Here is a 231,053-nt window from a genome sequence, read left to right on the forward strand (position 1 = left end):
GATGCCACAGCCCCACCCCTCCAATGCATTCAAGTCGAAAATGCTTTGCATTGAGAAAATTCAACGTGATCTCTAAATGGTGCCTCTGCCAAGCATGGGACCTCCTGGGTTCACAATGAAGCAGGACAGCTACTTGGCACTGGACCCAAAAGCTAGTGGAGCTTACTGGAGTAGCAGTGTCTACTATGGGGAATTGAAACCTCCAGAGCAGGGGTTTCAAACTCAATTTGATCTTGGGCTACATCAGCAGTATGTTTGCTCTAAAAAGACCAGTTGTGGGGTGCGCTACATATAGAGTAAAGGGTTCAGGGTTTGGCTGCGTACAGAGGGCAGAGTTCAGGATTACGCTGCGTACATAATGCAGAGTTCAGGGGTGCACTTTGTACAGAGTGCAGAGTTCAAAGTTACGCTACATACAGAGTGCAGAGTTCAGAATTACGCTACATGCAGGGTGCAGAGTTTAGAGGTGTGCTATATACAGAATGTAGGGTTCAGGATTACGCTTATGTACAGAGTGCAAAGTTCAGGATTACGCTACATACAGAGTGCAGAGTTCAGAGTTCAGAGATCAGCTGAGCTCGAATGCATCTCATTTCACCATCTAATCACAGGGTGTGGTGGATTCAGGGTGATCTGGGCTCCAAGGAAGAGGTTAAATATAAGCAGATTATCTTCAGATTTGGAATTTTGGATGGAGTGATGAAGGGTAGGAACCCCTGTTAGGTTACATTGCCGGAGAGTAACGCTCTCTATCTCTACCCCGGTGACCATCATCACAGGTAATGAAAGCAAGGATAATCTGAAGTTGTGAGTTGTTACGGAAATAGGAAAAAAGGGAACATTTTACAATGGGAATACCTGTTTCGGTGACAGCTAAGAGAGGATCGATTTCCTCTCACTTCCTGTTGTGTGTATAGGATAGGAATTGAAGGGATATTTCCTCTGTGGGACACAAATAACAAAACTAAACCCCCTGCAAACATTTCATTTGTTCTACACTCTATCCATGAACTACAAAAAAAGATTTGTTTACAGATTTTTCCCTGGCTGAAGAAGAGCATCATGACTACAGCATATGTACACTCCTGTCTGACTGCCTTTGTAGCTTAACTACTACCCACTGCCGGTACACATATACGTGCTAAGTGCGCGCTCCTGGCAAGTAAATGATGGGTACTGGAAAGCTCTGCTATACATACTTGCGATCGGAAGCTTTCTGGTGATGTGACTGCCAATCACAGCGGTCACATGATTGGAATGCTTGCTTCTGCCCCCTGGCATTTGGAACCTCTTAAAGGGCAGGGAGGCGTTGGCAGGAAGAGGTAAAAAATTGTGACTCAAAGGCCTATTTTTACCACCAATCAACCTCAAGTGTAAACTAAACCTAAATGTTGAATGAAACAATGATGCAGACTATCACATACCAGGTAGCAGAGCTTGATATGATGAGGCCTCTCTTACACCTCTGACTCTGGGCCCATGATAGTGTGCTCAGGTGGTGCAGGAGTACAGAGTGGCATGAGTGCCTATATGTCTTGCTAGCAGCAGGGCAGGTATCTACGTTGGGCAGCTGAAGTTGTCAGAAGGCTCCGGTAAGCAAGCAAGCTGGTAGGCAGCAGACTGAGGCTGGCACGGGTGACTGCGGGCAGCTGAGAAGGTTGCTGGAAGCAGATAGTAGGTCAGCCGGAACTGCAGGGTGGAAGGCGGGTACTGATCATAGCAGGCAGAGTGGCTGGGTCAGGCAGGCCGGGTCATACAAAGGGAAGATGGATCGGCACTGGTAGGAGCGAGGACAGGATACAAGCCGGGTCTGGAAGCCAATGGAGCAGACAAAAGTAGAGGTCAGGGGACAAGCCGAGGTCAGTGCAGGCGGAGTTCAGAAAGTGGTCAAGACAAGCCAGGTCAACATCTGGAATCAGGATACAGAAGCACAGGAACATATGATACAAAGAAGGCTGAAGATAAAGCAGCACTGATCCTAAGCACTGGCCCAGTTTAAATAGCCCATTTGGAGCCAACATCTGTCACAAGTGCACTTAAGTGCCGGCATGCACATGTATGCACGCTTGCACAAGTGCACACATGGATATGCACATTTGTATTAGCAAGTGCCCAATTTCTCAGAGCACGAACAGGAACATGTATTAGCCTGTTCACAGAAGTTCATCCAGAGAAGCCATCTTGTCTATTGGCATGCCCTTTCTTACACAGACATTGCTGCCAGAAAGCACAGACAGGTCTCTGACTTCCAGTGTGGCATGGCTGGACATCTAAAACACTTTTGCTCATTTAATATTTTCAAGTAAACAAAAGAACTTTGCAAATACAATCTCCTACTTCTACCTTTTCTTTCTCAGTGCTCTGAGAGCTGTCATTGCAGGCTCAGTCAATGTAAACAATGGCATGTTTACATTAGGCATCTTTGCTTCTATGCAACAATGCACTCATGTAATCCCTGGAGATCATAAACTGCTAGAAGTTGACAGCCACTGCAGAAGGTGACTTCTCTGACTCATTGCTTCTGTGTGTAATGTGAGCTTTCATTTAAAGAGGGATAGTCTCAAAGGAAAGATACTGCAGTGCTCTTTCCCCGGAAAACCAATAATGTTCTCTGAGTCTTCAATCTTTGCAGCACGCTGTATTAAAAGGGTCAGAACCTCTGTCAGTTGTGCCCATGTTGGGGAAATTTCTTTACTCCTTATCCCCATGTGAAAGTGCCTGTGGATTTTATGTGATATCTCTCCATGGGGGACAGAGACAGAAGTATGTCGGTGGTAAGGCTATATAGCTGCTTTTTAAATGAATTTAGTAGAGGAGGGAATGGTTGAATTGTTTCTATTACTGTATGTGTCCTGTTGTGCTGGTGACACTTGCTCCCTGTTTGTCCTGGGGTCACAGAAAAAAAAATGAAGATAAATCTCTTCAATAGAAAAACACAAGCTGGGAGAATTTCTAACCCTTTTACCACTTTATCTTATAAAAAAAAAAGTTTTGGCTGGAATTGTTCTCCAGTTCTTCCTAATCCTGCATATGTTCTGCTCTTGAGTCTCACACTTATCTTTCTAATACAGTTACCTAATTAGAATGAATTGTTGACAAGGATTTTTCAACATCAATTAATTCATTCTGTACAGGTTACTGCTGTAGTTAGATAAGTGGCACATTCAGAAACAGAAGCATTGCCTTCCAAGCAGAGGATGTCATGTCGAAAAATCACAACAGTCTGTTATATATTAAAAATGTTAAAAAATACTTTCCAAAGTGCTTTAAAAAAAACATCGGCATCCTTGGCTGAATAGGAATATTTTGGCAGGTAATACAATTTTAAAAAGTATATATATATATATATATATATATATATATATATATATATACAGTTGTGCTCATAAGTTTACATACCCTGGCAGAATTTATGATTTCTTGACTTTGATAACACAAAAACATTTATTTCACTCATGGTTAGTGTTTGGCTGAAGCCATTTATTATCAATCAACAGTGTTTACTCTGTTTAAATTAGGGGTGGCCAACCAGTGGCCCACGGAGCCCTCTGATATGGCCTGCGACCTCCTGCTCTGGAATGGTGGGTTGGCAAGCCCAGATCGCAGGTTGCCGACCCGCCATACCACAGAATCAGTGTTGCGAATGAAGCTGGTGGTAGAGGAAAGAAAGTGGCTGCGGAGCGGAGCCCCATAAGACGATGCTTCCTCTACAGCGCCGGCTTTTACCACAGGCGGAGTCTATGGCAAAATTCAGCTAACCCGTAGGATAGACACAGGTGCACCACGCTGCACCCGCAGTGTGGGTAAACCGCAGCACATCAGTGTGAAAGGAGTCTTGGGCCCTTTTTACAGGGTCAGCCCAACCAAATGGGACCCTCAATTCGCCTCTATAGAGCGACAGATGTCTGTTTACGCCAACCTACCTCCAATCCGAAAAACAGAAAGGAGTTTGTCCCCTTTCATCTAGGCCAGTGGTCTCCAAACTGTGGCCCGGGGGCCAGATGTGGCCCTTTGCTTGCTTTTATCTGGCCCTTGAGGTACTATTTCAACCACTGATACAAAAAATGGGGCATAATTCCTCCCAATGACACAAATGATGGGGCACAATTTCTCCCAATGATGGGGCACAATTTCTCTCAATGACACCAACAATAGGGCCCAATTACATCATTGATTGGACATCATTTCTTCCAATTACACCAGTGATGGAACACAACAATTCCTTCCAATGGTATATAAGAAGGGGTGCAATTCCTCCCACTAACACCAATGATTGGGCACAATTCCTTCTACTGACACCAAAGATGGGGCATTGTTTTTTCCCACAGACACCGGGACCTTTTCTACTTCCAATGGCCACAGTCCGGCCCTCCTAAAGTCTGAGGGACAGTAGACTGGCCCTTTGTTTAGAAAGTTTGGAGACCCCTGATCTAGGCAGATCAGAGGGCCTATAGAGTAGCCCTGACCTGCCATTCGCCCGCTCCGCTCATTGTGGCCCTCGACTGGTAACCAAGTTGCTTAAGTGGCCCTCGCTCTTTAAAAGGTTGGGCACCCCTGGTTTAAATCATAATGGCAACAGAAACTACCCAAATGACCCTGATCAAAAGTTTACATACCCTGGTGATTTTGTCCTGATAACATCCACACAAGTTGACACAAAGGGGTTTTAATGGCTATTAAAGGTAACCATCCTCACCTGTGATCTGTATGCTTGTAATTAGTGGGTGTGTTTATAAAAGGTCAATTAGTTTCTGGACTCCTGACAGACCCTTGCATTTTTCATCCAGTGCTGCACTGACGTTTCTGGATTCTGAGTCACGGAAAGCAAAAGAATTGTCAAAGGATCTGCTTGAAAAGGTAGTTGAACTGTATAAAACAGGAATTGGGTATAAAAAGATATCCAAGGAACTGAGAATCCCAACCAGCAGTGTTCAAACTCTAATCAAGAAGTGGAAAATGAGGGGTTTTGTTGAAACCAAACCATGGTCAGGTAGACCAACTAAAATATTAGCCACAACTGCCAGGAAAATTGTTCGGGATGCAAAGAAAAACCCACACATAACTTCAGGTGAAATACAGGACTCTTTGAAAACGTGGTATGGCTGTTTCAATACAATACGTCAAACAGCACAGAGACAAGCCTCAAACCTTCTGGCACAAAGTCATTTGGAGTGATGAGACCAAAATGTAGCTTTTTGGCCACAACCATATACACTACATTTGGAGAAGAGTCAACAAGGCCTATGATGAAAGGTACACCATTCCTACTGTGAAACACGGAGGTGGATTGCTGATGTTTTGGGGATGTGTGAGCTACAAAGTCACAGGAAATTTGGTCAAAAATACTGGAGGAACATTTGCCTTCATCAGCCAGGAAGCTGTGCATGGGACGTATTTGGACATTCCAACATGACAATGATCCAAAACACAAGGCCAAGTTGGCCTGTCATTGGCTAGAGCAGAATAAAGTGAAGGTTCTGGAGTGGCCATCTCAGTCTCCTGACCTCAATGTCATTGAGCCACTCTGGGGAGATCTCAAACATGCATTTCATGCAAGACAGCCCAGGAATTTACAGGAAATGGAGGCTTTTTGCCAAGAGGAATGGGCAGATTTACCATCTGAGAAGAGAAAGAGCCTCATCCACAAATATCACAAAAGCATTCTGGTTGTCATTGATGTTAAAGGGGTAATACACAGTATTAAGAACTGGGGTATGTAAACTTTTGATCAGGGTCATTTGGGTAGTTTCTGTTGTCATCATAATATTAAAAAAGTAAACGCAGTTGATTGATAATAAATGGCTTCAGCCAAACAAGTTTTTGTGTTATCGTTCATATTCTCTGAAAAATGGCTAAGAAATCATAAATTCTGCCAGAGTATGTAAACTTATGAGCACAACTGTACTACTTACAATGGTCCACCTGGAGCAGGGAAACTATGCAATAAAGTCCATATCCAGAATTCAGCTTTAACAGATACACTATATTACCAAAAGTATTGGGACACCTGCCTTTACATGCACATGAACTTTAATGGCATCCCAGGCTTATAGCTGGATTCACGTAGGGCGGCGTATGTTTCAGCCGGCGTAGCGTATCGTATTTACGCTACGCCGCTGTAAGTCAGAGAGGCAAGTGCTGCATTCACAAAGCACTTGCCTCCTAAGTTACGGCGGCACACGCACGGGAGTCGGGGGCCCCTAGTGGCCGCTCTAAGAGCCGACGTTATACTATGTGCTCTCGCCCAGGAGAGCCGACCTGCCGCCGTAGAATGACGGCGGCTGGTCGGCAAGTAGTTAAGACTGGTCTGCCATTAAAGTTCATGTGCGTGTAAAGGCAGGCGTCACAATACTTTTGACAATGTAGTGTATATAGATATATTTCTACATACTCATATAAAATTCAAAAGCATAACAATTACTTGTCATAAAATTATATTATTAGTAGTTATAAAGTACCTATTAAAGCATGTGGTGACGCTTTAGGAGTCACTTATGCCTCCCTGTTTTTTTTTTTCACTTCTTGTGAAATAATCCTCCGCTCCGCATTTTCGCTGCTTTTCGTCATGCATTTACGCTTGATAGCTGTCAGCTGCAAACATGTCATTGTGCAAGATAACAATAGCGTGATTTTTATTTATCAGTGGCATCGTTGTGTTGTCCCAGCTATATTTACTTATGAAAGCTGTGAGGATTTTCTTCTTTTTTTTTTTATGTGTCTTGTGATCAGAGCAGCTCTTTTCCCACAGCCCCTGTTTCTGGATTGTTTTGGGGGGCCAGCTGTTTATCTCTCTAACTTCTACCCCTGAGATCTCGTTCTCAATCATCGCCGAAAAACACCGGCTCAGCTGAGATTTTCCTTCCAAGTCCTTCTTAATTGCTCTGAGCTATTTGATTCTTCATGCCGGCAGCCTGTGTACTGCACGCTTCGCAGCAAAATTCTATCTGTAAACGAAGAGAACAATTTGTACAATAGAGAGTCAGCTAATTTTGACAATAATTTGTTATTTAACCACTTGACCTCCAGAAGATTTACCCCCCTTCATGACCGGGCCATTTTTTGCGATACGGCACTGCAACATTTTAATTGACAATTGCGCGGTCGTGCAAAGTTGTACCCAAATACGATATCTTTTTTTCCCACATATATATATAAAAAAAAATATTAATAAAAATGCTATAAAACTATCCCCTATTTTGTAAACGCTACGGCCCGGATCCACAAAGATCTGCCTATCTTTAAGGCAGGCGTAGCGTATCTCAGATACACTACGGCGCCGTAACTTACAGCGTAGTTTCCGTATCCACAAAGAATTTGCGCCGGCGGCGTAGTGTAAATGTGTCGGCGTAAGGGCGCGGAATTCAAATGACTAAGATGTGGGCGTGTTTTATGTTAATTCAACTTGACCCCACGTAAATGACGTTTTTTGGGAACGGCGCATGCGCCGTCCGTGGGGGTATCCCAGTGCGCATGCTCGAAATCACGTCACAAATAGTCAATGCTTTCGACGTGAACGTAATTTACGCAAAGCCCTATTCGCGAACGCTTTACGCAAACAACGGAAAATTCGACACTGGCCCGACGTCCATACTTAACATTGCGTACGCCTCATAGAGCAGGGGTAACGTTACGCCAAAAAAAGCCTTACTAAAACGACGTAAAAAAATGCGCTGGGCGGACATACGTTCTGAGAATCGGCGTATTTAGCTAATTTGCATACTCTACGCGGAAATCAACGGAAGCGCCACCTAGCGCCCAGCGTAAATATGCACCTAAGATCCGACGGCGTACTAAGACGTACGTCAGTCGGATCTAGCCCACATTCAGGCGTATCTTGTTTTGTGGATACAAAACAAAGATACGCCGGAGCATCTTAGAAATTACACGGCGTATCAATAGATACGCCGACGTAACTTCTTTGTGGATCTGGCCCTATAACTTTTGCGCAAACCAATCAATAAACGCGTATTGCAATTTTTTTTACCAAAAATATGTAGAAGAATACGTATCGGCCTACACTGAGGAAAAAATGTATTTTTTATATATTTTTGGGGGATATTTATTATAGCAAAAAGTACAACTTTTTTTTTTCAAAATTGTCGCTCTATTTTTGTTTATAACACAAAAAATAAAAACCGCAGAGGTGATCAAATACCACCAAAAGAAAGGACGTCAATTTTGTTTGGGAGCCACGTCACACGACCGCGCAATTGTCAGTTAAAGCGACGCAGTGCCGAATCGCAAAAAGTGGCCCGGTCATTTAGCAACAAAATGGTCCGGGGCTTAAGTGGTTAAAGACGGATCCTGATCTCTGGTAATGATCAGGAGCTGGCAGTACTGACTCCTGATCGTGTGACCATTGTAACAGCCAATCACAGTGGTCATGTGATCAGACAGACCTTCCTGTACCCAGGGGAGGGCTGGCAGCCTTAGGCCTGAGGGGCAAGTCGAGTCAAGTGGCCCATTGAACCACCAAATCAGCTCCCCATCCATGGCCCACCTGGTTTTTCAATGCGGCCTCACCAGTGTCCATCAGTGCAGCTGGGGCAGGTTACCTAGGGTGTATGGGGGGGAGATGGGGGGTCAGCTAGGGGTGTCAGGGTATCTCACCTCGGTGATCTCAGCTCGGCAAGTCCTTGCACCCTCCTGGGGGGGTAATGCTCCTGGTCCTGGGGTCAAGTTGCAGCCAGCGCCCAGCCCTGTAGCCCTGCGTTCCGACTCCCTGGCACACCCTACCTCTCCCTGCTTCCAAGAATCCGGTCCCAGGGAGTTGTAGTTTCCTTTGCACTGCTCGGTTTTCCACCCACCAGGAGCTTGAGCGTGGACTACAACTTCAGGAATGCAACTAGTGGTCGGCCACTGTGGCCATGCCCCTGGCCCGACTTCCTAGACCAGAATAAAAAAGAAAACGGTAGCGGGCAGCGGCTGCTGCCCATTTTGTACATAAGTTAGGGCGGCCTGGAAGGCAATTGCCCCCCTGCCCCCCAGCCCAGCCCTCCCCTGCCTGTACCATAGGGTTTATTAGCCCAGTTAAAGGGGTGCTGGGGCCAAGCAGGAAGGGGTTACGTTGGGATCTATGGCAGGGGGATCTCACTGTTTGAGCATGCAGGACATACATAAAGACTGGTGTTGAATACAAGCCACCAGATTTCACCAACAGCCAAAATCTTTTTTTCAGCGCACTGGCCCTTTATGAATAATCTGATTGGTTGATCTGTGGAAAGGGAAACATCTGAGTTAAAGCTTCCCACAGACACATTGACAAACGTGTTAATTTTTGACACCGCTACTTGTCTCCCTGGCTTCCATTTTGGCATTGTCCTTGGCACACGACATCAAGCCGCCTGACAATACAGCAATGAACATGTCTCTCTCCTGCAGCTGCTGTGATTAGAAAGGAAATCTACTTTGACAAGCGATATTCAGCATCTTGTTTCCCCCAGCCAATAACACAAGGCAGCCAAGATCCTGAAACACGCCGTAATAGCAGGAACTCATCAAGAGACGTTCAAAGAGGAAGCCGGTCTCCTTGCCATTCAGGGAGATAAATGCATCATTTGCCTCGTACAAAACAAGATTTTTTTTTTTTTCCGCTTCGTGTTTGGATTCAGCTGCTTTCAAAACTGTTTGCTGGATTCCATTATTTCAATAAAAGAGAAGTATGCACCTAGGTACTGTCTTTCTTGACATCAAAGCAGACAGAGTATGGAGCCAAAGGTGAATCTCAAGTGCATGGCCTAAATTCAGCATTTACTGTACTATGTAACGTATTTAGTAGAATCTCTAAGGGCTCATTTACACTTTCTTAACCGCAACACACATTAAAGCATCTACCACTTCAACTTGCTTTTTTTATGTGTTTTTGATGCTTCGGTAGAGCTTCAATTATGTTTTTTTGAAGCTTTAATGAAGCTTGGTAGATGCACTGTGTGTTGATATCTCATACTTTAAATTTCTTCAAAACAAAGCGAACTTAAAGCTGAATTAAAGCCTCTGAGAAACTGCAGGTGCTTCAAGCGAACTTTATCATAGACTTTTATGGAGGCTTTGAAGCAACACTAAAGCGACATGGGGTATAATTTTTGAAACAAAGCAAAGCAAAAGCAAGGTGTATACAGGACTATAAGCTAACAATTTTATTTAGTGACAGAGGCTTTGACTGGCATTCGGGGAGTTTTAAAAAAAGTGTGTCCGAAGCAGTGTTGCCAACCGTCCGTATTTTTACGGACAGTTCTTAAAAACTGGCATTTTTTTTCCCCTGTTCGTAAATATCCGTGGTTGCGGGTATGTGCCAGTTAAAATAGCCGAGATCAGTTTGGCTTGGAACTGTGCACGGAGATTGGAGGCAGGGGGTGATTGGAGGCAGGGGGTGATGATGGCTGCGGTGGCACCGCAGAGGGGAATGGAGGCAGGGGGAGATTGGAGGCAGGGGGTGTTAGTGGCAGGGGGTGATTGGAGGCAGGGGGTGTTGGTGGCACCGCAGAGGGTGGGGGATGGAGACAGGGGTTGTTGGTGGCACCGCAGAGGGGGATGGAGGCAGGGGACGATGGAGGCAGGGGGTGATTGGAGGCAGGGGGCCTGGGGGAGATTGGAGGCAGGGGGAGATTGTGGCACCGCAGAGGGGGGGTGAAGGCAGGGGGTGTTGGTGGCAGAGGGGGATGGAGGCAGGGTGTTGATGTGACTAAATAATTTGCCCTTACAGTATTATATCGAAAATAACAAAAATATGTTTTTTTACCTTAATATCTACCTTAAATCACATTGCTAGTTGCCTAGCGTACTTGTTTGTAGCCTAAATACTGAAATGTGCGCCTAAAATGTAATTTAGTAACTTTTGTGAAATGCCAGTAAAAACGTGTCTGCGCCAGTAAATTTCGTGTGTCGTGCAAATAAATTTCAATTTGGTAGGTTGGCAACACTGGTCCGAAGCCATGTTTTGAAGTAAGTGCAAACGAGTGCTAAGTCCGAGGTTTAGGTTCAGACGTAAGGCACAGGTGCACCATCCAGCCCCACTGTCAACAGCCTGTAAAACTCTGATGCTGGCAGCTGCTGGACCTTGCAACAAAGAGAAAAAGCAGCACATCCAGAGATGAAGAAAAATGTTTGGTTTATTGTAGAGTCAAAGGTTTAAAAAAACATGACACATGAGGGATCCGCACTGTTCAGCAGACGCGTTTCACACAAAGTGCTTAATCAGCTACTGGACCTTTCCAGCGTATGACCGTTTTAGGACCTTGTGATTGGCCACTTAAACCCAAAAGACATTCTAGGTGAGGCAAACATCGGTGCTAGGTGTTCCTTACTACACATCCAAGACCCTTCTCCCATGTGACAGTGCCAGGGCCTTGTAGTTGGCTATCTTAACCCAAAATACGTTCTAAATTAGATAAACCTTAGTACTATTTGCTCCATACTACACATCTAACACCATTCTCCTATGTAACAGTGTCAGGACATTGCATTTGGTCATTTAAACCCAAAATACTTTCTAAATGAGACCAACATTTGTACTAGGTGCTCCTTACTACACATAAAGACCCCTCTCCTATGTGACAGTGTTAGTGCCTTGCGATTGGCCACTAGGTGCTCCTTACTACATATCGAAACTACACATCCAAGACCCTTCTCCCATGTGACAGTGTCAGGGCCTTGCGATTGGCCAATGTCCTTTTGGTTTAAGTGAGACAAATATTTGTACTAGGCGCTAGACATGTGCAGACTGGAATATTTTGTTTTGTTTTTTCGTTTTCGTTTGGAAAATACATTTATTTAGTTACTCCCGAAAATCGTTTTGATTTATTTTGTTTTTCGTTGGGGAATAGCTTTCGTCCGAAAATCCAATAATACTTGGTTTCTGTCCAATGGTCAAAAGAATATTCGCCGGAACGTCGAATCTTTGTTGGTTTCTGGCTAATGGTCAAAAAATATTCGACGGAACGTTGAATCTTTACGTCGAATCGTACATTTCCGTTCGAATATTCCGCCTACATGAATTCTAATGTTGTATGACTAGTAATAATGTCAAATCTATTCTCTATAATGTCAAATCTATTTTCTCATAAATCAAAATCTATTCTCTGTAATTTCGAATCTATTATTTCTATAGTGTCGAATCTTTTCTCTATAATGTCGAATCTTTTTTCTATGATGTCGAATCTTTTCCCTATAATGTCAAATCTCTCTATATCGAATTTTTACCGCAACGAAAACGAAAATAAAGCATTTTTTATGTCGGATCTTTCGGTTTTCGTCTCTTGCACTTTCGTTATCGTTTGTTAAAACGATAACGGAAAAACCTGATTTTCGGACGAAAATGCATTCTAACGAAAACCAATGCACATGTCTACTAGGCGCTCTTTACTACATGTCCAAGATCCTTCTGCCATGTGACAGTGTTGGGCCTTGTGATTGGCCACTTTAACCCAAAAGATGTTCTAAATGAGACAAACATTTGTATTAGGCCCTCCTTGCTACATATTAAGACCTTCCTAGCATATGACAGTTTGATGAACTTGTGATTGGCCTCTTAAACCTAAAAGACATTCTAGGTGAGGCAAATGTTGGTATTATGTGTTCCTTAATACACATCCAAGACCCCTTTGCCATGTGACAGTGTCAGGGTCTTGTGATTGATTGGCTACCTAAACCCAAAATACATTCTAAATTAGACAAACCTTAGTACTCAGTGCTCCTTACTACACATCTAACACCGTTCTCCTATGTAACAGTGTCAGGATATTGCGTTTGTTTGTTATATAACTTTCTTATAGCCTTGTATTTGGCTTCTAAGCCATTAGAATTTACAATTGCATTACACCAGACAACAAAAGTAGTTTATTGTTCACCTGAAAGTAATTTGCAGATAGTGTGATGGATGTGGTGAGGCCACTTGCCAAATATTCTTTATTATACTCACATCTGTCTCTCTTTTCTTCTCATTAGGCCCAGTTTAGGGTGATCTCCTATGCCATGTGTTTCTTAAAGTGGAACTATACACACCCTTCCCTCCAGCAATGTGACATCTGCGAGCCCCTTGCTGGTGCCAATATTTTCATCCAGGTTTGGGATACTTGGCCATCTTGATTGGCTATGCTGTAATGACGTAACATGAATGGGGAGCTCAATCATCCTTGTGTATGCTGAAAATGAGTGAAGACAGACAGGCAGGTGGGAGTCCTTTATTGGAGAAGAGACACTGTATGCCTCTTCAGCAATAAAAACCCTGCCTTGTCACCCTTTTTTCATTTTTTACTTAACTGCTTGCCAACCAGCGCACGACTATATACGTCGACAGCATGGCACGGACAGGCAAAAGGACCTATATATACATCCCCTTTAAGATCACGGCATTGTGGACACGCGCGCCCGCCCACCCCTCTGCTCAGGTTCCTCGGATTTGATCGCCGAGGGGATACCCGCGATCACCTTGCGGTGAGGAAGAACAGGGAGATGCTGATGTAAACAAGCATCTCCCCGCTCTGCCTAGTGACAATGATCACCGCTTCTTGTAATCAGAAGCGGTAATCACTGTCTTGTCACACACAGCCCATCCCCCCTACAGTAAGAGTCACTCACTAGGGCCCCCTTAACCCCTACACTGCCACCTAGTGGTTAACCCCTTCACTGCCAGTGTAATTTCCCAGTAATCAGTGAATTTGTATAGCACTGATTGCTATAAAAATGACAATGGTCCCAAAAATGTGTCAAAAGTATCCGATGTGTCCGCCATAATGTCGCAGTCACGATAAAAATCGCTGATCGCCGCCATTACTAGCAAAAAAAAAATATTAATAAAAATGCCATAAAACTATCCCCTATGTTGTAGACCAGTGGTTCTCAACCTTACTAGTGCCGTGACCCCTTGATAAAATTTCCCAAGTTGTTGGAACCCCAAACAGTAAAATTATTTTCATAGTGTGGGTTGTCAGCACCCAAGGCAAGACAGGTAATTTGCGCCCCTAACCCACGGACATTTGGGGCTCCCTGAGTCCCTTCCACTCGTACAGTATTAAAACCCCTTCTGATAAATTTTAGGATGTGCCACTGTTTCTCTTTGTTCTCCTTTCTTTCTCTTTTTTATCTCTCGCTATCCTAATTTCTTGTTTTGTTTCTCCCCCCCCTTCCCTCTAGTCGTCTTTTTTGTTCTTTCTCTTATTCTTTCTCTCCTTTTTCTTTGTTCCGCTCTCTCTTTTCCTCTCCCTTCCATGTATTCTCTATTTTTATTCTTTCTCTTAGGCCTCGTACACACGACCGGTTTCCTCGGCAGAATCCATCAAGAAACTTGCTGGGAGATATTTTTGTGCCGAGGAAACCGGTCGTGTGTACATTTTCGTCGAGGAAACTGACGAGAAACTCGAAGAGCCAAAAAGAGAGCAAGTTCTCTGTTTCCTCGACGGGAGTCTCAAATTGGCTCGTCGAGGTCCTGGTCGGGCTGGTTTCCGACGGGAAACTCGAGCGTGTGTATGCTAAGAAACCCGCGCTTGCTCATAATAAAGTATGAGACGGGAGTAAAAGTAGCATTTGTAATGGAGATAACACATTTTTCAAGCTGTAACAGACTGAAAAGTGCAAATCGTCTCTTAAACTTTTACTTAACACGCAGTAACATGAGATTAGCAAAACCAGCCCCAAGAGTTTAGCCAGTGGAATCGAACTTCCCCTGCCATTGTATGTGTTGTATGTCACCGCGTTTGAGAACAAGGAGACTTTGTCTTGACCGTGTGTACGCAAAACAAGCTTGTCGAGTTCCTCGACAAGCCTAACAAGGAACTCGACAAGGAAAACTCGGTCGTGTGTACGAGGCCTCACTCCTTGGTGGGGGGGAATGGGACGAGTGGCAGTTCTGGTGGGGGGGGGGATTTCTGATCTGCCAACTTAGGTGTTCTTGATCAAGGCCATCTGCTTATGTGAGAATAGTAGTGGGGACTTATAATGGCAACTATAATCACAGGTAGTGTTACTCACTGTGTCTCCGACTTTGTGGTGTCTCGTAGCAGTGACACCTATGCCAAAATCAGGAGATAGGGTCTCCTCCAGCTTTTCCCACTTCACATTCCTCACCAGTCAGCTGAACTCTAGTCTCTGCCCCTCAGCCATGCCATGAACTGAATGGGTGGCTGCGGGCTTTAGGAACAGCCCTGCTGGGTGGCTGCAAAAAGGCTGGGAGAGCAGCGCGGGCATCAGGAACAGCCCAGGATTTGGTGACCCCTGGCAAATCGTCATTTGACCCCCGAGGGGGTCCCGACCCCCAGGTTGAGAACCACTGTTGTAGACGCTATAACTTTTGCGCAAACCGATCAATAAATGCTTATTGCAATTTTATTTACCAAAAATATGTAGAAGAATACGTATCGGCCTAAACTGAGTAAAACATACTTTTTTTTATATATATTTTTGAGGGATATTTATTATAGCAAAAAGTAAAAAATATTGAATTTTTTTCCAAATTGTCGCTCTATTTTTGTTTAAAGCGCAAAAAATAAAAACCGCAGAGGTGATCAAATACCACCAAAAGAAAGCTCTATTTGTGGGGAAAAAAGGACGCCAATTTTGTTTGGGAACCAAGTCGCACGACCGCGCAATTGTCAGTAATAGCGACGCAGTGCCGAATCGTAAAAAGTGGCCCGGTCATTTAGCAACAAAATGGTCTGGGGCTGAAGTGGTTAAAGTTCAACTTTAAAGTGGACCTGTGCTCAAATGTTACAAAGATTCTGCTAGTTTGCACAATTATAGTATAGAATGCTGAGATAAAGTTAAAATTAACAATGGGTACTAGATGTCCCTATAGGGGGTTCAATCCCATACACCCAATATGAAACATACAGTGTAGGATAATCAGGACTAGCACACCTTAAGATACAGTTAATGCAAATTTGATATACTATACATCAGAATGTTTATTAAACTGGAAGTAAAGTCCACTTATATATTTGTACCTACAGGTAAGCCTATAATAAGGCTTACCTGTAGGCACAGTGAATATCTCCTAAACTTTTGGCAGATATTCACACTGCATGCAGCCAGTGACCTCAACGGCACATGTGTTCTGAAGGGAGGACATACCCATGCCATACCTTCAGAGTTTTTTTTCCCTGGAGTTTCCACCCACATCCACAGGAGTGACATCATCGTAGGCCCAGCCACCAATCCCTTGTATGGTCCTCTCTGCAGCAGCTGAAAGCTGGCTTCTTCTCTTCTCCCTCTCGCTGTCTTTCAGCTGCTGCAGAGAGAGCCATACAGGGGATTGGTTCCAGCAATTGTTCCCCCACCAAACCGATCACCCTCCCTGTGCACCATACATTTCCCCTTTTCTGTCCAAGCCCCCCTTCTACCCCCCGCAATGCTGCCAACCTCCCTCCTTTCCTTCCCACCAGCAGCTGCAAGTACATAAAAGGATGGAGAGAGAAAGAAAGGTCCCGTAAATATGTCACATTTACCAGCCCCTTCCTTTCCTGAATGAACACAATTAGTGATTGGTACCTGAAGGGGGGGGTCAGGCTGGCTGTATGGGACAGGGCCGATCCGCCCTATAGACTCACTATGCAAGCCGCTTAGGGCCCCGAAAAGCTGCGGAGGGCCCCCCAAATTATTAGCGGCCCCGCCTGGTGTGAAGTAATTTTCGGCCCCTCACCCCACTTCTCAACTCGCTGGCTGCATGGGAGAAGAGGTAAGAAGGCAGCACCCCCCGCTTTTCACTTTAATATAAGATGTCATTACTGACAGCAGAACACCCCCTCCCCCCGCTTCTCAACTGTAATCTTTAATGTGACATGTCACTGTCGGCAGCGCCCCAGGGAGGTCAGGATTGGCACTGGTATGGGGGCCCCATGATTTCTAACAGCAGCCCTGCTGATGCAATTTAAGTATAACTTATACCCTTGATTTTTGACTGTATTCATTTGTACAGTATATCTAATATTTGCATTGTATTCCTTTTTAGCATATTATGCCTCCTATTAGTGGCATGTTGTACACTTAGGTGTTGCTCGCTAGACTGTCTGACATACATTAAATGCACATGAACTGGAGCGTATAATGTGCTAGTCCTGATTATCACTGCATACCTCCCAACTTTGTGAGATGTGAATGAGGGACACCTATCAGCAAAAGTATGCAGGCATAGGACACACCCCTTGCCACGCCCCCTTAAAGGAGAATTGTACAAAAAAACAAGATTGGTTAAACCCACAAGTGCTTCTTTTTACCACTACTATTCCTTTATATTGGCTTTTGGAATTTAGAAATGCAGAAATTTAGAAATCAGATGAAAGGTTTAGCGCTGAAAAACACTTTTTGATAGATACAAAGTGCATTTTATATACAACTATATAGATCAGACCAAAATGGGGAACAAATGAGGAGGAATGAGGGACAGGGGGACAATACTCCAAATCAGGGATAGTACCTCAAAAACAGGTACAGTTGGGGTCACTGTATGCATGCATTTCTTTTAAAAGTGCCTTTGGCCAGGTCCAGTGATGTTACAGGTCCTCTTTTTTTCTCCAGCTAAATGCTGCAGAGAGTGGCACCTTGTAATAAAGTGGCACTGCCCGCTGCAGCATTCCATCTGTAAGTCCAGGGTGAGATAATGGAGCCTTGATGCCCAGGGCTTCACAAATGATGTTGGTTGTCATTCATCGGGTAGACAGCACCAGAGATCAGGTGAATAAAGTAGCCAAAGCTGCTTTTTTTATTCTTATGCCGCGTACACACGATAATTTTTCGGTATTAAAAAAACGTTGTTTTAAAAAAAAAAATTTTCGATCATGCTGCATTTTTTAACGACGTTTTAAACTATTTCGTTTTTCGGGTTGTAAAAAATGATCGTGTGTGGGCTAAAACGACGTTAAAAACCCGTGCATGCTCAGAAGCAAGTTATGAGGCGGGTGCGCTCGTTCTGGTGAAACTACCGTTCATAATGGAGTAAGCACATTCATCACGCTGTAACAGACAGAAAAGCGCAAATCGTCTTTTACTAATACGGAATCAGCTAAAGCAGCCCCAAGGGTGGCGTCATCCGCATAGAACTTCCCCTTTATAGTGCCGTCGTACGTGTTGTACGTCACCGCGCTTTACTAGGGCATTTTAAAAAAAACGATGGTGTGTGGGCAACGTCGTTTTAATGATGAGGTTGGAAAAACTTCGTTTTTTTTTTCATGCCGAAATATGATTGTGTGTACAGTACGTGGCATTAGAAGCTGCCAGGGACTGATAATATAAAATCTTTGCAGTTGGGCTTTAACTGATCTGAGTACAGAATGCGAACATCTAACGCTTGCTGTATCATACAACGCTTTGCATGACCTTATTGCCCGCTACATGTTCCTTCTGATGTAGGCTGCAAAAAAAAGTAATAGGGGGGAAAAAAAACTTTCAATGGTAAGACTTGTAGAAAGAGAAGGTAAAAATAGACAACAATGTAGCGAATTAGCAGGATTCCCTCTGGCCAATATTTAGTATGCCTTGCAGTTCAGGGGAGGATTGAAGTGCCAAGAGAATACCATATGCTCTGCTATGGCCAGCTCTCCATGCTGCAAGCCATATATTCACTTCACATCAGTGTCTATGCTGGGCTGTGCGGCTTCCTGCCTGGTCACTGAAGGGTGTACTTATAATAAGCTGGGTGAATAAACTGCACGGAATTTACTGCGTCCAATACTCTGGGCTCCCTTTAGTGACATAGACAGGAGATTCTCACTCCCTGTTCAGATTTTGGTTAGTTAGTGAGAAATCACCATAACATTTTATTTGTAATTTGGTCAATTAGCCAATACGAAGTATTGTAACTTGCAAATTTCATTTCCTGTAGGATAATTGACCTAAAAATATGTAGCCAGGTGCTGGCTACATTTCACCAGTCCACAACATCAGCCACAGTGAGTCTGTTCCCTCCAGTGCTCAGCCTAGACACTATATTGTCATATCCTGAATGCAGAGCAAGACCCGACAGAAGAGTAAAGGATCTTGGGACATGTAGTCCAAAGAGCCAAGTTTGCACTGGGGATGGACTGTCATGGACTACATGTTCCAGCCGGCTGGAGGGAGAGAACAGAATGCTGGGAGAGGGGATATATAGCCTGTGCTGGGGAGGAGTCACTCTCTTGGGACAACGGCCTTCAGCTGGAAGCTGGGACCTGGACGCTCAGAGGGTCGCGAGCATACCTCCCAACAGTCCCGGATTGAGCGGGACTTTTCCGCATCTCCACTTTTGTCCCTGCGGTCTCGCTGTACAGGAGATATGTCCCGCATCATTGTTTTGCCACCTGGGTTAGCCCTGTGCTCACAGCCCGGCTTCTGTATTTGAAAGTGAAAGTAGCAGCTCTCCTGTGGCTCCTACAGCCTGCTTGCTCTGCACTCGGGACAAGTGATTGAGAGTGCAGGATGTTTAAGGACAGGAGGGGGGGGGTGATTGGTAGTGTGATTCCCATTCTAATAGTTGGTCGGGGATGAGTGTGCACTGAAAAGGAAGATTTTTCTGCAGTGGACAGAAGAGCCAGAAAGGTAACCATGTGGAAGATGGTGGAGCTTTGGGGGGGGGGGGGGGTGCAAAAAATGAGGGCAGAGGAGAGGGGTTGTGTTGGATGGGGGGAGCATAGGTATTTGTTGAGGAGGGGTGTAGTAATAAAAAGGGGATGGATGGACTCTGTACCTAGCGCTCTCTTGAAAACTGCACCCTGTGCATAACACACTCCAGAACTCTGTATGTAATGCACTCCAGAACCCTGCACTCTGTACATAACGCACTCCAGAACCCTGCACTCTGTACATAACGCACTCCAGAACCCTGCACTCTGTACGTATATGCACGCCTGAACTTGGCACTCTATACATAATGCACTCCAGAACCTTGCACTCTCTAGGTAGCGCACTCCATAGCCCTGCACTCTGTACATAATGCACTCCAGAGCCCTGCACTCTGTACGTAACGCACTTGTGAACCCTGCACTCTGTACGTAACACACTCCATAGCCCTGTACTTTGTACGAAATGCACTCCATAGCCCTGCACTCTGTACTTAACGCACGCCATAGCCCTGCACTCTGTACATAATGCACTCCATAGCCCTGCAATCTATACCTAACGCACTCCATAGCCCTGCACTCTGTACGTAACGCACTCCATAGCCCTGCACTCTGTACGTAACGCACTCCATAGCCCTACACTCTGTACGTAACGCACTCCATAGCCCTGCACTCTGTACGTAACGCACTCCATAGCCCTGCACTCTGTATGTAACGCAGTCCACAGCCCTGCACTCTGTACGTAACACACTTGTGAACCATGCACTCTGTACGTAACACACTCATGAACCCTGTACACTGTACGTAATGCACTCCAGAACCCTGCAATCTGTACATAAGTCAATCCAGAACCCTGCACTCTGTCTGTAACGCACTCCAGAATCCTGTACTTTGTGCCTAAAGCTGGATACACACTATACAACTTGGAGTGCCTTGCTATTCTAGACTACAGGGCTGTGTGTTTCTATTGATGCACACAGTTTAGGGAGATGCAACTCTAGTTCTTGCATGCAAGGATGGCTCCAGCCAGTACTGGAGTGAGAGCATGTAGAAAGGAAGTAGTTGAAAAAAAACTGGCAGAGATCAGCAGCACTTTGGTGCAACAAAGAATGAATATTGCATTTATTAAATAATGACATAACAATTTATTATGATACATAGGGCTTTAGCAAAAAATAAGCATTCAGTTAGAGTTTAGGTCTACTACAAGATCTTGAAATGTTTCAGTTAGCCTGGCTTTATGAGAACTCTTGTGGGTTAAGCTCTGATCTGCACTGAAAATTAAATGATGGTGGAATGAGACGCATTACTGACCTAAGATTAGGACCCTCTCCTCCACCCTGCATGCAATAGACTCACATTGGTTCTGTAAGAGTACTATACAGTGTTTTGTCGCCCTCTAGTGATTATTTGTTGCTTTGGCAGATGAGTGGATGTATAACAATTAAGGAGAATGGTGGCTTTCCTAAACTTTTAATTTATTTTTTTAAAGTAGGTTTTTTGATAATGAACACATCATGACATTTATTTAAACAAAATAAGAAGTGTAAGTACTTGAATCTGGCCTGGAATCAGCCTCTTTCAGTTACTGTACAGCAGGGCTAGAGGGCGAGAGGAAGATGCAGCACATGGAGATAATCAGTGACTGCTGATAGGATGAGAGAGACAGAGAGAGGAACTTATCACTGTGCTGCTTTTCACTTCATAGAAACATAGAAAAGTGACGGCAGAAAAAGACCAAGTAGTCCATCGAGTCTGCCTATTTATTTATTTTTTTATTTATTTATTTATTTTTTTCTTGGGAGTTTTTATTGCTTGTTTTTTTTTTTTTTCGTTAACTTTGTTGTCTGACTATATATCTATGTTTATCCGAAGCATGTTAATTGTTTTTTTTTTTTTTTTTTTAACAAAATGTGATCCTTGTCAGATGCTGGGTCACTCTGGGCTCAGAGGAAGTGGGTTGAAAGATGCTGGCAATCAGGTTGATGTTTTTTTTATGGTGTGTTTTTTTTTTTATTGTTTTTTTTTTTTTTTTTAACTGTGTTGTCTGACTATAGATCTATGTCTATCCCAAGCATGTTTATTATTTATTTATTTATTTATTTTAACAAAATACGATCCTTTCGCAGGTCCTGTCAGACGCTGGGTTACCCTGGGCTCAGAGGAAGTGGGTTGAATGATGCTGGCAATCAGGTTGATGTTTGTTTTTTTGTTTTATGTTTTTTATTTATTTTTTCCTATTACTCTGTTTTTTATTTTTATTTAACTGTGTTATCTGACTATTGATCTATGTTTATCCCAAGCATGTTAGAAAAAATGAGATCCTTCCACCGGTACAGTTAGACACTGGGTCAACCTGGGCTCAGAGGAAGTGGGTTGAATGATAGTTACATAGGGCCAGATCCACATACATGTAGAACGGCGCAGCATATCTCATCCTCGGTCTTCGACGAGAGAACATCCGTGATAGGCGGAACACTGAACAGAGGCTCTGCTGGGAAAATTAGTGTTCCGCCTATCACGGAACAGCATGGAGGAGAAGGCGCGGCTTTTGAATAATGGACGCCCGCAGCCTGACAAATGGTAAAAACAGGAGAAGGTAGGGAGATCGTGACAGCGAGGTTGGCAATGGCACAGTGGGGCATGTGTAATGGCACAGTGGGGCTTGTGTAATGGCACAGTGGGGCTTGTGTAATGGCACAGTGGGGGATGTGTAATGGCACAGTGAGGCACGTGTAATGGCACAGCGGGGCTTGTGTAATGGCACAGTGGGGCATGTGTAATGGCACAGTGGGGCTTGTGTAATGGCACAGTGGGGCATGTGTAATGGCACAGTGGGGCATGTGTAATGGCACAGCGAGGCACGTGTAATGGCACAGCGGGGCTTGTGTAATGGCACAGTGGGGCATGTGTAATGGCACAGTGAGGCACGTGTAATGGCACAGCGGGGCTTGTGTAATGGCACAGCGGGGCTTGTGTAATGGCACAGTGAGGCACGTGTAATGGCACAGTGAAGCATGTGTAATGGCACAGTGAGGCATGTGTAATGGCACAGTGGGGCACATGTAATGGCACAGTGAGGCATGTGTAATGGCACAGTGAGGCATGTGTAATGGCACAGTGAGGCATGTGTAATGGCACAGCGGGGCTTGTGTAATGGCACAGCGGGGCTTGTGTAATGGCACAGTGAGGCACGTGTAATGGCACAGCGGGGCTTGTGTAATGGCACAGCGGGGCATGTGTAATGGCACAGTGAGGCACGTGTAATGGCACAGCGGGGCTTGTGTAATGGCACAGTGAGGCATGTGTAATGGCACAGTGGGGCACATGTAATGGCACAGTGAGGCATGTGTAATGGCACAGTGAGGCATGTGTAATGGCACAGTGAGGCATGTGTAATGGCACAGTGAGGCATGTAATATAATGGGCACAGTGAGATTTGAGAAAAGCTGAAAAAAAGCCTGTTTCTGTCAGCGGTTATTCCTGTCAGCGCTTGTTCCGGCTACCCCTCAGCTTCCAGACAGATTAGTAGGAAGGGGGTCGTCTTATACGGTGAGTATATCCCAAAACCAAAATTTTTGCTGGAAAAATAGGGGGTCATCTAATACGCCCAGTCGTCTTATACGCCAGCAAATACGGTATTTAAAAAAAAAAAAAAAAACTATGCGGGGGGCCACTGTGGGGATGGAATTGAGTTTAGGTAGATTTGGATGGTTAGTGTATTTATAGAGACACAAGTTCCTCCTTTTCATTCAGCTGCTGCCCAGTTGCGGCAACACAATTTCTTGCAATGATTTTCGAAAAACAACCTTCCTTGTCCTAGAGCTAAATAGCCGTTCTGTATACAGAATAATTCCCCCATAACCTCTATCCTGCCATTACCCACCATAATCTAAACTGTCGGCCACTTAAGTGAAATCTATTTTCAGTGGTTTCCACCATACGGGTTTTTCATTACACGTAGACTAGTGCTTGCTTGAAAAGACCGATAAAATGGCATTTCAGTATTATCTTATATGAAGAAGTGATTGAAAGCCGAGGTCTGTAAATAAACACATCATCCTGGTAAGTATCTCTGAAATTCTCTACATAAAGGAACAGAATGGGCTTTATATTCCTCAGTGATTGCGAAGAGTAGAAAATAATGAATGAATTACTTAGCTGTGACATTTATATTTTTGGCACAACAAGAAAAAATGAACATCGTTAGAATTCTCTAGACTATAAAATGTGACTAGTGAGAATATTTTGTAGGGCCAACGTTAGAGGACACCTGTCCCGAGAGAAAAACGGGGCTGGCATTGCTGATATTACAACCAAAAACGTAAATATATTTTATTGGGATTTTATGTTATAGAGTGACCAACTTAAAAGTGGCACCTACCGTATTTATCGGCGTATACCGCGCACTTTTTTGCCTTGGGTGCGCGATATACGCCGATACCCGCTTTCCCGCGCCGAGTTTGAATACTGCGCCGGCATATACCGAGCGCAGTACATTCGTGTATAGTCGGGCAGGCTCGGCTCCTCTCGCGCTCACGTCCTGGACGTACAGGACGTGAGCGCGAGAGTAGCCGAGCCTGCCCGACTATACACGAATGTACTGCGCTCGGTATATGCCGGCGCAGTATTCAAACTCGGCGCGGGAAAGCGGGAAACGAGTGGGGAGGACGCCGCAGAAGGACGCCGGACCCGACGAAGAGGACACCCGAAGCCGCAGACGGACGCCGGACCCAACGAGGCCGCCAATGGACGCCGCGCAAGACACCAAAACTGTAAGTACAAAAATCTTTTTTCCACAGGAATTTCGGGGCAACTTTAGGGGTGCGCGCTATACGCGGGAGCGCGCTATACCCCAATAAATACAGTAATTGTAAAGTGGAAAGAAAATGACCAATGGTTTTCAAAATTGTTTACAAATAAATATGTGAAAAGTGTGGGGGACATTTTTATTCCAGCCCGCTTTACTCTGATACCCCTAACTAAAATCTAGTGGAACCAATCGCCTTCAGAAGTCACCTAATTGGTAAATAAAATCCACCTGTGTGTAATTTAACCACTTGAGAGCCGCGCTATAGACGAAAGACGTCCACAGCGCGGCTCTCAACTGCCGGGTGGACGTCCTGCTGTTTACATTCCCCTCGCGCACCGAGGAAAAACTGCGCCCGGCGTGTCACGTGATGCCGATGCGCGTGCCTGGTGGCCGGGATGTCCGCCAGGTACCTGCGATCGGTGGTGACAGAGCAAGGACGTGGAGCTGTGTGTGTAAACACAGAGCTTCACGTCCTGTCAGGGAGAGAGGAGACCGATCTGTGTCCCTTGTACATAGGGACACAGCATCGGTCACCTCCCCCAGTCAGTCCCATCCCCCCACAGTAAGAATCCCTCACAGGGAATACATTTAACCCCTTCCTCGCCCCCTAGTGTTAACCCCTTCCCTGCCAGTCACATTTTTACAGTTATCAGTGCATATTTATAGCACTGTTTTCGAGTGCCATGTCAATGTCTTACTTTATATTGTGTATATAATATTTGTATTGTGTTATAATATTGTGGTGATTTTACACATATTTTAAATTGTATCTCATGCAAGATGTACAGTATTTGCTTGCTAAAGTATAGGCTGTTCTCACGATTGAACACACCTGAGCCATCAATGGCTTAGGTATTTATGCGTGCACAGAGGATTTAACAGCTTGGTTTTGATAAAACACAACTACAGTGTGAAACGCGTTAACCTCTTCCCTCCCCTGCTTGTACATCTGTGTTGCTTTTACATGTGGTACTCAAAAAAAAATAAAAAATAAAGGCAAAATGTTGGATCTTTCAGTCGAGTGTGCAGCCTTCTGGATTTTTTGCTTGGTCTTACAAAGCACACCAAGATTTAGCCTGCATTCACACCTGAACGTAGCGTTTTGCAGCGTTTTTACCACGATTTGCGGCGACAAAACGCTGCGTTTTTTACCGCGATTTTGTACAGGTCTAGGGTCACCAATGTAAAATGCCCAAATACGCTCAATTCGAGCGACAAAAAAGGGTCCAGAACTTGTTTGGGCTTCAGGCGTTCGGCGTCAGGCGTTTTGTAGTGGAGATGTGAACCATCTCCATAAAGAATAATGTATTTTTTCCCCTCTAGCGTTTTGGGGCGTCGCGCTTCAGGCGACAAAACGCTCAGGTGTGAATGCAGTCTTAAGGAAGAATACGCATGACTTGAGATCACTGTATGGAGAAATTTCAATTTAAAAGGTAAATGCCAGTCCTTTTCAAAATAGAAAAAAAAAGATCTCAGTGACCGTGCCCGCGGGACCCGGCTCGATGTCCGCCGGTGTCCCGGGATCGGGTCACGGAATGGCAGAACGGGGGGATGCCTTTGTAAACAAGGCATCTCCCTGTTCTGCCTGGTGACATGTCACTGATCGTCTGCTTCCTGTCATCGGGAGCAGCGATCAGTGACATGTCACAGTAAGCCACGCCCCCCAACAGTTAGAATCCCTCCCTAAGACACACTTAACCCCTTCCCACCCCTAGTGGTTAACCCCTTCCCTGCCAGTCATTTATACAGTAATCAGTGCATTTTTATAGCACTGATTGCTGTATAAATGTAAATGGTCCCAAAATAGTGTCAAAAGTGTCCGATGTGTCCGCCAAAATGTCGCAGTCATAAAAAAAATCAGAAGATCGCCGCAATAACATGTAAAAAAAAAATAATAATAAAAATGCCATAAAACTATCCCCTATTTTGTAGATGCTCTAACCTTTGCGCAAAAAACAATCAATATACGCTTATTGCGATTTTTTTTTTTTTACCATATGTAGAAGAATACGTATCGGCCTAAACTGAGAAAAAAATTGTTTTAAAAAAAAAAAAAAATTGGGGATATTTATTATAGTAAAAAGTACACAATATTGCTTTTTTTTTTCAAAATTGTCTCTCTATTTTTGTTTATGGCGCAAAAAATAAAAACCGCAGAGGTGATCAAATACCACCAAAAGAAAGCTCTATTTGTGGGAAAAAAAGGACGCCAATTTTGTTTGAGAGCCACGTCGCACAACCGCCACCAATGTGTGCCTTTTATTTCTACACAGAGATTAGCTTTAACAGATGCACCTGTATATTACTGAATGCACTTTTATATTTTATTGGTGTAATAATATATTTCTGACAGTAGATGGCACCATTTTCAATCTTTTCCACTTTGGCTTGCAGCGATACAGAAAGGCAAATATACAGTAGATGAAACAATTTATACTGATCACACACACACTACAACATTCTTTAAAAATACTGACATGCTGTGTGAATATAACATTTAATGTGATACAAAATACAATCCTCGAATGCCACTAAACATCACAAACACAAAAAAGATGTAGCACAACCAAAATTTATAAAAAAAAAAAAAAAAAAATGATCTACCCTTAAATTTAACTAGCACCGGTACTATAAAGTAAAGATCCAAGCTGGACCAAGGTAACTATACAATACAATCCATACCTGAAGTTCAGCTTTAATATTACTCCAATAGACAGTAGTCACCCCAGGCTAATAGCCTCAGCCTAGATGACTGCATTGCTTTAATTGTGATGAGAAACTTCTAAAGTATGAAAAGAGGTACAAGTAAGGTGTCATTACTGGCAGCAGTAGTGTACCCCACTCCCTGTAATAATCAGTTTATAGCCCATTTCACAATCTCATTACGGCTATAGGAATTTTTGCATATGTTTTACTTTAGCTAAAGAGTTTTATTAAGGGTAAACCCCAGCCAGGACAATATATGCAAAACCCAATGACAATGTAGGTCTCCGTGCTTTCTATTGTTTCTCGTGTGAGTAACTGCAATTGACTGTACTAGTAATCATCCTCAAAATGACGGTAATAAAGCAGGAGGAAGCAGCTATTTAAATTGTAATGGAGCCGTCAGATGAGTTCAAAATACACTATGGATTAAGTGGTAGAGCTATGAGTTACAATGATGGCAATTTAGCGCATTGCTGGACCTGAGAACATCAAGGATAAGATGTCATTAAAGGGAGACTATAGTATTTAATACGTACCAATTTCTACTTACTATTAATAGTAATATTAACCTCATAGTGGTTGTAAACCTCAGACATGAAAAATGAACAAAGTACAACTCTCTATAGTGTGGACTTGTCTCAGTTAAGAGCACTATGGCCCAGATTCTCAACCAGGATACGACGGCGTATCTCCAGATACGCCGTCGTATCTCTGCGTTGAGCCGTCGTATCAGTTACGCATAGATATCCATTAGATCCGACAGGCGTAAGTCTCTTACCCTGTCCGATCTAAACTGCATTTTTATTGTAGACCGCTAGGTGTCGCTTCCGTCGAATTCCGCGTCGAGTATGCAAATTAGCTAGATACGCGAATTCCCGAACGTACGCGCGGCCGATGCAGTAAAGTTACGACATTTACGTTAGGCTTTTCCCGGAGTATAGTTGCCCCTGCTATAGGAGGCGCAGCCAATGTTAAGTATGGCCGTCGCTCCCGCTTCGAAATTTGAAAAAGTTACGTCGTTTGTGCAACTCGTCCGTGAATGGGGCTGGACGTAATTTACGGTAACTTCCGTGCGCATGCGCAGGAGTGATGTCCTGATGGCCTTTCCATTCAAGTGTGGAAACAGACTGAACCTGGAGGGAAGACTAGGCAAAGATAAAATCTCCTGGGACGTTGGTCTGGTGGGATTGGTGACAGCGCAGTGCTGAAGGGCACGCTATGACACAAGTTTAATGCTGCTTCAATCTTTCTAGATGTCCTCTATAGGAAATCTTCTCTTTTTGAGGTCAGGTTCAAATTTTTCATACAGATCTTTATGTTGGATTAAAAAAAAAAAAATAAGAGGGCACTTGAGGAGGTAGAAGGTGGAGACAAATTGGTTTCAAATGAGTGACTGTCCCTTCCAAAAAAAATTAACCAATGGGTGACATTAGTCATGGTTTGTTCTAAAACCTAGAAAAAAGTCAAGAAGTGTAAAGCAATACAAATAACGTGATCAACTGAAGTCAGGAACGTCTAAGGTTTGCCTCGTGGCACACCTGCTGTACAGTTGATATCGTCACCCATTTACATGGCACGCTTCACGCGGCACAAGCTGTTCTTCGTCTTGTGTTGGTCATTACTAATGTATGTGGAAGGCTTGTGATTCAGCTACAGGTTTGAGAGCTGTGTGACATTCACGAGGAAGCTTGTCGTGTTACAGCGTGCTACCTGTCCAGGTAACAGATCGTCTGCGTTACCGGAAGGGGAGGAGCTTTGTCTTCTGTCGTCGTCATATTTCTGCCAGGATCAAAGTGTTAACTGCTTAGAGCCAAACTGAAAACGACCTAGTCATTCAATTACCCGAGCGCGTCACTTTTCACTGCCTGGACGGGAAAGCCTGCCCTTCCTACAAGCTTTATTAGGTCGAACCCTCCATGGTGCAAACAACAGCAGTTACTAAACCTTTATTTAAAGCGATTGTATACCACTGGACGATTTTTTTTCCCCCTGCAAGGTAAAGTCATAGTCATAATGTGCTAGTATGCATCACATACTAGCACATTATATGAAACTTGCCTTAAACGAAGCTGTTCTAGTGCCACAATGTCAGCGCTGCAGGGTCTCCCATCTTCACCCGTCTTGCTTCCAGGCTCTGGCTCCGGCTCTGTGACTGGCCAAAACCACAATGACGTCACTCCCGCACATGCGCGCGGCAGTCTCTGTTCACGGCACAGGGCTCTGAAGGAACAGCATGGGTGGTTGTTCCTTCAGAGCACATGCGCCAATGATGTCACTGGCTGCATGTAATGTAAATATCTCCTAAACAGCGCACGTTTAGGAGATATTTACACTACCTATAGGTAAGCCTTATTATAGGCTTACCTATAGGTAAAAGTCAGTAAAGGAAGTTTACTTCCCATTTAGGAGTAGCTGTGTTACAATAGGTATAGAAAAGAATTACCCCCATTTAAAATAATCACATTTTGTTGCTCTGCAGCCTGAAATGATGATAGGCACAGTTTTTGTTTTATCCACCTGTGTGTCATTTAATCTCAGCATAAATACAGCTGTTCTGTGAAGCCCTCAGGGGTTTGTTAGAAAACCTTAGTGAACAAACAGCATCATGAAGGCCAAGGAACACACCAGACAATTCAGGGATAAAGTTGTGGAGAAGTTTAAGGCAGGGATAGGTTATAAAAAAATATCCCGAGCTTTGAACATCTCACGGAGCAATGTTCAATCCATCATCCGAAAATGGAAAGAGTATGGCACAACTGCAAACCTACCAAGACATGGCCGTCCACCTAAACTGACAGGAGCAGAGCATTCATCAGAGAAGCAGCCAAAAGGCCCATGGTAACTCTGGAGGAGCTGCAGAGATCCACAGCTCAGTTGGTAGAATCTGTCCACAGGACAACTATTAAGCCCCATACACACTATCAGTTTTCCTGCTGGTTTTCTCTTCAGGTTTACCAAAACCATGTAGTGCAAGGGCCTGCCTGATTGCATTCAAATTGAAACGCTTAAGGTTTGACCTCATATTAGATGGTTTTGGTAAACCTGAAGAGAAAACCATCAGGAAAACTGATAGTGTGTATGGGGCTTTAGTCATGCTCTCCACAAATCTGCCCTTTATGGAAGAGTGGCAAGGAGAAAGCCATTGTTAAAAGAAAGTCATAAGAAGTCCTGTTTGCAGTTTGCGAGAAGCCACGTGGGGGACTACATACAAATGCACACCACACTTTTCACATATTTATTTGTAAAAAAAATAATAAAAAACATTAATCATTTTCCTTCCACTTCACACTTATGTGCCACTTTGTGTTGGTCTATCACATAAAATACATTTGCATTTTTGGTTGTAACATGACAAAATGTGGAAACTTTCAAGGGGTATGAATATTTTTTCAAGGCACTGTATGTGTCCCTCGTCCCATCTCAAAAACTTGAGAGGTATGCTTCCTGTCTCTATGTGACAGGTACTCGTTCTCTCTGTATGTGACAGGTACACTTCCTGTCTGTGACAGGTGCACTTCCTCTCATAATTTGACAGGTACACTTCCTCTCTATATGTGACAGGTACACTTCCTGTCTGTGACAGGTGCACTTCCTGTCTGTGACAGGTACACTTCCTGTCTGTGACAGGTGTATTTCCTGTCTGTATTGACAGGTACACTTCCTGTCTGTATGTGACAGGTACTCTTTCTCTCTATATGTGACAGGTACACTTCCTGTCTGTGACAAGTGCACTTCCTGTCTGTGACAGGTACACTTCCTGTCTGTGACAGGTGTATTTCCTGTCTTTATTGACAGGTACACTTTCTGATTGTATGTGACAGGTACACTTCCTCTCTGTATGTGACAGGTGTATTTCCTGTCTGTATGCGACAGGTGTATTTCCTGTCTGTATGCGACAGGTGCACTTTCTGATTGTATGTGACAGGTGCACTTCCTGTCTGTAAGTTACAGGTACACTTCCTGTCTGTAAGTGACAGGTACACTTCCTGTCTGTAAGTGACAGGTACACTTCCTGTCTGTAAGTGACATGTACACTTCCTGTCTGTAAGTTACAGGTACACTTCCTGATTGTATGTGACAGGTACACGTCCTGTCTGTAAGTTACAGGTACACTTCCTGATTGTATATGACAGGTACACTTCCTGTCTGTAAGTTACAGGTACTCTTCCTGTCTGTAAGTTACAGGTACACTTCCTGTCTGTAAGTTACAGGTATACTTCCTGTCTGTAAGTTACAGGTACACTTCCTGTTTGTAAGTTACAGGTACACTTCCTGATTGTATATGACAGGTACACTTCCTGTCTGTAAGTGACATGTACACTTCCTGTTAAACAGAATGAATGCCTCTTGTAAACAGTGGCCTTAGCTGTGTTGATCCCGGATGTCACAAAGAGATGACGTCGGAGCAGTGAGGAATGTATATGACGTGTAATATCTCTATGCTTGTAAACCTCTTTTGTGCAGAAACAGAGGCAGGATAATCCCTGGGCTATAAACATAGCTGGTGAGGACAGCTCAGTCGTCACCTAAAGTGCATGTTATCCCCAACAATAAACTTTTCTTGTTTTCTTCCTTCTGGTCTGTTAAAGCTGAACTCCGGAGATGGATGTTTTTGGGATAGATACTTAGGTCCAGCTTGGCACAATTTGAGTATACATATGCCATACCTGTGTGATCGCTGTGGAAGTGAAGAATCCATGCAGTAGTCGGTGCTACTACAGTGATGGTGATTATGCAGGAAGGTAATCACTCGGCACAGGACCTGGAGGACAGTGGCCATCACTGTAGTAGTGGTGCCTACTACTGTGATTTGCCACCTCCACAGCAATCCCACAGGTCTCAGGCCCCGTACACACGACCGAGAAACTCGACGCGCAAAACACATCGTTTTGCTCGTCGAGTTCCTTGTTCGGCTGTCAGAAAACTCGTTGAGCCAAAATTTTCCCATTGCCCAACGAGGAAATAGAGAACATGCTCTCTATTTGGCTCGACGAGTTTCCCGACGGGTTTCTCGGCAAAAAGTGTACACACAACCGGTTTTCTCGGCAGAATACGTCTCCCATCGAGTTTCTTGCTGGATTCTGCCGAGAAAACCGGTCGTGTGTACGGGGCCTGACATATGCATACTTACATCATGTCAAGCTGGACCAATATATTTATGCAATAAAATCCATACCTAGAATTCAGCATTGAAAGTCGTGTGTTAGATCAGCTTTATAGGTGGAGAACATACCTGTTGATCTTCCCAGAAATCAAGTACGCTCCTGCGCTCTGTGCCTCCACTGCAGTGAAACCTCAGGCAGTATTACTAGTTTACCTGTGAGCTACACACACAGCACCCACCACTTTGTTATGGTGATCAGGAGAGAGGGATATGTTCTGTAGTCCTAACACACCTCCTGTCCTGGAGTGACCTTCATAAATACAGTACAGTCCCGCCGTTATCGTTTACAGGACCGCTCACTGAAGGCTGCATTCACACCTGAGCGTTTTGTCGCCTGAAGCGCGACACCCCAAAACGCTAGAGGGGAAAAAATACATTATTCTCTATGGAGATGGTTCACATCTCCACTACAAACAGCCTGACGCCGAACGCATGAAGCCCAAACAAGTTCTGGATCCTTTTTTGTCGCTCGAATTTGGGCATTTGGGCGTTTTACATTGGTGACCCTAGACCTGTAAAAAATTGCGGTAAAAAAACGCAGCGTTTTGTCGTGGCAAAAAAACGCAGCGTTTTGTCACGGCAAATCGCGGTAAAAAACGCCGCAAAACGCTACTCTCAGATGTGAATGCAGCCGAAGAGATGGATATCTCGGTTGTGGCAGCAGCCGTTACCGAGATATCCATCTTTAAAAACAGGACGTATATATACAGTGGGCGGTCGGTAACCGGTTAAGTGGTCATTGTCACCTTATACTGGTAGGATCAACAGTTAAAAATAGGTACAAGCCTGAAAAAGAAAACAAATGCAGCCACCACATCTACAGACTGGTAAGCTGCAATATATCAAATGTATAATTATTTTATCACAGGCATTTAAAAAAGCACCAACAATGTATGCAGGGATGTACATTCTGTGCATTCATTTTTTCTATTTGACACTTTAATTAAAGTGATCCAGTAGCTCATCTGTGAAAGAAATGTGAATAAACAGGACTTACCTTTCCATTGGCAGATGTATTGAAAAGCTGTGCCTCTGTCCGCTCCAGCCTATGGCGGTAAATGAAAGTGAAGGTGAAAGAACACATCTCTAGGCACCCTTTAGATATGCATGCTATAACATCAATATGGATCAAGATCTCTGAGGAATGTTTAAAACACCTTGTTGAATCTAGGCCATTAAAGTGGGAGTTCACCCATAAAAAAAATGTTACCCTTAGATTGATGCTCTAGGGGAATCGGCTAGTTGTTTTAAAATCGAAGCAGTACTTACCGTTTTAGAGAGCGATCTTCTCCGCCTCTTCCGGGTATGGTCTTCGGGACTGGGCGTTCCTATTTTGATTGACAGTCTTCCGACAGGCTTTCGACGGTCGCATCCATCGCGTCACGAGTAGCCGAAAGAAGCCCGAACGTCGGTGCGGCTCTATACTGCGCCTGCGCACCGACGTTCGTCTACTTTCGGAAAATCGTGACGCGATGTATGCGACCGTCGGAAGCCTGTTGGAAGACTGTCAATCAAAATAGAAACGCCCAGTCCCGCAGCCCATACCCGGAAGCGGCGGAGAAGATCTATCTCTACAACGGTAAGTACAGCTTCGATTTTAAAAAAAAACACCCGATTCCCCTAGACAAAATGAGCAGGAATCTAAGGTTAAAATTTTTTATTTCCGGGTGAACCTCCACTTTAAGAATTAAAGCAGTTCTAAAGGCAAAAGGGGATCCAACCCGGTACTAGCAAGGTGTACCTAATAAATAGCCAGATTCAGAGAGAGTTACGTCGACGTAACTCTGAATCTGCGCCGTCGTAAATTTAAGCGTATTCTGGAAACCAGATACGCTTAAATTAGGCTAAGATACGAACGGCATAAGTCTCCTACGCCGTCGTATCTTAGGGTGCAATATTTAGGCTGGCCGCTAGGTGGCGCTTCCGTTGAGTTTGGCGTAGAATATGCAAATGCCTAGATACGCAGATTCACGAACGTACGTGCGCCCGTCGCAGTAAAGATACGCCGTTTACGTAAGGCGGTTTCCGGCGTCAAGTTATTCCAACAAAAAGCTGGCCTAGTCAATGTTAAGTATGGCCGTCGTTCCCGCGTCGAAATTTGAAATTTTTACGTCGTTTGCGTAAGTCGTCCGTGAATGGGGCTGGACGTAATTTACGTTCACGTCGAAACCAATACGTCCTTGCGGCGTACTTTGCCGCAATGCACACTGGGATATGTACACGGACGGCGCATGCGGCGTTCGTAAAAAACCGGCAATCACGTCGGGTCACGAGTAATTTCCATAAAACACGCCCCCCCCATCCTCATTTGAATTAGGCACGCTTACGCCGGCCCCATTTACGCTACGCCGCCGTGAGTTAGGAGGCAAGTGCTTTCTGAATACAGTACTTGCCTCTCTGACTTACGGCGGCGTAGCATAAATACGATACGCTACGCCGCCTTAAAGATGCGGCACTCTCTCTGAATCTGGCTAAAAGTGTCCGGTGAGTGTACGTCTTCCATATAACAGCATAACGAGTACCTCGTATTGTCAGCAGTACTCTGTTCATTGACCTGCTACATTGTCCTATCCCTTGTCTTCATTTGCACATTAAAGGGATTGTCAATATGTATAGTTCTCACTTGACGTCTGTCAGCTCTTGGGACTATGGAGTAGTCTGTGACGGGAGAACCCCCCCCCCCCCCCCATCTCCCAGAAGGACAGGAGCTGCACATTATGCTAGAAGTACCACCTATATACTATACAGACTTTCAGAGATATAGTACAAAGTAAGATTTCCTTCTCCAGTCAGTGAATAGAATGCCAATGAAATGCAAAGTGCAGCAATCTCAAGAAACAATTATGATCTTGGTAAAGTCAGATTGGTAAAACGCTGAGTGCCGATTGGTTGCTATGGATGATTGGATTTTGCATATTGTTCTTTGCCTTTCTGAATACACTTCATTGTGTTATTTTAATGCCTTAAGCTAAATAAGTCAGCCTGTACAGACCCGTTCAGCCATACTTTAAGTGGAAGTTTACCCAAAAGGGAAAGTTCCGCTTGTCTGCATCCTCCCCCTCTTCACTGCCACATTTGGCACTTTGGGGGGTAGTGGGTACTCGGTCCCACTTCTGGGTCAGATTGCAGAGGCGATCTGAGTTAGAAGTTTGCCCCCCCTCCCCCCCCCAGGTCCCAGGGAACTGCAAGATAGCTCGCTGCCACCTTACCTAAGATGCTGGCGCCTTCACTGCCAGTTTCTCCTACCTAAGATACCGACACCTCTACTGCCAGTGTCTCCTACCTAAGATGCCGGCGCCTTCACTGCCAGTTTCTCCTACCTAAGATTCCTGCACCTTCACTGCCAGTTTCTCCTACCTAAGATGCAGACACCTTCACTGCCAGTGTCTCCTACCTAAGATGCCGGCGCCTTCACTGCCAGTTTCTCCTACCTAAGATGCCGACACCTTCACTGCCAGTGTCTCCTACCTAAGATGCCGGCGCCTTCACTGCCAGTTTCTCCTACCTAAGATGCCGACACCTTCACTGCCAGTGTCTCCTACCTAAGATGCCGGCGCCTTCACTGCCAGTTTCTCCTACCTAAGATTCCTGCACCTTCACTGCCAGTTTCTCCTACCTAAGATGCCAACACCTTCACTGCCAGTTTCTCCTACCTAAGATGCCGACACCTTCACTGCCAGTGTCTCCTACCTAAGATGCCGGCGCCTTCACTGCCAGTTTCTCCTACCTAAGATGCCGACACCTTCACTGCCAGTGTCTCTTACCTAAGATGCCGGCGCCTTCACTGCCAGTTTCTCCTACCTAAGATGCCGGCGCCTTCACTGCCAGTTTCTCCTACCTAAGATGCCGGCGCCTTCACTGCCAGTTTCTCCTACCTAAGATGCCGGCGCCTTCACTGCCAGTTTCTCCTACCTAAGTTGCCGGCGCTTATACTGCCAGTTTCCCTTATGTAGGATGCCAGTGTCCTGTTTACCATGAAGATCGATATCCTTGCCATCAACTGCGCATGTGCCAATTTTAGGCAATTAAAGTCGAGCGCAGAGCTACTGCCGACGAACACCGTGCCGTTGTAGTTCCAATAGATTTACGACAGTACACACCAGCAAACCCGGCATTCGGGGCGACATGGAATTAGAGGAGAGTGGCCAGTCGGCCTCACGTCCTCGTGGGGATGTTAAGGAAAGAGCCTGGATGCCGACCGAGGTTTCACTGGTGTGTACTGTCGGCAGTAGCTCCGCGCTCGACTTCAATGGCCTGAAATCGGCACATGCGCAGTGTGCTACAGATCTCCATGCTACACCGGTGCCTTCAGAGACTTCACTGACAGTTTCCCTTATCGAAGATGCTGGCACTTTTACTGTCGGTTTCCCTTATGTAGGATGTCGGCGCCCTTACTGACAGTTTCTCTTACCTAAGGTGCCAGCGCCTTCACTGCCAGTTTCCCTTACCTAAGATGCCGGCGACTTCACTGCTGGTTTCCCTTACCTAAGATGTCGGCGACTTCACTGCCACTGGCGATATGTTCACCATCCGTCCAGCGCAGCCGATCTCCCCATAGAGGAGAGTGGGGTTCTGACAGGTCCGTCCCTGCACAGTGAGCGGAGACGGACCTGTCATCCACCTGCTTAGCGGGGATCTATGGATCGATCTCCCGCTGAGCTAGTGGATTCCGTCCAGCCGATCAGCCCCATATGAAAGGGGCCCTAATTACAAATATAATATAACACAAATAAAAAAAAATCTGATAATTATGACTCAGGAGTGACCACTCAAACTAAGTGTCAGCTCTTGGATTCAGTAATTGGGGGCCACAAAGCATCTAGAAAAAAAAGGTGTCTCACTGATCCTGTCAGCTCCTGACTTCAGTGATCACTAAAAAAAAGTAAGCCCTTCAGAAAGAAGGAGAAAAAAAGTGAGTGTCAGCTCCTGAGACCAGTGATCGGTAGAGTAAAATTATCAGAAGGATTGTACACTCCAGGAAGGGTGGGGAAAAGTGAGTGTCAGCTCCTGAGACCAGTGATAGGTAGAGTAAAATTAGTAGGAGTGTACACTCCAGGAAGGGTGGGGGAAAGTGAGTGTCAGCTCCTAAACCCAGAGATAAGTAAAGTAAAATTAGCAGGAGGAGTGTACACTCCAGGAAAAAGTGTCAGCTCTTGAGGTCAGTGATCAGCTAAGTTAGCAGACGCAGTGTGCATGCCAAAAAGATTGAGGAAAAGAGAGTGTTAGCTCTGCAGTCCAGTGAGAAGTTAGCAGGAGGGGAGGGGGGGGGTTGAGTGTAAGCTCTAGGACCCGGTGAGAAAAAGGAGGGAAGTTGGCAGGATGAGTGTTCTGGGAAGGAGAAGTTATTGTCAGGTCCTGGGCTCAGCAATCAGAACTGAACTTTGTATAAGAAGTGTGACTTCTGGGACAGACGGAGAGTGAGTGTCAGCTTCCAAGTCCAGCTATCATTAGAGCAAAGTTTACATGGAGGCTAATAACTCTGAACAGTGTGCATGCCAAGAAGGGAAAAAACAAGTGTGCACTCAGAGATGGTGAAGCAGTAAGCATCAGCTATTGGTTGGTAAAGTGAGGTTAGGGGGACTGCTCTTGGAATGGGAAATTAGCAGAAAGAGGAGAGAGTGTCAGCTCTTGGGTCCAATGATTGGTAAAGTTAGGTTTAGTGGGACTGCTCCCAGAATGGGAAATTGGCAAAAAGAGGAGCAAGTTTCAGCTCTTGGGTCCAGTGATTAGACATGAACTTTGTTGGAGAAGTGTGCAAGAGTGTAAGTACACCTGGGCAAGAAGAAGATGTGAATGTGAGCTCTTGGGTCCAGCGATGAGAGGTTTATAGGAGGAAGTGGAGCCGGGCAGGAAGGAGAAGTGAGTGCCAGCTCTTGTGTCCAGCAATGAGAAGTTTATAGGAGGGTAGTGTAGCCGGGCAGGAAGGAGGAGTGGATCCTGGGAAGAACAGGAGTGAGTGTCAGCTCTTGGGTCCAGTGATGAGAAGTTTATAGGAGGGGGTGTAGCTGGGCAGGAAGGAGGAGTGAGTGTCAGTTCTTAGGTCCAGCAATAATAGGTTTATAGGAGGGCAGGAAAGAGGAGTGGATCCTGAGGAATGAGTGTCAGCTCTTGGGTCCAGCGATGAGAAGTTTATAGGAGAGGAATAGGGCAGGAAGGAGTGGATCCTGGGAAGGTGTGAGTGTCAGCTCTTGGGTCCAGCAATAATGCGTTTATAAGAGGGGAGTGTAGCCCGGCAGGAAGGAGGAGTGGATCCTGGGAAGGAGGAGTGAGTGTCAGCTCTTGGGTCCAGTGATGAGAAGTTTATAGGAGGGAGTGTAGCCGGGCAGGAAGGAGGAGTGGATCCTGGGAAGGAGGAGTGAGTGTCAGCTCTTGGGTCCAGCGATGAGAAGTTTATAGGAGGGAGTGTAGCCGGGCAGGAAGGAGGAGTGGATCCTGGGAAGGAGGAGTGAGTGTCAGCTCTTGGGTCCAGTGATGAGAAGTTTATAGGAGGGAGTGTAGCCGGGCAGGAAGGAGGAGTGGATCCTGGGAAGGAGGAGTGAGTGTCAGCTCTTGGGTCCAGCAATGATAAGTTTATAGGAGGGAAGGGGAGTGTAGCCAGGCAGGAAGGAGGAGTGGATCCTGGGAAGGAGGAGTGAGTGTCAGCTCTTGGGTCCAGGGATGAGAAATTTATAGGAGGGAGTGTAGCCGGGCAGGAAGGAGGAGTGGATCCTGGGAAGGAGGAGTGAGTGTCAGCTCTTGGGTCCAGTGATGAGAAGTTTATAGGAGGGAGTGTAGCCGGGCAGGAAGGAGGAGTGGATCCTGGGAAGGAGGAGTGAGTGTCAGCTCTTGGGTCCAGCGATGAGAAGTTTATAGGAGGGAGTGTAGCCGGGCAGGAAGGAGGAGTGGATCCTGGGAAGGAGGAGTGAGTGTCAGCTCTTGGGTCCAGGGATGAGAAATTTATAGGAGGGGAGTGTAGCCGGGCAGGAAGGAGGAGTGGATCCTGGGAAGGAGGAGTGAGTGTCAGCTCTTGGGTCCAGCAATAATAAGTTTATAGGAGGGAGTGTAGCCGGGCAGGAAGGAGGAGTGGATCCTGGGAAGGAGGAGTGAGTGTCAGCTCTTGGGTCCAGTGATGAGAAGTTTATAGGAGGGAGTGTAGCCGGGCAGGAAGGAGGAGTGGATACTGGGAAGGAGGAGTGAGTGTCAGCTCTTGGGTCCAGCAATGAGAAGTTTATAGGAGGGAGTGTAGCCGGGCAGGAAGGAGGAGTGGATCCTGGGAAGGAGGAGTGAGTGTCAGCTCTTGGGTCCAGGGATGAGAAATTTATAGGAGGGGAGTGTAGCCGGGCAGGAAGGAGGAGTGGATCCTGGGAAGGAGGAGTGAGTGTCAGCTCTTGGGTCCAGCAATAATAAGTTTATAGGAGGGAGTGTAGCCGGGCAGGAAGGAGGAGTGGATCCTGGGAAGAAGGAGGAGTGAGTGTCAGCTCTTGGGTCCAGCAATAATAAGTTTATAGGAGGGAGTGTAGCCGGGCAGGAAGGAGGAGTGGATCCTGGGAAGAAGGAGGAGTGCTGCTCAGAGTGAAGCCCACAGGGAGGGCCGGGCTGTGTGTGTGGCTGGGAGGTGTCGGCTCTCTCCCACTCCGGAGCCCCGGGCTCTGTGCGTAGTGTGTCGGCCTCCTCCCCGGGCTCTCCCGGCTCTTTATGGATTATTAGTGATCGGATCCTCCGGCCGTCACCATGAAGAAGCAGTTCAATCGCATGCGGCAGCTGGCCAACCAGACGGTGGGGAGGTAAGTGTACCCGGGAATTTGGGGTGTCGGGCGGGGGAGGGTGACACCTGGGACTGTTCTTGGTGCGAGGTCTTCTCCACCCTGATCTCTTCCAGAACTTTGTAAGTTCCAGTAAACTTCTCCAGCCTCAGTGTTCCTGTAGTCCCTGTCCTGCTGGGACCGATCTGATCCCCCCCCCCCTGTCCTACTGGGACCGATCTGATCCCCCCCCCTGTCCTACTGGGACCGATCTGATCCCCCCCCCTGTCCTACTGGGACCGATCTGATCCCCCCCTGTCCTACTGGGACCGATCTGATCCCCCCCTGCCCTGCTGGGACCGATCTGATCCCCCCCCCCCTGCCCTGCTGGGACCGATCTGACCCCCCCCCCTGCCCTGCTGGGACCGATCTGATTTCCCCCCCCCCCCTGCCGGGACCGATCTGATTCCCCCCCCCCTGCCCTGCTGGGACCGATCTGACCCCCCCCCCCCCCGCCCTGCTGGGACCGATCTGCCCCCCCCCCCCCCTGCCGGGACCGATCTGATCCCCCCCCCCTCTGCCCTGCTGGGACCGATCTGATCCCCTCCCTGCCCTGCCCGGACGATCTGTTCCCCCCCTGTCCCAGCTCCTGGTCCCTTTAGGTTCATGTCCTGCACTCACACTGCCTATTATTTCCATCATTCCACCTCCTAAAACTTTTTACACCCTATTATGAACTTGTCTTCACTTTGCGCCTGCTTAAAAGGGTCTCTCCTCTTCTGATCAGGCCCTGTACACACAGGGTTCAAAAGGGGGGCGCTCATTGCTGCGTTCCTTGACGCCACCTTGGGTGCTGAACCGGTAAGTGTACTAAGGTGGACCATTCAGAAGTGAAGCCTTCGTTTTACGCCTGGAAGCTGAACCTCCTTCCACTTGTGTGCCCCTATCTGTGTGTCTCTGCGCCTGTCCTAAAACCAGCGCTAACAACCATTCAAGCCTCTAACCATAGACCAGGACGATCGCCCACCTACTGTAGATGGTAAGGTGGTAGAGCCATCTGTCTGCGTTCCTGAGATGGTGGGATTCGCCAGATAAAAAGGCACTACACCATTCTCCTCTTGATGGAAGACTTGGCGTGCGACATTGGGTTCTTCCGATGTGTCTTAGCTTTACGTGGCCTGATTGTCGCAGACCAGCGTCAGAATTGATTACGTTTTGCTTTAAGCAGGTTGTGTATGGTCACCTGAACCCAAGATTTACGCCTTTGCCACGGAGGGATTTAGCCACTTGCTGACGTTGTTAGGGCAGAGCTACGTGGGAAAGTTTAGCTCAGTTGTGAAAATTGATGATTAAATCTCTAGGAGTCGCATATGATTGCTTGACGGATGGAGCCGAGATCTCCCTCTGGAGTAAGCAACACATGGCATGCCATAGCTCAGCCATTCTTAACCACGGTTCCTCTAGAGGTTTCTAGTGGTACCTTGATTTGTGGCTGATTGACCTCCTCCTATCTGATGGTGCCTTCCTAGTTCCAGGGCCAACTTCAATTGGCAGAGCCAACAACACAAGACCAATGATCATTTTAGAGGTCTATAAGGGTTGTATTCTGACCATCAAGGTGGGCAGGAATTATTTTCACTAACCACCACGGTAAGAAACATTCTTTACACTGACTACCATGGTAAGAGGCATTCTTCCCACTGACCTCTACTGTAAGGAGCATTCTTGCCACTGACCACCGCTGTAAGGGGGTATTCTTGCCACTGACCACCACTGTAAGGGGGTATTCTTGCCACGACCACCGCTATAAGGGGGTATTCTTGCCACTGACCACCGCTGTAAGGGGGTATTCTTGCCACTGACCACCGCTGTAAGAGGGTATTCTTGCCACTGACCACCGCTGTAAGGGGGTATTCTTGCTACTGACTGACTACCGCTGTAAAGGGGGTATTCATGCCACTGACTGACTACCGCTGTAAAGGGGGTATTCTTGCCACTGACTGACTACCGCTGTAAAGGGGGTATTCATGCCACTGACTGACTACCGCTGTAAAGGGGGTATTCTTGCCACTGACTGACCACCGCTGTAAAGGGGGTATTCTTGCCACTGACTGACTACCGCTGTAAAGGGGGTATTCTTGCCACTGACTGACCACCGCTGTAAAGGGGGTATTCTTGCCACTGACTGACTACCGCTGTAAAGGGGGTATTCTTGCCACTGACTGACTACCACTGTAAAGGGGGTATTCTTGCCACTGACTGACTACCGCTGTAAGGGGGTATTCTTGCCACTGACTGACTACCGCTGTAAAGGGGGTATTCTTGCCACTGACTGACCACCGCTGTAAAGGGGGTATTCTTGCCACTGACTGACTACCGCTGTAAAGGGGGTATTCTTGCCACTGACTGACTACCACTGTAAAGGGGGTATTCTTGCCACTGACTGACTACCGCTGTAAGGGGGTATTCTTGCCACTGACTGACTACCGCTGTAAAGGGGGTATTCTTGCCGCTGACCACCGCTGTAAGGGGGTATTCTTGCCACTGACCACCGCTGTAAGGGGGTATTCTTGCCACTGACTGACTACCGCTGTAAAGGGGGTATTCTTGCCACTGACTGACTACCACTGTAAAGGGGGTATTCTTGCCACTGACTGACTACCGCTGTAAAGGGGGTATTCTTGCCACTGACTGACTACCACTGTAAGGGGGTATTCTTTCTGCATACTATTATCAACCATTTTCGCCCAGTGGAACCCATAACATGCTTTTCGGATAATAAGGAACCCCTGCCTAAAACCATTAATGGGGGGGGGGGGGGGGGGGGGGGTAAACTGGGAAGAACGCATCCTTTATGGACAACCAAAAAGACCAAATGGGTCATGGTGCTGGCACTGCCAAGCGTTGTTGACCTCAGAATTATGCATCCACCATTACCTGGGAGGTCAATCGGCCTCCACTTAAGGAACCCCCACCAACTTTTGGAGAAACCCTAATGGCTGGCTTACTCCATAGGCAGACAATTTTTATTTAAGGTTGGTTCTGGGGTAAATTGTTGAGAGTAGGCTATCAAGTGCTACTGCTAACCCTAATCGTTTAGTAATTTTAGTACTAGATTTGCGAAACTAATACTGGGTGTTACAACTGAGACAACCCCCCCCCCCCCCCATGCTGCTATATAACACTATAAGGGGTCCACTTAAAAACCCCTTGAGAATTATAATCTAAAACAAACAAAAAAAAAAAAAAAGTGGAAACCCCTTTTAGAGTATACCTTTAAAATTTCCTTAAATAATGAAAATGTGAGCTAACACACTACACCCCCTACCCTGGTCCCTGCTTTACTTCCATAGGTGTTTAGCTGTCACTGCCCATGCAGCTGGTGCCAGTGCTGGCATGTGACCACTTTGACCAATCAGAATTGCTCTGATCTGTCCTGAAAGCCCCAAGGGAAAAAGAGTGGGGCTTTCAAATGCCCGAACTGCTGCGTGGGTAGTGACAGCTTATCACCAACAGAGTTAAGTGCAGTGGGGAGGGCGTCGTGCCCTGTTGCCCAACCTGCGGCCTTTTGGTAAACCTCGGCAGCCTTTAGTGGAAAGCATTGATCTCTACCAGCCTCATGTAACATCTCAGTTTTATAGTGTCTTCTGCAGGATATCCCCAGCCGAAAATTGTAGCATGCCCACACTCTCTGACCCTCATTTCCTCTATTAGGTCTGCAGTTTCTGACAGTCCCCATAAGCATGATATATATTTATCATTATGTGCGCCCCTTTGGTGATGTCGGGCCCCCTTTATCTCATAAGTTGACAACCACTGCAGTAGGGTGTTACTTCAACGTTTCTTTTTTTGTGAAAAGGTGAACTTACAGCTCACTGTACTGGTAAATGTAAAATAATTAAAAGGGAGCTCAATGCATATTCCTGAAGCATGCCAAGTATTTAGGAGTGCTGTATAGAATACATATGAGCCTTGCAGGGTGCTGAATGGCTGATTGCATTCTTTTTTGCGTAGTTTTAGGATGAATGGCGTCATTCTTCCCAATGGCTTCCTCTGTTTCTCAGAAAATGAATCCTTATTTAATGCTGAGTACATGTCAGAACATGTTGTTAATGTGTATTTAACGCCTTAGAGAACTTCTAAATATCTAACTTTTTCTTATTAAATTTGGACAGAGTAGGAATTGGTTAAAGGTGATCTCCAGTTATATGAAAAAATACCCTTGTGGTCGGGCTTCCCTGTATTGCAAGGGTTAAATGCTTTTTTTTTTTTTTGCCCAGGGTACCATTCAAAATCACGTTTACCTACCTTTGTTCCCCTGGCAGCCGACGTTCACCTCTGGATTGTGGGCACTCCTTTGGCAGCCTTGCTTGCAATGCATTGCTTTGGTCTTGTATTGTATATGATGGTGTCACATCTGTGACCGCCGCACTGAAGAGAAGAGACTTCGGGGGACCAGTTGCATTGAAAGAGGAACCTGCTGGAGCAAGGGATAAGGTAAGTACTGTAAATATTTTTTTTCCTGGCACCCTAGCCAATATCAAGCCAAGCCCCATTACAAGGAGTTATTTTTTTTTTTTTTGTCGTTTGCTCTATTGGGGAGATTTCTCTTAAAGCGGGAGTTCACCCAAAAAACAATTTTTAACATTAGATTGAGACTCATTTTGTCTAGGGGAATCGGGTGTTTTTTTTTTAAATCGAAGCTGTACTTACCGTTTTAGAGAGAGATATTCTCCGCCGCTTCCGGGTATGGCCTTCGGGACTGGGCATTCCTATTTGATTGACAGGCTTCCGACAGTCGCATACATCGTGTCACGAGTAGCCGAAAGAAGCCGAACGTCAGTGCGGCTCTATACGGCGCCTGCACACCGACGTTCGGCTACTTTCGGAAAATCGTGACGCGATGTATGCGACCGTCGGAAGCCTGTCAATCAAATAGGAACGCCCAGTCCCGCAGCCCATACCCGGAAGCAGCGGAGAAGATCGCTCTCTAAAACGGTAAGTACTGCTTCGATTTAAAAAAACAAAAACACCCGATTCCCCTTGACAAAATGAGCCTCAATCTAATGTTAAAAATTGTGTTTTTGGGTGAACCTCCACTTTAAGTTCCTGTCTTATAGACTTAACAGGAAGCATGAGGAGATCTCGTATCTCCATAACAAATGTTCCTATTGGACCATTTTCCCTCTATTGCTGTTCCCTGGTAAAGCTCAAAAATTGGTCACCAGGACAAAGACGCAGACAGGTACTAAAAGATAGTCGGAGTTCTAACCCTTTCCAAAACTGAAGGAAAAGGTTTTGGCTTTAGATGGCAAATGGTTCCATAAAGTTATGCTACTTCTGTGGCCATGCAAGCTAGGCAGAAGTTTCTCGTAGTTGTCTTGGGTATCCCTGGCCAAGGGCCATCATAGATGCTAGAGGCCAGTCAGATTTAAGGACAGGTATGGCTGTCACTGGGTCTGTAAACATAGTGCTTGGCCTATGCAGGGGACCAGGTAGACGTGTTGCAGACACCTCTGTTTGTTGGAGGAAAAGAAAGGCGATCGATAGGATTCACCAATAAATTCGCTTACTTTTCCCACTCTCAATCAGTTTGCTTCTCTGTTCCCTGATACAGCACCTCAGGGATCACGCCAGCATTTTTTGCTATGCTCTTTATTGCCTGTGATCACCCAAGTAGTCATTTCTATGCGTACACCAGACTTGAGCGTAGAAGCAATCAGTCGCCCAAATTTGAGGCATTGTACTACTAGTAGAGATTAATCGCTAAAATGTCTAGCGATTATTAGTGACACAATCGCTGACGTGAAAACTGCCATTGCATGCACCCAACCTTGGCCTAGGTTCACACTTGCTTCTGCATTTTCTTAGTGTTTTTTATGTTTTGATGCATTTTTAAAGCTTTTTCAACTATCCTACAGCTATGTGAGGAGAGCCTATATAAGGGAATGTATATGCACTAGCTGTACACAATCACCTTCACAGTCCATTTTAACAGGTAGGCAGGGCCTGTTCATCCAGGACCATGCTCCTGTCCCTGCGTTCTGTCGAACTCGGTTGAGTCCGTAAAGCTGATATATAGGCTGTCTGCACATATGTGCTTATCTTTTTGTAAAAGTGAGTAACTGTGTTACTGTACGGGCTCTGTGCCTGTGTGAATAAGCCCAAAAAAGCATTGAAAAGATGTTAAAAATGCATCGAAGCGTAAAAATAAACCACACACATATACAAAAACGCAGAAAAAAACAATCCAGAAGCACAGGTGTGAGCCTAGCCCATGGTTGGGTGAATGAGCCTGTGATGCTTTTTGTATGTGTCTTTTGTGCACTCTCATAGAAGTCCAAATTGCACACGAAAGGGCATTGCATGGGTGTGAATGGGCCCTATAGACAATAATGGGATTCTTCATGTTGTGCGATGACTGACGTGTGAGAGACCTTGTAAACGGGGCCATGTTCACATGGGGTGCATCAATACATACCCCGTGTGAGAGCTGTGTTTACCTACACAGAGATTCTGCAGGCGGACATACAGAAAAACCTGTGCGGAGTCCTATTGATGTAATTTGGGAGGCAGCAGCTGCACGAATACAGTCGCTGCTCCTACGAGCCCTTTCACATTGCGGCTGCGTTGGTGGTAAAGCGCTGCTAGCGCTTTTCGGCTGCTAGCGGTGCGCTTTTAACCCCCGCTAGCGACCGAGGAATGGGTTAATATCGCCTGTGCAGCAGTGCCCATTTATTTCAATAAGGAGGAGCGGTGCTTGCGGGACTTTTTCTAAAGTCCTGCCAGCGCAGCACCCCAGTGTAAAAGCACTTGGGCTTTCACACTGGGACTGCAGATGAGGCATTTTCAGGCGCTATTTTAGCGCTAAAGTGCTTGAAAAACTCCTGCATGTAAACGTGGCCCTCACACAGGTTACGCATTGATATGCCGCGTGTGAATGAGGTCTTAATTAGCCTTGTAATGGAGAGATTAAGCTTGTGCTCCCATTTACCTCATGTCCTCCTGTTGGCTCACATAAGCTAGGCCTCATTTATCAAACATCCCAAGGAAACAGTTGTCTGTCTATGTTGCCCATGGCAACCAGCTTTTACCTTTTTCTTCCAGTGCAGTATGAAAAGGAAAGAATCTTGTTGCTATGGCCATTTTCTCTAAAGAACGATAAGAAATCTGACCAATTGAAATGCCTCTTGTCACTCTGTGACCTGCGCTGTCTATATTTATTGATGCCTCCCGTTGTTGTTCATTTCTTGCTATGGTCCTCCTTGTTTTATCAGCTTAAGACTTATTTAAACGTCTTTTGTACTATACTCCTCATCTGTGAATACCTTTTTAAACCTATGATTTGATCCATTTAGCGGCCCTGTGTTAGTTATTTGCTATTACTGTGTGCTGACATAATCCATGGCTTTGTACAAAACCCTAATGCCGCGTACACACGACCGTTTTTTGGGTTGTAAAAAATTACGTTTTTAATGTTTTATTCTTTATTTTTGAACCCGATCGTTAAAACGGCCTTGCCTACACACGATCGTGAACAAAAAAATGCTCTAGCAAAGCGCGGTGACGTACAACACATACGACAGCACTATAAAGGGGGAACTTGCATTCGGATGGCGCCACCCTTGGGGCTGCTTTTTCTGATTTCGTGTTAGTAAAAGACGATTCGCGCTTTTCAGTCTGTTAGGCCTTGTACATACGATAGGTTAACCAGAGGACAACGGTCTGAGGGACTGTTGTCCTAGGTTAACCTATGAAGCTGACTGATGGTCCGTCGTGCCTACACACCATCAGTTAAAAAAACGATCGTGTCAGAACGCGGTGACATAAAACACAATGACGTGCTGAAAAAAACGAAGTTCAATGCTTCCAAGCATGCGTGGACTTCTGAGCATGCATGGATTTTTAACCGATGGTTGTGCGTACTAACGATCGGTTTTGACCTATCGGTTAGCAATCCATCGGTTAAATTTTAAAGCAAGTTGCCATTTTTTTTTAAATAAGGTTAAATAACCTATGGGGCCTACACACGATCGGTTTGGACCGATGAAAATGGTCCTTCAGACCGTTGTCCTCAGGTTAACCTATCGTGTGTACGAGGCCTTACAGCGTGATGAATGTGCTTACTCCATTACGAACGCTAGTTTTACCATAACGAGCGCTCCCGTCTCCTAACTTGCTTTTGAGCATGCACGTTTTTTTCACATCGTTAAAGCCCACACACGACCATTTTTATGACGTTAAAAACGACAACGTTAAAAACGTAGTGAAAAATTAGAGCATGTTTACATTGTGAAAAATGCTCTGGAGCCCACACACGATCGTTTTTAATGACATTAAAAAAAAAAAAGTCATTTTTTACAACCCGAAAAACGGTCGCGTGTACGCGGCATAAGGCTGCATTCACACTTGAGCGTATCATTTTCAGGCAGAAAGTCGCACGTTTTTACCACGATTTTGTATAGGGCCAATGGTCACCAATGTAAAAAAAAAGAAAAACGCCTGTAATCTGACTAAAAAGAAGCTCCAGAATTTGTTTTGAGCTTCAGGCGTTTTGGAGTGGAGAAGTAAACTATCTCTATAGAGAATAGTGAGGGCTTTCACACTGGAGTGTGAGGAGTGGCTCTTTCACGGCGCTTGCAGGTGCTATTTTTAGCGTTATAGCGTCTGCAAAGCGCCTCAGTGTGAAAGGGGTCTAAGGCATACCCTAATGTGTGTGTGTGTGTGTGTGTGTGTGTGTGTGTGTATATTCACGCTCTGGAATGGAGCGCTCAAATGTGAATGGGCCCTTAAAGCTGAAGGTCTGGATTTTATTGCATAGTTGCATTGATCCAGCTTGGTGCCTGTGCTGAGGGACCCAGAAGATGGTGGTGATCATTGTACAATATAAGTGTGTATGTACCATACCTGAGGGAGCAGAGAATCGCTGTAGTAGTCGGCGGCGTTGCTACAGTGATTGCTTTTGTGCAGCTGGACAAGCGCTCTGCACAAAATCTAGAGGACAGCATCCATCACTGTTGTAGGTCCGACTACTACAGTCATTCTCTGCCTTCACCGTGGTCCCATAGGTATGGCACATACAAACTTCCATTGTGTGGTGATCTTCACTGCCTTCTGGGTCTCTTGGCAAGACATTCTCTGAAACGGCGCAGTAAAGTCACGATCTCCACCTCGTCCAGTCAGAGAACACTTGCATTCTCTACATTTTATAGCTGTTCCAAAGGTATGGAATTTACATACTTTTGTTGATCCAAACTGAGCCATTTTAAATATGCTATAAAATCTGGAGTTCAGCTTTAACAACCTCAATACACTTGCACCCCTTCCTGCCCAGGCCATTTTTCAGCTTTCAGCGCTGTCACACTTTGACAATTGCACAGTCATGCTACACTGTAACCATGTGAAATTGTTATCATTTTCTTCACACAAATAAAGCTTTCTTTTGGTGGTATTTAATCAATGACCAAAAATTTGGGGAAAAAATGTTCTTTCTGTCAGTACATTTTGTAAATACCGTATTTATTGGGGTATAGTGCGCTCCTGCGTATAGCGCGCACCCCTAAAGTGGACCCGGAATTCCTGTGGAAAAAAGATTTGTGTACTTACAGTTTTGGTGTCTTGCGCGGCGTCCATCGGCGGCCTTGTTGGGTCCGGCGTCTGTCTGCGGCTTTGGGTGTCCTCTTAGTCGGGTCCGTCGTCCTTCTGTGGCGTCCTCCCCGCTCGTTTCCCGCTTTCCCGCCCCGAGTTTGAATACTGCGCCGACATATACCGAGCGCAGTACACTCGTGTATAGTCAGGCAGGCTCGGCTACTCTCGCGCTGACGTCCTGGAGGCGAGAGGGGCCGAGACTGCCCGAATATACACGAGTGTACTGCGCTCGGTATATGTTGGCGCAGTATTCAAACTCGGCGCGGGAAAGCGTGTATCGGCGTTTATCGCGCACCCACGATTTTGCCCCAGGGCAAAAAAGTGCGCGGTATACGCCGATAAATACGGTAGGTAATTTTTCTTCGGCACTGATGGGCGCTGATAGGTGGCAGTGATGGGCAGCACTGATAGCCAGCACTGACTGGCATCGCTAATGGCCACTGATTGCTGGCACTTGTGGGCACTTAATTGTAATCAGGGCACTGATAACATACCTAGATGTCCCCTGAGAGGAGATGCCACTAATCGTCTCTCCTCACACTGTCGGTGTGAGACGAGGAGTGCCGATTACCGGCATCTCTGTGTTTACATGTGACTGACTGGTATTGGACACAGCCGATCACGTGGTTAAAGAGCCGCGATCGCCACACTGTGTGCCTCTGGGGGTGCGTGAGAGCGGTCGTTCTGGGAAGCCATCATATGACGTCCACCCAGAACGAGAGCCACATGGGTGACAAGTGGTTAAAGGGGATGGTTCACCTTTACCAAAAAACTGCCTATGCAGATAAGGGGCATCTGTAGATAAAAACAAACTGTGCAGCTCTGTAAGTTAAATAATGCCCTTGCTATAGTTGTAGGTGTAGGCCATTTTTACATACCTGACTGGAATACTCCCAGGACATTGCTAAGTGAGGCCTAGTCGTCACTGCTCACCTCCACCATCACAGAAGTGAGCTCTCAAATGCTGAGCTCAGAGCTCCTGCATCAGAGGAGAGAGAGCGTATGTGAGGGGGGTTGAATCGGAGAGATCACTCCTGTGATGGTGGAGGTGAGCAGTGATGACTAGGCCTCACTTGGCAACATCCTGGGAGTATTCAAGTCAGGCTTCATAAGGTATGTAAATGGCCCACACCTATAGCAAGGGTATTATTCATCTTTAGTCAGAACTTCATAGTTTGTTTTAATCTACAAACTTCCCTTACCTGCATAGGCAGGGTTTTTGTAAAGGATAACTATCCTTTTTAAAGTTTCTATTGCTGTGTCATTGTTGGGCAAGATTCCTGTCAGCCCTCGCCAACTGGGTTCTGACCCTTTCTTACTCTATCCATAAATGAAGAAAAAACACCATTTGACTTGAAGTTCACTTTAATGACTGTAATCATGTGATCGCTAGATGCTGTACCGAGCGCTGTGATCTGCTGTGTCCACCGGGCACAGCGGTCATTGGATTGCCCTGCGACCCTACCCAGGGAGACGCGCAAATGTGCATTTTACGGCCGGCGTACCAGTACATCACCCTGCCTGGCTGTTCCGCTTGCTAGCAATATATGTACTGTTAGCGGGTGGCAAGTGATTAAACCGATTACAATTCTTTAGTTACTTCCTGGTTTCCAGACCTAGGCAAATAATGTCGTACATCTCAGGAGTCTGCAGGAGAGGTTTTCTCAGCTAAGCACACCCTCTCACATGCATGCCTGATCTAAGGACAGATGGCTTCCAGAAAGTAATGGCTACATAAATCATCAGCCCTTCAAAATGATTTTTCAGCAGAATAAAGCGTTGGGGGTTGCTCTGACTATTTTAAAATGAGTTAAAAAGCTTTGGTTTTGGTTTGTGGTGCTCAGATGCAGTGTAGTTCCGCATTAACTTTTTGAATAAATGTTTCATGCTGTTGATTTGCATGTATCCTGATAGCTCTGTTAATCGGATGGTAGTTTGAGTTCATAGCGTGCACAGATTGGTGACAAAGGTGCCGCTCCATGGATTGCATTAAAAAACCGCATTGCCACCCTATTGGCAAAAGTGCCAAGGCAAGTTGTCTCGGCTATTCTTGCACATGGACGAGAGTGGCAGAAAGGTTTACATTGAAGAAAAGGTAACCGCATTTCCCCCCCCCCCCCCCCCCCCCGTCAAGGCCCTGTTCACACGTGTGCGATATAATGTACTTTGCTCAATGCACAACACGAGGTTTGCTATTGTTTGCTTTAGGTTCTGTTCACACCTGAGTGCTGCGCTGCCGTGTGTTGGGGAAAAATATTAAAGGTTGTAAGGTGGGTTTTCCTTTGATTTCCCTTCTAAATGTTTTTTTTTTCTTTGTCTGAATTTCTGACTTCCTGTTCCTCCTCAGTAAGCTGTTCTGGCTGACTTACCCCCAGCCAGATGATGGGGGAAAGTTTACTGAGGAGGAACAGGAAGTGAGAAATTCAGACAAAGGGAAAAAAAACATTTAGACCGGAAATCGAAGGAAAAGGTAAGTGAACCAACAATGCACTAGCTTATAGGAACCTATTTAGAAAATAAAAAACTAACCTTTACAACCCCTTTAACCACTTGAGACTCGCGCTGTAGATGAAAGACGTCCGCAGCGCGGCTCTCAACTGCCGGGTGGACGTCCTTTCATGTGCATTCCCTGTGCGCTCCGCTGGGGGCGCGCAGCGGGGAAACACTGTGCCCGGCGCATCGCTGAGATGCCGATGCGCGTGCCTGGCGGCCGCAATGTCCTCCAGGTACCCGCGATCGGCGGTGACAGCAGGGACGTGGAACTCTGTGTGTAAACGTCCTGTCAGGGAGAGAGGAGACCGATGCTGTGTCCCTTGTACATAGGGACACAGCATCGGTCACCTCCCCCAGTCAGTCCCCTCCACACACAGTTAGAACACACCCAGGGAATACATTTAACCCCTTCCTAACCCCCTAGTGTTAACCCCTTCCCTGCCAGTCATATTTATACAGTAATCACTGCATTTGTATAGCACTAATCGCTATGTGAATTGTCCCAAAATTGTGTCAAAAGTGTCCGATATGTCCGCCGCAATATTGCAGGCCTGACCAAAAAATCGCAGATCGCCGCCATTACTAGTAAAAAAAAAAAATCATAAATCTATCCCCCATTTTGTAGACGCTATAACTTTTGCGCAAACCAATCAATATACGCTTATTGCGATTTATTTTCAACAAAAATATGTAGAAGAATACGTATCGGCCTAAACTGAGGAAAAAAATAGTTAAAAAAATAAATAAAAAATTGGGATATTATTATAACAAAAAGTAAAAAATATTGTGTTTTTTTTTTCAAAATGTTCTGTCTTTTGTTTATAGCGCAAAAAATAAAAATCGCAGAGATGATCAAATACCACAAAAAGAAAGCTCTATTTGTGGGAACAAAATGATAAAAATATAATTTGGGTACCGTGTTGTATGACCGCGCAATTGTCATTCAAAATGCGTCAGCGCTGAAAGCTGAAAATTGGGTCTGGGCAGGAAGGGGGTTTAAGTGCCCAGTAATGAAGTGGTTAAAGATGCTTTTCTGCTGCGTCAACATGTCTTTGGCCCCATAGACTTCAATGGCAGTGCATGAAATGTACAAGGGGGAAAAAAAAACAAAAACAAAGATGGGAATCTTTTATGTACACTTTAAGCAGATGGTTGTAGCCTGAGCTGGTTGTTTAGCAGTATATGGAAAGTTTCTCTTTCTGCATTTGAACGGTTAATGTTTCCATGGTTTTAACTTATTTGGCTTAGCCTCAGAGGAATTTGAGTGGGTTGGTTTATGTCATGACTTCCTTGATCTGTCAGATTTGTTTTGTGTGTTTCTAGGCAAAATGTTTTTTTTTTTTTTTTTTAAGTTTTGGAGAGAGTGGACAACGGGGTTGGACCCTCTGTCAAGTTTTTACTATTGCTTTAGGAGTCCCTATTGGGGAGATTCATCCCAGTACATGTTTGTATTGATGATCATTGTCAATTTTAAAGTTGCGGTGTTCGGTATCAAGCCGCTCTGAGCGCCCCAGCTACCACGTAATCGCTTTGCAATCACATCGCCAATAAACAAGAGTCATGAATGCAACCCATTCATGACATCATTGTTTACTACTGTGTGTGATCTGTGATTGGTCACCAGTGATCAAAAGACTTTGGGCAAATGCTAAAAACTTTAAAAGGATGGTTCACCTTTACAAAAATAACCTGCCTGTGCAGGTAAGAGATGTTTATAATCAGATCGTCCGTTTTTCGCTTAATAGTCGCAAGTTTAAATTTTATAGGTTACTAAAGTCACAAATTTTTGTACGACAGAATAAAAAGTCGGAAGTGATGGCATGTGTTATAATGTATTTGTATTTTCAGATGACCACTATACTGACTAAACAAAAATCGTACGATCTGGTATCGTACGAGAAACATTTTCGTGCTTGTCCGATCTAATAATATCGAAAGAATTGTCAGGATTGGCTCTCGAAAGCTCTGTACTAACGATCCGATTATCGTATGATTCTTCCTCGGACGACAGTTTTCGTACAATTTTTCGGATCGTGTGTATGGACCATAAGGCTAAGTTACCACTATTGCTGGTGCACAGTCATGTTGGAACAGGAAGGGGCCATCCCCAAGCTATTGACACAAAGTTGGGCGCATTAAAATGTCTTGGTATGCTGATGCCTTTAGAGTTCCCTTCACTGGAACTAAGGGGCCAAGCCCAACCCCTGTAAAACATCCCCACACCATAATCCCCCCCCCCTCCACCAAATTATTTGGACCAGTGAACAAAGCAAGGTCCATAAAGACATGGATGAGCAAATTTGGGGTGGAGGAACTTGACTGGTTTGCACAAAGTCCTGACCTCAACCCGATAGAACACCTTTGGGATGAATTGGAGCGGAAACTGTGAGCCAGGCCTTCTCGTCCACATCATTGCCCAACCTCACTAATACGCTTCTGGAAGGATGGTCAAACCTTCCCTTAGACACACTCCTAAACCTTGTGGACGGCCTTCCCAGAAGAGTTGAAGCTGTTATAGCTGCAAAGGGTGGGCCAACTCAATATTGAAATCTGTGGACTAAGACACCATTAAAGATTGTGGCTGTAAAGGCAAGTGTCCCAATACTTTTGGTAATATAGTGTACATTTGAAAAAAACACTAGAAAACGCTTGACTCGCACGTTGTTGGGTATTCCAATTGAAGTCCATTGCCAAAAATTCCCAAACCTTCCTAAAAAGAAGCCAATGTATCTTTTTGGAGCGGCAGGCATCTGAGCGCTCGTTCTGTATGTCAACAGTTCCCATTGAAATACATAGGGTTTTCGATGTTGAGCTATTTGGAACTTTGCGCTACAAAATACTAAGGGGTGAATGGGGCCTTAAGGGGAACATTGCTTCTGTTTCCAGTGGTTGTGTAAACACTTATGCCGTGTACACGCGCTCGGAATTTCCGACAACAAATGTTCGATGTGAGCTTGTTGTCGGAAATTCCGAAGTGTGTGTGTGTGTGTGTGTGTGTGTGTGTGTGTGTGTGTGTGTGTGTGTGTGTGTGTGTGTGTGTGTGTGTGTGTGTGTAGGTCCCATCGGACATTTGTTGTCGAAATTCCCGACAACAACAAAAATTTGAGAGCTGGTTTTCAAATTGTAACGGACTAAAAAGCATGAGGCTGAAAAACGCAAATCGTCTCTCACTAAACTTCTACTAACACGACTGGTATTGAACTTCCCTTTTCTAGTGCCGTCGTACGTGACCGCATTCTTGACGTTTGGAATTTCCGACGACATTTGAGTGCCCGTGTGTATGCAAGACAAGTTTGAGCCAACATCCATCGGGAAAAAATCCACGGTTTTGTTGTCGGAATGTCCGATCGTCTGTATGCAGCATTTCGTATACCCAGTGAAGTGACTGGCCTCGGGTGATACACAGAGCTGAAACAAATCCTCCTACATAAGTTGTATCTGTAGTCTTCTCTTCTCTACACCAGTTCAAAGTCCAGAATTGTAAAGCTTGTCTGAGCTGTCAGGGGGAAAAAAAGGAGGCGGAATGCTGAAGTTACACTTTGCAGAGCTCTGTGAGGAGAGCTCTGAGAGCTGATTGGAGGGAAGAGACACACCCCCCTTGCACACAGCTACAGCTGAGGGTGTCAATCAGCCACCATTTTTCTCTTGGTGTCAGAAGTGATTCATGCTGATAGCAGAGGAACAACAATCACTTTGGGTGAATACAGTGGAGGTAGCCATTTTGTTGGTTGGACAAACATTTAGATTTCACATGCCTTGCACATTGATCCCTGATCTTCTCAATTACTGTAATCTAGGGTCAGCAGAGTAGTGGGGGCACTTAGTACTAGGCGACTCCATACTCTCCCTGCTTTTATAAATGTTAGGCTACTTTAGGATAATTAGAATACCCCTCACAGGCACTTTTACATAATTTCGAGGTAGCTTAACTTGAACGGAATTGGATTGTCTGGCGGTGGAGCGGCATGCTGGGTCTTGTAGTTTCCTTTCTACCTTTTCTGCAATGAAGCAGTTAATGACTCTTACTTTGTAGCTTATAAACTGGGCGTTTTCTACGCATTCATCGCTCAGGTTTAACCCTACCTGCACTCTTCTGTGGAATACTTCAAATTCCTTTGCCATTAATAGCTCTGCAGGAGTGTTTTGCTACAGCAAAGTCTTGTATTTGTCTTGGCTTCTGCTAAAAGTACTGTGCTTCTGGAGATTGCAACAAGTCATGGAAGTTTTTTTTAGCTTTATTTGTTGTGTTTTTATACTTTGGTAGATACTTGGTGCTTGTTCACACTACAGCGACCTGGGATCCGACTGGTGTCGCCCGACATGAGAAATTCCATTAAAGTGGATGAGAGCCGTCTTAACCACTTAAGGCCCCATTCACACCTCCGCGACAAAACGCCGGCCGCTCGTGCCGCTGGAGGGGAGAATTCCCATTGATGTCTATGAGATGGTTCACATCTCATAGACGCCGTACGCCTGCCGCCTGAAAAAAAGTCCCGGACCCTTTTTTTCAGGCGGCATTGGCGTTCGGCCATACAAAGCAATGGGAAGGCTTTGTTAAAAAACAAAAGTTACACACTCGTGGCAAAATACGCCACGTACGTGGCGTATCTTGTCGCGGAGGTGTGAATGGAGCCTAAGACCCGGACCAAAATGCAGCTAAAGGACCTTGCCCCTTTTTGCGATTCAGCACTGCGTCGCTTTAACTGACAATTGCGCGGTCGTGCGACGTGGCTCCCAAACAAAACTGGCATCCTTTTTTTCCCACAAATGGAGCTTTCTTTTGGTGGTATTTGATCACCTCTGTGGTTTTTATTTTTTGTGCTATAAACAAAAATAGAGCGACAATTTTGAAAAAAATGCAATATTTTTTTTACTTTTTGCTATAATAAATATCCCCCAAAAATATATATAAAAAAAAATATTTTTCCTCAGTTTAGGCCGATACGTATTCTTCTACCTATTTTTGGTAAAATAATCCGACGGCACACATTTGTTGTCGGAAAATTTGGGAGCATGCTATCCAACATTTGTTGTCGGAAATTCCGACAACAATTGTCCAATGGAGCGTACAAACGGTCGGATTTTCCGACAAAACACTGCCATCACACGTTTGTTGTTGGAAAATCCGATCGGGTGTATAAGGCTTTAGTGTTTTAGGCAGGATGGGGCCCATCTACAGTGGGAGCTTCTTTGGACAGGCTTTGGCATTGTATGGCCTACAACAGTGGTCTCCAAACTGCGGCCCCGGGCTGGATGCAGCCCATTGCTTGCTTTCTATCCTTTCTTGTGGCAATATTTCATCCTTTGACCCCCAACAATGAGGCACAGTCCCCCTGCCCCCAATGATTGGGCACAATTATTCCCAGTGATACCAACAATGGGGCGTTAATCTTTCCACCCAATGACACCAACGATGGGCCACAATTCCTCACTGAGACCAAAATTGGGGCATTGTTTACTCCCACTGTTGCTGGGACTTTCTCTTCCAATGGCCACAGTTCGGCCTCCGTAAAGTCTGAAGGACCGTAAACTGGCCCTTTGTTTAGAAACTCTGGAGACCTCTGGCCTACAGGTATGGCACTTCAACTAAGCAACATTTTGCAGTGTACCCCCCCCCCCCCCTCCTCCCTCCTAAGGCCCTTTGACGTCATAGCCTATTGTATTCAAAAGGTGAACTTAGCCTTTGAGTTCCTACTTTGCTGTAATGGTTGATATTGGTTCAGGGGGTGCAGGAAGGTGGGGCATGTCACGTGTGCATGCTCTGTCTAGAGCACATTGGTGCCGGAGGCTGTATCTATTCTAAACTCTGGGTGGAATTCGTTGCTCAGGCCACATTCCAGTTGCTGTCTTCAATGTGTCTGATAAATTAGTTCAATGCCTCAGGTATTGGTACACAGCGATCGGATTACACAATGAGCGCATTCCACCGTCCGAGCATTGGTTGGTGAGAATCTCTTGCTCTGTATGTAAGATGTGACGACCATTCTGCACCCTATGAATTTGGGAAATGTCCAGGCCTTTCAGCACTTCTTTTTTATTTTAGAGCTAATTTGTTGATATTGGGTTATGGACCGCAGGCGTGAAGGATTAAATCTTATATCGGCCAGGTTCCATCATCAAATGTCTGCTGTAAAGAATAACAATCTATTTAACACCTTAATTTATCCAAGTAAATCAAGCAAGTTTGCGTTATGCCTAGCTAATTATTCTCTTTGCTCTTGCTGCACAATGCCTGGGCATACTAAGGGACACAAAGCTGAAGTATGGGCACATTTTTTCTTTTGTACATTTGCACACACAATTTTTTATTAATTTTTTTACCTCTAAATGAAGAGTTGTGCCCAATCTCTGGCTGCGGCAACTTTTGTTAAATTAAATCTTTTATTCAACCTTCAGTCTTCTGTCAGCTGAGACTTGTAGTTCTGGCTGCAGTACAGATATCACAGGGGGTTGCGCACTTGGTACACTTCTCTACTCGGAGAAAGCCTTGTATTTTATTTCACAGAAGGCAAAGCTTCTGTAAAGGGGAGGAGGTGCGGATGAAAGTCACAATCTCCCCTCCTCCAATCGCAAAAGTTGCGCTTCATCTGTGAAAATAATGCAAGACTTTTTCTCTCTTGTGCTTGCTCGCTCGCCCGCTCCCTCCTTCTCTTGTGCTCGCTCGCTCCCTCCTTCTCTTGTGCTCGCTCGCTCCTTCTCCTCCTCTCTTGTGCACGCTCGCTCCTTCTCCTCCTCTCTTGTGCACGCTCGCTCCTTCTCCTCCTCTCTTGTGCACGCTCGCTCCTTCTCCTCCTCTCTTGTGCACGCTCGCTCCTTCTCCTCCTCTCTTGTGCACGCTCGCTCCTTCTCCTCCTCTCTTGTGCACGCTCGCTCCTTCTCCTCCTCTCTTGTGCACGCTCGCTCCTTCTCCTCCTCTCTTGTGCACGCTCGCTCCTTCTCCTCCTCAAGCTGGCTCTCATTACTGTCATGTATATTATTACTTAACCATGGCTCCCATGCAGTTTCTTTACACTTCCTAAACTTTTTTTTTTTTTCCTTCCACTAAGTTCAGGTTTCAGTTCTAGGAATAAGAACACATGTATGTAAGCGTTATCTGGAACAGCTCTTCCTGTAAGGCACCAAGAAGGGGATATACAGTGTGATTTGAAACATGTGGCCTGCACCACCACTTCCTGTGTTCCGTCCTCGGAACGTCTACAGACTGGACAATTTGACTTCTTTTGATGTTGTAGTGAATTCTCTCCAGTGTGGAGCTGAAAACAATTCCAGTCTGGCAGGATAGTGAGGTGTCAAATGTTCTAGTCATACGGGAGATGCAATTGCTGACCTGTTTTTAGGAGGTGGAAGCCCTGGGGCTGTTACTGTTCTGCATAGATGTGGGCCAGATAAGTTATCAAACGGTGCAAGAAAAATGAAGATGGCCGCCCCCCGGGTTCCTTTAAAGACCAGTTCATTTTAACTTGATTAAACCAAATGAATCGAATTTTAAAAGGATTGTCCACATCCAAATAATAGTTGCCTCAACTTCTGTACTTTACAGAGGACTCCCAAAGCAAACAATGTAGAATTCAATCAGCTTCCAGATTTTTTTTTTTTTTTTTTAAATAATGTTGGTGTATAAATGGAGTACAAAAAGGAAATCTAAAAGAAAGGGCCACAAAAGAACATAAATAGAGATTTCCTATTCATCAGGACTTGGATATGCATACGATAAAACAATTCCCTGACATTGTTATGTAATAGAAGTTCTATGTTTACATTTTCTTTATATAGACTCCTGGGGCCAGATTCACAAAGAAGCGCCTATCTTTAGGCGGGCGTAGCGTATCTCAGATACACTACGCCGCCGTAACTTAGAGCGGCAGGTCCCGTATTCAGAAAGAACTTGCGCTCTAAGTTACGGCGGCGTAGTGTAAATGGGCCGGCGTAAGCCCGCCTAATTCAAACTAGGCTTTTAGGGGGCGTGTTGTATGTAAATGATTCGTGACCCCACGTAGATGACGCGCTTAACGAATGGCGCATGCGCACGCATGCTCAGTATCACGTCGAATTTTCAAAGTAAATTACGCCCGCTCAATGCTTAGTCGACGTGAACGTAGCCTGCGCCCAGCCCCATTCACGGACGACTTGCGCAAACGACGTTAAATACGACGCTGTTCGGACGTTTCCGACGTCCATACCTAACATGACTTACCCCTGCTTTATGAGGGGTAACTTTACGCCGGTCAGACGCCTTACGTAAACAACGTATCTTGATACGCCGGGCGCACGTACATTTGTGAATCGGCGTATCTAGCTCATTTGCATATTCGAAGCAGAAATATACGGAAGCGCCCCTAGCGGCCAGCGTAAATATGCACCCCAAGATACGACGGCGTAGGAGACTTGCGCTGCTCGTATCTAGGCAAAATTCATGTGTAACTGATTCTAAGAACCAGGCGCATAGACACGACGGCGCACATTCGGACTTACGATGGCGTACGTGGAGTTACGCCGTCGTAAGTCCTTTGTGAATCTGGGCCTAGGTTGTGATTTGCTAACCTTGTCTAAAATCGCACATTTGCACCCATACATTTTTAGATTTTTAAGGCCTCATGTATATACTGCTGGTAAACGGATGTTTTTTTTTCAACTGCTCCTGAACTCTCCTCTGTTATCTTATCAGTACATGTACACAGAGTCGTTTATAGTAGTTTCTAGGCAGTTGAGTTTAGAGGCTTTTTCTGGAACCCAAAAATATGCATTCAGAAGCTGTGTTTAGAGGCATTTTGGCACTTTTCAGGGGGGGGGTATAATACAGGTATTTGCACCCACTTCTGGGAAAAGACTCCCGCGGAGTCGCGCCCCTTTGCGTCACCCCCCCCCCCCCCCCCGCTGTCTTCTGGCAAACACACTGGTCCCAGGAGACAGCGGGAACCAGTCGGGACGGGCCGCGCCGCTCGCGCATGCGCAGTAGGGAACCGGGCAGTGAAGCTGCAACGCTTCACTTCCTGATTCCCTCACTGAGGATGGAGGTGGGTGCAGCGGAGAGGCAAGCGATTTCTCAGCCTTGGCTGCCGATATCGCAGGCGCGCTGGACAGGTAAGTGTCCATTTTATTAAAAAAGTTAGCAGCTGCAGTATTTGTAGCTGCTAGCTTTTAATAAAGAAATTTCGGGTGGACCTCCGCTTTAAGGCGACATAGTGACAATTTTCACGGTTTCCGGACCTTGCAGGATGACCGGTGTTTCAGCACTTTGCAGGGTCTCTTCCTCAAGTCGAATGTCACTATACCACCTTGAGGAAGGGACCCTTCGAAACCCTGGCACTATCTACACCTCACCAATAAATGTGTGGGCCTTTATTGGGGTGCTGGTGACTCTCTCTATCCTCCTTCTTCTACTTTTAGAATCTGGTTGCTTTGGACATGAAGATACTTCATAAAATAAGCCCAGTGCTATTCTCATCTGGTCTCTTCTTGTCTTCTGAAGTGTGGCATGACTTTATTTTCTCTGAGTCTGCAGACAACTCGCCTAAAATCCTGAAAGCTTCATGAGAACATTTTTGGAATGTCGCTGGAATGTCTGTCTATAACCCAACATGACATGTTCATTTTGATGACGCGTACACAAGGTCGTTTTTCGGCATGAAAAAAAATGACATTTTTAAAAACGTCATTTCAAATCATCGTGTGTGGGCTTCACATCGTTTTTCGGCTTCTGAAAAACGACAAAAATTTTTTTTTCGAACATGCTGCATTTTTTTAATGTCGTTTTTCAGGTTGTAAAAAATGATTGTGTGTGGGCTAAAACGACGTTTTAAACCCGCGCATGCCCAGAAGCAAGTTATGAGACGGGAGCGCTCGTTCTGGTAAAACTACCGTTCATAATGGAGTAAGCACATTCATCACGCTGTAACAGACAGAAAAGCGCGAATCGTCTTTTACTAACACGGAATCAGCTAAAAGCAGCCCAAAGGCGAATAGAACTTCCCCTTCAGAGTGCCGTCGTACGTGTTGTACGTCACCGCGCTTTGTTCATAACTTTTATTCTCTAGTGTGTCTAGGAGAAAAAAAAATGATTTTATATATATATATATATATTGTATATGTTTTGTGTGTTGTATGTAAATTTACTAGCAAAATCATAATTTACTATCTGTCAAGTTAAATGGTTCAGGAGAGGTTTTACAACGTCCCGTGTACATTAAGGGCCCTTTCACACGGGGCGGATCAGTAATGATCCGCCTCCGTGTGTCCGTCACCTCAGCGGGGATCGCTCTGTATATCCCCGCTGAGCCGGCGGCTGACAGGGCGGTCCCCGCACACTGTGCAGGGACCGCCCTGTCTTTTCTCCGCTCTCCCCTATGGGGGGATCGGATGAACATGGACCGTGTGTCCGTGTTCATCCGATCCGCCAGACGGAAGAAAAAATATGACATTCTTCCGTCTGCAAAATCGGATCTTTGCGGAGGCGGACAAATACGGGTGTCAGCGGATGTTTATCCGCTGACACCCGCAATCACATAGGGACCAATGTATGTCCCTTTTTCATCCGCAAACGGATGGATGAAAAAGCAGACATATTGGGCCAAATTCATGTAGATCAGCGGATCTTTAGATCCGCCAGATCTACCTGTTTTACGATCCGCCGGTGCAATTTAGCGAGGCTAGTGCATGATTCATAAAGCACTTGCCTCGCAAATTGCACCGTCGGATCCTAACTCCCCCCGGCGGAATGCAAATTCCGCGGCTAGGGGGAGTGTACAATTTAAATCAGGCGCGTTCCCGCGCCGATTTAACTGCGCATGCGCCGCCGGCGAAAAAGCCCAGTGCGCATGCTCCAAATGACGTCGCTAGGACGTCATTGTTTTCGGCGGCTAGGTTACTTACGGCCATCCGTATTCCCGACGTACTTACGCAAACGACGTAACAAATTTAAAACTCGGTGCGGGAACGTCGGCCATACTTAACATTAACTACCCCTCATATTAGCAGGGGTAGCTATCCGCCGGAAAAAGCCGAATGCAAACGACATGGAAAAAGAGCGACGGGCGGGCGTACGGACGTGAATCGGCGGTTCTCCTCATTTGCATATGCGACGTGTAAAAAAAAAAAAGCGACGACACCTAGCGGCCGGCGGGAGATTACAGCCTAAGATTCGACTGGTGTAAGTCACTTACACCAGTCGGATCTAAGGGAGATCTATGCGGAATCTGATTCTATGAATCAGTCGCATAGATCCGACCGTGGGATCTCACAGATCCGACCGTCGGCTCTCACAGATACGACGGCGGATCAGGAGATCCGCCGTCGTGTCTCTTGATGAATCTGCCCCACGGTCCGCACGTCTGAAAGGGCCCTAAGCCTAACCTAGAACAAGCATACAGATGCAGCCTCGTGACTTGCTCAATCTGCATACTTGTTGAGTCTGTTACTTTCATCAATGATATCGGCGTCAGCATGGAGTCATGGTCAGCATGACAGCCAGCCAATTAGCATTTTTAACAATGAGGTCAGCGATGGCCGCTCCCTTAGCACTCTAATGACCTGTTTCCTCTAATTTGTCGATGTGCTGCCCTAATTGCCCGTTTGAGTGGTTTGACGAGCTTTTGTTTTGTATACGCTAATTAATTTACACCTGCTCAGTAAATAAGTGTCTGTGGAGCTCTGTATGTGATGAAAATGAAGAGGGCCCTGGTTGGTAAACGTGGGAATTGGATGGAGTCGCAGCATACATATATAGGGCTGCAACTAACGATTATTTTCATAATTGATTAGTTGTCGATTAACCACTTCCGGACCGCCGCATGTACATATACGTCGGCAGAATGGCACGGACAGGCACATTGGCGTACCTGTACGTCCCTGCCTAGACGTGGGTCGGGGGTCCGATCGGGACCCCCCCCCCCCCCCCCCCCGGTACATGCGGCGGTTCCCGTGGCTTCAGGAGCGATCCGGGACGAGGGCGTGGCTATTCGTTTCTAGCCGCCCCCTCGCGATCGCTCCCCGGAGCTGAAGAACGGGGAGAGCCGTATGTAAACACGGCTTCCCCGTGCTTCACTGTGGCGGCTGCATCGATCGAGTGATCCCTTTTATAGGGAGACTTGATCGATGACGTCAGACCTACAGCCACACCCCCCTACAGTTGTAAACACACACTAGGTGAACCCCAACTCCTTCAGCGCCCCCTGTGGTTAACTCCCAAACTGCAACTGTGATTTTCACAATAAACAATGCAATTTAAATGCATTTTTTGCTGTGAAAATGACAATGGTCCCAAAAATGTGTCAAAATTGTCCGAAGTGTCCGCCATAATGTCGCAGTCACGAAAAAAATCGCTGATCGCCGCCATTAGTAGTAAAAAAAAAAAAAATAATAATAATAATAAAACTATCCCCTATTTTGTAAACGCTATAAATTTTGTGCAAACCAATCGATAAACGCTTTACCAAAAATAGGTAGAAGAATACGTATCGGCCTAAACTGAGTAAATTTTTTTTTTTTATATATATATGTTTTTGGGGGATATTTATTATAGCAAAAAGTAAAAAATATTGCATTTCTTTCAAAATTGTCGCTCTATTTTTGTTTATAGCGCAAAAAATAAAAACTGCAGAGGTGATCAAATACCACCAAAATAAAGCTCTATTTGTGGGGAAAAAAGGACGCCAATTTTGTTTGGGAGCCACATCGCACGACCGCGCAATTGTCTGTTAAAGCGACGCAGTGCCGAATTGTAAAAACCCCTTGGGTCATTTAGCAGCATATTGGTCTGGTCCTTAAGTGGTTAATCGATTAGTTGTTTCAGCCCTAGATACATACATACATACATACATACATACATACATGGAGTGTTTTCTCTTCTGGGCCGCTGTCATAGAATCCTCATGAGCTCCGGGGCTGCATTTTTTTTATTTTTTTGCTGCTGCTGATACAATGGGACTCTTGAATGCACAAACAAGCTCGGCCTGTGTGTGTTTGTTGCCATATTGGGAAAACGCTGACTCAGGGACATTTTCTGCTTAAACAGTAACAAGTAAATGTGAGGCCGGTGAGCGTTTACTGTAACCAAACTGACAAATAGCTTACTTTAACCCGTGAACTGCCAGATGTCAGCATTTACAGGAAAGCTCCATCTAGGTTAATCATTTACCTCTGTGTAGAGGGTGGTTAAGCAGTGTTGTATGTAAAGATTCTTGTGTCAGAAATTTTGCGGCGTTGAAATTAATCCCCTTTTTTTGTATTCTCCAGTGTCTGTTTAGAGAAATGTCTCTCTTTGATAGAAAACTGGATGACAAAGAGTTATCTTAAACTCAACAGTTCAAAAACAGAACTCCTTATGTTTCACGCCAGCCGAAAGAGTCAACTGGCAACAACCTGGACACCGCCGCCCATTCTGGGCCAAATCATCACCCCTAGCTCCAAAGTCAAAAGTCTCGGGGTCATCTTCGACACCTTCATGACAATGGACGCACAAATAGGGTCAGTAGTCAGCGGAGCGCACCATCTGTTGCGCCTACTACGCAGACTTATTCCATTTATCCCCAAAGAAGACGTAGCAGTCGTGGTGGGAACAATCGTGAATTCCAGACTGGACTATGCAAATGCTCTTTACCTCGGACTCCCAAAGTACCAAATCTCCCGTCTGCAAGTCGTTCAGAATACGGCCGCCAGACTGGTGACTGGGAAAAAACCATGGGAATCAATCTCACCTTCGTTGAGAACCCTTCACTGGCTGCCAGTAAAAGACAGAATTGCATTTAAAGCACTCTGCCTGACACATAAGTGCATCCATGGGAAGGTGCCGCAATATCTTTGCGACAAGATAGAACCTCACAATTCGAATCGCATTCTGCGATCCACCGACCAAAATCTGGTCAGGGTACCAAAAACCAAATACAAGTCCAAAGGAGAAAGAAGGTTTGCTTTTCAGGGTCCTAGACTATGGAACGCTTTACCAACCAGCATTCGGTTGGAGGAAAACCACCTGACTTTCAGAAGACGGATCAAAACTCTGCTCTTTTGATGTCATGAGACACGAACAACTAGCGCCCAGAAGCGATTCAGTTCGCATGCGCCGCGCTTTATAAGTTTTTCATTCATTCATTCATTCATTCTGTCTGTGCGGGGTCACTGAGATGTGTACTTTGCGTTCAGGGTTAGTAAATCACCCTTAGAGCTTGTTTACACTAGCGTCGCACTCTGAAGAGCAATCTGCAATGAAATGGTTTTCAGGGGGGTGTTTGGCAAGCAGCGTTTTATTCCAAATGCCCGCTCCCCCGCACATGGGCGTTGCACTTGGTTGCGGAGTGGCCCCATTCACTAGATCACGTTTGGTGGGTGTTACTGCAAAGCATTGTGACCACACCATGTGTACACCCTCTACAATTGCATCTGCAGGGGGAGTGGTTTGGCGGGGAAATAAAAACACGGCATAACCGCGTGTTTGTAGCACCCAACCGCAAGCGTAAACAATCCCTTAAGCTGACTATACATGGTTTGAATCTTGTCCGATCCTGCTGAAGCGGGCAAAATTAGAGCTGTGGGTGGCCCTGGTGGTAACAACCGACTTGGCAAAAATCAAATATAAATTGATTAAAAGGGTTATTTTGTATTTAACAAACATGTTCTACCGTATTTATCGGGGTATTGCGCGCTCCGGCGTATTGCGCGCACCCCAAATTTTGACCCTAAAATCCTGTAAAAAAACATTTTATTACATTTAACTACTTACAGTTTTGATGTCTTGCCCGGCGTCCATCGGCGGCCTCGTCCGGTCCGGCGTTCGTCTGCGGCCTCGATGGTGTTCTCCCGCGCTGTCTTCATGTCGAATTCCCGCGCTCAGTTTGAAGCCTCCGCCGACGTATACCGAGCGCAGTACACTCGGGTATATTCGGCCAGGCTCGGCTTCTCGCGCATAAGCGCCCCAGAGCGTGACTACGAGCGAAGCCGAGCCTGGCCGAATGTACCTGAGCGTACTGCGCTCGGTATATGTCGGCGCAGGCATTCAAACACGGCGCGGGTATCGGCGTATATCGCGCACCCGCGATTTTGCCCTGATTTTTCAGGGCAAAAAAGTGAGCGGTATACGCCGCTAAAGTACGGTACTTATATGCTCTGTTCAAGGGTTTTGCACAAAGTGACCCAGATCCTCCTTTTCTGGGGTGTCCCAGTGGTGCTCCTGGCTCCTCCTCTTCATTGGGTGCCCCTCGCAGAGACTCATTCCATGTGGGCACCCATGCAGGTGAACTCCCAAATCCTGCTACTGCGTCTATTGACACCCACACGGCCCCCTGCTCCCGTGTCACTGAATTTGATTGACAGCAGCGGGAGCCAATGACTTCAGCTGCTATCAGTCGATCCAATGAGGACCCGAGACAGCGGCTGGAGCTGCTGGGGTTGTGCTCATCGCTGGAACGCTCAGGTTCAGGTTAGAAAAAGGGGGGCTCTGGGGGGCAGCGCGGAAGGTTTTTCACCTGAATGCATAGAATGCATTCAGGTGAAAAACCTTGAGGGTTTACAACTCCTTTTTAAGTTTCGACTGAGCTAATGAGAAACTGAGTCCTATGGGATGCAGTCACTGTTCCATGAATTTGGGCAGCCATGGGTGCCCCAGCTGCTGGAAACTATAGCTGATGTGAGATTCTTCCATCCTTGCTGCTTGGCATGAATAGGCTCTCTCAGCCATCTATAGCTGTCCTTAAAGTGCATGTAAAGGCAAAAAGGTGCAGGCATACCATTTAAAGGGGACACATTATGGTGACAACTAAGATAAGAATTCCCCTCACTGCGATTTTCCAATTTTAATTTTAAAGATAGGAAGTTTAGGCCTGATTCACACTGGATGTGGTGGGATTGCATTGGGAGGCTATTCCAGCGCAGTCCCACCACATGGACAAGGAAAAAAACCTTGTCTCCTACGTGTTGCGGTGGTGTGTGGGGACGTGCGCTGACAAAAAGTACTGCATGCAATAGATAAACCGTATATACTCGAGTATAAGCCGAGTTTTTCAGCACATTTTTTTTTTTTTGTGCTGAAAATGCCCCCCTCTCGGCTTATATTCGAGTCACCTTTTTGTGCCTGATCTCCCGGACTTTGGGGACCGGCGGTAACGACTGGCCGTAGTTGGCACACATATAGCCCCACTCTTCCTCCACCAGTGTGCAAAGTTTGTTGGCCGGGGAGCACTGATTTTTTAAACCCGGGAACCCCTTCCATTGACTCCCATGTTAAACGTCAGTCTAGGCATGGGCACAGTGAGGCATGGGCACAGTGAGGCATGCAGATGGACACCCTAGGCTTGTACTCGAGTCAATATGTTTTCCTTTTTTTTTTTTGTGGCGTATAAGACGACTTTCTAACCCCTTAAAATCTTCTTGAAAGTCGGGGGTCGTCTTATACGCTGGTAACCTAACCTTACCTTATCCTAAAGACATGCAGAATCGCGGCCGTATGTTTTTTCAAAAGCCGCGCCTCCTACGTCTTCTGTTCCGTGATAGGCGGAACACTCAGCTTCCCAGGAGGCACTGTGTTCAGTGTCCGCCTATCACGGAGGCCCTCTCTTCCTGTGTTTAGTGTCCGCCTATCACGGAGGCCCTCTCGTCCTCGGACAAGAGGGCCTCCGTGATAGGCGAACACTGAACTCGGTGCCTCCTGGGAAGCTGACTGTTCCACCTATCACGGAACAGAAGACGTAGGAGGCGCGGCTTTTGAAAAAACGTACAGTATGGCCGTGATTCTGCATGTCTTAGGATAAGGTAAGGGCACAGCGAGGGGGGACAAGGAGCAGAGCGGACGGGGAGAACAGCACAATGGAGGGGTAATGTAATGGGGCACAGTCTGGCATGTAATGGGGCACAGTCTGGCATGTAATGGGGCACAGTCTGGCATGTAATGGGGCACAGTCTGGCATGTAATGGGGCACAGTCTGGCATGTAATGGTGGCACTGTGTGGCGAGGCATGACTAGTAGGAAGGGGGTAGTCATTTTGGCTGGAAAATTAGGGGATCGTCTTATACGCTGGCAAATACGGTAGGTGCCTCGGCTTATATTCGGGTCGGCTTGTACTCGAGTATATACGGTAGATACTGTAGCTGGATGTATAGATGGAGATATATTTATTTTTTCTTTTAAGCACAGTGTGATGCAATGCACCGCACAGACAGCAATTGAATATTGGGATGCCTGTGTGACAACTCAATAAAGTTTGCATTAAAAAAAAAAAAAGTGTGATTTGCTGGGCTCAACACATTATCACGGCTCTGATCTCAACCACATACCAGCTGCTGATTAGCAATGTCTGGAGTAAACCAGTCCTTAAGGGAGATTCCCCCCAGCGGGACACCGACGGCTAGAAATAACCAGATATGGACATTGACACTTTCTTCTCTATCCAAAACACAAGCAAAAAAATAAAATAAAAATGGCTGTGCATACGCTTTAACCCCCCGGACCATATTGCTGGTCGAAGACCGGAGCACTTTTTGCGATTCGGCACTGCGTCGCTTTAACTGACAATTGCGCGGTCGTGCGACGTGGCTCCCAACAAAATTGGCGTCCTTTTTTTCCCGCAAATAGAGCTTTCTTTTGGTGGTATTTGATCACCTCTGCGGTTTTTAGTTTTTGCGCTATAAACAAAAAATAGAGCGACAATTTTGAAAAAAAAATAATATTTTTGACTTTTTGCTATAATAAATATCCCCCAAAAATAGTTTAGACGGATACGTATTTTTCTACATATTTTTCTAAAAAAAGAATTGCAATAAGCGTTTGATTGGTTTGCGCAAAAGTTATAGCTTACAAAATAGGGGATAGTTTTATGGCATTATTATTTATTTTTTACTAGTAATGGCGGCGATCAGCGATTTTTTTCGGTACTGCGACATTATGGTGGACACTTCGGACACTTTTGACACATTTTTGGGACCATTGGCATTTTTATAGCGATCAGTGCTATAAAAATGCATTGGATTACTATAAAAATGCCACTGGCAGAGAAGGGGTTAAGTATGTTCCCTGGGTGTGTTCTAACTGTAGGAGGGTGGCCTCACTATGGGGAAATGACTGATCGCTGTTTATACATTGTATGAACAGACGGTCAGGCATTTCTCCCCTGACAGGACCGGGAGCTGTATGTTTACACACACAGCTCCCGGTCCTCGCTCTGTAACGAGCGATCGCGTGTGCCCGGCGGCGGTCGTGCCCGCCGGACATGTGAGTCGGGGGCGAGCAGGGGGGGCGCGCCTCCGGCAGCATGCGCCCCTATTGGCTGTTGGGCGAGGTGACGTATAGCTACGTGCTCTCGCCCAGCAGAGCCGACCTGCCGCCGTATAACTGCGGCGGCTGGTCGGCAAGCAGTTAAAGAAAAATTCCCACTTTGCCCCTAATGCCCCAAGTTGGCCATGAATGACCCACCCCTATGGGCTTAACAACTAATGTGCTCCATTAAAAATATTCTACACCCTCCCTTTCTTTTTAGCTTACTCTATTGGAAATTGTTACCCAAAATCCTCTGCTCCTTGGAGTATTTTGCCCTGTACACACGATCGGACCTTTGTCCAACCAAATTCACATCGCAATTCCATCGGGGGGGGGGGAAGAGAACATGTTCTCTATGTAATCTCCAATGAAATTCATCGGAATTTCCGATGAGGCATACACATGGTCGGCATTTCCATCTGAAATTCCGATCCTGTGTACGAGGCCTATACATGTTTGTATGTGTTGTTCTGTTTTACAGTACTAGATGATCTTGGATTTTGCTGACAGATGTGTTCTATCACTGCTGTAACCTGATGGCGCTATTTCTATGTTCTGCAGAGGACAGGAGGATGAATGTTCTGCTTAATGGGGAATTGCGAGGATGAACTGCATTGCTGGGAATCCTTTCTTTTTCTGGAACTTAACAAAACTCCAGTTTAATTTTTGGGTATGAATCAAACCGCTGGATTTCTGTAATGGTGAAGGAAGCCAGGCCTGTCCGGGGTACAATAACCATTCGCAGATACACTGGAGAATGTGTATTTCCGTACATTTCCTGGAAGGCCGGCTTAGGAGTGAAATTGCCTTGTGTGCAGTGTGAATGAATGGGAAAGCTGTGTACATTTTATGTTAAAGGGTTTGTAAAGGATAATTATTTTTTTTTTTTTTTAAATAACAAACATGTTCTACTTGCGTCTATCTATCTGCCGGCGTAACGTATCTCAGATACCTTACGCCGCTGTAAGTTTGGGCGCAAGTTCCGTATGCAGAAAGAACTTGCGCCCTTAGTTACGGCGGCGTAGCGTATGTGTGGCGGCGTAAGCCCGCCTAATTCAAATGGGGATGTTGTGGGCGGGTTTTATTTAAATTTGAGCTGACCCCACATTTTTTACGTTTTTTACCGCATGCGTCGTCTGTGAAATATCCCAGTATGCATTGCTCTAAAGTACGCCGCAAGGACGTATTGGATTCAACGTGAACGTAAATGACGTACAGCCCTATTCGCGAACGGCTTACGCAAACGACGTAAAATTTTCAAAACTCGGCGCGGGAACGACGGCCATACTTAACATTAGCTACGCCTCATATAGCAGGGGTAACTATACGCCGAAAAAAGCCTAACGTAAACGATGTAAAAAAATGCGCCGGCGGGACGTACGTTTCTGAATCGGCATAAATACCTAATTAGCATATTCCTCGCGTAACTGTACAGAAGCGCCACCTAGCGGCCAGCGTGAATATGCAGCCTAAGATACGACGGTGTAAGACACTTACACCAGTCGGATCTTAGGGTAATCTATGCGTAACTGATTGTCTAAATCAGGCGCATAGATACGACCGCCCGCACTCAGAGATACGACGGCGTATCAGGAGATACGCCGTCGTATCTCGTTTCTGAATCCGGCCCGTTATGTCCACAGGTGGTAAGGAAAATCAATGCATTTTGGGGGGCAGGGAACCCCTTCTTTATCAGTCCTGGTTTCGCGTTGCTGGTGGTGTATATTTCCAATTACCAGACATCCAAGATGACTGAAGAAAGGATGATCCGCACTCCGGTCTTGCTCTTAAAAAAATGGCGTATTTATTGACAAGCCACAGTAGACAAACGCAAATAGGAAAGGTTGACGCGTTTTCAGCCTATAAGGCCTTAGTCATAACCACTTATGACTAAGGCCTTATAGGCTGAAAACGCGTCAACCTTTCCTATTTGCGTTTTGTCTACTGTGGCTTATCAATAAATACACCAATTTTTTAAGAGCAACAACCGGAGTGGGGATCATCCTTTCTTCATTTACTACTTCTCAGCCAGCGACTGTGGATTGAGCATCCGGGAGCTCTGCTTTCTATGTGATGTATAGGTAGCAGCACTGACTTTTTTTTGTTTATATACAAGATGACCGCCTATGGCTACTGCTAGTAGATTTCCACGTTTTTCACCTCATTTTAATATTTTTCATAGGGATTATGACTTGAGGTAAATGACTTTAGTCTAGGTCGGTTAGGCTGTGGGTTTTTTTCTGTTGGCATCCCATCAAATAAGTAAATCGGACTGGTAACCAAAGCTTCTAATGGTATGCAAAAATGTCTTCCTCGGCTGAACCCACAATAAAGTGGGCTATTGTCTATCAGCCGCTTGCAGGTTCTCTTCTAGAGTTGCTGTTGAAAGTGAACCTTTCCTGTGTCCCAGAGGCGGCGTCCACTGCAGGTACATGATGGGAACACTCCGATTTTACAGTGAGTTCCGTATTTAACCACTTCAATACCGGGCACTTTCACCTCTCTCCTGCCCAGGCCAATTTTCAGCTTCCAGCTCTGTCACACTTTAAATGACAATTGCACGGTCATGCAACACTGTACTCGTAAGTGTTTTTTTATAAAAAAAAAAAAAGCCAACAATTTGAAAGTTTATTTTTTATTTTTTTTATTTTTTTTTTAGTTTCTGTTATAAAAATTTGCAAATCATTTTTCTCTTTTCTCCTTCACTGATGGGCGCTGATGGGGCGGCACTGCTAATCAGGACACAGATGATCAGTACCCTGATTATCAGTGTAAATGTCCCCTGTCACACTTATATAAATATGTATACATTTTATTTAAAATAACACATTGCTAATAGTATTAGCAAAATTTTCATGCGGTGCACCTCTATTAAATCTGATGCAGGAGATGGTCGGAGACTGCAGACATGGTACAGGAGATCAATGCAGCCTCACCAGTGTCCATCAAATTCAGCCTGCCTGTGCCCAGCAGCCTCACCAGTGCCCGTCATATGCAGCCTCTCCTGTGCCTGTCATTTGCAGCTTCTCCTGTGCCTGTCATTTGCAGCCTGCTTGTGCCCAGCAGCTTCACCAATGCTTATCATTTGCAGCCTCCCTGTTCCTCACCAGTACCCAGCAGCCTACCAGTGCCCAGCATATGTAGCCTGCCTGTGCCTCACCAGTGCCCAGCATATGTAGCCTGCCTGTGCCTCACCAGTGCCCAGCATATGTAGCCTGCCTGTGCCTCACCAATGCCCAGCATATGCAGCCTGCCTGTGCCCGAATCAGTGGCGTGTCAAAGAGGGGATTTGAATTGCCCGGGACGTAGTAACAATGTCCCGCCTTCTGTGACGCATCCCACTGATTCAATGTGCCGTCTATCACAAGAGGCGGGACATTGTTACTATGGCCCGGACAATTCAGCTCTGTGACATACGGAGATCGAAGGGAGGAGGGAGTGGAGGACTGGGTCTGCCAGAGGGACACTCCCACAATGGGCGGCACCCAGGGCGGACCACACCCCATTTCGGTATCGGCTGTTTTTGTCATTTGGCCGATTTGAAAAAAACAATAATTCCGGCAGCCGAAATTTCAGTGCACCACTAATTACTTATATATAATAAAAAATTTGTATACATTATACAGAAATCTTTGTGTTATGGAAAAAAAAATGCTGAATGCATTGCAAATGCACTGGCTAGCATCTATATAAACTCAATAACACAAGTCTCAAACACAAGGCCCGCGGGCCGAATCCGGCCCTCCAGGCCATTTCATGTGGCCCTCGCACCTCTCCTGCAATTGCAGGAGAGCTCTGGTCCTCCTCCAGACCTCTACTTTCTGCTTTCAAGCAATGCATTCAGCTTCTTCCCAGCAACAGCATAAGGAAAGGGGGTGCACTGTGATGTAAGGGAGAGTGGGGGACTCAACTTCTGATGGTGGGGTGGCTCTTAACTAATGTAAAGGGGGAGGGGAGATGCGCTGGACATCTAATCTTACAGATACAACCAGACCTTTTGAGGGCAATCATAATGCTGATGCGGCCCACAATGAAATTGAGTTTGACGCCCCTGCTCTATAACGTCAGATTTGGGTGGGCTTTGCACTTTTAGCCATTGGAATGAATGTTTATATAATGTGAATAGGCAGAGATACTGATTCTGTGTAATTAGGAACACTCTGAGACACCCAGCTGGATTGAGAGACAATCGGGGGCCCAGAGACCCTCGAGAAACAAATTAGAAGGACAGGAAAGGAAAGTCGCACTGAAGGAAAAGGAGTTGGTTCCTGACCTTTTATTGTAAGTTTTATGGGCTGGAGCTGGTGACACCACTTCTATTTATTACCCTTTCCTTCTTTTTACTGGGCTGATTAGTGGCATGTAGAGGCAATGACTAGATATGCTTGTTAAAATGCAAATCTGACTGTAGGTCTTATTATATGTGCAAAGTGGAGCAAATAAAACGAAATGGCAGCGCCACTGTCTGTGGCAACCAATCAAGTTCCTTGTTTTATTTTCCCATTGTGGGATTGGAAGAAAAAAGAATAAGAAAACCTGATTGTTTGTATGGGCAGCAACTCCACCTTGGTTTCAGCTTTCAGTAAAGCCTATCCCCAGGCAAACATACAGATACAAAGATACATATATATGGGAGCTGCTTTACTAGCAAAAAATGTTTGCCTTTCTGTCCTTCCAGTGCTGAGATTTACACAGCTCTGCTATACATCATAGCACTATCTAGCGGCTAGCCTGACCTTTCTTTGCTGCAGTTGGGTAACGCTCGTGGATTTTGTTCTTCTCTCAGCCTGTGATTGGCCAGGGAAAGGAGCAGCAGCTGACTGAGCTCACTTTTGCTCTCTCCTCCTATTGGCATGCTTCTTGTTGGCACATGAGCACTGTAACATCCCCTACTGACTGCGTCTCGCTCCTCTGCTGTACACTGCAAGAGGCTGATACAAGGTCAAATTAAAGCGGAGTTCCGGCCACAATTTCACTTTTTAAATATAAATACCCCTGTAATACACAAGCTTAATGTATTCTAGTAAAGTTAGTCTGTAAACTAAGGTCCGTTTTGTTAGGTTGTTACAGCATTTAGACACTTTATAAAATAGAAATTGACTGGGGCCATCTTAAGTGTGGGCATCATGAAGCCAGACTGTATGACTTCCTGGATTTCAGCCTTGCAGATCTAGCACATGCTCAGTGCTGCACAAGCAGTGTCAGATAAGGTTTCAGCACCTGTGCTGTCCAAGTCACATGATTCTTTGAGACTGGGGAGTGCACAGACTCCTGGAAAGTTACACCCACTACATTCCCAGGAGTCTGTGCAGTGTAGGTTAGGAAGCTTAAGCACCTAGGTGCAGGAAGTGGGAAGATTAACTATTCTACCTAGCAACAACACTTTTCGTAAAGGACTAATGACATTTTTTTAAAACTACTGATGTAATGTTATATTTATGGGTGGAACTCCACTTTAAACTGAGTTAATATATTGCAATTATTATATTACATGTAGAGTATAGTAATGTACTTCTAACTTTAGTGGCTATTTTACTACAACTGTTTTATCCTTCCTGATTGATGGGTAAGTTGCAATTTTGTAGTGTGCATTTCCCATCAGACAGGCTTGACTGGTAGATTTTCACTAGGCAAGCCTGTTATGCAGCATTACTGAGCAGGAAGCGTAGCCTGCGTTTCATGTAGATATTTATTTATTACATTTTTTTCATTCATCTAGTGCAGGGGTCTCCAAACTTTCTGAACAGGGGGCCAGTTTACTGTCTCTCGGACTTTGGGGGGGGGGGGGGGGGGTCGGTCTGTGGCCATTGGGAGTACAAAAGGTCCCAACATCAGTGGGAATAAACAATGCGCCATCTTTGATGTCAGTGGGAAGAATTGTGCTCCATTATTGGTGTCATTTGGATGAATTGTGCCTCATTGTTGGTATCAGTGGATGACATAGTGCCCCAAGGGCCTGATAAAAGCAAGCAAAGGGCCACATCTGGCCCCCGGGCCGCAGTTTGGAGCCCACTGCCAGGGGTCTCCAAACTTTCTGAACAGGGGGCCAGTTTACTGTCTCTCGGACTTTGGGGGGGCCGGACTGTTGCTATTGGGAGTATAAAAGGTCCCAGCGTCACGGACGAGCCCCCATTTTAAAGGGTGGTTGTCTGGAATACCTACTATTTCCTTTCACCTATGTTTACAACCAATAGGCTCACTATGAGCCTAACCACACCCCTTTTTATTTAGCTTTGGCAAAAAAACGAAATACATTAAAAACCTGAGATCAATATTTGTTGATTAAGGGTGAATACTGAGACAGCTACACATGGCTATCGCCCCGATTTCACCTAAATACCATGTCCCCTTGTTTACCCCAATTACACTTCTTTTATCCTAGTGAAGGGGGAAAAAAAGGGGTGACAATATTATTGACCAGTGTATGAAGGGAGAGCCAGGGGGCCCTAAAATTGGACTTATCCCTGGTTATACCTATCAAAAAAACACACACTCCAAAAAAGCACACCTCTATTATTGAGAAGGGGGAAAAAGGAGGGGGTATAGGGGAAGGAAAGAGAAAAGGGGGGGGGGGGATACACAGATCAACTGTGCAGTCTATTGACTGCAGCACTGATCAAGACAAGAAATACGGACAGGGTAGTTGAGCAGAAGTCAATCAGTAAATCGACTTGTTTTCAACCGCAGTGGTCACTGGCCACACATGGATCAGTCGAATTACAATCCATGTATGACCAGCTTAAAGCGGTTATAAACCCGCATATACAAATTTTTTTTTTTTTTTTTTTACACTTGCAAGGCAAAAGCCATAATGAGCTAAAAAAAAGTTTGCCTAAAATTAATGGGCCAGATTGACATAGAATTGGGCTACGCTGCGGCGGCGTAACGTATTACATTTACGTTACACTGCCGCAAGTTTTCAGCGTAAGTGCTTGATTCACAAAGCACTTGCCTGTAAACTTGTGGCGGCGTAGCGTAAATCCGCCCGGCGCAAGCCCGCTTAATTCAAATGGGGCGGGCACCATTTAAATTAGGCGCGTTTCCGCGCCGAACGTACTGCGCACGCTCCGTCCCTAAAATTACCCGACGGGCATTGGTGCTAAATGACGTCGCAAGGACGTCATTTGGTTTCAACGTTAACGTAAATGGCGTCCAGCGCCATTCACGGACGACTTACGCAAACGACGTGAAATTTCAAATTTCGACGCGGGAACGACAGCCATACTTAACATTGGCTAGACCACCTAGAGGGCAGGTTTAGTTTTACGCCGCGTATCTCTACGGAAACTACGTAAATTTACAGCGACAGGCAAAGCGTACGTTCATGAATCGGCGTAACTAATCATTTGCATATTCTACGCCGAACCGCAATGGAATCGCCACCTAGCGGCCGGCCTAGAATTGCAGCCTAAGATCCGACGGTGTAAGTCAATTACACCTGTCGGATCTTTGGGAGATCTATGCGTAACCTGATTCTATGAATCAGGCGTATAGTTACGATGGACGGATCTCAGAGATACGACGGCGTATCGGGAGATAGGCCGTCGTATCTCTTTTGTGAATCTGGCCCCACGTCTGCAAGGTAGACAGACAGAATAGTGTAATGATTCTGTTCAAAAACGAGTAAATACCTATTAAATTCCTTCATCTATATCACCTCCGGCATTCTAGTTTCTGTTCTCTCATTCACTTCCTGGTTTGCATCGCTCGTTCATGTAAGAACTACATTTCCCAGTATGCATTGCGGCACACCCAGTAATTCACACCTCCTTGAGGTCTCTAACACGTAAAGAGCGTCCTGCCACACAGATGTAGTTCCCAGGAGGGGGTGAGCACGTTACTGACCACCGTAGTAAACCCTCCCTTCACGGTAAAATCAGACAAGCAGGAAGTGAACAGAACAGAGAAGAAATGGAGCAACTTCTGAGCAAAAACGAACAATGAGGAAGTGAAAAGAGGAATGTCTGCAGGTAAAGGATGCTTATTATGAAAACATTTTTTTTCCTTTGCAACCCCTTTAAATGCAGTCTGGTGGTGCTTTATGGGGTAGTTCCTTTTTTTTTCTCCCACAGCGAAGGTAATTCTCGGTCAGTTCTGAAGAATCTTTACAACTTGAAGACTGCAGTGACAAGACCACAGCATCCCAGGAAAGCACTCATCTGTTGTTTTCATTACTGCAACATCTTGAAAATCACTAGTAAAAGCTTGATTTTCCCATGCTGCTGATGAGACCAACGAACAAAGACGTTTGGAAAAAAATCAGAAACCGAGGCATTAAAAAGTAAAATGTGAGAGATGGAAGTCATCTGATCTGGCCACTTTCCTTCAGGTTGGGTGACTTTCTCATGTTGGTGGAAGGCCCAAACCCTGCCTCCTTTAAAGTGGTTGTAAACCTCGGACATGATATTCAAACAAAGCATATCCCTCTATAGTCTCAATCCAGGGCACTACATGCCATTTCTGTCTGCTGCTTCGCTCTTCTGCCATCAGCATGAGTCACTTCTGACAAGTTTTCTTGACACCAAAAACATTGATAGGGGAGGGAGCTTCACCATACAGCCTGGGATTGGCAGCCTCGGCTCTGTTTCTGTGTGCTGGGGGAGGGGTATTTGTCCCTTCCCTCCAATCGGCTCTCAAAGCTCTCTTCACTGTTCTCTGCAGAGTGTAGTTTCAGCTCTTCATCCTCTCTTTCTGACAGCTTAAACAAGCTATATAGGTTCTGGATTTTGAAGACTGCAGATAAACTTTTATGAGGATTTCTTTCTTGTTCAAAAGTTTTATTAAAGTATATAAAAGTGTGATACAGAAATGTAAGTTTAAAAATAAAATGCAGAATGCAAGCCATCGGTAAGAATCAAACTATAAAAATATATATTGAACTATAAAAAAGAAAACCAGTACGGTGACAACCATTTAAAGGGGTGGTTCCCCCTAAAACAAAATTCTAACAATACATTCGTAAGACCCGTTACACTGCGGGTAGGCTGGCTTTTGTTTTGTTTTTTTAGTACATACCTGGATCTCTGCGTTTCGTCCCTTGGCGGTGAGCGTTCCTAGTTGATTGACGTTCCTCCGACGGGCACATACGTGACGTCACGACTTTCCGAAAGAAACCGAACGTCGCTGCGCAGGCACCGTATGGAGCCGACTCTATACGGCGCCTGCGCAATGACGTTCGGCTTCTGTCGGAAAGTCGTGACGCGCAGTATGCGCCCGTCGGAGGAACGTCAATCAACTAGGAACGCCCACCGCCAAGGGACGAAACGCAGAGATCCAGGTATGTACTAAAAAAACAAAACAAAAGCCAGCCTACCCGCAGTGTAACGGGTCTTACGAATGTATTGTTAGAATTTTGTTTTAGGGGGAACCACCGCTTTAATATGTACAAAGTAAAATCCATCCATCCAGTTAAACCACAAAAAATAAACAAACAAAATAAAAAACACAATACAATCCCATACACCCAACTCCATACCCACAGTTTCACTGTGAATTTTTTAGGGAGGCCCCTCCATTTGGGTGGAGTTGGCCCCAATCGCTGTTATTACCCCCCTGAGGGCAATAGAACCAGCAGTATATAGAACGGTACCACCCATATGCTTCCCCTGCTGCTGCCGCCACCCCAGCTTGTTTGTGGGAAACCCTGATGAAGTCCATGGAAGGAGGGGAAGTAAATGCAAGACACGTACAAGATGGCGCCAACTTCAGCAATGGTTGGGTAGGGCAGCAATGTTGGGACACACACACACATGTCCAAACATTTGCTGAACTGTGGAAATGAGGTTCTGAGTTTTTGTGGCGGTGACGGCAGGATTTACTACCACTTTAAGCCAGCGTGTGAGCAAGTCTCAGAGATCGTCTCTACATTGGAAGCAATGAGCAGGACACATACAGAGCGAGGCTTCTCTCTGGCTGCAGAGATATTGAAATGAGTTGTGCGCTTCGTACTGTGCGTTCATTCGTTTTTTTTGTATGTATGGACATATTTCCTGTCTTGTAAGATCCTCGGTCCATGCCTATAATCTGAACCATCTGGCACTTTGCTGCTTGCGTGTCCTTGGAAACCCCAATTTCTCCCTATGGAAATCCACGCTGGAACAGCAAGCAATACCATATTAGGCTTTATGGTGTTTCTGCGCTTAACGTGTTTTCCATGTCCCTGAGCAAGCTGCATTGTGGGTGATTTTGCCGTCTGTTAGACGGTCTGCAGAATTTTGCCGTTTTGGAATGCTGACACATTGGTCTGTTTTAGGGGTTATACACCTGTGGACAAGAAAAAGGATTTCGTGAATCATCTCACAAGATTTCGTGTGACATATTTGCTCTGATCATCTATCGCAGGGGTCCTCAAACGTTCGAGGGCCGGACTATAAAACAAACTATGAACAATTTCCTATGCACACTGCGCATATGTTATTTTGAGCCCCCCTTACCGTCATTTCAAGCCATGATTGCAAGCCCACCCCTCACCACCATTTCAAATTCAAGCCATCATTTTAAGCCCCCCTCACCATTGCAAGCCCCTCACGATCATTGCAACCCTCCCCCTTCATCATTATAAGCCCCTCATTGCAAGCCCCCCCCCCCCCCCCCTCACAATCATGTAATTGCAAATCATCAGCCCCCATCATTTCATCATCATCAGCCCCCCCCCCTCACCATTGTAAGCCCCTCACAGCCTTTCTCCTTACTGTGCCAAACTGCTGTCACGATCCTGCTGTGTCACGAAGCTCACAGTGTTGGTAACAGTTCTGGCGCGCTGTGATAAATGTCCCGCCCTCCTCCTCCTAGACCAGCTTGTGTGATAGACAGAACACTGGCTCTATCACACGAGCTAGTCTAGGAGGAGCAGGGCGGGACATTTATCATAGCGCGCCCAAACTGTTAACACTGTGATCTCCGTGACACAGCGGGATCGCTGTGTTACAACCTGCCATGTAACCGGCGTTGCCTTCAGGGTCCGTGGGTCGGTTAAAAGTCCACATGCGGCCCGCGGGCCGTAGTTTGAGGACCCCTGATCTATCGTATATCAAAATTCCGATATTTAATACGCCCTTTGCAGATGTAAATGAGAAAATATTGTACATTTTCCCTTGTTTTTGAAGTAATGTAGAACTATAGGAAAACCTCTGTTTTGTTTTGTTTTTTTACTTTGGCTAGAGTAATGCCCCGTACACACGATCCGAAAATCTTACGTAAAATGCCGCTTTCGAATTGATCGTACGATAATCGGATCCTTAGAACAGAGCTTTCGAGAGCCAATCGTGACCGTTCATTCGATATTATTCTATCGGACATGCACAGAATTTTTTTTTCTCAACGATGGCAGATTGTACGATTTTAATTTTAATCGGTACAGCTGTCGTTGGAAAATGCAATACAAATGCATTACAACACATGACATCACTTCCGAATTTTTATTCTTTCTTATGAAAATTCGTGACTTTAGTAAACTCGTCAGATTCGACGTGAGATTAGCATGCAAAAAAAAAAACGAAAGTCATTCGTCCGATAATCTCATTGTGTGTACCGGGCATATGTAATGCCACGTACACACGGTCGTTTTTCGGCATGAAATGATTATGTGTAGGCATCACATCGTTTTTCGGCTTCTGAAAAACGCCAACATTTTTTTTGAATATGCTGCATTTTTTAATGTCGTTTTTTAAAATGTAGTTTTTCGTGTTGTAAAAAATGATCGTGTGTGGGCTAAAACGCCGTTTTAAACTTGCGCATGCCCAGAAGCGAGTTATGAGACGGGAGCGCTCGTTCTGGTAAAACTACCGTTCATAATGGAGTAAGCACATTCATCACGCTGTAACAGACAAAAAAGCGCGAAACGTCTTTTACTAACAAGGAATCAGCTAACGCAGCCCAAATGTGAATAGAACTTCCCCTTCAGAGTGCCTTCGTACGTGTTGTACGTCATCGCGCTTTGTTCATCATTTTTCAAAAACGATGGTGTGTGGGCAACGTCGTTTTTAATGATGAAGTTGGAAAAACGTCGTTTTTTGAACATGCTGAAAAAAGTTTTTTTTTTTTCATGCCAAAAAACGACCATGTGTACGCGGCATTAGGGTTATATGTCCTGTCAGAATAAAAATTCGGAAGTGATGTCATGTGTTGTAATGCATTTGTATTGCAAATTTGAACGACCGCTGTACTGATTAAAACGAAAATCGTACATATAAATTTTTTCCATGCATGTCCCATAGAATAATATCGGATCTCGAAAGCTCTGTACTAACGATCCAATTATCATACGATCGATTCGAAAGCGGCATTTTTTCATACGATTTTCGAATCGTATGTACTGGGCTTGACTCTCGGAACAATGGGGAGCGGTCAGAGTTTAAGCAAATTGGGGGGGGGGGGTTTAAATTCACTTTACCTCGAATGGGGAAAAATGGCAAGATCTATCTTGCATATATTGGGTTTTTACTGGGGACATCCAACAGCATCTAAGGCTGGGTTCACAGTGATGTCACTGCTACTTTAGCAAAGTAACATCTGGGCTTGGAAAGGCATTTGGTACACACAAAGTAGATTTACGTCTTTTTTGCGTTTTTTGCTAAATTTTCCTAAATTTTAAGTTTTCAGCTTCTAAAAATGGAAAGAAACATTTTGTTTGCTAAAGGCAATAACCTTTGCTTTTGTATCTCCCATTCCTAGCTATCAGCTTGGCAGGAAGTCTGGAGTGTGACGGTTAATACCTTCCCCTTGCCGTTTCGCCTTTTCTTATAATGGGTTATGCCAGTTTTCGGTTTATAGCTCTTTATTGAAGATTATGCCTGGTTGATTTATTTTGTCAATGCTTCTAAATGCTGGATCTATGAAGACGCAGTGCCATTTAGTTCCTGTATGAATTATTAATCGTCAATAGTTCCATTATCCACAGATAACAAAATCCATGCTGTAATTGCTCCCTACGAATACGGGTTGTAACCTCCTTCTGACTGAGGAGCGTCTGAGAAGCTTTTCTATTTATCTGCTTTTGACTAGTTTGTGTTTTTGCAGTGTGAGCAGTAATATCCTGCTTCCCTTTTCAATAATTCCTTCTGTCTAAATCAGGAAACGGCTGCCGTCGATAAGTTTCCCTGACAGAACTTTAAGAAGCCAGGCCACTGAAGTGTAAACGAGGGCCAATGTTGGACATCCTACTCGCTTGCTGCATGTTGGGATAGGCCAATATAACTGTACTTTAAAGGGGAGTTCCAGCCTTTTAATGGTTATTAAACGTCAGCCGCTACAAAAAGTGTAGCAGCTGACTTTTAATAAACGGACACTTACCAGCGATGCGGCCGCACAGAGTGGCGCTCCTTTCCCCCCGGCACCTCCATTCACATTCTGGGCACCCGGTCGTGACAGCTTTCAGCAAATCGCGCTGCGCTCCCAGAATGGACAGGCGATCTCCTGGGACCTGTCACGTGTCCCAGGAGATCGCTTAGCAGGTGGGGCCGCCTAGGGACAGAGGAGTAGTCGCCTAGGTGGAAGTAGGACAGGAAGTCCCACTGCTACCGAAGCCCCCCCCCCCCCCCCCCCCCCCGAAAAAAAAATGATGTGGTATGTAAGGGGGTGAGGAGTGCTTAAAGCGGAAGCTCCTCTTTTGGGTGGAACTCCGCTTTAAGTTGGACCCCGCTTTAAGGAGGACCCCCTCCCAGTAAACCCTCTACGCTAAGTGTATTTAGGGAAACCAATAAACTTGCCAATAACATGCTTCTTTATTTGCTTGAACCTTTCCCCCATCCCTTCCTTCCTGGGCCTCGCTTCCTGCGTTACCTTTTTGTAAAGCAATCTAATTAGTGGCCAACGTCTACTACTTTGTTCTGTACAGGCCCACTGATTGGGGCCATATCTGGCACTGCACCACATGAGATCAGCGGTGGCTTGGTATTGAACAATGGCACACATTTTGGATCAGACAGGATTACCCAGAAAGGCACTGGTGATTTAACATTCCCGGAGTGCATCCGGGAGGCTGGGGTTTCATCACCAGTGCCTACTGAAAACCAGGAAGTGCCAGGGAAAAAAAAACGTTTTAGAAAAACAATTTAAAGCGGAATGAAAGGTGTTGACAATCGCCTTCAACGGTTTCTCACTGGCAGCGGCATCTTTTTGCTGTGTGCCGATTTTCGGCTGTCTTCATTGGCCAATGTGGGATGATGTCCCTTCTGCACGTGCATAGGAGCCACTCATTCCAGCACACAGGAAAAGGGCTTCAACTGTTTTCATTGTCCAACGTGGTATGATGATGTCACTCCTGCACGTACATAGGAGCCACTCATTGCAGCACACAGGGATCGGCCTTTGGCTGTCTTCATTGGCCATGGTAGGATGATGTCACTCCTGCATGTGCATAGGAGCCACTCATTTCAAGCACACAGGGATCGGACTTTGGCTGTCTTCATTGGCCATGGTAGGATGATGTCACTCCTGCACGTGCATAGGAGCCACTCATTCCAGCACACAGGGATCGACCCGTGCTGTGCAAACAATATTTGCTAAACTTTTTATATGGGAATATCTGTGTTCTATACAGGCAAGCATATTCAAGGATCTCTGAACTATTTTTAACCGGCCACGTGGGATTACATGTGCCTGGAAAAGCACAGCAATTAATTATAACAACTAACCAGATTAAAATAATATCACAAGGCATTTAAAGCAGAACTAAAGTCAAGAATACTTCCCTCTGTTCCAATGGCCGACATCGGCTAGATCCCTTGTCAACATTATTTTCGCCAGCTTTTTCTGGGTGGCGGTCTTCGACCATCTGCATTGTTGACTGGGAATGACATAATTTGTGTGCAGATGCCACTTATCGGTCGTAGGTCTCCTGGACCCGGAACTTGGCACACATGTAGCCCCATTTCTCCTTTTACAAGTGTGCAAAGTTTGTTGTCTGGGGGACCTACGGCTGGGGAGCACCCATTTTTCAAATCCGGGCACCCCTTCCATAGACTCCCATGTTAAACGTCAATCTAGTCATGGGCACAGTGAGGCATGCAGATGGACACCCTAGGCCAGGGCTCGACAAATCCCGGGCGCCAGGTCGCCATGGCGACTAGAAATGGGGCCCTGGCGACTTGGCTTGGAAGGGAGGGCAAAAAAAAAATTTTTTTTTTTTTTTTTTTTTTTTTTTGAGCTGGGGCCATCTGGTGGTGAGCCGTTGGTATTACAAGTTAAGCATTACAAGTTAAACAGCAATTCTAATGTAATTTTTCACTATTTTCACTGCCATCTTCTTCCCTCTAATTAGAACCCCCAAACATTATATATATTTTTTATCCTAACACCCTAGAGAATAAAATGGCAAACGTTGCAATACTTTCTGTCATGCCGTATTTGCGCAGCGGTCTTACAAGCGCACTTTTTTGGTGAAAAAATTACACTTTTTTGAATTAAAAAATAAGACAATAGTAAAGTTATCCCCATTTTTTTTTTTATATTATGAAAGATAATGTTACGCCGAGTAAATTCATACCCAACATGTCACGCTTCAAAATTGCGTCCGCTCGTGGAATGCAGACAAACTTTTACCCTTTAAAATCTTCATAGGCAACATTTAAAAAAAATCTACAGGTTGCATGTTTTGAGTTACAGAGGAGGTCTAGGGCTAGAATTATTGCTCTCGCTCTACCAATCGCGGCGATACCTCACGTGTGTGGTTTGAACACCGTTTACATATGGGGGCGCTGGTCACGTATGTGTTCGCTTTCTGCGCGCAAGCTCGTCGGGACGGGGCGCGTTTTCTGGCTCCTAACTTTTTTACCTGGCTCCTAGATTCCAAGCAAATTTGTCAACCCCTGCCCTAGGCTAATACTCGAGTCAATAAGTTTTCCCATTTTTTTTGTGGTAAAATTAGGTGCCTCGGCTTGTATTTGGGTGGGCTTATACTCGGGTATATACGGTATATGCCAGGTGGTACCAGAGTGCCTCTTCAAAATGTATCCAAGAACCTCAGCCTCCTGCTTCAGGTGTTGCGGACAGGTGGGTTCACCACTGCATGTATGGTGGACATGCGCTAAGGTTCGTCGCTCACTCATTCATATTCTCGATCACAATGGTCAATCTTGTTAAAGACGCTAGTGTTGCCCTACTGAATAAACTAGTGGCAAACATTCCTAGACATACTTGGATGTTAATATACTTTTATATTCCTGGTGGCCAAAATGACTGTTGCGTCCTCTTGGAAAAGCCCCTATTATAGACATAACATTGATAAAACGCACACCAACGTGGATCATGCTAAACGAAAACAATAGTGAGCGTTCTACTTCACAAACAACCTATTTTTGAGAAAATATGGTCCCCCTGGTTTGCATACCTACTGGTCCCTGATACATAAAAAGTTGTTCACTTGGATGGCCGACTGCAGATTCCCGGATGGATTCGCCCGTCTCTCGTTCCTTCTTTTCTATACTTCATGCCTAATCTATGGTATTGTGTTTCTATGTTCTTGATTTCTCCTCTCTCCGGTTAACCCAGACACTCCTGGGTATATTGTTGGGAATAGCGTCCCCTATAGGGCACAGTAATAATAAATGCATGCTGAAAGAATATGCCACCTGGACTATCTTGCGGAGGTTCTACCTTAGCAATGTTGTGTATCGGTGACCACATTGTCTTGCATACACACGACAACGCACTAGGTGGCTAGTAGGACGATTGCATCTAAATGCTCATACACACGATCGGATTTTCTGATGGGAATTGTGGCTGTTGTCGGAAAATCCGGCGGGGTTGAGTCCCGCTGTCTGCGTCAATGGATGCGGCAGCAGGACTCAGGAGCGTGCCCGCACAGGTTCCCGTGTGAAAAGCTGCTTTCCGTGGGGGCACTGATGAGGGGGAGGAGCCATGAGCACCAGTGGTGAACCCCAGAACAGGAGGATCGGGGGCTACTCTGTGCAAAACTCTTGCACAGAGCAGTTGGGCTGCATTCACACCTGAGCGTAGGTCGTTCAGTCGTTTTTCTGGCGTTTTGTCGCGCGTATTCATGCTTATTTGCGCATTTGCATACAGCGTCGTCCGACGTTTTTTATTTTAGCCAATAGGAAAAATGATCATCTTTTCATCACTTGTTGCTATGTTGGTAGATTTTTTTTATCTTCTGCCTGGGTGAAATGTTCTATTGATTAAAGCAGTGTTTTTCAACTCCAGTCCAAAACCACCGTAGCAAACGCTCGTTGTCGCGCTAGTCGATTGAATCAAGCGTTTTCATTACTTTCTATGGGAAATAGAAACGCTCAAACGCCCGATTTGCGTTTGAGCTTCAGGCGTTCGGCAACAGGCATTTTGGAGTGGAGTGCAACATCTCCATAGGGAATAATGTATTTTTTTCCCCTCTAGCGTTTTTGAGCGTCGCGCTTCAGGCGACAAAACGCTCAGGTGTGAATGCAGCCTTAAAGTGGAGGGTCCACTGATTTTTTTTAAACCAGCAGCTACAAATACTGCAGCTGCTGACTTTTAAAAAATGGACACTTGCCTGTCCAGCACGCCCGCGATGTCGTCAGCCGAGGACGAGCAATCGCTCGTCCCTCGGTTGCACCCGCCGACATCCTCGGTTAGGGAATCGAGCATTGCGGCTTCACTGCCCGGTTCCTTATTGCACATGCGCGAGTAGCGCGCTGCGCCGTGACTGGTCCCCGCTCTCTCCTGGGAACAGTGTGTTTCCCAGAAGACAGCGGGTGCTGCGGGTAGGGGCGTGGCTGCCGCAGTTCCTATTCCCGGAAGTGGGTGCAAATTCCTGTCTTAGACAGGTATCTGCACCCCCTCCCCCCTGAAAGGTGCCAAATGTGACACCGGAGGGGGGAGGGTGCCGAAAAGTGGAAGGTCCATTTTTGGGTGGAGCTCCCCTTTCAGTATAAGGTGTTTGTTATTTTTGTTAAAAAAATAAAAATAAAAGCGAACCTTTTACAATTACTTTTAAAAAAAAAAAGCTTTGCCTTTTTAGTTCTACTTTAAAGGGGTTGTAAAGACAAAACTATTTTCCTCTTAAATTAAAGTCTGACAGTAGCTGATAAAGTAAAAAGTAATGTTTTGCATTATGTCTAGTTTGATACCTGTTGAAATCGGGCTGTTTTATTCACCTCCAGCACTCCTGAATCATTATTCTCACTGACTTCCTGGTTTGCGGTGCGCATTCATTCTTGCTACATCACGGCCTAATGGGAACTACAGTTCCCATTAGGCTTAGCCTCCATGCCTGTGAGGGATAAGAGAGCATCTTCACGCAGGGCTGTAGTCATAGGGAGGGGGTGAGCACAATCTGCTTTCCACCATGCAAAACAGCTCAGATGCTGGTGGAAAGCAAGAAGAGGAGAGACAGGAAATGGCATTTTCAAACCTGGATTACTGTATTTTGGAGGTCAAAAGGAAAAACGAGGTAAGTGATATTTAAATGCTCTAGCTTACAGCAATCAATTAATCTAATAAAAAACGAACCTTTAGTGTTCCTTTAAGAACATTCTCATAAAATGCCTGTAGCATTGTGTGCCAGCGCCTGTAAAAAGTGAACGAGATTCTGCTGCTTCAATGTACTCCTCACTCGTGTGTTTTCCTTGTTTTGGCCGTAGCGGGTTCCAAAAAAATGTCACAGCGAGGAAAGAGAACTTTATAAATGCATTGTAATTTGCCTGAGCACTGCCCAACCTTTCTGTTCTACATCCTCTCGGCATGCCAAATTTCCAGTGTTGGAGCAGAGAAGTCACATCGTTATGGTGTCTTTCAGAGCGATACGACATTCATTTCCTGGAATCCTGAGAATTTCTTGCTCTGACTCCTCCTCCCCCCTTCCCTCCCTCATTGTAAGGCTCTGTTAACCTAACATTTCTTTCCATTTTTAAAGCAGTAGTAAACCGCACTTTTTTTTTTATTTTATTTTTTAAACCACTTCCATACAGGGCATTTTCACCCCCTTCCTGCCCAGACCAATTTTTAGTTTTCAGCGCTGTTGCACTTTGAATGACAATTGCGTGGTCATGCGACACTGTACCCAAACTAAATATTTATTCCCCCCCCCCCCCCACAAATAGAGCTTTCTTTTGGTGGTATTTGATCATCTCTGTGGTTTTTATTTTTTGCGCTATAAACAAAAGAACAGCGACAATTTAAAAAAAAAAACACTATTTTTTACTTTTTTATTTAATAAATATCACAATTTAAAAAAAATAAAAAATTTCCCTCAGTTTAGGCCGATACGTATTCTTCTACATATTTTTGGTAAAAAAAAAATCGCAATAATCGTATATTGATTGGTTTGCGCAAAAGTTATAGCGTCTACAAAATAGGTGATAGATTTATGGCATTTTATTATGTTTTTTACTTGTATTGGTGGCGATTTGCGATTTTTTTTTTTTTTTTTTTTTTTTTTTTTTTTTTTACACCGTGACATTGCGGCGAACACATCGGACACTTTTGACACGTTTTTGGGACCATTCACATTTATACAGCGATTAATGCTATAAATATGCATTGATTACTGTGTAAATGTGACTGGCAGGGAAGGGGTTAACCACTAGGGGGGCGAGGAAGGGGTTAATATGTTCCCTAAGGTGTGTTCTTACTGTAGGGGGAGGGGACTCTCAAGGGGAGGAGACCGATGTGTGTTCCTCTGTACTGGGAACACACATTGGTCTCCTCACCGCTGACAGGAGGTGGATCTGTGTGTTTACACCCCATCATTACACACACAGATCCACACTCCTGCCGTGATTACCGACAATCGCGGGCGCCCACGCCGGGTCACGAGCGTCGCCGCGCGCCCTAGATCACCGGGAACACAGGACGTCATATGACGTCCACCCGGATCGGCGAGGGGTTCCTGCCGCCGTCATATTACAATGACGCGGTATGGAAGTGGTTAAACCCTGCAAGACAATTGCATAATGTGCCAGTACGTATAGCATACTAGCACATTATGAAATACTTGCCTTCGAATGAAGCCCTCTGGCCCCATGATTTCGCCGCTGACAGGGCTTCGACTTTACCCGGTCTTCCATTCGGGTTCGCATCCTGATTGGCCGCGCTGCGATGACATCACAGACCGCGGCACAGAGCTCTGAAGGGACGGCATACCCAAGCGCATGCTCCAGTGACATCCCCGGCTGCATGCAGTATGAATATCACCTAAACTGTGAAGGTTTCGGAGATTTTCGCTGCACCTGCAGGTAAACCTTATTTTAGGCTTACCTGTAGGACAAGTACAAAAAAAAAGGGGCGGGAGGGGGGGGGGGGGTTACGTCCACTTTAAGAATTCGTAACAATAGGTAATTCATATTTCTAATAGCTTCCTTTTGACATAGTTGTTCAGATCTACTAATATAACTAAAGACTGTTTGTATCTATAATTGCCGCATGTCATACCCAAGTTATCTTGGATAAGCTGCAACCTTGTCTATTAACACTGAATTCTGGTTTTGTGCTGCTTCCCAAGAGTTTTCTATCTTAAAGTCGTTTTTTTTTTTTTCCCTTAAAGGAGTTGTAAAGGAAACTTTTTTTATTTTCTTTTGCAGAAATGACTGTTTACAGGGTATAGAGACATAATAGTTAACTGATTCCTTTTAAAAATTATTAAAAATAGATAAAAATCAATCATATAATGTACCTGCAGTTTCTAGTTTTTGCATGTTGTTTCCTGCTTCTGTGATGTACAGAGCCAATACAGGGCAGTGATGGTTTGGAAAATGAAACTGATTGGTGCTGAGGGGTTTTAGACACACAGTAATCACACCTCCTTGATTAGTGACCACAGAGAGAAAGCTCCCAGTACTGTGGTCATCATGAAACTGACAGCCAGGAAGTGTGGAGATCAGAGAAGAATTACAGCAAATTGAGAGCAAAAACGAACAATGAGGACATGAAAACAGAACTGCATTAAGGTAAAGGAAGCTATTAAGATAAAAAAAAAAATCCTTTACAAACCCTTTAATGCTTTCTCTGCATCAAGAAAAAAGAAAAAAAAACTTCTCTCTGCAGCCCCCCTAAGACCGATTTTGATCCAGCAATGTGCACAAGAGCATCTGCTCTCTCCCTCCTCATTAGCTCAGAGTCAGCCATGGAAGCCATTGACTCCTACTGCTGTCAATCACCGCCAATGAGAAGGTGGGGGGGGGTGGCCGGGCCAAGTCCTGCCCTGTATGTCAATGGACACAGAGCGGATAAGTATGACATGTATGGTGTTTTTTTTTAGTTTTTTTTTATGTTTTGTGATTTTAGGTTAAAAAGAAATGGGAGTACCTGAAGCTGGACATACACGTTAAGATTTAAAGCGCGGTTTCACCCGCAATTTATCTTTAAATAAATACAAACACTGTAGCTGCTGACTTTTAATAAGGACACTTACCTGTAAGTGAAGGAGGACTGAAAATTGTGGGATGGATATTCTCTGAGCTATACATTTCTTCTTCCTTCTTTTTTTTTTTTTTTTTTTTTTTTTTATATATTTTTTTATTGTGCAATGACCCTTTAAATAGTCAACATACTGTCTTTGCTTTCCATTGTAAACTTTACGACCTGTGAGGAAGGTTTGTCATTTTGTGCCACTTTATAAACAGCTTTGCTGCCTACAATGCCAAACCAACTCCTTTTGTACATAGAAACGAGCTTTAGCCATAGCTCAGTGCAAACACTGCAGGAATGAATTGCTTGTCGTGCCTCGGCCTCTATGTAGACCTGTAGGTGGATTCAGAGAGAGTTAGGTCGGCGTATCAGTAGATACGCCGACGTAACTCGGAATCTGCGCCGTCGTAAGTTTAAGTGTATTCTCAAACTGAGATACACTTAAACCTATCTAAGATACGACAGCCTGCGCCGTCGTATCTTAGGGTGCAATATTTAGGCTGGCCGCTAGGTGGCGCTTCCGTTGAGTTCGGTGAAGAATATGTAAATGCATAGATACGCCGATTCACGAACGTCCGCCCGTCGCAGTAAAGATAGGACGTTTACGTAAGGCATTTTCAGGCGTAAAGTTATCCCATCAAATAGCTGGACTAGTAATGTTAAGTATGGCCGTCGTTCCCACGTCGAAATTTGAAAATTTGACGTAGTTTGCGTAAGTCATCCGTGAATGGGGCTGGACGTAATTTACGTTCACGTCGAAACCAATACGTCCTTGCGGCGTACTTTGGAGCAATGCACACTGGGATCTGTACACGGAGGGCACATGCACCGTTCGTAAAAATTGTCAATCACGTCGGGTCACGAGTAATTAACATAAAACACGCCCCCCCTATCCTCATTTGAATTAGGCGGGCTTACGCCGGCTGCATTTACGCTACGCCGCCATAAGTTAGGAGGCAAGTACTTTGTGAATACAGTACTTGCCTCTCTGACTTAAGGCGGCGTAGCATTAATACGATGCGCTACGCCGCCTTAAAGTTGCGGCGGCGTCTCTGAATCCAGCTACGGAAGTTTATTCTGGAGTGCAATCATTTTCTTCCCTAACATAGTATATTATCAGTGACTTTGAGGCCCTTTTTTCTTTTTCTTTTTTTTTTTCTTCCATTTGTCAAATTCACTTTTTTATTTTTTTATATATAATCTTTATGTAAAGAGGAAGCAAACACCCTGCAAGACAAAGGCATAATGAGCTAGTATGTGTAGCATACTAGCTAATTATGAATTACTGCGATCGAAGCCCCTGCAGCGGTCCTCGTTCGCCCTCCTCAGTCGCCGCCATCTCTCCCGTAGTGACTTCCAGGTATCGCGGCTGCCTGCACAATCGGCTTTAGAAACGGTGATCTGCCGAGCTGGTTCCGGCTATCGTGGCAGTTCCTGCGCAGGCGCAATCTGATCTTCCGAGATGGTTCCGACTAACGGGAACGTTCCTTCAAGGACTGCGCAGGCGCAAACTTGGTGACGGAAATCTCGGAACTTTGGGCGGCATCCAGGGCGCCGTGGATTTCGAGGAAAGTGGACAGTTGGCCTCACGTCCTCGCTGCGCTCGAGCGGCTCGCTCTGCTCGCTCGGCCTCCTAAAGAATGAGCCTGGATGCCGGGCGAGGTTCGGAGATTTCCGTCGGCAAGTTTGCACCTGCGCAGTCCTTGAAGGAACTTCCCCGTTAGGGGAACATTAAGGACAAGTCAACGGCACGCTCGGCATTTCTAAAGGTTTCCACAATGCGCATAGGGGGGCATTTCTCGACAGGACACCGGGGTGCCTTGGCTGGAAGCGCTGATCACGTACTAGATAATTATTCAGCGCACATCGGCCGTCCTGCTGCAGTCGATGTACGTGCGACGGTCTGCAAGTGGTTAATGGAGATGCCACAGTGAAGAACATGCACTTGGGGAATAGGGATTTGGTTGGTATGGATAGGAAGGAAGCAGATCTCGGTCTCCCTGGTGACTGTGTTGACTAGTTACCATGCCTCCTTTCCTCTGCGACCTGGAAGGAATGACTGGCTGTGTTTTCTTGGAACAGTCGGCTGAAGCTTTTCCTTTCTTCCTGCCATGTGTGTACTATTGACGGAGTAGGCCGTGAACTGTACACAGCACACAGCCCCTGAATGACGAGTCAGCTGGCTGGCCTGGGTAAAGAAGTACAGGTTATATTTAGGCAGTCCCTGCAGAATGGCTCGTATGAAAGGTGGCTGGAAGCCCTGAATCACAGCTCATTACGTAGACGGGGCCCAGGGTGTGCCGCTTAACACCGTCTCCAAAAACAAAAACATTACAGCTACTTGTAATTCCTTTTTAACCCCTCCTAGCTGGGACTGTCCTAACTTCTGAAGAAGCTGACCTATTTTATCCCATGACATGGTTCTAGCATGCTTGGCTTTCCCTTTTTGTTGTTCGTATGGAATCACTATTGTGGTGTATTTTAGTTGGGGGAGGTGTTTATGCTTGCATAACTGTCATGGGCCTATCAGCAAGTATACAGCCATATGCAAAAAGTTAAAAACACCTCGTTCCTATAACAAGTCTTACCTGTAGGTACCTTGAATATCTCCTAAACTTTCACATTTTAGGAGATATTCAGTATATGCGCTGTTGCCTACGTCATCGGCGCATGCACTCTGAAGAAACGGGCCGCTCTCGCCGTTTCTTCGGGAGTAGTGCCATGAGCGGCGGCTTCCGTGCGCATGCGCCGGAGTGACGTCATCGCGGCTCAGCCCAATCACAGTGCCAGAGCTGCAAACACGGAAGTAACTCCAGTGGAAGATGTCTGCACTGTACTCAGAGGGCCAACGCCAGTCCCGGGCATCGCTCTATGGTAAGTATTTCATAATGATAATACTAGATCATTGTGCCTTTGTCTTGCAGGTTTGTTTTTGTTTTTTTATGAGGTTTACAACCTCATTTGGAGCGGAAGTAAACCCTCCTATCGTGCTCAGTTCTTCCGTTTAATCTTCATCTGGCTTGGTGCTGCACATGTGATCAGTTATGACACCAGCCATTGCATGGTTGGACAGATTGGCTGAGAGCACAACCAATGTGACGGGTTACATTCCTGGCACATGCCAGGAATGTAACTGTTTTTTGAAACCATTAAATCGATGGGTTTACTTATGCTTTACCCTTTCTAAATATAAAAGGTAGAAACTGGGACACCTAGAAGCTGGGCTGGATCTAGGGGGTGCTGGGGTGGGCTGTGCCCACTCACATTTCAGTTTTGCGCCCCCCCCCCCCCAGGACCAGTGCTATCAGTAAGGCGGACCCTATTATGAGGTACTGAAGTCCAGTCCAACCATTACGGATAGAATGAAACTTTTAACAGAATGGTACTTTGCACCCCCAGATCAGAAAAGCTAGGTCCGGTGTAATGACGAGAAATGACCCTCGTCGAATAATGGCCACCCTGTACTGTGCAGTACAGAGCCGGCAAAAGTCTCCAAACATGAACAGCTGTACACAGCGTCTGCGCAAAGAAGACAATATTGTGCCACATGCTCCCGATGCTCATGCAACTCTGCAAGGGACGGGTGTCCTCGCAGAATTCAATCAATAATACATCCGCCCCTTGCAGAATTCAATCAATAATACACCCGCCCCTGCAGAATTCAATCAATAATACACCCGCCCCTTGCAGAATTCAATCAATAATACATCCGCCCCTTGCAGAATTCAATCAATAATACACCCGCCCCTTGCAGAATTCAATCAATAATACACCCGCCCCTGCAGAATTCAATCAATAATACACCCGCCCCTGCAGAATTCAATCAATAATACACCCGCCCCTTGCAGAATTCAATCAATAATACACCCGCCCCTGCAGAATTCAATCAATAATACACCCGCCCCTGCAGAATTGAATCAATAATACACCCGCCCCTTGCGGAATTCAATCAATAATACACCCGCCCCTTGCAGAATTCAATCAATAATACCCCCGCCCTTTGCAGAATTCAATCAATAATACACCCGCCCCTTGCAGAATTCAATCAATAATACACCCGCCCCTTGCAGAGTTGCACGAGCATCGGGAGCGTGTGGCACAATATCATCTTTGCGCAGGTGCCGTGTACAGCTGTTCATGTTCGGAGGCTTCGTACTGTGCAAGCGCTGCGCCTGCGCAGTACAGGGCGGGCATTATTCGACGGGGGTCATTTCTCGTCAGAACACCGGCCCTGCCTAGAATTACCTGCAAATACTAGGAGTTGGCATTCGGACGGTCCATGGAGCTGTGATGCTTGGTGTACTCTTCAACGTGCAAATACAGCTTTGAGGTTGAAACTCTGGAAAGGCCACTTTTCTTTTTTTCTTTTGGTTTTATTTTTATCCACCCTGTTACATCTAGAAAACAAGTAGTAATTGTACAATTGTCAGAACTACGTCACCGTCCCTCCCAGCTGGGGTGGTGGTATTCTATTCTCATCGAAATCTAATTTGTCCAGAAGTATTCCTAGGCCTGTAGTTGGCCTTAAATCTTTCCCTTGGTTTTCTAACGTTTAATGATGTGAGTTTGGCTTTGGTGTTAGAATTTGATCTCTCTTAGTAACAGATTTGCTGTGTTGAAAATGCTGCAGAATTTCAGTTCTTTTGGCTTTTCTTGCTTAGACCAAAAAAAAACCATCTTTAAGGAATTAATTCTAGTAAAAATAAAAAGTGTTGTGTTTCACATCCTTAAAACTATTCAGTAGTCTTGCATGACGGTAAAATCGGTTTCGTACAGGAAATTCCTAAATAGCAACAAATGATGTTTAACCAGGCTGCAGAGTTACCAGCTGTTTGCTGTATACGTTGGTACCGGTGCGGTTACACCGCAACTGCATTGTGATCTTCTATGTTACTCTAAGGCCTCGTACACACGGGCAAACATGTACGATGAAAACGGTCCGCCGGACATGCCCGCCCGGAGATTTCTGTATGATGGCTGTACACACCATCATACAGAAATCCGCCCGTACACGATACGCAGTGACGAGGCCGCGGCGACGTGCGCGGCCCTGGAAGTTCAATGCTTCCACGCATGCGTCAAAGTCATTCGACGCATGCGAGGGATGGCGGCCGCTCGGACATGTACGGTAAATCTGTACAGACGACCGAACATGTCCGACGGACAGGATTCCAGCGGGCATGTTTCTAAGCAAGTTTAGAAACATTTGCCCGCTCAAATGGTCTGGCGGGCAAATGTACGCTGGAATCCTGTCCGATCGGCCGTACACACGACCGAACATGTCTGCTGAAACTGGTCCGCGGACCAGTTTCAGCAGACATGTTCGGTCGTGTGTACGGGGCCTTAAGGGCATCGTATACTCTGTTCAAATAAAAAAAAAAAAAGTTTTTAGTCTTTTTATGGGGGGGGGGGGGGCAGGAGCGCGGGTACCTAGTTTTGACAGATACCCGCCCCCACTGCCGCTCGGATCACCAAGAAGTTCTCCTCTCCCCCTCACTCACTGCAATCTTCTGGAACACGTTACAGGTCCCAGATGTTTGCCAGACCATGTAGGACACGCAACGCGACTCACGCAAGTGCAGCTGGCTGCGAAGCCACAAACTGTCATGGCCGTTTTTCGACAGTTGAAATGCCGGTGATCTGTGAAAATAGCGAATTCGAGATCTCCAATCGCATCCCTTCCGGTTACTGTAAAGCAGTGGTCATCAACCCTGTCCTCAGGGCCCACCAACAGGCCAGGTTTTATGTATTACCTTGGGGAGATGCAGACCAGAATACTGCAATCACTGAGCAGCAAATGATATCACCTGTGATGTATTTCAGTTATTGTGCAAACCTGGCCTGTTATCGGGCCCTGAGGACAGGGTTGATGACCACTACTGTAAAGCATATCAGTAATTGCAGATTTAGACGAGTTGCTGTTTTGACACAACACTGGCAAAACATTCCAGTACCCGATATTATGAGCGGACATTGTTGGTCTGCCCGATACCAACCAACAACATGGCCGCCTCCAACACAGCGACAACTTCCCTCTTAAGCCACTGTTCTATCAAAACCGCAAAATCTTTCTGTACGCGCTTACCGGTGTTGTGTCAAACCAGCAACTCATATAAATCTCTAATTACTGACGCTTTACATTAAAGCGGGAGTTCACCCTAAAGTGGAACTCACGCTGATCGGAACCCTCCCCCCCTCCGGTGTCACATTTGACACCTTTCAGGGGGGAGGGGGGTGCAGATACCTGTCTAAAGACAGGTATTTGCACCCACTTCCGGCCACAGAGCTTCGGGTTTTCTCCGGGCATGACGTCACCTCCCGTTGTGCTCTGGGAACACTCGGCTCCCAGAGCACAGCGGGAGGCAATCAGCGGCGCAGCGCGACTCGCGCATGCGCTGTAGGGGATCGGGTAGTGAAGCCGGAGTGCTTCACTTCCTGGTTCCCTCACTGAGGATGGCGGGGGGAGCAGCAGAGAGATGAGCGACCGCTCGTCCTCTGCTGCGGACGGCGCTGGACTCCAGGACAGGTAAGTGTCCTAATATTAAAAGTCAGCAGCTGCAGTATTTGTAGCTGCTGGCTTTTAATATTTTTTTTTAGTGGCACATCCGCTTTAAAGAGGAAGTAAACCCCCTCCCCCCTGAAAAACGGGGGAGGGGGGGAAGAATTCTGCAAGAGAGGCATAATGAGCTAGTATGCATAGCATTCTAGCTCATTATGTTGCTACTTACCTGAAATCGAAGCCCCCAAAGTGCTCCTCATTCGCCGCCATGTCCCCTCGCAGATTCTTCCTGTTTTCGCCGCTCCGGCGCTGTGATTGGCCAGAGCGGCAATGACGTCACTCCCACGCATGCGCGCGGGACCGGCAGATCCCTGCGTATGCGCGGGAATACGGCATTACCAAAAACGTCACGCTCAGTGCGCCTGTGCCGTTGACATCGGCGCCTGTCATTGTAAATATCTCCTAAACCGTGTAGGTTTAGGAGATATTTCTTAAACCTACAGGTAAGCCTTAAAGTGGATGTAAAGCCACTCCCATCCTTTCTAAACGACTGCCATAGTGCTGATCTATAAGGATATAGACGCCTCCTGCATGTATCCTTACCCGTCAAATGTCTCCCCTCTGTCTGTTAAGAGACCCGAAAAACTGCAGATTCTGTGGGTGGGTCTGTTGTCTGGAGCTCTGTGGGTGGAGTCGTGATGTCAGTAGACGCCCCGCCCTCCTCTACACTCCCCTTGTCAGCATGCATTTTCTCCTATGTATTTCTTACACTAAATTCTGCTATGATCACTAACATCCAGTCAAAATCCAGAAAAGTAACCACACGACTTCAGAAAAGGAGTGGGGGTGGGAATTAAAAAAATAATGCCTGTCTACAGGCTAGTGCATGAGATATGTAAATAACCCGTCACTCACAGCAAGGGGGAAGAACGGCTAAGGTTTTTCTCTGTAGGTCCGTTTTATTTCACTGAACAATAAAAGAGGATTGCTCAGAGCTGGATTAACTCTGTGTGGCAAGACTGGGCACAGATGATAGGAAATCTTATACTGTACATTGTGACCTTAAAAAAAAAAAAAAAAAAATGTTGGGTTTACAACCACTTTAACTGGAAGTGACGTGATTGGAGATCTCGATGGACTGGCTATTTTGACCAAACATCGGCTCCGGTGTGAGCACATCGCTGGATCGTGGGACAGGAGAGTCTGTGTTTATTAACTACTTGCCGACCAGCCGCCGCATTTCTACGGCGGCAGGTCGGCTCCCCTGCGCGAGAGGCCGTAGCTCTACGTCGCCTCGTGAATCGGCCACTAGAGAGCGACGTTACAGAGCGAGAAGCGGGAGCTGTGTGTGTAAACACACAGCTACCGGTCCTGTCAGGGAGAGAAATGATGATCTTCTGTTCATACAATGTATGAACAGCGATCAGTGATTTCCCCTAGTGAGGCCACCCCCCCCTACAGTTAGAACACACCCAGGGAACATGCTTAACCCCTTCCCCCGCCCCTAGTGTTAACCCCTTCCCTGCCAGTGGCATTTTTATAGTAGTCCAATGCATTTTTATAGCACTGATCGCTATAAAAATGACAATGGTCCCAAAAATGTGTCAAAAGTGTCCGAAGTGTCCACCATAATGTCGCAGTACCGAAAAAAAAACGCTGATCGCCGCCATTACTAGTAAAAAAAAAAATATTGATAAAAATGCCATAAAACTATCCCCTATTTTGTAGACTCTATAACTTTTGCGCAAAACAATCATTAAACGCTTATTGCTATTTTTTTTTTTTTTTACGAAAAATATGTAGAAGAATACGTATCGGCCTAAATTGAGGAAAAAACATTTTTTATATATATTTTTGGGGGATATTTATTATAGCAAAAAGTAAAAAATATTCATTTTTTTTTTCCCCGGCTCTCCTTTCGCCAAATTCAGCAAGAAATGTCTAAAACTCAAGCCATTGCTAGGAAGTGTTTACCGTCCTTGTGCCCCCCGCAGGGCTCACTGGTGCCTGTAACCAACCCCCGACATCTCTATTATGGCCTGTAGGTTTCTACGCTCTAGATTTGATTGAAAGTAATCTTTTAGAAATCTAAAGAATTCAAACTTTGCAGATGATAAAAAAAAAAAAAAAAATGCACAAAGGTAACATTCGGTGAAAACACACCGCAGATGTAGAAGTTTGTAGATGCACTATATTACCAAAAGTATTGGGACGCCTGCCTTTACACGCACATGAACTTTAATGGCATCCCAGTCTTAGTCTGTAGGGTTCAATATTGAGTTGGCCCGCCCTTTGAAGCTATAACAGCTTCAGCTCTTATGGGAAGGCCGTCCACAAGGTTTAGGAGTGTGTCTATGGGAATGTTTGACCATTCTTCCAGAAGACCATTTGTGAGGTCAGGTATTGATGTGGACAGGAAGGCCTGGCTTGCAGTATCCGCTCTAATTCATCACAAAGGTGTTCTCTTGAGTTGAGGTCAGGACTCTGTGCAGGACAGTCAAGTTCATCACCCCAAACTCGCTCATCCATGTCTTTATGGACCTTGCTTTGTGCACTGGTGCGCAGTCATGTTGGAATAGGAAGGGGCCGTTCCCACAAAGTTGGGGGCTAAAATTTGCCAAAATATCTTTGTATGCCGATGCCTTAAAGCGGTTGTAAACCTGCATTAAATTTTTTTTTTTTTTTTCGCATATTGGCTTATTATAAAATACTTACCTCGGAACGAGGTGTGTAAAACTTACCTGGTTCACGCCGAGCGAGAAATCATCTTGCTCCGGCGTGTCTTCCGGGTATCGCCGCTCCAGCGCTGTGATTGGCGATGACGTCACTCCCGCGCGCGGGAGATCTAAATTCGGCAAGGTCCAGTGGCTGCAGGTCCTTTAGCCGAGGCCCCCCACTGCGCATGCGCCGCTGTCAGCGGCGCATTGCGAGGGGAATATCTCCTAAACCGTGCAGGTTTAGGAGATATTCTTTATACCTACAGGTAAGCCTTATTATAGGCTTACCTGTAGGTAAAAGTCATAAAGTGGGGTTCACAACCACTTTAAAGTGGTGTTCCCCCCCCCCCAAAAAAGAAAAAACATTAAAGCCAGCAGCTTTTTTTGGGGGGGGGGGGATGTAATGTACGGAATGTTAAGGGTGATGTAAGGTGGAGACGCATATATCTAATGATGTAAACCTGAAAACTTTATACAAAAAAAAAAAGAAAGCAGCTACACATACTGCAGCTGCTGGCTTTTAATAAATTGACACTTACCTGTCCTGAAGGCCAATAATGTCGGCTGTCGCGTGGTCCGCCATCATTGCGGGTACGGGAACCCGGCAGTGTAGGCTTTCAGCTTCACGCCGGGAACCCTACTGCGCATCCTATTGGCCCAGCGGCCAGAGGAGGAGGAGGGTTGCCCCGTGGTGACGTCACGGCTCCGCGGCAGGGACTCCCGGAAGTGGGAAAGGATGCCCCCCGGGGAGGAACAAGAGGAGCAGAAGTTCCACTTTTGGGTGCAACGCCCCTTTTAAGAGTTCACTTCAACTAATGGGCCAAACCCTGAAAAACCCCACACTATAATCCCCCCTTCACCAAATGATTTGGACCAGTGCACAAAGCAAGGTCCATAAAGACACGGATGAGTGAGTTTAGGGTGGAGAAACTTGACTGACCTGCACAGAGTCCTGACCTCAACCCAATAGAACACCTTTGCGATGAATTAGAGCGGAGACTGCGACCAGGTCTCCCAGGCCTTCTCATCCACATCATTGACCTGACAAATGCTCTCCTGGAAGAATGATCAAACATTCCCATAGACACACTCCTAAACATTGTGAACAACCTTCCCAGAAGAGTTGAAGCTGTTATAGCTGCAAAGGCTGGGTAAAACGCAACATTGAACCCTACGGGCTAATGCTGTAAAGGCAGGCGTCCCAATACTTTTGACAATATATTCATGGCTTGGTTTCAGCCTTCCCCCTGCTGCTCAGTCTTATGGCTTTTGTTTTCTTCCTGAAGAACTGCATAGACCTCTTCTTCTTCTTCTTTTTTTTTTTTTTTTTTTTTTTTTATTGTACCACTCATATATATTTTTTTCTTGGCACAGTGAACTAGACTCGCCCTTGTGCTGTCAGTTTGAACTTTTATCAGATTTTCCCAGCACAGGGACTGGTAAGTCATCTCACAGCTACCACATGTCTAATCAGTGAATGGTTCCTGTGTGCTGTGACACTTTTATTATTGTATACAGTCAGGGAAATGACTGGTAGGTGTGTCCGCACGCTGATCTGGTGTCTACACACCATGCAATATAAATATGGGGGAGGGGCTGGGAGACCTGGAGCAGGACTGAAGAATGTTGACATATAATATAAAAACCTTTGGCCTATGACCCCGGGGTGGATGTTACGCAGCTCTGCATCCAACGCTTTGTCTGCACACAATGGTGGAGATTGGATATCTTCAGCTGGCTTTTTGATGCGGTGGCTGGCAGGTGTGTCCTGGATCTCGTCTTACATGTTAAAGCACAACGCTGGGCAAATTGGGATGGGTGGTGGCTCCTTCCTTCTGACGGGCAAGGCAGTATTTTGCGTATACAGCGCTTGGCGTTCGGTTATATTTGAGTTGTGCACACCATGGCTAGTATCTATGAGAAGTGGGACAATTGTACAGGCAGAGAATCGATCTGGAGAAGCTGGGATGGAAATAAGCAGATCACGACTTCTGGCAGAGGGACATCGATCCCTCACAGTGAGCCGTGGCTGCCTCATCAGCGCCAACTACCAGTGTCCACAATGCCTTCACCCACTAGTGCCACCCATCAGTGCGGCCAATCAATGCCTATCAGTAGGGTTGTCCCGATACCACTTTTTTAGACTTTTTTTTTTAATGTTATGTGACCGTGGCAGTATTTTTTTTTTACAATTTTTTTTTTTTCACTTTTTTTTAACAGTGATTTTTTAATTTATTTTTTTGGGGGGGGTGGATTGTCAGTGTGCGTTTTTTATTATTATTATTATTATTATTATTATTATTTATGGCAATTTTTTTTTATTAGCCCTGTTGGGTGTCCTTGGAGAGAGATATCAGGGGTCTTAACAGACCTCTGACCTCTCCCCTTTAAGACAGAAAAAGGGACTAAGGACACAGATTCCCCAGTCTTTCTCTGCAGACTCAGCTAAAATGAATGGAGAGAAGCGTGCACGGGGGGGAGAAGGCGGCAAGGTGCACGGGGGGGAGAAGGCGGCAAGGTGCACGGGGGGGAGAAGGCGGCAAGGTGCACGGGGGGGAGAAGGCGGCAAGGTGCACGGGGGGGAGAAGGCGGCAAGGTGCACGGGGGGGAGAAGGCGGCAAGGTGCACGGGGGGGAGAAGGCGGCAAGGTGCACGGGGGGGAGAAGGCGGCATGGTGCACGGGGGGGAGAAGGCGGCATGGTGCACGGGGGGGAGAAGGCGGCACGGTGGGAGAAGGCGGCACGGTGGGAGAAGGCGGCACGGTGGGAGAAGGCGGCACGGTGGGAGAAGACGGCACGGTGGGAGAAGACGGCACGGTGGGAGAAGACGGCACGGTGGGAGAAGACGGCACGGTGGGAGAAGACGGCACGGTGGGAGAAGACGGCACGGTGGGAGAAGACGGCACGGTGGGAGAAGACGGCACGGTGGGAGAAGACGGCACGGTGGGAGAAGACGGCACGGTGGGAGAAGACGGCACGGTGGGAGAAGACGGCACGGTGGGAGAAGACAGCACGGTGGGAGAAGACGGCACGGTGGGAGAAGACGGCACGGTGGGAGAAGACGGCACGGTGGGAGAAGGCGGCACGGTGGGAGAAGACGGCACGGTGGGAGAAGACGGCACGGTGGGAGAAGACGGCACGGTGGGAGAAGACGGCACGGTGGGAGAAGACGGCACGGTGGGAGAAGACGGCACGGTGGGAGAAGACGGCACGGTGGGAGAAGACGGCACGGTGGGAGAAGGCGGCTTGGGGGGGAGAAGGCGGCACGGTGGGAGAAGACGGCACGGTGGGAGAAGACGGCACGGTGGGAGAAGGGTGCACGGTGGGAGAAGGGTGCACGGTGGGAGAAGGGTGCACGGTGGGAGAAGGGTGCACGGTGGGAGAAGGGTGCACGGTGGGAGAAGGGTGCACGGTGGGAGAAGGGTGCACGGTGGGAGAAGGCAGCATGGTGGGAGAAGGCAGCATGGTGGGAGAAGGCTGCACGGTGCACGGTGGGAGAAGGCTGCACGGTGGGAGAAGGCTGCACGGTGGGAGAAGGCTGCACGGTGGGAGAAGGCTGCACGGTGGGAGAAGGCGGCACGGTGGGAGAAGGCGGCACGGTGGGAGAAGGCGGCACGGTGGGAGAAGGCGGCACGGTGGGAGAAGGCGGCACGGTGGGAGAAGGCGGCACGGTGGGAGAAGGCGGCACGGTGGGAGAAGGCGGCACGGTGGGAGAAGGCGGCACGGTGGGAGAAGGCGGCACGGTGGGAGAAGGCGGCACGGTGGGAGAAGGCGGCACGCTGGGAGAAGGCTGCACGCTGGGAGAAGGCTGCAAGCTGGGAGAAGGCTGCAAGCTGGGAGAAGGCTGCACGCTGGGAGAAGGCTGCACGCTGGGAGAAGGCTGCACGGTGGGAGAAGGCGGCACGGTGCACGGTGGGAGAAGGCTGCACGGTGGGAGAAGACTTGCAACTCCCCTGCCGCACGATCACCCTGACATGCCTAGGTATCGGGTGAAGCATCGGAGCATTTCCCCCGAGTACAAGTACTTGGGGGGGGGGGGGGGAATGCTTGGTACCGATACTATCGGTATCGGGACATCCCTACATGTCAGTGTCACCTATCAGTGTCGCCCATTAGTGCCACCTTATCAGTGCCGCCCATCAGGAGAAAAATTACCTATCTTCAAAACTTATATACAACTTATAACAAACTATGAAACAGTTTTTTTTATTTTTTTTAATTTTCAGTATTTTTTGTTTTATTTTTGCAAACAAATTAAACCCAGCAGTGATTAAATACCACCAAAAGAAAGCTCTGTTAGTGTGAAGAAAATAATAAAAATGTAATTTGGGTACAATGTTGCATGACAACAATTGTCATTCAAAGTGCGACAGCGCTGAAAGGTGAAAATTGGCCTGGGCAGGAAGGGGGTTTAAGTGCCCAGTAAGCAAGTGGTTAAAAAAATGACTTGGACTGTAAATAGTTAGGCTTTATTTGTTTACCAAGAATCGGTTATTTAAAATGCTGACGGGTAATAGATTTAGTAAAACAAATCTTTGGGAAACACAGCAGGATTCCCGTTATGTCCTGGAAAATATTAGTGGAGGATCTATATTGAGTTCATGTTTATTGGAGACCGTTGCCATGGAGACCAACTTGAGTTGTGGCCTAGTGCAGTTTATGAAGCATGCCTGTATTTCTCCACCCTGTATGTCAACACATGGCTGGAACGAATGAAACTGGGTGTACATGACATGAGCGTGACTCAGGGTGTGACGGGCAGGACTGTAGAGCCCATCGCACAATTTTACGCTTTCACTTCTGGGCTTTAGTTGTTAAAGTGAAGCCTTCAGGCACATCTTTTTCTAAGAAAAGCCTTATTGTTAGGTGTCAGCAATGCATTGTATACTGTACAGTCCATTACAAACACTACATAAAAAACAGCTTTAAAACCGAGAAACTAGGCTTCCCTTTTTTTTAAGTTTAAAGCCAAATTCCAGGCGATATACCGTATTTGCTGGCGTATAAGACTACCCCCTAATTTTCCAGGAAAAATTTTGGTTTTGGGATATACTCGCCATATAAGACTACCCCCTTCCTTCTAGTCTGTCTGGAAGCTGAGGGGTAGCCAGAACAACCGCTGACAGAAACAACCGCTGACAGAAACAACCGCTGACAGAAACAACCGCTGACAGAAACAACCGCTGACAGAAACAACCGCTGACAGAAACAACCGCTGACAGAAACAACCGCTGACAGAAACAACCGCTGACAGAAACAACCGCTGACAGAAACAACCGCTGACAGAAACAACCGCTGACAGAAACAACCGCTGACAGAAACAACCGCTGACAGAAACAACCGCTGACAGAAACAACCGCTGACAGAAACAACCGCTGACAGAAACAACCGCTGACAGAAACAACCGCTGACAGAAACAACCGCTGACAGAAACAACCGCTGACAGAAACAACCGCTGACAGAAACAACCGCTGACAGAAACAACCGCTGACAGAAACAACCGCTGACAGAAACAACCGCTGACAGAAACAACCGCTGACAGAAACAACCGCTGACAGAAACAACCGCTGACAGAAACAACCGCTGACAGAAACAACCGCTGACAGAAACAACCGCTGACAGAAACAACCGCTGACAGAAACAGGCTTTTTTCAAATCTCACTGTGCCATTACATTACATGCCCCCACCGTGCCATTACATTACATGCCCCCACTGTGCCATTACATTACATGCCCCCACTGTGCCATTACATTACATGCCCCCACTGTGCCATTACATGCCCCACTGTGCCATTACATTACATGCCCCCACTGTGCCATCACTTGCCCCCACTGTGCCGTCACTTGCCCCCCCCACTGTGCCGTCACTTGCCCCCCCACTGTGCCGTCACTTGCCCCCCCACTGTGCCGTCACTTGCCCCCCCCACTGTGCCGTCACTTGCCCCCCCACTGTGCCGTCACTTGCCCCCCCCCCACTGTGCCATCACTTGCCCCCCCCCACTGTGCCATCACTTGCCCCCCCCCACTGTGCCATCACTTGCCCCCCCCCCCACTGTGCCATCACTTGCCCCCCCCCCCACTGTGCCATCACTCACGTTTTGCAGCTTCTGGCTTCCAGGTCGGTGACAGTCTCCTGCGAGCGTCCATGATTCGAAAGCCGCGCCTTCTCAGACTGTCCTGTGATAGGCGGAACACAAATTTTCCCAGCAGCGCCTCTGTTCTGTGTTCCGCCTATTACAAATGTCCTCTCGTCTGAGGATGAGAAGGCATTCGGTGTATAAGACGACCCCCGACTTTGGATGCATTTTTTTGCATCCAAAAAGTCGTCTTATACGCCGGAAAATACGGTAAGCTGAAAATTCATGCAGTTCTGTAATCAATAATAACTCATTACATTATCCACCTATCCATACGAGTCCTGGACTTTAACTACTAGCCGACCAGCCACCGTCATTATACGGCGGCAGGTCGGCTCTCCTAGGCGAGAGCCCGTAGCTATACGTCCTCTCTTTTAGCCGCCACTAGGGGGCGCGTGCGCGCCGCCGGAGGCGCGCGCCCCCGACTCCCGTGCGTGTGCCCGGCGGGCGCGATCGCCGCCGGGCACATGCGATCGCTCGGTACAGAGCAGGGAACGGGAGCTGTGTGTGTAAACACACAGCTCCCGGTCCTGTCAGCGGGGGAAATGCTGATCTTCCGTTCATACAATGTATGAACCGAGGATCAGTGTTTCCCCTAGTGAGGCCACCCCCCCCCCCCCCCCCACAGTAAGAACACATCCAGGCATACTTAACCCCTTCCCCGCCCCCTAGTGTTAACCCCTTCACTGCCAGTGGCATTTTTATAGTAATCCAATGCCAATGGCCCCAAAAATGTGTCAAAAGTGTCCGCCATAATGTCGCAGTACCGAAAAAAAATCGCTGATCGCCGCCATTACTAGTAAAAAAAATATATTAAGAAAAATTACATAAAAATACCCCCTATTTTGTAAACGCTATAACTTTTGCGCAAACCAATCAATAAACGCTTATTGCGATTTTTTTTTACGAAAAATAGGTAGAAGAATACGTATCGGCCTAAACTGAGGAAAAAAATTTTTTTTATATATATTTTGGGGGATATTTATTACAGCAAAAAGTAAAAAATATATTTTTTTTTTTCAAAATTGTCGCTCTATTTTTGTTTATAGCACAAAAAATAAAAACCGCATAGGTGATCAAATACCACCAAAAGAAAGCTCTATTTGTGGGAAAAAAAGGACGCCAATTTTGTTTGGGAGCCACGTCGCACGACCGCGCAATTGTCAGTTAAAGCGACGCAGTCCAGAATCACAAAAAGTACTCTGGTCTTTGGGCAGCAATATGGTCCGGGGGGTAAGTGGTTAAGTGGTGTTATCTGAATGATACCTGGCATCATCCAGATGTTTATTTTGTTAGTTTTTTTTTTTTTTTTTCAGCTGGCAATTCCTTGCAATGTAAAGGGAATCGTAGCGGCTGTTTAGCTGCTTGATTGCTTGTGCTGCGAGAGACATAATTTGCCAAAGGTCCAAAGCATTTTATTAACCGCTTCCCTACCCGCCCATTGTCAAATGTCGTCCGCAGGAGGGATCTCCTGGGCGGGCGTCATATGCTGTCCTGGGCTTCCCGGCCATCTAGGGGGGCGCGCGCGTGCCGCCACGGCGCCCAGGAGCCGGTGTGCGTGCCCGGCGGCTGTGATGTCCACCGGGCACCCACGATTGCCCAGTAACAGAGCAGGACCGTGGATCCACATTCTGTCAGGTGAGAGGAGACCGATGGTGTGTTCCCAGTACAGAGGAACACCCATCGATCTCCTCCCCTTGTGAGTCCCCTCCCCCTACAGTTAGAATCACTCCCTAGGAAACGCATTTAACTGGGGCTTTTTTCCCCTCAAACAATAGGCGCTGGAACTCAACCACGACCCCCCCCCCCCCAAAACCACTCCCTTCACACACACACCCTCCAAAATGCATCAAATAGTGGGTGTGGTCAGATTTCACAAACAGTAGGAGGGTCTTAAAGGGGCATTAAATGCCAGGATTGCATTACATACTGAGTGCAGAGTTCAGAAGGGATGCACACAGAGTGCAAAGCTGTCACTTGTAAACGCAGAAACCGGACTTCTGTGTTTTACAAGTGATTGTGGTGAGCGGGCACCAAAGGGTCTGAGCCGGAGGTGGCTGAAAAAAAAAGCCCTGCATTTATCTCCTTGATCGCCCCCTAGTTTTAACCCCTTCCCTGCCAGTCACATTTATACTGTAATCGGTGCATTTTTATAGCTGTAAATGTGAATGGTCCCAAAAATGTGTCAAGTGTCCGATATGTCACAATAAAAATCACAGATTGACGCCATTACTGGTAAAAGAAAAATGCCATAAATCTATCCCCTATTTTGTAGACGCTATAACTTTTGCGCAAACCAATGGATATACGCTAATTGTGATTTTTTTTTTTTTTTTTTTTTTTAACCAATTATGTAGAATAATATTTCGGCCTAAACTGAGGAAAACAATTTGTGGGGGTAAAAATGGGATATTTATTACAGCAAGACGTGAAAAATATTTGTTATTTTCAAACTTGTTGCTCTTCTTTTGTTTATAGCGCAAAAAATAACTGCAGAGGTGATCAAATTCCACTAAAAGAAAGCTTTATTTATGGGGGGAAAAAATGATCAAAATGTCATATGGGTACAGTGCTGCATGACCGCGCAATTGTCATTCAAAATGTTACAGCGCTGAAAGCTGAAAATTGGCCTGGGCAGGAAAATGCCCTGTAAAAAGTGGTTAAAATAAATTTGATAAAAATCTATATATTTTTTTAATTATTATTATTATTATTATTATTATTACAGGATCAATGTGCCAGCCAATCACAGCGATCACACAACCTGGAAGTCCATGTAACGCCTATGGTTGGCTGAAAAGGGTTAATGGACAGATGGAATGTGTAGAATTGGTTTCAGGTCATACCACACAATGAACTGCTGATTGAAAATATTAAAATTACTTTTTTTAATTGATAGGAGTCTAGAATTTAATTGGGCTGGATTTCTGTTTGCTGTCTTGGAACTAATACAGTGTTATTGGATAGCAGATTGGAATGGATGGTATAGAGTTCTGGATATCACTTTTAATAATCCCGGTGTTGGCGTCTTAATTATCTGCTTCACATCACCTGGTAGCAAATGCCCTCTCTTTATTTTATATATATATAAATTATGGGCAGAGCAGAGTTGCTCTCTGTGTGGCTCAGTGCCAGCATCTTAGTCATGGCCAGGTGCTGCCCTCTCATTCCTAAGCACTGACATCACAGCTCATGAAGTGGCCATGATGTCATTTCAGGGCACACCAAGGTTAACAATGACCACTCCTGCCTGATGCGGAATCCTTAATTAGATGTAGACACAATCACTAAAACCTCATGTGAGCTTTAACATCATTTCTAGGGCTGCAACTATCGATTAGTTGGCAGATTATTGTTTCAATTAATCGGATAATAGCCTTAAAAAAAATAAAATAAAATTCATCCTTACTAAGGGAAACGGGTAGTAAAGCCTTACGGCTTCACTTCCCGCATCCTACTGCTCATGCGCGACTCGCGCGGCGCTTTGTGAGTGGGTGGCTGCATCCTGGGATATACACAGTTCCCAGAAGGCAGTGCGGCTCAGTCACAAGAAGACACAGCGACGTAGGACGAGCCTGAAGATCCTCCGCGATGGAAGAAGAGGCAGAAGAGCTACTTCCGCATAGTAACCGCCCTTTCAGGTGAGTATAACAAAAACAAAAAAATTTTTTTTTATTTAATTAGTCTTTATTTTAGGATTTTTAGTGCAAAGAAAAAAAAAAAACGGGTGGAACTCCGCTTTTTGATTATCACTAGCAGTTACTATAGTTGCTCGGAAGAAGGGGTTCTCCTGTCAGCACAGTCTGTTGATGGGGGAACCGTGTCACGGTTTATGTTGATGGGGGAATCGTGCAAATTTCTTTCCTAAAACCCATGGTTACCGAAAAGAAATTTGCACGGTGTATGGCTGTCCTACAGCTGCCCATACATTTATATAATTTTCTTTTTCAATTTCCTTTAGATTTACCTTTCAACTATGTAGTGCAATGGCCTGCCTGATTGCATACAGATTGAAAGTATTTAGCTTTGACCTCCATATATGGTTTTGATGAATCTAAAGGAAAATTGAATAATGTATGGCCAGCCTAAGACAGGAGGAAGTAAGTTACTGACAGGATCACCAGGTGAAAAAGAAAAAAAAAAGCCTTGAAAAATAAAACGAATGCAGCAATCACATCTAAAGACTGGTATGCTGCAGTACATTACATTTTTATTTTTGGGTCAAAACCTTGCTGGCCTGGAGTTGAGTTTAAAGTATCATCTAGCACAATCTGCTTATGTAACTCTGCCTTTATTATCAAAGGCTACAGAGTTGAGTTACTTTCCCCTGAAGTGCTTTGTTGCTCGGATGCTATTTAAATATTCATATTCCTATTGAAATGATTGTGCTAATGAGTTCTGGGGAATGTGAGCGGCAAGGCCGGCCAGAGACCGGCCAATCGGCGGTGACCCTGGAAGCCTTCACACAGTCTAAAAATAAACGTTCTGCCATCATTTATTCAGCCTTGCGGCCTCTTAAGATATGTTAGAGCTTCATTGTACACAGTCAAGTGATCTGAATTAGGCTCCAGCAACAGCGGCGGCCTCCTAGGCCGGGCAACCCCACCAAAGGGGTTTTATGCAGATGTTTAGAGTGCAGACAGCAGGTCAGATTTCACATGTATAAACCTGGAAAAGGTCTTTGGATTCCCACCATGCAATCTACAAACATAGGATGCATTAAGGTGAAAAAACACAAAGGTTTACATCCCTTTTTAAATAGTGCGCTTGGGCCAAGCTGGCTCAACTGATCTATTGCCTTTAGCCACTTACCGCCCACCTTGACGCTAAACCGCCTGGAAAATTACGGCGGCAAAGTGGTTTCAATATCCTGACCGGACGTCATATGACGTCTTCAGGATATTGAGCCGCTGTGCGCCCTCGGCGATTGCTGTCGCGGGGTGTCAGCTGACACCCCGCAACACCGATCTAGGTAAAGAGTCTGACGGAGACTCTGTGCCACGTGATCAGCCTTGTCCAATCATGGCTGATCACGGTGTAAACAGGAAGAGCCGGTGAACGGCTTTTCCTCACTTGCTCCTCTGATGGGGATGGGGGGTGTTGTGCTGATCCATTCTCAGCGCAGCACCCCCCCCCCCCCCCCCCCGAGGATGCCCACACTGGACCACCAGGGATGCCAATCAGTGCCCCTAATGGCTGCCAATCAGTGCCCACAATGGGCATCACTGATTGGCAGGCATTTTTTGGCACTGATTGGCATCCATCAGTACAATACATTACAGTACATCAGTGTTGCCTATCTGTGCCCACCCGTGTTGCCTATCTGTGCCCACCCGTGTTGCCTATCTGTGCCCACCCGTGTTGCCTATCTGTGCCCACCCGTGTTGCCTATCTGTGCCACCTATCAGTGCCGCATATTAGTGCCCATCATCGGTGCCCATCAATGCCACCTCATTGGTGTCACCTCATCGGTGCCCATCAGTGCCTCCTTAGTTCCCGTCAATTCCCAATCCTTGAAGGAGAAAACTTGCTTATTTACAACGTTTTGTAACTGAAACAAACAAGAATTATTTTTTTGCAGAAAATAAAAATCCCAGAGGTGATCAAATACCACCAAAAGAAAGCTCTATTTGTGGGAACAAAATGATACAAATTTAGTTTGGGTACAGTGTAGCATGACCGCGCAATTGTCATTCAAAGTGCAACAGCGCTGAAAATTGGTCTGGGCAGGAAGGTGTATAAGTGCCTGGTATTGAAGTGGTTAATAGAAGATGCTGCCGCTGTCACGCTGTATAAATTGTATGTAGTATTAACTACATGGAGTACACAGCGTTGTGCTCCAGCAGTGGGTTGGGGACGCCGGTTTTATAATGCCAAGTTGGCAGAGATGCAGTGAGGTTCATATGGGACGGGGAAATGTAGATTATACTGTTCAGGTCAATAAAAAAAATAAAGTAATAAATGTGGTACATAGGAAAAGTCGACATTCTAAAGTCAATTTAGCCGGGAAATACTCTTTTTCTGTTTCCATATCCTTTAGAGGGCCTCATGAATATTAATTGCCTACCATACAAACTCCTAAAAGCTTTTTCCTACCTAATTCCATTTCACTCTTCTGATTTCATTCCCATTATCACTTCAGCTGTTTTAATTTTCTCATGAATTTTCATATTCCCGCATTTCTTTTTTGCCATGACTGGCCAAATTCGAATTACGTAAGCGTTTCAAAGTCAGACGAGACTTTTGCAGCCTGGTGTTTTATTTTTATTTTTTACTTTCAAATGGTTCATTGAACAGTTACAATTTTGTAAGTCAATTAGAAGATCATTTAATAGAACTTCAAGTTCATTGTAAGAAACCAAGCCGTATATCAAGAGCCAGCTTGTACCTGTTTTGAGAGAGCTGGCTATATATGCAAAAGGGCCTTGCATACAATGGTCAAAATAAGCGTTGCTTCCAGCTGTTCTTTTTTCGTACCCTAAGGCCCCTTTCACAAGTGCAGACCGTATGTCCGCTTTTTCATCCATCCGTTTGTGGATGAAAAAGGGACATACATTGGTCCAAATGAGATTGCACCCGTAATCGTCCGCCTCCGCAAAGACCTGATTTTGCAGACGGAAGAAAACCCCATTTTCTTTCTTCCGTCTGCAGAGCGGATCAGATGAACACGGACAGACGGTCTGTGTTCATCCGATTTCCCCATAGGGGAGAGCGGAGAAAAGACAGGGCGGTCCTTGCACAGTGTGCGAGGACCGCCCTGTCATCCGCCGGCTCAGCGAAGATCAACAGAGCGATCCCCGCTGAGCATACGGAGGCGGATCATTATTGAAAGGGGCCTAAAGCCTCGTACACACTACCAGTTTTTTTCGTTCAACCCAGCTGGTTGAATGTAAAAAAACTGACAGCTCAGGTCGGAGCCGTTGTACTAACTTTTTTTTATTTTTTATTTTAAGTGTATTTTGTGCGTGTACTCGAGAGAGGAGTCGGACTGCAGGAGTTGGGAGTAGGCAGGCCTCCCCCAGAGGCAATCTGCCACCTTTCTCCATGCCCCGGGTGGCAACGGCGGGTGCGTGAAGGGGGTCCTCCCATACAGCCAGCCCTACCTGCTCCGCTTTGAAGCCCAACGGGGCAGAGGGACACCCTATAAGGGAGTGAGAGGATCTAGCCCGCTCAACCAGCCCCGTTAGTCCTTCGCCTCTCTTTTTAGAGACCGCGTGGTCAAAGTGCGTGCATGTTAACCCAATTTCGAGTGTGTGTAAGTGTGGTGGTTTTTGTGGGAGGGGGGTGGGCGTACTAAGCGCAGGCTTACCTCGCATAGCACACCCACCGGGAGCCGGGCTGAGACCACCAAACTCAATTCACATGCAGCCGAGACCGGGATCCGAACCCCTAGCTGCAGAGGTGAATGGCTTGTCAGCGCATTGCCAATCGCGTTGAGCCACCGCAGCTCCCTCGGAGCCGTTGTACTAACAATCCAATGTTGATGCTATTGTGTTCTGACATGGGGACAGCCCCTCACCAGAACACTCCAGTCAACACTCTCGGCCATTGGCTGAGAGCAGTGATTGGGAGCCAGTCGGCAGACCTTTTTCGGTCATGACCCTTCGACAGAAGCTGGCTGCCTTACACACGGGCCGAATGTTGGCCGGTTTCTTTTGAAATGGCCAATGCCACCCAACATTAAAGCCCGTGTGTACTAGGTTTGGCTCTTTCTCCAGAACAAAAGTTTTGGTATATACAGGGGTTGGACAGAATGATGTAAACAAGTATGATATTGTTACCAAAATGGTGTATTTCACCTTTTGGCATCCAAAACGGCCTGAATTATTGTGTAAAAAAATGGGTCACAGTCCTGTGCAATGTCCTTCTTGTCTCTTTCGGTCAGTTTACAATGTTGACCGCGCTTATGTTTACCAGACGACGTTTTCCCACAAACTGTACATGTCGTCATAACCTTTTGATACTGTACCTCGTGACACCCCAAAATAAATTCAGTCACCAGCTAAGCGGGCACAGATAATTTTGTCCTTTTGAAATTCAGTACGCTCTAACATGACCCTCGTATTGCCAGTAGCGTAATCAGCGAATGACGGAAGTGAGGCTTACCACCTGTTAGCTAGGCGTCTCATCGCAAGCAAAAGAATGTGACATGATCACTTCCGCTTTCAACATGGAACATATCGCCACATTCACACCTGCAAATCATGTAGGGTTTCCATATTTTTGTCCAACCCTCGTATGTGTGTAGTCGCCCCATTTTTTTTATTTTATTTTTATTCCAAATGTCCTTTAGATTCCTATAGTCCACATGTGTCCAAACACAAGGCCCACAAGCCAAATCCGACCCATCCAGGGCTTTTTATCAGCCGGAATGTGACAGAACTCTGTTCCGCTACCTCCAGCTCTCCTGCTCTACTCCCCACACACACTACTGCCACATATGAACACAGAAGGCTTCTGCGTTTACAAGGACAGCTTTCCTCTCGGCGGCTCCCTTAGATCCCTGCCTGCCTTGCATTTACAGCAGGGACAAGGTAGATGCAGGTGCAGTGAGGGATGGGGCTTCACGTGGTAAGCTGCACCCCTGCACTCTGTACGTAGCACCACCATGAACTCTTTGCGCTATGTACGTAGAGCACCACTGAACTGTGCGCTATGTACGTAGCGTACCCCTGAAATTTGTGCTATGTACGCTATGCACTCCTGGTATTCATTGCTCCTTTAACCACTTGACCACCAGGCACGTAAACCCACATCTCACAATTTGATTGACAATTACTTAGTCATACAACATTGTACCCAAATAACATTTTCGTTCTTTTTTTCCACACAAATAGAGCTTTATTTTGGTGGTATTTAATCACCGTTGGGTTTTTTATTTTTTGCGATATAAGAGAAAAAAGACTGAAAATTCTGTAAAAAAAAAAAAGAATTTTTCTTTGTTTCTGTTATAAAATTTAGCAAATTTAGTATTTTTTCTTCATTCTTTTGCATAATGTGAAAGATGAAGTTACACCGAGTAAATAGATACCCAACATGTCACCCTTCAAAATTGCACACGCTCGTGGAATGGCGCCAAACTTCGCTACTTAAAAATCCCCATTGGCGACGTTGCAGAGTAGTGTGGGGTATTGCAGAGTAGTGTGGGGTATTGCAGAGTAGTGTGGGGTATTGCAGAGTAGTGTGGGGTATTGCAGAGTAGTGTGGGGTATTGCAGAGTAGTGCACAGTAGAGTAGTCTTAGTATGGGGCAGGGATGGCTGAGCAGGGATGGATGGCTGGATTTGTGACTGCATTTGTCACAGATCCAGCCCACAGCACTCGTGCTGCATCCGCTCTCTCCCCTCTCCTCTCACACTGTACCGTTCGGTTGTTTACAAGTGATCGCTCCGTCATTGGATGGAGCGATCACGTGGTAAACCGCGCTATCAGCGGCGATTTACCGTGATGCGCCGGGTCCGGACATTCCCGTGTGCGCGCCCCATGGACGTCCTCCCAGAGTTAAGGAACCGCCTTGTAGACGTCTTTTGTCTATAGGGCGGTGAGCAAGTGGTTAAGATACTCCCACTGTTAATGCAATCTGACCACACCCACCATTCGCTTGCGCTTCGGTAGGGTGGGCGTGGTTGAGTTCCTGCACCTATTCTCTGAGAAGAACCTGAAGAAAGTGTAGAGTTCTCCTTGGAGGAGACATATCAAATGCCGTTATTACTACTTTATTTTTTACTCCGAGGCTGCAGTGCCGCACGAAAGAATAAGCACCAAAGTGAATAAAAAAACTGCATGTGAGGACACACAATGTGCTATGGTGTGTCTCGGAGAAGGGCCCTTCCCTGACCCCCTGTGGCACAAGACTTTGGAATGATACAAGGCATTCTGGCCCACCTAACGGTAAGGCCCCTATCTCTATCTGGTTTTTATCTATGTTTCTGTAGCCTTTTAGGAGAAATTTTCCCTTACTTTCTGTGAGGTCACCAAGAAGTTGGCAAAAATCTCTCCAGCAAGGTCATCAGTGGTGGGAAAACTTGTGGAAATAGAAAAAAAACGATCTTCTTGATGGGCGCTCACTTCCTTTATGGTCACCAGCACTGGAACTAAGGTGAAAGCTGCTTTTCAGGGACTGAGGCGGCAATAAAAGCCTGAAAGGGGTTATTATCCCTTTTTTTTTTTTTTTGGCTTTAGAAAGCATACAGTTCCCATTTTTAATTTGTCCTTCCAAGTGGAGACTTTTCTCAGGATGGCCGAATGCTTTCCTAATTAAACAGGAAACTGAAATGAAAACATTATGACTGTACGGCTATTTTGGTGCGTTCGGTGGAGGAGAAGCACCTGGAATTCGCTTGAATTTCAGGTCTTCATCTTTCCTCATTCTTAGTGTGTTTGTTTTAGATTTTGTTTATTTTGTTTTGTCTTATGACTCTTTTGACCTCGGCTGTATTGGCTGAGTTAGCTGTTTGTAAAGTTGGAATGGAGATGGTAAAACGCGTCTTCCCATCTTCTAGCGCTTCCCAGCTGCCTCCTTTGCTCAGGAAGTGACCGGGGTCACGGCCAAGAGTTTGTGTCCATTTCCTATTTATAGTTGCGGGGTCGTGTTCAGTTTGTCTACAGAGGTTTGGGTGTTCGTTGGGGCGTCGCAACTGGCAGCAAGTAAAAAGGAGTTGGTGCCTAGGCCATCCTGGAAATTGTTGACATATTTAAATAGAAAGTCCACTTGATTTACCTTTGACCTGTTCATTGGTATCTTCCTTTATTTTCTGTTTTAAAAAAAAAAAAGAAAACCTAAAAAAAAGACCACTCATACAGCTAAGGTGTAACGTTACGCCGCATATTATTTGAGAGTTAGGATCTCAACTGCGGAGACTACTCAGTTTCGGACCCAGGTTTCACTCTCTTGTGTGCAGAGAGTTTGGAATCCTACCATCACAGTCTCAGTCAAGAAACATGGCGCATATTCCTTCATAGGCGCCAGTGAAAACTCAAACAAATAAGTATAAAGTCCAGGTAGAACTGATGCTAGTTAAATGCAGAAGTAGCCGAGCATGCGTGGCATGTAAATAACCATAACGGCAAAGTCCTCAAAGTAATAGGTAGTATATGTGCACACAATAACATTTGAGAAGGAGGTACTTAGGCGTGAAATACTTCCGTTTATACTTGGTGACTTAGAATGTAGAAATCATGGCAGGATCCTTATTAGAAGTACCAAACATAGAGAGACTATGGCTGCAGCAATTCCTGGTATGGTTAGCATACATAATTAGCAGGCAAGGCAGTTCACAGGATAGTAATGCATAACAACATCAGGGTACTTGCGATACTGAAGTGAATGATGCAGGCATAAGGTCAGGCTCCAAGGGTCCAGGCGGGTAGGGCTGGTAAATAGGCCGCCCAGCAGCTTAACAGGAAGTCCATAGGCTAATTAGAAAGAAGGAAGTAACTATAGTTGAACTTCGAGTGAGAGACTCTTCAGGAAGAAGGTTTGGGAAGGAATTAACGGATGAGAGTTAACTGGGAAAGAAGCACAATTGTATTTAGTGCAAAATTGTTCGTGAGACGTTACATAAGGACTGAGCTGTGATCACTTATAAAATAGGGAAAAGAGGTATTTTCTATTGAACAAGCCGGTACTGCCCGATATTCGGCATGTGTGTACGGGGCTTTAACCTGATTCGCTGTATGAATTTCATTTGATTTCTACGGATGTGGTTGTTCCCTGTCCACCCCCTCCCACCTGACATCACTCAATTGAAAAACCGAAGGAAATGGACTAAAACTTGCCAGCCAAAACTGGTGGCTCCACCCAATCAAATACAGCCGCGGTTCTTGTATTTTGATAACTGGTAGCGCTGGCTGTTAAAATACAGTAGCTGCAGCTGGAGAATCAAACATTCACACTCTTTGCGCAGATGGAGGAACCTGTTAATGCCGCATACAGACGGTCGTTTTTTGTGATGAAAAAAAACGACGTTTTAAAAAACGTCATTTAAAATGATCGTGTGTGGGCAAAACGTTGTTTTATGTCTTCAAAAAAACGACAAAAAAAAATTCGAACATGCTTGAATTTTTTGTGTCGTTTTTCAAAATGTCGTTTTTTACTTCACAGAAATTGACCGTGTGTAGCAAAAAACGACGTTTAAAACGACGTTTTTACACCCGCGCATGCCCAGAAGCTAGTTATGAAGCAAGCTTCAATGGAAAAAAGTGGTGAAACGTAACCTCGCTTTGCTAGAGCATTGTGGGAAAACGATGGTGTGTAGGCAACTTATTCTTTGAAAATGATGTTTCAAAAACGTCGTTTTATTTCATGATTTAAAACGTCGGTTTTTTTTCATCACAAAAAACGACCGTCTGTACGCGGCATTAGAGTAGCGGTCCCAACTTTATCTGGCTCCAGGGACCGGTTTAATTTTTCCACGGTCTTGGGGCGGGGGGGAAGGGATGGGTTTAGGATGATTCAAGCGCATTACATTTACTGTGCACTTTATTTCAATCTTTATTACCGTATATACTCAAATATAAGACGACCCGAATATAAGCCGAGGCACCTAATTTTACCACAACAGAATGGAAAAACGTATTGACTCGAGTATAAGCCTAGGGTGAGAAATGCAGCAGCTACTGTAAGTGGAAAAGAGGTTCAACAATGCCCATATGCGGCCTCAGTGTCCATCTGCAGCCTCACTGTGCCCATCTGATATCCATGCTGCTACAGTCAGCGGCCACTGTAACAGAGTCACCCGTGTGTCATCAGCCTTGAAAAAAAAATAGGTCTATGGCCAGCCTTAAATTTCTCTTGTTCAACCCCGTGGAGTGAATGAGAGAATTCAATTGACTCCACCATGTATGAAGTGCTCATCCCTGCTGACTATTGTATTCAGATCCCTGGGGCCACTGTGGCTGTCTGAATACCCAACCAGTGACTGTATCTGATTGAGTTCAGTCATTGTTCAGCTGATTTTCTACCTAGCCAAGTTGATTTTGATATTGACATATGATGATACGGCCACCCATGGCTCAAATTTTTGACAATTTAGACAGGAATAGAACTAAAGCCTCGTACACACGATAGGACTTCCATCAGACAAATACATTGTTTTTTGTCTGAAGGGCGTTGACCGTGAACTTGTTCTGCATTCACACATCAGAACATTTTCAGCCAACATACACCAAACCACGTGGTTTTTCAGCTCTTTACCGCCACCCTTTGGGCAACTTCTGCTATTGTTGTCTGATGTTTAGCATTGGTTCGGAGTAGGGTTGTACCGATACTAGTATCGGTATCTATACCAAACATTTGCCCGAGTACTTGTACTCGGGCAAATGCTCCCGAGGCCTCATCCGATACTTGTACTGTCGGCGGTGATCAGTGCGTGGGGAAGTTCCAAGCACCGATAACCGCTGATTTTAAAGCAGCTGAAAGCCGCCGTGTATCCCGTGTATGCCGCTGTGTTTCTCTCCCCTTCCGTGCTCCTCCTCCACCCCCTGGAAATGTCAGGATGGAGAGCGGGGTAGGAGCCGGTAAATCAAGCTCCTTACTGCTCCGAATGGACAGAGTCAGTGATCACTGACTCTGTCCATTTACATAACTGAAACATTGTAACCTGTGTTTACAAATGTTTCAGTTTATGAATGAAGAGAAGAGGCTGTCTTCACTCCATTTATTTTCAGCGCAGCTGATGCTGCTGAGAAAGGGACAGGGGAACATGTGTCCCTAGTCCCTTTCTCTGTCTCAGAGGGAAGATGTCAGAGGTCTGTTAAGACCCCTGATATCTCACCAAAGCCCCCCCAACAGGGCTGAAAAAATAAATAAAAAAATAAGAAAACAAAAGAATAAAAAAAATGATTGTAGAAAATAAAAAAATTTAAGAAAAAACACACTGACACCCCCCCTCCCCCTTAAAAAGAAAGAAAGCATTATAAATAAAAAAAATTGTAAAAAAAATGTAAAAAATTAAAAACAAATTGTTAAAGATAAATAAAAAAAAAACATACTGACACATGTGCCGCTGTCGCATGAGATTAAAAAAAAGTATCGATATTCGGTATCGGCGAGTACTTGAAAAAAAGTATCGGTACTCAGTGGTCTTAAAAAAAGTGGTATTTTAGTTGGACGGATTTGTGTACACACGATCGGATAACCCGACGGAACACATTTATTGTCAGTTGGTGAGCATGAACAGCCAACATTTGTTGTCATTATTTCCGCCAACAATTGGCAAGCCTACACATGGTTGGATTATCCGACACAACACGTCCATCAGACACTTATTGTCGTAAAATCCAATCATGTGTACGGGTCTCAAGTTGCCGCCGTGTATGGGCAGCTTTTGCCTCGTGGGCTGTACAGCTGTGTGCCATCTCCCAGTCTCCATTTTCACCAACATATGGTATAAGATCTCCTAATACAGACCGCTGGTCCTCGTTACGTGAGCGCCAAAGGCCTTTTCCGTTCTGCCTTATTGACTTTCTGTGCCTGAAGTTTACAAACTTTATAACAAAATGTTATCTGGTGTTGCAAACACGAAGGAATGTCTTGCGTAACAGGATGTCTGTCCGTCTCGGTAACAAATGTAGCTCCATGCAGCAAAGGTCCTGGCTTTGTTTGTTTATATGTGAATAATGTACATGTCGGTGTGTTTAATGGGAAGCGTGAATAAATTGTATATGTATTTTGTAAATCTTTATGCTTCAGCTGGAGCCGTACCCCCCCCCCCCCCAACAGAGATAATGTTATAGTAGAACAAGGAGCTCGTACAAACACTTTTTGCGGATTTGTATAACGTTTCTTTTCCATCCAGAGTAACAAACATCCGGCTGAATACAGGCCGTTCCGCCGATGCATTTCGCACTCTGATCGGACTTTGTCAGAGAGGTCCTAGAGCAGGGGTGCCCAACCAGTGGCTCGGGGGCCACATGTGGCCCACAGAGCCCTCTGATGTGGCCCGCGACCTCCTGCTCTGGGATGCAATAGAATACTGTTATTAAAGGTAAGTTTATTGCTAAAATCACAGTGTATATGGGCTAGACATGTGCATTCGTTTTTGTTAGAATGCATTTTCGTCCGAAAATCAGTTTTTTTCGTTATCGTTTTAACAAACGATAACGAAAGTGCAAGAAACGAAAACCGAAAGATCCGACATAAAAAATGCTTTATTTTCGTTTTCGTTGCGGTAAAAATTTGATATAGAGAGATTCGACATTATAGGGAAAAGATTCGACATTACAGAGAATAGATTTCGATTTATGAGAAAATAGATTCGACATTATTACTAGTCATACAACATTAGAATTCTTGTAGGCGGAATATTCGAACGGAAATGTACGAATCGACGCTCTGTCGAATATTTTTTGACCATTAGACAGAAACCAACAAAGATTCGACGTTCCGGCGAATATTCTTTTGACCATTTGACAGAAACCAAGTATTATTGGATTGTCGGACGAAAGCTATTCCCCCAACGAAAAACAAAATAAATCAAAACGATTTTCGGGAGTAACTAAATAAATGTATTTTCCAAACGAAAAAACGAAACAAAATATTCCAGTCTGCACATGTCTAATATGGGCATATGTGTTCTGCAGTGGCTACTGGGCTGCTTTCAACTGATCCGCAGGTGCTGAGCAGTTTACCTGCGGGTTACCTGCACTGAGCCATAGACTTCTATTACCTGCGACTTTGGTGAGCTTTCTGAAAGTACACCACACCTACAGGATATAATAGAAGTCTATGGTAAAGTGCAGCTAACCTGCAGGAAAGCCACAGTGGAACCCGTAGTGCGGGTAAACTGTGCATCAGTGTAAAAAGCAGCCTTAGGCCTCTTTCACATGGTTAGTCCAACCCGATCGGACCCTCCATTCATCTGAGTGGCAGATGTAAATGGACTTGTGTCTGTTTACAAATGCCTACCTCCAATCCGATAAAAAAAAAAGAGTTCAGTGGGCTGCCATCCACCCGTTCCGCTCATTGTGGCCCGCGACCAGTTACCAAGTCAATTTAGGTTGCCCCTGCTCTTCAAAGGGTCGGGCAACCCTGTCCTAGAGCGTCCTTTCTCCAGCCTTCTTTTTTTCCATTCAAGTCGTTTATTGAATTTGTTTTTATAGAATTTAGTAATAAAAAAAATGTAAAATTTTGACCAAGGTCCCTGTGTCAATACAAATTACCCAAAATTTAGATGGAGGCATCCTACTATTGAACATGCTGAGCCATAGCCAGCCAAGCAAATACAGAAGTACAAAGGCGAATAGCCCGGTGCTCCAGTGAGCACTGGAGGAGCATAATAGAGAGCCGCTGCCTGACCGCCATGGCTCTCTTCTCAGAGTGAAGGGGAGAACTGCAGAGCCGACGGGATGAATGCGGCATTGGATCGATGTGGCATCCAACTAGGTGAGTATAAAGGTTCGTTTTTTTTCTAAGTCCATACTTCTCTTTTAAATGCTTGTGAAATGTCAGAAAGTGACTACCCAAAATTGTTCATAGCTAAAAGTTTTTACAGGTGATCATTTTAAAGTTCATCGTACCTTATGGCCTCAAAATGATTACAGTAGCTCACGTGTGATGCAGTTGCTGTTTACGTATATGTGCACGCTCTATACAGGCATTTGCGTGTATGTGCGGGATAACAAGGGTGCCTAAACATTTTTTTTACATTTATTTTATTAGTATTTATTTTATTTAACTTTATTACTTAGGGGCTAAGAAGCCCTCCATGTGATAACATGGACAGGTGACATGACCTGTTTATGGAGACATCAGGGGTCTATTAGACCCCTGATGTCTCCCCTGCCAGCCACAGCAGCTAATAGAGCACAGATCTTGCTTGATTATCTAATTACATGTCCACAGTAGCTGGGGAATGACAACTCTGAACATAAATTACAAAATGTCAAATTTGATCAAATGGGTTTATCTATTCCAAGACTGTTATGTTGGGCCCACAGAGGGCACTGCCATACAGACTTAAACAAGTAATAAACTCAGAAAGTTTTTAACCCCCACCCCATGATGTACCCATCCCTGTTGCAAAGATTTATCATCCCTTCTCTGTCCTTTTATCCAGACAGGAAGTGAGTCCATGTGGTTCATTTTCTAAAGGTAAATAGGCTGTTCACTTTACAAGGCGGCTTACAGTGATTGTAAACTATCACTTTGTAAAACGACCCATTCAATTTAAAGGAGAAACGAAAGGCAAAACATTTTTGTATAAAAAAAAAAACACATTATAAATGCCTTTTTTTTTTTCTCTTTTTCTTTTACAAGTGATCACATTCCCTCTGTTCTCAGGTGCATAAGATCTGGGGGAGGAGAAGCAACAGCACACTGAGCTTCCCAGTGGATGGCTGTGCAGCAGGGGCGTGTCAGGACAAGTCTGATCATTGGAGGAGAGTAGACAAAGTTCCCAGTATAGCTACAGAAAAGCAGAGGGACTGGCAGGAACATCAGGGATTTCACATAAAGGAAGCAATACAAAGAGAACGGAGACTTTTTCTCATACAAGTACATGGTACAGCAGACACATATCAGGAATATGAATTGGTGGGGGTAACAAACGCTTTTATATGTGATGAAGTTTCACATTTCGAAGAATACACAATCAGGTGGGAGGAAATGGGGAAACAAAACAGCATTTTTGCTTGCACATGCTTGATGATGGAAGTTAACAGAGCTTTGCCTCATTCACTAACCCGTGGGGCAAATCCCCTTGAAAATTGCAATTTTCATGAAAAAAGAATATCCCATTCGCCTTTAGTAATTCAACATAGTGTCGAATCTTTTCCCTATAATGTCGTGAATTTTCCCCCACTGGCTGCTCGCTCTTTCCCCCACTGGCTGCTCGCTCTTTCCCCCACTGGCTGCTCGCTCTTTCCCCACTTGCTGCTCGCTCTTCCCCCCACTTGCTGCTCGCTCTTCCCCCCACTTGCTGCTCGCTCTTCCCCCCACTTGCTGCTCGCTCTTTCCCCACTTGCTGCTCGCTCTTCCCCCCACTTGCTGCTCGCTCTTCCCCCCACTTGCTGCTCGCTCTTCCCCCCACTTGCTGCTCGCTCTTTCCCCACTTGCTGCTCGCTCTTCCCCCCACTTGCTGCTCGCTCTTCCCCCCACTTGCTGCTCGCTCTTCCCCCCACTTGCTGCTCGCTCTTCCCCCCACTTGCTGCTCGCTCTTTCCCCCCCCCCCACTGGCTGCTCGCTCTTGCCCCCACCCCCCCCGCCGCCCACTGGCTGCTCGCTCTTTCCCCACTGGCTGCTGCTCACTCTATCCCCACTACATAATAACCCTAACCACACTTTCCAAAACAAATTAAGTCTTGGCCGGAGTTGCGCTTTAACAAGCATTTTTACTATTGAAAGTGTTGGTGCAACCTAAGGGGACCACAAAACCCTCCTGTCCTAACCCAAGCTGTCGGGACAGGGTTGTAATGTTTTTTTTTTTTTTTTTTTTTTTTTTTTAATCCAACCTGAGCTCTGGTGTAAACCAAGTCCATGCCTTTGTTGTTGGTTAATTATTGCCCATCCAGGTCACTTTCCCAGCCATAAAACATACTAGAGCACATCGTTTTCTTCTGAATGTGAGTAGCATTCAGTGCGGTGTGCTGGACCTTGCAATCAGCATAGTACATTAAAGAGGAAGTAAACCGTCGTCCAAAAAAAAAAAAAAAAAAACCCTGCAAGACAAAGGCATAATGAGCTAGTATGCATAGCATACTAGCTCATTATTCATTACTTGCCTCAAATCGATGCCCCGGCAGCGGTCCGCGTCTCCCCCCTCCAGCCGCTGACAAGACGTAACGGCACGAAGACTGAAGCAACAGCACATAGGTGCCATTGCTTACGTTTGCCCCAGTGTGCATGTGCCGATGACTTTGGCACATGCAGGGGACAGGGGGATATCTCCTAAACCATGCAGGTTTAGGAGCTGGCCTTAATATAGGCTTACCTGAAGCATAAAGTTGTTAAAAAGGGTTTACAACCACTTTAATATCAGTTTCCAAATTCGTGGATAATAAAGTAGAAGCCTGAACAGGGAGGTGGAATGTTTTACTACTGACTCATGCTGGGCATGGGGGAGAGATGACGGCTCTTTATGCTTGAAAAGGTTAAACTTTGGAACATACATCTCCATTTCCTCTGTTTTGTACAGACCTAACTACTTTTGGACAACTTTGGGTTTATTTAGAGCAGTGGTTCTCAACCTTTTTAGTGCCGTGACCCCTTGATAAAATTTCCCAAGTTGTGGGGACCAACAGTAAAATTATTTTCCTATCGTGGGTTTTTGGCACCCAAGACAAGTAATTAAGTAACCCACGGACATTTAACGCTCCCTGAGTCCCTTCCACTCGTACAATATTAAAACCCCTTATAGTAAATTTTAGGATGTACCACTCCACTTGTTCTCCTTTGACTTTTATCTCTCGGCCCTAATTTATTGTTTGTTATCCCCATCTCTCTCTAGACATCTTTCTTGTTCTCTTATTCTTTCGCTCCCTTTTTCTCCCCCTCTTTTCCTCTCCCTTCCATGTATTCTCTCTTTTTATTCCTTCTCTTACTCCCTGGCGGGGGAGTATGGGATCAGTGGCAGTGCTGGCGGGGGAGTATGGGATCAGTGGCAGTGCTGGCGGGGGAGTATGGGATCAGTGGCAGTGCTGGCGGGGGAGTATGGGATCAGTGGCAGTGCTGGCGGGGGAGTATGGGATCAGTGGCAGTGCTGGCGGGGGAGTATGGGATCAGTGGCAGTGCTGGCGGGGGAGTATGGGATCAGTGGCAGTGCTGGCGGGGGAGTATGGGATCAGTGGCAGTGCTGGCGGGGGAGTATGGGATCAGTGGCAGTGCTGGCGGGGGAGTATGGGATCAGTGGCAGTGCTGGCGGGGGAGTATGGGATCAGTGGCAGTGCTGGCGGGGGAGTATGGGATCAGTGGCAGTGCTGGCGGGGGAGTATGGGATGAGTGGCAGTGCTGGCGGGGAGTTGGGATGAGTGGCAGTGCTGGCGGGGAGTTGGGATGAGTGGCAGTGTTGGCGGGGAGTTGGGATCAGCCAACTTAGGTGCTCTTGATCAAGGTTATCTGCTGATCTGAGAACTGTAGTGGGAACTTTTAAAGGCAACTCTAATCGCAGGTAGTGTTACTCACTGTGTCTCCGACTTTGTGGTTTCTCGTAGAAGTGACACCTACGCTGAAATCAGCAGATAGGGTCCCTCCAGCCCCTCCTACTTCACATTCCTCACCAGTCAGCTGACCTCTAGTCTCTACCTCCCAGCTATGCTGTTAATAGGCGACTGTGAAGAGGCTGAGTGGGTGGCCGCAGGCTTCAGGAACAGCCCAGGTTTTGGGGACCCCTGGCAAATCCTCATTTGACCCCCAAGGGGGTCCCGACCCCCAGGTTGAGAACCACTGATTTAGAGGGTTAGGCCTTACAAAACTGAATTGCCTACTGCATGTATTGGGCTGCATTTTCACCTTAGCGTAGCGTGTTTTCGCGCGTATTCATGCGTGTTTGCATACAGCGTCGTCCAAAGTTTTTGTACTTCGACGTTTTTTATTTTAGCCAATAGGATAAATTATCATCTTTTCATCACTTGTTGCTATGTTGGTAGATTTTATTTATCTTCTGCCTGGGTGAAATGTTCTATTGATTAAAGCGACAAAACGCCCATAGCAATCGCTCGTTGTCGCGCTAGTCGATTGAATCGAGTGTATTTCCCATAGAAGGTGATGGAAACGAACGCTCAAAAACACCCAAACTGCCCGATTCACGCGACAAAAAAGGGTCCGGAACTTGTTTGAGCTTCAGGCGTTCGGCGTTTGAAAACCAAGTAAATGTAATGCTTTAATTGACTCTATCTTTGCAAACGCAGGGACGCGTAAAAAGAGGAACGCGACCCTGCCTATTAAAAAAAGTTTTTATATCCCTAGCACTTGTCCCTGTAACATGCTTTTTCTTGCGTCCCGCAAGAGCACAGTCTGGGTGTAAAAGCGCCCATTGCAGAGAATGGGAAGCAGATTTTTAGGCGCTTTACGGCGCTATTTCTAGTGCTAAAACTGCCTCAGTGTGAAATGGGTCCAAGTGTATTTTTTTAACAATGAAAGACAAAAATAAGTAAGAGCATGACATTTAGGGGATGATTTACTAAAATCAGAGCGTGCAAAATCTGGTGCAGCTCCGCTTCTAACTTCAGCTTATTCAATTAAGATTTGACCAAAAAAAAATAAAAAAATGGAAAGCTGATTGGTTTCTATAAATAGGGTGGCGCCCCCATGCGTTTCCTTTTTGATTTGGTTTCTATGCAGAGTTGCACCAGATTTTGCACTCTCTAGTTTTAGTAAATCCACCCCATAGTGTTACTTGTATTAAGGATGGGTTGCTCTTGATGCCTGGACTTGTCCCAGGAGACTTTTATTTGAAAAACCAAAGATTCCTCCTTTGTTCACCTCAATAAAGTGATCCAGGCGGGATGCGTGTTGCAGCGAAGGTGACTCCGCCCCAGTCATGGTACCCGAGTGCCACCGGAGCGCCCTTCATAGTGAAAAGCTGTGACACAACTCATGCATTATAAATCAACCACAAGGCCTTATCAGAAATCGAATACCTGTGTGAGAATTGTTTCTACGTCCTCCCTCCGACTCCCCCCTCCCGGCCTGCTCTGACTACTTCACATGTAGGTAATAGCACATTTGTCATAGGACTGGAATGTGGACAGGAAGCACTGCGGCGGCCATGTTGAGCGGTGGACCTTCGCCAGCTTAGTTTCTCCTCAGGGAATTTCTGCAAAGGACCACCAAACCTGAAATTCAGGTTGCGTTTCTTCGGCGACCTTGTACCAAAGGCCCATACGTTCAGTAATAGACGTGTAAATATTTCAAGCAGCTGAGAAATTTTAGATTGCAGATAAAGCTGACAAGGCCAGAGCCATGTGCGTGTGTTTTTGACACGTTTGCATCACATGAAATGACACTTACCAGGCCCCTAATAGGTGTTGGTTTTCTATTGTATGAATTCTTGTACTATCCTCTCAGCTACTGTAAGCACCATAGGGGCATTTGTGAGGTGATTGTGGTATGGTTACATTGACTTGAATGGATCACCGCCATTAAATTAATACTGTATACACTTAAAGTGGTTGTATAGTCTTTTTTTGAACTTTTACCTACAGGTAAGCCTATAATAATAAGGCTTACTTATATGTAAAAAGAATATCTCCTAAACCTGTACGGTTTTAGGAGATATTCCCCTCGCAATGAGCCGCTGACTTCAGCGGTGCATGCACATCGGGGATTCTCGGCCAGCAGACGCCGGACCTTGCCGGAGCACGGGAGTGACGACATCGCGGCTCCAGCTACTCACAACGCGGGAGCCGCGATACCCGGAATACACGCCGAGTCAAAATGTCAGCTGCCTCGGCGTGGACCGGGTGAGATACAGGCGCCTCGTTCTAAGGTAAGTATTACATAATGAGCTAGTATTCATTTAATTATTATATTTGAAAATAAAATACATGCCATTTAGTTCCAAGTTTTTATTCTGTTGTACGAGAATTTTCATAACTTTAGTAACCTCTATTTTCAATATGAAACCATCATGCAAAAATGCAAAAAAAAAAAAAAAAAACGGTTGGTCATTCATCTCATTGTGTGTACCAGGCATTGTTTTTTTTTTGTTTTTGTTTTTTTTATCAAAGTCATGTAACTGAATACTAATAGAATAGTTTGGGCAAAATTCATGAAGAAATTCGATTTTATTAAAGCGGGAGTTCACCCTAAAAAAAAAAATGTTAACCTTAGATTGATGCTCATTTTGTCAAGGGGAATCGGGTGTTTTTTTTAAATCGAAGCAGTACTTACCGTTTTAGAGAGCGATCTTCTCCGCCGCTTCCGGGTATGGTCTTCGGGACTGGGCGTTCCTATTTTGATTGACAGGCTTCCGACGGTCGCATCCATCGCGTCACTCGTAGCCGAAAGAAGCCGAACGTCGGTGCGGCTCTATACTGCGCACCGACGTTCGGCTTCTTTCGGAAAATCGTGACGCGATGGATGCGACCGTCGGAAGCCTCTCGGAAGACTGTCAATCAAAATAGGAATGCCCAGTCCCGCAGCCCATACCCGGAAGCGGCGGAGAAGATGCATCTCGTAAACGGTAAGTACAGCTCATATTTTAAAACAACTAGCCGATTCCCCTAGACAAAACGAGCATCCATCTAAGGGGAAAAAGTATTATGTACAGGTGAACCCCCGCTTTAAAGCGGGAGTTCACCCTAAAAAAAAAATTTAACATTAGATTGAGGCTCATTTTGTCTAGGAGAATCTGCTAGTTTTTTTAAAATCGAAGCTGTACTTACCGTTTTAGAGAGCGATCTTCTCCGCCGCTTCCGGGTATGGTCTTCGGTACTGGGCGTTCCTATTTTGATTGACAGGCTTCCGACGGTCGCATCCATCGCGTCACGAGTACCCGAAAGAAGCCGAACGTCGGTGCGGCTCTATACGGCGCCTGCGCACCGACGTTCGGCTACTTTCGGAAAATATATATATATATAATATATAATTCGGAAAAACATATATATAATGTTTGGGGGTTCTAATTAGAGGGAAGAAGATGGCAGTAAAAATAGTGAAAAATTACATTAGAATTGCTGTTTAACTTGTAATGCTTAACTTGTAATACCAACGGCCACCATCAGATGGCGCCAGCTCACACAAGGAAGAGCTGGGGACTTCACCAAAAAAAAAAAAAAAAACATTTTTTTTTTTTTTTTTTTCCCCCCTTCCAAGCCAAGTCGCCAGGATGCTATTTCTAGTCGCCCTGGCGACCGGGATTTGTCTAACCCTGAAGTAAACACATGTATGTGAAGACCTCTGTACTGTCCATTATCCTGATTTTTCTTTTATTTTTATTTTTTTGATGGTCGGTAGAATCAGCGTTGGTTGTGATAGTTGTTTTATGGTGTGGCATGTCAAGAATGTATTCATGCAGACTTGTAAAGTCCCTGAAATTTCCATTTTTGATGTTCAGATGAATTACCTGCTTACACACTGAATAACCTTATGCAGACTTGTATGCTGTAACACAGTCCCGTCCCCCCGTCTCCTGTACCCCCCTTCCAGGACATATGTGCATCTGGTCACAATACAAGTTATTCAAAGAGAAACTGTTACCAGTCAGTTTTACTTTAAAGGTGAACTCCAGACACAAAAAAGTTTATTCAACTGTATTTCTAAATAGCCACAGAGGGAAAGAGACTGGGAGATTTCTCCCCACCCGGTCACCCATAAAAAGGAAATTTTAAAGGAGTATCTCGGAACTTACGGCATATAGCATAAACTCCAGATTTGATAAAAGATATTCAATTCTTTATTGATACCAAAAACCTATTAAAAACAGGATATCCAAATACTTATTGAAAAACATCGAAAAAAGTGCATGGTAACAATCCATGTATATCACCAACACTCATGTCCCCTGTTGAGGATTAGGACAGGGCTCGACAAATCCCGGTCGCCAGGTCGACTAGAAATAGCCTCCTGGCGACTTGGCTTAGTGGTGGTGGCCGTTGGTATTACAAGTTAAGCATTACAAGTTAAACAGCAATTCTAATGTAATTTTTCACTATTTTCACTGCCATCTTCTTCCCTCTAATTAGAACCCCCAAACATTATATATACTTTGTATCCTAACACCCTAGAGAATAAAATGGCGATCGTTGCAATACTTTCTGTCACGCCGTATTTGCGCAGCGGTCTTACAAGCGCACTTTTTTGGGAAAAAATTACACTTTTTTTAATGAAAAAATAAGACAACAGTAAAGTTATCCCTATTTTTTTTAATATTATGAAAGATAATGTTACGCCAAGTAAATTCATACCCAACATGTCACGCTTCAAAATTGCGTCCGCTCGTGGAATGCCGACAAACTTTTACCCTTTAAAATCTTCATAGGCGACGTTTAAAAAAAATCTACAGGTTGCATGTTTTGAGTTACAGAGGAGGTCTAGGGCTAGAATTATTGCTCTCACTCTACCAATTGCTGGGATACCTCACATGTGTGGTTTGGACACCGTTTACATATGCGGGCGCTGCTCACGTATGTGTTCGCTTCTGCGCGCAAGCTCAGCGGGACGGGGTGCGTTCTCTGGCTCCTAACTTTTTTAGCTGGCTCCTAGATTCCAAGCAAATTTGTCAAACCCTGGATTAGGATATGGTGGGTTCCTGCGGATATCATTGTTCGCAACATGTTTTGCGGAGTTCTACCTCTTCATCAGGAGAATATCTGTAATCAATCATTATGGCAGTAAACACCAAGTATCACAATATATGAAAAATTCAACAACGATTAATATGTGATATATTGTGATACTGTGATATTAAAGTTTTTTTCTTTTGATAATAAAAAAAAATCCGGAGATATCCATTACCATTTACCACCAAATGAAAGCCCAAATTGTCCTGAAAAAAAAAACAAGGTATAATCCACCTGGATGCAGAAAGTAGTTTTGAGGATATGTACCGTTTTGAAAACACATGTCAAAGTTGCAAAATTGTGCTTGGGCATTAACATTTGTTTTACCCTTAGGAGCGAAGGGGTTAAAAATGGTTAATGTCAGTTGAGATTGAGAGTCGGTTCACACAGGGGCTACTCGTCAGGCGACTTAGTAGCCTGACAAGTCGAGCTCCGCTCTGTACTATGGAACCTTCTAATAGGAGCGACTCAAGTCGCTCCGACTTAGAAAAAGGTTCCTCTACTACTTTGGGACGACGTCAGGGCGCCTTGCATTGACTTCAATACAGAAGTCATTTTGCAAGTCGCCTCTGAAGTCGTGGGCAGATTGCCTTGCTGAGTCGCTCGGCAAGTCGTGCTGCCCTTAGTGTGAACCGGCTCTCAAGTTCCACTTTTAGTTTGATTTTTACTGGTATTTATATAACGCTGTCAATTTTATACAGCACTTTAGATATATTGCACATTCAAAGCAGTTCCTGCCCTCAAGGAGCTTACAATCTAAGGTCCCTCTCATTCATTCATTCATACATACATACATACATACATACACATACTAGGACCCTGATGCTGCAAGGCAGAAGTACTTACCACTAAGCCATCATCATTTTAATAGGTGTTTTTGTTTTTAGATGGGTACATATTTTTAATTATATATTTTGTATGCTGTGCACTTATGCACCTAAATATCAGCAGGCCAACTCTTAGCAGAAATATACTCACAGCTTTTCATCTTTTCTTACAGAGCCGAGAAGACAGAAGTATTAAGTAATGACCTTCTAGAGGTGAGTAACCTGAACCATGTCTTTGTATTCTCTATAGGATGTTATTATCCAAGTTGCTGTAGGATGATAAAAATTTACCAAATATTGGCCTGCAGTATAACATGTAGGGTTCATTCAGATGGGCAATGGGAATAATCCCCTGTCTGAATAAGTGCTGAGGTGCACATGCGGCCGTCTTGACAAGCACCAGGCAAAAATGGAAGCCCTCAAAACTAAAGTGGAAGTTGCAAGTAATGATGAAAGACGAGGCTCGCCTTGTAAAGGTTTGCATTTGCTCATGCAAAGCAATAACAGTATATTGATTGGGTTGAGCAAAAGTTATAGCGTCTACAACCTACGGGAAAGATTTAGGGAATTTATTTATTTTTTACCAGTAATGGCAGCAATCTGTGATTTTTTTTTTTTAGTAGGACTGCGACATTGCGGCAGACAAATCTCACCCAAAGTGACACTTTTTGTGGATCAGTGACACCAATACAGTGATCAGTGCTAAAAAAAATGCACTGATCCCTGTATAAATGACACTGGCAGGGAAGGGGTAACACTAGGGGGTGATCACGGGGTTGAATGTGTTTCCTGGGAGGTGTTTCTAACTGTGGGGGGGGGGTGGATTCACTGGAGGTAGAGATAGATTGTGATTCAGTATTACTCACCAGAGCCCGTTCGTTCCCACGCCGGAGACACACAAACCCTCTCTGGCCGGGGTCTCGGCTCTTGATGGGATAGATTGATGGCAGCACAGCCATTGGCTTCCGCCAATCAAAACCAATGATGCAGGCGCGGGGTCGAGTCCAGCATTCTGTGTCTATGGACGCAAATGCTGGACTCGTGAAAGCGCCCGTATGATAATCCCCAGAGTCAGCACTTCTCCTAAGAGGTTTTCCAATTTGGGTTGAGCCGTGAGCATCGGACAACCCCTTAGGAGAAGTGGTGCTCTCTCTGGGGATTACCATACGGACGCTTTCCCGAGTCCAGCATTTGCGTCCATAGACACAGAATGCTGGACTCGACCCCGCGCCTGCATCATTGGATTTGATTGACAGCAGTGGAAGCCAATGGCTGTGCTGCTATCAATCTATTCCATCAAGAGCCGAGACCCCGGCCAGAGAGGGTTTGCGTGTCTCCGGCGTGGGAACGAACGGGCTCTGGTGAGTAAAACTGGGGGGCTGCTCAGTAACGGAAGTTTTTTCACCTTAAAGCGGGATTCCACTTTAAAAGTCAGCAGCTACTAACACTGTAGCTTCTGACTTTTAATAAGGACACTTACCTGTCCTAGGCCCCCGACGGCGATCACTTGGTCCTGGCGCCTCTATCCTCACTAAGGAAAACAGGCAGTGAAGCCTTCACTGCCCGTTTCCTACTGCGCATGCGCGACTCGCGTTGCACTTTTGTGAATGGGCGGCTGCCTCCTGAGATGCACAGAGTTCCCAGAAGGCAGCGCGCCCCATTCACCAGAAGACACCGCAACGGAGGATGAGGAAAAAGATCCACCGCGGTGGAGGAAGAGGCAAAAGAGCTACTTCCGCATAGCAACCGCCCTTTCTGGTGCTCCAGAACTCCACTTTAATGCATAGGATGCATCAAGGTGAAAAAACACGAGGGTTTATAACCCTTTTAACACTACCCTACACCCAAGATGGACAATGCTGCTGTACCTCCAGTGCTCATTGCTCCAGTGTTGTGTCTCACTTATACGATCACCAGTTGACAATCGGGGAGGGGGGGAGAGCCCCAAAAAAAAATTATAAATGCAGCCACCACAGCTAATGATTGGTAAGCTGCGATATATTACATTTTTGGTTTTGGGTTTAATACCGCTTTAACCCTGGCACTCAGTTGGCCCTCGTTCACGCTGAACACAGGTTTGAAATTGTGCGAATTTAGCTGAACTCGCATGATTTCAAACCCGCATTTCAGTGCGGATTTGGGGCGTTTTTAAAGACACCTGTGCAGGTTCATGAACAGATGCCTTGAAATTGCCCCTCAAAGTCGCCAAAAGTAGTACAGGAACTACTTTTGGAAATCGATGTGGCGTCGCGCCGATTGGGACAGTGCTGTTGCCAGCAATGGGCTGCGATTTTGGCATGTCAAATTGTGCCAATGTAAACGGGCGCTTAATCCAAGAGACTGAGGACATCTTGTAACTATGAAGAATGCTAAATGATAACGGCAGAGGCAGAGAGGGCAGGGAAGACACTAGCTGACCAAATTTGTGGCAGGATCAACAGGTATTTTGTTTGCACTTATTAAAGCGATATAACAAAACGCTGTGAATGGTAAATATAGTAGTTACATAAATTACATTTACTGTTACATGTAATATAACATGCCAAAAGGGAGTAAATAAGCCGAATTCCTTGTTGGGGTTTACATACGTATATCTATACGTCAGATGGTGGAGGCCTTCCATTGCGGTGTTTACAATACACAGTATTAGAGCCTGGGACACGTGTATTGTGCTGCCTGTACATCTGTGTTGTTTTTGGGAGGATCAGAAACCTTTCCACTGTTCTCTTTCCAGACTGGTGACAAACAGGAGCAGGGAGAGGAGGAGAACAATCGTCTGGCTTTCCTACAATTCATGGAGCGGGCCGGGTGTGGGGGGCAAGCCGGCTGATTCATCAGCACAATCCGCTCTGTTTTCTTCCTTTTCAGCCAAGCTTGGCCCGGGGTGTCGGGATTTGCCGATCATTGTGTGGATGATTACCTGCCGCTCTTCTCCAATTTTCCATGCTTCTATTTATTCGCTTTTGACATTAACCCCTTCATCCTGCCTCCTGGTGACCCTTTACATGGGCTTTAAAGCAGGGAGGCGTTGTGATGATGTAACCGCTGCGATTTGTCTCATTGTGTTCACATATTCAGAACACAACTTCAGACCGACATGGACGCATGTGTGCGGCGGTTGGCTGGTAAGACCCACTCACCCTCCCACCGCATATATGCTTTGTGGTCGGGAAGAGGTTAAAGTGTAAGTTCACCTTTACAGAAAATCTGTACGGTCATCTTACAATTGAGCCCCTATGCCATATCCCCCTACATCCCCCCCCCCCCCCAGCCCCGCTGTACTGTAGTTTTACTATACTGCTCTGTCAGGGACCAGAACCCTGCTTCACCAGTCTGCTGGGGATTTGCAATCCTGGCTTTTTCTCCTCTCCTCGCAGCACTGACAGGATGGGCTTGAAAGATTCTGATTGGTCAGCGCCGCCATGTGACGGTGCTGACCAATTAGAATGCTTCTTGTCCGTACATGCTGAAAGGTACGCAATGGAGATTAAGCTGCAGGGATTTCCAATCCCCAGACTGGTGAAGCAGCATTCTGGTTCTTCACAGAGCAGGATTGCGGGACTACAGTACAGCGGGACCCGGAGGGGGAGGTTCAGCGTAAGCTCCGCTTACAGATTTACAGAGCTTACATTTTGTAAAGTCTCAGGGTTTTTCACCTTAATGCACTCTATGTGCAAAAACAATAAGGATATGGACAGCCGCACTCCAGTAACTTGAAAAAAGACGTGCCCTTTATTGGGTACAGGAAAAAATGCACTACAGATATGCTTAATCTTAGCTATGATTAAGCATTGACACTCAATGCGAAACGCGTCAGCTGTTTATCCCACTGTGTGCTGATATCTGTAGTGCATTTTTTCCTGTACCCAATAAAGGGCACGTCTTTTTTCAAGTTACTGGAGTGCGGCTGTCCATATCCTTATTGTTTTTGCACATCCTGTGCATTGCCAGCACCCATCTGCTTCTGAGTGGACATAAATTACCCTAGTGAGCTCACCTGGAGCGGCAGCTCTCCTACCTTAATGCACTCTATGCATTAAGGTGATAAACCTTCTTTGCTATAGCTGCCCCCCTTTTTTTCTTACCTGAACCTGTCCGTTCCAGCGACGTGCACTAGCCCAGTTGGCTCCCACTGCTGTCAGTCAAATCCAGTGACACGGGGGAGGGGCCGAGTACTGCTGTCTGTCAATGGATGCGGCAGCGGGCCTCGGGAAAGCGACTCTCTGTGGGAGCACCCGATGAAGGGGAGGAGCCAGGTGCACCGACAGGGCACCCCAGAGGAGGATTGGGGCTGTGGTGTGCAAAACCATTACACAGAGCAGATAAGTATAACATGTTTGTTAATATTGCCCAAAAATGATGGACACCTAATGGAGAGGACCGGAGACGTTGAGGAGCGTGGACATGGAGGACACCACCGTGACCCGATGAGAGACGGGCAAGTCCCAACTCCCGGGCGATGCACACTGGCGGCATTTGATGGGGCAGAGTGGCGGCCATGGATGGGGGACAGTGGCGGCCATGGATGGGGGCAGAGTGGCGGCCATGGATGGGGGACAGTGGCGGCCATTGATTTTGAGCACTAGCCAGCACTGAAGGCTAGAGTTCAGCTTTAAGACATGCATTTCCAAAGGAGAAAAGGTTTTCTTTGTCATAAATCCTACTAAAAAGATCTGCAGTAAAAGGGAGGTTGTGTTCAGACAGGTCTGCCCAGTATCCACTCGCTGTCTTGCATGTACAGAGGAGACGCTGGCAGCTCCTACACAAGGCTGCATTCCAAGCATGGGAACGTGGTACAGCTTGTTACCTCACAGAAGAAGATAAGCCATTTCACAGGCTAGACTCTGGCTTACAAAAAGCAAAACAGATTAGTTGGTAATTGGAGTTCTGTGGCATAGAGGCCTCTTTTGTACCTGGTTTGTTAGTTCAGTGGTTAGCACTGTGGTCTGTAAGCACTGGGATCCCGGGTGAAATTTTCCACCAGGCTTCCTACACCAATAATATGTTCTCCCCATATCTGTATGCTTGTCCAGGTTCATCTGATTTTTACCTACACGACTGCACGAGGCGTGTCTAAAAAGTTTGGTGAAGGTATCCGAGAAAAAAAAGAGAAGATGAAAACAAATTGCCTTCATTGGCCTTCAAAATAATCGCCATCCTTCTCAACACACTTTTGGCAACCTTCGTACAGCTTCTGGAAACTCAACAAAGGTCTCTTTAGGAATCGATCGCATAACCGATGTCGCACATTACTGGATAGCCGCCGACATTGACCTTGGACTTTTGCCGGTGATCTGATGAGCTGGTTCCGGCTATCGTGAAAGTTCCTGCGCAGGCGCAATCTGATCTGCCGAGATGGTTCCTGCTAACGGGAAAGTTCCTTCAAGGACTGCCCAGGCGCAAACTTGCCGACGGAAATCTCCGTACCTCGGCCGGCATCCAGGGCGACGTGGATTTCGAGGAAAGTGGCCAGTCGGCCTCACGTCCTCGCTTCGCTCGGCCTCCTGGCTCTTTTTTTAACATCCTCCAATCCACGGGGATGTTAAAGAATGAGCCTGGATGCCAGGCGAGGTACGGAGATTTCCATTGGCAAGTTTGCGCCTGCGCATTCCTTGAAGGAACTTCCCCGTTAGGGGAACCTTAAGGACAAGTCACCGGGACTCTTTTTGGGGCGCGGGGAAGATGATGAAGGCCATGCCATCGATTTGCCATACTAGTAGCACCAGGTCTCATCCCCGGTGAAGATGGTTCATAGAAATGATGGATCCTGGTTACACATGGTAACGGAATCTCCTGACGTTTCCATCCGTTTTGCTTCCTCTTCATCTGTCAGCTTGTGCGGCACAAGCCGGGAACAGATCTTCCGCTTACCCAAATCTTTCCACGCGATGGTGCTCACTGTGTCGTGGCTAATGCCCAATTCCTCTGCAGTCAGTCGCTGCTCTCTTGCCAACATTTGATGCATTCGCTTGCTCATGTCTGGGGTTATGCTTGTCGACAGCCGACCCAACCGTGGCTCATCCTCAGTCGTTTCATTCCTGTTGCGAATACATTTTCTGCTCACGACTTCCGTACTTTACACTTGCTCCAACATTTCCCGCGTCTCCTTCATGGTTTTCCCCAATTCATAGCAAACTTTGATGTTCACTTGTTGCTCCATTGCACTGTGACCCTAGCTCTCACACTAACTACATTCAGGTTTACCCCGACAGTCGCATGAACTCCACGCTAGGTGGCGCTTCTCGACGTGTCTCTGGATAACCATGTGCATGCGCACACTCCTCGCCCATGTTGCTGTTTTGATATCGGACCATTCATTGAACATTTTAGAAACCCCTAATATATGTAAAGAAATACATATACTGTTTATTGCCTAATATATGCCCATATTAACCACTTTGCCGACCTGTACGTTGGTCCGTGCAAGGAGCATGTGGAGCGCACGCCTTCGCGGGAACGTGCCCGCGGGTCCCGCAGACTCTGTTCGCCTGCAATCGCGGTGAGAAGAGGCAGAACAGGAAACTGCTTATGTAAATAAGGCGATTCCCCGTTCTGTGCAAGATGACATGACAGAGATCTACTGTTCCCAGTGATCGGGAAAAGTGATCTCTGTCATGTTTCAGTAAGCCCATCCCCCCCTGCAGTTAGAACACACCCAGGAAACACACTTATCCCCTTCCCTGCCAGTGTCATTTTTACATTGATCAGTGCTTTTTTTTTTTTTATAGCGCTGATCAATGTAATAATGTCACTGGTCCCCAAAAAGTGTCCATTGGGGTCAGATTTGTCCGCCGCAATTCCGCTACAAATCGCAGAACGCTGCTATTGGTAAAAACAATAACAAAATGTATAGAAGTCCCTAAATCTATCCCCTAGTTTGTAGACGTGATAACTTGTGTGCAAACCAATCGGTATAAGCCTACTGCGATTTTATTTATTTTTACCAAAAATATGTTTAAGAATATATATCGGCCCAAACTGATGAATACATTTATTTTTAAATGTGTGTGTGTGTATATATGTATGTGTATGTGTGTATATATATATATATATATATATATATATATATATATATATATATATATATATATATATATATATATAAACATTTAAAAATAAATGTATTCATCAGTTTAGGCCGAGATATACATAATGTATTCATCAGTTTGGATATATATATATATATATATATATATATATATATATATATATATATATATATATATATATATATATATATATATATATATATATATATATATATATTCTAGCAGAAAGTAAAAAAAAAAATTTTAAATTTTAAAATTTTTTTATTTTTTTTGTTTATAACGCAAAAAATAAAAACTGCAGAGGTGATCAAATACCACCAAACAAAAGCTCTATTTGTGGGTAAAAAAAATTGTATGGGTACAGCATCGCACGACCGCACAATTTTCAGTTAAAGCGACACAAAAAATGGCCTGGTCATTAAGTAGGCAAATCCTTCCTGGGCTGAAGTGGTTAAAGTACAATTCAGGATCACCAGAACAAAAGGTGTGCAAAGTCTTGCATCTTGTTTTGTTTTATCTACAGAGAAGCCAAAGCCCAAGTAGTAAAGCCTAACCTCTGCCAGCATGCTGCAAAGAAGAACCCTTAGGCCTTGTACACACGACCGAATATGTCCGCTGAAACTGGTCCGTCGGACCAGTTTCCGCGGACCTGTCCGACCGTGTGTAGGGCCGACCAGACAGTTTCCCGGCCTAGCGGACAGGTTTCCAGCGGACAAAAGTTTCTTAGCATGCTAAGAAACTTGTCCGCTGGAAGCCTGTCCGTCGGACATGTCCGATGGTCAGTACCACTCATCGGACATGTCCGCTGGCCCAAAATCCTGCGCATGCGTCAAAGTGATTCGACGCATGCGTGGAAGCATTGAACTTCCGGGTTCGCGCATGTTGCCGCCACGTCACCGCGTATTTTGCCTGCAGGGAATTTGGTCTGATGGTGTGTAAACACATCAGACCAAATTCACCCAGCAGACATGTCCGATGAAAACGGTCCTTGGACCGTTTTCATCGGACATGTCTGGTCGTGTGTACGAGGCCTCACTCTTTGTGTGAAAAGCTGTAGTCTCTCTGCAGAGGTCCAACATGCCCCCCCTATTGAGTTGGAACTAGAGCACTCCAATCAGCAGGGAGTGTGATCTTTCCTAATTGCAGAGCTAGAAGTCTGACTTCGCCGAAGATGTGTCAGACCTGAGCTGAGGGCCCACTGCTTCCAAACATAGAGCCTCTATGATAGAGGGTCCTTCTTTACAGCAAGTTGCCAGGAAATAGGCTTTTCTATGGTGGGGGGTAACCTCTATCATCTCATAGAAGTGATCGGGCTGCTATACAGTATACAAGACAGCCGGATATAAAAGGTAAACCCTTTTTGGCTGCTCAGGAGTGTGTTTACGTGCCAGCGTTACCATCAACAAAATACCTCGGGCAGTGTTCTAGCCCAAATCCAGGGTTTAAACCCCTTCACCGGAAATTGCTTGCATGACACTGGGCGACATTCGCCCGAAAAGAGGACTGCAATAAAAAAAATTCCCTTGAACGTCAATCCTGTTCCTCCAAGTAGTATAACACAAAGGATTACAGGTCACCTATAATCCTCATATGACAAAAAAAAAATGAGCCAGCTTGTCCCCTTATTTTATTATGAGGCTGTGGGAACCTTCCCAGTCATCAGATACTGGTATATTTTGTGCCAAGGGGCATTATTTCCTGTACATATTGTGTGACTGTTGCGTCTTTCAGAGGAGTATAAAAATAGTGACTTCTACCCTGCGTACGTTCCAAAAATAAATGTGCCGGGTTCAGATATCCGAGGAAAATCTGCAAGCTATTTTAACCACTTCAAGATGGGAACTGCAGTGTGCTATGTTATGTTCATAGCCGCATACACTTTAGAGGTGGATATCTTTAGTGTACTTGCTGCGGGGGCATTAAAATGTACGCTTTTATGGAGATATTATTTATTACAGGTTTATTCACAAGCTTGAATAAAAGTATGAAAGCACTCCCATCCTGAATAAAAGTGGTCTTTTCATCGAATCCCCGGGTGAAATCGGCTTCACTTTTTTATTTTTGTGTTTTGAGCTATACCAGCTTTCGCTCATAACAACCTTCATATGGTCTCCGCTAAGGGCTGAAGGCCAACTGCGGTTGCCATTGGGGAATATTTTCCTTATTTTTTTGTCTCTATGACACTTGTCACCAGGGCAGAGAGTTCGGTGAAACGTGGTGCGTCGCAATGCATTATTTGTACCCTAATTAACATAATACAGTGTGTTACTTAAGACTTACATAGTCGGGTTGAAAAAAAGAGACAGCAGTTCATTGAATTCAACCAAAAGTAAGATGAATGCATAAATAGAAAACCTGCATATATAGACCCGAATCATCGGTTTTTATTCCTTATAAAATGTTAATGGCCAATCCATTTTCTGTGCGTGTATGAATGCATTCAGCTTTTTTTGTTTTTAAACAATCGATTGTTCCTAGTTCAACTACTCAAGCTGAAGTTTAGGCATGGCTTTTGCATCGTTAGGTTGCATTGGCTTGGATGGGGGGATACTGGCGGATCTCTGGAAAATGTAATGGAAACATTACTAAATTTTGGTAAATTCTCTGAATTTACCATAAACTGGTCTAAATCTATTCTTATGCCTCTCGAACCACTAGTATCACCCCTTCCTGCCAGTGCCTCCCAGGTTGTTCTAGCTTCTTCATTCAAATATTTGGAAGTGGTGGTATTCACCTGAATACCTAAAACTCAATTTAGCCCCTTAACTGGATAAACAAAGGATTAAGGCTAGGTTCACACTGCTGCGAATTCAAAATCGCGGTAAAATTGCGATTTTACCGCGATTTCGCGGCTGCGATTTCGGCCGCGATTTAAGAGACATCTGTGCAGGGTTCAATGTAAATCGCAGCCCGAAATCGCAAAAAGTAGTACATGAACTACTTTTTGAAATCGGTGCAGCGCCGCAGATGCGGCGTCGCACCGACTAGGACAATGCCATTGCCGACAATTGCCAGCAAATGCCGCCGATTTGAGATGCGATTTGACATGTCAAATCGCATCTCAAATCGTACCCAGTGTGAACCTGGGCTAAGTGTCAGCCCAGGTTCACACTGGGTACGTTTTGCTTCGATTTGAGATGCGATTTCACATGTGAAATCGCATCTGAAATCGGCGGCAATTGTCGGCAATGACACCATCCTAATTGCACAGATGTCTCTTAAATCGCGGCAGAAATCGGGACTGCCAGCGGGAGTGAAATCGTGCGAGTTCAGCTGAACTTGCACGGCTTCACTCCCGCAGCCCAGTGTGAACCAGGGCTCAAAGCTGGTGTACGCTGCCATTATCGCTTGTGGAACGTGTAAACTTGATAAAGATGGTCTGGGCTCCACAGCTCTTTTATATTTTCCATAATTCCCCTATGTGGAGATCTAATCAATGGTTTAAACGTATTGATTCACAATTTCATGATCTTATATGGAAAAAAGAAACGGCCCAATTGGCTCGAGTATCCTGCAATATGGTAAGGATAGGGGAGGATTGGCGATCCCACATTCCAAAATGTATTTTTTGGCATCTCAACTGCAACAATTTGCGGGATGGGGACTTGGGGACAATTCAGATCCTATAGTTCAACTTTTAAGCAGAGTGGAACTACATCTGAGTTGTGACTCAGAAAACATTTAAGGCCCAGGGGTCTCAAACTGGAGGCCCTCCAGCTGTTTCGAAACTACAAGTCCCATGAGGCATTGCAAGGCTGACAGTTACAAGCATGACTCCCTTGGGCAGAGGCATGATGGGACTTGTAGTTTCGCAACAGCTGAAGGGCCACCAGTTTGAGACCCCTGAATTTTAAAGCAGGGGTTCACCCTAAAAAAAAAATATTCCAACATTGCATGGAGCCGACCTATGAGACCGACAGTATGCTGTTGTTTTTTTTTTTTTTTCTTGCTTACATACCATTTTAGGGCTATCTTCACCCCCAGCTTTCCCACAGGAGTGGGCGTTCCTAATCACAGGCTGTGATTGACGTGCTTCCGACCGGCGCATACTGCGCGTCACGAGTTGCCGAAAGAAGCCGCACGTCGGTGCGCAGGCGCCGTATAGAGCCACACCGACGTTCGGCTTCTTTCGGCAACTCGTGACGCGCTGTATGCGCCGGTCAGAAGCACATCAATCACAGCCTGTGATTAGGAACGCCCACTCCCGCGGGGAAGCCGGGTGTGAAAATAGCCCTAAAATGGTATGTACGCAAAAAAAAAAAACAGCATACTGTCGGCCTTATAGGTCGGCTCCATGCAATGTTAGAATTTTTTTTTTTTTTTTGGGTGAACCCCCGCTTTAAGCCCTCAGTGTACAGCAGCTAGATTTGGTAGGAGGCACTCATAGGAGCAACAGCTGGTTCCTCAGGTAGATATTGAGCAAAGAGCCATAAAGTGTATATAATGCAGGTAGGTCACCCGGGAGATGGTATTTAGTGTCAGTAACCTCAGAGGGGCTTGTGTTCCCTATACAGTCCAGGTTGTCACAGAGACAGGACTCCTGCTGCTCACAGGTATGCATACTGAATGCCTGTGCACACAAGCAGCGGGAGATGTTGCTCATTCCATTTGAGTCCTTTCTGAATATAATATGCTTTTATGTATCATACAGAGAACTTGGCAGGTTTTGGGTCTCTTGGCATTCTGGGCCAAGTCTGAGTCACCAGCCCTGGACTGAGCACACTTGCTTATCAGGTGGAGAACAGACTTATAAAATGAAAATAGAAACTTTAACTCTTAAACCAAATGGCTTTTTGGTCCAGTGCTATAAAAGATGCCATTTAAACAGAATGTCAAGAGAAACTTCAGGAACTTAATATGTACAGTCTGGGGGAAAGAGGAGACATGAGATGAAACCTGTAAATACATCAAGGGAGGGAATAAGGTTCAGGAGGGCAGTATTTTCAACATGAAACCTAAATCAAGAACACGGGGATGTGACCTCCAACTATCTGGAGGAAAGTTCAAAACTAATCTTTGAAAGTATTATTTTACTGAAAGGGTAGTTGATGCTTGATTTTAAAAAATGGGCAGACTCGATGGACTACTGTGTTTTTTTTTTTTTTTTTTAGCCGTCAATTTTCTTTGTTTCTACTTCTAAGGTATCTTGGATCCCTAGCCAAACAGCATCTGCACTCACGCAGTCTGATGCATAAGTGAGCTGAACCCCATCCTCCTCGATCCCATGCAATCAGCTGGCTGCCAAGGCCCTAGAGTCCACTCTTGGTCCACTGTAGTCTACCATCCAAATAACGCGCCATACACTAAAGACTTTGAGATCCCACTGATGTCAATCAAAGCCAGTGATACGGGAGCTGGCGGCGAGTCCTGCTGTCTGTGTCAATGGACACAGCATGGAAGCGCGCCTGCATGAGTGCTCCCGAGGAATGCGGGTCTCCGTGGGGGCACTCAAGAAGAGGTGGGTCGGGGGCCCCCTCTGTGCAAGGATTTTGACACGTTTGACATGTTTATTTTAACAAAAAAAAAAATGAACCTTTACAACCCCTTTAATTGAACAAGCTGAAGTTAGAAGCTGATTGGCTACCAAGCACAGCTGCACCAGATTCTGAGTGAACCAGTCTTGGTAAATCTACCCCAAAGTTTGATGCTGGCAATAGGCTGCTAGGCCCTCTAGTTCTGTACAACAGGAGGTCACATGCTCCCCCATAATCCACTCCACAATTTTCTTTATCGTACATCACGAGACACAGAGCAGCCATAGTAATTACTATGTGAGTTGTATGCCACCTATAGGTGAATGGACACTGGCAATCCAAGACAGGAAGTCCCCCTCTATATAACCCCTCCCATACAGGAAGTACTAGTAGTTTTTGTAGTCGCGCTCTCTCTCGCTCTCTCGCTCTCGCTCTCTCTCTCTCGTTTGTGTTGACATTGTGGAGATTTCTCCTCACTTTGTGTCCTGGGGACTATTGCCATCTGGACTCAAATTGAAGGAAAATCTAATAAAAAGGTTCTTATAAAATTATAATTTTGTATTTTCCAGCTGTCATGTTCCATTGTAGGGTTGAAGATTCCTTCTAGGTCTTCAGCACTACAAAACACACTTTTGTTGTAAAGAGTCAAAACACGGGTCTACACTATTCTGTCAAAACACTTTCTTTTGCAAGCGCCAGCAGTTTGACGCTTGAATCGCAGGGATTAAGTTGGAATTCAGCTGTGGGACTCTTACCCCTCCCCATGTGATCTGATGTCTGCAACTTGGAACGAAGCGCAAGTCTCTATTTTCTTCCTTGTGTATGTTAATCTCCTCTGATTCTGAACACGATTCTTTCCCCCTCAGTGCTTGGTTTTGTAAGGCTTCATTCATAAGTTTTCTGCAGGTTCATTTAAAGGGATAGTTCACGTAAAACTTCAGTTTAAACTGTTACTATTCGCTTGCCGGGGGGGGGCCTTATTGATGTTGACGCATATGATTTGAAACTCTCATTATTTTAAGGATATGAAACGTTCCACACCTTTCTGAAAATGTTGGCTGCCTAGCTGTCATATCCAACCCTTGGCTTCAATATTTTTGAATCATTGATCCAGAATAAGAGTGTGTAAATAATGACTTCTGACTTTCCTGGTATGCATAATTAAACCAGGTCAGTGACTCAAAGTATTAAAGTTAATGGATCAGAATATTAACCAGGCAGCTAGCATTTTCAGAAAGAGTCCCAATTTCGCTATATGGCCAAGTCTATGTGGTCATCAGACCATCACATCTACCATATGGCGAAAAGTAGGGCCCCACTCCAAATTATTGAGTTTGGGTGTTTCCAGTGAAGGGTACTGTTAATACTGTAAAGACATTTTAGACAATTGTGCTCTTCCAACTTTGGGGTAGCTCTGTTCTCTTCCAGCATGACTGTACACTTATGCACAAAGCCAGCTCTATAAAGACAAGATTTGATGAGTTTGGTTTGATAGCCCAGAGACCTGACCCCAACGCTACTAAACACCTTTGGGATAAAATAGAACACAATTGTATTCCAGGTCTTCTTGTCCAGCCTCAGGACCTTGCCCCTCAAAGGTTCTTTGGCAGGATAGACCCAAATTCCCATGGACACGTGCCACGATCTTGTGGAGGAGTGAATACCCTCAAAGAACAGGAGGGAGGGTAACTCCATATTGGTCCTGGATGGATTTGGAATGGGATATGCCAACAATGGCTGTGATGGTCCATTTTCTTTTAACCATATAGTGCAGGGGTCGACAAATCCCGGTCGCCATGGCGACTAGAAATAATACCGTTGGTATTACAAGTTATTACCACCAGATGTGTGAGCTGGCGCCATCTGGTGGTGGCCGTTGGTATTACAAGTTAAGCATTACAAGTTAAACAGCAATTCTAATGTAATTTTTCACTATTTTCACTGCCATCTTCTTCCCTCTAATTAGAACCCCCAAACATTATATATATTTTTTATCCTAACACCCTAGAGAATAAAATGGCGATCGTTGCAATATTTTCTGTCACGCCGTATTTGCGCAGCGGTCTTACAAGCGCACTTTTTTGGGAAAAAATTACACTTTTTTTAGTTAAAAAAATAAGACAACAGTAAAGTTATCCCCATTTCTTTAAATATTATGAAAGATAATGTTACGCCGAGTAAATTCATACCCAACATGTCACGCTTCGAAAATTGCGTCCGCTCGTGGAATGCCGCCAAACTTTTACCCTTTAAAATCTTTATAGGCGACGTTTAAAAAAATCTACAGGTTGCATGTTTTGAGTTAGAGGAGGTCTAGGGCTAGAATTATTGCTCTCGCTCTACCAATCGCGGCGATACCTCACATGTGTGGTTTGAACACCGTTTACATATGCGTGCGCTGGTCACGTATGTGTTCGCTTCTGCGCGCAAGCTCGTCGGGACGGGGTGCGTTTTCTGTCTCCTAACTTTTTTAGCTGGCTCCTAGATTCCAAGCAAATTTGTCAAACCCTGATATAGTGTGTGCGTCTCGCTCTCTCTCATGCCCATGGTGACACTTGATGTATAAAAAGTTAAAACGTTTTTTTTTTCTGTGTCTATACGGTATTAGAGGTTTTTTAAAAAGTAACTGTTGTGCTTTTATTTTTTTTAGATTGAAAGAAGGCTTGACAATGTTCGGTTGGTGTGCCACAATTCCCACAAAAGGCTCCTTGGCTGTTTGCAGGGACAGCCCGGCACCGATCCTGATAAGAGATATGTAAGTTTTTGCTCCAATTTAATGACTGAATAGAGAATCTAGTTGTGTATTTTAGAACCCCAAAAAATATCTCAGGACTGACATCACTGCAGTGCGAGTACTGAGATGCAGAAATGACTCCACAAGTTTAGACTTGTGTAGGCTAAGTAAGCTTTCTTTACTCAAATTTGGAGCAGCCAGGTCATGTATTGCCATTAACATAAAGAGTGTAGTGGTGTTGCGCTTTAACCACTTAAGACCTGGACCTTTAGGCAGCTAAAGGACCCGGACAGTTTTTGCGATTCGGCACTGCGTCGCTTTAACTGACAATTGCGCGGTCGTGCGACGTGGCTCCCAAACAAAATTGGCAACCTTTTTTTTCCCCACAAATAGAGCTTTCTTTTGGTGATATTTGATCACCTCTGCGGTTTTTATTTTTTGCGCTATAAACAAAAATAGAGCGACAATTTTATTAAAAAATTCAATATTTTTTATTTTTTTCTATAATAAATACCCCCCAAAAATATAAAAAACATTATTTTTTTTTCCTCAGTTTAGGCCGATACGTATTCTTCTACCTATTTTTGGTAAAAAAAATGCAATAAGCGTTTATCGATTGGTTTGCGCTAAATTTATAGCGTTTACAAAAAAGGGGATAGTTTTATTGCATTTTTATTATTTTTTTATTTTTTTACTACTAATGGCGGAGATCAGCGATTTTTTTTTTTCTCGTGACTGCGACATTATGGCGGACACTTCGGACAATTTTGACACATTTTTGGGACCATTGTCATTTTCACAGCAAAAAATGCATTAAAAATACATTGTTTACTGTGAAAATGACAATTGCAGTTTGGGAGTTAACCACAAGGGGGCGCTGAAGGGGTTATGTGTGACCTCATTTGTGTTTCTAACTGTAGGGGGGTGTGGCTGTAGGTGTGACGTCATTGATTGTGGTTCCCTATAAAAGGGAACACACGATCAATGACAGCGCCACAGTGAAGAACGGGGAAGCTGTGTTTCCACACAGCTCTCCCTGTTCTTCAGCTCCGGGGACCGATCGCGGGACTCCAGCGGCGATCGGGTCCGCGAGTCCCGCGGCCATGGAGCTTCGGACCGGGTCGCGTGCACGCGTGACCCCCACGGCTGGGCTTAAAGTGCCACGTGGATGTGCCCAGCCGTGCCATTCTGCCGACGTATATCGGCGTGAATGGGTCCTTAGGTGGTTAAGGCCCCTTTCACACAAACGGACCGTCTATCTTCCATCTGTCAATGAATGACAATGCATTTCTATGAGGCCTAAGAGACTGTGGTGTTTTTGTGGGAATATTATGTGCTTTTCGGCTTCTTCCTGTTTCGAAGGGACCACGATTGGTTGCAAAAGCAGACAGCTGTGTGTGTGTGTGTATATGTGTATATATATATATATATATATATATATATATATATATATATTACACCAAATCCCTTGGCAAGTAAAACTGCTCCTAAATATGTATTTATATATATATATAAATAGCAAATAAGAAAATACAGCATATACAATTGCTACAAAAGTCATATTTTAATTGAATGTTATCAAAAAATCCCTGCAACAACAACTCCCAAAGGGAAATCGCATCTAAAGGGATAAAGACCCTGACACTTTCCTCATTAAAAGCCTGCAAGTGCAGCAGCTAAATGATAATTCTAAAATAACTCCCATTCACATTTATTTTGCACATGGACACAAACGGCTAATTCTTCAGAATAACAACGTTAGGAATTTTCTACAAAGTTATGGAATGCATTTATGTCCTTTCTCCACTCCTCAGCCTTCTGACTGGACAGATGAGAGCAGCAACAGATTGATGAAGTCCCCATTCTGCCTTTAACTCAAGCATGTTAGCAGGTGTTTCGTCAGATATGGCGACCCGTCAGAATTGGTAACGGAAGTGACTTTCCGTCGTGGTCATCTTGCTTTACCCCGCACTCCTCCATAGTAAGGATACTCTGAGAAGGGGAAAGCGGACATCTTGTTACACCCACCGGAGTTTTGCATTTTACACCTGTATTTAACAGTAAAGTGAGTTTATATACTGAAATCCTGTACTTGGAACTCCGTCTGACTGTTATGATGTTGAATTTTAAAAGCAGCGGCAAGCCTGCTCATCTCACAGGTTTGCTAATCTTAGAGAAGTTTGCTGATTTTAAAATTCAATGTCTAACCCAGGGGTGCCCAACCCTTTCAAGGGCGAGGGCCAGTTAAGCAACTTGGTAACAGGTCGCAGGCCACAATGAGTGGAGCGGGTGGATGGCATGTCAATGTCTGCTCTGCATACGCAGAGCGGACACTGACACAGGCCACTATACTTTGTTATTTTTTAGCGGATGGGATTGGAGTCTGTTTATGTCTGCCACTACTTAGAGGTGAATGGAGGGCCCAATTGGTCGGACTGGCTATGTGAAAGGGGCCCAAGGCTGCTTTCACACTGATGAGCTGCGGTTTACCCGCAGTGTACCTTTGGCTTTCCTGCACTTTGCAATAGATTTCTATTATATTCTGCATGTTTGGTGCACTTTCAGAAAGCTCACCAATCTCGCAGGTAATAACAGAAGTCTATGGCTCAGTGCAGGTAAACTGCTCTGCACCTGCAGATCAGTTTAAAACCAGCCCAGTAACCACTGCAGAACAGAGGTTCTCATATATACACTGTGATTTTAGTAATAAACAACTTTAATAACAGTATTCTATACCATCCCAGAGCTGGGGGTCGCGGGCCACATCAGAGGGCTCTGCGGGCCACATGTGGCCCCCGGGCCACTGGTTGGGCACCCCTGATTTAACCAGTCAGAGTTCTAAGTACTATATATCACAATATAAACTCACTTTCCTGTTAAAAATAAGTGTAAAATGGAAAACTCTGATGGGTGTAACAAGATGTCCACTTCCCCCTTCTCAGAGTATCCTTACTATGGAGAAGTGCGGGGTGTAGCCAGATGGCGGCGACGGAACATCACTTCTGTTAACAATTCTGACGTGTCGCCAAATCGACCGAAACACAGCCAGGCATGCTTAGCTGAGAAAACTCCATCCTCCTGTCCTGAAGAGTCCCCAGATGTAGGACATCATTTGCCTAGGCCTGGAAGTCGGGGAAGTAACTAAAGAAATGTAATAAAGTTTAAAACTAATAAAAATGTTCTACTTTCCTATTTATTTACTAATGCTAGCAGCATAAGGATTACAGATGGTCAATGATGATTGAGAGAGTGAAGTCCTAATTTAAAGCTGATTATAAGTATTGGTTGTTAGGGTTTACTGTGCATGTGGTTTTGCATCCAAAGGTATGGAATTATTTGTGTTTTGGGATTAACTGTGTGTTTCTCTTGCAGAAAAAGCTTCCTCTCATGGGGTATTCCCAGTCTATGATGGAAGGATGTACCCAGCTTAGCGATGAAACCCTTTTAGGGTGAGTGCATGCAAATTTTGGTTTTGGTCCACAACAAACTTTTGTATAAAAATGTTTTATAAATTTATATAATTGTGCAGTTATGGATTGGGCATAATGTGGAGCTGCAGGTAAAACTGAGAGTTCTGTTCTGTTCTGGTTTGAGTTCAGTAGGTTTTTGCCATGTACACACGATCGTAAATTCCGACAAGAAAACCGTGGATTTTTTTCCAATGGAATTTTGGCACAAACTTGTGTTGCATACACATGGTCACACAAAATTCCGACCGTCAAGAACGCGGTGGTGTACAACACTACGACGAGCCGAGAAAAATTTAAGTTTAATGATTCAGAGGATGCGTTGACTTGATTCCGAGCATGCGTGTTTTTTTGTGCGTCTGAATTTTTCCGTCGGAAAATTTGAGAACCAGCTCTCAAATTTTTGACAGAAAAAGTCAGATGGGGCCTACACATTGTCGGATTTTCAGACCAAAAGCTCACATCAAACTTTTCTTGTCAGAAATTCCGATCGTGTGTACGCGGCATTAGTCCCAAAGTGTGCATATGCGTCTCTCTGGACTCTGCTGGGTGATTTTGCCTAATTTCCAGCATACATGTGATGGACAAAGCAGTGATTTTTAGCCAGTCTGATGTTACCTGCTAAACCAGGAGTCTCCAAACTTTCTAAAGGGCTAGACTGTGGCCAGCGTTGGATGGAAATTTTACTGGCATCAGTGGGAGTAAACTTCACCACATTTAGTTTTAGGGGGGAGGAATCATGCTCCATTGTTGGTGTCAGTAGATGAGATGGAGCCCCATTGTTGGTATCAGTAGGAGAGATGGGGCCCCATTGTTGGCGTCAGTAGGAGAGATGGAGCCCCATTGTTGGCGTCAGTAGGAGAGATGGAGCCCCATTGTTGGTATCAGTAGGAGAGATGGGGCCCCATTGTTGGCGTCGGTAGGAGAGATGGAGCCCCATTGTTGGCGTCAGTAGGAGAGATGGGGCCCCATCGTTGGCGTCAGTAGGAGAGATGGAGCCCCATTGTTGGCGTCAGTAGGAGAGATGGAGCCCCATTGTTGTCAGATGGCAAAATAGTGTCTTGTATAAGTGGAAAGTATAGTTTTACCCCCCAGGGGCCAGATAAAGGTTCGCAGTTTGCAGACCACTGTGCTAAACCATCTCTTCTGTAGTAGGAGAAGGTACACAAAAATGCTGCACAACTCAGTTTGGTTCAACCATACCAGCATGGAGTTCTTCTTTAGGGCAGTTTTCTGCCCTCAGTCTGTGTAATGAGGCTATAGCATAACCAAGCTGCTCTGATTTACAGGAAGACGTTGTGCTCATGTGCAGAGGCAGAGCAGCGGCTGGCCCAGGAGCTCTCCTATCATGAGATCCAGATTGAGAAAGATGTTCTGGAACCCCTAAACCAGATGACTGAGGTACACCATTCATACATTTGAGTGCCATTCATCTGTCTCTGATGGCTTATATGCTGGACTTTAGAATGAATCCTCTTTCTTGCCATGTGTATCCAGTTTAATAACCTAAGATATATTTCAATTGTCCCTACAGGTAGAAATTCCTAACATTCAGAAGCAGAGGAAGCAGTTGGCCAAGCTGGTGTTAGATTGGGATTCTGCACGAGCAAGGTGGGGAAATAATACTCAATGGAAGATATTCAGTGAACTCTCTCCTACTTTATGTGTAATTTCTTCAGCGTTTACAACATTATAATATAACAAGGGTTCCAAAATATAAATTCTATGTAGTATTCCCTTTCTCTCATATTACTGTGCTGGCCACTAAATGCTTTTCTTATTACTCCCGTAATCTCTTCTTCTTCGTGTGCTGGGCGGATCCTTGCCCGCTCTGTGTGTGCTGGCCGGATCCTTGCCCGCTCTGTGTGTGCTGGGTGGGTCCTTGCCCGCTCGGTGTGCTGGGTGGGTCCTTGCCCGCTCGATGTGCTGGGCGGGTCCTTGCCCGCTCGGTGTGCTGGGCGGGTCCTTGCCCGCTCGGTGTGCTGGGCGGGTCCTTGCCCGCTCGGTGTGCTGGGCGGTTCCTTGCCCGCTCGGTGTGCTGGGCGGTTCCTTGCCCGCTCGGTGTGCTGGGCGGATCCTTGCCCGCTCGGTGTGCTGGGCGGATCCTTGCCCGCTCGGTGTGCTGGGCGGATCCTTGCCCGCTCTGTGTGTGCTGGGCGGAATCCCTGCCCGCACTGTGTGCTGATTCAATCCCTATTCTCTGCCTATTGCTGATCTGTGTTAATCCTGACTGTCTGTGATGCTCTTATTCCTACTTTGTTTTACTACCCTGAGCCCTGTTGTTGTTTTTTAATATTGCACCTCTGATCCCTAATCTCTTACTTATCATACTTTCTCAGATTGCTGCAGTGAACTAAACTTGTTATGTTATATTGCGCTAATCCCTTTATATTTGTGCACTAATCCCCGCTCCATCCCATCGCTGCACTGATCCCTACCACCTTTTGCACAGTTCCTTTACTATGCAGATCCATATTCACCCTTCACCGAACCTTCAATGCAAGGGTTCTTTCCCACTACAGGCAGTCCCAGAGTTACGAACGCCTGAATTACGAACGATTCTTACTTATAAATGGACCTCAATGCTGGCCGCTCCATGCTGGTCCTGGATACCTCCAAGCAGTTATCTTGCTGCGCCGCGGACACATCCCACACTGCAGTACTACATGTACTGCATGGCCAGAAGAGCCCCAGATAACATAAGTACATACCCAGAAGTGCCCGAAACATCCCACATCCCCGCATAGGCTGGAGTTGCACTTAAAAATGCACGGTTTCCGACTTGCACACAAATTCCATTTAGGAACAAACCTACAGTCCCGATTGTGTTCGTAACCCGGGGACTGCCTGTACACTTATCCTTTCACTTCTTATATAATGAATGCACTTTTATCCTGGCACTATATTCACCCTTTGTAAAATAAATACAATGTACCATATAATACACAGTGTTTTCACCTTCAATATTCTGCACATTTTTGTACTTGCAGGTATAACCAGACCCAGAAATCTTCCACCACGAATTTCCAGATGCAGCCTGGCAAAATGGACTCTTTGAAAGAAGAGATGGACGAGGCGGCCAACAAAGTGGAACAATGCAAGGTGTGCATACGGCAGAGACTGCTGGCAGGGGGGGGGGGTGTACACATTGGTAACCATTGGTGTGCGCAGTCTGTTGCATTAGGGTGTGCACACCAGGGCACAATCACACCTGCGTGTATATCAGCAGAGAAGTGGATGGTGTCAGTAGTTTTTTTAGTTTCATTATTTTTTTACAATATTTATATATATATATATATATATATATATATATATATATATATATATATATATATATATATATATATATATATATATATATATAAGAGAGAGAGAGAGAGACCCCATTGGTGAAATATTAAGGGTCTAAACAGACCCCTGATGTCTCATTTTTAAAACGGAGAAAGAAACTGGAAGGCAGATTCCCCAGTCCCTTTCTTTGCAGCCTACAGAAAAACATAGTTTACTATGCTTCAGTTAAGAATGAAGACAGGAGCAATCAGTACAGATAACTTACTCTGTTCATTTAGAAAAGGGAGAGGAGGGAAAGTGGCAGCACTGCAGGGGGGAGTCAACAATTCACAGGATGATTAGGTTGTGCCCAGGCCTATGTTGGTAACATTTATACCTTGATAATGGTAACATTTAAGTGTGCATCATTTATTTCTGTTTTATACTGACAGACCATATATGTCAATGTTTTTAGAAGAAAGGATCATGTGAGGGAATGAATGGTTTCTTTATAAACAGGAACTGAAGATTGGTTGTAGACGAACAACCCCGATAACTCAGATCTTTCTTTCCCCTCTCCCAGGATCAGCTAGCAGCCGACATGTACAATTTTGTATCCAAAGAGGGGGAGTATGGTCAGTTATTTGTCTCGGTAAGTTGGAGATTCTGAAATAGAAACGGTGTTATACTGCATGTCCACATTTTACCAATAATGTTCATAAAGTGACAAAATGCTTTTTAATGCTGCTAAGGACCATTTGTTCTATGCAAGGTATACATATAAAAGCCAAAACATACAGATGAACACTGAAGATGTGCAGTATCAAAAAAAGAAAATACATTTGGGCTGAATCAGGAGCATTTGTATAAAAATCCTGTCTAATCTTTTGCATTTATGTAGGTTTGTTTTTGAGTACAGATTGCCCTATCCAATTAAAAAATATGTAGTGGTAAAAAAAGACAGAGATGGTAAATATGTAGTAGAAACCTTCCTACAACCAGATGCAAGTAGATATCATTAGTTCATAAGAAAATATAACAATCTTAAAGCGGAGTTCCTACTAAAAAAAAAAAATTATGAAAAGTCAGCAGCTACAAATACTGCAGCTGCTGACTTTTAGTAATCGGACACTCGCCTGTCCCAGGGTCCAGCAGTGCAGGGGAACGAAGCCCTGCTCATCTCCCCTGTCCTCTCCACAGCGCCAGCATTGTCACTGTGGGCGCCTGGCTGTGGCTTCACAGCCGGGCATGCACTGCGCATGTGCGAGCCACGCTGCGCACCGTTACTGGCCGAGCAATCATCTGGGACCTCTGACGTGTCCCAGATGATTGCCGAAAGGAGGAAGTGGGAGTTGGAAACCTCTAAAGAGGGTTTCCACTCCCCCCCCAAAAAAATGACATGCCAAATGTGGCATGTCAGGGGGGTCACCTTCCCTTAATGTGGAAGTTAAATTTTTGGGTGGAACGCCGCTTTAAATGGCAACTCTGTATCAAGCCACGTTAGTGGAAGTGGAATTTATCTCCATAATAAACTTTCCCTCTAAAATGACTGTCTACCCTAAAAAAGAAGGGGCACTTACCTGTCCCGCTGCCCATGCCTGCATTTTTGGCTTTGGTTCTTAACCCAAGAACTATTTTACTATATCATGGCTTACCAGTTCTTAAAGCTAAACTCCAGTCCCCCTAATCAATTTTTATTTTATTTTTTTTGAAGCTCCCCTGTGAGTGTCCGTTTTTTGCACATTAATATTTGCATACTGTTCCTAATCTGTCTTCATGCTAGTACATTTTAAATTTGGTAATATCTTGCGTGATCTTAGAAGCAGGCAGGGGTCATCTCTGATGTGGGCATCTGAAGCCTGCTTATGTTTATTTCCGGGTTTAGGTGCCGCTTGCCACCCAGCCTGCACCTCCCCATCTGCGCAGTAGTTTGACACTGTGTGGCGCAGGTTGTTGATTGCAGGTTGCCCTAGCAAAACTGTCAAACAAGGACCCAGATAGGCAAGTGTGGTTGGGGAAAGCTACAATTACCGAAAGATTTGATTATTAGGCTTTCCGAAGACTCCTGGGATAGATGACGCCGATATCCCAGGAGTCAATGGAACTTGCCTAATGATGTCATCGCCTAGGCGGCCGGAAAAACCCAACTGAAGACAGCAAAAAAATGATCTACAAACTGTAAAAAATAAAATGGCCATTTAGCACTGTACACTGGAGGCGGACATTACAAAGGGGAATAAAAGTGTGGAACGCCGCTTTAAATGTGGTGGCTGTATCCGGTTTTATTTATTTTTTATGGACCAAAATACATTTTTGGCAACAACAGGAATAATACAGATGGATCCTGATACAAAACCAGTGTCCTTGTATCTGTATGTGAACTGCAAAACCCATACTCCTATGTAATGGGGGAAAGGAGAGGGAGAGATGTTAGTAGTCTTAATCAGAAGAGCAGTCTTGGATAACAATCCAAAGATACAGTACAGTGGGTAAACTTTGTTTCCCTAGGATAGGAAACCTGTTACTAAAAGGATTGCCAGGTGAATAAAAAAAGAAAGTGAATGCAGCCACCACATCTAAGGACTGATAAGCCACAATATATTTTAGTTTTGTTTTTGGGTTTAGATATCCTTTTAAAAGCGGTTCTTCGCCATGTTTAAAAGAAAGGAATTAAAAGTCAGCAGTTACAAAAACTGTAGCTGCTGACTTTAAAAAAAATACGACACTCACCTGCACAGGGGTCCAGCACCATCCTCACCTGAACAGGTTCTTTACCAATCTTGCGGTTCCTGGTGCCAGCATCTTAACTGTGGGCAGCCAGCTGTGACTCCTTGTGGTTTCACAGCCAGCTGCCCACTGCGCATGTGCGTGCCACGCTGCGCTTTGTGACTGGTCCCGAAGCCTTCTGGGACATGTGACATATGCCAGAAGTTTGCAGGCAGGGGGTGGGGAGAACTTCTGGTGCATGCGCCGCGGCAATCCAACTAGAAGTGGGAGCAGTTATCTGCTCACCCCAATACACCCCCCCGCAAGGAAGGGAGGAGGGCATAAAGCAGAACCTCCTCTTTATGGCGATCCACTTTAAGAGCTATGCTGGCAGATGCCTATATCTCTGCTGCAAGGTGGGGAACGGGTCTTCAGCCCTGTGTAAGCTAAAAGACTCCAGACTTCTCTTTATCAATTGACAACAAGCCTTTCTAGATATCTGTCAGACATTTTCATTCTGGCCCTTGCCGACTAAGGTTACCCATAGCAAACATATTTATTTTGTCATTGTTCTGACTTTTGCAAATTAGGAAAATGCAGTAGCGATTGGTTACTGTACATTACTGATAGCAGTATGAAGAAAAGTCCCAGCGTTTTATATTTCTCTGTATATTTATTTTTGCTATCACGTTGGAGTTTGCCATTGTCAGTTTATCATGCCATTTGCACACACTTGCTCATGATGTGTCTCACCTGTGTACTCATTGTGGCTTTGTTTTCTGTGTTGGGTTCTGTCTTCAGTTATTAGAGGCACAAGCAGATTACCATAGAAAAGCACTAGCTGTCTTAGAAAAGGCACTGCCCGAAATCCAGGCCCAGCAAGGTAATGAAATGCAAACACCCCTGGCTTTCCTGCACTGCTCCCAACTCTGACTTTGTCTTCTTACACAGTGCCTTGTGTGTGCTTCTGTCTGCGGCCTACAGGGGGCAGTGTCTAAAACCCTGGCTGACCTCTACTTCCTGCTTAACTCTCACTCAGCAGTGTCTCCACTGCTCTGCTAGTGTTCTTCTACCAGCTTTCTGATTTTAACATAAGCGTCTTACTGTTATAACCATTCATAGATTTTTATTTTTTTATTCTTTTTGCTAATCGTATCTTTGTTGAAGGATTTGTTTCTATAAAATGCACCCAAATAGAGTTACTTTTCAAATTGGGGTTGTCGGTGTGTGCTGGTTTCAAGCCAACTGTGCTACTTTAGATTGGGCCCTGACTTCTTTGTTATGCCCAAGAAGCCTGTCTGTACTCCAGGAGCCCCTCGAACCCAGACAAACACGGACTCGCTGAGCTAGGTCAAGGATGCCGCTACTGCCCGTACACCAGGGAGAAAACCTCAACGGCCAAAAAAGTGCTCTTATTGGTTTAGTTTGGTAATAGGTTAAGGCAGGTTAGAGCTGCCAAGTCTGGTAAGTTGAATCCTCTATTCATAGAATACCCAGGGTTGGGGGGGTTCCCTATTATCAAATGGCTTTTAAAGTGACACTGGGGCACTTGTTGGGCATTACAATACAGTATCAGTAGTAAGAGGCTCTATACTTGCCTTTCTGATTGCCGATTTGTTGCCTCTCGATGAGTCAAATGCCTGTTTACCAACAAATGCAATGGTTCATCCTGCAGTACCGTGTTTGCCCGAAAATAAGCCTGGGTCTTCTATTAATTTTGGCAACAAAAGACACAGTAGGGCTTATTTTCAGGGTAGGTCTTACCATGTGATGTGCTGTCTTCTCTCCCCCTCTCCCTCCCTGCCAGGAATCCCCAGTATGAACCAAGTTAAAATGCTTGTAAAATCCTATAATCCACTTTATTACAGTAGTATATAATGTACAATGTGTGTGTTTCTGTAATATAATTGTGCCAAATACCTTTTTTATATCGCCATTCTGCACTTCTGTGACCCTCCGGAGCGCTCTTCCCTGCAATTATATTACAGAAACACATACATTGTACATTATATACCACTGTAATAGAGTGGATTATAGGATTTTACAAGTATTTTAAACTAGGTCTTATTTTCGGGGTAGGGCTTATATTGCAGCCTTTCTGGAAAATAACACTGGGTCTTATTTTCAGGGTAGGTCTTATTTTCGGGGAAACACGGTAGCACCGAAGAGGTGGTGTTTCAACAAATGAGCCACTTGAAGAGCAACTTTTCTCAAACTTTTTAACTTGGAGGAACCAATAAAATAACTTTCAGGTCTCCACTGCCAATAATTACTACATCTACAGCTAATGATACATTAGTGTGATACCATTAGCTGTAAATGTATATATTGGCCGGAGTTGCTTGAGACCTGAAAGTTATTTTAATGGTGGTGCTTAGTATTTTAATGGTGCTTCTTAGTATTTTAATGGTGCTTCTTAGTGGGAGGAATGCCCCCCTTACTGATGGCTAAAAAGATCATTGGTGTCAGTGGTTACATATCTGAGGGGCAGAGTTTGCTCATTGCCCAAGGAACCCCTAGCAACTTTTAATGGAACCCTGGTTGGATAACGCTGGTAAAGAGTATCCTTTATAATAGATATGCAAGTCACTCTCATCAGTGGGTAATCACAAGAATTTGAATCTGCGCTGCAATTTTAATAGCCAAACCTTTCCCTTGCCCCAAGAAATATGGTAATGATTTTCATTGTTTACTTGTACTCCTTCCCTGTTATGCTGACTGTCAGGCCATCACGCTTTCTGTCTGGGTTCAGTACTGATAAGACACTCAGATAATAGTTATATAGTAATGGGAGCTGCGGTGGCTCAACGCGATTGGCAATGCCCTGACAAGCCATTCACCTCTGCAGCTAGGGGTTCGGATCCCGGTCTCGGCTACATGTAAATTGAGTTTGGTGGTCTCAGCCTGGCTCCCGGTGGGTGTGCTATGCGAGGTAAGCCTGCGCTTAGTACGCCCACCACACTTGCACGCACTCGAAATTGGGTTAACATGCACGCACTTTGACCACGCGGTCTCTAAAAAGAGAGGCGAAGGACTAATGGGGCTGGTTGAGCGGGCTAGATCCTCTTACTCCCTTATAGGGAGTCCCTCTGCCCCGTTGGGCTTCAAAGCGGAGCAGGTAGGGCAGGCTATGTGGGAGGACCCCCTCACACACCCGCCATTGCCACCCGGGGCATGGAGAAAGGTGGCAGATTGCCTCTGGGGGAGGCCTGCCTACTCCCAACTCCTGCAGTCCGGCTCCTCTCTCGAGTACACGCACAAAATACACTTAAAAAAAAAAAAAAAAAAAAAATAGTTATATAGTAAAGCTTGTGTGTCAAACACAAGGCCGGTGGGTCAAATACGGCCCTCCAGGCCATTTCATGTGGCCATCTCCTACAGATCTAGAACCCCAGGGGGAAAAAATCTTTCGTCAGATCCTGCGCTTCTCTGTGCAACTGCGGCGAGGCTGGACCCTGCCGCCCTTTCCTCATCTCAGCAGAGAGGAGGACAGGACTTTGCGCCTCCATCTGCAACACCACCTTGTCTCCACCTTCCTGGTCTCAGCATTCAGCACACTCTGGAAGCTAACTCCTGCAGACCTTGCACTTTCTGCTTCCCAGCTCCGCCCCTAGCTTCTTCCCTGCAGCAGCACAAGGTAAGGGGGGGGGGGGGGGGTGACTGTGATGTAAAGAAGGATGGGGGGATGCTGGACTCCTGATGGGGGAGGGGGAATAGATGCTAGGGGCGAAGCGGGGAAGCAGAAAGTGTAAGGTCTGGAGGAGGACCAGAGTATGGCATGAGTCGCCTTCCTCTGGACATCTAGTTCTATATATACAACCAGCCTTTTGAGGGCAACCAGAATTGCTGATTCGGCTCGTGTTTAGTTTGGCAACCCTGTGTAAAGGTTCATGAAAGAATCGTTTTTTCTTCTCCAACAGGACGGGTCAACTTTCATGTGGCATTTCCTGACAGAGCTGACATTTTTTCTCTTGGATGCTATACAAATAAATATGAGTACATACCAAATGCTGCACTATTATAACTCTTTACAAGTGAAAATACAGATTCTTACAAATGCTCATTCTGGACCTGTCCTGTTTAAAGTGGACCTTACCGTAAAATGCAAGATGCCCTTGTAATGTCTGAGGCCCCTCCTGTTGAAAATGTCACTACCTCTTAGTACAGTGGTTCTCAACCTTTCATGTGCCGTGACCCCTTGATAAAATTTCCCAAGTTGTGGGGACCCCTAACAGTAAAATTATTTTCGTAGCGTGGGTTGTCAGCACCCAAGGCAAGTAATTTGCGCCCCTAACCCACGGACATTTAGTGCTTCCTGAGTCCCCTCCATTTGTACAGTAATACAACCCCTTATGGTACATTTTAGGATGTACCACTCTTTGTAGTTCTCCTTTCTTTTCCTTTTATCTCTTTCTATCCTAATTTTTTATTTATTTTTTCCCCATCCCTCTCTCAAGCCATCTTCCTTTTTTCTTTTTGTTCCTCCCCCTCTATTCTTCTCCCTTCCATGTATTCTCTATTTTTATTCTTTCTCTTCTTCCTTGGTGGGGGAGAATGGAATGAGTGGCAGTGCTTGCAGGGAGTTGGGATGAGTGGCAATGCTGGGGGGAGTTCTGATCAGCTATTGATCAAGGTCATCTGCTGATCTGAGAACTGTACTGGGGACTTTTGATGGGAACTATAGTCACAGGTAGTGTTACTTACTGTGTCTCTGACTTTGTGGTGTCTCGTAGCAGTGACACCTCTACCAAAATAAGGAGATAGGGTCTCCTCCAGCCCCTCCCACTTCACATTCCTCACCAGTAAGGATGAGCTCCAGCGTGTTCGCATAGTACACGTGCAGAGCCCGCCAGGAAGTCGGCATGGCTCTGCGCTAATCACAGCCAGAGAGACATTGTCCCGATGCTCGGCTGCAGGGATCGTGAAATGTCTCCCTGGCTGTTATTAGCGCAGCGACGTGCCGACTTCCTGGCGGGCTCTGCACGTGTACTATGCGAACACGCCAGAGCTCATCCTTACTCGCCAGTCAGCTGACCTCTAGTCTCTGCCCCCCAGCCATGCTGCAAACTCAATGGGCGACCGCAAAAAGGCTGGGAGTGCGGTGCTTCAGGAACAGCCAAGGATTTGGTGACCCCTGGCAAATCATCATTCGACCCCTGAGGGCGGTCCTGACCCCCAGGTTGAGAACCACTGTCTTAGTAGGTGTAAAAGGTGCCTGTAAAGAAAAGGAGTGTGATTTTATACTTCACATACTGTGTCTTCTGCCTGCGGGACCTTGGCGAAAATGACATCGCACTCCTACCAGAGAGATCCTGGGGGAATATAGAGCAGCCCAAATCTTAGAGAGAAGCCTCTCTAGCAATGAATTTTCTTGCACTGCCTTCCACCGGTAGACTCTCCAGAAGCACAGCAATGTCGCCCCCAGTGATGCAGAAGACGGGGGTCATATAAATGTAAATCTATCCCTTTTTTTTTTTTGCACATACTAAACTAGTGACATTTACAGGGATTTTATTAGCAGATCTTGCATTTAACTGCTGACCTGACAGACCACAGCAACATGTGCATAATAGCATAGGAACTTTATGGTGCTGAATTCCAGAACGCTGTGGTAGAAGCAATATTGTTGGCACAGATAAACCCATGTGGGTGGCTGTATTCCCAAGGCAGTCTAGGGTTTTAGCAAACTAACTCTGGGCCGATTTTTGGTTCAGGGCATTTTTCTGTCTGATATTGCCAATTCTGTTTTTACCCCAACTCTTTGCTTTTTTTTGTTTTTTTTGTTTCTTTTGGCTGTTAAAATGTTTCCTTATCATGTGGTCCCTCTTGTTTCAGACAAGTGGACGGAGAAGCCAGCATTTGGGACGGCTTTAGAAGAACACTTGAAGCGCAGCTCACGGGAGATCGCACTTCCCATTGAAGCCTGTGTGATGATGCTGCTTGAAACAGGGATGAAGGAGGAGGTAGACAATTCCTGACGTATCTTATCACAGCATTCCCTTCACTGAACATCAGTCTGACACATTGCTGATTGCTGCATGGGAAATTGTAATTGGCAGTTTATCTGCCTGTAGACATTAGATGGCGATTGAGTCATTCCAAATAATGGTTGTTATATAAATATACACTATAGCTTCAGCTGCGTGTCCACATTTATTTAGAAGGCAGACAACCCTAGAGCAAGTCTTATGGGGGAAATATTGTCAATACCAGGGGGAAATCTCAGCCAATAAATTAGTCACCTGATGGTGCCAGCAGTAGTCACATACTGCCTGCAGACATGCAATCATTTCTGATGTATCTTGTAAGCTCATCAGTTGAATGATGATCTAGACCAGGGGTCTTGAATTTGGAATTAAATTTGTAGAGGACCAGTCAATAAAACGTTTGCCAAAGGTCTGAAGCTCATGTTTGTACTATAACACATCCCTGTACATCCGTGTCTTTAGCCTACCCTTCACATCATAGCCCCCGGTATCCTCAGCTCCCCCTTGCTTCACAACCCCCCTTATCATAGTTTCCCCCCTTTAAATCAGTGTCCATAGTCCCCCTTTACATCACAGCCCCCTCTTTAAAGCGGTTATCCTTCGAATTACAGCACCCCTTTGCATCTCGGTGCCCCTTGCATCATACTGGCACACCACATCCGAGTGCCCCTTTCATCGTACTGGCCCTCCATATCAGAGTGCCCCTTTCATCGTACTGGCCCTCCACATCAGAGTGCCCCTTTCATCGTACTGGCCCTCCACATCAGAGTGCCCCTTTCATCGTACTGGCCCTCCACATCAGAGTGCCCCTTTCATCGTACTGGCCCTCCACATCAGAGTGCCCCTTTCATCGTACTGGCCCTCCACATCAGAGTGCCCCTTTCATCGTATATAAGCCTCCCCTGCCCCGTCCTACTTTTGGGAGGGTAGAGGTACTTCTCAACTGTATTGGCTCTCCCTAGTCTCCTGCCTAGCCACTGCTGTCATCCTTACAGCAGGGCAGGATGTGGGAGGAGCTGCAGATCAGGACAGAGGGCGGGAGCCGCCCAACTTACTCATGTAATAAAGCGGGTGATTACCCCAATATGAAAAGACTGCCGCTCTTCCCCCCCTCATATGAAAAGCACCTCCTGCCTCCTCCTGCTGTGAGGATGACAGTAGTGGACGAGCTGAAGACATGCTCATAAGTTGAGGCCATGGTCCGCTATTTTAGTGATCCCTGATCTAGACATTTAACGGTTGAATTATTTAAAATCTGGTAATGACGATGAAAAGAGTACAGAGATCAGACTCACTCAGCACTTGGTTGTTGTCCACCAATCACTCTTATGCCGTGTTCCAGAGCAATAAGATAACCACTCCTCTGGTGATACCAAGATGTAGCTGGGTGCTACAATAGAACATTGGTAAGCAATTACTAAAATAATCTTTATCATCACATTTATTTCTGTGACAGGGATTGTTCAGGATTGCGGCTGGAGCCTCCAAGCTAAAGAAGCTGAAAGCAGCTCTGGACTGTTCCACCTCCCAGCTAGAGGAGTTTTATTCGGACCCACATGCTGTAGCAGGTGAGCTGGGCAATCACATTTTACAATTGGCAAGGGGGTGGCTGGCGAGTCCTCTTTTGATATGGCACCTCATACCAATTCAAATGGGTAAGAGAAGGGGGGGGGGTGGTATTATACCGATGCCAATCATACAATCGGAACCCATAGATTCTTTAAAAAGAAGACAAAAATGTATTTGTACAAATAATTATTAAGCATCGAAGGTAACAAAAACAGAGTACATATGTATTTTAAAAATACACAAAAACAAATACAAACTGAATTATCCCAACATGTTTCACCAAAACATTGGCTTCTTCAGGGAAATAGTGTCAATTCAGTGTAATAATGAAATTCTACAAAGAAAATTAATAAAATGCAGACATAAAGATGCTATGGGTCCCATCATTGTCCAGCCATAGTTATGTGATCCTGGGGGGGTATCTCTATGGCTGGACAATGATGGGACCCGTAGCATCTATTTTATTAATTTACCTGTTTTTCCTTTGTAGAATTTCATTATTACACCGAATTGACACAAAATCGCGTGATTTTGCGGCCACGATTTCAGGTAATGCCAGTCTATAGAGCTGAATTCGCATTGCACACGGATCAAACTCGCACAGGACCCTTTTTTAACGCAGCTTATGCCGCGTACACATGATCATTTTTCGGCATGTAAAAAAACGACGTTTTTCAGCATCTAGAAAAAATGTTGTTTTTTTCCAACTTCATCATTAAAACGACGTTGCCCACACACGGTCGTTTAAAAAAAAAATGCTCTAGCAAAGCGTGGTGACGTACAACGTGTACGACGGCGCTATAAAGGGGAAGTTCCATGCGGATGACTCCACCCTTTGGGCTGCTTTAGCTGATTTCGTGTTAGTAAAAGACAATTCACGCTTTTCTGTCTGTTACAGCGTGATGAATGTGCTTACTCCATTATGAACGGTAGTTTTACCAGAACGAGCGCTCCCGTCTCATAACTTGCTTCTGAGCATGCGCAGGTTTTTCACGTCGTTTTAGCCCACACACGATCATTTTTTACAACCCGAAAAATTACATTGTTTAAAACGTTGTTAAAAAAATGCAGCAAGTTCGAATTTTTTGTCATTTTTCAGAAGCCGAAAAATGATGTGAAGCCCACACACGATCGTTTTAAATGGCATTTTTAAAAAACTTTGTTTTTTACAAGCCGAAAAATGATCGTGTGTACGCGGCATCAGATTCGCAACGCATTGATGTGAACGGCACTCATGGAAAACTATGTTAGTAAAATGACTTGCGAATTTGAGCAATCGCAACGGATCAAATTTGCAATAGAATTTGCAGCAGTGTGAACCGGTCCTAAAGCGCACCCCTAGAAAAATAAAATTGTTGTATGCATCATGACTGTATAGTAATTGTTGACCTTTTAACTAGCCTGTATTTTTTTTTTTTCTAAAGGTGCCTTAAAGTCTTATCTGCGTGAGTTGCCGGAACCCCTGATGACCTTCAGCTTGTATGATGAATGGACTGCTGCTGGGAAGTAAGAGCAGCCTGAATGATTGAACTCCAAGCCTAGCAGTGCACACAAAGTAGCAAGTCTTACACTCAAATTCCATTTAATCTAGTTGGAATTTAGACATTTGCTTTCCTTTTTTCTTTTTTCTTTTTTTTTGCTACTGTGGTAGAAGAGGTTACTTCAAGAATACATTAAAAAATGTATTTGACATCTGACTTTAGTTGTACAAACTAGACAATTTGCAATCAGCAAGATCTCTCCCTCGGCTCACAATGGAGCATATTTATTTAAAGCGGAGGTTCACCCAAAAGTGAACCTACGCTTTTCGGAACCATGCCCCCCCTCCGGTGTCACATTTGGCACCTTTCAGGGGGGAGGGGGTGCAGATACCTGTATAAAACAGGTATTTGCACCAGTTCCGGGTAGGGGTGCATCGAAATGGAAATTTCAGAACCGAAACGAAACCGAAATAATAATAAAAAAAAATTACTTTCCCCCCCCCCCCCATTTCAATTTTTTTAAATAATTGTATGCATTACATGAGGCAGATTATTGATGGGCACACTAGCGGCAATTGATGGGCACACTGGCGGCAATCGATGGGGCAAACTGGCAATAATTGATGGTTACAGTGGCTGCGTTTGATGGGCACAGTGGCTGCATGTGATGGCACAGTGAGGCTGCAATTAATTTTTTTTTTGGTAGTCAGAGAAGACTACCAAAAAAAACATCAATTGCAGCCTCACTGTGCCACTGTGAAAAAATGCAGATAATTTTTTTTTTTTTTTTTTTTATCTGCCATTTTTTCATTAAAGTGCTGGTCAGTCACCTCAGTCAGTCTGGCGGCCGCAAATGCACGTGTATAAGAACTGCGCCCCCCTCCTAGACTAAATGGTACCGCCCACGGAGGGTGGTCATTATCGGCGATTTTAAATGTGTTTCGGCTTGTCCCTAAAATTGCTATTTTCGGTGCATCCCCACTTCCGGGTATAGACTCCCGCGGGAGTCCCACCCCTTCGCGTCACCCCCCGTTGTGTTCTGGGAAACGCACGGCTCCCAGAACACAGCGAGGACGGCGCAGCGCGACTTGCGCATACGCAGTAGGGAAATGGGCAGTGAAGCCGCATCGCTTCACTTCCCGATTCCCTCACCGAGGATGACGGCTAGGGGAACCCGAGAGCCGAGCGGTAGCTCGACTTAGGCTGCCGACGTCACGGGCGACCTGGACAGGTAAGTGTCCATTTTTTTTAAAAGTCAGCAGCTGCAATATTTGTAGCTGCTGGCTGTTAAAAAAAATAAATAAAAAAATTGCGGTGAACCTCTGCTTTAAACAGTTATAAAAAGTCATTGATCTTGTCTGTCATAGCTACCATATTCTGCTGGAGGTTAGCATACTAAAGCAGAACTCGAAACAAAATTATCACGCTGGGAAAAAAAGGCCCAATAAAGGATTTAAAAACTGCATTTGCTCCAGTATTCCAGGGATTTCCCCCTCAGTACTTTTTTTTCCATTGGATGTCCTCAGTCTGGTGACTAGCATTATTTAACCCACTTCGTCTGAACCCAGGTTGTCCTGGACCATCCCGGCCCTTGCCTGGACAGTGAAAAGAAAAGCAGCATAGCGATGAGCTCATCTCTCTGTCACTCTGATCTCCTTTTCCTATAAGCACGCTTCTTATCAGCATATGAACCGATTGGCTCCTTGTGCTGGTTACTTTCTCTAACTCTGCAACTCTGCTGTACATAGATTCCAAAACGTTGATATCAAGTAAAATTCAGGTATTTAAACTGCTTGCATTTAAATAATACAATTAAAGTGATAGTAAAGCCAAATATTAACCATTCCTAAAATTGTTCCCTCTCCTCCTACCGATCTTCCATACTTTTTTTTTTTTTTTCTGGTTACATGATTCTGCAGCTATGGCTTTCCTGTGTGGGCATTCCCTCCTCTCCCCTGCAGCAGCTGCTCATAGACGCAGGGGACCCAAAAGCTGCAGGATTATGTGACAGAACAGATTTAAAATAGATAGATACACACATCATTTTTATACAGGGTATGCAGTATAGGTAGGGGAAGGGAACATTTTGTTAGGCTTTTCTTCCACTTTATTAATGCATTAATGATTACAGAGTTACATTAAAACAAAACAAAAAAAGTGCTGGATTTAAATCAAAAATTGATACCTGCCAAGAACTGAGCAGTCACATGACCTCTGATCGCTCAGTTCTCGGTCTTTAGTGAGCAGAGAGCCATGACTGTCAGTCACCAGCTCTCTGCTCTACCCCTCCAGCGCTAACTGGAGCCTCTGGTCTGTGGAGGGGGCGGGAGCGGCTCACTTGCGTCCTCAACAGCGTGCTGATTGGCTTAATCGGCTGCCAATCAGGCACCTGGGTAGATCCTGACATTTGTTGTCGGGATCCCTGCAGAGCCTGGACCACCTCTCTGACTTTAACAGACAGCAGGCTAAGGGCACTCCTGTGACCCCGAGGAAAGGTATGGTCAAAAGAGCTTTGGCCATATTTCTCCCTTAATTTGTGTATTTTGTATCTGCCCAGAAATCGCCTGTCAGTATTGTTATTAATAATATCAAGAGTCCATATTCTTTAGGCTCATCCTATATAAACCAACACCTATGTGATGAATAAATGTGGAATAAATAGAGGAATATTGATGACCCAACATTCTGTGTGTCTTTCTGCAGTGTGCCGGACCAGAACACCAAACTGCAGAGCCTGTGGGTTGTGTGCCAGAAATTACCGAAACCCAACTATGAAAACTTCAGGTGGGAATCTTTGCTGTTCTTTAGGTTCCAACATCAGAACTCCTTTCTAGGAGAGTAAACTTGGTATAAAGTAAACTTCTGGGTGAGTCTTAAATGTTTTGTGCTGGCGAGGCTGCTGCTGAATCTGTCCCTGTGGAGCCATACAAGAACCTGCAGGTAATTCAGCACCATGATTTGTGGTAATCTGGGTCGTTTGGAGGTTAAAGTGCAACCCCAGCCAACATTTTTGTAGTTCTGGGTAATGTATGGAAAGATTTGAACCCGTGGCAGGTTTTTATTGCGGTCTGAGGATTTGTCAAGGAGATTTTCCCCTCGCCTCCTGTTTTAGTGACCGTATTGTAATTAGGAAAGGAAGACTGGAACATGGAGAAAACAGACAACAATAAAAACTGACAGTGTTTCTGCAGCCAGAATCCTAAATAGGTCTGGTACAAGTGATCAGATTACCTTTATCCTAGAGTCCTTGCACTGGCTACCAGCTTTCCTCTTGCTCACCTATAAGGCTCTTCATGGCTTGGCACCCCATAATCTGTCTGAACTTTTATCAACTAAGGCCGGTCGGTCAGACATGGTTTGAATCTTGGCCGGGTCAGCAGGAACCAGCCGAGATTCGAACCGTTAATGGTCAGGCTGAATGTACCAAGTTAATCGATCAACTTGGGTACAACCAGCCTGCCGGATTCTCTTGTGAATAAATGTAATTGTGTGTGTGTGTGTGTGTGTGTGTGTGTATAGATCTCTCTCTCTCTCTCTCTCTCTCTCTCTCTCTCTCTCTCTCTCATTTCTCTTTCTTCTCTTCTTCTCTTCTTCTCTTCTTCTCTTTTCTCTTTCTCTTCTTCTCTCTTCTCTTTCTTTTCTTCTCTTTCTTTCTCTTTCTCTCTCTCTCTCTCTCTCTCTCTCTCTCTCTCTCATTTCTCTTCTTCTCTTCTTCTCTTCCTCTCTTCTCTTCTCTTCTCTTCTCTTTCTCTTCTTCTCTCTTCTCTTTCTCTTCTTCTCTCTTCTCTTTCTCTTCTTCTCTCTTCTCTTTCTCCTCTTCTCTTTCTCTTTCTCCTCTTCTCTTTCTCTTCTTCTCTCTTCTCTTTCTCTTCTTCTCTCTTCTCTTTCTCTTCTTCTCTCTTCTCTTTCTCTTCTTCTCTCTTCTCTTTCTCTTCTTCTCTCTTCTCTTCTTGCTTTAGCCTGTGTAGTTCTTCTTTCTTTGTACAGTGCTTTAAAAAGCTACCTTTTTTAAGGCGCTATATAAAATAAAATGTATTATTCTGATTCGTGTGGCCTTACCCTGCTATACAACAAAAAGGTGTTTTTAATGTCTGTGTTTTAGTTGAAGATTCCCTTAACTCTATCCCGGTGGTCACAAATATCACCTGGGCAATGGGGCCAGCACTACTATAAACAGATGTTCCAGACTTTATTTTGGGGGGTCATTTTAGATGACAGTCTTTTTATTTATTTTTCTCTTTAGGTATCTGGTGAAATTCTTGGCTAAGCTCAGTCACTACAGCGATGTGAACAAGATGACTCCCAGCAATATAGCCATTGTGCTGGGTCCTAACTTGCTGTGGGCGAAGCATGAAGGGTGAGTACTGTGTGCTTCTAGCTCCAAGATAGAGTTCCTGCTATATAATTCCTTTTTGTGCTAAAGGTTACCTCTCAGCTTTTTACCATTGGCACAATAGCCCATAGTTGAGAACTGGGTCAGGCAGTTTGGCTTAGAAAAAAAAAACAACGTTTGATTCCGGCTCCATCTAGGGCTGGAAGTGAAGAACTGCATTGGAAAGGCTTGTTCAGATCAGCCCCATTGGACTGCGTTACTCAATACATAAGCAATGTAATTTGTGCTGCATTGGTGTGCGCTGAAAAAAGTAGGACAGGCTACATTTTACATGTTGTGATGCACTACACCGCATTACTAATCGCTAAATGAAATGTCATTTTGTGACAATTTAATTAAAGTGATTAACCACTTAAGCCCCGGACCATTTTGTTGCTAATGGACCAGGCCACTTTTTGCGATTCGGCACTGCGTCGCTTTGACTGACAATTGCGCGGTCGTGCGACGTGGCTCCCAAACAAAATTGACTTTTTTTCCCCACAAATAGAGCTTTCTTTTGGTGGTATTTGATCACCTCTGCGGTTTTTATGTTTTGCGCTATAAACAAAAATAGAGCGACAATTTTAAAAAAAACAATATTTTTTACTTTTTGCTATAATTAATATCCCCAAAAAATATATAATTTTTTTTCCCCCTCAGTTTAGTCCAATACGTATTCTTCTACATATTTTTGGTATAAAGAAATATCGCAATAAGCGTTTATTGATTGGTTTGTGCAAAAGTTATAGCGTCTACAAAATAGGGGATTGTTTTATGGCATTTTTATTTTTACTAGTAATGGCGGCGATCAGCGATTTTTATTGTGACTGCGACATTATGGCAGACACATTGGACACTTTTGACATTATTTTGGGACCATTGTCATTTTTACAGCTATAAAAATGCACTGGTTACTGTGAAAATGTCACTGACAGTGAAGGGTTAAGTGTTTCCTAGGGGATGATTACTACTGTGTTGGGGCGTGGCTTGGCGTGTGATGTCACTGATCGTCGTTCCCTATGACAGGGAACAGACGATCAGTGACACTCACACTAGGAAGAACGGGGAAAGGTTTGTTTACCTATGGAGATTTTTTGGTACTGTAGTTTGACGCCATTTCACGTGTGCAATTTTTAAGGTAAGTCAAGACATGTTAGGTTTCTATTTACTCGGCGTAACATCATCTTTTACATTGTAAAAAAAAAAGTGCTAACTATTGTGTTTTTTCTTTTTTTTTTTATTAAAGTGTTTTTTTTTTCCAAAAAAATTGCATGCGCAAATACCGTATGACATAAAAAATTGCAACGATCTGCATTTTATTCCCTTAGTATGTTTAGAGGGTTATATGTAATTTTTTAGAAAAAAAATACAGATTTTAAACTTTATACATTTTTGTGTACATTATTGAAATATAAAAATAAAATGCAGGATTTTTAAAAAATAGATACTTGGTGTGTCTTTATACATGCCTGGAGTTCAGCTCTAAGACATTTTGTGTTAGCGATGCAAAGACTGGTTTGGGAGGGAGGAAGAGTTCCTTATTAAAGGGAGTGTAGTGGCGGCAGGAGTGGAATGTATGCCGCTGTGGTTTGGGTGTCGGTTTGCTGTTTCCAGGCTTGTGGTTTTCCATCTTGCCTCGTCTACTCACTCCCTCTAATCTTCCGCAGGCCGCACTATTGCTCTGTGTATCGGCTTACCCACATCTGTTACCATACATATAATTTGTGTGTTCCCCTCACTGCGTAATATTTCTCTGCAAAAGATTCCCACCAACTTCTTTTTTTTTTTTTTTTTTTATGGCCCTGTGAAGTTTTGTGTGTATAGTTTGCCTTGATTTGGTGGAGTGCTTTCCCGACCACTGGTGTCATTTCATCTTTCAGTGACTTTTTTGAGGTTTCATTGCATCTCCCCAATTACATAATAAAATCTCCGGTAGATTTACCCTTTGTTTTCTCACTGGCAAAATAGTACTCTTGTCATTTTAGAATTCTGTTTTATCATAAAGACTGTTTTAACCTTTTCGCGCCTAAGGGTAAAACAAATCTAAATGCCTAAGCCCAATTTTGCAAATTCGACATGTGTCATCACAACTACTTTGTGCCATTATACCTTGTTTTTCAGGACAAATTTGGCTTTCATTTGGGGGTAAATGATGATGGATATCGCCTGATTTTTTTTTTTTTCTTTTCTTTTTTTTTTTTTCTTTTTTATTATTGTTCTCCAAATAAAAAATGGGCCAAAATAGTGAAGAAAAAAAATTGGCTATATTTCTTGCAACTATCATAACGTACCACCAAAGAACAACCCAAATTTTTTTTTTTAATCCCATCTAAAACACATTGTCCCGGATTCACATACATCGGCGCATATTTATGCGGGCGTAGCGCCTCTAATATACGCTACGCTGACGCAGCGCACAGAGGCAAGCACTGGATTCACAAAGCACTTGCTCCCACTCGCTCTTAAAGATACGCTGGGTTTCCTTGGCGTAAGCCAGCGTAGGTGGAAGTGGGCATGAGCCATGCTAATGAGGCGTGACCCCATGCAAATGATGGGGGCAAGCGCCATAGAAGTACTTAAAATGTCCCGTTGCCGCATCCCAGTGCGCATGCTCAGAATCACGTCGGAACTACTCCCTAAGATATGCCTGATCACTGCCTACGACGTGAACATAACCTACGCCTAGTCATATTCACGTACTACGTAAACGACAAAAGATACGACGGCTTGCGTTCCCTGGTCCATACCTTTTACATGGGTTGCGCCTCCTATATGGGGAATAACTTTACGCTGGACGTACGACTTGCGCAAACCGCTTATATTATGCGCCGGGCGCAAGTACGTTCGTGAATCGGCGTATCTCCCTCATTTGCATATGTGCATAGGAAATCAATGAGAGCGGCAAATGCGCCCAGCGTAAATATGCGCCCACGTCGGTTGTAGGAAGCCTATTTTTAGGCGTATCTCAGATTGTGGGCACGGCGCACAGATACGACGGTGCATAGTTATACTTACGCGGCGTATCTCGAGATACATCGGCGTAAGTGCTTTGTGAATCCGGGCCATTGACACTAATTTATTAAAAAGAAAAAAAGTCCTTTCCAAAAAATACTGACATTGACCTTTGACCTTGACCCAAACACTAACTCTGGCATTGGCCTAAATCACACCTTGATTAAATATTCAAATAAGTGCAGGCTTGTTTATCATCAGCCAAAAGTAGAACAAAATTAAAAAGACGGCAGATGGTTAAAAATATATTTTTTCTTTCCTTCTTTGCAGAACACTGGCAGAAATAGCAGCTGCCACTTCAGTCCATGTGGTGACAATCATTGAGCCCATCATACAACATGCAGACTGGTTCTTTCCTGAAGGTAAGGCAATGGACATCTGCTGATGTTAAGCATAAAGACAAACTGGGTATATAGGGGGTTATTTACTAAAGGCAAAGTGCACTTTGAAGTGCAGTCACTGTAGATCCGAGTGGGACATGCAAGAAACATAAAAAACAGCATTTTAGCTGGCACATGATTGGATGAAAAAAAACAGCAGAGCTTCCCCTCATTTCAGATCTACCCCTCAGATTTACAGCGACTGCACTTCCAAGTGCACTTTCAGTGCAATTTCAAGTGCACTTTGCACTTGTATTTTGCACTTGTAGTGCAAAGTGGATTTGCCTTTCGTAAATAACCCCCATAGTGTGCTTACACATAAGTAGCTAGGTTGTAACAGATTTTTTATTTTATTTTTAAAAAAATGTATTTGTAAAACAGGGACAAGGCCGCGCGGGCCGACAAGCATAGAACACAGTTATACACACAGTGCATAGAATCACACATCAACAGAACACATCACATTAGAAACATTGGTACCCTCCCCTCTGGAGCCCCCCACGGGCCGCCAAGGTTGTAACAGATTTTATAATATATTTACAATGATGTTTAATGAAGTTATCTACTAACATATCAAAGTTGTATAAATGCCTTACACCTTATTTTCGATGTGGTTGTGGGTTCCTTTGAATTTGTGACCGCATGAAGAACGGCACTTCTAACTCACTGACTCTTTAAATATACCCAGCCATGCAATGCAGGTCTGAAAACAACCTTTAAACCAGGGGTGTCCAAACTTTTGACTTTCCTGTACCCCATTGGAAGAAGAGGAATGGTCTTGGGCCACAAATAAAATACATAAAATAAAATTGTAAAGGGTGGGAGATTTTTTTTTTTTTTTTTGGGGGGGGGGGGGGGGTTAAAACTTCTAAAAGTCCAGTAAAGACACGGTCAAGTTTTTTTTCTTCGGTGGAATGTGTTCTCTAAGTGTAAATGCATTTTTACAAACAATTCTCACAATAATGTAATTTTTAGGTAAATTTACGACTTTGCGATGGGCCGCAGGTTGCACGCCCCTGATTTAATCCTTCCCATTTAAAGGATAAGTTCACCTTTTATAACATGTGACACCCATATTAACCCCCTGCTAGCTATTAACAGTGTTCTGTGAATGGAAAACTACAAGGTCTGGCAGCCTTTATGCCTCTCGGCTTGTAGTTTTTAAAGAACTACCACGGTCCTGTTGTAATTCATTCTCTCTTCCTGATTGTATCTGCTTACCCGTACGGGATGTACACATGCACACAGATACACTGACAGATCTGCAGGAGAGGTGCCGATCGCTGGTTCAATGCATTTAGAGGCTCCAGAAACAAATAATCACTTTTTTTTACCTGCAAAGGTGCATTTGTTTAATTTTTTGTTGAAAGGTGAACTTATCCTTTAAAGCGGAGTTCTACCCAAAAATGGAATTTCTGCTTTTTGGAATCCACCCCCCCCTTCGGTGTCACATTTGGCACCTTTCAGGGGGGAGAAGTGAGCAGATACCTGTGTAATCCAGGTATTTGCTCCCACTTCCGGGCATATGTCCATAGGACCTACGCCACGTCCGGCGCCTACTCCATCCCCCCACTGTCTTCTGGGAAACACACAGGTCCCAGAAGATAGCAGGGACCAGTGAGATCGCGCAGCGTGACTCGTGCGCGTGCAGTAGGAAACCAGGAAGTGAAGTCTTGCGGCTTCACTTCCCTTACTGAAGATGGCGGCGCCTCCACCCAAGAGCCGAGGGACAGATCGGCTTTGGGTGCCGACATCGTGGGCACTGTCCGTATATTAAGTCAGCAGCCGCAGTATTTGTAGCTGCTGGCTTAATTTATTTTTTCGGCAGCTCCCCGCTTTAAGTTGGCTATATAGGTGTTCTGCCTTACAGAATCAAAGCTGCAGGCACAAAGTTCTCTTTATGGTTACAAATTCATTCTTTGACTGATCAGTTTGCGGTTTAGCTGCCGCCCATTACATCATCTGTTGGCTTTTTGACTTTCAGAGGTGGACTTCAATGTATCTGGCGCCTTTGTCCCAGCCGCTCCAACTTTTCACAATAACGTGTCCAGCGGAAATGACATGCCATACGAGTTTGGCCTTTTTGACAACAAGAAGAGGCCGTTCAGCATGGCCATTGCAGAGGACCTCCTAAAAAAGGACAGGTGAGTTGAACAGAAACCAAAGTTTTTTTTTTAAGCATTTGGGCTTAAAATGAAACCTGTCTGTATATTTAAGCTGCCATTACTGACTTTGTTTTGGAGTTGCAAATTCTAGGGCAGTGCCTAGATCTGGAACCATTCTTTGTGTATTGAGTTGCAGCTACTAGATCTGCTGTATAGCTATTTGATTAACAACCAAGAGTACCTAGTGAATAGCCATGTGGGGGGTTATATAGAAGTTGTAATGTGTATTCTTACCGGAAGAACGGTAAGCCACAGCAGGGTACTCGCAAGAGATGCTTAAAAAAGAAGTATGGGAATATTATTTTTTGGGGGGGGTGGATATAATGCTTACCTAGGTGGATGCAGCATCGGTCCCCTGGCGGTTTTAAGGCCCCTTTCAGACGGTCCGTTATTACAATTCCGTTAACGGACTTGTAATACATCCCTATGGGATCGCGTCCGTTAGTGGATGGAGCATCCGCTAGCGTCCGCGTCAGTCGGGATCCGGTTTTCGGACGGAACAAAACCCTATTTTTCTTCCGGCGGAACGGAACTGATGCAGACGGACAGACGGTCCATCTGCATCCGGTTCCCCATAGGGCAGAGCGGAGCTGAGACAGGGCGGTCCCTGCACTGTGTGCGGGGACCGCCCTATCCGCCGACAGCTCAGCGGGGATCCCCACTGAGCCGACGGAGACACACGGAGCGGACCCAGAAACGGTCCGCTCCGTGTGAAAGAGCCCTTAGGCCGAGAACCGCACAAACACTGCTGATCGCTCTGTTTTTAGAACTCTCTGCGCAGCTCTCTGCTCTGACCCCCGGCATGCACTAGGCTGTGGAGGGACGGGGGTGGCAGGCTCAGGCTCTTAGTGGATCACCGAGAGGCTGAGCCGTGTGCCGGCCCAGGCATGTGGGTAGATCCCGACTATATGCTCGCGATCTTTCCTGAGATCTGGACTGACTCTGTGAGGTCAGACGACAGCAGGCTTTCTGCTGAGAACGGTTCACAGGAGTGGAGAAGGAACTGCACTCCTGTTCAATCCATAGGAGAAGGAAAGTGGAACCTTGGATTACGAGCATAATCCGTTCCAGGAGAATGCTTGTAATCCAAAGACCTCGTATATCAATTCGGGTTTCCCCATAGAAATCAATGGAAACAAAGATAATTTGTTCCGCATTGACTTCTATGGCATGCAATATCGCATGTGGCCAGAGGTGGGGGGCGCTGGAAAACCCCATAAATACTCGGGGACAGCTCGGCTCGAGAACGGAGTGTTTACGAGTGATTCTGAGTATTTCTGAACAGCTCCAAACCATTCCTAGTGTCACCGGCGCCCCCGCACCTCTGGCCAAATGCGGTACTGCACACCCCATTGATATCTGCTCGTTTTGAGAGACAACACTCGCAATCCGAGTCAGGATTTTTTTTTTTTAACCACTTAAGGACCTGCTCATGTATATATACGTCCTGTTTTTAAAGATGGATATCTCGGTAAAGGCAGCAACTGCTGCCACAACCGAGGTATCCATCTTTAGCATGAGCGGTCCTTTAAACGATAATGGCAGTCTCCGCGGCGGATTCGCCGCGAGAACGCCGTTATCGTCGGCGGGAGAGGGGCCTCCTGCCGCTTACCAGAACAGTCGGTAGCGGCGGAGGCAATCGGGTCCTTGGGCCTGCTGTGTGGGGATGCGAGTGAGGGCAAGATGGCCCCCACCCGTCCCCATAGCCTAGCAGGGCGGAAGTCACGTCAAAACGTCAGTCCCGCCCATGCGTCTTAAAGGCACATTTTTCAAATGACAAAAGTTCCATTTTTTTTTTTTTTTATTTAAGTCTAAATATGAGATCTGAGGTCTTTTTGAACCCAGATCTCATATTAAGAGGACCTGTAATGCTTTTTTCTATTACAAGGGATGTTTACATTTCTTGTAATAGGAATAAAAGTGATCACATTTTTTATTTTATTTTTTTCAGTGTAATAAATAAAAATAAATAAGAAAACAAAAACTTTTTTTTTAAAGCGCCCCGTCCCGACGAGCTCGGGCGCAGAAGCGAACGCATACGTGAGTAGCACCCGCATATGAAAACGGTGTTCAAACTACACAAGTGAGGTATTACCGGGATCGTTAGAGCGAGAGCAATAATTATAGCCCTAGACCTCCTCTGTAGCTCAAAAGATGCAACCTATAGATTTTTTTAAACACCGCCTATCGAGATTTTTAAGGGTAAAAGTTTGACACCATGCCACGAGCGGGCGCAATTTTTAAGCGTGACATGTTGGGTATCATTTTACTCGGCGTAACATTATCTTTCACAATATATAAAAAAATTGGACCAAATTTATTGTCTTATTTTTTAATTTAAAAAAGTGAATTTTTTCCAAAGAAAGTGCGCTTGTACGACCGCTGCGCAAATAGGGTGTGACAAAAAGTATTGCAATGACCGCTATTTTATTCTCTAGGGTGTTAGGGGAAAAAATATATAATATTTGGGGGTTTTAAGTAATTTTCTAGCAAAAAAAAAAACATTTTTTTAGTCTTGCAAACACCAAATCTGAAAAACACCTAAGGTCCTTAAAGCGGAGGTTCACCCTAAAAAACATCTATGTACCATCCCATCCAGCATACTTGTGTCAGCTACAGTATGCTTTTTTTTTTTTTTGCGCTGTATTTACTGTTTAATCCTTCAGTTTCTTTTCAGACTCCCGCGGGGAGTAGGCGTTCCTATGAAGAGGGGAACATGATTGACGTCCGGCTATGGTGCGTCACGCGTTCCGAAAATAGCCTGACTAGGTCTCGGCTCTTCATGGCACTATACGGCGCCTGCGCATGGACTAGGAGCTGACTGCACAGGCGCCGTATACAGCCGAGTCCTATTTCGGCTATTTTCGGAACGCGTGGCGCGCCATAGCCGGACGTCAATCATGTTCCCCTCTTCATAGGAACGCCTACTTCCCGCCGGAGTCTGAAAAGAAACTGAGGAATTAAACGGTAAATATGGCGCAAAAAAAAAAGCATACTGTAGCTGACGCAAGTATGCTGGACGGGATGGTAAATAATTCTTTTAGGGTGAACCTCCGCTTTAAGTGGTTAAAGTTGCTCGTCTTTCAGAACGCTCGTTAAGCGCATTACTTGTAAACCAAGGTTCCACTGTACAGCCAAATGAGCTTTTTCTGTACTTCACCTCTAAGATTCAGTCTTCTTTTGCAGCAGACAGCCCCTATAAACACTCTGCGAAATGCTCATCATTGCAGTTTTTCAATGTTTTGGGAACTGTAATCATTTATCAACTGTTACTTTTTCTCAAGTTTTTCCAGGACATTCAGCAATAAACCATGAGCATAGTCTGCAGCAGTTCCTGACATGTGAAAAAATGTGAATGCACATCAGTAGATTTCTAATGCGTATAGCTCTGCACACATGTGGCCATAGCTGGGTTCTGTTCAGGTGGTGTAATCAATGTCTCATTCTGTCATACTTCAGTCTTGGCCTCAAAGTTTTGGAGTTCCCATTTAATGCGAGGAGAGGAGGAACGTTAAACCGAAAACACGCTTCCCCTGCTTTTCATCCGCCGCTACCACCCAATGATGGCGGGACGCAGGCAGAGCCAGCTGGGACCCCAACAGATGTTACCGCTGCTAACAGTTATCCTGCACAGCCAGCAGTCCCTGCAGAGCCCGTGTCAGCTTTTGGACAAGAAGAGGCCAGGTAAGGTCAAGCAATGTGCATTACAAGAAGGATCCGTCATTCATCTCTTACTATATCTGATCAAAAATATTATTCCAATGTCGTCCACAGCACAAACAAGACCAAAGAAATTCCTACGGCAACCACACCCCCATCTCTGCGGAACGGATCTCTCGCATCTGCTGCAGGCAACACAAACCAGTTAGTGGTTGGTCCTGCGCAAGGTGCTGCTAACCCAAGTCCTCACTCCTCCAGGCGAGGTTAGTAGCTTATCATGAACAAATAGAATTTCGCAGAACGGGCTTTGGACTGGGGTAGGAAGTGCATATTTGAGCATTTGGGATGGTGCGTCTGATTCAAAGATGAGATGCCTACCATAGGTGTGCCTGGGCACACCCTAATCCCCCCCCACGTGTGCTAGTATTGTCGCTCTATGTGCTGGCAGTAAGATGGGAAAGATCTCCCTCTTGCTGGTTATGCCATAAGAGAAGTGTTTACGCTCTTCTTTCACTGTGCTGGAAGGGAGATCAATGTGCCCCGGGTCATATATATGTAGAGACACACCTGTTTGAGCTTTAGGCAATAGACTGCACACACCTATGATGCCTACCTTGTCTGCGTGTTATAAATTCCTGGTTTCAGTCGGTGGAACAATACAGAATACATCCAGTGATGATGAGAGATTGCCCCAGTGATTTATGGTGGTAAAATTAGAAGAGCTGAATACGTATGTATGTAATAAATGGGCTACATCACGCTGTTTCTACCCTTAAAGTGGATGTAAACCCAATTTTTTTTTTAGGTCACAATGTAGAGTATAAGGCCCCGTACACACGTCCGAGGAACTCGACGGGCAAAACACATCGTTTTGCCCGTCGAGTTCCTTGTGAAGCCGCCGAGGATCTCGGCGAGCCGAAATTTCCCATTGAACAACGAGGAAATAGAGAAATGTTCTGTATTTCCTCGCCGAGGTCCTCGTCGGCTTCCTCGGCCGAAAGTGTACACACGGCCGGGTTTCTCGGCAGAATTCTGCCGAGAAACTCGGTCGTGTGTACGGGGCCTGAGATTTCCTATCATCTGTGCCCTGTCTTGCCACACAGAGTTAATCCAGCTCTGAGCAATCCTCTTTTATTGTTCAGTGAAAATTAACAGACTTCCAGATAAAACCCTGTCTAAATAAAAAGTCCTTTCCTCTCTCCTTGCTTTGAGTGACAGGTTATTTACATATCTAGCTTGGACATGTTTATCATATGTTATGTTTATTATAATATGAGGTGATCCACAGTTCATTGTATATTACCAGGATGTGTTATGTGGGGGAGGGGTGGATTTCTCACTTTTTATACTGGATCACCTCATATTATGATTAGCATAACATATGATAAACATGTCCAAGCTAGATATGTAAATAACCTGTCACTCAAAGCAAGGAGAGAGGAAAGGACTTTTTATTTAGACAGGGTTTTATCTGGAAGTCTGTTATTTTCACTGAACAATAAAAGAGGATTGCTCAGAGCTGGATTAACTCTGTGTGGCAAGACTGGGCACAGATAATAGGAAATATTATACTCTACATTGTGACATCAAAAAAATAATTAAAACATTTTGGGTTTACATCCACTTTGGGGCAGATCCACATACATCTGCGTGGGCGCAGCGTATGTGAGATACGCTACGCCGCTGTAACTTACTTTGCTATTCTTTGAATCCTGAAAGAATTTGCGCCGTAAGTTACGGCGGTGTAGTGTATCTCTTGCGGCGTAAGGGCGCGGAATTCAAATGCGGTGAGTAGGGGGCGTGTTTCATTTAAATGAAGCGCGTCCCCGCGCCGAACGAACTGCGCATGCCCCGTCCGTCAAAACTCCCAGGGTGCATTGCTCCAAATGACGTCGCAAGGACGTCATTGTTTTCAACGTGAACTTAAATGGCGTCCAGCCCCATTCACGGACGACTTACGCAAACAACGTAAAATTTTTAAAATTATACGCGGGAACGACGGCCATACTTAACATTGAGTACGCCACCAGATAGCAGCTTTAACTATACGCCGGAAAAAGCCGAACGGAAATGACGTAAACAAATGCGACGGGCGCTCGTACGTTCGTGGATCGTCGGAAATAGCTAATTTGCATACTCGACGCGAATTATGACGGGAACGCCACCTAGCGGATGCCGAAAAATTGCATCTAAGATCCGAAGGCGTACTAAGACGTACACCTGTCGGATCTAACCCAGATGCCGTCGCATCTTGTTTTGAGGATTCAAAACAAAGATATGACGCTGGAATTTTGAAATTACGCCGGCGTATCAATAGATATGCCGGCGTACTTTCTTTGTGGATCTGCCCCTTTAACTTTAAACAAAATAAATTGCCATTGCTGAGCTTTTCTTCTGAAAAATGCTAGTTTCCTGGCTGCCAAGCTGGCTCTCTTGCTTCATTACTGACCCACTGACATGGGACAAGTGTGCATAATAATATTATTATTATTTGATTTTCCTGATCTTTACTCAAACAGTGACATTAAAATGAATAAAAGCAGTTGGTCTGCATTAGAAGGAGGCCAGCAATGCAAATTTCTTTCTTTCTTTCATTACATGTATGTACTTCCTCCCAAGAGTCAGTGGGGTAGGTTGTAGCCCAGATAAAAGGAAAAAAATGTCGCCCTATTGCAGGAAAAACCCCAAATGTAAAAACAGTTCTGTTTTTAGGACCTAAAAGAGTGTGGCTTGTTTATCGCTACCTCATCTGAGGTGTCGAGAATTAAAGTGATTGTAAATCCTAATGCCTCGTACACACGGCCGGACTTTCCGAGGGGGAAAAAAAGTCCGACCGTGTGTAGCCTCCATCTGACTATATTTTGTCAGAAGTCCGACGGACCTTAGGCCTCGTACACACAATGAAAACGGTCCGCGAACACCACCAGATACTCCTCTATCTTTCTGTCGGAACTCACTGCGGACTTTTGCACGGTCAAAAGTCAGACCGTGTGTTCGAGGCATTACACATACCTGGTGAAGTGACTAGCCTCAGGTGATACACAGAGATGAAACATAAATAAATAAATAAAGAGGACCTGTCCTGATTATTTCTATGACAAGGGATATTTATAGTCCTTGTAATAGGAATAAAAGCGATCCACAAAATGAAAGGAACAGTGAAAAAATAAAAAGTAAAACAGCTTGTGTGCCGAAGCGAACGCGTATACGTAAGTCGCACCCACATATTTAAACAGTGTTCACACCATACATGTGAGGTATCGATGCGATCATTAGAATGAGAGCAATAATTCTAGCACAAGAACCCCTCCATAACTCTAAACAGGTAATCTGTAAAAACAATTAAATTGTCGACCTTGGAAGCTTTTTTAAGTACCGTCATTTGTTGCCATTCCACAAGCGTGCACAATTTTAAAGCATGACATATTGGGTATCCATTTACTCAACGTAACATCATCATCTTTCACACTATACAAAAAAATGGACTAACTTTACTGTTTTTTTATTAAACATTAAAGTGTATTTTTTCCCCAAAAAAATGTGTTTGAAAGACCACTGAGCAAATACAGTGTCAAATAAAGTATTGCAATGTCCGCCATTTTATTCTCTCGGGTCTCTGGTAAAAAAATATATATAATGTTTGGGGTGTCTAAGTAATTTTGTAGCAAAAAATACAGATTTTCACTTGTAAAAAATAAATGTCAGAAAAAGGCCTGGGGGCAGATCCACAAGGATTACGCCGGCGTATCTACTGATATGCCGGCGTAATTTTAAATTTCCCGCGTCGTATCTTTGTTTTGTATCCACAAAACAAGATATGACGGCATCTGGGATCGATCCGACAGGCGTACGTCTTAGTACGCCGTCGGATCTAAGCTGCAATTTTTCGGCGGCCGCTAGGTGGCATTCCCGTCAAATTCCGTGTCGAGTATGCAAATTAGCTAGTTACGGCGATCCACGAACGTACTTCGGCCCGGCGCTTTTTTTTACGTTGTTTTCATTCGGCTTTTTCCGGCGTATAGTTAAAGGTGTTGTTCTGAGGTGTACTCAATGTTAAGTATGGCCGTCCTTCCCGCCTAGAAATTTGAAATTTTTACGTCGTTTGCGTAAGTCGTTCGCGAATAGGAATTTGCAGAGAATGACGTCACCGTCGTAAGCATTGGCTTGTTCCGGTTAAATTTCGAGCATGCGCACTGGGATACCCCCAGGGACGGCGCATGCGCAGTTAAAAAAAAAACCCGTTGTTTACGTCGGGTCACAACGTATTTACATAAAACACGCCCCCATTACATCCATTTGAATTCCGTGCCCTTACGCCGCAAGAGATACACTACGCCGCTGTAACTTACGGCGCGAATTCGTTGAGGATTCGAAACAAAAAAAAGTAAGTTACAGCGGCGTAGTGTATCTTAGATACGCTACGCCCGGCGCAATAATGCGCCGTTGTACGTGGATCTACCCCCTGGTCTTCAAGTGGCTAAATAAGTCAGAAAGTTGATTATCAGCTTTGTAATTTGGTATTGTATTGTTTCTCTTGCAGTTACTAAGAAACCTGCCCCAGCTCCTCCAAAGCCAGTAATCCCCCATCCTATACAACCTGGAAATCAGAATGTGCCTATTACAGCTAATACCCCTCCTTCCATCTCGCCCAAACCCTCTAGCCATGGCCATAGTGCCTCTCCGCCAAACAACAGCACCAGTAATCAAAGCAGCACAGCAGCTCCCATTTCACACTCACATGGCACCTTACCACGCAGGCATTCGGGTAGCCAGCCTTTCATACAGGCACCGAATCATCCTCCCCCACAGCCACCCACACAGCCAGCACCTCAACCCAAGCCCACGGTTCAGTCCACCATGTCATCCACAGAGTCCGCCACAGAGCAATCCTCCAGCCCCTCACACTCCCCAACACCACCTGATACTCCTCCTCCCATTTCAGATCACCCAGCTTCCCAGGGAATCCTGCCAGAAGCCACCCAGACCCACCCCTTCCCCCAGCAAAACTCTGGCACCCTTCCTCGACCGCGTCCTGTCCCCAAACCACGTATCCGACCAACTGTCCCCCCTCCTCCCCAGCCCCCAACATCTCAATCGCCTGGAGAAATACAATCACCATCCACTTCCAAGATCATCACTGGTAAGTACAGTAGAGTCTTCAGCATTGAACATGTATATATAATGTAATGCAACTCAGAAAAATACAGCACCCAAAGGTTTCATACCTAGGATCCAGAAGTTTGAAGATCGAGGGGGGCTTCTAAGGTTTCCTCCACTAATTCACTGATAGAGTAAATTATTTCATGAGAAAACTATACCAGCAGCTGGAGTGTATGGTGCAGTTATCAGCAGAGTCTTCCTCCGCTATGTTTACCATTCTCATTGACAGTAAAAGAAAATCCCAAATTTTGGGTTGTCCCCAGAAAAGTGATAGAGGGGAAATCTTCCAATGGTGACCTGGGGGTCCCCAAGGAAGTTTCCTTATTTGCAGGGATTTCCTCTAACTTCCTGTTTTGCATTGGACAGGAAGTGAGGGGAAATCTCCGCAATGGGACACAGATGGAGAAAAACAAGAAATCTGACAGGGGTTATATCCCTCCCTTACTCTATCCAAAATGAAAAAAAGTATTCTGCCTATAGTTGTACTTTAATTTATACATAGTCAATTTTTTTTTTTTTTTTATACTAGTTTTTAGGAATAAAGTAATATGTGCTTTTTTTTTTTTTTTTAAGACTTTTTAGTTTAGCTCATTGGAAAAAAAAGACACATAGGTCCTTGGTGTTCGTCCTTTTAAAATGTCAAATTACAGGACAATTAACACCTATCAATCCTGTTGCTGGGCACAGCCTCCCAGTTAGTGAGCAGACTTTAGTCCATCCCTAATTGGTCTATTGTTATCAGTACATCCCATTTTAAAAGACTTTGATGTGGGAAAGGAAGGCAGTCACACTCATTGACACCTTCACTGTCCATCTCTGCGTTGTGGAAAGCATCCTGGTAGGACACTGCAATAGTGTTATAAATATTGTAAAATTGGTTCCACTTGATATCACTAATGGAAAAGTTACTTACCGCATCTTGTTAATTGTTTAACCATCCTTTTCCTCAAAGCAGTGTGAATTTCCTAAGCTCCCACTTACGTAAACTTGTGGTGTTGCATACAAAATGGCCGTTTTCCTCCAAACATAATGGCTTACGCCTGCAGACCAGATGCTGTTGCACCTCTGCCCTAAATCATAAGTGGAATATATCCTCAGTCCACGCTGGCTATCACTGGCTGTTTTTGCTCTCAGCATGACACTAAACCCAAAATCAGGGAAGGGGTGGTGGGGTTGGCGGTGAGCTGCGTGGTGGGCAACGCTTGCTAATAGTTTTTGTCTGTGGTGCCTCCAACAGGTTGCGAAAGTTACCGGTATTAAGGTTTGTACACTGCTGACACTGCCTGCACCGCCTCTGTGTTTGTGTTGACCGCTTGGCCGATTCTTGATTTTCATTTCACTCCATCCCACTCTCAACCATATTGTCCATACCCCCCCACCACCACCATCATCTGCACCCAGCACCAAATCTGCATTCCATCAGCACGATCCTGCACCATAGCAATAAACACTCCTGGGGAGCCGATTTATTTACCTGATACAAGAAAGTCCATTGATAGGGATAGCTACAGTGACTTGGGACTATTTAGTTCCCTCCTTGGGTTTATAGAAGCCCTGTTTATCCTTCTACATCATATTCTTTTAACTGTATTGTTAATTGCATTACATATTTAGGCTTACTGTTTAAAGCAGAGCCAACAATAAGCCAGATACCTTATCCTATAGCAGTAAAGATTGAGTTAGGAGGTATTTTCTGATTGGCTCTACAACTCATGATACATTAGTGTGATGGTCAGTGGGAAGAATGCTCCTTAAACTTGTGGTTGATGGGAAGAATTTCCCCCTTACAGATGGCTAAAAAGATCAATGGTGTCAGTGGGAACTTATCTGAGAGGAAGGAATTACTCACTGCTCAAGGAACCCCTAGCAACCCCTGAAGGAATCCTAGAGTTCAGTGGAACCCTGGTTGAGGAAACCCTGGTCTAAAACTATTGTAACTGTCGTTTTATTAAGACCCTGTCACCAGACCATCTCAACAAAAACATTCCCCTAAGGCCTCGTACAGACGACCGGACTGTTCGCTGAAATCGGTCCGCTGGACCGTTTTCAGCGGACATGTCCGGCCGGAGATTTCTGTCTGATGGTTGTACACACCATCAGACAGAAATCCGCGCGTACACCATCCGCGGTGACGTGGCGTCGCTGCGGCGACGTGCGCGGCCCTGGAAGTTCAATGCTTCCACGCTTGCGTCGAAGTGATTCGACGCATGCGAGGGATGGCGGCCGCTCGGACATGTACGGTGGTGAGTCTGTACAGATGACCGAACATGTCCTACGGACAGGATTCCAGCGGACATGTTTCTTAGCATGCTAAGAAACATTTGTCCGCTCGAAAACGGTCGGGTGGACAAATGTCCGCTGGAAACCTGTCCGCTCGGCCGTACAGACGACCGAACATGTCCGCGGACCAGTTTCAGCAGACATGTTCGGTCGTCTGTACGAGGCCTAAGATTATATGTGCATTTAACATTATATGCATGTTTTAACATGTAAAAGCTTCCCTTGTGTAGACATCCAAAGGCACAGACTGCTGCTGGGCCCCGCCATCATGGATGTGATGTCAACCGACTCAATTGACACATCGTAGTATTCCAATTCACTCCTCCCTCAGCTGCTACATAAAAGCTTATGTAGGAAGGTCAATGGAGGGGTGAAGGAGCTGGGCCAGCACATATAATAATTAGACACTCTCATAAAAATAGAGATATATCGTGTTAGAAGAGATTGGGCTGTGCTAGGAAAATGACTGTGGAATTTGGAAAGAAGTGAAACTTTCCAGTAAGTTCATAGGCACATTGTAAGTGAATAAAAAATGTATTGCATGAAGAATTGCGGTAAGGTACTATTTAAATTACAAATAGTTTTCTGTACCTTTACCTGCAAATTTTAAAGTTGGTGAAAGGGTCTCTTTAAAGTGCAACTCTAGACGGGAGGGGTCTACAGGCTGTGTAGTGATCCTATGGAAAAATGAACCAATGCTGTGGTTGCCATCATAGTTATCCTTTACTGCTTTCAGTCACTGACCGAAGACATGTATGCAGTTTGGGAGTCTCCAATTCAATGGCAACATATTTATTCTGGATCTTTAGTTTAAGGGCTCTTTCACACGGAGCGGACCGTTTCTGGGTCCGCTCCGTGTGTCCGCCAAAGCTCAGCGGGGATCCCCACTCAGCTGTCGGCAGATAGGGCGGTCCCCGCACACAGTGCAGGGACCGCCCTGTCTCTGCTCCGCTGTCCCCTATGGGGGACCGGATGCAGACGGACCGTCTGTCCGTCTGCATCCGGTCCGTTCCGCCGTACGGAAGAAAAATAGGGTTTCTTCCGTTCGGAAAAGCGGATCCCGACTGACGCGGAGGCTAGCGGATGCTCCATCCGCTAACGGACGCGTTCCCATAGGGATTCATTACAAGTCCGTTAACGGACTTGTAATGAGCGGACGAACGGTCCGCTAGTGTGAAAGGACCCTAAGAAGTAGAGAAGGAAGGATGACAGCCCCGATTTCTGGTTAAGAAGATATTGATAACAGTCCAGTATTTCTTTGGAGATGAGTTTGTTAGTAAGTCCCAGTCTGACTTCCAAAACGACAGGCCTACTCCTCAGTCTTCCCTGCACACTTAAAGCGGAAGTAAACCCATTCATAAAACAGTTTCAATTCCGGTACATGCTGGAAATGTAACACTACTATTTGGTTGTGCTCTCAACCAAACTGTCAAGCCATCCAATGGCTAGTGTCATATCTGATCACATGTGCAGCATCATGGCAGTTGTAGATTAAACAGAGGCAAATATGTCAGCTTCCTTGGCTGAAAATGATAGGGGGGTTTACTTCCACTTTAAGGGGCCATTTTTTTTTTTTTTTGTTTCAATATTTTTGAATTTTTTTTAGAGAAAGGTAACAAACCAAACGCCCACTCATGGTCCTTTTGCAGATGTATGGGGCCTTTATTAACACTTGGGGATACATATGCACATACATATGGATCAGACCCAATAACAAAGCATCCAATAGCATTGCTTAAACATGGTCTGCCCAGGGTTTCCCTTCACCTGCACACACTCGGTATTCCCCTGCACACATGCATTGATGGTATAAGGCATCACATCTTTCGTTTTGGGTGGCACACTGCTTTGGATATGCTGCACCCTGGTGGTAGAGCGGGATTTAGTTGGGATTTAGTTTGCATGGTAGTTGGCTGTTATTCACCTCACGTCTAGACACTCGCACCGATGTATGTGAATGGCACAGTAGTAATACCATATTGACAGCATTGCTGAAAACTTGTGCACACACTAGTGCATTAAAGCAGCAAGAGTCAGCCAATGGATTTCTTTCACGTACTTTTTTACATGTAAAGCCATCTAATGGTTGGCTGGTAAAGCACCTTTTCTGTACAAGTGTCTGTGCATCAGTTTTCTTAATTTTTCTAATTTTTGTTTGCATATGTCTGTTTTTTAATATATTTATTTCATCACCTTTTTTTTAATTACATTTTTAATGTTATGCTGTCATACATTTATGTACATGGAAGCACAAAGTTCTTTCATGTTTGTAGTCTGTAATAATAGTTGGTCACCTTCAACTGAACTTCTGTATTGTTAAGAGATTTTTAATATAATCTTCAAAAGCCCTTTCTTCAGCTCTGATGAGTGTCAGGAACATACCGCAGCACTTCTATCCACACAGGTAGAACAAACCCCTTAATCCAATCGCCATGGAATGTATAGATAATGTTAACATCTCTACCCCTGCTATTTGACAACAGTTCAGACCTTTAGTCATATAAATTTAAGGAATTAACGCCCAAGCAGACCTTCTGACACCAAAGAATAGGATGAGAGATGTACAAGTTGTGGAACCACTTTGTTCCACAACTTGTACATCTCTCATCCTATTCTTTGACGCTCAACATTTACACATTCCATGGTGATTGGATTAAGCTGTTGGTGCTTCTTGTGTAGATATAAATGCTGGGGTATCTTACCGATTTTCTGACGAGAAATGACCCCCCCATCGAATAATGCCCCTCCTGTACTGCGCTTGCGCAGTACGGAGCTGCCGAAAGTCTCTGAACATGAACAGCTGTACACGGCCCCTGCGCAAAGAAGACGACATTCTGCCACACGCTCCCGATGCGCATGCAACTCTGCAAGGGGCAGGTGTAATGTATTATTGATTGAACTCTGAAAGGGGCTGATGCCTACAGAAGAGGCCGTATTGTATCATGATGGGCAGAGCTGATACGATGGGGGTGGATTTCTCAAAGGGGCGAATGTATTATTGATTGATTATTGATTGTATCAGCTCTGCCAATCCTGATAAAATACGGCCTCTTCTGTAGGCATCCGCCCCTTGCAGAGTTCAATCAATAATACAACCGCCCCTTGCAGAGTTGCATGAGCATCAGGAACGTGCACTAGCATGTGGCAGAATGTCATCGTCTGTGCAGGCACCGTGCACAGCTGTTCATGTTCGGAGACTTTTCGTGGCTCAGTAGTGCTCTGTACTGCGCTGCGCAGTACAGGGCGGGCATTATTCGAAGGGGGTCATTTCTCGGCACAACACCGGCACTCGGAACCGAAGAAGTGGCTTGGAGAAGCTACAAATTGAATAGGACTAACTACTACTATATATACCATGACTTGGATATATGAGAGCCTTCACAGTCATAGTCTGTAATGTTTTTATCTTAACTACTTTAACAACACTGTCTATAAACAGGTGATAACATGAAAATGTAGCCGATATGCATGAGGTCAGTCCATTGTAAACTGATATTTTGGTTTATTGTAGAGGTTGGAGAGTTGCACCCCCCAACATTTGTGTGTCTTGTGGACTTGATAGATAAATTATTAAAAGTTTTTTGTAGGTTTTACAAAAAAAAAAAAAAAGGAAGAAGAGCAACACACAAAAATAAAATAAAAAAGGGGAAAGATGTGCAGTAAAGTGGACAGCAACTTTGCAATCCTGAACAGTGCTAAACAGCTTAAGACATGGAAATAAACCAAAATGCAGTCTTTGCATAACCAAGAATATATCTATTTCACTAGGCTGATTATCCCAATGATATGCAGTGCTCTACACCTTTAGTAAGTCTACACAATATACAGGCGGTAACACAATATTATATAATTATAATCATAACTACTAACACATCAGGAAAAATACCATGATCCCTACACATATAGTCAGTGCTGTCTTTAAGTCTGTGCATACCTGTCGCCCAGTATACCATCAGGGATATGTCAAGTGACCATACTTGCCTGGGATTGCAAGTACAAAAGCATGGGTCAAGTAAATTGTTTTACCTTTTAACACTGAAAAATCCAGAGACACTAATGCCCACCAAACTGTACCTATAACTAAAATATCACATATGGGTGGACTGACTCTTCAAGGGAGCCATCTTGTTAAGGAAACTAGTATTCAGTGGGGTTGATTTACTAAAACTGAAGAATGCAAAATCTGGTGCAGCTGTGCATAGCAACCAATCGGCTTCCAGGTTTTTTTGTTAAAGCTTAAAGGGGTTGTAAAGGTTTGTTTTTTATTTTCTAAACGGGTTCCTCTAAGCTAGTGCATTGTTGGTTCACTTACCTTTTCCTTCCTTCCATTTCCCTTCTAAATGTTTTTTTCTTTGTTTTCTTTGTCTGAATGTCTCACTTCCTGTTCCTCCTCGGTAAGGTGTTCAGTAAGCTGTTCTGACTGACTTTCCACCGCTCAGATGATGGTGGAAAGCTTACTGAGGAGAAACAGGAAGTGAGAAATTCAGACAAAGAAAAAAAACATTTAGAAGGGAAAAGGTAAGTGAACCAACAATGCACTAGCTTAGGCCTCGTACACACGATAGGTTAACCAGAGGACAACGGTCTGAAGGACCGTTTTCATCGGTCAAAACCGATCGTGTGTGGGCGCCATCGGTTATTTAACCATTTGTTAAAAAAAAGCCAACTTGCTTTAAAATTAACCTATGGATTCCTAACCCATAGGTCAAAACCGATCGTTAGTAGGCACGACCATCGGTTAAAAATCCACGCATGCTCAGAATCAAGTCGACGCATGCTTGGAAGCATTGAACTTCGTTTTTTTCAGCACGTCATTGTGTTTTACGTCACCGCGTTCTGACACGATCGGTTATTTAACCTATGGTGTGTAGGCGTGACGGACCATCAGTCAGCTTCATCGGTTAACCTATGACAACGGCTCTGGTTAACCTATCGTGTGTACAAGGCTTCAAAGGAACCTATTTAGAAAATAAAAAAACCTTTACGACCCCTTTAATTGAACAAGCGGACGTTGGAAGCTAATTGGCTACCAATTGCACTCTCCAGTTTTAGTAAATCGTCCCCCAGACCATGTCATCGTAAAAACTTGTAACTACTCTAGTACACTTTTTGAAAAAAAAAAAAATCCTACAAAACTGCCAACTTCGACAGTTTTTTTTTCTTAAAGGTATTAAAGGTATTAAAGGTATTTCTTAAAGCTAAGGTATTTGCTGGCTGTGCATTGAAGACATACAATTATTACAAATAATAGCCATTTTAAATTAGGAACTTTCTCAATTAAATATTCAGGCCTTGAATATTAAAAGGGGAAAGTCATAAGGGACTTTTGTGGGTCCTTTTAAAGAACACCTTTGGGCTAAATGCCTTTTAAGTAAGATGAAAGTTATTTTTCCAGCAACAATGTGAATTTTTTTGTTCAAAGTGGAACTACAACCAGAAAAGTTTTTCTTTTAGATAGTTAGGAAGCTACCGAGAGAGAGAGAGGTGTCGCCATTGGGAAGACTTGCAAGAAAGGAAGTGGAGAAAGCTAAAAGTTGAGTTACTGGAACAGGAAGTGAAAGGAAATACCATAGAGTTCACCTGTGCTGGTGATGACTGTCAAACGTGGGATTTCTACTCCCTTTAAGAAGATTTTCTTTAACTTCCTGCTGTGTCCGGGCAAAAAGGGAGGGTGAAACTGTGGATTTATTTGGCAATGGCTGTCCTAGGTGGGATTATCTTGGACTTCCTTTTGGGTATACACAGAAAGTGAGGGTAGATCTCCCCAGTGGTAGTACAAACTTAACAGAGCATCTAGCAATTCTCCACTTTATTCTAAACTTGGAATACAACTTTAAGAATCCTTGATGGTTCCGTATTTCTCTTTCACAGGGCAACACCAATAAATAATATACAACGGTATGTTTGTTTGCTCATAGCAACCAATCATCTCCTTTCCTTTAGATATTTTTAGAACGATATAGATGAAAGAAATGAAAAACCTGATTGCTTACTAAAAGCAGCAGAAGCAGTAGTGCCTTAAGCCTCTTTGCAGGCAGCCATTTTGTCTTGTGAATCGGTATGTCAAGGATAGGTAGCCAATCTGTTCCCTGTGAGGACTACCCTGTGCCATGTTCCTCATGGTTATTCTAATTCCTTTTAAAAATTGGTTGAATATTTAGCTTTGCCAAAAAGATGGCTGCCTAACGTCAGAGCAGGTAGCTGAAAAAAAATGATTTGGCTTAACATGTTTCCCTGTATCAGATTTCTAACTTTAAACAATTTTATTGACCAACTCAGATGTTTGATGGGGCTTTATCAGTAAACACTGACTTTGGAAAATGTCAATGGTAAGGAACGAGGCACGTGATTGGCCAAAACATGCATTCATCTGACACCCTCCAATCATGATTTCTGTCACTTGTGCTGGGTACTAACTGTATGTGGCCCTAACCAGGCTTGTATGCACTCACTAATACAGCATGTGGGCTCCCTGGGGGTGTGGCTTGCTTCCTTCTAGACTGCGTGATTGTCACGTGGAACACAAGAGCACACAGGCTGCTGTGATTAAACCTGCCCAGGTTTGTGTTATGATGTTGTCATTGTACTACTTGTAGCTTGCTGTCTCTGCAGGGAGCAGTATGATCTTCTAGGTCTCGGTCTAAAGTATTGTCCCCGACATGTCTGGTTCCAGACTGGATTTACGATTCACATATGATTTTAATTACCACATTAACCACAATAAATCCTTTGCTATTTTTGAAAGATTATGCTCTTTATGTGAGGTCCATTAAAAAGACTTGTCACCTTCACACACAATGTGCAGCCATTTTGATGCGGTCTAAGCTTGAAGGGGTACTAGTTACATCAAGTAGACAAAGCATAGACTCCCTTCTGTATAAGTGGAAGCTAAAGCTTCCTCTGGCTAGGGCAAACTAGTGTACAGTTCACAGCTGTCATTCTTCAAACACAGTTTAGAAAATTAAAAGCCAACATCTGATTGGCTGCTATGTTCAACATCAGCATTTCTAATCATGGGGCTTGCTATTTTTTTGGGTCTCTTGCACCAGCCAATAAAATGGCAGACGAAAGTGTGTGTAGGCCACAGGTCCGCTTTACATTGCACTTATAGGCTTAAAAGAGGGAGGTGCTAATGGAAGGGTTTTGAAGCGAAGTGGAGTGAGACTGGATTAAGTTTAAGTCTACAAAGAGTTTTTCATATAAGATGGGAACACAAGGAAGGGGGGATGAGTAGTGTCGAGCAGGGCTGTCTTAATGAGAGGGCACACCTGGGCACTGCCCAGGGGCCCCAGCTGCATGAGGGGCCCCCTGCACTTTCCCCAAACCAGTTGGTCCTTGAGCCCATGCTGCCCCGAAATTGGGGGCCCCATGATGGTACTGAGAGTGATAGATACACAGGGGGGGGGGCAGTCTACCTCCTACCTACTCGATGTCTGTTTACATGCACTGTCACCATTGTAGGGGCCCCAGAGCATTACTTTTCCCAGGGGCCCATGATGCTATTAAGACGGCCCTGGTGTCGAGGTGAAGTCAAGATCTAGAAGGCTGGAAATAAGCCCAGAGAGGAGTTGGGGGGGGGGGGGTGATATAGTTATGATTTTTTGATTAAGTGTTTGTTGTATTAAAGTGGAGGTTCACCCAAAAACTAAATTTTTAACATTAGATTGAGGCTCATTTTGTGAAGGGGAATCGGGTGTTTTTTTTTTTAAATCGAAGCAGTACTTACCGTTTTAGAGATAGATCTTCTCCGCCGCTTCCGGGTATGGGCTGCAGGACTGGGCGTTCCTATTTGATTGACAGGCTTCCGACGGTCGCATACAGCGAGTCACGATTTTCTGAAAGTAGCCGAACGTCGGTGCGCAGGCACCGTATAGAGCCGCACCGACGTTCGGCTACTCATGACGCGATGTATGCGACCGTCGGAAGCCTGTCAATCAAATAGGAACGCCCAGTCCCGCAGCCCATACCCAGAAGCGGCGGAGAAGATCTATCTCTAAAACGGTAAGTACTGCTTAGATTTAAAAAAAAAAACTACCCGATTCCCCTAGACAAAATGAGCCTCAATCTAATGTTAAAAATTGTTTTTCGGGTGAACTCCCGCTTTAAATTATATTATTGAGACGTGTCTCAATATCTCCTATTTTTTTTTATTTTTATGGAATCTTGAATATATAAAAAAAATTAATAAAGATATTGAAAAAAAAAAAAAAAAGAGAGGAAGGTGCTGTAACCCATTCCAACCAGTGAATCAAGATTTTTGGGACAAACTAAAGAAAGCTAAAAACTCATTGGTTGGTACTGGTTACAGTACATTCGACAATGTAAAAATATTTTTTTTTAAGGTGAGATATTTGAGATATGATATCAAATACAGAATTTTATCTTGATCTGTAGGTGGTATTAAATGGAGGGTTGAGGTACTGTAGAATGTTTGTATTCCACAGTAACGCATGCTGGCCGTCGTGTGCCTACCCCCTTTTTTTTAAAGCAAAAATCTTGTAAATGCATTTTAAATTGGTACAGATACATTTCTGTCCAGCCTTATAGGGATTGAACACGTCTCCTTTCTGAATTGTATGTATTTTGATATAATGAACATTTTTTTTTTTTTCTTTTCCTTGTTTTGCTTCCTCTTTTTTTCTCTTTCCAGAACCAATACTAGCACAGCCTGTCGCTGATTCGGTGTACCCAGTCCCCATTACAGACCCTTCTCAGTTGATGGTCGCCCTTCTCGATGCCGAAGCGGAGAGCACTGCTTTGTAAAAAAAGACAGAGTCGTCTGCACTCCCAAGACGCAGACAATCCAGCCCTGCTGACCCTTCTAAGGTTGTCGTGTCAAGACCCAACAGTGAGAAGCTTTTACTGTCAGTCGTTTTTGTTGGAAGATAACTTTAAAGTTTGAATGACCTGATGTGTCTTGCCTTTGAGGATCGCGCAACCCTGGCTGCAGGGACTGATCGGACAAATCCCTTCAATATCTACTTATTTTATGCCACTAGTAATAAAAAGTATTTAGCTGTATGGAATAGAAACTTCTACAGACATTCCACCACCACAGTTAAATGAGTTTCTATCCTTGTTATGAACCTTTTGGGTGCCAGTCGGGATTGAACTGCCACTGTAGTAGGAATGGGACTGCATATTGCACGTACCTTTTACATATACCGGTTTTCATAATAAACCTTTAGGCTTTAATATTCAATCAGAGGTTGAGGACGTGTTGACTGATGCTATAAGAATTACTAACGTCATAGGCACATAGTTTTTTTTGGGAACTGCTGGTTTTCAGTTACCATCTGTAGGGTAGAAACCTGGAAATGCACACTCCCTTATCGGGCACATTTGTAAGCGAAGGGGAAAAGAATTGTAAAATGAAGCTGTTCTTTGTTGAAGGCTGCGTTTGCTGGACTTGGAAACGGCCTATGGGCTTTCTATAAAGGAAAAAAAAAAACTTGCTGCTGAAACCCTATTAAAACTGAGAATATTTTTCCCTGATCTTTTTTTGTTCATTTTCTACATAGATATCCATAAAATTTACACAGAGGCCAGGTATGATTTCTGAAAGGCAATTGACAATGTTGAGCTGAGCAATCAGATACTTCTATTTCATTTCAAAACGTATTTGGAAAACAATCAGCTGAACTCCAGGAATTCAGCCACTATGTAAATTGTGCTGGTATACTGTGGGGTTGATTTACTAAAACTAGAGTGTGCAAAATCTGGTGCAGCTGCGCATGGTAGCCAATGAGCTTCCAACGTCTCTTATGTTCAAATAAGCTTTGACAGAAAAAAAAAATGGAAGCTGATTGGTTTCTATGCAGAGCTGCACCAGATTTTGCACACTCCAGTTTTAGTAAATCAACCCTTATGAGTTTAGTCCAACGGGATGCATGCCACCCTGTGCACTTATCTGTTTAATTTACATCTTACCATTTTATGAAGCTCCGGCAGTGCAACTATCACTACACTCCCTACGCTTTGACAGGAGAGACGTTGTATTCTCCCACATATCTCTGCTCACCCCACCCCTCCACTCTTCATTCACAGAAGCCTTTGTATTTTGTGAATGCATTCATTTAATACAAAGCACTCTGTGATTGGGCAAGGGGAGGAGTGGCTACAGCAGCTGCATGCAAGTAGCATGCTCAGTAGCTGAGACCACAGGGTCCAGTTTCAAAACTCCGGAAGCATAAGCATAGTTGTACTCCTGGCATTCAGAAAAAAAGTAAACTGTAAGAGTTATCTCTCTCGACTTATGTCCACAAGGTGGCATGCACCTCGTTAAAGTCCAGCTTTAATGTTACAGACATGTTCCAACATTTTAACGCAGAGATTAGTGTTTGTGAACCCTAAATGCCATACAATTGTCTTAATCCCTTAAAGAGGAAGTAAACCCTGATGGGATTTACTTCCCTCCCCCCCTTACAAAGTAAAAGCATAATGGGCTAGTATGCATCGCATGTGGCACTTACCTGCAAACGAAGCCTGCATGTCCCTGCTGGTGGCCGCATCCATCTTCGCCCCTCTTCCTTCTGGGGCCGTGGACTATGGCTCTGTGACTGGCCGAAGCCACGTGATGTCACTACCGCGCAGGGGGCAGTCAGTCACGGCACTTGCTAGTGAAGAAAATGCACAGAGGTCAGTTTCTTCACAGCATATGCGCCAATTACATAATCGGCGCACTACAAGGTAGATATCTCCTAAACAGCGCACGTTTAGGAGATATTTCCAATACCTATAGGTGAGATTTATTCTAGGCTTACCTATAGGTAAAAGCGACAATCGGGGGTTTACAACCACTTTAAATTGGAAGGTAAGCCAAAATTTTACTTTGGCACCATTTTTAATCATTTTGTTGTAGAACATGTGACAAAATGGTCCCCTTTCCAATGCTAAACATAACCCAACATAGTACCTGGCAAATGCACATGTGTGTACTGAGCTCAGTGCTATGGAGGTGCTTGGCAGTAGATAAAGATGCCAGCCAATGCCCCCTTTTGCTGCTTGTATGAACAGAGCCTGTTTCTCAACAAAAAATTATTTTGTTACAATAAAGCCAGTTGGAAGGTAAGAACTAGTGTGTGTTTTCTATCTGCTACAAGTATCCTGCACATAAAAGAAATATCTAGTTTTACACCAGCGATCACACAAATTTATTCCATACGTGACATCATTTTTAAATAGTGCTACTGTATCGTGCAAGACAAATAAGCTGGTCTTGACAGAGAGGACGTCTTGTGATTAGACAAGAGCTGTCACTTTAATATATCGGGAGTCTACGTTCTCTGGAAAAGCTGTGATTTCAGTCACCAGATTCCACCAATCCTTTTTATTGTACATTATAAAAGGAAGGAAGAGAAGCATCTGGCTCCCAGGAACAACAGTTCAGATATAGTTTAGGCTACTATGTTGAGTAGGCCTTTTTTTAATCTCGGTTGTTAAAGTGGTAGAATGTGCAGCAAGCATTGACATTTTTTTATTATTATTTTATTTTTATTTTTTTAAGGCTTTAGGGTACTCACCGTCTTCATTTCATGATTGCTGAATGCCACTGCCTAATGGGAGTGCAAACTGTAAGTTTAATCCTTCCCCGCCAGAGGAATTTCATGAACTTCCCGCTCATATGATTACTGTGATTGGCTGTCACGTTGATCAGGGACCCATATTTCTGACTCCCAATCAGGAGTATAATTAGGAACTGTTTTAATACTTTATTATTTATTTAGGTTTCTTAACCCAACAATTGACAAATGCAAAAAAAGAATAAAAATGTACAAATATTTTGACACAACAAGGGATATCATCTTGCTACTATTTTCCCTTAGGCCCCTTTCACATTGGGACGTTTTTCATGCGGTACAGCGCTAAAAAAAGCGATGCGCTAGCAGGAACGCTCCAAAAGTCCTGCTAGCCGCATCTTTACCGCAGTATAGGAGCGGTGTGTTCACCGCTCCTATACCGCGCCTTCCCATTGAAATCAATGGGAAAGCGCAGTAATACCGCCACAACGCGGGCGGTATTAACCCTTTTTCGGCCGCTAGCGGGGGTTAAAACCTCACCGCTAGCGGCCGAATATCGCGGTAAACACGATGGTATAGCCGCGCTACAAATAGCGCGGCTATACCGTCACCGCGGCTGACGCTTCAGTGTGAAGCCAGCTTAGAGCTGGTTCACACTGCGGCGGCACGACTTTGAGGGCTACTCTGCAAGTCGTCCTGAAGACGACTTCAGAGGCGATTAGCAAAATGACTTCTGTATAGAAGTCAATGCAAATCGCCCCGTGCCGCCCCCGAAGTCGTACAAGAACCTTTTTCTAAGTCGGAGCGACTTGCGTTGCTCCTATTAGAATGGTTCTATTGCATAGAATGGGACGCGACTCGTCTGGCGGCTGAGCCGCCCGACGAGTCGCCCCAGTGTGAACCGGCTCTAAGGCTATTCCCTCCTACCCCCTTCCCACCCTCCCTACCCCATCCTTCATACGTGTACTTTCCTTATGGTTGCCTAACAGAGGAAGAAAATGGACCACACAAGAGAACTCAGTGCAGTCTGAAGTTATTAGAAGAGGGGACCTTCCAGGGTCTAGAAATGGTGTAAATAAAGACCAAGGAAGAGGAATAAGAGAGAAGGAAAACAGGACAAATAGACCAAGGAAGAACGATAAAAGAGAGGGAAATAGGGCCTTGGAGGACCAGGGCAGATAACATCACCGGCCCCCCTACAGAGGGCAACCCCCAACCAAGGTCCCCACATCCTCACAAATTTCCCATAGTTGCCCTGTCTAGTGAGCCCCAGTCTTTCGCCATAAATTGTCGAGTTAATGGTCGCTACCCAGTTTTCTACCAACGGAGGGACGTGTGCCTGCCATTTCTGGGCAATTATCTTGCGTGCCTGAAATAGGCATCTCAATACAGCTTCCAGATTACCTGGTGGGACTCTGTTTTCCTCCATACACCCTAGGAGGAACTGTTAGTTACTGTAGGGTCACAGTGCTGGGGGCACCCAATAGAGTTTGCTCCCATCACAAAACAGTTGTGTATAAATGCAACAGCTTGGAATAAGGCCCATCTCTGTGTCACCACATATTGGTGTACGGCAGTGGTAAAGCATTAAATAAGTAGTTGGTTGGGCCTCTGTTGACAGGATTGGCCTTCCATCAGTTTGAGACGCTTCTAAAATTATTCAAAATGAATTAATGGGTACTGTGGCCTGACCTGCTTGCTGTTTTGCAATGCCATAGACATCTATGTTATTGCAATATCTGTTTGAAGTGAACGAAAGCCCGTCGACACAGCAAAACGCTTAGTAAAAGCTTTGATTTCAGTGTAAGAAGTTCTGGTAGACAGCAGGTTTTCTGCTGACACATACAGTATTAAATTCTTAGTAAATACTTGATGAATATTATTTTATAAGTCTTAGCATTTGGCCTCTTAGATAAACCTAGAAAAACTAGAGGTCAGTTTATAAAATGAAAAGTGACATTTGCAAATTTATGTAAAAGTTTCAGTAGATGACCAGAGCTAAAGGCTTCCAGCACATGGCTGTACAGTGTGCAGAGCCTGTGTAAGCATTCTCCCAGGACACCAACCTATAGTAGCCCGTTAAGAATTAGAAGATGCAACTATTATGTGCCAGGGGTTGCATAAAGCATCCACATGGATGTATGATGAGAACTAACATTTATCAAGTGCCTGCGCAGGTGCTTTACGCAACCGCAACACATAACTGCGTGCAGCCGCCTCCTTTGATTCATGTCAATGGGATGCTGTATGCGGTTGCAGCAGATCCTGGGAGAATGCTCTATGGCTGTGTGCATTAAGCTAACAATACTTTTGCATACAGCAGATTTTCATTATGATATCTGAAGGATCAAATACAATTGGCCTCTATTCAGCCTATAATGTCTGATCACGGGGAGCATTGGTCACCATGATGGAATGTAAATACTTTGTTAAATACTTCGGAACGCTGTACAGGTGTGGACCACTACATACAAGATTTGGAATGTTATTTTTGTATGGATAAGGTAAATTTGACATTAGCTTTACCATTTATATATCGGAGATATAAAACCTTTTTTTTTTTTTTTTTTTTAAACAGCTAATTTTGAGCCCCCCCCCCCCCTCCCCTCCTTCTTCTCCTTTTCCTTCATCTTTACTGGGGCCATGTTGGAACGTATCCGATTGTAGACCTGTTTGTGTTGTCCACAGCAAAGACTGCCCCTTCCGAGTTTCGGGCACAATGTGAAAGGACACAACCTTCAGGCATGCTTGGCCTCATTAAAATGTCTTAGTTGAGAATCGCCTGCAATTTTGTTGTCCATTCAAAAGAATGGCCGATTGGCTGGCCAAAATAAACCAAGGCCATTCTTTGCTCAAACATTCTAAGCCAGGGGTCCTCAAACTTTTTAAACAGGGGGCCAGCTCACGGTCCCTCAGACTGTTGGGGGGCCGGACTATAGTTTAAAAAAATATAAACTAATTCCCCCCCCCATTACAGACTCCTCTCTCTATCACAGACTCCTCTCTCTATCACAGACTCCTCTCTCTATCACAGACTCCTCTCTCTATCACAGACTCCTCTCTCTATCACAGACTCCTCTCTCTATCACAGACTGCTCTCTCTATCACAGACTGCTCTCTCTATCACAGACTGCTCTCTCTATCACAGACTGCTCTCTCTATCACAGACTGCTCTCTCTATCACAGACTGCTCTCTCTATCACAGACTGCTCTCTCTATCACAGACTGCTCTCTCTATCACAGACTCCTCTCTCTATCACAGACTGCTCTCTCTATCACAGACTGCTCTCTCTATCACAGACTGCTCTCTCCCCCTAGACTCCTCTCTATTAAGGATGAGCTCTGGCGTGTTTGCATAGAACACGTGCAGAGCCCGCCAGGAAGTGTGCACGGCGCTGTGCTAATTGCAGCCAGGGAGACATTGTCCCGATGCTCGACTGCAGGGATCGTGAAATGTCTCCCTGGCTGTTTTTAGCGCAGCGCCGTGCACACTTCCTGGCGGGCTCTGCACGTGTTCTATGCGAACACGCCAGAGCTCATCCTTACTCTCTATCACAGATCCCTCCCCCCATCACAGATCCCTCCCCCATCACAGATCCCTCCCACCACAGACTCCCCCAATACAAAGCCCCCCCAATCACAGATCCACCAATCAGAGTCCCCCATCACAGATTCCTCCAGCGATATTACACTGTCACTTCCATAAGATCGCAGCACTTCCCCTCCGCAGCACTTCCCCCTCCCCTACCTTAGTCACACAAGACGCGAAGCACAGCAGGGCCGGACAAAGCGTGGGACTTTTCAAGTGAAAGAGAGATGATTGATTGCTGGGACCGCCCCGCTGCCTAGTAACCAATTACCCACTTCTTAACTCGAAAAGTCCTGCCCTTTGTCTGGATCTGTCATGCATCGCGTCTTGTGTGAATAATGTAGCAGAAGTGAGGGGAAGTGCTGCGATCTTATGAAAGGGGCAGTCCGTGCCGTGTGCTGGGTAAATCACCTTGGCGGCCCGCAGTTTGAGGACCCCTGTTCTAAGCTAATTATGAGGCAAAGGTAACAGATGAGGCCTACTATCATTGAGTTTTTTCCCCAAATGTGGATATTTTGACATTTGTCAGCATCAGTCACACTCTTAAAAATGGCTCTGTTTAATTAAAAAAAAATGTATTTTTTTTCCTTTTGCTTTTTGGTCATAGCAGATTGTGTTAAAACCGATTGTTAAACCAGTCTATAAATATACTATATGCAAATTGTACAGGCCTCACGGTTTCACTTTTTTTTCTTTCCTATGGTCCGGCGCAGGTGTGAGGCAGTTTAAGCGCTTTGGATATGGTTGAAAAGACAATGTAATATAAATTATATATTTTTTGGCACACTTAAAGGAGGTTTCTGTTAAATATACATTTCCTGTTTCTGAGGAAATAAAATATGGTTGTGAGGTAAACATTATTTGTCTGGAGTCATTTTGCACTTTCATGCTGGAGTTTTTTTTCTTTAAATACAACTCAAGCTTTATTTACATGGTAACGTATTTTAACAAGCATTCAATCAAATACTATATTGATGTAGAAACTGGTAAGCTTTGTGGTGGATCCGGAAGATGTAAAAATCGCAACTATAGGTCGAAGTGCTGAGAGGCTGGCCAGAGTTGATCTAGAAAGAAAATGGTAAATAAATCCAGTGAGTGGATTTGTGGTAATAAACACTCTGGGGTAGATTCAGGTAGATTTTACGGCGGCGTATCTCCAGATACGCCGCCGTAATTTGAAATCTGCGTCAGCGTATAGTTACGCAGATTCTCCAAGGCAGATACGCTAAAAAAATAGGCTTCCTCCGCCGACGTAACTTGAATGCGGCAGCGTATAATTGTGTGCAATATTATGTTGGCCGCTAGGGGCGCTTCCGTTGTTTTCGGCGTAGAATATGCAAATTACCTAGATACGCCGATTCACAAACGTACGTACGGCCGGCGCAATTTATTTATGTCGTTTACGTTAGGCTTTTTCGGCGTAAGGTTGCTCCTGCTATTAGGTGGCGCAGCCAATGTTAAGTATGGACGTCGTTCCCGCTTCGAAATTTGAATTTATTACATTGTTTGCGTAAGTCGTTCGCGAATAGGGCTGGACGTAATTTACGTTCACGTCGAAACCAATACGTCGTTGCGGCGTACTTGGGAGCAATGCACACTGGGATATGTACACGGACGGGACATGCGCCGTTCGTAAAACACGTCAATCACGTCAGGTCATCACACATTGGCATAAAACACACCCCCCCTTCCACATTTGAATTACGCGGGCTTACGCCGGCCCCATTTACGCTACGCCGCCGCAACTTACGGAGCAAGTGCTTTGTGAATACTGCACTTGCTCCTGTAAGTTGTGGCGGCGTAGCGTAAATACGATACCCTGCGCCGCCGTAACATCAAGCGCAGCTACTTGAATCTACCCCTCTGATGGTAATGCCATGCTTGGCTATAAGGCCTTAAGGCTATAAAGCCTCCCATTGCTTGGGAGGCACAGGTGGTATGTCCAGTCAGCAGCCTGCCAAAACCAATGACAGGCTGAAATACGCTTCAGGTGTATGAACATCTGAGCAATAGTTGTGTACAGGGAATGCAGAAAGTACATGTTCAGGACATGCATCCCTGTGCACACGAGTAGCACTTGGATGTGCATACAGCCAAAAACTTATTTCAGCCGGTGAGCCACCTATGCCCCGAAATACGCCCGTTTTTTTAACCACTGAACATTACTTGCCAGTAAAAATGCAAATTGCTGCCTATTTTTGTCATAGAAAAGCAATCTCACTGAAGAATTTTTTTTCCCCAAGTATTTTTTGTTTTTTACAGTGCCTTGAAAAAGTATTCGTACCCCTTGAAATTTTCCACATTTTGCCATGTTGCAGCCAAAAACGCAAATTTATTTTATTGCTATTTTTTGTGATGGACCAACACAAAGTTGCATATAATTATGAATTGAAAGGAAGGAAAATTATAAATGGTTTTCAATTTTTTTTTGCAAATATGTGAAAAGTGTGGGGTACATTTGTATAGCGCCCCCCTGAGTCAATACTTTGTAGAACTTCCTTTCACTGCAATTACAGCTACAAGCCTTTTTGGGGATGTCTCTACCAGCTTAGAGAGTGACATTTGTGCCCATTCTTCTTTACAAAATAGCTCAAGCTCTGTCCGATTGGATGGAGAGTGTCTGTGAACAGCAATTTTCAATTTTTGCCACAGATTTTCAGTTGGATTTAGGTCTGGACTTTGACTGGGCCATTCTAACACATGAATATGCTTTGATCTAAACCATTCCATTGTAGCTCTGGCTGTATGTTTAGGGTCGGTGTCCTGCTGGAAGGTGAACCTCCGCCAAAATCTCAAGTCTTTTGCCAGACTCAAAGGTTTTCAAGAATACCCTGTATTTGGCTCCATCCATCTTCCCATCAACTCTGACCAGCTTCCCTATCCCTGCTGAAAAAAAACATCTCCACAACATGATACTGCCACCACCATGTTTCACAGTGGGGATGGTGTGTTCAGAGTGATGTGCAATGTTCAGTGTTGGTCTCATCTGACCAGAGAACCTTCTTCCACATGTTTGCCGTGTCCCCCACATGGCTTCTCGCAAACTGCAAACAGGACTGCTTATGGCTTTCTTTCAACAATGTCTTTCTTCTTGCCACTCTTCCATAAAGACCAGATTTGTGGAGAGCGCGACTAATAGTTGTCCTGTGGACAGATTCTCCCACCTGAGCTGTGGATCTCTGCAGCTCCTCCAGAGTTACCATGGGCCTCTTGTCTGCTTCTCTGATGAATGCTCTCCTTGCCCGGCCTGTCAGTTTAGGTGGACGGCCATGTCTTGGTAGGTTTGCAGTTGTCATACTCTTTCCATTTTCAGGTGATGGATTGAACAGTGCTCCTTGAGATGTTCAAAGCTTGGGATATTTTTTATAACCTAACCCTGCTTTATACCTCTCCACAACTTGATCCCTGACCTGTCTGGTGTTTTTCCTTTTGGTCTTCATGATTCTGTTTGTTCACTAAGGTTCTCTAACAAACCTCTGAGGGCTTCACAGAATACCTGTATTTAAATTAGGATTAAATTACACAGAGGAGGACTCTATTTACTAGTTGGGTTTCTTCTGAAGGCAATTGGTTCAACTAGATATTAGTTAGGGTTATCAATGCCAGTTCACACAGGGGCGGCCTGTCGGACGACTTGTCAGCCTGACAAGTCGTGCTCCATGCAGTACAATGGAACCGTTCTAATAGGAGCGATTCAAGTCGCTCCGACTTAGAAAAAGGCTCCTGTACTACTTGGGGGTGACTTCGGAGCGGCTTGCGTTGACCTCCATACAGAAGTAGATTTGCAAGCCACGCTGTATGGGGCAGCTTCAGAGTCAGACGACTTTGAAGCCCCCCCAGTGTGAACCGGCACTTAGAATAAAGGGGGCTGAATACAAATGCACGCCACACTTTTCATATATTCATTTGTAAAAAAAAATTAAAACCATTTATCATTTTCCTTTCACTTCACAATTATGTGCCACTTAGTGTTGGTCTATCACATAAAATACATATACGTTTTTGGTTGGAACATAACAAAATGTGGAACATTTCAAGGGGGTATGAATACATTTTCAAAGCACTGTAAGTGGTACTCATTTATGGGTTTAAAGTGCCCCACCAAAATAGGTTTGGACATGCCTGTGGTGCCATATGCTGAGCTTTAAAGCTGAGAAATGACTGAAGTGGGCTTTGCAGAGTCTGGTCAGTCACAACCTTCACTGCCCCTACATTGCCAGCATCTCTACCCCACACGACTACACCAAGGATGTAGAAATGTAAGACAGCAGCTGATCAGACTCCAGGGAACATGACTAAAAATTTCTATTGAGTTTAACCAAAAATCCAGAGCAAGGAGGCCACACCACTACCAGGAGTTCCTCACATTCACTACAGCTTATTTAATTCATTACTTTTACATGCGCTTCAGCCTGGATAATTGAAAGCCCAGATGAATGGGGGTCCTTTAGAAACCTCTTAATGTTTTGGCCTTTTAACAGATTTAGATCTTCCTGTGAAGTAGCATTAAAATCTTTAGGCCCCTTTCACACGGGCTCTCTGCTCAGGTCTTCCTGGCGGACCTGATCGGACCATCCAGTCTCTTCTATAGAGCAGCAGATATCCGCAGACACGTGTCCGCTGACATCCGCTGCCATCTGATCCGATCCTGTCCGCCAAAACATACCAATGTTGGTCCTATTCCCCCATCCGTCTGGCGGATTAGATGGAAACGGACAGGTGGTCTTTCCATATATACGGTTTCCCCAAAGAGGAGAGCGGGACTGTGTCCATGTCCCCTCTCCATAGTGGAGCGGACATGGACCTGTCATCCGTCTGCTCAGCAGGGATTGGGAGAGAGATCACCTGCTGATCAAGCGGATTCAGCTTAAAGAGGTTTCACAGTTGTCTTTAATAGCCTTTTGACACATTAAGGTGTATTTTACCTGATAGAATGGAGACATTCACTGGTCTGTCATACATTGCCAGGAACTCTTCTGCTTTAAGAAACCGGTCAGACTTGAGGAGAAAATGGATGGTCTCTTCTTGGACACACAGTTCAGGTGCCAACCCACTCAGGTCTTCTCCAGGACCTTTACTGCCAGGCTACAGCAATTAAAAGTAAAAAAAATTGATAAATCAATTTCAATTCCTTGAATTATTGTAAAATCTTTCTCATGTACACAAGGCCAAAGGTTTGCAGGCACTTAAAGGGGTTGTAAAGGTAAGAAAAAAAATTCCCTAAATAGCTTCCTTTACCTTAGTGCAGTGTTTCTCAACTCCAGTCCTCGGGGCGCACCAACAGGTCATGTTTTCAGGATTTCCCCCAGATCAAACTGCTGTGGTAATTACTAAGGCAGTGAAACTGATAAAATCACCTGTGCACAATAATGGAAAGCCTGAAAACAAGACCTGTTGGTGCGCCCCGAGGACTGGAGTTGAGAAACACTGCCTTAGTGCAGTCCTCCTTCACTTACCTCATCCTTCCATTTTGCTTTTAAATGTCCTTATTTCTTCTGAGAAATCCTCACTTCCTGTTCTTCTGTCTGTATCTACACACACTCCTGCTTCCTGGTGTGGAGAAAGCCTCTTGAGGGGGGAGGGGGCAAGCAGGAGAGTCAGGACACTCTCTACTTTGCAGATAGAGAATGGAGCTGTGTGTTAGTGGGCGTCCTGACACTCCTGCTCGCCCCCTCAAGAGGCTTTCTCCACACCAGGGAGAAAGCCTTGCATTACTGTGTGGAGTTAGACAGAAGAACAGGAAGTGAGGATTTCTCAGAAGAAATAAGGACATTTAAAAGCAAAATGGAAGGATGAGGTAAGTGAAGGAGGACTGCACTAAGGTAAAGGAAGCCATTTAGGGAAAACATTTTTTACCTTTACACCCCCTTTAACCATTATGTCTGTGTGATCTTGTTGGACATCCCATTCCAAAGCCATGTCCATTATTATTAAGCTGGTCTCCCTTTGTTCATATAACAGTATTCAGTCTTCTTGGAAAGCTTTTGTGAAAGAATTTGATTGTGTGATAATTTGTAGCTAAAATGACATTCATGAGGTCAGGTATTGTTGGATAAAAGATCTGGTTTGAAATCAGTGTTCCAATTGATCCCAAAGGTGTTCAGTTGGGTTGAGGTCAGGACTCTGTGTAGGACACTTGAGTTTCACCACACTGTGTCCTGCTACAAAGGTATAAAGTTACATTTTGATCAGCAAAAGACTGTCTGCAATAGGAAAAATGCAGAATAAAAAGCTTTCTAAGTGCCCTGTTGCCCCTACAATGGAGCAGTAAAATGCATGCTGTTTTCTGCAAACCACACCAGAACTCAGTGAGGACTCATCATCTGTTTCTACACACCGCAGCTGAGCATAGAAATTAATAAAATTTCACTTTGTGGCTTTTAAATAAAGTATTTAAAAAGGTGAATGGCGCTCTGCATGAAAAAAAATTAAAAAAACACATACACAGTTTCACACTAAAACTGATGCTTTTAGTTTGCAGGCCAGTATTTTTGGGGGGGAAAATACCTTTTGTAAGGGTTAAATGCTCCTTAAAGCGGTAGTTCACCCGCAAAAAAAAATGTTAAGATTAGATTGATGCTCATTTTGTCTAGGCTAGGGAAATCGGCTAGTTTTTTTTTTAAAAACGAAGCAGTACTTACCGTTTTAGAAAGCGATCTTCTCCGCCGCTTCCGGGTATGGTCTTCGGGTTTGGGCGTTCCTTCTTGATTGACAGGCTTCCGACGGTCGCATCTATCGCGTCACGAGTAGCCGAAAGTCGGTGCGGGTCTATACGGTGCCTGCGCACCGACGTTCGGCTACTTTCGAAAAATCGTGACGCGATAGATGCGACCGTCGGAAGCCTGTCAATCAAGAAGGAACGCGAAGACCATACCTGGAAGCGGCGGAGAAGATGCATTTCTAAAACGGTAAGTAGTGCTTTGTTTTTAAAAAAAACTAGCCGATTCCCCTAGACAAAATGAGCAAAAAAATGTTTGCGGGTGAACCTCCACTTTAATAACTCGGGATAGAGAAATAAGTTGTAATACTTGCCTTATTTCTAACTCCAGCAGGCTTCACCACGCTGTGCAACCAGCAGTGGCGGCCCCATCCATTAGGGGGACACGGGCGCCGGCCCCATGAATGCCAATAGTTTTTTTTTAAGCTTGTGATTGGTGCCAGAGGCTGTAGTGCGCGTCAAAAAAAAAAAGGGTGGGCTCCGAGCCCACGAGTTGTGTGACAATAGCAAATTAATATTTGCTATTGTCACACTGATTATCCTCGCGGCCAATCTGGAAGCAGGTTAACCGATTGGCTGAAAGGACAGGCAATACTACTGGCCGCCTAGGAGGAGGGAGGAGACGCACGAGAAGCCGTCGCCTGGAGGGGAGCGCTGCCCGCTTCATGGAGTGTAATGGCAGCAATTCCCATCGAAAAATCCAATTGTGTGTATGAGGCTTAAGACAATTAAAGTTTGTGTGTAAAGGCAGGTGTCCCAATACTTTTGACAATATAGTGTATGTCTGGACTTTATTCATGCTGAATTGATAAATTATGGAAAGGCCAACTTTTAGGGAAGAGAAGTAGCGGCATACACCTACCTGCAGAAACTCAGACAAGAAGATCCCGAGCTTCAGCAATGCTGTGAGGCACCTTTCTGCCACCACCTCCTCTGATTGGTTTTGTGTATCGTCACGAGGATAATTGGACTGCAGCTTCATTCTGTGGCAATACCACTGCTGGAAGAGCTTGCTGGAGATATTGTGGGAGATCACAAGAATCCTGGCCTCCTGAAGAAGTGAGCTAAAAGATCACAAGCGTTGTGTTAGTCTACTTCTACGCCTATTAAAGTAGGGGAAGTCATTCCAGAGGGGAAGCAATAAAAACCTGCGAGAGGATTATAAACTCTTATGTCCTGATGCAGCGGATAAAATAAGTTTTGAACACGTCACCATTATTCTAGGTAAATATATTTCTAAAGCTGCTATTGACATGACATTTTCACCCATGCAATCCATACATACAGTACAAAGAAACCAAAGAAAATAAATTCAGAAATGAACGACTTGCCTGCCTGCCCTGTTGCCGATTGATGTCCACAACGTGGCTCCGTTATCCTGACTGGACGTCATATAAAGTCCAGCAGGATAAGTTGCTTGTGGGGTGTGCAGCATGGCGATCGGTGGTGCTCTGTCGCTCCGACACACCGTGGCCCGGATTCAGATACGAGATACGCCGTTGTATCTATGCGCCTGATTCAGAGAATCAGTTACGCATAGATTTCCCTAAGATCCGACCGGTGTAAGTGTCTTACACCGTCGTATCTTAGGCTGCATATTTACGCTGGCCGCTAGGTGGCGCTTCCGTATAGTTACGCAAGGAATATGCTAATTGGGTATTTACGCCGATTCAGAAACGTACGTCCCGCCGGTGCATTTTTTTACGTCAGGCTTTTTCCGGCGTAAAGTTACCCCTGCTATATGAGGCGTAGCTAATGTTAAGTATGGACGTCGTTCCCGCGCAGAGTTTTGAAAATTTTACGTCGTTTGTGTAAGTCGTTCGCGAATAGGGCTGTGCGTAAGTTACGTTCACGTCTAAAGCAATGACGACTTGCGGCGTAATTTCGAGCATGCGCACTGGTATTTTTTCACGAACGGCACATGCGCCGTTCACAAACGTAAAATACGCGGGGTCATCTGAAATTTAAATAAAACACGCCCACAACATCCCCATTTGAATTAGGTGGGCTTACGCCGGCCCACATACGTTACGCCGCCGTAACTTAGGGCGCAAGTTTCTGAATACGGAACTTGCGCCCAAATTTACGGCGGCGTAACGCCCGCAGAAAGATCCGCTCATCTTTCTGAATCCGGGCCCGTATCTCCAATCATGGTAAAGAGCCTATGACTGATATGCAGCAATCAGTGCTGCATATCAGTGTCGACCAATCAGTGCTGCATATTCGTGCCTCATCAGTGCCCGTCGGTGAAAGAGAAAACTACATTTTATAACAAACAAAGAAAAGCCTATTTTTTTTTTTTCAATAATGTTGGAATTTTTTAATTTTGTTTAGCAAAAAATAAAAACCCCCAGTGGTGACCAAATGCCAAAAGAAAGCTCTATCTATGGGGTAAAAATTTAGTTTGGGTAAAGCGTTGCATGACCGTGCAATTGTCATTCAAAGTGTGACAGCACTGAAAGGTGAAAAATTGGCCCGGGCAAGAAGGGGGGAAGTGCTCAGTATTGAAGTGGTTAAGTTATGTGTAATAAAATGGAATGACAGGGAAAAGGTATTAAACACATGAAGAAAGGTGCAAAAAGGCATGGTAAGCCAAGACAACGGCTGAAATCTATCAGTAATTAGAAAGCAATCCTGCCCCTTGTTGGTGCAAATTAATATTGGCTGCTTCAGCCTGAATTGATGGCCTATAAAAAGGTGTCTCATTACCAAGGTGTCACACAAGAAACATCTTTCGATGGGTAAAAGCAAAGAGCTCTCTCAAGACCTTTGCAACGTTATTATTGCAAAACATACTGATGGCATTACAGAAGGATTTCTAAACTTCTGAATGTTCCAGTGAGCACTGTTGGGGCCATAATCCAGAAGTGGAAAGAACATAATTTCACCATAAACCGGCCACGACCAGGTGCTCCTCACAAGATTTCTGACAGAGGAGTGAAAAGAAGTTTCAGAGGAGTTGTCCAGAGCCAAGGATCACTTGTGGAGAGCTTCAGAAAGACCTGGAATTACCGGGTACAATTGTTTTAAAGAAAAATCTGCTGCCATCTAACAGGATGATGAAGATGAAATGAGGATGAACATTATAGTAATGCAATGATCCCAAACACAAAGCCAAGGAAACTCTCAATTGGCTTCAAAGATGAAAAAAAGCTGCTAGAATGGCCCAGCCAATCACCTGACTTGAATCCAATAGAGAATCAATGCAAAGAACTAAAAATCAGAGTCCATAGAAGAGGCCTACGAAACTTTCGTGTGGAAGAATGTGCCAAAATCGCACCTGAGCAATGCATGCGACTAGTTTCTCTATACAGGAAGCCGTGATTACCAACATAGGATTTTGTACCAAGTATTAAAGTGGAGTTCCACCCATAAATATAACATTACATCAGTAGTTTTAAAAAAAATGTCATTAGTCCTTTACGAATTTTTTTATTTTTTTTTAGATGCCTTCAAAGTGTTGTTGCTAGGCAGAATAGTTAATCTTCCCTCTTCCTGCACCTGGGTGCTTAATGCTTCCTAACCTACACCGCACAGACTCCTGGGAATATAGTGGGTGTAACTTTCCAGGAGTCTGTGCACTTCCCAGTCTCAAAGAATCATGTGACTTGGACAGCACAGGTGCTGAAACCTGATCTGACACTGCTTGTGCAGCACTGAGCATGTGTGAGATCTGCAAGGCTGAAATCCAGGAAGTCATACAGTCTGGCTTCATGATGCCCACACTTAAGATGGCCCCAGTCAATTTCTATTTTATAAAGTGTCTAAATGCTGTAACAACCTAACAAAACGGACCTTAGTTTACAGACTAACTTTACTAGAATACATTAAGCTTGTGTATTACAGGGGTATTTATAATTTAAAAAGTGAAATTGTGGCCGGAACTCCGCTTTAAATACATTTCAGTTAGTGTGTTTAATACTTTTTTCCCGTGTCATTCTATTTTATTACACATAACTTAATTTCTGAATTTATTTGTTTTAGTTTATTTGTTTGTTTGGATTGCAAGGGTTGTTACCGACATGTGGTCAGTGTTGTTACTATTATATAGTATAAATATTCAAACTTTTTCCATGAAAATGCAGCGTACACACGATAGGAATTTCCGACAACAAAACCGTGTTTCCGACGGAATGTTGGCTCAAACTTGTCTTGCATACACACGGTCACACAAATGTTGTCGGAAATTGCGACCATCAAGAACGCGGTCACGTACAAAACACTACGACGAGCCGAGAAAAACGAAGTTCAATGATTCTGAGCATGCGTCAAATTGATTCCGAGCATGCGTAGGCTTTTTGTGCGTCGGAATTGCATACAGAAGATTGGAATTTCCGACAAGAACTATTCTCGTCAGAAAAATTGAGAACCAGCTCTCAAATTTTTGTTGTCAGAAATTCCGACAGAAAATATCCGATGGAGCCTACACACGGTCGAACATTTCTTGTCGGAATTTCCGATCCTGTGTATGCGGCATTAGGGTAGGTCTTCAGATCTCTTCAAAGAGGCAATAAGGAGGAAGGTACTGTCCGTATTCCGAATGTTATAAATATGAACTGCCACTAGGTGGCATACTATCCATTAAAAACAAGAGCATAAGATGTTTTTATGTATTTGCCAGACCGCCAGTTTGATCATTATGTCTTTATACAACACTTAGAAACAATGATATTGTGGAATGTCCTGGATAATGTTGGAAAATCTGAATAAAGCAGACTTACTTTACACCGACCTGAATGTGGGCTAAATCTTGAATAATTCCATACAAGATTTCACTGCTAGACTGGAGAAAAAGAAAGTTATGATAGGCCTGCAAGAAGGAACATACCCAGAGCGGCTTTTAGCATTAGATGTAAATTCTAATGTTAGAAGATTAAAACTGAGCCCTGATTGGACAATATACATCATCTTGAAGACCCAGTGGACCCCATGCATACATTTATCAAGGGGAAAAAAAAAAAAAAAACATCTTGTGAATAGAAACCAATCTGCTTTTCCATTTCAGCGCATTATGGAAACATGAGAATCTAACTGGTATAGAGAAAACACAAATCTTTCTTCTTTAGGGCCCTTTCACACGTACGGACAAACGGTCCGTTTATTACAAGTCCGTTTACGGACTTGTAATGGTTCCCTATGGGATTGCAGACGTTAGCGGATGATGCATCCGCTAATGTCCGCAACCATCCGCGTCCGCAAAGTTCCGCTTTTGCGGACGGAAGAAAACCCTATTTTTCTTCCGTCCGGCGGAACGGATCGGATGAATACGGACACACGGTCCGTATTCATCCGATTCCCCATAGGGGAGAGCGGAGGAGAGACAGGGCGGTTTCTGCACTGTGTGCAGGGACCGCCCTGTCCGCCGACAGCTCAGCGGGGATTAACAGAGGAATCCCCGCTGAGCCAAACGGGCTAACGGAGCGGATCAATACGGATCCGCTCCATGTGAAAGAGCCCTTAAAGTGGGAGTAAACTCCCATGCATAATTTTTCCTATCGGTAATAAGGATTTAGGCTTACCTATAGGTACTGTAATTGACACACAGCGCAACTCGGGATCAAGCCCACACAAATGCCTCCATAGCAAATGTTTTTTTATGGAAGTACCCAGCAGGGGGGAGGAACCAGGAGCGCCAGCTACAGACCCCAGAAGAGGTGGATCAGGGTTGCTCTGTGCAAAACCACTGCACAGAGTAGTATAAGCCCCCTTTCACACAGGCTTTCCGATCAGGTTGCCCTGTCAGTTTTTCAAGCGGACCTGATCGGACCCTCCATGGAGCGGTGGATGGTGACCCTATTTCCCATCCGTCTGGCAGATCGGGTGAAAACAGACAGGCGGTCCGTTTTCATCTGATCTCCCCATAGAGCAGAGTGGGGTTCTGACAGGTCCGTCTCTGCACAGTGAGGGAAGACTGACCTGTCATCCACCTGCCACCCCGTGTGAAAGGACCCTAACATGTTTATTATTACTTCTTATTATTCTCCCTTAAATTTGCTTTAACATATATTTTTTGTAGGAGAATATTTCATTTTATTGTGCCCAATGAGGTTATTACTTTCATTCATCGGACACATAACTAAAAGAGATCCTGAGCCTCATCAAGGCTGATTACCTCAATGATGTGGATGACACAGGTGGGATAGATCAGCAGTAAGCCAGTGATGGACTCTCCTAGGTGGGATGTCAGAAGTTTTTTGAAAAGCTTCTCGCAGTGATCTGTGTGTGAGAATTAAAGATTTCTTCGTGATCTTAAGCCTGATTCACACCTATGCATTTTTAGTGCTTTTTGCCAACTAGACCAAAAGAACACTCAGTATTACATTTGCATTCTTAAAGGGGTTGTAAAGGAAAACATTTTTTTCCCTAAATAGCTTCCTTTACCTTAGTGCCGTCCTCCTTCACTTACCTCATCCTTCCATTTTGCTTTTAAATGTCCTTATTTCTTCTGAGAAATCCTCACTTCCTGTTCTTCTGTCTGTAACTCCACACAGTAATGTGAGGTTTTCTCCCTGGTGTGGAGTGTCGTGCTCGCCCCCTCCCTTGGACTACAGGAGAGTCAGGACGCCCACTAACACACAGCTCCTTTCTCTATCTGCAAAGTAGAGAGTGTCCTGACTCTCCTGGAGAGGCATGAGCTACTACAAGTAATAGGCATGAGCTACCACAAGTAATAGAGAGGCATGCATGACTGCATGTAATAAATACACATTTGCTACTGCGTGTAATAGAGATGGATGAGACATTGCTTATAATAGGAATCTTTGAGGGATGTGTAATAGAAAAGTATGAGCCACAACAGGTAATAGAGGGGCATGCAAGTAATAAACAAAGAGAGATAATCAGCTGCAGGTAATAAAGAGAGATGAGGCATTGTTTGTAATAAGAATCTATGAGGGATGTGTAGTAGAGAGGTATGTGTCACCGTCACTGCATGTAATAAAGAGGGATAATCAACTGAAAGTAATAGAGATGCATGAGGGATGTGTAATAGTGCAGCATGAGCCACCACAGGTAATAGAGAGGTATGCATTGCTGCATGTAATAAAGAGCGCATAACAACTGCAGGTAATAGAGATGGATGAGGCACTGTGCGTAATAAAGAGTCTGAGAGGCGTCACGTACCAAAAGAAAGTACTGAATGGAGAGGGACCAGGAATATCTTTCAATAAAGAGGTATGAGGCACTATGCATAATAGAGATGGATGGGGCACGATGCATAATAGATAGGGATGGGGCACTGTGTGTAATAGAGGGGGATGGGGCACCGTGCGTAATAGATAGGGATGGGGCACTGTGCGTAATAGAGGGGGATGGGGCACCGTGCGTAATAGATAGGGATGGGGCACTGTGCGTAATAGATAGGGATGGGGCACTGTGCATAATAGATAGGGATGGGGCACTGTGCGTAATAGATAGGGATGGGGCACTGTGCGTAATAGATAGGGATGGGGCACTGTGTGTAAATAGAGAGGGATGGTGCACTGTGCGTAATAGAGATGGATGAGGCACTGTGCGTAATAGAAATGGATGGGGCACTGTGTGTCATGGAGAGGGATGGGGTGCTGTGCATAATAGAGATGAATGGGGCACTGTGTATAATAGAGAGGGATGAGGCACTGTGCGTAATAGAGATGGATTGGGCACTGTGTGTCATGGAGAGGGATGGGGTGCTGTGCATAATAGAGATGAATGGGGCACTGTGTATAATAGAGAGGGATGAGGCACTGTGCATAATAGAGATAAGGTATTTCATCAGTTGCATAGGATGTGAGCTGAGCATACTCAGGAGCTGAGCTAACTGGAGGATGGTGTGGTCTGCCACCAGTGGCGGCCCATCCATAGGGGAAGCAGGGGCACCACCCCTCTAATCCAATGCGCCCAGGCCCCTAATCTACATGCTGGGCACATGGATTTCAATGTTTTTTTTTTTTGTTTTTTTTTTTAGAAGCACATGCTTAGTGCCTGAGGCTCTAATTGGCTTTATAACAAAGGTGGGCTCCCCCTGTTGTGTGACAATAGCAAATTAAGATTCGCTATTGTCTTCCTGATTCTCCTCCTAGCCAATCAGGAAGCGGGTTCTGAGACCCATCGCCCAATTGACCGAGAGAAGAAGGGATCCTATAGGCCGTCTGGGAGGAGAAGCACGGCAGAAGACGCCGCCATGATGCTGAGGAGGAGATGCAAGGGAAGCCGCCGCCTGGAGGAAGCGCTACCCGCAACCTAGGTGGGGTAAGTGCGGGGCTGGTGACCGACCGACTTGGAAGGTGACTCAACCAACTGGGGGTGGCTGTGGGTGCATTGTTTGCCCCCCCAAAACAATATACCACCAGCCACCACTGTCTACCACCATAGCTGATAGGGAAGGCCAGTGGTGGGGGTGAAGGGAAGTTGGTGAGGCCAGGGTTGTAGTCTGATTCTATGGCAGAAGGGCCAAAGACATGAATTGTCAGGACCGGAGGGTATACCTACCACCCTCCCTTTGCCATTTCTTCATGCCCTCCTGCCCTACAGCCTCTCCCTTGTATTCAGTTCCTGTGTGTGCAGGTACACACTGAGTTACTGAAATGTAAGAACTGTGGATGGACAATTCAGCTTCACACATTTCTCTGATATTTGATTGGTTGGATCCATAATTAGACTGCAGCATGGAGGCCAAAGTAAACCAGGTAATATCAGGTAGGTAAGGCCTTTTGCCCCACGCTGTCTGATTACCTGCAAAATCCTTGTAATTGGTCCTCTCAGGCGAGATCTTCGCTGCATAGAAGAATCTGTGATTGATGGATTTCTGCAAGAGTGACAACCAACACCAGTTACACCGATGATCACTACATACCAGATTTATATTGGTGGATATTCATCAGAAGACCTTTATATGTAGTATACTCTTATATTGTACAAGCTTTGCTTTTCTAATATTTACTAACACCAGCAAATCAGATAGAGCCTGCCACATTTCCCTTGCTGAGTACGTCCATCATCATCCAGCTCTTTCCTCCCTAGCCTGGTTGTCCCTGGCCAACCCCCTTTCATTCATTGGATTTCAGTCCTTTCAATCCCGAGGACTCAGCATCACATATGGGGGTTACCACAGCCTCATGTTTTCAGGAAGCTATATTATACAGTGCCGTGCCAGCCCCTCCCATCAGACACTTTCGCACTAGTGGTTGGACCCCCTTGATATATTGCTCACCAACTGCTACCCCCTTTAGCTGCGGAGGCTGTATACATGATGCTGCCACAATGCTTTACTTGGCGACTGCAGCAGAAATAAGGCCTGGTTCACATCTATGCAGGTTGCAGTTTTCGGGCCAGATACACGAAGCGCTTACGCTGGCGTATCTATTGATACGCCGCGTAACTTCTAGTTTGCTCCGGCGTATCTTTGTTTTGTATCCACAAAACAAGATACGCCTGAAGCTGGGCTAGATCCGACTAGCGTACGTCTTAGTACGCCGTCGGATCTAAGGTGCATATTTACGCTGGCCGCTATGTGGCGTTTCAGTCGATTTCCGCACCGAGTATGCAAATTAGCTAGATACGGCGATCCACAAACGTACGTCCGGCCGGCGCATTTTTTTTACGTCGTTTCCGTAAGGCTTTTTTCGGCGTATAGTTACCCCTGCTATATGAGGCATATCCTATGTTAAAGTGGTTGTAAACCCACTTTTTGTACTTTTACCTACAGGTAAGCCTATAACAAGGCATACCTGTAGGTAAGGAGAATATCTCCTAAACCTGCACGGTTTAGGAGATATTCCCCTCGCAATGCGCCGCTGCGCATGCGCAGGGGGGGTCTACGGCGAAAGGACCGGCAGCCGCCGGACCTTGCCGAGTTTTAAATCTCCCGCGCGCACGCGCGGGAGTGACGTCATCGCCGCTCCAGCCAATCACAGCGCTGGAGCGGCGATACCCGGAAGACACGCCGAGGCAAGATGAAATCTCGCTCGGCGTGAACCAGGTAAGTGCTACGCACCTCGTTCCGAGGTAAGTATTTCATAATGAGCTAATATGCGGTGCATATTAGCTCATTATGACTTTTCCCTTACAGGAGGAAAAAAAAAAAAAAAATTTCATGCGGGTTTTCAACCGCTTTAAAGCGGTGGTTCCCCCTTAAAAACAACATTTTTTTATTCCACTGCCCCCCCACATTCCATCACGATTAAGGCTCTAAATATTTTTTTCCTGCTGTACATACCTTAGTACAGCATCTTCACCCGTGCATCTGGGTTGCGAGTCCCGCGGGAGTGGGCGTTCCTCACAGGCTGTTGATTGACGTTTTCCCCAAAAACGAGCTCTCCCCCGTCGCGTAAGCCGCGTCAGGGTTGGCGAAAGGAGCCGAACGGCGAGTCGGCGCTATACTGCGCATGCGCATCGCCGTTCGGCTCCTTTCGCCAATCGTGACGCGGCTTATGCGACGGGGGGAGAGCTCGTTTTTGGGCAAAACGTCAATCAACAGCCTGTGAGGAACGCCCACTCCCGCGGGACTCGCAACCCGGATGGACGGGTGAATATGCTGTACTAAGGTATGTACAGCAGGAAAAAAATATTAAGAGCATTAATCATGATGGAATGTGGGGGGGCAGTGGAATAAAAAAATGTTGTTTTTAAAGCGGTCCTCCACCCTAAAGTGGAGTCCCGCTGATCGGAACCCTCCCCCCCTCCGGTGTCACATTTGACACCTTTCAGGGGGGAGGGGGGTGCAGACACCTGTCTAAAGACAGGTATTTGCACCCACTTCCGGCCACACGATACGGGCGAAAGACGGGCATTCCGTCACATCCCGTCTGTCGCCCGTTGTGTGCTGGGAACACTCGGCTCCCAGCACACAGCGTGTGAGCCAATCGGCGGGCGCAGCGCGACTCGCGCATGCGCCGTAGGGAACCGGGCAGTGAAGCCGCAGCGCTTCACTTCCTGGTTCCCTCAGCGTGGATGGCGGGGGGAGCAGCAGAGTGACGAGCGATCGCTCGTGCTCTGCTGCGATCGGCGCTGGACTCCAGGACAGGTAAGTGTCCTAATATTAAAAGTCAGCAGCTGCAGTATTTGTAGCTGCTGACTTTTAATATTTTGTTCCCATGGCACATCCGCTTTAAGGGGGAACCACCGCTTTAAGTATGGTCGTCGTTCCCGCGTCAAATTTTGAAAGTTTTACGTTGTTTGCGTAAGTCGTTCGCGAATAGGGCTTTGCGTAGAATGACGTTCACGTCGTAAGCATTGGCTTGTTGCGGGTTAATTTAGAGAATGCGCACTGGGATACCCCCACAGACGGCGCATGCGCCGTTAAAAAAAAAACGTAATTTACGTGGGGTCAAGACGTATTACCATAAAACACTTCTCCATCTCATCCATTTGAATTGCGCGCCCTTACGCCGACACAGTTACAATACGCCGCCGTAACTTACGGGGCAAATTCTTTGAGAATACGGGAAATACGCTGTAAGTTGCGGCGGCGTAGTGTATCTGAGATACACTACGCCGCCGTAAAGAAGCGTTGCGCTTTATGGATCTGGCCTTTCATATTCTAGGTGCATTGTGTGTATTTCAATACATGCTTTTCATCCATTGAAGTCTATGGAACCAAAAACCAGAAAAAAAGTCCCTGGCCTTTTCCATAAAATGCACAGATGTGAATTACATCCATCGGAAGCCATGTTAAATGGACTGTAGTGTGTTTCTGCAAAACTGAAAATGCACTAAAAAATACATAGGTGTGAACCAGGCCTTATACCTCCTGTTGCTTCTGGTGGACGTCATGCAGTCAAACCAACAAATGATTGGTTTATGACAGATCACATGTGCAGCACCATGGCAACTGCAAATCAAACACAGGCAAAGATGGCAGCTTCGTTGGCTGTAAAGGATAGGAGGGTTTAGTTCCACTTTATCCCCAAGGGGCGGACTGACCATTGGGACTCTGGGGTACTGCCTGAGGGCCCCAAGCCACTAAGGGGCCCCATCAGTGTTGCCAGGCTCAATAAAACCAGGGACAGTATGTAAAAATCTTTGTTTTTTTTTGGTTTTTTTTTACATCTGTCCCTGATATGTCCGAAACCGACATGCTTTTGAGATGAAAATCCTGAGATTTTAGCTGCCCTGCCTCCTGGCGTGGTGGCCATCTGTAAGCCCAGCGGCCCCATGAGTTGCCAGTCCACCCCTGTCCCCCCCCCCCCCCCCCAAATGTATTTAATCCCCCTCCCCACTTACTTGTATAGCCAGGTTGTGCAAAAAAAGAATCACACTCACATGCCTGGAGATCCAGCGATGTTCTCCAGGGATCCGCTGCTATGCCACAGTACACACCACTCCGCGGCGCCATCTTTTTCTGATGTCACTTCTGGGTTGTGCCATGGTGATGTGATGCCATGGCACATCACCATGGGGCCATTGCACAACCTGGCAGAGATAGTCAGCCCCCCAAAAGGAAGGAATTGACGGCTGGTCACTATGGGCAACACATCCAGACTTTTAGCCCTGGTTCACACTGGGTACGATTTGGAACGATTTGAGATGCGATTTGACATGTCAAATCGCATCTCAAATCGGCGGCAATTGTCGGCAATGGCACTGTCCTAATCAGTGCGACGCCGCATCTGCGATTTCAAAAAGTAGTTCCTGTACTACTTTTTGCGATTTCGGGCCGCGATTTACATTCAATTGCGGCCGAAATCGCGGCAAAATCGCAGCCGCGAAATTGCGGTAAAATCGCAGCAGTGTGAACCTAGGCTCAGCCTTGGAGTCCTGTGGATTTAGGTAAACCTGTCATACATGTAAGAGTGAAGAAAACTGACAATGAAATCATTCAGACCATATGCTGTGTCTCCAGAACTGCAGTCAGTGCCGAGATAGAGGGGAATCCTGGGGTAGACAAGCGTCTGTGATGAGAAGCCATGCTGGAGGCTGCGGTAGGATGCTCAGATACTCTGGGTACCCGCGGCAGTGCCTGCTCTCACCTGGGAAGGTGGAGTGGTTGTATCCTAGCAACCAAGGGAGACCTGTAAACATTCAGGAAGAGAATAGGAGGAACTGTTATTAACTATCACAACAGGAGGCTATGGATGAATAGGTGACAAGGGGGAATAAATAAAAAATGAGCATTAATAATTAAATATACATCACATTCTGCCATAAGTTTAAGGATTAATAACAAGGAACAAGAGATGACTGCTCGGGTCTTCCTCACCTTTGGGCCACGTTCATATGGGGCGTATTAAAGTGTATGCCCGTGCAAGGCGGTGTTTACCTGCATGGGAATGCACAGGTGCTCCATAAATAATAGAAAATTTATTTCGCTATAAATCAACAATAAAACTTCAAATAGTGATAAGGACAGTGAATGTGAACACCAGACTAAATTATATGCCAAGTCCTATAAACTATACCAGTCCAATAACAGAACCTCTTATTGGAATTCAAGGTCGTGAAAAAATCCAGTGCTCAATATAAGTTCTACTTGCTCTTTAAATGTGGATATGGATGTCATACGAAAAAGTGAATCACCCAGGTACGCCTCCATCATGTACAAAAAATGGCTGCTTACCAGAGAGAATGGACTCTAAGGCCTCGTACACACGGGCAAACATGTCCGATGAAAACAGTCCGCCGGACCGTTTTCAGCGGACATGTCCGCCTGGAGATTTCTGTCTGATGGCTGTACACACCATCATACAGAAATCCGCGCTTACACGATACGCGGTGACGAGGCCGCGCCGTCGCCGCGACGATGACGCAGCGACGTGCGCGGCCCTGGAAGTTCAATGCTTCCACGCATGCGTCAAAGTGATTCGACACATGCGAGGGATGGCGGCCGCTCGGACATGTACGGTAAGTCTGTACAGACGACCGAACATGTCCGACGGACAGGATTCCAGCGGAAGAAACATTTGTACGCTCGTAAACGGTCGGGTGGACAAATGTCCACTGGAAACCTGTCCGCTCGGCTGTACAGACGACCGAACATGTCTGCTGAAACTGGTCCGCGGGGCCTAAGGGGCAGATTCACGTACAGCCGCGTAAAATTGTGCGGGCGTTACGTATCCGATTTACGTTACGCCGCCGCAACTTACACGGGCAAGTGCTGTATTCTCAAAGCACATGCTCCGTAAGTTGCGGCGGCGTAGCGTAAATCGGCCGGCGCAAGCCCTCCTAATTCAAATGTGGAAGGGGGGGGCGTGTTTTATGTTAAACTACTGTGAACCGACGTGATTGACGTTTTTGCGGCACGGCGCATGCGCCGTCCGTGGAATTTACCAGTGTGCATTGCTCCAAAGTACGCTGCAAGGACGTCATTGGTTTCGACGTTAACGCAAATGACGTCCAGCCTCATTCACGGACGACTTGCGGAAACGACGTAACTTTTTCAAATTTTGACGCGGGAACGACGGCCATACTTAACATTGGCTGCGCCTCATATAGCAGGGGCAACTATACGCCGGGAAAAGCCTAATCTAAACGTTGTAACTTTACTGCGTCGGCCACGCGTATGTTCGGGAATTCGCTTATCTAGCTAATTTGCATACTCGACGCGCAATTCGACGAAAACGCCACCTAGCGGTAAAAAAAAATGCAGTTAAGATCCGACGGCGTAAGAGACTTACGCCTGTCGGATCTAATGGATATCTATGCGTAACTGATTCTAAGAATCAGACGCATAGATACGACGGGTCGGATTAGGACTTACGACGGCATACATGGCGCTGCGCCGTCGTAAGTCCTTTAAGAATCTGGGCCTAAGACCGGGTTCACACTATTGCAAATTGTATGCCGCATCCAATTCGCAACAGCAGGAGATTGTGAATGGCTCTCTATGGAGCCAGCTCACATATCTCTGATGCGGCCCTAGTGCGAATTTGCACAGGAGCCATGTGCGTCTTTTGGTCCATTTCAGATCTGAATTCAGCTGAAATTGGACCTGAAACAGTGAACCAGGATGCACAGGACCCCTGCTGTGAGCCGCATCGGTATTGGGTGTGAACTCAGCCTGAGTTATAATGAGCGTAGTATGGAAAGATATCCCTTGACGTGCAAGTCCTTAACTCCTTTCTTCCCCTTGGGTGGAAACGCTCTCATAGGAGATGGGTAATTAATCCAGCATATCATGCATGGAAATAAATCTAAAATATTCCCATTAGTATTAAAAGTAAAAGCACCAACTACTCACAATATAATAGATATAATTAGCATATATGCAGCATATACCAGTCCCAGGAATGAAACCGACAGCCTTCTGGAATTGGCGTGTGTGGTGACATCACGAGCATGGACTTGCCCTACCGGTTTCATCATTTGACATATGTATGAAGGGCAGATGCTCTGCTTCAGTATGTCCCAATACTTGTTGGCATTCATGATTCCCTCAATGAGTTCCCTGTAGCTCCCCAGTGCCGGTATCCAGGGCCGGATTAACAATGGGGCTGATGGAGCTGCAGCTCCAGGCCCATTTCTCAAGATAGGCCCATTTGCCCCAAAAAAAAAAAAAAAAAAAATATATTTTTTTTTAAGATTTTTTTTTTTCTATGATCGAATTTGGGGGGTTGTAGCTCGATGACCAGAGGTCACAGAAACCCTACATTTGGGGGTAGGCATGGGAAGAACTACCCCACAACTTTTCAAAATATGGGACGGCTATCATTTATGGTTCCGGAGATACGGGCCTGCTTGCACAGCCTGTCAGAAGCTACATTCAGAGCGGCCAGTATAAATACAAGCTGACACACTACAGCAGACTGATAGGATCACAGTGCTTATAATAATTATTTGTATATTACTCATGGTAATTAACCCCTTGCCACCCAGGCCAATTCTGACACTTCTCTACTACATGTAAAAATCATCATTTGTTTTTTGCTAGAAAATTACTCTATGGTGGTCTTTGCACTTTTTATGTTGCAGGGTACAGAGCTGCACGAAAATGAGAATTGCAATTTTTTTGCTTAGAAGATAGATCACGATTCTCTCACGATTGTTGCGGCGTAACATCATCTTTCACATAAAAAAAAAAAAATGGGCTAACTTCACTGTTTTGTTTTTATGGTTTTTATTATTCATTGAAGTGGGAAAATGCAGTGTGACATAAAATATTGCAGCAATAGCCATTGTATTCCCTAGAGTCTCTGCTAAAATATATATAATGTTTGGCAGTTCCAAGTAATTTTCTAGCAAATAATATTGCTTTCTAACTTAAGAAACAAGTGTTGGACTTTAAGTGGTTAAATTTAGTTACAATGTTAGTTAGTTACAATGTTTCATTTTGTTTACAAACTTCGCAGACTGCCCAGATTTGTTCTTTACACACAGAAGTGTATCCCTTTGATCTAAGAAGGAAGCGTTAGTTACAATGTTTCCTGTTAAAAACTTGGCAAACTCCCCAGATATTTTCTTTTGATAGCTGAAAGTCTCTCCACTTGTTATATGAAAGAATCAGCAAACTCTGCATTGAAGATTGTCAGGGGGGTTGAATCGAGAGCACGATTTTTTTAACGATTAATTGTGCAGCTCTAGCACGGTATTTGCGCAGCAATTTTTCAAACATGTTTTTTTGGAAAAAAAAAATTCATTCATTAAAAAAAACACTAGTTAGTTAAGTTAGCACAATTTTTTTTGGTATCCTAAGCGATGCTTTACATTTTTTTAGGTTACATGTTTAGAGTTACAGAGGAGGTCTAGTACTAGAATTATTGTTCTCGCTCTAACGATCGTGGCGTATGTAACCTGTGTGTATCTGGCTCTGATACTACCAGTGCCTACCCAGCCACTGACTAGTATCTCTCCCCAGCCTGTCCCCACACACCCTCTCACCTGCTGACCTGTGGATGGGGGAATCACTCCTGCAGTGTTATTGTGTTCTGCCAGTGAGTACAATGATCAGTGTTGCTAACTTTAGCTGGCAGCACTAATTGTTTTAAGAAAAAAAAAACAGGCTGGTTGTACTCAAGTTGATTAATAGATTGACTTGTGTAAAACCAGCTAGCCCATACATAGATTGACTATGGCTGGTCTCTGCATAATTAGCGTAATTTCAATCCATGTATGACCCGCTTAACCACTACGCAGTCCCTAAATATCCTTCCACTACTGTACATAGTGCTCACTGTCATACTCTCCACACTCCTCTCCTGTACATAGTGCTCACTGTCATACTCTCTACACTCCTCTCCTGTACATAGTGCCCACTGTCATACTCTCCACACTTCTCTCCTATACATAGTGCTCACTGTCATACCCTACACACACCTCTCCTGTACATAGTACCCACTGTCATACCCTACACACTCCTCTCCTGTACATAGTGCCCACTGTCATACCCTCCACACTCCTCTCCTATACAGAGCGCCCACTGTCATACCCTTCACACTCCTCTCCTGTACAGAACGCCCACTGTCATACCCTTCACACTCCTCTCCTGTACATAGTGCCTGCTGTCATACACTTCTCTCCTGTACTTAGTGCCCACTGTCGCACCCTCCACACTCCTCTCCTGTACATACTGCTCACTGTCATACCCTCCACACTCCTCTCCTATACATAGTGCCCACTGTCATACCCTCCACACTCCTCTCCTATACATAGTGTTCACTGTCATACCCTCCACACTCCTCTCCTATACATAGAGCCCACTATCATACCGTCTACATTCCTCTCCTGTACATACTGCCCACTGTCATACCCTCCACACTCCTCTCATGTACATACTGCCCCATCATACCCTCCACACTTCTCTCTGGTACGTACTACCCTCTATCATACCCCCTCACTCTTCCTGTACATACTGCCCATTGTCATACCCTTCACACTCCTCTCCTGTACATAGTGCTTTTTTCCGTACCCTTTGTACTCCTCTCCTGTACATAGTGCCCACTGTTAGACCCTCCACATTCCTCTCCCTCACCTGCACATACTTGCCACTTATATACCGTCCATACTCCTCCCCTATGTCGCTTAACGACAAAAACAGTTCTTTAAAATTATACTGAATATCCTCAATGTTACCAGCTCTAGAATGGACACACTTTTGTTAGTTCAACTAAAGGAAATATCAGTTCTCATATTTGTTCTGCCCCATTATTAGTACTCATTTCATTTTGTGATTACTACTATGATGTATAGAGGAACATTGGGGATCTCGGCTACTCTAAATATAGCACTACTATAAAAAAGTGGCCCTGAAAATATTTTTTAAATGTTGGCAACTGTGCACTTAGGCACCGCCCATGGGCCACCGCCCACCGGGTCAGTAGGGGGCCCCATGAGAGGCTCCTGGGATCCTGTGATAATAAAGCGGTAGTAAACTTTCCTGACATTACTACTTTTTAGAGGCCCTGGGGTAGGTTATGCCACAACGTACAAGTATGCACAGCATATTAGCACATTAGTGTACACTTACATTTTAGACTGAGCCCTCCAGTGCTGCGATGAATCAGGCGGGGCCCGGGTGCTTACATCTTCACCCGGTCTTCCTTCTGGGTTCTGTGCCTTTGGTCACTTGCCTTGGCTGGGCTGCGTTCATGTCATTCCCACGCATTTATTTATTATTTATTACACCCCATTCACACCTCCGCGACAAAACGCCCGACGCCGGCCGCTCGTGCCGCTGGAGGGGAGAATTCCCATTGCTGTCTATGAGATGGTTCACATCTCATAGACGCCGTACACCTGCGGCATGAAAAAAAGTCCCGGACCCTTTTTTTCAGGCGGCATTGGCGTTCGGCCATACAAAGCAATAGGAAGGATTTGTAAAAAAAAAGTTACACTATTCACGGCAAAATACGCCGCGTACGTGGCTTTACTTGTCGCGGAGGTGTGAATGCAGCCTAAAAGGCCCCACCAAAATCCTCAGCACCAGGCCCATGATGTTCTTAATCTGGCCCTGCCGGTATCCTGTCGATATGGGTCCCTCGTCGGACAATGCCCGGGCTGGACTGCACATGCGCAAATCGAGCTGCTGAAAACCTCCGAGTACGAACAGCTGTTCATCACCTGTACACGCCACTTGCGCAATGAACACGCCACTCGCTCCCGATGCTCGGGGGAGGTTATTCATTGAATACAACAAGGGACAGAATACAAAAAGGGGCGGATGTATGGTTATACATTCAACACACAAAGGGGAAGAGGCCGCATGATGGGCAGTGCTTTTCGCAAACGGGCGGATGTATTATTCACCATGCGGCATCTTCTGTATGCATCCCCCACTTGTGTTCAATGAATAACCATACACCTTTGAGAAAAGCACTACCCACCATGCAGCCTCTTCCCCTTGGTGTGTTGAATGTACATCCGCCCCTTTGAGAAAAGCATCCGCCCCTTGTTGTATTCAATGAATAACCCGCCCCGAGCATTGGGAGCGTGCGGCACTGTATTGCGCAGGCGCCGTGTACAGCTGATGGCCACTTGTTCATCCTCTGCAATTTTTGGCTGCTCCGTTTGCACATGCGCTGCGCAGTCCAGCCCGGGCATTATCCGACGGGGGACCCATACCGGCAGAACAACGGCAGCACTCATGCATCCCCAGACCATGACACACCCACCACCATGCTTGACTGTAGGCAAGACACACTTCCATACCCGCTGTCCAGTTAGGAGGTGAGCTTTGTCTGTGGGCGGGTTTCTCCGCCCACGTCGGGGTCCCTCCTTGTTTGCTGCCGCATTCAGCGTGACGTTGGTGATGGCCAGCGTGCACCCATGTGGGCGGCTATATTTGAGTTCTCCCCACAACACAGTTCAGCTGTCACATCTCGGAGACACCACAGCACACCACCTCATTGCACCTTCTTCTCCCCCTGCTTTGGATTCAAGGAGGCCATAGAAGGTTACCTTACCTACTTTATTTATCTGGGCTTATCTTTCCATGATAATGCATCTATATACTCTGATACATTGTCCCTAGATTTATTTTGTAGAATCCTCTTTTGGCAATCACCTCTTGTTTACCCCATGTTCTACTATGAACACTAACACTACACCTCTTATGCCTGTGGGGGGACCATGTGGCATGTGCCCACTGGTCTGCACCTCATGTCACCTCAGCTCCTATGATGGACTCAACTTTTGGCCTCGGCTCCATACCCACCACACTTCCATGTAAGTACCTCAGATGGGCTTCACTGCCTCATCACTTATCTATTCAACCAGGAACCATATTCAATAACCACATTCTAATATACATTTTTATAGATACCCCAAAACACCAGCCCCTGATGAGTGTCACAGATACACGAAACGCGTCGGGCAACTGGGACGCAGATGCAAATACATTCCAATCTGCCAACTTTGAAACTTTTTTGGTTTTACTGGTTAGAATCAGGGATGGAGATGCACCCCCATGCGCCTCATTTAAAGTCCCACCCCCCCTCTTTTGTACCGATCTGCTCTATGGTAGGGTGACCAGACATCCCCGGTTTTCTGGAGACAGTCCCCTGATTGAGGACACTGTCCCCGGACCAAGTATGTCCCCGGTTTTGTCCCCGGATTGGATTTGAACAGGGACTGGGGCAATTTCAAAGATAGTCAGTGCAGAATTAAAAAAAAAAATCCTACTAGCTAAGGGGGGTGTATATTTTTCCATTATCTGTGCCCCTTTCTGATGATCATGTGCTGGTCGGAGCGGAGGGAATATTTCTTCAGTTTCGGGTGCATGCCCGTTCAGCTTCGCTCGCATGTTCTTCTGCCTCGGCTCAAGTCCTGGCCAGCCGCCTGCCTGCTTATCTCCTTGCCTTCCCTGGCGGAGTGATCTTCCTCCGCTCCACATCCAGTAGTAGCCGGGGGCCCCGGAGAGTAAGGGCCAGATTCTCCTAGATCCGCTTATCTGTTCCGGCGTAGTGTATCCTATTTACGCTACGCCTCTGCAACTTAGACGGGTAGGTGCAGTATTCTCAAAGCACTTGCTCCGTAAGTTGGGGCGGCGTAGCGTAAATAGGCCGGCGTAAGCCTGCCTAATTAAAATGTGGAACAGGGGGGCGTGTTTTATGTAAATAACTTGTGACCCGACGTGATTGACGTTTTTCACGAACGGCGCATGCGCCGTCCGTGGAATATCCCAGTGTGCATTGCTCCAAAGTACGCCGCAAGGACGTATTGGTTTCGACGTGAACCTAAATTACGTCCAGCCCCATTCACGGATGACTTACGCAAACGACGTAAAATATTCAAAATTCGACGCGGGAACGACGCCCATACTTAACATTGGTACGCCGCATGTACGCCACCATATAGCAGGGGTAACTTTACAACGGGAAAAGCCTAACGTAAACGGCGTATCTGTACTGCGTCGGCCGGGCGTACGTTCGTGAATTTGCGTATCTAGCTGATTTACATATTTCTACGCGTAAATCAGCGTACACGCCCCTAGCGGCCAGCGTAAATATGCAGTTAAGATCCAACGGCGTAAGAGACTTACGCCGGTCGGATCTAATACAAATCTATGCATAACTG

The 231,053-nt window shown here is 45.2% G+C and overlaps 2 protein-coding genes across 5 annotated transcripts; one reads left to right on the top strand and one right to left on the bottom strand.

Moving 5' to 3' along the window:
• Positions 1 to 39,690: 39,690 nt before the first annotated feature.
• On the top strand, positions 39,691 to 197,299 carry ARHGAP17 (Rho GTPase activating protein 17). 4 transcript variants are annotated; one of them, XM_040356517.1, is made up of 22 exons: positions 39,691 to 39,966; positions 133,212 to 133,251; positions 148,212 to 148,316; positions 151,668 to 151,744; positions 153,052 to 153,163; positions 153,297 to 153,373; positions 154,753 to 154,864; positions 155,616 to 155,684; positions 158,540 to 158,621; positions 163,574 to 163,701; positions 165,182 to 165,293; positions 166,719 to 166,800; positions 169,479 to 169,559; positions 171,019 to 171,132; positions 174,430 to 174,521; positions 176,524 to 176,683; positions 180,164 to 180,388; positions 180,479 to 180,627; positions 184,905 to 185,504; positions 186,762 to 186,785; positions 191,244 to 191,277; positions 196,455 to 196,542. In XM_040356517.1, exons 1-20 carry the CDS (start codon positions 39,914 to 39,916, stop codon positions 186,782 to 186,784), a joined length of 2,493 nt encoding a protein of 830 aa, XP_040212451.1. In that variant the 5' UTR covers positions 39,691 to 39,913; the 3' UTR covers position 186,785; positions 191,244 to 191,277; positions 196,455 to 196,542. The 4 variants fall into 4 exon arrangements, with proteins under 4 accessions (XP_040212451.1, XP_040212450.1, XP_040212452.1 ...); XM_040356516.1 differs by lacking the exon at positions 191,244 to 191,277; XM_040356518.1 differs by lacking the exons at positions 186,762 to 186,785; positions 191,244 to 191,277 and adding an exon at positions 194,084 to 194,133 and having other exon boundaries at positions 196,455 to 196,537.
• Positions 197,300 to 203,554: 6,255 nt separating this feature from the next.
• Positions 203,555 to 222,647, bottom strand: LOC120943301 (testis-expressed protein 47-like). The gene is made up of 7 exons (XM_040356519.1): positions 222,433 to 222,647; positions 218,343 to 218,415; positions 215,743 to 215,846; positions 214,352 to 214,413; positions 210,493 to 210,694; positions 207,838 to 207,997; positions 203,555 to 203,976 (listed from the first exon to the last, which is right to left on the bottom strand). The coding sequence occupies exons 1-7, from the start codon at positions 222,514 to 222,516 to the stop codon at positions 203,939 to 203,941; spliced, it is 723 nt and encodes a 240-aa protein (XP_040212453.1). The 5' UTR covers positions 222,517 to 222,647; the 3' UTR covers positions 203,555 to 203,938.
• Between the last annotated feature and the right edge of the window lie 8,406 nt (positions 222,648 to 231,053).

This window comes from Rana temporaria, chromosome 6 (genome assembly GCF_905171775.1).
Source record: "Rana temporaria chromosome 6, aRanTem1.1, whole genome shotgun sequence".
NCBI classification, from domain to species: Eukaryota; Metazoa; Chordata; class Amphibia; order Anura; family Ranidae; genus Rana; species Rana temporaria.

Bases quoted from the DNA above. Each gene is read 5' to 3' on its own strand.
- ARHGAP17 (XM_040356515.1), top strand. From the start codon at position 39,914: ATGAAGAAGCAGTTCAATCGCATGCGGCAGCTGGCCAACCAGACGGTG. The intron at 133,252-148,211 runs GTGAGTAACCTG...TATTTTTTTTAG, and splicing joins TAAGTAATGACCTTCTAGAG to ATTGAAAGAAGGCTTGACAA. The intron at 180,628-184,904 runs GTTAGTAGCTTA...TTTCTCTTGCAG, and splicing joins TCCTCACTCCTCCAGGCGAG to TTACTAAGAAACCTGCCCCA.
- LOC120943301 (XM_040356519.1), bottom strand. From the start codon at position 222,516: ATGGCTTCTCATCACAGACGCTTGTCTACCCCAGGATTCCCCTCTATC. The intron at 214,414-215,742 runs GTAATCAGCCTT...CTTTTTCTCCAG, and splicing joins GTGTCATCCACATCATTGAG to TCTAGCAGTGAAATCTTGTA. The intron at 207,998-210,492 runs GTAGGTGTATGC...TAATTGCTGTAG, and splicing joins TCTTGTCTGAGTTTCTGCAG to CCTGGCAGTAAAGGTCCTGG.